Source organism: Schistocerca piceifrons, chromosome 8 (genome assembly GCF_021461385.2).
Source record: "Schistocerca piceifrons isolate TAMUIC-IGC-003096 chromosome 8, iqSchPice1.1, whole genome shotgun sequence".
Classification (NCBI taxonomy): domain Eukaryota; kingdom Metazoa; phylum Arthropoda; class Insecta; order Orthoptera; family Acrididae; genus Schistocerca; species Schistocerca piceifrons.
In genome coordinates this window covers 476,418,805-476,653,424 of record NC_060145.1, presented here as the reverse complement: position 1 = coordinate 476,653,424, position 234,620 = coordinate 476,418,805, and the positions used below count along the sequence as shown (strand labels likewise).

Sequence of the window (234,620 nt, the reverse complement as noted above, 5' to 3'; positions counted from 1 at the left end):
AAGCAGTTGCGGCAGGAGACCAGCTTCACTGGCTCCAGTGACACGATCGCCGAAGGCTGAGGGATGCTGGACTGCATGCACGATGATTTGCCATAAAACAAGAGCCAGTGAATACAAACAATATTTTATACTGGCTGGCATATGTGGAACTCCATCTGAGTGTGTTGTGAGAAAATGCCATTTTCACTGATGAGAAGGTGTTTTTCACCAATAATGACAGTCATTTACAGGTCACAATGGACTCTCCACCGTTGTGAATATGTGACCACAACGAGAAGTGGGTGGCTATCTGATTCCTGCTGGGGATGAATTTCTGTGAAGGAAGCAGGAATTCTTCACAGGATAAAAGGAACTCTCGACAATAAGCAGTACATTCACGTAATGGAAACTGTCATACATCCATCAGTGCAAATGCTGTACGGAGGAGAAGACTTCACACTACAAGAGGACCATTCTCCCGGTCTGCATCCGTTCAGCAGTAGCTTTCCACAATTGACATCAAAGTCATGGACTTGCTGCCACAGGGTGCTGATATGAACTCTAGGGAAAACATGTGGGCTGAAGTTGCCAGAATGTTAACAGAGAACTGGCCACAAAACCAGCCAACTACAGCTAATGCTCTTTGGGACAGTGTTCTTGAAGTGTGGGAGGAAGTTGCTTCTTCAGGCTTTTGTATCCGATGGCTTATAGATTCTATGTCAAGACGCGTGATAGAAGTACAAAATAGTGTAGGATTCTGGATAAAGTGTTAGAGTCTTAAAACATTTTGTTATGTCATCTGTTTTGTCGTTTTTCCTCATTGAGAGCCAGTGGAAGATCACATGGCAACAGACAAAATAAAATTTGAGGCTGTTTTCCTTTGAGTTGCCTTTTTAACTGAAGTAAGTTTCTTTTGAATATACAATTTGTAAAATATTTTTATTTCATGTATACCCTATCTAGATACTTACAAAGTAATCAGTTTAGATGGGCACTTTAAAAGGATTTTGTATTATGTCAGATTCCAATTTGTCCATTAATACGCCCTCCATCCTCCAAAAATTATGCAAATGATTTCATCTTACAATTCTTCATTGTTAATTTCTCCTTCATTCTCTCTCTCTCTCTCTCCCTCTCCCTCTCTCGCACCACTCCTATATCACCTCAATTACGTTTTTACTCCATTCTTCCAAAAGTTATAAACAAATCTTGTAGTTTCCACTGGAACTATACATTCTCATTTAATTTGCTTTCTTTACTGTCCTCTATCATTCCTCTCAAAACCTATGAAACCATATTCTTTTATATCCCCTTATCTATAACCCATTCCTGATTCTGAAAACATTCCTCCCCTTTCTGTCTGTCCTAAGATAAAACAAACTGTGGCATACGTCTAAGTAAGGAATACTTTGCAAGCTTTTCACTCTTTTATTTTGCACTTCTTCATTCCTATCCATTCCTAGAGTCCTCCCTCCTTCATGTTACCCCTCCTTTGACATCAACATCGACATCCACGTCTACATGAATACTCTGCAATTCACAATAAAGTGGTTGGCAGAGTGTTCTTTGAACAACTGTCACATTATTTCTCTGCGGTTCATGCTCAAATAGAGTGTGGAAATAATGAACAACTAAACCTTACCATGCAAGCACTGATGTCTCTTATCACAATGGTCATATCTCCTATGTATGTCAGAGCAAACAAAGTATCATGACATTCACCGGAGGAAGTTGAAATTTGGAATTTAGTGAAAACATCTTGCACAGTATTAAACACCTATGTTTTGATGATTTGCATCCTGAATTATTTATCATATCTGTGATAAAATCTCCCCTATTTTGTGATAATACAATATGAGCTGCTCTTCTTTGAGCTTTTCTGATGTCTGCTGTCAGTTCAACTTTGTAGAGATCCCATATCATGCAGGAATACTCACGAAGAGGAGGGATAAGTGTGTTGTAGGTGCTCACTTTAATTACTCCATTGCATCTTCATATTCTACCAATAAAACGTGGTCGTTGGGTTTCTTTTCCCACAATATTTTCCATATGATGGTTCCAATTTAAGTTGTTCATGATCATAACTCTCACATATTTAGCTGAATCAACAGCCTTTTAATGTGACTGATTTATCACATAAGCAAACTTTAATGGCACTGTTTTGTTATTCATGTAGGGAACCTCACATATTTTATTGTTGAATGTTAATTGCCATATTTCGCACCATGAAGACATATTTTCAACATTGTTTTACAATTTGCTTTGCTCTTCTGAGGATTTTACTAGACAGCAGCATTACCTGCCACAAGTCTAAGCGAAATGTTCCGATTCTCTACTAAATAGTTCATATACGAGGGCCGTTCAGAAAGTAACCTCCGGTTGATTTAAAAAAATACACCAAGTTAAATAAAAATATTTTAATATATACATCTTACAACTACATCTTTGCACTATTTTTCTACATAGTCTCCATAGCGATTGAGGCACTTATCGTATCTCTTCACAAGCTTTGAAATTCCTTCTGCATAAAAATCGCCCTCTTGTGCCTGGAGCCAGCCTGTGACCGCATCTTTGAGCTCTTCGTCGTCATCAAACCGCTGTGACCCGAGCCATTTCTTCAAATGCATGAAGAGGTGATAATCACTTGGCGCCAGGTCTGGGCTGTAAGGTGGATGGTTGATAACGTCCCACTTGAAGGACTCAAGAAGGGCCGTTGTTCTGCGAGCAGAGTGAGGACGGGCGTTATCGTGCAAAAAAACGATACCGGAAGTCAGCATACCACGGCGTTTGTTCTGTATAGCCCGTCATAACTTTTTTATTGTTTCACAGTACACGTCTTGATTAATGGTCGTACCACGTTCCATGAATTCAACCAACAACACCCCTTTGGCATCCCAAAACACCGTTGCCATCAGTTTTCTGGCAGAAAAATCTTGCGAGGCTTTTCTTGGTTTGGTAGGCGAATTTGAATGTGCCCACATCTTTGATTGTTCTTTTGTCTCAGGGTTCACGTACTTAATCGAGGTTTCGTCACCGGTCACGATTCTGTTTAACAATGGTTCTCCTTCGTCCTCATAACGTGACAGAAAGTCTAATGCAGAGGCCATTCTTTGAGTTTTGTGGTGGTCGGTAAGAATTTTGGGCACCCATCGTGCACAGAACTTACGGTAACCCAATCTTGCTGTCACTATCTCGTACAAGAGAGTCTTAGAAATCTGTGGAAAACCAGTAGACAACTCCGACATTGAGAAACGTCGATTTTCACGAACTTTTGCATCAACTGTCTGAACGAGTTCATCAGTCACCAATGATGGTCTACCACTCCTCTCTTCATCATGAACGTTTTCTCGTCCACTTTTAAATAAACGTACCCATTCACGGACAACTCCTTTACTCATAACTCTTGGTCCGTACACGGCACAAAGCTCACGATGAATAGCTGCTGCAGAATATCCTTTGGCTGTAAAAAACCTTATGACAGCACGCACTTCACATTTGGCGGGGTTTTCTATTGCAGCACACATTTCAAACTGCCACAAAAACTAAACTAGCGCAGGTACGACGTTCACTCGACCACGGCTTGATGCCGACTGACCTGTTGAGTGCGTGAACGCACAGATGGCGTCGCTACTCCCCCCACAACCCGCACTGTGACCAATTGGAGGTTACTTTCTGAACCGCCCTCATATATTAGAAATAGCAGAAGGTCTATATCACTTTACTTGCAGAATCGCACCCATCACATCCATTTCAATAGGTGACGTCTTGTCAGTTGCTGTGAACTGTGACCTTTCAAACTGGAAATTGTGAATCCAGTTGCACAACTGAGACGATAGCTCTTAGGAAAGCAGTGTGAGGAATGGTATCAAAATCCTTTTAGGAATTCTATAAATATGGAAGCAATTTGAGAGCCCCTTTACACAGTCCATCATGCAAATGCAATGCCAGCTGTGTCTCATAAGAGTGATGCTTTCCAAATTCATGCTGGTTTTGATGTCAACAGATAATATATTTCAGGGTATTTCATAACGTTGGAACAAAATATTTATTTACACATCCTGCTACATGTCGATGTCAATGAAATGGATCTACAAGTCAGTGGAGTATGTTTATTTTCTTTCACATGTATTGTGGTGGTCTGTGTAACTTTCCATTCTCCTCCCTCACCATAAATGCTAGAATACTCATCATGACACTACAGGAAAAATAATTAAGCCACTGTATCATTGGTGCAGAAGATGCACTCCTAAATAGTTAGCCCACTCAATAAAAAAAATGATTATAGAAACATAATCATCCTGCTATAACAATGATACAGTCATGACAGCATAGTGGAACATACCTGGTGACGCTGTCATAGTTTTGTTACTTCCTGGAATAGAGAATTATCTAGCAAGATTCACTTGATATGTGGTATACCAACCAAAAATGAATTCATCTTTGACTTATCAAATATATGTTTACAGACAGGGGAGATTACTTTCACTAATCTCATTGTCTACAGTGCTAATTATCTGCATCAGTCATCACAAGGGCAATGAGGAGTAGATGAACACTGCAGTTAGTCACTTGCTCCATGAAAATGTTGACACACTGTAAAGAGTAATAGGCAGTAGTCTCAGTTCCAAACTGATGGGAGAGTAACATTTTATCTCATTTGTGACAGAACTACAAACAACTATACTGAACTCAGAATGACATCTTTAGAAATTCTGTCATCATAAGATGTCTCGCCACCTTCAGTAACAGTAAATCTAAAGGTAAGAAACATAACATACTGTCGAACTGAAACTGAAAATACACGAATCTCTTAATGAAATCATATCACTGAATACTCTATTAACTTTGTTTTATTCAGTAACTACTCTCACAGCCATATTGTCATATTTATGTAGTAGTGTGGTAAAGTTACTTGAGTATGACAAAGGACTTCACATTTAATTAAGATAGCCATTTGTTGTATGTATTATGATGAGACACCAGTTGTATTAGTGTATTGCATATTAGTAGTGTTTCCTATTGAGTTATTGAACACAGAGAAATTGTCAATAATATGTTCCACCTTGTTATCAAAACCGTCTGATGGTGCACAGGTAGTTGTTCAATCCCACACTCGTAGTGACTTGCAGATTCTGAGTTAACCCACATTTAAAGTGTAATTACCAAAACAAAACATACAAAATAAAACAAAAACTATCTTTCTTGCTGGTTGATCAATAAGGGGCAAAGAAAGTAAACACATACGGGTGCCAGATTAGAAGAGGTACGGTATGCATGTTTGTCAACTAAGTTCCTCGGTGCTGTCTTCCAGCTCGCGTTTGTTACTCTGCAACTGCAAGACATCTCATTTGTTGGCAACAAGTGTCAACTACAAAGGACACATCTCTGTGAATCAGTTTGTAACACAAAACACCTTCTTTGTGCCACCTGATGTAGTACATCAATAACATTACATTCTGTGGACGTATTAAGGCAATGATTTGAGATAACATTTGTTATGGCTTACCCTTTTTTTCCTCTCCTTGTTAAGTTACCATACTGTACTTCAAATTGACATCAGGCTGCACTGATTTAGGTTTATGGTGACCTCTAAATCTGTCACCACAAATGCCAGGATCAATCCTTTGGAAGGGCACAGACTTCTTCCTTCCCAATCCTTTCCAGTTCAAGATTCTGCTTCACGTCCGATCTCCTCCTTCCTTTCTTTTAACCTCAATTTGAATACTGAAGGCGAGGGTCACATAAAGCTTACTTGGTCATCACACTTGCCAGTTATCAGGTACACTGTCATTGACCATAGTAGCAAATTGCAGAAATGTCCTTCATTAATGCCTGTTTGTTGCCATGAATGTGATAATTAATTAATCTCCAAATGATTGTACTTGAAATAATACAACTTGACTTTCTCGATAGCACTCACACCACACAGGGCACAGACATTTCGAATTGTCTCCACTGCTTTCACCCTTTTATTAAACACAAACAGAACACCGTACCACAAATGTTAGACTTTACTCCACTTTTAGACTCTTGCTTTTTTAATGCATAAATGATGGTCCTCATAACATCAAAAATGAGAAATATACCAATTGTCATGGCACAAGCTGTACTCCAAACTTTAACAAAATAAGACCATAGTTAAATACACTTATAGCAACAGGCCATTCAAAATTGCCACAGAACATGCTAAAACGTATTATTATATCATATGCAACATTGCATAATGTTGTGTGTGCTAATTGCAGTGCAGAAAAGTCCACTGGCGATCATAAGCTGTATGGCTGATGCGTCGCGATCACTTGGGTGGACGCTGGTCTATGTCGAACAGCTGCTGGCTCATGACACTGAAATTGGTCTAACCATTGCAGATGTCCACATGCCCTTTCACAAACATCTTTCTGCGAGATTTTTCTATTACTGGCTGGTTAGAAAATGAACGAATTTGTCTCTGACTTTCTGTCAGACTTATGCTCTTAGCAGACAGATGGGATATGGGTTAAAAAAAGAAAGGGAAAGGATGGATTTGATATCACAGCTTTGCATTCGCATTGCATGACGTTTACTACTAGACCACAAATAGGTACTCATGATGACAGCTCAAGTGGGAGTCAACACAGCACTATGTGCTGCATACCCCATTATGACAAAAACATGATGCTAACATGTGAAATTCAGTAGTTGGTTGGCCTGAGGCTAGCTTGTAATGGCTAAGGTGTGGGTTCGATTCCTGCCAGGAGTACCAGTCTTTAACAGCCACAAACATACCCTCCTCACCTCCACTACTGCCAAGTAAAGAATTCAGGGCTGTACCATGGTTCCAAATCACCACTAAACATGTCCATTTGCTACTGACTAGAACAGAGTTGGATTAGTTTGGCTGTCAGAGGCGCAAGTCGCTGCTTGCAGAAACTCTGTCTCTGATAAGCTTTCTTACACTAGTAATGTCATTTTAGTTGACGAACCAATTGTGATGTAAGATCAGAGGACCTTCATTTCTTATTTTAAGTGACCTTGAGATTTTGGAAATATTGACACAGGACTGGGATTCAAGGTTCGATTCCAATTTTTCTCTGGATTTGAACCCTTTGAAATGATACTGTCCCATCATTTTGTTGTTTCCCCATGATGCCCAACTCCTCCAGGTTTGTATGAACGATGTGATCCTAACTAGTAGTGAAAGAGAATTTGGCAGTTGACACTTCTTGGTGTTGGATCAACAATGATGATACGCATGGGTTTGGAGTCCCAGACAGAACAGAAACATTTGTTGTGATACATCTAGCCAAACATGAGCGCATCTCGCCACTGGTCAAGAAACAATAAATATTTCACGTGTATTGGTAGATATAAGACAACACCAAAAGGTGAAGGTGCTGGGTTCAAATTCCTGCCACGCAAAAATCATTTGCACTGTCGTTTAAGCTTTCAGTATCATGCTGTTGGTGAAAATATTTAATACTTGACATCTGACTGTGCTTCATAACAATTCGTATAGGTGCTGGGTTTTACTCCCAGTCCATCATCACAACTTTACTTCATGGTGTTTCACATTTGTGCATTGCCCTTCATTACATACCTTTCGTGGTTACTCTTCAGGGGCAATATAAGCTTCAAGGGTTCCCACTGCAATGCTAAACGTAGATCATTTATTCCCAGGTTCGAACATTCAGCCTTCTAATCTTCAACATTTTACAGCTCTTTATGCCTAGTCGAGCCTCAACCACACACGCAAGCTCTGTTTGGTTAACAGTACATTCAAATTCGGATCACAAACAACTCATCATATCACCTAATGAGTGTGTTAAGACTTCTGCAGTATCACTTATTATAATAAAGTTTAATTTACAAGTGTTAGGGACTATTTCGTCTCTAATGGGGCAATAAAAGCTTCAAGGGTTCCCACTGCAGTGCTAAACGTACATAATTTATTCCCAGGTTCGAACATTCAGCCTTGTAAACTTCAACATTTTACAGCTCTTTATGCCTAGTCGAGCCTCAACCACACACGCAAGCTATGTTTGGTCAACAGTAGGTTCACATTCGGATCATGAACAACTGATCATGTCACCTAATGAGTATGTTAAGACTTCTGCAGTATCACTTATTATAATAAGTTTAATTTACAAGTGTTAGGGACTATCTCATCTCTAATAATGTGTTTTCTAATATTTGTTGTATGACTGCATTAGTTTACATCTGGGCTGACTGCCATAATGAGCAGTGTTTTCTAGTGATCTCTTGTAGTAACCATTATGTCTAGTCAAACAACTGTACCCCACAGGGTTTCAGTGTTTAGAGGACCTGCAACACGGCTACGTTATGTTGGTTGCATTCAGAAGTTGCCCACTTTTTATATTTAAAGTCATTTAATAAGCTCTAAAACTGTCTTATCTCAACATCAGTGGTGGTATTTTCAGCTTGTAATAATTTGCTTCTGTAGTCTATTGGTATCAACAACTTTAACCACATTAATGTCATGATTAAACACTTCAAAGATCTCACATAATCGAAAACATCGTGTACCATAGAACCTGATTCAGCTGACAAATTTAACTTACTGAGAGTTTAAACAGTAATGGCAATCTTATCCAACTGAACTGCAATTGGCCTTAAAGTGTCAATTAGAGCACTCCAATGAGTATCAGACATGGAATGTAGAAACTTCCCACACACTGTTTGAGAATTTCTCACTGTTGTGAACTGCAGCTGTGTAGGCTGCAATGAAGTTCAGTCTCTCAGAAAAATGTAATTGTTTCACAACAGCTTTCAGTTGCATGTACTCCACATAAAGCTATGACAAGCCCGCACATGCACGATTTCAATGGCTGCTTCCATGGCTGGATACCCCCCCTCCACCACCACCAGCTTTTCTGAGCTGCTCAGATGGGAGTTATCCTTACAACACATTCTCCTCTCCTGCAATTATTCCGGCCTCAACCTACAGTAACATACAGTCCTTACACCCTCTACCCATTCCTGTGTCCCACCCTCTTTGTTTGCTGTCCTCTGGCAATGCACCCACTAACCTTTCCCCGCTCCTCTCCTGTTTCATTCCTTTCTTCCTCACCTCTCTGCCCACGACCTCCTGACACATCTGTTGGCACTCTAGTCACTGCACACCCTGCCAGACAGCATTTATCTCTCTCCCCACCTGTACACTACTATCTCTTTTCTGTCCCCACCTCTGCCAAATTACTGCTTGAATACTACACGATAGTTGTATTCTGGCCCGAGATGCTGGGTTGGTGGTCATGTGTGTACGAGATGTGCTTGCTTGCGTGTACAAATGCTGCTTATCTTTTGCTGATGAAGGCTCTAGCTGAAAGCTGTATGTAAGTGTCTTTTAATTGTGTCTGCCTGCAACTTAATGTGTCTTCTTTATACTAAGTAGCAATCTATCTTTTCCTTCATTGTCAATATTCCTACGTGGGGTTTCCGTTGTTTGATTTTGCTGAACGACTTGTCTTCCATCCTACAACCCTCTGATGTTTCCTTTTGTTACTCTTCTCTATTGAATTACTCTTTTCGGTGTCCACTCTTTCTCTTCTTTCCTATGTTTATGCTCCACCATTCAAACTACATCTACTTCCGAGCCACACTGTATCCAGGATTGTCCACAAACAACTCAGACTTTGTGAGGCTAGGAAGGTCTCCTGTAGTGACTTATTGCTGATGCAGCATCTGATGCCCCAGATTCTTTTCTTTTATAGCTATATTTCTTGCTATTAATCCCACTTCATCCCTCATCCTGACATATGTTAGTCTTTTATTTTCCACACTTGCCTGTGCCACTCAAACTTTCGATCCCTGATGTAACCCATTATCCTCCCCCTCTCTCTACTTATTGCCGCACACACACACACACACACACACACACACACACACACACACTCACACTCACACTCACACTCACACTCACACTCCCCCCTCCCCTCATACCTCATTGATCATTTGCTCCAACATTTTAACATAATTTTGGATATTTTATGTAGTTTCACCCAGTTTTGTTTATTTTTACATATTTGTGTGTGTCTGTGCATGTGTTTACATATTTTTTGTGCATCTTTCCACTTATCCAGCTCCTCTCACATCATCAACACCTATTTTGTCCATTTCTGCCTCATTCACATTTCCTTTACACCATTCCTGCCACAGTAAAGTATACCCTTCCATGGCTAAAACCCAGTCCCACATCCTATTTCTTAAATGCTGCCTAGACCATGGAAACCTATCAAATGGTCTAACCATAAAGATACCTTTCTCTGGATTACACCTCTCCTTTCACTGTAACCTATGTCTTTTCAGATTCCAGCAACCTTTGGCCCTCACAAACCTGGTACTGCAAAAAGACAACCCCCTTGGCACAGGCATCCCAGAACCACCTCTGCTCCCTCTGCAAGATACTATGACTGTGCAATCCTTACGCCACACATCACATCTCTGAAATTGAATCCCTTGCCCTCCAGCTCAGCTCCTGGAGGAGCATTTCAGATGCTACCTCCTTCAGACACCACTTCCATAAGTTATCCAACCATCTGACATGCTCACAGTGTTCCTCCTCACCCATCCCTCATAGCACCTGCCTAGCTAACCTTGATGAGCTAGCCTTTTCAACTTGCCACATCCCCAAAAGTGCCTACCAGCTCTCCAATAAATCCAAGGCCTAAACGTTTCCGTAACACTGTTGTTAATCTTTCTACCAAAACCCTCAGTCTCATAGAAGTTTGTGTCCTCTCCAAAGACCTCACCTTTAGCCCTACTCCCAAATTTAACCATGCTGGACTTGTTAAAGACCTACTCTCCTCCTGATCCCTGCAATGGAAGCATTTCTTTGCCACCAATGTCTCCAACCAAAACCACCCTAATTCCAGCAATGAGTCTCGCCTGCTCTACTCCTGCCATGTAACCACCCACTGGTCACCTTCCAGGAAATCCTTACCTCCAGCTTAGCCTCACCATTCTTCCCCAGATCCCTTTCCTCAGAGTGCCAACCTTTCAATAGAAGAAAGAATATCCATACACAACCTCAAAACAAATCCTGACCTAATCATCCTACCTGCAGACAAAGGCTCCACCATGTTGTGAACTGCAGTGACTACCTGTCAGAAGGAATCTGCCAGTTGTCTGACTCCTCTGGCTATAAACTCTGCCAGAGTGATTCCATGCCAGAAGTCCAACATAACCTCCAATCCCTTCTTAAAGCCTTAGACCCTTCCCAGAACCTCTCTCCTGAATCCATTTCCCTCCTCACCCACGTAAAACTCCACACGCCCACTTTCTACGTGCTACCCAAAATCCACAAACTCAACAATCCTGGGCACCCAATTGTTCCCCACTGAAATAATTTATGCACTCATTGACTGACACGTTGAACTAATTGCACGTAATCTAGCCTCCCACATCAAAGACACCAATCACTTACCTCCTGGATCCCTACTTGTCATTTTTGATGCCACCTCGCTATACATTGACATTCATGCCCATGGTCTTACTGTTATTGAACACTACTTTCCCAATGTCCTTCAGACTCCAAATGCACTACCTCATTCCTCATACACCTTACTAACTTATATCCTAACCCACAAATACTTCTCATTTGAAGGGAAGGTATATAAACAAATACGTGGCACAGCCATCGGCACACACATGCCAAGCTCCTATGCCGACCTTTGTATGGGCCATCTAGAGGAGACCTTCCTAGCCTCCCAAAACACTAAACCCCTTGTCTGGTTCAGGTTCATTGATTATCTCTTCATGATCTGCGCCCAAGGCCAAGACACTCTGTTTTCGTTCCTTCACAACATCAACACCTTCTCTCCAATCCGCTTCATGTGGTCCTACTCAACCCAGTGTACCACCTTACTAAATGTTGACCTGCTCCACCCTGATAACTCCATCTGTATCTCTGTCCACATTAAAACCACCAGCAGTACCTGCATTTTGACAGCTGTCATCCCTTTAACACAAAAAAAAAAATCCCTCCCATACAGGCTAGCCACCCAGGGACAGCATATCTGCAGTAACAAGAACTCCCTTGCTCAGTGTGCAGAGGGTCTCACCAAGGCCTTCACAAGCATAGTCTGCAAATATCTCTCATGCCATTTCCCTTTACACCCCCAATTCTCCCACCACCCGTAAGAACCAGCCACAAAAAAGTGTCCACTTGTCACGCAGTACTAGCCTGGATTGGAGCAACTGAATCACATCTTTTGCCAGGGCTCTGATCACGTATCATCATGCCCTGAAAAGAGGGACATCCTACACAAGATACTTACCACCCCTCCTAAAGTGGTGTTCTGTCACCCATCCAACTTCCACAACATCTTAATCCATCCCTATGCCACTCCCAATCTCATCCCCTTGCCATAAGGATCATATCTCTGTGGAAGACACAGGTGCAAGATGTGCACTTCCTATTCTACAGCTGTCACAGGTTTATCCCACCCCATCAGGGGTTGGGCTACCTGTGAAAGCAGCCATGTCATTTACCAGCTCTGCTGCAATAATTGCAACACAGCTTTTTATTTTCATATGACTACCAACTAAAGTGCGCGTCATTTATGACGGCGGCCGAGTTTAGGTTCGTTCTGCGCATCTGACGTCACAAAACATAGTCAGCCAATCAACAGAGAATGATGTTGGCAGAGCTCGATTGCAGTGCAGAGCACGGACGAGTGTCTTCAGTTTTAGAAACGTTCAGTCATAAATAAAGTAATTGAACAAAAGCAATGTCTTGATAGCAGACTTTCTTTTATAGAAAGTTTGGAAAATGCATTCTTTATACCAATTGCTTCATACTGTATTAATTAATTAAATCAAACAAGCAATAAGCCTCCTAATTCAGGCGATAGCAAGGAAAGGTGTTTGTATCATTCTCACTAACCGCTTTTTCGCAATAAAGAACAGCGGTAATTGTTTATTTCCTGTTGTACTTCGACGAAACGTGGGTAATTCATAATCATACCAACAGTGTTTGTCGGTGTTTTGCGTGATATTTTAAAGTCCTCCGTGAGTCATTTTGAATGACGAGTTGTGTTAGCATAATGGTTAAAGCGTATGGCTACTAAGGCAAAGGTTCTGAGTTCAAACCTTGATCAGTGCTTTATATTTTTTTCTTTATTTTAAAAACAATATCGAAGTGTCTTACTTCATGAATTTTATTTGTTTGAATGTAATTTTTTGAAATTTCTAGTGGCAACTAAAATCAACCATACGGAAAGTATACGCTATGGACTTTACCTCTGCAAACTCTTCAAAATTTCGTGCAATGTATTACTACATCTAATGCTGCACAATAACTGCGTTGAACATCGCAACAAAATTAAGTCATTTATGGGGGGAAGGTATCAGTCAAGAAGATGTGTACAAATCAAATTTTTGGGCCAAATAGTTTTTGTGAAATCGAATGACAAAGTGTGTCAAAGCAGTTGAAATACCATGTGTCTGCACAGGCGAGCAGTGCAATGATGACAAAATTGCGCACATTGCGGAATGCGGGGAGCACGTCTCTTTAGCAGCGAAAGGGTTAATGCGGCCGTGGTGGCTTTACTTCATAAACTGCGCGCTCCCCCCCTAAACGTGTTTGCGAACTAGACTATGGCGCTACTTCTCTTGGCGCGTACAACTGACAACGCAGCAATCTCCCGCGTCTGGGCGGGCATGCGCGAACTGCTAAGACAAAAGAATTTAACTATAGTTGTCCACCAGCATGAATGGCCACCACCAAACTGTGGCCAAGAGCAAAGTACACCATCCTGTGGCACAACATGCAGCTGAACATAATATTTATTTATTTATTTATTTATTTAACCTGATCAGATTAGCGCCATCAGGCCCTCTCTCACATCGGACCAGTGTTTCACACATGCAGCATTTCACACATCAGAGTGACATCATGACAATACTTTAAATAAGAAAATTAGATTGCTCTAGTCACAATATGAATAAAGAATAATGACTAAGACCTAATAAAGTAAGTACTGGCAGTATTTTTACGACAGGTGCTATACATACAAATTATGATAAAAGTAATAATAGTAACAGTAAAAAAAAATTAAATAATAATGATAAACATGAGAAAAATTGGCAATAGTAATGAAGATTTGTGCAGATGTACATTAATATCTTGGTGTGTAAGGTAGATGTTTACTAGTATAGCGAGTTTTGGGGGAGGGAGACTTAAGGAGGGGGAAAGAGGGAAGTAATGAGGTGAAGTGCATTTGTGTACAAAGGAAAGCATTACTGTTGCTTAAGTAGATACGTCATTAACTGTTTTTTGAAGCTAGACATGTTTTTAAGTTCTCTAACATACCGAGGGAGGTTATTCCAGAGTCGGGTTCCCGCTACTGTAAAGGACTTGGAGAAGGCGACTGAGCGATGCAGTGGAACAGAGAGGATTTTATTATGATGGGAACGTGTGTTTCTGCCATGTTGTTCAGACATAAGCGTTAAGGACGAGGAGAGATATGAGGGACAGTGTACATTTATAAGGCAGTAGATGAGACAGAGTGTATGGAAGTCTCTGCGTTTGTCTGCACGCAGCCAGGACAATTTTGCATATGCTGGTGAAATGTGATCAAAAAGTCGAATGTCACAGATATATCGGACAAAGGCGTTCATGACCAGTTCCAGACGTCGCGAGTTTTCCTGAGAGAGGCCTTGTAGGAGAATATCGCTGTAATCAATGATTGGGAATATAAGCGTTTGTACTAATTTCTTTTTCAGATCGAAAGGGAAGAGTTTTTTATATTTTTGTAGGACATGAAGGGATGCTGATGGTTTTTTGCACACTGCAGTTACGTGCTCTGTCCAATTTAGATTTTCATCTATTATTACTCCCAAACTCTTTGCTGAGGGAGAGAAGTTAATATTTGTTCCATTTAGGATAAGAGATGGTACGGATTCCCGATGTTTTGGGCTAATGAGCTTAGAGTGACCAACAAGTACCGCTTGGGTTTTAGATGGGTTTAGTTTTAGTCCTATGTCCTGTGCCCATTTTGATAGTGCGTCGAGATCAGTATTGAAGTTTTCAATAGCTTTCTTCAGATTGTTTGGTTCCGCACTTAGATACAACTGAAGGTCATCAGCATACATATGATATTTGCAATAAGTCAGAACCGATGACACATCATTGACATACAGAGAGAAGAGTATGGGACCTAGTACTGAGCCTTGGGGAACGCCTGACACTACCTGCCGCCATTGTGATTTTATATTCCCGGACAGGACGCGTTGCTGACGAGACGTCATGTATGAGCGAAACCATTGCACTGCACTTGGTGAGAAATTTAGACCGCTAAGTTTGGCTAGTAAGATGTCGAAGTCGACAGTATCAAATGCTTTGCTGAAATCTAAGAAGCAAATGATAGTTGCTTCTTGTCTGTCCATGGCAAGTTTCAGGTCATCTGTCACCTTTATCAGTGCGGATGTTGTGCTTCGATGTTTACGGAAACCTGATTGGTATTCGTCTAGTAGGTTGTTAGTAGTTAGGTAGTTGGTGAGCTGGTCATGGACTATATATTCTAAGGCCTTTGATAGTGCAGGAAGAAGGCAGATTGGGCGGTAGTCAGAGGGTGCTGTGGCGATGTCCTTTTTAGGCAGTGGCTTAATTTGTCCCAGTTTCCAGGCCTCAGGGAAAACACTTGTGATTAATGAGTCGTTGAAAATGTCTGTTATACAGGGCAGTAGTTGATCAATAATAAGTTTTACCATCTGGATAGTGATGCCATCATGTCCAGTAGATGCTGATCTAATCCGCATTATTGCTTTCTTGACAGTATTGCCAGTGACGTGCCGTAGATAGAATTTTTCTTTGCTACAGTCGTTCATCCCCATGAAGTAATCAATGATTCTCTGTTTTTTTTTGCGGTTCAATTGTGGTTGCAGGTAATGTGAAGAATCGGTTTAGTTCTTCAGCTGGGACCATGGGATTTTCTGCAACTTTTATTTTGCCTAAACCGAGACTACGGAGATTTTTCCACAGGATAGCTGGTCTACATCTGTTGTCAGCTAATGTACGGGCATGCCTGAGCTTAACGTTTCTCACCGCTTGACTGACTTTGTTTCGCTTCTGCTTGTATACAATGTGATTTTCAGGTGTAGGGTGTATCTTGTATGCTCGATGAGCAGCGTCTCTGAGATTCATGAGCTGTTTTAGTTCATCAGTCAGCCAAGGTGCAGGTTTCCTTTTTACTTTTCTGGTCTTTATTGGAGCGTATTTGTCATATATTTTAGTAATTTTGGTAGCGAAATCTTGGAGTTTGTCGTTTATGTCCATGAGGGGAGTAGAGGTCATCCTCCAAACTATTTCTTTCGCCTCAGTTTCGAGTTCAGGCAAATTTATGCGTTTGAAGTCTCGGTATGTAGACAATTTTTGTTTTTTTCTAGGACATTCTAGTGAATACGTCATGAAAATGATGTCATGGGCCGACATGCCAGGTGCAGATATTTGAGAGGTGCGGATTATTCTGTTTGGAGATTTCGTTGCGAATATATCTATGAAAGTGTGACTGGTAGTCGTGTGATGAGTAGGTGCCAACTGAAGTAGCGTCATATTTGAGGAAGAAAGCATCCTCTTAAATTTCCCAGTGGAAAGACTATTGCACAGAAAATTAATGTTAGTGTCACCTGCTATAATTACATGTTCATATGACGATTCGAGACTAGAGAGGGCAGTTTCGAAGGAGGCGAACCCGCCTACTTTTGGAGGTTTGTAAAGGACACATATTAAGCATTTTCTGTTAAGGGATTTGATCTCTATGAACATATATTCCTCTTGTTTATCTACATTGTTGTCGGATGTGTGTAGTACAGTAGGTGACAAATCAGAGCGTATGTACGCCCCTACTCCGCCCCCTCGTCTGTTGCATCTGTCGTGCCTGAGGAAGATATAGCCATCTAGGTTTACGGAATTTGTAGGAATACTTGGTTTCAGCCAAGTCTCTGACAAAAGTATTACGTGTATATCAGTAGTCTGAAATATATATTTGAACTCGTCGAAGTGAGCTGGCAGAGATTGGACATTTGCATGTGCAATATGCAGCTTGGTGCGTTCGGGTGTTGATTTCCCGAGGAGACTGCCGACAGATGTTTGCGGGTCGTGGTTAGCGGTGACAAGAGGGTCTGGCATGAGGAATGCGGAAGGCGTGTGAAGGAGAGGGGGTGAAGGAGTGTCCTCCCAGTTCTGAGCAAGGAGAGCGGCCGAAGGGGGGAGGGGGTGGGTCCCCGGGGAGGCAACTTGAACTGCGGCCAAGGTCAGCGAGGTCTGCAACGGTTCTGGAAGTAGCCGTGGGCCGGCAGGGGAAGGAATTTCGCTAAACACAACGGGAGTAATCTGCACGAAACGGTAGAGTGTGATATTAATTGCACTTATGAGGATAACAACCAAAGTATGATGGTGGGTTGCTAATTAAAGATGGAAGTGAGACTACCTTATGTAATAATTAACAAAATTACATGAGAAAACAATTATAGATTAAAATAGTTATGTGGAGAAACGAAAAGTTGATAACACAAATAATAACAAAATTACATTAGAAAACAATTAGAGATAAAAAATATAGTTATGTGGAGAAACGAAAAATTTGATAATACATTAGTTAAGTTATGGTTGACAGTGTAAACAATATAAACATACAGGTTAGTGGCAGCAAGATTAGACTGATTTAGCTTCTAGAGCGCAGGCTTTCGAGTTCATTAACACTGCAAATTGTTCTCTTTCCGTTTTCGGTCTTAACCATTATCCTGCCATCATTTGTCCATACGTTATGTAGCCCAAATTTCGAAATCGCTCTCTTCAAAATGTTTAGTCTTTCAGATGTCAGATCCTCACGTACTGTCAGACCCGACTTCGCGAGATTCTTCTTTGCTCTGAAGATTTCAGATCTTTTCCTATAGGACACAAATTTCACTATTATAGGTCTTGGTTTTGTAGAACCTGGCGACCTACGACCCACTCTATGACTTCTGTCAATGTCACTCAGAGTCACCTGCACGCCTAGCTTTTCTTGGACAAGGTTTATCACTTGTTCGTCTGTGTTCTCTCTGCTGCTCTCTGGAATGCCGAACAGTCTGAGATTATTGCGTCTCTGATATTGTTCGAGCTCGTCCATCTTCTCAATCAAATTCTGTTCGAGCAGTCGTGCTTTCTCCTCACTTGCTTTTAACGATGCGTCCAGTGCACGGATCTCGCTCGCATTCGCCTCCAGAGTTTTCTGTATTTTGTCCGTCACTGCTGCAGTGACAGCATCAGTGATGGTTTGAACAACGAGCCCGAGCGTCTCCTTAGCCTGCAGCGCGGCACTCACCTCAGCCTTCACGAGTGCGGCGATGTCGGCGATGCCGGGCGAAGCGGCCGCAGCTCCCGGTGTAGACTCCACGCCTGCGCTGTCTCCGGCCTGGCAGTTGGCTGCACTGCGGGTTGTTCGGCGATTTTCCATTTTAAGTGCGATTCCGCGTAATTGGTGCACAGTATGTGATGTAAAATACGACACTTGGCAGTAGATATACGGCTTTAGTATATGTGGACTAGCCTAACTGCTTAAAACACCTCCAGATTTCACGTAAACTTGCGAGCCAAACTAACGCACGTCACTCACTCGCCGCCATATTGGACTGATTTCAGTGGCTGCTGCACTATCTGAGGCATCTGGATCCTCCCCTCCACCACCAGCTTTTCTGGGCTGCTCAGATGGGAGTTATCCTTACAACACATTCTCCACTCCTGTAACTATGCCGACCTCAGTCCACGATAAGGTACTGATCTTACATCCTTCACCCAACAGTTTCCACCTCCATTGTCCTATCATCTCCTCCCCATTCTCGACTCAAACCATCTTTGTTTGCTGCCTCTGCCAATGAATCCACTCATCTTTCGCATCTCCTCTTTTTTCTCCTTCCTTTTTATCCCCACCTCCTAGCCCCACAACCTTCTGATGCTGTGCCTATTGGCATTCTAGTCCCTGGACACTCTACCAGACAGTGTTTGTCTCTCTCCCCACCCATACACTACCACCCCTTCCCCTTCCCTGCCCCCTCCAGACACATGCAAGCATCCCACGTGATAGCTGCACTCTAGCGTGAGATGCTGGAGTTGGCGGTTATGTGTGCATGAGGTGTGCTTGTTTTTGTGTATGAATGGTGTGTGTTTCTCTTTTGCTTATGAAAGCTGTGACCGAAAGCATTATGTAAGTGTCTATTAATTGTGCCTGTCTCTAACTTAATGTGTCTTCTGTACAGTAAACAGCAATCTGATTTTGTCTTCATTGTTAATATTATGAAAAAGAGAGATTGCTACTCACTATATAGTGGAAATGTTGAATCATAAAGAGGCACAACGAAAAGACTGCTAAACAAGGAAGCTTTCAGCCAAAAAGCCTTATTCTGAATTAGACAAAACATACACACACACACACACACACACACACACACACATATTCACATATGCAAATGCAACTTCTTGTGCTGGAATGGGCACAGGGAAGGTAAAAGAATGGAATAGATGTGTAAAGGACAGTGGCTAATGAAGATTGAGGCCAGGAGGATTACAGGAACATAGGATATTGCAGGGAGTTGGTACAAAGGATCCAGATGGCACAAGCTGTGAAGCAGTCATTGAAATGAAGAATGTCGTGTTGAGCAGTGTGCTCAGCATCTGTGTGGTCCAGCTGTTTCTTGGCCACAGTTTGGCAGTGGCCATTCATGCGGACAAACAGCTTGTTGGTTGTCATGGCAATGTAGAACACAGCACAGTTGTTGCAGCTTAGCTTGTAGATCACTTGACTGGTTTCACAGGTAGCCCGGGTGTTTGATGGGATAGATGGTGCTTGTGGCCTAAATGGAGTAGGTGGTGGGGAACATCTTGCATCTAGATCTATTGCAGGGTATTAGTCATATGGCAAGGAGTTGAGAGCAGGGGTTGTATAGGGATATTGTGTAGGTTCTATGGATGGTGGAATACGATTCTGGAAGGGTGGGGAGGAGAGTAGGTAGGACATTCCTCATTTCAGGGCATCGCAAGTGGTAGTTGAAATCATGGGTGTGAGTGTGAATTAGGTGCTCCAGTCCTGGTGCTACTGAGTTACAAGGAGAATGTCCTTCTGTGGCTGGACTATGGGACTTTGGGAGGTAGTCGGTGACTGGAGAGATAGGGCACAGGATATCTGTTTTTGTACATGATAGTGAGGGTAATTACAGGATGTGAAGGTATCAGTGAGACCCTTGGTATATTTTGAGAGAGACTGCTCATCACTGCAGATGTGACGGCAACAGGTGAAGAGGCTGTATGGAAGGGACTTCTTGGTATGGAATGGGTGGCAGCTGTCAAAATGGAGGTAATGCTGGTGGATGGTAGCTTTGATATGGATGGAGGTACTGATGTAGCAATCTTTGAGATGGAGGTCAATATTGAGGAAGGTGGCTTGATGGGTTGAGCAGAACCAGGTGAAATGAATACAGGAGAAGGTGTTGACGTTCTGGAGGAATGTGGATAGGGTGTCCTCACCCTCAGTGCAGATCTCCCAGATGTCATCAGTGAATCTGAACCAGGTGAGGGTTGAGGATCCTAGGTGATTACAAAGGATTCCTATAGATGGACCATGGGTGGGTTGGTATAGGATGGTGCCATGTGGGTGCCCATTTCCGTACCCTGGATCTGTTTATAGGTGATGCCTTCAAAGGAGAAGTAATTGAAGATGAGGATATACTTGGCCATTGTGACTAGGAAGGAGGTTATATGTTTGGAATCAGTTGGGTGTTGGGAAAGGTGTGTTCAATAGTAATAAGGCCTTGGGCATTAGTGATGTTAGTGTAAATGGGGATGGCATCAATAGTGACAAGCAGGGCACCTCATCCCTCCAGCAGGATCTACAGTCTCTCCTCAAATGCTTAGGCCCATCCAGGAGTCTGTCTCTCTCCTCACTGCTACCACACCCTGCACTCATACCTTCTACAAGCTTCCTAAAGCCCATAAGCCCACCCACCTAGGATGTCCCATTGTGGCCGGTTCCTATGCCCCCACTGAGGTAATCTCTGCTGTCATAGACCATCACCTTCAGCCTATTACCCGCAAACTACCTTCCTATATACAAAATACCAACCATTTCCCCATTGGCCCCCCACAGTACCTGTTCCTTTACCACATGGTGCCCTGCTCATCACTATTGATGCCACCTCCCTCCTAGTGTCCATGGCCTTACTGCTGTTTGACACTACTTTCCCCAATACCCAACAGATTATAAACATATAAACTCCTTCCTGGTCACCATGACCTACTATATTCTCACCCACAATTGCTTATCCTTTGAAGGCATAACCTACAAACAAATCCGGAGTATGGCAATGGGCATCCGCATGCCACAGTTCTAATTCAACCTGTCTATGAACCATCTAGAGGAGTCCTTCCTAATGACCCAGGATCCCAGCCCCCTTACCTGATTCAGATTCAGTGATAACATCTTGGCGACTTGATCAAGGGGAGGACACCATATCCACATTCCTCCAGAACCTTAATAGCTTCTTCCCATTCACTTCACCTCGTTCTTCTCAACCCAACAAGCCACCTTCCTTGATATTGATCACCACCTCAAAGATGGCTACATCAGTACCTCCATCCATATCAAACCTACCAATCACCAGCAATACTTCCACTTCAACAGCTACCCCCCATTCCATATGGAGAAGCTCCTTCCATGCAGCTTTACCATCTGTGGCTGTCAATCTGTAGTGATGAGTAGTCTCTCTCAAAACACATCAAGGGTCTCACTGAGGCCATAATTACTCTCTCAACCATGTACAGAAACAGATATCCCGTGCCTTATCTCTTCAATCACCCACCAGATCCCAAAATCCCACTGTCCAGCTCCAGAGCAGCATTCCCCTCATGACTCATTACCACCTGGGACTGGAGCAACTGAATCATATTCTCTGTTAGGGCTTCAACTACCTCTTGTCATGCCCTGAAACAAGGAGTGTCCTACCCATTATCCTTCCCACTCCTCTCACAGTGGTATTCCATGGCCCACCAAACCTACACAATATCCTTGTCCATCCCTACACAATTTCTGCTCCCAACCCATTGCCTCATGGCTCATATCCCTGAAATGGACATAGATGTAAGACCCATCCCATGTATCCTGCCACCACAACCTATTTGAGTCCGGCTACAAGTAGCACCTATCCCATCAAAGACAGTCATGTGATCTGCAAGCTACATTGCAACCACTGTGGTTCATTCTTTGTGGGCTCTCTGCAAGAATGGCCACTGAGAAACTGTCGTGAAGAAACAGCTAGACCATCCACTTGCTGTGCATGCTGCCCAATATGGCGTTCTTCATTTCAATGACTGCTCCACAGCCTGTGCCATGTGGATTCTTCCAAACAACACTGTCTTTCCTGAAAGTGCAGGTGGAAACTCTCCCTGCGATGCAGCCTATGTTCCCATAATGCTCATGGCCTCAACTATCATTAGCCATTGTTCCTTTATGCATCTATCCCCTTCCCTGTTCACATTCCAAGCACTACACCACCTTCTATTCCACCAACACACTCAAGCTCCCCTACTCTCTCTCTCTCTCTCTCTCTCTCTCTCTCTCTCTCTCTCTCTCTCTCTCTCTATACCTCATCCCTTTATGCTCCCACAAGCAGCTATTTACTGCCGTCACTCCTACACTGCTACACCTCCCATTCCCAGTCTCCTCCTTATCCACACCATCCAGGTTGCTTCTCGCACAACGCACAGTTGTTCACAGTGTGGCCTAGGGAGCCAGAGACATTGGTCTTGTGTGTGCGTGTTTAGTCTAATTCAGAAGAAGGCTTTTTGGTTAAAAGCTTACATGTTTATCAGTCTTTTCATTGTGGCTGTCTGCGACTCATATTGCTTTCATTACCAAAACCTTGTCTATAGCATTCACTGATAGGAACTGAGTGTTTCATAAGTACTGATCTAATTAAATGTGCAATAGCAGCTCCTGTTTTCTGATTACAATCTATGAATTGCAAAAACTGTTAATTTATTTCATATTTATCAGGTCCCTTATTGAAGTCAATACGACACAGGATCAATGTTGTCTTTTCAACATTATTTGAATCAGAAGTTGCATCAATAGTAGTTGATTAAGACTTGTTGTTTTCTCTCTGTTCCAAGATGTTGGTCCTGACATGATGGACATGACTAGACATTAATTCATGCTGAGTATCACTTGACAGATAATGCATTTGTAAATGCTTTTCAGCTTCTTGTTCATCTCTGACCTTGCTAATGTGTTTTGAGAGAACTGAATCATAGTGACTCAACAGCTCTAATATTCCAAGGAAATTTGCTTTATTTGTAGCTCCAGCTTTCTGCATTGAACCTCTGAAGGTCAAGCCACTTATGAAGAAGAAGTAATGTTACATTAAGTAACACGAGAGTCCACAAGTAAGTTGGAGTAAATTGGTTGTTCTATGGATGAACAAAAGAAGAACATTACCTCTTTACTTCTGAGCAATAGCAGGGGCAATGTAACTCCTCATGTCATTTCATTCCTTTAGTTTTATGGTTCTTCCAGGACAACTATATACAAATCAGTGAATTTTATTTTGTGTTTGCTCTTGCATGCAATATCTATCCTGTGTATTTAATGTAAGATAACCTTGTGATTGAATCAGAAGTGTCTTATCTTTTAACACTGTTGGCAATTGTACCAAATTATAATGATTTTCCTCTGATGGGGAAATGTTTAGGTAGGATTCCCAACAGCATTTAAAGAAAGCATATGTTCAACTGCATCACAAGTTGGTTTTTGCCCATTATGTCTAAAGAAAACATTGTGCATTCAAGATTCAACATGAAATAGAATCAACTGGCCTGCAAAAATCATAAAAGTGAACAACTGAAATTGTTGTATGAGCTAGACTGGCTGTTCTAGTGCTAGAGAAATTTTCTTTTATTTATTACGATACATTTGCCAAATGAGAACCCTGGAGTATCTGAACCCTTGAGAGACATCTACCTCTCCCCTCCATGAGCCTTGGGCCTCTGGGATTTTGTCTCCTCTGTGTCTTCCCCCAACCTCTCACCTGGACCTGCCACTGGCACACACTACCCCTACTCCATTTTATTTTATTTTAACACAGGTAGGTGTCATAACATGCAAAACCTGCATACCAGTGTAGTACCTACTTGAAATTCTTTCGCTCAGGTCACCTGCACAAAAGAACCACAATACAATAATAATCACCTGGTGTTGCTGCCTGTCCATCTCACATTCGGAAACACTGGATGGTCCTGACAGCATATGCCAATTAGATGCCATAATATTCATTCAAAGTCGGTAGTCACATCACTTGCACATTACGAGGTAGCTGACGCATCTGATTGATTCGTGCCACAGTATGTCAGTGCCATCACAACCAAGGATGCACAAACTGATGCACCACCTGACCCCCAAGGCAACACAACCTGTGGCATATGGTGTGCATGCAAAGTGCCCATCATGATGAGAAACAATAATCTTGTTTCACAGCACACGAAAATTGTCTCAAGAGAATCATTTTAGCCCCACATACAACATAAGAAAAAAAGAGATTTTTATGATTCACACACACCAGTTTAAATTATATGCGCAGTTTGTGCACTATATGGGGACCTAAATACATAATAATTTAATAAGCAAAAACATACTTAATATTAAGTGAGATCATTTAGAAATAAGACTGTGGAAGATTTTGTGGGAGAAATGTTACTATTTGGTAGAAGAATTCATAGAGGATAAACTGATAATTTGAGTTAGGCTATAGCTTAGTTTAGACTTTTTTCTATAATAAAACTGTATTATTATATTAGCATCAGTTCTCTATTTGTGGTGAAATTTGTGTGTCTCATCATAATTCACAATACACTGAAATTACCTGACTTGCCACACACTTTAAGACAGATGCTAACTATCCTGCAGGAGCCTACTCACAAAGCTACAAGAACCAGTATTACGTGAAGATTGTTGGTATATACTAAACCTCCCTATGTATTGCTCCCACAAGGATCAAGTACATAAAATAAGGCTAATACATCACAAAGAGAGATATTTAAGCAGCCATTCTTCCCACACTCCATACACAAAAGGAATAGGAAGATATCATAATATATGGTACAATGATACGTGTTCTTGTCAGACTCTAAACTGAATTTGTGGCTGAGTTGGCCCCTCTTCTAATTATAAGCTTCTAATTATAAGCTATCGTAATTGTAAACTGTCGAAGCTGCGTTGGTAAAGTACCGGAACTTCAAGCGTTGATAGAAAGCACCGAAGCTGAAATCGTTATAGGTACAGAAAGCTGGCTGAAGCCAGAGATAAATTCTGCCGAAATTTTTACAAAGGCACAGACGGTGTTTAGAAAGGATAGATTGCATGCAACCGGTTGTGGCGTGTTTGTCGCTGTTAGTAGTAGTTTATCCTGTAGTGAAGTAGAAGTGGATAGTTCCTGTGAGTTATTATGGGTGGAGGTTACACTCAACAAATGAGCTAGGTTAATAATTGGCTCCTTTTACCGACCTCCCAACTCAGCAGCATTAGTGGCAGAACAACTGAGAGAAAGTTTGGAATACATTTCACATAAAGTTTCTCAGCATGTTATAGTCTTAGGTGGAGATTTCAATTTACCAGATATAGACTGGGACACTCAGATGTTTAGGACGGGTGGTAGGGACAGAGCATCGAGTGACATTATACTGAGTGCACTATCCGAAAATTACCTCGAGCAATTAAACAGAGAACCAACTCGTGGAGATAACATCTTGAACCTACTGATAACAAACAGACCCGAACTTTTCGACTCTGTATGTGCAGAACAGGGAATCAGTGATCATAAGGCCGTTGCAGCATCCCTGAATATGGAAGTTAATAGAAATATAAAAAAAGGATGGAAGGTTTATCCGTTTAGCAAGAGTAATAGAAGGCAGATTTCAGACTACCTAACAGATCAAAACGAAAATTTCTGTTCCGACACTGACAATGTTGAGCGTTTATGGAAAAAGTTCAAGGCAATTGTAAAATGTGTTTTAGACAGATACGTGCCGAGTAAAACTGTGAGGGACGGGAAAAACCCACCGTGGTACAACAACAAAGTTAGGAAACTACTGCGAAAGCAAAGAGAGCTTCACTCCAAGTTTAAACGCAGCCAAAACCTCTCAGACAAACAGAAGCTAAACGATGTCAAAGTTAGCGTAAGGAGGGCCATGCGTGAAGCGTTCAGTAAATTCGAAAGTAAAATTCTATGTACCGACTTGACAGAAAATCCTAGAAAGTTCTGGTCTTACGTTAAATCAGTAAGTGGCTCGAAACAGCATATCCAGACACTCTGGGATGATGATGGCATTGAAACAGAGGATGACACGCGTAAAGCTGAAATACTAAACACCTTTTTCCAAAGCTGTTTCACAGAGGAAGACCGCACTGCAGTTCCTTCTCTAAATCCTCGCACAAACGAAAAAATGGCTGACATCGAAATAAGTGTCCAAGGAATAGAAAAGCAACTGGAATCACTCAACAGAAGAAAGTCCACTGGACCTGACGGGATACCAGTTCGATTCTACACAGATTACGCGAAAGAACTTGCCTCCCTTCTAACAGCCGTGTACCCCAAGTCTCTAGAGGAACGGAAGGTTCCAAATGATTGGAAAAGAGCACAGGTAGTCCCAGTCTTCAAGAAGGGTCATCGAGCAGATGCGCAAAACTATAAACCGATATCTCTGACGTCGATCTGCTGTAGAATTTTAGAACATGTTTTTTGCTCGAGTATCATGTCGCCTTTGGAAACCCAGAATCCACTATGTAGGAATCTACACGGATCCCGGAAACAGCGATCGTGTGAGACCCAACTCGCTTTATTTGTTCATGAGACCCAGAAAATATTAGATACAGGCTCCCAGGTAGATGCTATTTTCCTTGACTTCCGGAAGGCGTTCGATACAGTTCCGCACTGTCGCCTGATTAACAAAGTAAGAGCCTACGGAATATCAGACCAGCTGTGTGGCTGGATTGAAGAGTTTTTAGCAAACAGAACACAGCATGTTGTTCTCAATGGAGAGACGTCTACAGACGTTAAAGTAACCTCTGGCGTGCCACAGGGGAGTGTTATGGGACTATTGCTTTTCACAATATATATATATATATATATATTTTTCCCACGTGGAATGTTTCCCTCTATTTTTATATATATATATATATATATATATATATATATATATATATATATATATATATATATAAAAAAATGATCTAGTAGATAGTGTCGGAAGTTCCATGCAGCTTTTCGCGGATGATGCTGTAGTATACAGAGAAGTTGCAGCATTAGAAAATTGTTGCAAAATGCAGGAAGATCTGCAGCGGATAGGCACTTGGTGCAGGGAGTGGCAACTGACCCTTAACACAGACAAATGTAATGTATTGCGAATACATAGAAAGAAGGATCCTTTATTGTATGATTATATGATAGCGGAACAAACACTGGTAGCAGTTACTTCTGTAAAATATCTGGGAGTATGCGTGCAGAACGATTTGAAGTGGAATGATCATATAAAATTAATTGTTGGTAAGGCGGGTACCAGGTTGAGATTCATTGGGAGAGTCCTTAGAAAATATAGTCCATCAACAAAGGAGGTGGCTTACAAAACACTCGTTCGACCTATACTTGAGTATTGCTCATTAGTGTGGGATCCGTACCAGATTGGGTTGACGGAGGAGATAGAGAAGATCCACAGAAGAGCGGCGCGTTTCGTCACAGGGTTATTTGGTAACCGTGATAGCATTACAGAGATGTTTAACAAACTCAAGTGGCAGACTCTGCAAGAGAGGCGCTTGGCATTGCGGTGTAGCTTGCTCGCCAGGTTTCGAGAGGGTGCGTTTCTGGATGAGGTATCGAATATATTGCTTTCCCCTACTTACACCTCCTGAGGAGATCACGAATGTAAAATTAGAGAGGTTAGAGCGCACACAGAGGCTTTCAGACAGTCGTTCTTCCCGCGAACCATACACGACTGGAACAGGAAAGGGAGGTAATGACAGTGGCACGTAAAGTGCCCTCCGCCACACACCGTTGGGTGGCTTGCGGAGTATAAATGTAGATGTAGATGTAGATCCCTCAAACAAAAAACTGTGCCCAGTTCTTGGAAAGAGGCACAGGTCACACCTGTCTACAAGAAGGGTAGTAGAAGTGATTCACAAAACTACCATCCAATATCCTTGACATGGATTTGTTGTAGAATCTTAGAACATATACTGAGCTCAAACATTATGAGGTATCTCAAATAAAATGACCTCCTCAATGCCAACCAGCATAGATTTCGAAAACATCGATCATGTGAAACCCAACTTGCACTTTTCTCGAATGACATAATGAAACCTTTGGATCAAGTCAACTAGGCAGATGCAGTATTTCTTGGTTTCCGAAAAGCATTTGAATCAGTACCACACCCAAGCTTACTGTCAAAAGTATGATCATATGGAGTATAAAGCGAAATTTGTAACTGGATTGAGGAGTTCTTGGTAGGGAGGACACAGCATGTTATCTTGGATGGAGAGTCATCACCAGAGAAGTAACTTTGTGTGTGCTCCACGGAAGTGTGTTGGGACCTTGCAGTTTATACTGTATATTAATGACCTTGCAGACAATATTAATAGTAAAATCAGTTTTTTCCAGCTGATGCATGAAGTACTATCTGAAAGAAGCTGCATAAATCTTCAGTCAGATCTTGATAAGATTTTAACATGGTGCATAGATTGGCAGTATGCTCTAAATTTTAAGGAATGTAAAATTTTGCACTTTACAAAAAGAAATAAAAAAAATGTAGTATCCTATAACTATAATAACAATGAGTCGCTGCTGGAATTTGCCAACTCAGACAAATACCCGTGAGTAACACATTGTAGGGGTATGAAATGGAATGAGCGTATAGGTTCAGTTGTGGGTTAAAGCAGGTGGTAGACTTCAGTTTATTGGTAGAATACTGAGGAAGTGCAATCAATCTAAAAACGGAGATTGCTTACAAATCGCTGGTGCGACTGGTTCTAGAATATTGCTCAAGTGTGTGGGCCTGTACCACACAGGACTAACAGGGGCTATTGAACATATACAAAGAAGGGCAGCACACCTGGTGACAGGTCTGTTTAATCCGTAGGATACTGAAGTAACTGAAATGGAAGACTATGGAAGATAGACGTAAACTATCCAGAGAAAGTCTATTAACAAAGTTTCAAGAAGAGGCTTTAAATGATTACTTTAGAAATATATTACAACCCTCTACATATTGCTCACATAGGGATCAGAAGGATAAGATTAGAATAATGACTGACGCACAGAGGCATGTAATCATTCTTCCTGCACTCCATATGAGAATGGAACAGGACGAAACCCTAATAACTGGTACAATGGGATGTATCTTCTGTCATGCACTTCACAGTGGTTTGCAGATTATAGATGTAGATGTAGAAGTAGATCCTCTGCTATGTACTTCACAGTACTTTGCAGAGTATGGATGCTGATGTAGATCATAATTCCAAAGGAGCTACACTAGATTATAAGCCAATAGGACCATAGAATGTACGTAAATTGCTTACAAGATGAGGGGACAATATCCCTTGAAAAAGAAAAAAAGCTAGCTGGTGTAAACCCTGATATTGATGAAATGTATATTGTGAATTTTATGGAACATAGTATGACAATTCTCAAACTGAGTCTGTGATAAGTAGACTGAGACAAGGCATACTGAATTGCAGTCTTTGGAGTACCACTGCCATATTTCTAGGCGTTACTCTATTCACCAAACACAAGAATTGTTTTTACAATTCAAGATTCTCATCTCCCATGCACATGAAACAACAGCTTGGCTTGCAACATTTTGCCTTGAATGAAGTGCGTCAAGATGCTCTCACCTCCTTGGTTACAATATCAGGTGACAGTACTTGATCCATAGGAACTTTGTTGATTAGTTGCTTGAGAAATGATTACATCTGAATGGTGCAGTTGTCACAGAATAACACATTACTGAGGCTGATGGTGTACTGAATTTGATAAATCCGAAGCCTATTTAGAACGTAAAGGATTTAAGTAAGATGCAGTAACATATCAACTTGACACTACAGACAAGCATATGTTCATGTAGGAGATGAATACAGGGTGAACTTGACCTCAACTGGAACATTCTGGAAGTTGTTCAGGGATACATGCTGAGTATTTTGCTATGAGGAACCCATTGTCTGTGCTGAGTTGCATTTTGTTTGCTTTCTTACCCCACTTCTCTTTATACCTGTACTGCACTATAAATATTGGCACAACAGTGAAAACGTTGACAGTGTTATGACGAATCTGTATTAAGGAAACCTTTGATCAACAGCAAATTGCGATACCCATCATCATTGACAAAGTCTGCAATTCTGCTCTTTTTTCATCTATGTTTTAACTATAAATGCAAATCTGATATTGAAAGAGGGGGCATGTGGAATCAATGTATTGTATGGGAACATTTATTTAAATTTCATTATTCCGTGTGTTTTCGCTTACACTTTGTAATTCCTTTTCTATCTTTCATTTGAAGAAGTTAGTTGTACTATAAATTCCATTTGGCACATATTTTGCATTATGCAGTATTTGGTTATTAAATTTTCATATAACATATTACCTATTAAATTAAGAATTGTTAAAATTTTTCATAAAAACCAGTCACATGTTAGAAAATACAGAACATTTGTTATTTTAGTGATGTGACATACTTTGCAAACTTTACAAAATCTTAATTTCAAAATTATGTTCAATAATATAAAATTATTTTATTTGTATAAATTTTGATTATCCTGAGAGTCATGTTTTCTTGGTAACTGTTCACTCATGTATGCAGAAAAATATGTACCAAAATTATTTCGATTAATTACCAGTTCTGGAACAATCTAGAACTCCAATCTGTAATATACCATTGGACTTCATGCTAAAGGTCAGACAGCCTTTTTACTGCTGTCTGGAAGGGCAGTCTTCATTTTAGAGGCACATAGTATGTTTGGTATAGGCACTGTGAATTAAGTGTGCATCATGTACATAATTTTTATTCAAACTGGTACCTGAAATGTAATACATTCTTGTCTGTTTGCAGACAGTGTTTATTATTTATAAAAAAAGTGGAGGACTTTCTTTAGCAGATTGCATAAAACTGAGGAATGAAGTTGATTGATTGTCATGTGTGAAGTGGAAATAATCAACGCCTTGCAAATCCAAATTAGTATCTTCACTTCCATTTAAAATCATGGATCTGAACATCATTCCCTAGACAACAGAAGAAGATGACCAGAATCACAAAAACTTTGATAAAATAAGACCAGTATTAAAAAATATTTCTACTCATTGAAACAACAATTTTAGAACTGGTTTTCTTGCACTACTGTTTCTCATACTATTCCTCTGTACATTTACAAAGCAAACCATGCAAATATATTAGTAAGAGTTTACATAATAAAGACTTTTAATTGGACTTAGGGAAAGACAGTGTTAGAAGCGTTTCATATAAAGGAAACTAATTTGTTCTGAATTATGAAAAAAGGAGATCTGCAGCAGTAGAATGCAGATTTTTCGACCTAATCTGGATGTGAACATTGTGAGCAATGAATGAAAACAAAAGGGCTGACAGAATGACTTTCAAACTGCATGCCACAACAGAAACCAAATTAGTGCAAAAACATTAAAACTCCATTCTCTGGTTTAATAGATTTGTGAATGGAAAAATAAAAATGATGATAGATAAGGATACAGTGGGGTGTTCAGATGTGAGTCAGGATAGATTTGTTGAGAGAAACTTTAGCTAAAATTGAGGAAACTGAGTAGAAAATGGAATCTGCGCTGAAATCCAACTGTGAACTTTTGAAATCAGAAATTCAAAATAATAGTGAGAAAAATCAACAATCAACCTCAGAATAAAAAGATAAGATGGAGGATGGCTTAAAGGGAGTGCATTCCAGAATGGATGTAGTTGAGAATAGAGTCATAGTTTTAGAAAAACTATTTTTGTCAAAGAAAATTCTAAGCAGGGAAAGGACTGTGCAAAAAGCAGTAGAGGAGAGAGTTAGTAATGTAGGTACTGAAACAGAAGGAAAGATAACTAAATTAAATGCAAAAATAAACAAAAGATGTGTATCTATTATATAAAAAGGAGAAAAATATGTGTTAACAATAGTCTTATGTGGTCAAGTTTACCGTAGTAAAGCCTCCTTTGTAACAGTTTACACCCTATTGCTTTCTTGCAACACTGTAAAGATAACTTTTGTTTGTCAGAAAGTTTCTTAAGGGGAAATTTTGATCAGTGGATAACGTTCATTGATCTGGAGAAAAAGTTTTGGAACAAATTTTGGTTGGAGTCTGAGCACACTAGAATCAAGTGTGAATTTTTTAACTGAGGCTATTTTTACAGCAAGAAATGGAACTATTCAAGTTTTTGTATGAACCAATTGAAAAAATTAGTAATTTTAAATAAAATAGTTGGTTGGGTTGGAAAGTAAAGGGACTAAACTATAGGGTCATCAGTCCCTTTTTTCTCATGTAAACAGGTCTCAAGTTAAAACCATACCCAAAAGCAGTCAGGGAAAGTAAAAAGACGTAAAAGAAACCGGTAACCACTCCGAAAGAAGAAATGACATAATCGAATTAAAAGGGGAAATCATGCACTGCGGAAGGTATTAAAATAATAAAGCAGATGGCCTGGACTGGCTGATCGCAAGAGTAAAAAAGGATGAGCCAGCCACTCTGCAACACACTAAAATCTGCAACCAAAAAAACACAAGGCTAAAGAAACACAAATAGGGAAAAGACGAACATCAATGCAAACAAACAGCAAAGAAAGAACAAGGGAGAGTTAAAACAGGTAAAGATCTGGTTCTGGATGAATGGTACGACGCCGACAGAAGTGCGTGACACACAATTTCATGGCTGAAAGCTGGAAGCCATGACTGCACCTTGTGGATGCCTCCCTGTAGGCACCGCTCAGCATCACCAGTACTGGACTGGAGGAGCAGTACGAAATGTACAAGTCATCTGCATACAGAGAAGGTGGGGTGGACAGCCCTACAGCTGCTGCTAGACCATTAAAAATAGAGATACACTCAATACAGAGCCTTGCAGGACCCCATTCATCTGGATATGGGGGGGGGGGGGGGGGGGAATTATGGGAGGCACCAACTTGGACATGGAAAATACGGAGCGACAGGAAATTTTGGATAAAAATCAGAAGCGGAGCCCAGAGAAACCACTCATAAAATATGGCAAGGATACGATGTTGCCAGGTTGTGTCATAAGCTTTTCATAAATCAAAAAAGATGGCAATCAAGTGTTGGCACCTGGAAAAGGCTGTTCAGAAGGCAGACTCAAGGGATACAAGATTATCAGTGGTAGAGTGACCCTGGTGGAAACCGCCCTGGCATGGAGTCAGTAGGCCACATGACTCCAGGACCTAACACAACTGCCGACTCACCACACATTCTAGCAGCTTACAAAGAACGTTGAGGAGGGTGAAGGGACAATAGCTATCCTCATCAAGCGGGTTTTTATCAGGTTTGAGCAGTGGAATGACGGTGCTCCCCTGCCATTGCGATGGAAAGATGCCATCGTACCAGATCCGGCTGAAGACGACGAGGCCACGTCGCTTGTAGTCTGACGAGAAATCTTTAATCGTCTTACTGTGGATCCGATCTGGCCCAAGAGGTGTGTCGGGGCAACATGCAAGGGCGCTGAGGAGCTCCCACTCTGTAAATGGGGCGTTATAGGGTTCACTGTGGCATGCAGTGAGCATGAGGACTTTCCTTTCCATCCACTGTTTGAGGGTGCGAAAGCCTGGGGGTAATTCTCCGATGCAGAGGCTCGAGCATAGTGCTGGGCAATTGTGTTTGCATTGGTAGATAACATGCCATTGATGTTAACGTCAGAGACACCTGCTGGGGTCTGGTACCCAAAAAGACGTCTGATCTTCGTCCAGTCTTGAGAAGATGAGGTGTGGTACCCAATGGTTGAGACGTATCTCTCCCAACACTCCTGTTTCCATCTTTTTATAAGCTGGTGAATGTGGGGAATCAGCCGTTTAAAAGCTATTAGGTGCTCAAGGGAAGGGTGCTGCTTATGTTGCTGTAGAGCTCGCCGACGCTCTTTAATTGCCTCAGCGATTTCCGGCGAATGCCAAGATACTGACTTTCGCCAGGACACCCTAAAGAACAAGGAATTGCATTTTCTGCCACAGAAATGATCGTTCTAGTGACCTGCTCAGCCACCACATTGATAGTACCATGTGGGGGAGATTCAAAGGCGACAGCAGAGGTGAAAGCTTCCCTTTGTTAAAGCCCATCTGGGTAGACGTCTAGGGGACTGGCCCCGGGGGAGTGACAGGAAAATGGGAAAGTAGTCACTACCACACAAGTCATTGCGGGTTCTCCAGTGGTCAGATGGGAGAAGTCCTGGGCTGTAGAGGGATAAATCAATGGCTGAGTAAATACCATGAGCAACACTGAAATGTGTGGGGGCCCCAGTATTTAAGAGGTCAAGTTGAGACTGTAAATTTTCGACATATCTACCTCTGTCAGTAGGTATGGTGCCACCCCACAAGGGGTTATGGGCATTAAAATCTCCCAGAAGTAGGAAAGGTTTACGGAGGTGTTGAATCATTGCAGCCAATATATTCAGGGTTACTGCACCATCTGGAGAAAGATATATGTTGCAGACAGTTATTTCCTGACACCTGCAGCTTCAAGAGGGCTTTGAAGGGGCACAGTTTCACTACATACTGAGTTCAGGACATAGGTGCAAACTCCACCTGACACTACGGTTCTTGCAATATCCCCTATAATTGCAGAGGGCAGGGGTCTGCATTGCCAGGAACCAGGTTTCTTGGAGGGCAATGCAGAAAGCAGATGTAAAGCTTACAGTTGCCATAGCTCAGCCAGGTGCTGGAAAAGCTGCCGCAGTTCCACTGGAGGATGACGTGATTGTGAGGCTGGGAAGGCATGAATGCTTAATGAGGCAGTTTACACCTCAGGGTCACCTGCTGCCACTGGTTTAGTTCCTGGGCAGTCTGTCTCCACTGTGTCTGAGGGTCCGGCGAGATGTAGGTCCTCAGCAGACACCAGAATCTCCACCTCATCCTCAGACACAGAGCTTGTAGGTAGTGGAGGTGTGGGTGCCACTGCAATTTCCTTGTTCTTGGAGGGTCTTCTTTTTGGATTTCTCTTGCTGCGCATTGCGTTTTTCTGGCTGGGAGAGCTTCACTGATTCAGTCTCAAGGACTGAAGAGGACCGTGAAGCCCTACAACCAGCTGCTTTTGGGAACTTCAGCCACTGGTGGTGTCATCTTCTACGATTTCCCATTACTTCTAGAGAATCCTGCAGTCCGAAGAGCAATGGGAATGGTGCTCTCCACAGCAGACACAGATGGGCGGGGCACCTGAAGTATTGGGATGTGATGGATGTCCACAGTCGCGACATATGACGCTGGAAGTACAGCGAGGAGACATATGCTCGAACTCCCAGCACTTAAAGCACTGCATTGGGGGAGGGATATATGGCTTGACATCACACCGGCATACCATCACCTTGAACTTCTCGGGTAATGTATCACCCTTGAAGGCCAAGATGAAGGCACCTCATTATCCTTTGGACCCCTATGTACGCGCCGGACGAAATGAACACCTCGTTGCTCTAAGTTGCTGTGCAGCTCTACATCAGACTGCAAAAGAAGATTCCTTTGAAATATAATACCCTGGACCATATTTAAACTCTTATGGGGCATGATGGAAGCACAAACACCCCCCAACTTGTCACAGGTGAGTAGTGCCTGTGGCGGGGTAGAGGATGCTGTTTTTATAAAGACTGATCCCGATCGCATTTTGGACAATCCCTCCACCTCCCCAAACTTGTCCTCTAAATGCTCCACAAAAAAATGAGGCTTCATCGGCATGAAGGATGCCCCATCAGGTCTTGTGCATACAAGGTACTGGGGTGAATAAGATTCGCTGCCTTCCTTAGCCTGGTGTTCCTCCCATGGTGTGGCCAGGGAAGGGAACAATTTGGGGTCATACTTCTTTGCATTGTAGTTAGACCTCGACCGCTTGGAGACTGCTGACACTGGGCCACCAGCAAGAGATGACATAGTATACTTCATGGCATGTCATCCACCCTGATGCCACCCACTCCGACCAAGGGCCCTCCCCATGGGTGCAACCCATCCGCAGCAAAGGCCACCTGGCAGGCTGGCCATTGTGTAGTCAGGGGGGCTACAACCAACTGGGTACATGACGGTCCCACCACAACAGACTGGCTACTGAGCCTGATACGAGTTGCAAAGGTATCCATGGTCATCATTGGCATGGAAAATGACACTGCATAGTGGATGGAAGAAAACGCACCCAGGAAGGTGTCCTCCCCCAAGAGATGGAGAATATGCGGAACTGCAAAGCCACGATGATTAAAAATGTGGATGGTTTCAGTGCACGATGCACCATGTAAGGCACCCTTCCTCAATTGGCTCTTTCTTCGGGACAATTTGGAAAAATGGAGGTCAAACCCTACTGGGGACCATCACATAAAGGCCTAAGTGTGAGAGAATCCTTTTAACTGCCTCTTACAACAGGCAGGAATTCCTCAGGCCTATTCTAACCCCTGGACCCGCAGGAAGATGTGACTGCATTGTCAATGTGTAAAGCTACAGACGTTTCGGTTACTGTTGCAGGTGGCCTTCTTCAGGGCAGTTTTCTTTTTTTGACTGTGACAATGGCTGCAGAGGCTTATGTTTATAAAATGTAGCAAAAGATAGACTGCTACTTACTTTATGGTAAATAGTAATCTATTTTTTCCTACATTGTTGTTATTATAATTTTAATAATAATTATTGTTATTTTCCACAATGCTTCCCCATTCTTCAATAACATTCTGCTCAAATTTAATGTCATTCTGATAGTGATTCATTTTTAGAACATTTTGAAACATCTAAGTACAGCTGAAAACAAAAAATAGTCTTTTGGTAGTTACCAGCAAAATTCTACTTGATGCTGTCATTAGGTAATTACAGATCCCCATTAATAATAGTATGCAGTGTCAATTTCAGTCTCTCATTTCACATTCTGTTTAATCTAACATTCCTCTCATTCAATTAGCCAACAAATTTTAAGGCTCTTTTCAGAATTAAGCCTGCTTTCATTTTTCTCAGAAGAAATTAAATGAAAAATGACCCACAGGAGCTTTATCTGTGGCAGATTTATTGATAACTCTCAGTTTTGATAGTAGCCTATACGATGGTACCAATAAACTTTTTAACATCAATTTTTCATATTGACCAATAATCATTTATTGAGATGAACTATTGTCTTTCAAAAACAGAACATGAGCAATGAAAAATCACATATCCAGTGTAACTACTAAATTAAATTGTAAACGCTCAAAATGCTATATTAAGACAACAAACAGAAAATCAAATCTCTCACAGTTTTTAGTCTTGTACCGGCAAAGGTAAGAAAAAATCCACCATTCACCAGAAAAAAGTATTGTTTACATTTGTATTCCCCTCCATGAGGTATTTAACATTAAATGATTTTTTGAGAAGGAAATTTCTACAATAACTAAATTAAGAATAATACTTTTACATGGGCATTAAATTAGCATTTGAGACCTGAGTTTTCAATACCACTGTCTGAGTAGTAAATTCTATATAGCTTATGAAAGTCTGCTTTTAAGCTTTTAAAATACAATAATTGCTCTCTCTCTCCCTCTCTCTCTCTCTCTCTCTCTCTCTCTCTCTCTCTCTCTCTCTCTCTCTCTCTCTCTCACACACACACACACACACACACACACACACACACACACACACACACAATAAATTATTATGGCTGGAGATTGAGTCTAGCTGCCTCATGGCGAATCACGTTGATCAGCTCCTGGTTAACAAGGAAGATGAAGCGAAGACCCGCAATCTGCAACAAAAAAAATTGTCAATTCCTAATATGACATTTCAAGACCAGTTTCAACATACTGGTCATTAAATACTACTACTACTACTACTACTAAAAAAAAAACAGCTTTTCCCTATTGTTTAATATTATTTTGTTATCACCCAGATGATAATTTAACAACAGTCACTTGTTTCTGTCACAGTTGAACATGATTACCTTGAATCTTTATTTCAGGCATAACAGTTAAATAATCACTGTACATATTTACGAAGCTATCACTTGTAAATTAATTTTATGCTTGATTGAATTCTCAATACAAAACCTTATCTCAACACGTAGTCACGTTGTTGGATGAGAGGTGCTCAATAGCATTATCATCGGAGTCCTTACGAAGTGTCAACATGCCACTGGCCTGGGAGGATGAAGATTTTCTCCACAGGCAGAGTTGCTTATAATGCATGAGAGTACACTAGCAATTAAAAAAACTACCTTAATGATGCAGTAAACTATTACACTAAAAACCATTTAATAAAAATGCTAATCAGCCCGGGGATGCTATCCCTTGAGAGCAAGCTGATCTTCCCTCCTCAGCACTTTAGGGATGAGGGCTGACAAAATTTCAAAATCTGTAGTATACTGGTATCGGTGTCAGCGAGGATGGTGGGCAAATCTCCAGCCAAACTGACGTTTGCCCTAATGTCACTAAACAAAATGACATGTAGCCAAAACATGCTGAACTGAAAGCGGCACTTTACACAACAGTGGATCTTCCCACTGGAAGAGAAAACTATGCATTTGTGGGCAATGTCCTATGCATAGTCTGGAGATCAGTACTTCCTTCCACAGATGTGGTTGGCACAAAATCTACCACCCTGAATGGTCCATCTGCGTGACTGCTGTTTCTTGTTTCTCACTTCCAACCACTCAGTTTCCCAATTGTAGCTGCTGTATACCAGTTTCCCAACTGCTGTACACAAGTTTTAGGTGGAAGACAACCAAAGGTTTATGGTGCTTCTGTTGCTGCTCTATGTATGGCGTATGCCCAGGGACATTTTCAGTGCATGACATACTGACAGGTGCTATGGCCATATCCAAATCAATTTTCTTTGTTTTTTTCCCTTCTTCATGACATCTGATTTGTGTGTCGCTAGCCTTAAATACTCACAACAACGGTATGGGAAAAATTAGCCCATATTAACTGCCTCAACAATGGAGAAAATCTGCCAGAAAGTATGCCAGCTAATTTTGTCCAGTGACTTGCAAAAATGAAGTTACCTTTTTTCAGGTATACCTTTTCACTTCTAGTAAACAATAAAATTCCTGCACCAGTGACAAAGCACCAGAGCATGCCACTAAAGGAGCCAATTACCGTATTTACTCGAATCTAAGCCACACTTTTTTTCCGGTTTTTGTAATCCAAAAAACCAACTGCGGCTTAGAATCGAGTGCAAAGTAAGCGGAAGTTCTGAAAAATGTTGGTAGGTGCCGCCACAACTAACTTCTGCTGTCGAATATATGTAGCGCTGCACAAGCATGCTTTGCATGCACAAAGATAAATACTGGCGCCAAAACCTCCGCATCAGTAAATAAATTAAAAAAAAAAGGTGGAAGACGACATTTCTTCTCCGCCCCGAGTTTCGACCACTGCATTTTATACATTATCCAACGAAGTAAATACAAATTCCGTGAACGATGACCTCGCTGTCTGGTCTCTTTCCCCAAACCAACCAACCAACAAATTCCGTATTGTTCATCTTCGAATGTAGCAGCATTTCAATGTACTACGAAAATCCGACTGGCAAGACTGTTTGGGATGTTTGTCAATATGGCCAACTCTACGTTCTGAATTTTTTCCTACCTGTGAGAAGAGATGGTTGCAAATAGGAACTTTTATGAATTGTGAATCATATGCAGTATTCTCTTCGCCATAAGAGTAATACGAATATAAACATTTTGCCATGTATTCTTTCGTGTTTGCTGCTATCTCATTTAAATCCTGTCTGCCTAATAAACTACAAAACTAGGGTGAGACAGCAGCAAACGTGGAAGAATATACATATTATGTCATGTTTATATTCTTATGCCTAATAGTGATACAGTCAGAAATGAAGCAGCAATCGACTAGATTTTTAAATCTAAGATGACTCTTAATTTCTGTGCAGAATGTAATGTACTAAAGAGGCGCCTGCAAAGATTTTCAAACGGAGAAAAATTTTCGCTAAACTCTTGTTCAGAACGTCTTCTATCATAAGCCGTCTATTATTTGGTTCTTGTTGATCATTATCAAAGAAAGCAGCAGTGTAAGTAACAACAAATAGCAGTCTCTTGCCATTGTTTTGCTAATGAGACAATTCCTCTCTTTTTTTTTATTGTAAGCGGTGGTAGCGTGCACAAAAGCAAGCCATGCCGCGAGCGGGTACAGGCCGTAAACACTCATTATCAGAATGCGACAAACAAGTCATGACACAGTACAGTAATGCATTTTCAGCTTAGAGTGACGTAAACACCTATAACAAAGAGATCGGCACTTACTAGATGAAAGCAAAATAAGCAATCATTTCAAACCAGATGAAGTACGTGAAAACGGAAAGGTACCCATATAAATACAGATGGAGCGCGTGGCGCATAGCAATGGCTACTTAGTAAAGCTTAATTGCTAAGCTTACGACTCGAACATACTGTAGCTGTATCGTCATACATTCCACCTAAATTGTGTCTCATATTACAAAGGACCAACTTAGTTTCGATTTGGTGGTGTGGCCTAAAACTTTTCTCTCCCCTTGAATTTCGAGTCTCAAATTTCAGGTGCGGCTTAGATGCGGGAAAAATTTTTTTCCTTGATTTCGAGTCTCATTTTTCAGGTGCGGCTTAGATTAGAGTAAATACGGTACCACAAATGCACACACATACATTCAAAAATTTCCTTTTTACTGGCGTCTGATCAACAATAAATTAATTTGCAACTCTTTTTAGAGATGTTAACTAAACCTTTATGACTACCTCTGGTAGTCACATGACAAAATTAGTAACTGCTGTAGGTGTGACTTCAGTTAGCTCTCTAAGGTAATGCTTTATAGAGAACTTCCTGTAATGCTGAGGAGTGTAATGCGGGCCAGTCTTTCTCGAACTTTTTAAGACCCTATGATAAACAAAAGTAGATATCATACAAATCTGGCTCCTGGCATGGACAGAGCACCACTCAAATATTTTGTGCATTGAATACATCCATGGGCACAAGACTTAGTAAGAGCAACAATAGATACCTTTCAGTCAAACTTTGTATACATCAGCTGCAGTGAACTTGTGTGACTACATGTTCAGACAAAGGTCTGTATTGGGAATTTAAACACGCATAAGATTAATTTGTGGGCATATTAATGTTCTAGTTCAAGCAATGCACATCATTAATCTGCTGTGGAGATGTGGAAAACAGTCACAGAAAATGTCTTCCCAAACAGCACAACAGCTTGCAGTTAACGTTACCAAATTAATTATCAATGTGTGGGGAAAATCTGTGACAGAACTGACAAAGATGATAATGAAACATGCAAACAAGTGTTAAAATTCTAATAATTAAATAGTTTGCAATTACAAAAAGAGGGACATGGTGCTCAAGAGACTGGCAATGTTCTGAACTGTTATACAGGCTTGACATATTGGTTTTTAGCAGCCATTCTAAACTGACCTTCTGCTATTGTGATTAAAAATAATAAGACATAGTCAAATTGAAATTTCTAACCTAATACAGGGTTAAAAAAAAAATCTACAGCTGTCAATGATTGATAGCTCATGTGGCCCCTTCAGTGAGGATAAAACCGGGCAGGTAGTGTGTTGTAGGAAGGATATCATTTTAGTTACAATGACGCATCGGATCATGATGCATCACACTTTTGTGACTGAAGAGTATTTCAAAATACAGTGTGGCTGCTACACAGCGGAACTTTCGACAGCAATTCAGCATTCAGAGACATGGAAGAGTACCAGAACAGCACACAATTCAGAAGTAGGTCGATTCGTGATACTGCAAGACATAACTAGGAAAGCCAAGGACAGTGCAGTCCCCAGAAAATGTGACAACAGGAGAAGGTATGTGACCGCTGAAGTTTCCCTCATAGAAGCTTGAACTCTGTTACTTCTGCTACTCATCCTCCAACCCACACGAGTTAAGCATTGTCTCACAATGCGATGACACAATTTTAAGCTGTATATTCTTGTCAAGGTTTCTCAGCCACTATGTCAGCTTTTCTCATTATCCTGAATCACAGCATGTCGTTTGTATTTGTGGCTGAAGGGTATCCTGAAGCATGCGATCACTTTGTTTGCTGAGTACATCTGTTAAGCCAGTTGTGGATGAATTTGGTACAGCACATGAGGAAATTCCTCCCTCAATGACACCATCTCTACTCCAGTGCCTTTAAGATTACACACTCATCCAAGTTGTAAACTGTCTGGCTGGTGGATCCTGAAGACATGGGCAGGGAAAATGAGCGAACTGTGGTGTAAAAGTCTGTTTCTAAAAGGTGTTTATTTAAATGAATTCCTAAGGGCCGTGTTAGTGAGAAATTATTACCATGTTCTTCCATCAGCGCTATGCTAACATCTAATTAATTTTATTTGTGTCTCATACCATAAAGGAGACAATGGAAAACGGTATTCTTGCAGCCACAGCACTGCAAATTAACCTTAATGTGACTAGTGCCAGTATGACTGTGGACCACGTCAAATGTTTTCAGGAAGGAGGGCCAAGAAGGCCTTTAGATGTACAACTATAATTGAGGCCAAATAAAACTGAAGTCGTTATGTTCCTTACCTGCTCAGCGTTTTGAGGTTAATGTGCTTTAAAGTGTTGGTGCTTTGACATATCGTACTTTCTGGTCTATCAGGTGTGGTAATGAGGTAAGGTGATCATCGGAAGTAAGGAATTGAAACCTCACAAATTCTCTAAAGCGGTGTCCCTCAATTTAAGATGAAGAAGATTAAAAATACAATGCTTACAATCAAACATTTTTCACTTGAAAATTTGATACCAGTGTTCAACATTTATTAATTTTACTTGCAATCTCCGTTTGATACTGAGAGGCTGGAGGAAGAGTAGAAAATTTAAAACTTGTTGAAAAATAAGGAGCACTAGACAGTGTGAGAATCGTACAATTTATAGCAACTAAAACAGGTATACATTTAAAACTCTGCTTCGAGGAATAGCACACTCTCATATAAAGCTTTCCATTTGAAGTCACCCAAAAGTCCCACAGATGGAACTGCAAGAGGATACTGTGCCTCGGAGCAGCACCGTAGGCCTTCTACAGGTCAAAAAATGCCTATTATGTAATGCCTCCAGAAGGGTCAGATTATCATTTGAGGCATGATATCCCCAGAGTACACATGTAAACTAATAAAACAGCTGTCTGTATGGTAGGATTCAGATAAGGTGGCAAATGACCATTCTCTCAGAGGTTTTTCACACACAGCTCGTGAATGCAACACTACGACTATACAGTTCATGTCACCCAGAACAAGTTTCACCGAACATCTGCTCGACTGCATGCGGGACTGCCACCTAGCAGGCAGCAGAAACGGCTAGCATCACCTACCAAAGTTGTCACACCTGTAGGTCTACGGAAAGTTGTTTGGTTGTAAAATGTTTGTTTAGAGTGCAGATAATTTGGTAGTAATTGGGAATTTTTGCTAAATGTAAGCACGACTCTTCCCTATATGCATCAGTAACTGAAAATACTCCACTGTGGAGCGGTCCACAGTAATTAAAAGGCACGGTGAGATTCACTTACGACTGAATGCCTCCCTAATGTAGCCAGGCTTACGGGGCAGCCTAGTTCAAAAGTCCTGATTGTCCAGTTGGTGTATCATTCTAATAAACTTACAAGAAAAACAGCACCAGAGATATCACCAGAAAAATGTAAAAAGCTGCCTGCAAGCAAACAGCAGTCAACAGTGCCTACTTGCAAGTCATAGACAAAACTTGCAGCAAATCTTACTAAATATTCAAACAATGGGAAGTCTAGGTTGGAATGTCAACAATATAAGGAAAAGATAAGATTGTTACTTACCATAAGGAACAGTTAATTTGCAGACAGACACCCTTGTGGCCTGAGCTGCCGGAACCGAGCAAGGTGCAATAGTTGTAAGCACAATGGACTCGTATTCGGAAGGACAATGTTTCAAACCTGCGACTGACAATCCAAATTTAGGTTTACCGTGGTTTAACTACATCGCTCCAGCCAAATGCTGGGAGGTTTCCTTTCAAACGGCACAACCGATTTCCTTCTTCATTTCTGACACGATCTGAGCTTGTTAAACCCGAAGGAATGGTGTGTGTTTCCCTTTCTTTTCCCGACAAAGGCTGCGGCCAAAAACTAGTGTCATTTAATTGTGCCTGTCTGTGGCTTAACATGTCATCTTTACGGTAAGTAACCATCTATCTTTTCTTACACTGTTACACCCTATATTCAAAAGACAGAAATTACCTGTCAAAAGAGGCTCTCAACAGGTAGACCCAAGGGACAGATGGCATGTGAACCCGACAACACGAGGAGTTGTGGACACCCCTCAGACAAGGAACAGGCAGGAGAGCTGTACTATGGCATTAGCAGTAGCCCATCAGTGAATTCGTGCACTTGCACTGTCAGGGCAACTGATGGTTAGGTGGGTCACAGAGCACTGGTAAGGTGACCGCCTGTCATTTAAAACTTCTAGCAGATCATCCAATTTAGCACAGAGGAGTCAGGCAATTGAAAATGAGTTTCTTATACATAAGCATAAAAGTCTACCCTACATTAGAAGCCAAGAGTTCCTGAACATTTTTACATTCCACAGTAAGATGGGACCTAGAAAAGTGCCCAACTTGTCTGCCCACAGCTCTCACAACCGTGCCCCATTACGGGTGATCTCTGAGGCTAACACGAGTGTAGGGATAGAACTGGCATGGCAACTCAGAGGGAGAAAAACATAGGGGCCGCATGAGGGTGGAGAGATAATGGGAAGCAGTGACAGAGAGGGAGGCAAATGCCCAATTGATTGACTGATTGAGGGGGGGTTTATGGGACTAAACAACAAGCTTATCAGTCCTGCGATTCAAAACTTACTTGGATAAGACAGAGGGCCTGCTAAAAGTGGGTGGATTCAGTCAGAGGGGTCACACTATAAAGCGAGAAAGTTAAAACACAGACAGTAGAAGGCATAAAAGGGTAGGCTAAATCTAAAAACTGGAAAAATAGAGGGCTAAAAGAGCAGTCCTTGCATGGGGGAGTGGTCATGCGCCCCAGACCTCGAAAACATGAAGAGATGCCCCAACAACAACCAACCTGCCCCTGCCCCTGCCCCTGCTTTTGGAAAAAAAGCAAAACTTCATAACTGAAAATAAAAACCACTTTCACATAGGAAACAAAGACCAGTGCAGCAATCCATGAATTGTCTGCTAATATTAAAGATAAAGAATCCAGATGGCTATACTTGGTAAGAAGAGTCAAAAGAAGGGGACAATCCACCAATATTTGGGATTCCGTCAGTATGCTTCCACAGCCACATCGTGGGGGGTGGGGGGGGGGGGGGGTGGCTTGTTACGCAAGAGAAAACAATGGATAAGCCTAGTATGACTGATGCGTAGACAGCACAAGACAATGGAATCTTTCTGAGAGGAGCAGATGGAAGAGGGCCAAACTGCTGCAGCCTCCTTGATTGTGCAGAGTTTATTACTGAGAGCAGTAGTGTGCCAGATGTCATCCCACTTTTGGACAAAGAGAGATTTGATGTGTATCCACATATCTGCACCTGGAATCATGAGAGGGAATGGAGTGTAAGTATCTGCCTCTCCAGCCAAATCATCAACCAGTTTATTCCCTGGGATGTCCACATGACTTGGGACACAGAGTAAAACAACAGAGCAGGTGGCACAGCCAAGGGCAGAGAGGAGGTCACGGATAGCAGAGACAAAACGGTGACGAGAGTGGCATAGTTCTATAGCCTCCAAGCTGCTCATTGAGTCAGTACATATTAAAACACTGTGGAGGGAGGTCTGAGAAACAAAATGGAGTGTCCTGTTAATGGCCAGCAGCTCTTCTGTGAACACACTACATGAGCCTGGCAGTAAATGGTGTTCCATGCCAATAGGAGATGTAAAAGTGTATACTGCCTCACCTATCATATTAGAATCATCAGTGTAGGAGATGGTAGCACCCAGGAACTCTCCAAGGATGGAATGTACAAGATGCCGGAATATCACAGGGGGAACAGAGACGTTAGGCTCCTGCAACAGGTCAGTCCTAATCCATGGTCAGGGCACCAGCCAAGGTGGGGAGGGGGGCGGGGAGTGGGGAACAGGAGATACAGGGGGCACTTATGGAAATCCTGATAGAGGGAAGTGAGGTGCATTGCAACCAGCAATTCCAACCGAGAGGGCAGGTACAGGAGGGAGACATTCCCCATTTGCATAGAGGAGAGGGTGCATGGGATGGTGAGGAAATTATCGATTGGGTAAGAAACCAGGAGGAAGGAGCCACCGAACCATAAACCATAATCTCGTCTGGACAAAACCAGAGCCCAGTGAACATGGAGAAGAGTAGCATCCCAAGATGTGTGGGCCTGGGGGCTGAGAGCATTAAGCTTCCGCAAGCAGGTAGTCTTCAGATGGCAAATATGGGGTAGCCATGTCAGCTTCTTATCAAAAATGAGGCCCAAGAAATGGGACTGTGCTACATCATCTAGGTGCTAGTGACCTAAATAAAGTTTTACATCAGGGTATACCGCATTTTGGAAACAGAAAACTGGAAGCCATGGGTGAGGGCCCATGTAGAGGCCAGTCTGATGGTGTCTCGGAGCTGGCATTCAGAAGATGCTACCGAGAGGAAGCTGCACCGAATGCAAAAATCATTGACATTCCATGCTGTGGTGACCAGAGGCCCAACAGAAATACAAGCCCATTGACAGCGATGAGGAAGAGTGCAACACTTAAGACCGAACCCTGTGGGATACTGTTCTCTCGGATCCAAGGCGTGCTGTGTGAAGTGCCAAGTTGAACCCGAAAGAGCCAGTGGGATAAAACCTCGCAGATAAAAATTGAAATGGAGACAAGAAAGCAATAGTAATGGCGGGTACCTGAAATGTGATGGCACCAAGCCATGTCATACGACTTATGTAGGTCACAGAAGACTGTGACAAGGTGCCAGCAGTTAGTAATAGCCTGTTGGACTGCTGTTTCCAATCCAAGTAAATGGTCAGTTGTAGATTGTCTTTCCCAGTAGCCACACTGATATGGGAGGAAAAGGTCCCGAGATTCGAGTACCCAACATAACTGGAAGATAACCATCCTCTCGAGTGTTTACGAAGTACACGGGTCAGGCTAATCGGGCAGTAGCTGTCGAGAGACGTCGGGTTCTTCCCAGTCTTAAGGACAGGGATAACTAGGCTGTCCTGCCATTGCGAGGGGAAGGCACCTGTGACCCAAATGTGGATGAAGACAATGGGGAGGAGTTGCCTCTGGATAACGTTAAAATTTTGGATCATATGGTTGTGGTTGGAATCTGGGAATGGGACTGTCATGTGAAGAGGTAAGAGCCTGCAAGAACTACCATTCAATGGAGGGTTCATTATAGGATTCAGCTCGGTGAGGGTCGAAACGGGGGGGAGGGGGGATTATTCAGCTCAGCTTTTCTGCCAGAAAAAGGTAGCACAATAGGAACAAATGGTTCAAATGGCTCTGAGCACTATGGGACTAACATATGATGTCATCAGCCTCTAGAACTTAGAACTACTTAAACCTAACTAACCTAAGGACAACACACACATCCATGCCTGAGGCAGGATTCGAACCTGCGACCATAGTGGTCGTGCGGTTCCAGACTGAAGCACCTAGAACCGCTCAGCCACAGTGGCCGGCACACTATAGGAACAGGATGGCAATGCTGACACAAAGTGTGTCGCAAGGTGTTCTGCTTGGACCGATGGATCAGTACACAGAGCACCCGTCCTGTAGGATAAGATCTCGGGCATGTGATTGTCACTGGTGGCACAGTTGGCTACGGAGCTCGGATCAAACCTGCGGTGGAGAGTCCTACATCCCCAGGGAGGAAACGTAGTACTCGCGGCATTTCTTTCTACTCTGCTTAATAAGCACGGAGATGCTTAAAAGTGATATGGCCGGTCTCTGAAAGATGTGATTTAAATCGATGCAGCATCTGTCCGCTGTCCCGATTGCTACTGCTATGTCCTTTGTCCACCGAGGTACTGATCGATGATGAGGGGGATATGTGGATAGGGGGATAGCAGTGCCAGTGACGAGAAGAAAAGTAGCAGAGAGATAGAGAGGTGTTGAAGTGCACAGCAGACATATATAAATGCCAATTGGTTCTGCAGAATGCCCAACATGAGGGCCTGTCTACCTGGCAGTGTCAGGGGAACGAAAGACTCAACAGAAAGTGATCACTGTCACGAAGACTGTCACGGAGTGACCGAGATAGGGAAGCCACGAGAGCAGAGAGAGGAGACTGTGTGATCGATAGCTGAGAAGGTGCCGTGAGCGACACTGAAGTGGGTAGGGGAACCGTCACTGAGGAGACACAAATCAAAGTCTGTAATAAGTTGGTCAATTACGAGACCCCTACCCATCGAAGAGGCATTCCCTCACAGAGAGGGGTGTACACTAAAGCCCACGAGGAGGAGGTATGGGGGCTGAAGTTGATGTATTAAGGTAGGCAGGTCAACATAAGGAAGTGGTCTATCTGGAGGGAAGTAGACATTACAAATGGTGATTGCGGAGATTGTTTGCACTCTAACCACTATGGCTCCCATATTGGTATGAAGAAGGGTCCAGTCACTAACGACATTGGTGCGAACCAAAGTGCAGACCCCTTCAGACACTATCCTGGAGCTGGCACGATTCTGACAGAATGCCCAATAACTGCAAAATGTTGGAGAGTGGTCATCGTGGAAGTGCATTTCTTGATGAGCAAAACAGAATGCAGAATAAGAGGAAACAAGTTTCTTTATTTCCGAGAGGTGATGGTAATACCCATTGCAAATTCTACTGGATTATTGTGGCAAAAGTCCAGGTTAGGCACAAAGAAGCCAAGGGGAGATCTTGTCAGTGGTGTCACTGATGAGGATGGGGTGACATCCATAAATAATATGTCAGATTCAGGTTGTGGAGAGGGAGACAGCATGTCTGGGGCACCGGTCAAAGGGGGGGGAGTGTCCTGGGAATTATGTTTCTTCTTCTTCTCCTTCTCCTTTCTCGGAAGTTGAGGAGGGCAGGGCACAGAGGAAGAGCAGGCTTTTGTAAGATCCAGAACCGAAAGACAGCGGGTGACTTTGGTGTTCACAGACGGCACATCCCATGGCCGAGTTGTGGTGGCAGGCCTCCAGCCTGAGACGCAGGGGGAAGGGTCATAGAGGAGGAGGGGGGGAGGGGGCTTGAGCCCCATGATGACCAGTGGGTGCCAAAGAAGGGGGGCACTTCTTCGGCCAGGGAGGGGAAGCTGTGCACAGAGGGGAGGGCATCGGAACCGCAGGGGAGAGGGAGATGAGAGAGAGAGAGAGAGAGAGAGAGAGAGAGAGAGAGAGAGAGAGAGAGAGCTGGCGTAACGAAGCTGTTGGAGAGGGGAAAGGATGTACCACAGAGGCAAAAGTAGAAGATATCTACATTGGGTGGAGTTCATTGTATTTTTGGAGAGCCTCAGCACAAGATAGATGATACTGGGACTTGTACTCTTGGATCTTCTTTTCGTTCTTGTAAACTGGACAATCTGGTGAGCATGCAGAATGGCAGTCATGATAATTTACACACACAGGTGGTGAAACACGGGCTTCCCTCACTGAGTGGGTGTCCATGGTCACCACACAGAGTGTCTGCGGGAATACATATGCTCAGAAATGCAAGCACCAAAAGCAACTCATGGATGATGGAGCATATGACTTTTATGTCACACCGGTAACACGTAATTTTGACCTTCCCTGGGAGGGGACCTCCCTCGAAAGTCAGAATAAAGACGCCGATATCAGCGTAGCTGTCTTTACGACACTTCTGCACACATCAAACACAATTAACGCCATGTCGCTCCAGTTTAGCCCAGAGTTCCCCATCAGTTAGAAGTCCTACAAAAAGTGACTCCCTGGGTCATATTCAGAGTGGTGAGGGGTAATAGACACTAGGACATTGCCTAGGTGATCACAAGCACAAAGGGCTGCAGACTGAGTGGTAGAAGAAGCTTTGATCAACAGGGAGCCTAACCATATCTTGCTGAGAGACTCCACTACGCCAAACTTGTCCTCAATATTCTCCACTAAAAACAATGGCTTTGTGGCAGTGAATGTGTCCCCATCCATCTTGGTACAGACCAGGTAATGGGAAAAAGTGTTTCATCCCAAGATGGTGAGCCCAGCCTTCCTCCCAGGGTGTAGCCAAGGAAGGGTACCCTGCAGGGTTGTACAAAGCTGCATTCAATGATCCATTACCACTCGAAGAGACGGCCATTTGAGTACGGCCAGATTTTTGCAGCTAGATACACTTCACTAAGCAACTGCCCTGAAACAACCCATTCCGATAAGGGGCTCTCCCCATGGGTGCCACCCAACCATAGCAAGGGCCGTCTGGCACAGCACCTGTTGCGGAGAGCTCCGATGCTTCAGGATGAGAAGTAACCCCTCTTTGGCATTCATTCATGGGGGGGGGGGGGGGGGGCAACAGCTCATGTATCAGTAGTGTGGCGGTCCCTCTGTTGTCATGGGGCTCAGCCACATGGGTACATAACAGCCCCACTACACGGACTGGTACACGTGCTGGTGACCTAGCAGGGCAGAGGGGGCTATGGCGAGGAAGGAAGAGGCGAAGAAAAGGGGGAGAGAAATCCACGATATAGACACTAGGGAGGGAGTTCTTCCCCAAATGGCTCTCACTAGAGACAAAAATTTTTGAAGCGGAGGTCAAACCCCAACAGGAGACCCAAAAACACCAAAAATGACGGAAGAACAGTCAAGTGGAACAAAATCCCAAGGAATATAGGGAACTAGGTTGATATCCAGGTGGACATAAATAAAAGCACCAAGAGAGGGGAATGAGGGGGCAGCAGGGATGGAGCCAGGATGCGGAGGGAAGGGCACGGTGAAGGAAATGCAGCCCGGGAAGGAAGAATGGGCTGCAATAGATTGTGGCCCGTGTGCGCCACGCATGAACCCGTGAAAGAACCGTGAACTCCCTGGGAAGGGAGGACAGGTGCCTCTTGACAGAAAGAGCAAAATGAGGACAGAGACAGAAAAGTGGGGGTGGGGAGGAATATTTAAGTGCAAGGGTTGGAAACTGAAGCAGTGATGTGGAAAATTACTAGGGTAATGGTATAGGTGCGGAACAGAGACGAGGAGAGGTTTGAGCTGTGGTGCTGGAGTTGCAAACACAGAAGATATAGGGGCAGAACATTTTCCTAGTACAGAGTTCAGAGATGGTGGTGCTGGGAGGCAGAATCCAAATGACACTGGCACAAACTGGCGGTTGAAGTAAACTATCTGTCAGTGTGGAGCAGGCCGAGCAACCAGCTTGTTGAGTCTATGGTTAGCTACAATTTGGTGCACCCTATTCCTGCTGGTCAGTCATCATTCCCACGTAAAGAGTTGCATAGCAATTGCACCACAGGTGGATGTTTTTATATGTTGCCCTACTTTTTACTTAAAACAATGGAAACTCCATGTAGGAATATCAACAATGTAGGAAAATATAGACTGCTACTTACCGTAAAGCAGACACACCAAGTTGCAGACAGGCACAATTAAAAAGACACTTACACAAAGCTTTCAGCCACAATCTTCATCAGCAAAAGAGAAACAGAGAAAAACACGCCATTCATACATACAAATATGCACACATGACCGCCAACTCTGGCAGCTTAGGTTCACTGCCAACTCTGGTAGCTTAGGCCGGTATTACACTATCAAATTTCTTTGTCCAATATCTTTGTCAAAGATATTTGATAGTGTAATAGGGACTTTGTCAAATGACGTCCAATATTTGATCAAATCTAGGGCCTCGCTGTATATTTGATCAAAGAAACCGCTTGTCTTCTGTTCACTGCAATGTGACATGTTACCACATGGAGCGCTAGCATCGCTGCAGCGTTCTGTCGTCTGTAGTGTTTTTATAACCATTGCCGGTAAATACCATTGGTGTGTGCCGACAACTACAAAATTAATAGAGATGTCTGAAGCTGATGAGGCGCTTTACAACGTGAGGCACCCTGAATACAAAAATAGATTAAGAAGATTGGAGACCTAACCTGACCTAACCTAACCCAACCTAACATAACCCTCTCCTGTAGCAAGGAATCTGAGTGTTATAGTGAGCCTGTCTTCTGAAGATGTAGCAGTTCTTAAGTGAATATTGTGCTTTGTGATAGGAGGATACACTTCATTGAGCACATACAGAAATGTATGCTCATCCATTCTTAAGTAATTGATGTACGACTTGACGTCTTCCACTGTAAGCTCACGTAACAAGTTTTGTTGAATGCTTTTATCGTGTCGTCGTAAAACCCACGGCTTCACCCAGATTAGATTAGTTTTTCGTTCCATAGATCCGTGCTGAGGAGATCCTCGTGGATGTGGAACATGTCGATTTTTTTAAGCTGAAATAACAATACTAATAGTATGAATAAATACAATACATCATTTGTTTCTATTAAAAATTTCGCCAATGGAGTAGAAGGAGTTGGCCAGTAGTAAGTCTTTCAGGCTCCTTTTAAACTGATCTTTATTTCTAACTAATTTTTTTATGTTTGCTGGCAAATTATTGAAGATGAGTGTTCCTGAGTAGTGGACCCCTTTTTGAACTAAAGTGCTTTTAAGTCCTTGTGCAGATCATTTTTGTTCCTGGTATTGTATGTATGAACTGAGTTGTTTGTTGGAAAAAGATATATTATTTACGACAAATTTCATTAAGAAGTAAATATACTGAGAGGCAGTAGTTAGTATACCCAGTCCTTTGAAGAGGTTTCTGCAGGAGGTCCGTGAATTTACTCCACAAATAATACGTATTACACGCTTTTGGACCTTGAAAACTTGTTTGACTTCGAGATTTACCCCCAAAATATTATCCCATATGACTTTATGGAATGAAAGTATGCAAGCTTTTTCATTTTTATGTTGCCAATGTCTGCTAACACTCGAATTGCAAATACAGATTTGTTAAGGCCTTTCTGCAGTTCTGTGGTGTGCTCCTCCCAACTGAATTTATTATCAAGTTGTAATCCCAGGACTTTTAAGACTTTCAACCTTGTATGTAGGTTCCATTTTTCCCCCCACTTCTTTTCCGCATGTGCACGCAATGCAATTGGAGTACGTAGAACTGCTGCGGTTAAATAACAAGTTGTTGTCAGCAATCTTGAACTTTGACGAAAAATTTGATGACAGTGTAATACCCCTTCTAGCGCTACGTCAAAGATCTTTGTCAAATATATTGGATGGAATATTGGATCACATCTTTGACAAAGAAATTTGATAGTGTAATACCGGCCTTAGGCCAGAATACTATTCTGATCTGAGCTGCTGGAGTTGTCAATCATGTGTGCATGAGGAGTGCTTATTTGTGTGTATGAATGGTGTGTGTTTCTCTGTTTCTCTTTTGCTGATGAAGGTCGTGCCCAAAAGCTTTGTGTAAGTCTTAACGGTGTCAACCTACTTTTTATTTGATAAGAAATACGTGAGGCTGGACAGCTGTTAAAATGCAGGTACTGTTGGTGGTTGGGATGTTTTACACAAACAAAGATTTGTAGGGAATCTTTTGAAATATAGTGATCAACATTTAGAAAAGTAGCTCACTGAGTTGAGAAGGAACAGCTGAAATGGGTTCCAAGGGAGGTATTAAGGTTCAGGAAGAAAACCAAAGACTTTCCTTTCCACAGATCAAGGTCACGATCGACAGAACTTCAAAATGGGACTAATGGTATTGGTACCCTACAAACTACTATCCTAGAGAACAGATAAATATTTATATTTAGAAGACTACAAAAGTTCTAATTTAAGAATAACAGTTGACCTAGTATCTAAATTTCACAGTCATAATCACAGAGAGTGATTCAGAAACTAAGTGCATCCCTCTGTCACAATCCATCAACGCATACTAATTCACAGTTACTCTCATTTCTATATTCCAGAAATAATAAATAACTTTAATCATTCCCTGAAATACTATCAGCACAACATTCCAATCTATTCCAGTAACAGATCCAGTCCAATTAGGGTAGAAAGCACCTTGCCATCTTGCATGCATGCATCTACAAGGCCTAGGTCCATTGCAGTCTTAATGACACCTGAACCACATAGCACAACTTCAATCAATAAAACTGTTATACTATTTCAAAACACACTGCATCTGGCGTAGAAAGACTATCAAAATAATGGCAAAATCACTCTGATTAAAGGAAGGTTTAGGACACAACCATGATCCTGGGATAGGACACTGTCTCTAGACGTGGAAGGATCACCAACTATCAATGGTATCCAACTAAAAAAAAGTGACAGAAATCACTGTACTTGGTGCTTTTTTCTTAATATGATGGTGACCTCTTCCTTCACATACATTTCTGAACGTAAAAAAGTCCCCATTATGTTTTCTGCTGAATACAGTTTGGATAACTGTTTTCAAGATAAGATGATACTAACATTTTATTTATGGTATGGTAAAATTTTGTAGTTTAAATGTGATGGAGAAATTAAAGTATCAGTTATGATACCAATGGGCACAGGCAAAGCATGGTCTGGTTTATGATGAAGGCTGGACTAAAAAGATGGAAACTGATGTGCCATGTAGATTAAATATGTAGAGCAGAGAATAATCTGCTAGTGCATGATGAAAGTATTTCAAGAGACACACACTGCCAATCACCACCTGGGGAAGTGATAATTCCTTAAGTATGGGAATAATTATAGTAATTTCTGTTTCACAACAATATAAAATATTTCATTTGTATACCAAGCAAATACGAAGCAGTAGGTTCTTTTCCTGTGTCAACAAATGGGGAACAAATTTGAGTCTGATCAGAGTACTGCAAAATGATCTGCCACTAAATATAACATATTATTCAAAATAATTTCTATTTTCTGATGACAAATTTCACTGCCAAACATACATAATGCAATGTAAGTGATTTATCAAAGTATTGGATAATGTTAGCTTGTGTCTTGCACAAGACAAACTGTCACTCAGCTGTAACAAAACAGTGCACACAATGTCCAACACAGAACTCTGATGAAAGGTAAATGTTATTACCACAGGAGGATCAAATAATCAGTGAATTTGGACAGTTCAAAATCATAAGAATCTTTCTCAGCAGCATCACATTCAGGATTTTGTGAAGAACATTGGTAAACCAAAAAGAACTGCAGCATTCTGTAAGTGAACAGAAATATCGAGACAACATTTTCTTAATGATTCTTTGGAGAAGTATCCACTATTTTTCACATGTTGTATTTAAAAGGTTTCCCCCACAACTGAACAATGTGGATGAAGAACTGCAGATTTTCAGATCTGAAGGGAACATTAGAACACACACAGAATGCAGCATGTCATTCTCAATGGAGAGAAGTCTTCCGAAGTAAGAGTGATTTCAGGTGTGCTGCAGGGGAGTGTTGTAGGACCGTTGCTATTCACAATATACATAAATGACCTTGTGGATGACATCAGAAGTTCACTGAGGCTTTTTGTGGATGATGCTGTGGTATATCGAGAGGTTGTAACAATGGAAAATTATACTGAAATGCAGGAGGATCAGCAGCGAATTGACACATGGTGCAGGGATTGGCAATTGAATCTCAATGTAGATAAGCGTAGTGTGCTGCAAATACATAGAAAGATAGATCCCTTATCATTTAGCTACAAAATAGCAGGTCAGCAACTGGAAGCAGTTAATTCCATAAATTATCTGGGAGTACGCATTAGGAGTGATTTAAAATGGAATGATCATATAAAGTTAATCGTTGGTAAAGCAGATGCCAGACTGAGATTCATTGGAAGAATCCTAAGGAAATGCAATCTGAAAACAAAGGAAGTAGGTTACAGTACACTTGTTCACCCACTGCTTGAATACTGCTCAGCAGTGTGGGATCCGTACCAGATAGGGTTGATAGAAGAGATAGAGAAGATCCAATGGAGAGCAGCGCGCTTCGTTACAGGATTATTTAGTAATCGCAAAAGCATTACGGAGATGATAGATAAACTGCAGTGGAAGACTCTGCAGGAGAGACGCTCAGTAGCTCGGTACAGGCTTTTGTTGAAGTTTCGAGAACACACCTTCACCGAAGAGTCAAGCAGTATATTGCTCCCTCCTATGTATATCTCGCGAAGAGACCATGAGGATAAAATCAGAGAGATTAGAGCCCACACAGAGGCATACCGACAATCCTTCTTTCCACGAACAATACGAAAATGGAATAGAAGGGAGAACCAACAGAGGTACTCAAGGCACCCTCCGCCACACACCGTCAGGTGGCTTGCGGAGTATGGATGTAGATGTAGATGTAGATGACATTCTGCCTAGTGTGACCAACATTTGGAAATAGAGTGGGTGGAGCCAAGAGAATTGGCACACACATTATCTGCGATGATAAATAAAAAACAGTTCTAAACTCCTGTGAATAAGTGCATGTGAACTAGACAGCGATAACGCAGGGATGCGATGAAGGGGGTATTGTGAGTGTGCTTTCTGCTTGTTATTGTTTATGATTTACTGTTATTATTGACATCTATGGCCAGTAGCTAAGTTCAGTTTTTCATATTTGAGATTTTTTTCAGTGATTAAGTTTTCATAAATGCAATAATTAAACAAAACCAATAGTCTTATCATTTTTTGGGAGTGCATTCAGGACATTATTAACTGATATTCTGGCTTACAACTTTTAGCCATTCTCAAGATGAGTCACTTGCAAGATTTTTTTAACACACTTTATACTGTGAAGTAAATAAACATGCATCAAAGGTAATACTGTGATGTTTAAAGCTTTCCCGGCGTACTGATTGTTCCATAAAAACACGGGAGAACTGCCGGATATCAGTAACTTCCCGCCACGATATTTCGGCGCAGAGTCTTCTGGCCATCTTCAGGTGAATGCCACTGTAGTAGTACTCACTATGTAGGCTATCAGTGTAAGACATTACATGAGCCCTGCATACTTAAAGTCTTATGCACTCTCATAGTTTGCGAAGAATGGCAGCAGCTAGAGGGCTGCAAATATAAATCGGTATGTGTGGGATTACAGTAAACAGAATGTCTTAAAAGCCCATGTTCCCTTTGTCAAATAAAACATCCAGAAACTGTAAACAGCAAATCATTTCCCATTCCATTGTAAATTTGATATTTTTGTGAATGAAGCTTAGATGTTCGAGAAAATGGATCAGTTTGTCCTCACCACGATGTCAAACTATGAACGTGTCATCGACATATTGTCCATTCTAAAACTGCTGAGCTAATTGAACTTTTGAATGTTGGGCTCCATAAGGTTCCCTTCCTGTACAGCGACCATGGAATATAAAATTATAAAGAATGTAGCAACCAGTCATGGAAACGTAATTTATTTATCATGTTGCAAATCGATTTCGACTGATATCTGTCATCATCGGTGCATTTTTCTAACCGATACATGCCGTAAGTACTTATGGCATGTATCGGTTAGAAAAGTACTTATGGCATGTATCAGTTAGAAAAATGCACCGATGACTGGTATCATTCGAAATCAATTTGCAACAAGATAAATAAATTACGTTTCAATGACTGGTTGCTACGTTCTTTATAATTTGATTGAACTTTCTTCAAAATCCTCCATAAATATTAGCTACCATGGGTGAGAGAGGACTGCCCATGGTAACAACTGTTCAAAATATTGGTTATAAAATAAAAAGTAAGTGGAGGTTAACACTTACTTAAATAATGTGATTATGGCTTCTTCAGACTTGCTGCTAATCAATGACAGAGGATCCCCCCGTCACAGTGAATCAATAAATTATAGCTGTTAGTTTCAAAGTCTTTAACCCACTAATAAAAACTGCTGAATTACAGATACGATGTTCACATTTACCTACAAAGGGTCTCAATAACAAGGCTAAATATTTGGCTAACAAATAAGTAGGTGCATTTACGTTACTCACCATTGGTCTAGACGTCAACACTTGTAGTATTTGCCTCAAGTGTGATTTATAGCTTACGTCTTCTTCTGAACCCCTTTCTTGTTTCTGTATTACTTTGTAGGCGTTGGGGAGACCATATAACCTCGGAGGAACATAGCTGTGTCCCTTCCGTCAGTTGATATACTTGGGTATAATGCAGGCATCCAGAAGTGAAACATCCGTTCTTTGAACACGTGCTGTAGGATGCTCGTCAGTCTTATGATATGTTGTGTCTTCAAGTAAGTTGGACATTTTCTCTATGTAGACGTGTCTTGGCAGCAAACCAGTGGAATTACCTTTGTCTGGAGTAAGCGTTGCCGTCTGGAAATTGTTTCAGAATTTACGAAGCTCTCAGATGAGGATATGTTGCTTTTTTGTGGGCAGTATCTTGTTAGTGTTCAGCATGCTTCACATTCCGTTTCTTCAGCATGACACTGCTGAAGAAATGAAATTTGAAGCATGACGAGCACTAACAATATACTGTCCAAAAAAAAGAACAACATAGCCTGGTCTGAGGGAGCTGCTCTTTCAAATTTATAATGGAATGGGAAATGATTGGCTGTCTATCATTTCTGGATGTTTCAGCCTGACAGAAGAAAGACGGGTTTTTAGGACACTCTGTTTACTGCAAGCCCACCCATACCGATTTATACTTGCAGCCCTCTAGCTGCTGCCATTCTTTGATTAATATGAGTGATCATAAAACTTCAGTATGCAGGGCTCACGTAGTGTCTGACACTTATGGCCTACATAGTGAGCTGGTACATCTAGAAGAAATATTCCATAAGAATGGATATACAAAACATCGAATTAAAAGAGCTCTGCAAGAGACACCGATAGACCACCAAAAAGAAGAGTAAGAAGAAAGATACGTAAAATCTATGGCCTTTCTACTTATTGTATGTGGGAAATATTTCTTCAAAAGCGCAAGAATAATGGAAAAGAATAAAGTGGCTTGACCTTCCTACTGCTGGCCAAGACAGCAGCTCTTCAGGAATCTGTGTAGACACATTGTTAGACTTTGAGAATGGTAGGTTCTGAGACTTAGATATACTCTGGTTGAAAATGATTAATGGAAAATTAGAAAGATGTGAAACAAATACTAACAAAGAGATAGAGGGGCTGGCCAGTATTTACCTCAGCTCAGTACAGCTGATAGATACACAAAACAGAACAGAAAATTTACGTAGCCTAGCTTTCGGAACTTTGTTCCTTCATCAGGCAGGAGAGAGGGGAAAAAAGGGGAAGAAGGGAAAGTGGATTCAGTTACTCACAATCCAGGTTATGAAGCAACAGGGGAAAGGTAAACAGGGAGGGTAGCAAAGATGGAGGCATGGGTGTCAGAGGGAAGGCAAAGGGAAGCAGAGGGAAGTTGGTTGGTGTTGGAATTTAAGATATTTCTGACAGTAATTGGATTTTGTCACCTGAAGTCATAAAGGACTTCAATTTTATATAGGCAACTTTGAATTTTGCAATAATTCGATGAAGTTCAAACTTTTGAATTTTATGCGAAGGGGAATATGATAGGAAACTTAACATTTGTGCGTTGATTAGTAACCATCTAAACTATACATGCCTCCCAATTTATTACTGTGTTCGAGGATTCACTAAATTCAGTACATTTTGATAAATTGTTCCATTCAAAGAAACACCTGTCACTGTATTTTGCTAAGAAACAGCATCGCTGTTCAGATTTCAGAATCATCTCCTCTTTAGGCACCCTAGTCACCCATGAACCCATGATAGACTAGTGTAACAAAGTTTTATTTTTTAATTTTATTTTACATTTTTTAAATTTAATTTTTTTGTTCCAATTTTATTAGCATCCCACACTCCACATAAAGGACAGTGAATTTCCTTGATAAAATTTAAGGACATTCTCTGAAAAGCCAATAGAGCATCAAATTACATATAGTTACCTCGAGCAATCAATGTAAGAAAATGATAGACACCATTCCTGCAGAATTGTGATGTTTGGAAGAACCAACCATGACAAAACAATTCCATCTGGTGTGCAAAGCATACAAGACCGGTCAGTTACATTACATTACATTAATACTTGTTCCATAGATCATGAATACGATATTTCATAATGATGTGGATCATGTCACCTTAACATAAATTTTCTTTACACAATATAATTATTTATTTATTTATTTTACAGTTACTACTATGTGTCTAAAAATTCATCTATTGAGTAGAAGGAGTTGTCATTCAGAAATTCTTTTCATTTGCTTTTACGTGTTGCTTGGCTATCTATCCTCAGACTTCACTACAACTTACACAGAAACCTGACTGCAGCTATAGGAGTTGAAGGACACAGAAAGGAAACTATGGTTGAGAGGGAGTGAGACAGGGTTGTGGGCTATCCCAGATTATATTCAATATGTGCATTGAGCAAGTAGTAAAGGTAGCAAGGAGAATTCTGGAAAAGGAATTTAAGTTCAAGGAGAAGATATAACGATTTAAAGGTTTGCTGTTGACACTGTAATTCTGCCAGTGACAATAAAGAACTTAGAAATGCAATTGAGCAGAATGGAAAAGAAAACAAGGGTAATGGAATGTAGCCTAATTAAATCAGACAACACTGAGGGAATTAAGATTACAAAACAAGACACTAAAAGTAGTATCCGAGTTTTGCTATTTGGTCAGAAAAATAACTGAAGATGGCTGAAGTAAAGAAGATTATAAAATACATTCTGGACAACAAGAGAAGCATTTCTGAAAAAGAAAAATTTGTTTACAATATAAATTTAAGTGTCAAGAATTCTATTGGTGGTATTTGTCTGAAGAAGTCTTGCACAGAAATGAAACACAGACAATTAATCCTTCTTTTCTCTTATAATAAGCTTCTGAAATATGGTGATACCGAAGAATGACGAAGATTGGATGGACAATTTAATATCTAATGAGGAAAAAGCTAACAGAGAAAGGAAATGTATGGCACAAGTTGACTAAAAGAAGGGATCGATTTATAAAATATCTTGAGGCATCAAGGAATTGTCAAGTGTTGTTTTTGTGTGTGTGTGTGTGTGTGTGTGTGTGTGTGTGTGTGTGTGTGTGTGTGTAGAGGTAGACCTAGATTTGAATACAGTATGGATGTAGGTAGCAGTAGTTATACAGCAATGAAGAGGCTTCCATGGGATAGACTATTGTGGAGAGATGCATTTGGAATGAAGGCTGCAACATCATTGTCAATAAAATTTCAATACTTGCTTAAAAACATAGTTTGCAAAGACTTGTTTGGTCTACATTGGAATACCACCCATGTGTACGAAATTCACATCAGAGTGGACTAACAAATGTCACAGAGTATACAAAGAAGGTTAGCATGAATGGTCTGTCTTGTCCGTATCACAGAAGAATGTAATGGAGATGGTACATAATTTGAAATGGCAAATACCTGAAGTAAGAGAAAGTCGATAGTGTTTAACATCTTGTCAGTTATGGTGTCAATGTGAAATGGACAACTAGCTCGGATAGTGAAAGGGAAGTGGCTGTTTTCTTTTCAAAGTAACCATCCCAACATTTGCCTTATAGGACTGAAGAAAAACTTCTGGATGGCCTAATTGGGATTTGAACTATTGTCCCCCTAGGGGCAAGTACAGTGTCTTACCAATGTACCAATTCTGCTTGATACAGTCAAATGTTGCACACTTAATACCTTCAGAAGGTCTAATCTATAAACATTACTCAGCCATGCACTTAATGTTACCACAGAAACCATGAAAATAAAATTAGACTAATAACAGCACCCACAATGGATCAATGAAATGAATGTATGAAAAGATACATGAAAAAAAGAGAGAAGTAGCATCTGCCATGTGTTTTAAAGTGAATGCAGAGCACAAATGAAGATACAAAAAGTCAGTCCGAGTACCTTCTATCAGTTACTGAGTATGTCCTGTACGAGACATGAAACAGCTCTTGGTAATAACACTGAGTAGGAAAATAAGTATTCTATTTTTATTTATTTCATCATTTAAAAGGGTGCATTCTATTTATCTGTAATCAGTGCTGCACCTTTACTAATCAGACTGAACCTCTTGTTAAGTTACATTTAAATATTAAAATCTGTACCGTATAACTGAGTATAAACAGACTAACAAAAAGCGCACACAAAACTGAAATCAAAATGTGATAGGATGATACAAGTTTTTAAAGACTAAAAGGGGTTTTATTTGAAACATCCAAGTAACTCACTTCAATAACAGAATTGTTGTTCAGTCGATACTTATTGCCTGCAAGTATCGGTCTGCCATCGACGTATATCGGCCTTTTCCCCTCACTAGACAGGAAAAAATCTCCATTGTTCCGTAACCTAATGGTACCCTGTCGTCGAGATATCTTCCACGCTGGGCCCTCCAACGAAAGATCTACGTCCACACTGCTGTCTTTCGTTGTTCGACCCATTGTAATCTGCAAAGTAAATACACTGTTGTAATCAACTGTATACTGTGACTTTCCTGAGGATAGCTTCACAGATAGCTGGGTTCTGATTTGGATATTTGCTTTCATCTACGCTTCCCCCAAAGCACACATGAAATCTGAAAATGAACACTATGCATTCTGGGAGAGAAAAAAAAAGTTTGTATCATCATCATCCGCCTGCCAGCTACATGAAAAAGATAAGCATCTACTATGAATTTCTTAAATGGAGATACAGAGATAAAAGAGTAAACGAAAGTGTTCTGTTGCTTGCAACAGAAACCATTACACAAAAACGCGTAACTCATTTTGCTGAGCTGATCAGTTCTTTTCCTTGTTTAGAACTTACGCGTAACTCATTTTGCTGAGCTGATCAGTTCTTTTCCTTGTTTAGAACTTTTGCACATTTACAATAACATTATCACCGTGCATATTATTTCTGATTGTAACAATTTTCTATAACAATTCATCCAAAAAACTTTAATTCAGAAATAATATTATTGTTATTACATCCTGAATTTCCCATTGTTTAATTGCAAAATAAGCTACCTCAAGGTACAAGAGCTAGTACAAACAGGCAAGATATTATATTTTGTAAGAACGTCTTTAAAAGGAATCTACCTCAAAACTTAAAGCCACAAAATTATAATGAAGGAATCTTTGCATTTTTATGTAATGGGCCAGTTACATTTGTTTCTTTTATTCCCAGTAAAATATCAATTTCAAACATAAATTAGGATAATATTAACACAGTATTATGAAAAGAGTAGCTTGCTACTCATCAAACAGAGAAGACGCTGAGTAACAGACAGACACAACAAAAATAATACTACTCACTTAAGCTTTTGGCCAAATGGACTTCCTCTAAAGTAGAAAACACACCCACTCTCATAATTACAAGTCAAACACACATTAGATTATCTCTGGCTGCCGATGCTGGACTGCGTACAGCAGCTGCGCCTGATGAGAGAAGCGATTTGTGATGGTGGGATAAAGAGGAGTTTGTAGTGGGGAGGGGATGGATAGTACGATAGGAGTGGGGGAAGGTGCAGTGCTGCTTGTGGGAACATGCAGAGAAGTGGTAAAAGAGAAGAGAAGTAAAGGAGGGGAAAATGATGAGTGGGTGGGTGCATTGGTGGAAGAGAAGAGTGGGAGCAGGGAAGGGGATGCATAGGTGAAGGACAGGGATTAGTGAAGTTTGAGGGCAAGGGGTTATGGGAATGTAGGAGACATCTCAGGGAGAGTTCCCAACTGCATAATTCAAAATAGATGGTTTTGTTACGATGGATCCAGGTACTTCAGGCTATGAAGCAGTTCTTGAAGTGAAGCATGTGTTGTTGGGAAGCATATTCAGCAAGTGGGTGGCCCAGCTCTCTCTTGGTCACTGTTTGTCAGTGGTCATTCATATAGACAGACAGCTTGTTGGTTGTCATGCCCACATAGAATGCAGCTTAGGTTTTATATCACATGACCGCTTTCACAGGTAACCCTGCCATTGGTGGATAGGTGATGCCTGTGACTGAACTGGAATAGAGTAGTAGTAGTAGTAGTAGTAGAAGTAGAAGTAGAAGTAGAAGTAGTAGTAGTAGGAGGAGGAGGAGGTGGGAGAGTGTATGAGACAGATTGTATATAAAGCCCAGCCACCCATGGTCATCACATGATGAGCTGACCCACTACAAATATACCAAAGTTCTCATTGAGGCCTTTACATACCGAAATAACCCACCCAACTTAGTGCAGAAGCGTATCTCCCATTGCTTGTCTCTCCAGTCATCTACCACCACTTACATTCCTACTGTCCAACTGCAAAGCAGTACTTCCCTTGTGACTCATATCCGTCCAGGACTGGAGCAAGTGAATCACATTCTCAAAATGTGTTCAAATGTGTGTGAAATCTTATGGGGCTTAACTGCTAAGGTCATCAGTCCCTAAGCTTACACACTACTTAACCTAAATTATTCAAAGGACAACACACACACACACACTCATACCCGAGGGAGGACTCGAACCTCTGCCGGGACCAGCCGCACAGTCCATGACTGCAGCACCTTAGACCGATCGGCTAACCCCGCGCGGTAAATCGCATTCTCCACCATGGTTTTGACTATCTCTAGTCGTGCCCTCAAATGAGGAGAATCCTTACCATTACCCTTCCCAAGCCTCTCACAGTGGTATACTGCTGCACACTAAACCTACAGAACATCCCTGTCCATTCTTACTCCACCCACGATCTCAACCTCTTGCCTCAAGGCTCATATTCCTGCTTAGATGTAAGACCTGTCCTATAAACCCTCCCACCATCACCTACTCCAGTCCAGTCACAGGCATGTCATATCCCATCAAAGGCAGCATGTGGCTCTACAAACTAGACTGCAACCACTGTGCTGTTTTCTATGTGGACACAATGACCAGCAAGCTGCACGAATGGTCACCAAGAAACTGTGGTCAAGAAACAGCTGGACCATCGAGCTGCTGAGCATGCTGCCCAAGAAAATGTTCTTCATCTCTATGACATAGTCTGTGCCATATGGATCCGTCCTACCAACATCAGCTTCTCTGAACTAAACTGTGCAGGTTCCTGTAGACTTCCCCTGGCCTCAACCTTTGCTAGTCCCTGTCCTTCATCCAACTATCCACTTCCCTGCTCCCACTCCACCACTACACACCCCTCTATTCCACCAGTGCACCCACTAGTCTTTTTCTCCTTCTCTCCTTTCCCACCCCCTCCCTGCCTCACTCAAACTACCTAACTGCACCAAGCAGCTCTACCCTGTCCCCATGACATCCCTGTATGCTCCCACAAACAGATATACATTTTCCCCCAGCTCCTACCCTGCTATCCTCTTCCCCCTTTCCACGACCACTAATCACAGATTGCTTCTCACATCAAGCACAGCTGCTGTGTGCAGTCCGACCTCAGTGGCCACAGACAATGGTCATGTGTGGATGAGGTGTGTGTGTGTGTGTGTGTGTGTGTGTGTGTGTGTGTGTGTGTGTCATCTACTTTAGAAGAAGCATTTTAGCCAAAAGCTTAAATGTACAGCAGTCTTTTTGTTGTGACTCAACATCTCCTCTATTTGGTGAGTACCCATTTCTTCTCTTCATAATGTTGTTATTCCATCCTAGATTTCCCACAGTTAGGAAAATATTAATTTCAACTTGTTGTTGAGTGATGGAAGGAAGGTGACAAGTAGAGAAAAATTCTTTTTATTAATGATTTGTGGACAACATTGTTGCATATTTTCATCGAAGAACTTCCAAACAACTACACCACTTCGACTTGCAGAGAACGCAGTAACCATATGACTGAAACGAAAGTGGTGGTCATACAGGACAGTCAGTCATTTGTACTCTGATTAAAATTACTCTTTGGCCGACCCTTCAGTGAGTAAAGTGGTAGCTGCTGATCGACCGTAGTTCTTCTTTCTCTAGTACCACATCCTAGCCGTGTTCCCTGTTTTGTAGACATGTGCAGTGCCTTGTAAAGTGTGACTGGCTGCAACTGGCAACACTGGACCTCACCAAAGCAATCTATCAATCATAAAGTAGTTTTACTCGGCATATAAGAGACATGGAAGTCTATAGTTGTGCCACACTAGGACTATTTCAGTTAACATTCCTTTTTACAAAAAATTGTTAGGAAGTTTAATGCTATGAGTTTCTGTGCCTATAAAACTATTTAAAAATATATTCTATACACTGTCATTTCCTTTATAGAGTGATATGAGTTGAAAACACAAATGTGAATATCTTGGCATATGTGTACTTCCATACATCACTACTGGTAATATACTTATGCCTACTACAACTTAACCCACAATATTCACATTTGTGAATTTATTTCGAAATATTTTCATATGAAAATTATCATTTATGTCTGATTCTTTTGGACACGCAACTAAGTATTACATACCAAGGCAGGCACAAGACAACAACACTGATGACATTGATCGCTCATAGTCTCACTGTCACTGATGTGGAAATACAGAGTAAAGTGGCGAGCATTAAGTGATGAGTGTAGGGGACAATGTAGACAGTGTAACATGTGGAAGTTCAGTACGGTCCAGAAGGCACACACTGATAGCGACCACTTGCAATTAATGAGAAATCCATGTCTGAGTCCCAGTCTGACACAAATTTTTGTACGTCACTTACAAGTAGTACATCTACGCCTAATACAAATAAAGCCAAGATTTTCACATTTGTAAATATATTTTACTTTTATTTCCAGTAATTGAGTGCACAGTGCTTTTTTAAATTTTTTATTCATTTTTTTAATTAACTGCTGCATGAAACTGTGCCATGACATTCCTCGTTTTATTGTTTAATATTCTTTGGAAGTTAGTGACACACAGAGCAACGGAACATTATTAACTGTAGTCAGATGCAGATTCTAGGGCCCCAGTCACAATTTTTACACTCTTAAATTAAATTATTTTAGACTCCTTATAGTGGTGTCTCATCTGACTCAAACTATAAAAAGTTGAACTTCAAGGCTTGTGTAATGGATTAAAAAAAAAAAAGAGATTCACTGAATTGAGTGTAATCTCATGCAAACTTTGGGTAAATTAAGTTTACTTATATCTACAGCTGCTACCTAGGCAGCAAAATGGCCCATGATGGTTGCAGCAAGGAAGAAATTAAAAAAGCAGACTAGCACTGGCAAAAAGGACACTCCTGGCCAAGATAAGTCTACTTGCATTAAATATAGGTCTTAATTTGAGGAAGAAATTTCTGAGAATATATGTTTGGAGCACAGTGTTGTATGATAGTGAAACATCGATTTTGGGAAAACTGGAAAAGGCAAGATCAAAGCATTTGAGATGTGGCACTACAGAATAATTTTGAAAATCAGGTGGACTGATAAGGTAACAAATGTGGGGGGGGGGGGGGGGGGGTCCAGAGAATCGGTGAGGAAAGGACAGGATGGTAGGACACTGGAATACACCCATCTAATAACTGAGGACATAAGTTGCAAGTGCTACACTGAGATGAAGAGGTTGGCACAAGGGAGCAATTGCGTTAACAGCAGGTGCTCAAAATGACCCCCCCCCTCTGTGGTGGCAACAGCACCTCAACATATTCAGAAAATGTTGTCAAACACTCATCATATTTTAGCTGCTGAAATTCTTGAAACAACAAGGCAAATACTGCCTCCTAGCTCAGAGTACAAACAGATTTTTTGCATCACGGATAAATCATATGAATGTAGACCTGGAGAAAGAGCAGGACAGGTAAGTATTCTATCACCAGAAACACCTCATAATGTTGTTGCAGACAGATTGGCAGTGTTTGACCTTGCATTGCAAAAACTAGCTGTAGATGTATTTGTAAGTTGTTGAAACTCTTAGAAGAGGATTGCAGAGTATTGTTCACATACATATCAGAAGTTAAACTCTGATTGATAAGAATAGGTCCACTTATTCATGTTGCACTAACTGCAGACCACACTCCAGTTTTCAGATCTCGCTGATGATCCTTATGTAACTGATGAGAACTTTCAGAATTATAATATCGCTTGTTCTGAAATTTCACATGCCCTGATAAATGCAGTGATGTTTCATCAGAAGAAAAAGAGCCTGAAGTCTACTTCATGCACAGAGTGCAACAGCCTGTTACAGTACCGATGTCTGAACTGGTCAGTTGATGCACTACCATTATTACCAGGCATTTTGTTAACAGCTTTTCATGGCTGTAGCTTAAAGGTTAGGAATACATCATCTTCGACTGCCATGTTTCATTTTCTTCAGTGCATGTTTTGGAGTTACATATCCATTTTCAAGAGCTACATTAATGTGTTTTGGTGTTACTCTCTCTTTAGTTCAGTATGTTTTCACCAATGGAACACCATCACTCTGCTCGGTTTCACTTTGAGTTTGTCTGCAGCTCTGCTAATGGGTGCTGCTTGCACACAAGTCTATAGTGCCAATTGCAGAACAATTTTCCAACATGATTTTAACTTGCCTAGTTTATTTTTCTTTGTGCTATTTGGTTTTCTACAGCTTTTTTGTTCAACATGGATCCAGTCTACAAAAATTTTAAAAACCTACGTAGTGTCATATCATTGGAAATATGTACACCACGAAATTTTCATCCGAGAATGAAACAGTATTCAACATGTGACTCTGTTCTTGTGTATTTCATCATGATGTACACTTGTTGATCTGTCACATACACCACAATGAATGAGAACCCTATGTAACAAGGCAAAAAAAAGTATTCTCTATTGCCCAGTAAACGTGGTACAATACAAAATGTTAATCAATAGGTTATCTGCCACATTGAGCAAGTGAGAGGGAAAGCGTGACGGGCTGATGGGACATGCCTACAGGGGGTACCGATTCTCATACAACGCCAGGCACAGTGCTTGCACCATATGTAAAATATCCTGTACATATAGTAATGAGTATTGCCATCAACTTATTTTTTACAGTCTTAGATGAGTATTCAAGGTTTGATGTATACAAAGCAGATCATTTGTGATCTATCACGGAAACATTAACAAATCATAATTTCTTTCTGATTTTCATACTAAAGGATACTTTTTTTAAAGGAAGTAGTGTTTGAATAAGCATAAAAAAATTGATTATTAAATTTTTACCTTAAAAATTCTCCATGGTTTTCTGAACAAGAAAAAGTTTACTTGAAGGAAGTTTCAGTAACCCAATGTCATGCAGACAACTGTGTTAAAAACAGAATTTGATTCTCGCTTGTTTGTTTTTTATGAATTCTTCATCTGTAATGATGGCTAACCTGCATAAACATCATGGCTGCTTTGCTTTTGTTTATATAAAGAGCTTGATTATGGTTTTTCCCACTAACATTTGTGTCTCATCTACATACATACCCCACAAGTCACCGTACGATGCATGGTGCAGGGTGCCCTGTACCACTACTAATCATTTCCTCCCCTGTTCCACTCACAGATAGAGCAATGGAAAAATGACTGTCTATATGCCTCCATATGAGCCTTAATTTCTCTTATCTTTGCTGTTCTTACGTGAAGTGTAGGATCATTCTGCAATCAGCTTCAAATGCTGGTTCTCTAAACAGTGTGTTTTGAAGTTCCCTCCATGGATTACCATCTGAGCACCTGAATCACCTCTGTAACACTTGTGTGTCATTTGAACCTACCGGTAACAAATTTAAAATCTAGTAGCCAGCTCTCAATTGCTTCAACGTCTTCCTTTAATCCAAACTGTGCAGATCCCGAACACTTGGGCAGTACTCGAGAACAGATTGCACTAGTGTTCTGTGTGTGATCTCCTTTACAGATGAACCACGCTTTCCTAAAATTCCCTCAATAAATCGAAGTCACCCATTTGCCTTTCCTGCCGTAATCCTCACGTGCTCGTTCCATTTCATATAGCTTTGCAACATTATGCCAAGATATTTAAATGATGTGACCGTGTCAACTAATGCTGTATCTGAACATTACAAGTTTGTTTTCCCTACTCATTCACATTAACTCACATTTTTCTTAATTTAGAACTAACAGCAGTGCGTCACACCCACTAGAAATTTTGTCTATGTCACCTTGTATCATCCTACAGTCACTCATCTACGACATATTCCCATTCACCATAGCAGATTGCTGCCCACCTTGTCTGCCAAATCATTTATGTATACAGAGAATAACAGCAGTCCTATCACACTTCCCTGGAGCACTCCTGAAGATACCCTTGTCTCTGATGAACATGTGCTATTGAGGACAACATATTGGGTTCTATTACTTAAGAAGTCTTTGAACCACTCACATATCTGACAACCTGAGTTGTATGCTCGTACTTTTGTTGACAGTCTACAATGGGCTATTGCGTCAAATGCTTATCGGAAATCTAGAAATATGGAATTTACCTGTTGCCCTTTGTCTGTAATTTGCAGTATACCCTGTGAGAAAAGGGCAAGCTGAGCTTCACACGAGGGATGGTTTCTAAAACTGTGCTGATTAGTGGACATAATCTTTTTGGTCTCTAGGAAATTTATTATATTCAAACTCAGAATATGCTCTAGAATTCTGCAGCAAACTTACGTTAAGAACATTAGTCTGTAATTTTGTGGGTTCGTTCTTTTACCCTTCTTATATACAGGAGTCACCGGTGCTTTTTTCCAGCCACTTGGGGTTTTGCACTGGGTGAGAGATTTGTGTTAAACGCATGCTAAGGGGCTGATGCCATAGAGTACGCTTTGCAAAATCGAAGTGGGATTCCAACTGGACCTGGTGACTAATCTGTTTTCAACTCTTTCAGTTGTTTCTTTATGCCAGGGATGCTTATTAACATGTCATCCATGTGGGAGTCTGTTCAGTGGTCAAATGATGGTTTATCAGTATGATTGTCCTGCATGAATGATTTCTTAAATGCGGAATTCAAAACTTCAGCTTTTGATTTACTACTTTCAATTGCCACACCAGCATATTCAATGAGTGACTGGATGGAAGCCACAGGCCCCCTTAGCCGTATTACATAGGACCAGAATTTTCTCAGGTTCTCGGTCCAGGCGAAAGAACTTGCCCCCCTTCTAACAGCCGTGTACCACAAGTCACTAGAGGAACGGAAGGTTCCAAATGATTGGAAAAGAGCACAGGTAGTCCCAGTCTTCAAGAAGGGTCGTCGAGCAGATGCGCAAAACTATAGACCTATATCTCTGATGTCGATCTGTTGTAGAATTTTAGAACATGTTTTTTGCTCGAGTATCATGTCGTTTTTGGAAACCCAGAACCTACTATGTAGGAATCAATATGGATTCCGGAAACAGCGATCGTGTGAGACCCAACTCGCTTTATTTAGTCATGAGACCCAGAAAATATTAGATACAGGCTCCCAGGTAGATGCTATTTTTCTTGACTTCCGAAAGGCGTTTGATACAGTTCCGCACTGTCGCTTGATAAACAAAGTAAGAGCCTATGGAATATCAGACCAGCTGTGTGTCTGGATTGAAGAGTTTTTAGCAAACAGAACACAGCATGTTGTTATCAATGGAGAGACGTCTACAGACGTTAAAGTAACCTCTGGCGTGCCACAGGGGAGTGTTATGGGACCATTGCTTTTCACAATATATATATAAATGACCTAGTAGATAGTGTCGGAAGTTCCATGCGGCTTTTCGCGGATGATGCTTTAGTATACAGAGAAGTTGCAGCATTAGAAAATTGTAGCGAAATGCAGGAAGATATGCAGCGGATAGGCACTTGGTGCAGGGAGTGGCAACTGACCCTTAACATAGACAAATGTAATGTATTGCGAATACATAGAAAGAAGGATCCTTTATTGTATGATTATATGATAGCGGAACAAACACTGGTAGCAGTTACTTCTGTAAAATATCTGGGAGTATGCGTGCGGAACGATTTGAAGTGGAATGATCATATAAAATTAACTGTTGGTAAGGCGGGTACCAGGTTGAGATTCATTGGGAGAGTCCTTAGAAAATGTAGTCCATCAACAAAGGAGGTGGCTTACAAAACACTCGTTCGACCTATACTTGAGTATTGCTCATCAGTGTGGGATCCGTACCAGATCGGGTTGACGGAGGAGATAGAGAAGATCCAAAGAAGAGCGGCGCATTTCGCACAGGGTTATTTGGTAACCGTGATAGCATTACGGAGATGTTTAACAAACTCAAGTGGCAGACTCTGCAAGAGAGGCGTTCTGCATTGTGGTGTAGCTTGCTCGCCAGGTTTCGAGAGGGTGCGTTTCTGGATGAGGTATCGAATATATTGCTTCACCCTACTTATACCTCCCGAGGAGATCACAAGTGTAAAATTAGAGAGATTAGAGCGTGCACGGAGGCTTTCAGACAGTTGTTCTTCCCGCGAACCATATGCGACTGGAACAGGAAAGGGAGGTAATGACAGTGGCATGTAAAGTGCCCTCCGCCACACATCGTTGAGTGGCTTGTGGGGTGTAGATGTAGATGTAGGTTCCCTGGAATGTCTTTTGCAAAAGTACAATGGTGGTAGTTGTATTCTTCATGCATCAAGCTTTTCACAGACGCATGAATCTCTGCTAACTTTGTCCATCGTCATTTGAGTGTTCTCTTTTTTGGACCGATAGTGCGACAGCATTTGCATCCTCATCATTTTCTGAATTTCTCTGCTAAGCCACAGTGGATCTTTCCCATCCTTAACCCACTTCCTAGGCACATACTTGTCCAGACCACAATTTATAATCTGTTTAAACTTTGCCCATAATTACTCTATGTTCAATATACTGGAACTAAATGAGTACAGTTCATTGTCTAAGTGATATTTTAACAACTGCTTACCTGCTCTTCCTAGCGCAAACACTCTACTAGCCTTCTTAACTGGTTTATTACCTTTCATCAGCACAATTGCTATGTTGACGTCATGATCACTAATCGCTGTCTGTATACTGATGTCATCAATTGCTTCAGCCTGAATGAGATTTTTCACTCTGCAGCGGAGTGTGCGCTGATATGAAACTTCCTGGCAGATTAAAACCGTGTGCCCGACCAAGACTCGAACTCGGGACCTTTGCCTTTCACGGGCAAGTGCTCTACCAACGGAGCTACCGAAGCACGACTCACGCCCGGTACTCACAGCTTTACTTCTGCCAGTACCTCGTCTCCTACCTTCCAAACTTTACAGAAGCTCTCCTGCGAACCTTGCAGAACTAGCACTCCTGAAAGAAAGGATACTGCGGAGACATGGCTTAGCCACAGCCTGGGGGATGTTTCCAGAATGAGATTTTTCATTCTGCAGCGGAGTGTGCGCTGATATGAAACTTCCTGGCAGATTAAAACCGTGTGCCCGACCGAGACTCGAACTCGGGACCTTTGCCTTTCGCGGGCAAGGTAGAGCACTTGCCCGCGAAAGGCAAAGGTCCCGAGTTCGAGTCTCGGTCGGGCACACGGTTTTAATCTGCCAGGAAGTTTCATATCAGCGCACACTCCGCTGCAGAGTGAAAAATCTCATTCTGGAAACATCCCCCAGGCTGTGGCTAAGCCATGTCTCCGCAGTATCCTTTCTTTCAGGAGTGCTAGTTCTGCAAGGTTCGCAGGAGAGCTTCTGTAAAGTTTGGAAGGTAGGAGACGAGGTACTGGCAGAAGTAAAGCTGTGAGTACCGGGCGTGAGTCGTGCTTCGGTAGCTCCGTTGGTAGAGCACTTGCCCGTGAAAGGCAAAGGTCCCGAGTTCGAGTCTCGGTCGGGCACACGGTTTTAATCTGCCAGGAAGTTTCATATCAGCGCACACTCCGCTGCAGAGTGAAAAATCTCATTCTGGAAACATCCCCCAGGCTGTGGCTAAGCCATGTCTCCGCAGTATCCTTTCTTTCAGGAGTGCTAGTTCTGCAAGGTTCGCAGGAGAGCTTCTGTAAAGTTTGGAAGGTAGGAGACGAGGTACTGGCAGAAGTAAAGCTGTGAGTACTGGGCGTGAGTCGTGCTTCGGTAGCTCATTTGGTAGAGCACTTGCCCGCAAAAGGCAAAGGTCCCGAGTTCGAGTCTCGGTCGGGTACACAGTTTTAATCTGCCAGAAAGTTTCATATCAGCGCACACTCCGCTGCAGAATGAAAATCTCATTCTGGAGAAATATTTTTACTATGAACTGACTTTATATTGTTGACCTTGTGCTGCTGACCACACACTTCCTAAACAACTGACCATACTGTTTTGATTTTATCCTGTGAATTAGCTATTCTATTTGCACAGCATATACTCGTCGCTTTCCTAATAACATTTTTAAGCACCTTAAAATACTGTTTGTGATAGGCTTTTGTAGCATGATTGAGAATACTTCTAACATTTTCATATAACTCCCACTTTGTTCTACATGACATCCTTATCCCACTAGTCAGCCACCCAGGCTGCCTATTACTGCTAGCACCCTGTTTAGAACGTTCTAATGGAAAGCAACTCTCAAAGAGCATGAGAAATGTGTTAAGGAAAGTGTTATATTTATCATCTATGTTATCGACTGTTGCTGTTTCGAAGAGCGCGCTGCAGCGTGTTGTGTGAAGCAGTACCCTCCGTTTCTTGCGGTGGTGCTGCGCCAGGACTTCTCCAGAAATTGCAGTTTATTAGAAGTTAAGTGATTGGTGATATGTTGTTTCATTTACTTGTTAAATTCTACTTGTTTTCTTGGTGTGGTCACCAGCCGCTTTGTTTTGGGGTCAACCCACCATTCTTCTCCGTTTGCCCACCCATGGTAAGGTGGTTATTTATGAATTGGCTGGTCCGTTTTTCCCTTGTGGAGTAGGGGCAGGTTAGAGCACCTACAGTTCGGGTTGTTCGGTAATCTCCCTATCAATCTGCCGTATGTTAGTAGCTGCCTCTGTCATGTTTGTCGGATTCGGTGTGTTAACGAATTCATTGCTTGGAGTGTAATGGCCTAATTCCTGAAATATCTTTTTATCTTGCCTATCATCTTGAGAGGCGGTATATGTGTACTGTAGAGCATGTTAACTCGTTTGGCCAACCTTGTATAATTTTATACAAGATTACATTTCATGGGCTTTTATTTAAATGGTCATTTTAGTATATAAAGTTGCCACCCTTCTACCGTAAGACTTTTCTTAGAAGTTAAAATCAAGTTGCACCTTTGGTGGCAAGTTAATCTTTTAATAGTGTTTTGTAGCATTACCATCCCTCCTACGGGGTGCATAGTTTGCGTGCTTGTGTGAATTGTTAAAACTTTTAGCTTAAAGTAATCTAGTGTGTTGCAGATTTGCACCAGTGTAGTCTTTCTGAGGCTGTTGTGAGCGGTCGTGACTACGGCCGTGTTAAAAGGGAGCGGCCAGATCCTCAGCCCGAAAGCTCATACACTCAATAATTTGTTTCTTTCTGCCTCTGAATAAATTGTAACTTGATATTTAGAGGGTGCTTTCTGCTTATAATTTTAAATCTGTTTCTTTTTCTTTCTTTTTTTTTTTTTTTTAGGAATAAAATTTCCATTTGTTAAAAGCAATTTGATTATGATTTCATCAGTTACCCCCTGTCAACTACTTCCACACTCACATAGTGTGATTAAATGTGTTAATGTTCTTTAAGAATCGCTAGTAAATAAAATAAAATTTTAAGATTTTTTTCTTTTTTTTTTAAAGTAAATCACGGTTCATTGACACTATAAACATCCTGCCACTCTTGCTCCTTGACAAGGTTTAAAAAACTCTCCATTGCTGTTGGATTAACTTTCCTGCATAGTTTGTAATTATATGTGACATTTGTTTGAGTACAAAAGCTTTTTACTGTTAAAATTTGTGCATCATGGTCTGAAAGGCCGTTCACCCTTTTACTAACAGAATGCCCATCTAGTAATAAAGAATGAATACAAATATTTCCTATGGCTGTGCTACTGTTCCCCTGCATCCTACTTGGAAAAAACACAGTCTGCATCAGATCATATGAATTTGAGATGTACCAATATACTTTTTCTTGCACCATCATATACAAAATTTATATTGAAGTCACCACATACAACTAATCCCTAGTACTTACTACAAAGTGAATCAAGAACCCCCTCTAGCTAGGGATGAAATGCTCTGAAGTCAGAGTTAAGGGACCTATAAATAACAACAATTAGAAGTTTAGTCTCACTAAATTCCACTGCCCTTGCACAACATTCAAATATCTGTTCAGTGCAGTGCCGTGATATGTCTATGGACTCGAATGGAATACTGCTTTTTACGTACATGGCCACTCCCACACCTCACAAGGAACTCCTTGAAAAACAGCCAGCTAATCTGTATCCTGGTAAAGGAAGCCTCAGAATTGTCAAATTATTTAAGTGGTGCTTTGATACACCAATAATTTCAAAGTCAACATCTATAAGCAGTAAATCTAATTATCTGAGTATTTACATGCTACAGAGTGCAGACTTCCTTTGAATGACTCTAAAACTGTCACAGTGGAATTGGCTGGCCTGTAAAACCATCCAACAATTAATTTGGTTTCACCTAGGCCTATTAAATGTGACCAGACAACTTCAATGTCACCCTCAATTTCAACCTCAATAGAGACAATATTTTCATCAACTGCAATGAACACTCCCCCTCCTATGGTGTCTATCTGTCCTTCCAATGAATGTTCCATGACTCGCTAAATATCTCAAAGCTTTCTGCTTCAGGTTTTAGCCAGCTCTCAGATCCAAGAATAATAAGGGCTTATGATTTTCCTGGAGAGCAATAAATTCACGAACTTTGTTAGAAATACCTCAACAATTTACTGATAAATATTTGATAGTCAAAATATTTTTACTCTGAATGCCGTCTAATGTCCCTATCTGCGTATTGACTGGCAAGTGTTCATAGGAGTATCTCAAACTACTTCCTAGCACTCCCCAACTACTCTGCTTCTTGAATAGCTGCTTCCTTTGTGTAGTACACCCCTGACCTATCAAAGGAGGCGTATAATTCACCACCGGATAACACAGTCTAGAAATCTGCAGTCTATACCATCGCAGAGTAAACAAAGCCTTTGGTTGAGATCCTCCGCTCGGGCTCAAACCAAAGAATCCCAATAAATTCTGGGAACAATGCTGCAAAATGCAATCACTGCTCGCACCCCGCATGCTACGCTAGCAGCCTTCACTACCCCCTGCCAGCCGCCTGTATGAACTAAGGGTGGCATCAGAACTCATGAGAAGGGCATTGTCAGTATCAATGTGAGCCACCACTTATAGGCTACTGCACCCTTCTTGCTCGATAGCCACAGGAAAGCCACCTCCGCATCTTGGATGAGGCCCCCTGACAGACAACAAGAACATGTTAGCTTTCTTTCCAGCGCTGAACACTATCTTCATAAGTGGCTCCATAGTGAGCCTAATGTTGGAGCTCCCAATAAGTAGCAAGCCTCTGTTTATGAGTACCCCCTTGGTCCATGCTGAAGAACAGCCACCTGTTCACTCAAAGGAGCAAATAGGCGAGGCCAGATGGCCAGTCTCCATATGGCCCTCTGCCTCAAGCAGCATAAGCACGTTACATCCTACCACACACCCTGCTGAGAGGTTGGATCCTCCACATTCGGTACAGCAGGAGATGCCTTGGCAACAGAGCCTACGGGTGAAACAAGCGACACATGTATCTGATATGATGCCCGATTCTCAGTCACTGCTACGCTCTGAGACAGCAGCGTTACGGTGGCAGACTGTAGCCAGAACCTGGCAGACTGTAGACAGAACCACATTTAAACTGTTCATGAACTGTGGTCAGCTCCTCCTGCATCCGCACACAGCATGGAAGACTAACTGAAGACGTAAACTGTAAAAGCTAATAGATAATAGGTATGCAACTTGGTACCCTCCTGATGCATCACCCATAAACGCTGATGCCTTAATGAGTTGTGTAGTTGGTTGTTCGGAGGAAATGACAACTGAGCTGCAGACTTCTTGAATTTACATGTACAAAATGTAAGATTAAACCTCTTTTGACACCCGAGCACACGAAATTTAAGCATATAGACTACTAAGAAAACACAAGAAAAGCTAGATATGTAACTTGCTGACCTGATTTGTCACAGGTGACAGCTGAGGCCGGACTGAATGTCTATCTAGCCTGAACCAAATGGTCACTTGTCTTCAAAACAAACAAAGAAGCAACTACTGCACTACTGAGTGCCTCAATATACACTTGCAAAACATGAGATTAAACGCAAATACAAAAACACACATGAAATTTAAGGAAAGTAAACTACTAAGAAAAAACAGCAAGAGCTAAACATATTACTTGCTGTCCTGGAGATGTGTGACAAGTGACAACTGGAGGTGCACCAGTGCAGTAAGTCTTAATTAAAACTATTCTCTATGGCCCTTTACTAAAAATCTCAGGAAATGCATTTTAGTAGTACTTCAAATCCCCGAAAGTTGACTTTTTTATGTTCTTGTACACACTGCTTCAAAATTATTGAAAATGGAGAAATGAAATTTCACACACTGGTTTAAAACATACTTAACTAAGAAGCAGAGCATTCTTATGACTTAAATTTGAAAACAGGGGATTTTTTTCAAAAAGAAAAACTATGAGTTAATTGCACGACATTGCACAGGTGAGGACGGTATTCCTGCTGAACTTCTCAAGGCTGGAGACGAAATCCTCTGTTTCAAAATCCACAAGCTAATCGAGCAAATTTGGGTAAAACATGAAATACCAGAGGAATGGAAGGTAGCTGTGATATGCCCCATATATAAAAAGAAAGACAAATCCGTATGTGACAACTACAGGGGCATAGCGCTACTCAACACCTGTTATAAGATCTTCTCCAACTGCCTATTACAACGAATAAAACCTATAGCAACAGACATAATTGGAGAATACCAAGGAGGTTTCCAGGCAGGGCGATCAACCACGGACCAGATTTTTGTCCTAAAACAGGTCTGTGAAAAAATGTACGAATACGGGCGAGAGATACATCTCCTGTTTGTAGACTTCGAGAAGGCTTACGACAGTATACATAGACCTAGCCTGATTAGAACTATGACAGAGTTTGGTATACCAAAGAAGTTGGTCAAACTGGTAGAGGTATGCCTAAATGACACAAAACTTAAGGTTAAGGTAGGCAATCAAATGACAGAAAGCTTCCAAGTTGTAACAGGATTACGCCAAGGAGATGGGCTATCACCTGTCCTCTTCAACCTGGCACTCGAGAAGGTAATGCGGGATTTCAACAGAGAAAACATCGAGGGCATTCAAATTGGTAATGAACACATTACATATCTGGCCTATGCAGACGACACTGCACTATTAGCATGCACACAAGAAGATCTGAAGAGAAGTATCCTGACCTTGGAGTTATTGGCAGCTAGTATCGGTCTACAAATTAGCTCTGAAAAGACAGAGTATATGACCATAGGAAGAAAGATCCAGAACTCTCAAGATTTAATTGTGAACCACACCAGGTATAAACATGTGAAAGAGTTCAAATACCTCAGATCATTTTTTGCAGAAGTAACATCAACTGAAGCAGAGATAAAAGCACGACTGCAGGCGGGAAACAGATACTATCACTCTCTAGACCCTATATTAAAATATAGAAGTGTCTCGGAACAACTAAAGCTACGGTTGTATAAGACATTAATAATGCCAGTAGTACTTTACGGTTCTCAAACCTGGAGCACTCGAAAACGAGACCTTAAGCGACTGATAACATTTGAAAGGAAAGTCCTCAGGAAAATATTTGGACCAGTCAGAGATCAGACTACTGGAGAATGGATAAGACGCCAAAACACTGAATTAGAAGAGCTGTACAAGGAGCCTAACATCTTGGGAGTGATGAGAAGCAAAAGACTGCAATGGGCTGGACATGTTTTCAGAATGGAGGCAACAAGATGGCCCAAAATCACAATGGACTGGACCCCGTCAGGCAGCAGACCAGTGGGAAGACCTAGAAAGAGGTGGATCGATGGAGTGAGAGAAGACCTGTTGCAGCTGGGAGTCACGGAAAACTGGAGACAGATAGCAGAAAACAGAGATGGATGGAGAGCTCTAACTGTGGTGGCGCGCGGTCCTCTGGGCCTGATCGCGTGAAAATGAAGAAGAAGAAGATGAGTTAATTATGGAAATTATTGACATCTACATCTACATCTATGTGATTACTCTGCCATTCATGCCTCGCAGAGGGTTCAATGAACCACCTTCAAGATGTTTCTCTACTGTTCCACTCTCGAACGGCATGCGGGAAAAACGAGCACTTAAATTTTTCTGTGCGAGCCCCGATTTCTCTTATTTTATCATAATGAACATTTCTCCCTACGTAGGTGGGTGCCAACAGAATGTTTTTGCAATTGGAGGAGAGAACTGGTGATTGAAATTTCATGAGACGATCCCGTCGCAAAGAAAAATGCCTTTGTTTTAATGATTGCCATTCCAATTCATGTACCATGTCTGTGACACTATCTCCCCTATTTCATGATAATATAAAACGAGCTGCCCTTCTTTGTACTTTTTCAATGTCATCCGTCAGTCCCACCTGATGCGGATGCCGTACCGCAGAGCAATACTCTAGAACAGGGCGGACAAGCGTGGTGTAAGCAGTCACTTTAGTAGACCTGTTGCACATTCTAAGTGTTCTGCCAACGAATCACAGTCTTTGGTTTGCTCTACCCACAATATTATCTATGTGATCGTTCCAATTTAGGTTATTTGTAATTGTAGTCCCTAAGTATTTAGTTGAATTTACAGCCTTCAGATTTGTGTGATTTATCGCGTAATCGAAATTTGGCTGATTTCTTCTAGTACTCATGTTAATAACTTCACACTTTTCCTTATTCAGGGTCAATTGCCACTTTTCGCACCATACAGATATGTTATCTAAATTATTTTGCAAGTCGTTTTGATCATCTGATGACTTTACAAGACTGTAAATGAGCATCATCTGCAAACAATATAAGACGGCTACTCAGATTGTCTCCTATGCCGTTAATATAGATCAGGAACAATAGAGGGCCTAAACACTTCCTTGGGGAAAGCCAGATATTACTTCTATTTACTCAATGACTTTCAGTCTATTACTATGAACTGTGACCTTTCTGACAGGAAATCACGAATCCAGTCGCAAAACTGAGGTGATACTCCGTAGGCACACAGTTTGGTTAGAAGACGCTTGTGAGGAATGATGTCGAAAGCCTTCTGGAAATCTGTCGATAGCACTTATTACTTCATGGGTATAAAGAACTAGTTGTGTCTCACAAGAACAATATTTTCTGAAACTGTGCTGACTATGTGTCAATAAATCGTTTTCTTCAAAGTACTTTATAATGTTCGAGTACAGTATACATTCCAAAACCCTACTGCAAATTGACATTAGTGATATAGGCCTGTAACTCAGCAGATTACTCCTACTTCCCTTTTTGGGTATTGGTGCAACTTGAGCAATTTTCCAGTCTTTAGGTATGGATCTTTCTGTGAGCAAGTGGTTATATATAATTGCTAAATATGGAGCTATTTTATCAGCATACTATGAGAGGAACCTGACTGGCATAGAATCTGGACCGGAGGCCTTGCCTTTATTAAGTGATTTAAGCTGCTTTGTTACACAGAGGATATCTGCTACTATGTTTCTCATCTTGGCACTTGTTTTTGATTGGAATTCAGGAATATTTACTTCGTCGTCTTTGGTGAAGGAGTTTTCGAAAACCGTGCTTTAGTGGCACTATCATCAGTGACTTCACCGTTGTTATCATGCAGTGAAGGTATTGATTGCGTCTTGCCACTGGTGTGCTTTATGTATGACCAGAATCTCTTTGGGCTTTCTGCCACATTTCGAGACAGAATTTCGCTGTGGAAATTATTAAAAGCATCTCGCATTGAAGTACGCGCTATATTTTGAACTTCTGTAAAACTTTGCCAATCTTGGGGAACAATCCAATTAATAATTTATTCTGATTGTCAGGTATAACGTCTACCCATACTATTTCACACAAACTATCTACTTCAATTTCGCTACAAGGCAATCTACTTCTGACAGCAATAAATATTCCACCACCAACTGTATTTAATCTATCCTTTCTGAACACTGTTAGATCGTTTCAAAAAAATTCAGCTGAACTTATTTCCAGCTTTAGCAAGCTCTCTGTACCTACAACTATTTGAGCTTCAGTGCTTTCTATTAGGGCTTGGAGCTCTGGTTCTTTCCCAACACAGCTATGACAATTTAAAACTACGATACCAATCGTTTCTACCTGCCCACTTTTAGACGGATGTCCCTTCTGTGGTTCCCTGAGACCCCTCTAACCTAAAAAACTGCCCAGTCCCTTCTACACAGCCCCGCTACATGTGTAGCCGCCTACTGTGTGTAGTGGGCTCCTGACCTATTAAGCGGAACCCGGAAACCCACCACCTGATGGTGCAAGTCAAGGAATCGGCAGCCTACATGGTCACAGAACCGCCTGAGCCTCTGATTCAGACCCTCCACTTGGCTCGGCACCAAAGGACCACAGTTGGTTCTATCGACAATTCTGCAGATGGTGAGCTCTGCCTTAATCTCGGAAGCAAGACTAGCAGTCTTTACCATTTCTGCTAGCCGCCTGAAACCAGACAGAATCTGCTCCAATCCAAAGAGACACAAATCACTGGTACTAACATGAGCCACCACCTGCAGTTGGCTGCACCCTGTACTCTTCATGGCATCTGGAAGCACCCTTTCCACATCCGGAACGACTCCCCCGGGAATGCACACGGAGTGCACACTGGCTTCTTTCCCCTCCTTGGCAGCCATGTTCCTAAGGGGCCCCATTATGCGCCTAACGTTGGAGCTCCTAACTACCAGCAAACCCACCCTCTGTTAATGCCCAGACCTTGCGGGCCGAGAAGCTTCCTCTGGAACAGGGTGGACAACTGCATCCGGCTCAGAGACATCGTCAGCCACAGATAACGCCCGAAACCTGTTCGTCAAACGAACCGGGGAGGCCCTATGATCAGCCCCTCGGAAAGTTTTTCGCTGCCTGCCAGACTTTGGAATGATCTCCCACTTGACCACGGGTGAGGGGTCAACCCCAGTGCAGGCAGTACCCAGGGCGGTCACAGCAGTGGACCGATCAGAGGACACATGGGACGTGCTCGACGTCCCTCGCATCCTCATGTTCTATCCCCCACGGTAACGACACTTGGCAGCAGCCTCAAGCCGTGTGATGGAAGCCAAAGCAGCCTGGAGCTATGAGAGAAGGGTCGCCAACTCAGCTGGCATCTGTACACAACAATCACAGTTCTTATCCATTACTGCAGTCGCTCCTGTTTGAAGCTCGTAAGCATATGTAATAACAAGCGAACAGTGTACAACTATAATTAAAAAAATTTGTGAAATGTATGGCAGCAACATCTTTTTGAAGGACTGGTTTAAAGATAATACTACCAAGAGTGTTCAGAGAAAATCAAACTTTTGTATTTTTTTTAAATATGTGTGTACCTACACTCTGTACATATAAGTAACTTGATTTCCGTCATTTCGAACACAAAATACATTGCTGACATTCATTGTCAACAACTCAGATGCCTCACAACACAATCCAAGAACAATGACCACAAAGTACTCGTGAAGTGATGCTACTCCACGATGATGCCAACCTGAATTCTGCTAGTTAGGAAGTCATTCCCACACCCACCTTATTCACCTGGATCTTGTGTCCTTGGATTTTCACATTTTCTACACTCTATCAAACAACCTGCAAGGAACTTTCTTTCTGGATGAAAATGAACTCCAAACATAGCTCAAAGAATCCTTTGCCTCAAAGCCACATGATTTATACAGTTGTGGAATCAAAAAGTTATCCCAGTGCGGGTGGACTGTTGTAAACGGCAATCTCTGGTATGTGTCCATTGTGTTTATAAAACTTACAGAAAAATGCTACGAACTTATTCGTCAAGCCAATAAATATATTTATATACACTGATTAGTCAGAACATTATGGCCACTAGCACACTATCAATATAAACCCATCCAGACAATAGCAGCATCACCTGGAGGAATGACTGCTACTTAGACACACACGGTGTATGTAGTAGGACTGCCAGTGCTGTCCACATGTGGAATGGGGAAGGCACGCTATCCATCAGACTTTGACTGAGGGCAGATTGTGATGGCCCGGAGGCTTGGCACGAGCATTCTGCAAACTGTACAACTTGTCAGGTGTTCGAGGAGTGCTGCGGTGAGGGTCTCCAACACGTGGTGAAATCAAAGTGAAACCACGTCCAGATCTAGTGGGATTGGGCAGTCACCCCAGATGTTGAACAGACTGGTAAAACAGGACAGGCAGAAAACTGTGGCACAACTAACATCTGACTTTAATGCTCAGCAGAGTACAAGTCTATCTGAACACATAATGCACCGATCACTCCTAACAATGGGTTTTCACAGCCAACAACCCACACATGTGCCAATGTTAACACTACGACATTGGCAACAATGACTGAAATGGGTGTGTGACGTCGTACGGTCTGACAAATCCCGATACCTTCTTCATTGTGCCGATGGGAGAGAGTGAATCTGTCATCTTACAGCCGAACAGCTCCTCGACATCTGTACTGCAGGATGGAAACGAGCTGGCGGTGGTTCCATTATGCTCTGGTGAACATTCATGTGGGCATTCATGGTTTTAGTGGAGCTTGTTCAAGGCACTACGGCTGCCACAGAGTATCGTACATTGGTTGTGGGTCACGTACATCCCTTCATGACGATCATGTCTCCCGACGGCAGTGGCATTTTTCAAGAAGATAACGCACCTTGTCACAAGGCCAAGAGAGTGATTTGAGGAACACAGTGTCAAGTTCCAAGTGGTGTGCTGACCCCCCCCCCCCAACTCACCAGATCTGAACTCAAACAAACACATTGGAGATGTGACTGAATGTGTCGTCAGAGCTCACGGTCCCCCGTCCCTGTGTGCAGATGTGGGACCAATTCCCTCCAGCAACCTACCGAGGTCTAATTGCTTTCGTGCCACAATGCATCACCGCTGGTATCTGCGCCAAAGGTGGACATAGCAGAAGGTTTGTTAGAGTATAGAGTAAAAATCTGAAGTAAATCAGTCAAGAACTTTCCAACATATTTGTCCTTTGCAAAGCACTAAAAAAAGAAGGGAAAAAGACATATCATGAAAGATTTATTCAACTGGAACAGAAACCTGTAGACGTGCTGTACACAGACAGATAAACAAATCATTACAATTTCCAAAAAACTGAATGGTTCATTGATGAGAAAGAGCTCCACAAACCATGCAAGTCAGTAACATGCTGTTCCACCTCTAGTCCTTATGTAAGCAGTTATATGGTTTGGCATTGATTGTCAGAGTTGTTGTATGTCCTCTTGAGGGATATCATGATGAATTCAATCCAACTGGCATGGTAGATCATCAAAATCCTGAGGTGGTTGGAGGGCCCTGCCCATAATCCTCCAAACATTCTGAACTGTGGAGAGATCTGGCTACCTTTCTGGCCAAGGTGGGGTTTGTCAAGTAAAAAGACAAGCAGTAGAAACTCTCATTGTGTGTGGACAACAGCGGTGGGATACCAGCCTGATAGTCAACAACCATACGGCCCAACAATCAGGATCGATGGTCTGGAGTGCCATTTCATTTCATATCAGGATCACTTTGGTTGTCATCTGCTGCACCCTTACAGCACAGCAAGACGTCGATAATATTCTACACAGCGTTTTGTTACCCTTCACGGCACGTCGTCCTAGGCTAAGAATTCAGCAAGATAATGGCTGTCTACACATGGTGAGAGTTTCTATTGCTTGCCTTCGTGCTGGGTAAACCCTATCGTGGCCAGCAAGGTAGCTGGATATCTTCCTACTGAGAAAGTTTGGAGCATTATGGGCAGGCTCTCCAATAGTCTTGGTATCTTGACAATGTAACATACAAGTTGGACAGAATTTGGCATGATATCCCTCAGGAGGACATCCGACATTCTACCAATCAATGCCAAACCAAATAACTGTTTGCACGAGGGCCAGAGTTGGACCGATGTGTTCCTGACTTGCTCAGTTTGTGAAGCTCTCTTTCTCTTGAATAAATCAACCAATCTGCCTGACACTGTGGTCATTAGTTTGTCTGTAAATGTACATCAAATCCTGCAATCTCTGTTCGAATCAGTTAACTCCTTTGTGATGCTTTTTTGTTTTGAGTATGTAGAGGGTGACCTAAGAGTCATGGGTTGGTGTTACAGCAGTTATTTGAAATTTCATTTTTGCAGTGTGTAGCTGTAGTCAGACCAAACAAATACTGCCCATCACATGTTTCAAGCAAAGTCCAGTATCAATGAAAGGCATTGGCTTGTTTCCCATTACAAACAAAACTATTTTTAAAGTGGAATTTTATGGACCTGCACTGATTGCTATTGCTGGTAAGTCACTGCTGGAGTATTGGTTATTGTTCATGTTTTACTGTCTCCATTAATAAATTTCGATAAAAGAAATATGCACTGCACTAATCTGGGGTTGCTCTATCGGACAGGCACATAAAATTCCGCTTTAAAAATAATTTTGTTTATAAGGGAAACAAACTGACACTGTCGGTTGACATTGGACATCACATGAAAGATGTTGTGAGTAGTATTTGTTTGTGCTGACTCCAGCTACACATTGCAGAAAGAAGGTAGCAAATATCTGCAAAAATATCACACAAAAAGTGTGATATTACTCTAATGAGGGACCCCAGAGTGTGTCTGTACTGTATTTGAACTTGCAGCAGGATATTAGTAAGTTTTGTACATAAATAGCACTTGCATCACCTAAATGTGCTTGAACTAAGGTACTGGATCACTTCTGTTGTGTACCTATGCAAAACTCCAATTTATGGAGAACCTCTCTATCTAAGGAAAAAATATTTGGGTCCTCAGATTTGTTAAAGAAGATTTTACTGTAGTTATGTGTCTTTTACATAAGGATCATGAGGACAAGATTAATCACAGCATGCACAAAGGTATGCCTGTGATCCATATGTGAATGGAACAGGAAGAAACCCTAATAAACAGTAAAATCAGATTTACCCTTTGCCACGCAGTTTACAGTGGTTTGCAGAGTAGAGATGTAGATGCAGATTTCTACTCTGACATTTCATCATTGCAGAAATAATTTTCATACTTATTACAATAGACAAAACTTATAAATGAAAATATGCAACACTTACTTCTCGAGATCTCATTAGATATCTTACAAGCCGTCCACGCAAAACAGCTAAGGTTTGATTGTCAAAATCGGGAGGACTAATACCAGTTACTGAGTCTACAAGAACTTGCCAGTTTCCCATCTCATTCTCCAGAGAACGGATTTCTTTCTTAATCAACCTGTAGTGACAAACACACAGTGTAAGTATAAATCACTATCCAAACATTACATTATGGAAAATCAGTTTTGTCTCCGTGACAAAAATGACAATGAATCAATCACTGTATGTGTTTTTAAAAATTTATAATACTTAAATCTGAACAATTGAGCCAATAATGAAAATATAAATATTACTAAGAGTAAATAGGCAGGAACATAATTATTAGCACTTAACAAGGCTACTTCAGGAGGTGTAAAACATGGAGAGTGATGTACAAACCAAACAAAAGAAGAAAGAATTATCAATGTAACTACAGAATATATAAGGAACTTAAGCAATATCAATAAGATATGCAGAAACGAATAAATGTTTCTTATTATTTTTTTAAATAATAGAAACTGTTATGCAAGCATGCTGTTCCTATTTTGTCTTGAAGTTTTTTTTCTCTCTACTCAATTTTATTTATTTACTGTTCAATTTTTACTATTTACATTACATTACAACCATGCTGTCAAAGATGTTATTTACTGTATGTTTCTGCTTCAACCTAGATGTGTAACTTCTCTCTCAATGTTATTTACAAATATTGTAACTTCTCTGGTGACACTACTCAGTAAATGCCTGAAGATGGCCTTGTAAGCCGAATACTGGCTAACACAATAAAAGTAATACTGTAGAACAAAAGCAAACTAGTGCTTTTCACTTATTATTCTTAATGCTTTATGCCTTGTTTCTTTCCCTTTAGAAGTAATTCTTCGTACAATTTTTAACTCAGGAATTTGTATGTTTTCATGCACAGTAACTGCAGTGTAATGAGTTTTACTGTTGTGGGTTTAATTTCTTACAGTAAATGGATTTAATAACATGTGTGAATACCTTGCAGTGCAAGCTCCATAACAATGCAGGCACACAGCACATTTCGAGGTCCACTTATGGATTCACGGTGAACTTGATGCTGATCGAAAGTGATGTTTGAGCTATTCAATTAGATTGAAACTAATGAACTGTCTAATTTTTGAAGGTAGCCAGAGTGGGAGGAAGTTGCTAATGTCAGTCTCAGCAAATGCCTACAGGACTGCCTAATTGCTATTTCACAGATTTAGCACAGAGGAACCATACTCACTTCATAACTCTTCCCCTGACATGTGGGTCCTATGTGATGAACAAAACTCGAATTTGTACGGTTGACGGTCAGCTACATTTCTTAGCTACATTTACATAGAGAAGAAGCTTGGTGTTCACAAAGAGGGCATCCATGATCATTATCACAGTTTACCGAGGGGAGCTTGTGGGACGACTTACTGTGTAAATATTTTCTTCAGATTTTGTTAAATAATTTCTCCCAGCAATTTGCAGATGCAATGAATAAAATAGAAAATAATAATGTAGAGTGCACTGGTCTACGCCAAAATTAGAGCTAAAACTCACACTGCAATCATATTACAAGATATGCACGGGACGCCAGAGCTAACAAGAAGGATCTGGGGGAAGGTATCTCAGCTTAGAAGTGGTAACTGAGTTTCACGATAGAATATTAAAGATAACAGTTCAGTTGTTAATTGTACAAAATTTGGCATCCCAGGAGTTCAAAAATTAAAATTTCTAGCTAAGTGTATCATCTTACATGAAGATTATGTAGCATAAGTGATTGAAATTGAAGGGAATTATAAATAATTTAGTGGAATGATTCAGGACCACATGCGGAAATAAGTGCACTATCAGAGGATTGCCAACCATCTACAACAATATTACCAATTTTTAGCTGTGCTATGGACAGCTACGTAACAAAATATTTGTCGTAACTGCCTTATAGGAGCACTCTGAAGGGACTGGCGAGCATGTCTAGTTTTTTTGCAGTGTTATCTCCTGACACTTTCTAATGGCACGTATTCTGCATGTCGAAACAGCTAATGAATGAAGTTTATTGCATTATGGAATAATGTTGACAATTACAACTAAAAGTATCAGTTGGTGCAATGCAAAGGTTTTCTTAGCATTTTGTTACTGAATTCCATTCTGGCAATTTCCAGAGAGTGAGAGATAGTGAGAGAGAGAGAGAGGGTGGATGGGTGGGTGGGTGGGTGGGTGGGTGGGGGTGGGGGGGGGGGGGGGCGGATGGGGGGGCATGACAACCCTTAAGTGATACAAAATAAGTAGTCCAGTGAGATCTGAACCAATAAATATTTTTTCCTTAATTCACGAAAAGAGCTTGGCAACAAGGAGCAAGTGTGATACTGTTTTGTCTAGCTCTGTTGGTAGTTAATTTAGACAGTACACAACATAAAATTCAAAATCAGTTGAAACTGAAGTGTGGAATTATATTCCTAGAGTCTAAAAATTAAATTTAAGAGAATATTATGAGAATTTAGCAGGATGACTCGGCACCAATCCCGAAAGTGAGTGAACAATCACAAGGTGCCAAACGTCTTCAGCAACATTGCCGAGTCTCAATTGCTTGACCAATATGAAGAACTTCACGGACAGCTCATAATGTTCTCACTGGTATCCACAGCCTGCTCCAGCCAGCCCTCAGTGGAGCTACACTACCAGATGCCAGTCCAAAAGAGACAGCTACAAACTGACGGTAGATAACACAAGTGTAAAATATGAATGAGTTGCACCCTTGCACTGTTCGGCTTGCAGTGAAGACTTATTTTAACTAGATACAAAGTAATAAATCAAATTTTCGATTCACAGGGAAAAATTGAATGTGTGACTGCTGAGGTAGAAACAAAACAGACAAATGTACAGTTGTGCACTTCCATATGTTTCTCATTCCCAGATCTTCCATAGGTCATGCATACTGACAAGCTTGATCATTGTTTCCACAATTTATCCTGTATTTTTTGATACCGATATGATGAACAAAATACAGATTCGAGTCATCGATAGTTGCTTTGAGCCTCTTTGGAGACTGTTTCTTGTTTTGTTGGTGATGTAACACGGCATTCACAATGTGGATGACTGTTGCTACTCCTGTTAGGTTGCCAGGAAACATGTGACACAGAGTGTTAACATACGTCACGTAACTTGTGATGGTTAGCATAGCAAAAGAAAGTGATATGATGCAGGTTTTGCAGAGAGATTGAAACTGATTTCAAAAGAATTTACCATTTTAGTAAGGGAGCACTTCACAGTGCTGCAGTGAACACTCTCCGGTTGCCATAATTGTAGCTGAAGTAGACAGGTCGCAACACAAAAAGTGAGAGTTGGTCTAGCTTATGCGTGAAACGGCCTTCATGGAATGAAATAGTTGACTTTACTAATGCAGTGTGATACCTTAAGTGGGAATTATTCAGAACATTTCATTGATATGGTAGGGAAAGGCCACATGAATTTAGCAGGATCAATCAGTCCCACACCTGCAAATCACTTTCATGACAACAGAGCTGCAAAACAGTGTCCCTGCTAAAGTGTTGTAAAATCTTGATCAAATTAAGGTTAGTCATAAATTGAATGGGACCTCATGTAGCACGATATTTTATCGATTCTTATTACACCTCTATAGTAATTCCCATAGGAATATGCTGTTATTTTTGCACTAATGACACCCTTAAGAGCAATCTGGTGGTAAATCGGGAGGAAACTGTACCAACATGAGGGCAGTGTGAACACAGCCCATGGTCGAGATGGTACACACGCTGCTCTCATTATTGGTTTATTTTTGTCAGTCTGAAGTTACTGAAAAGTGAAAGGCCCTTTCACAAGATGCTGTTCGCATTTACTGGCAAAGCTACCTGAGTGACTACCCAATAAACATTATGTGTAGATGACAGCAGTCGTTCTTTTGATGTATATATGTAAACGGGAGGGCAATAAACTGTAGTGGAATTAAGCCAGGTGATGCAGAGGGAGTTTTGCATGTAGGCAGCAAAATATCTGGTGGTGGCTGAAGAAAAGCAGATAAAAAATCTAGACTGGCACAAGTGAGAACAGCCTTTATCAAAACATAAGTATGCTGATATCAAAGATAAATTTCACTGTTAGGAAGACTTTACTGAAAGTATTTGTCCGCCTTCCTGCTGTTATGTAATGGTGTATGTTGTTGACAGTACCCATAAGCATTACCCATGATCAGAGTAACAGAAATAGGATAACCACTCACAGGGGTATTGTTCAGCTTTTCTACTGGCCACACCACATATCTGAAACCTGCAGAGCACAGTGTCTCACAGTCAGGCTAGACTGGACACCTTTACTGTCTATTAACACCGTACAACATGAAAAGAAACAAAGTGCTACCAACTTCTTACCTATAGATGTGAAGTTGAGAAACCACTCCAGCACTGTCAGACTATTTTAGATAATTTGGATGACTATATTGTTGCTGATTTATTTATCTCTTATGCTTATATGCTGTGTTCAACAATCTAACAAAAAGGTGCCATTTAGTATGCGATGTACTATTGCAAATGAATTACAGCCTATCGTGACAATGTTACAAAAAAGTCTTTTTGTATATAAAACAAACTATTCCATATTGTCACAAATTAACAGGATATTACACACTTTTGGCTTGAGTTTGGTTTGTCTCTACATTCACATTCATACTGAAGCAGCATTACAAGACTACCAAAAAAGTATACAAACGTAGCAGTAGAGGTAGATGTGAAACAAAATCCAGCTAACAAATCGTTCAGTGCCACAATAGGTCAATAAAAATGAAAGGAGATGAAAAAGTAGACACTAGGAAGTGTGCAATTCATCAAGTTTTTCGTCTTTAGATTTACAGGGTAGAGAATCGAAAGTAGCGACAGAACTTATGGGAGAGAAGAAGTTGTCCTAAGATTTCTTTACTGATTGTCGATCTGCCTGCTGGCGGTTCTTTCACGGAAGGGGTCAGATTCTTGCCTCCAGCAAGATTAGGACCTAAAATTAACGCTCTCTTCCGCTTGAAGGGCAAACACTTTCCAACTAAGGTAGCATATAAATGCTTCTAACAGTGCTCTCTTATTGTCCAGTCACAGCTAAGACAGCATTTGCATTGTAAATGCTGAAGTAAGCTGCAGTTTCTGTTGGAACAATCTTCGTGGACACAACAATTTGCTACCTCTACATCATCCCTTCAGTGAGAATAATGCAAAATATTTAATCTAAATGACAAGACAACATCGAGTGAATTTACCAGGGTAAGTAATTAGACAGTCACATAGTTGCCAAACATGTTCTACAATGTTTCCAGTTCTCCATCAAACTACCGACAGGCAGAATACAGCTGCTCAGCCAATGTTAATCTTTAACTGTCTGGCATGAGGAAAGATTGAATGTCAAAGACATGCCAGTGCCAGCTGTAGAAATTCTTAGCATAGTCCAATGAGTTTTATTTACATTTCTGTAACTATGATTTGTATCTAATGTGTAGTTACAAATAATATTCAGATACACTTACTGCAACTCTAATATCATAAATAAACAGCAGGGAAAATTAGTTCCGTGGTTCCCCTCCTCTTTGGCTGTTGTAGGTATTTTTTGTTTTTCCATTTTAACTAAACTGCTAACAGAAAAACTAATTCACTGGAAGTGATTCGCTTTTGTAGAATCGCCAGATACTATTAACATTATGAGCAGATAATATTCATGTTAGTATTATACACTTGAAATACTTATCCTTATGAATGCTTGCATTGTCGCCACTTGCAATATGTAATAACACAAAAGAAAAGACAACATAATACTGTTTGTCAGTTTTTGTATTCGCTAATTGAATGTCATAATTAAGTTGCGTCAAACCTATAGTTTCAAGTCACTAAATCAAACTGTGCAAGGGAATTTTTCACAGTGTCTGGGAAAACACGACTCAAAAGCCTTGAAGATAATTAAATAAGTGAATCAGTGAAGTGGAAGCTCGACACCTGATTCAGGTGACATGAAAGGAGAAGCAGTTGTGATGAGAATCTGAAACAAGGAACAGAAGGAGCTGACATTAACATTTTCAAGATACTCACGGTGTATTTCAACTTGTCTCCTGAGCCAGTTGTGCAACAGTTCTTGCTCAACTGAAAAGTTGAGTGTCACTTAAATAGAGTGAAACCAGAAGGACAAATAGGCATGGAGTTTAGAAATCTCACTTTTTACATGACTGTGGAATAAGTTAAACATTGGGAAGGCAATGAATTTTGAATATGAGGTTGACATAAATTAAACATTTCAAGATGAAACCCAAATCATGCTAACAGCCCAGTTTCAATTTTTTGTGCTCTGTGTTCAAATCCAATGTAATCATGTTATATTTTTCCTTTTGTTGTCATGGAAGTATAAGAGATCAGTGACATCAGTGTTTTTGTGACATGAAGGATTGCTTTAGAATATTTACAAAATAATTAATTTTTCCAAATGTTATTAAATTGGCTTAATCATGACACACCATATACATCATAGCCCCACAGAAACTGGTATAGGCATTCGTATTCAAATACAGAGATATGTAAACAGGCAGAAGACGGCACTGTGGTTGGCATTGTCTGTATAAGACAGTAAGTGTCTGGCGCATTTTTATATCGGTTACTGCTGCTACAATGGCAGGTTATCAAGATTTAAGTGAGTTTGAACACGGTGTTATAGTCGGCACATAAGCATTGGGACACAGCACCTCCAAGGTAGTGATGAACTGGGGGTTTTTCCGTATGACCATTTCATGAGTGTACTGCAAGTATCAGAAATCCAGGAAAATAATAAATCTCTGACATTGCTGCGGCTGGAAAAATATCCTGGAACAACAGGACCAATGACGACTGAAGAGAATCGTTCAACATGACAGAAGTTCAACCCTTCCGCAAGTTACTGTAGATTTCAATGGTGGGACATCAGCAAGTGTCAGCTTGCAAACCGTTCAACGAAACATCATCAGTATGTGCTTTTGTAGCTGAAGGTCCACATGTGTACCCTTGATGACTGCATGACACAAAGCTTTATGCCTTGCCTGAGCCTGCCAACACCAACATTAAATTGTTGATTACTGGAAATATGTTGCCTGATTGGATGAGTCTGGTTTAAAATTGTATCGAGCGGATGGACGTGTATGGATAAGGAGACAACCTCATGAATCTGTGGACCCTGCATGTCAGCAGAGGTCTGTTCAATCTGGTGGAGGCCCTGTAATGGTGTGGGTGGGGCATGTGCAGTTGGAGAGATATGGGACCCCTGATATGCCTAGATACGACTCTGACAGGTGACGTGTACCTAAGCATCCTGTCTGATCACCTGCTTCCATGCACGTCCATTGAGCATTCCGATGGACTTGGGCAGTTCCAGGGTGAGAAGGGACACCCTCACACATCCAGAATTACTGCAGAGCGGCTCCAGGAACACTCTTCTGAGCTTAAAAACTTCTGATGGGCACCAAACTCCCCAGATATGAACATTATTGAGCATATCTGGGATACCTTGAAATGTGCTGTTCAGAAGAGATCTCCACTCTCTTGTACTCTTTCGGATTTATGGACAGCCCTGCTGGATTCATAGTGTCAGTTCCTTTCAGCACTACTTCAGACATTAGTCAAGTCAATGCCACGTCACATTGCAGCACTTCTCAACTCAACCGCCAGCTCACCATGCGTTCGAGCAACTTGCAAAGAACGTTGGTGAAGCTAATGGGGTGGTAGCTGTCCACCTCCAGTGGGTTCTTGACAGGTTTCAAAACGGGGATTACAATGCTTTCCCGCCAATTGCGACGGGAACTCAACCTCGACCCAGATACGGTAATAAAGGTCTAGGAGGCGTCGCTGGCAGCCCGCCGAGAGGTGTTTTAGCATCTGAGAGTGGATGCGATATGGCCCAGGAGCCTTATGAGGGCAAGCGGCTAGGGCACTGTGGAATTCCCACTCACTGAACGGAACATTGTAGGATTCAGGTTGGTGCGTGTGAAATGAAAGGCCCCGACAATCCAACCGCTCTTTCACAGAGCGGAAGGCCAGTGGGTAATTTGCAGAAGTGGAACTGAGAGCACAATGGTCTGCTAAGCGGTTTGCAATTATGTCAGAGTCAGTACAAACTGCTCCATTCAGTGAGAGGGCAGGGACGCTGACAGCGGTACAATAGCCATAGAGTCGCCTGATCTTGGCCCAAACCTGCGATGGAGAGATATGAAGGCCAATGGTGGAGACATACCACTCCCCGCACTTCTGCTTGTGTAGGAGAATGATGCGGCGATGAGGTGTTCCAACGAGGGATGCCGCTTGTGACGCTGGAGCGCCTGCCTGCGATCTTTAATCACCTCAGCAATATCGAGCAACCACCAAGCCACACTCCTCCGCCAAGGGGACCCAGAAGAACAGGGGATGGCAGAGTCTGCGGCAGTAATGATGCCGGTGGTGACCGAGTGAACCACCGCATCAATGGCGTCAGTGGATAGAGGCGCAATAGTGGCAATGGAGGAGAACAAGTCCCAGTCAGCCTTATTCATAGCCCATCTGGAGGTTCACTCAGAAGAGGGACGCTGTGGCAGTGACAGAAAGATCGGGAAGTGGTCACTACTGCACAAGTCATCGTGCACACTCCATTGGACAAACGGTAAGAGGCTAGGGCTGTAGATCTAAAGGTTGATGACTGAGTACGTGCCAAGTGCCACACTGAAATGTGTGAAGGCACCATCATTTAAAAGGGAAAGGTTGAGCTGTGCCAATACATGCTCAACAGTGGCACCTCAGCCTGTTGCCACTGATCCACCTCACAGAGGGTTATGGGCCTTGAAGTCGCCCAGTAACAGAAAAGGGAGCGGCAACTGAGCTATGAGCGCAGCCAGGACAAGCTGTGGGACATCACCATCCGGTGGAAGATAGAGACTGCAGACAGCAACAGCCTGAGGCATCCACACCCAAACAGCAACAGCCTCTAAAGGTGTTTGTAGAGGGACAAAAGGGGCTCTGAGCATATGAGACTTAACATCTGCAGTCATCAGTCCCCTAGAACTTAGAACTAATTAAACCTAACTAACCTAAGAACATCACACACATCCATGCACAAGGCAGGATTCGAACCTGCAACTGGAGCGCTTGTGGACATGAAAGACTCCCCATCGGCTCTCGTACAAACTAGGAACCGGGGTGAATAACTGCCACTGCCATCCTGAGACTTACGCTCCTCCCACAGTGTGGCCAGGGAGGGGAACATTTTGGGATCATATTTCTGAACGTTACATTGAGCCTGAGAACACTTAGAGACTGCTGGCGGCAGGCCACCAGCGAGAGATCATGTACCATGCATCACTGCGGGTCATCCACCCTGATGCCACCCACTTCGACCAAGGGCCCTCCCCACAGGCGCCACCCAGCCTCAGCAAGGGCCACCTGGCAAGATGGCCATTGCCTGGAGTCCCGATACCCCAGGAAGATAGGCATCTACTCCTAGGCATATGTGGTGAGTTAACGGTGCAGGCATCAGCAGAGCAATCCCTGTGTTGTCAGGGGGCTATGAACAACAGGGTACATGGCGGATCCACCACAACGGACTGGCTACCATGCTGGATATTAGGTGACAAGTAGTCCATGTTCATCGTCAGTGCAGAAAGTGGCACTGCACATGGCATGGCAGAAAATACACGCAGGAACGTATCCATGCCCAAGAGATGGAGAGCGGGCAGGACTGCAGTGCAACGACGAAAAAGCTGGCATAAGGTCTCAAGGCACGATGGAAACAATGCACCAAGTAAGGCGCCCTTTCCCAATCGGCTTGCTCTTCGGAAGAATTTTGAGAGATGGAGGTCAAACCCTACAGGGGACCATCACATAAAGGCCGAAACGTTTGAGACTCCTTTTAGTCGCCTCTTATGACAGACAGGAATACCGCGGGCCTATTCTTACCCCCGAACCCGCAGGGGGGAGGCAGGGTTGTAGCCTATCCCCAATGTTATTCGGTCTGCATATTGAGCAAGCAGTAAACGAAACAAAAATTTGGAGAAGAAGCTAAAATTCATGGAGAAGAAACAAAAACTTTGAGGTTTGCAGATGACATTGTAATTCTGTCAGAGACAGCAAGGGACCTGGGAGAGCAGGTGAATGGAATGGACAGTGTCTTGAAAGGAGGATGTAAGATGAACATCAACAAAAGCAAAACAAGGATAATGAAATGTAATCGTATTAAATCATGTGATGCTGAGCGAATTATATTAGGAAATAAGACGCTACAGCAGGTGAGTTTTCCTATTTGGCCGGCAAAATAACTGATGATGGTCAAAGTAGAGAGGATATAAAATGTAGTTAACATTTTATATCCTCTCAATGCAACTAATAGGCAGTGACAAGAAAAGCATTTCTGAAGAAGGGAAATTGGTTAACATTGAATATAGATTTAGGTGTCAGGAAGTCTTTTCTCAAAGCATTTGTATGTAGTGTAGCCATGTATGGAAGTGAAACATGGACAATAAACAGTTGTAAATGTCGTGTGACTAGGGCCTCCCGTTGGGAAGACTGTTCGCTGAGTGCAAGTCTTTCGATCTGACGCCACTTTGGCGACTTGCGTCTTGATGGGGATGAAGTGGTCATGATTAGGACAACACAACACCCAGTCCCTGAGTGAAGAAAATCTCCAACCAAGCCGGGAATCGAGCCCGGGCCCTCAGGATTGACATTCTGTCGTGCTGACCACTCAGGTACCGGGGGCAAAGGCTGCTGTAACCATTGTGCACTGCCACAACACTCGTGTAGCAACCACATGTCCATTGTTTCTAGTTTCTTCAAGAAGATCGAACAAACACGAATCGATCATTTAATATATATGTTGAATCGATCATCATCTTGGCACCTGGATCCACCATCACAATAGCTGTTTTCTATTTGTGAGTTTGTCACACATAGACAGCCCAGTACAGATTAACACTTCACAAAAAACTGGTAATAACAGTTTGTACTTGTCTCCAAGAAACGAGTGGTAGATGTGGCCCTCAGGTCCAACAGCATGTGAACAGCCAATGAAATGGCATTATAATGTGCGCGTAACAGCTACAAAATCTGGAAAGCTCACAAAGGTAATTGTCATCCAATTTTGGACAAAGTTTTGTGACCTTACATAACAATGGAGCCGTATCTGTTCACCACTGACACTGAGAATGGGCAAAGCTATCCCTTCTTATACGATAGCCTTGTTGTCAATGAAATCGGGATATCAATGTGTTCATAAAAAGCAATTCCACCTAAATGTATGCTGTTCTGCATACCCTATGACGTGTGCTTTTACTAAAAGGTGAAGAATTACATCCGCCCGATGCAAAAGTGTCTCAACACACAGCAAAGGAAAATTGCAATTAGAAGCATTGAAGTTAACAAAATATGCCCCTAGATCCGAAAATGATTGAAGGCCCCAGCTTTCAAGAAAAGGCATTGATACGCTTGGTCTGCTATGAAATTATCACCAGATCATGAGGTAACTGGAACGTTACCGAAGCTGCTTTTCACCTAAATAATCACATTAACCCTGTGGTGCATGAATTTCACTGCAGTGGACAACTTTTAATGGTCAATTCTCTGCTGTTTCCAATCAGTCATGAGGCTGCAAATGCATGCAGGACACAACACTAGTAGGGAGTGCCCACTGCAGTGAACTGTGGGCATTTGCAGCCTCAGGACTGATTGAATACCAAAGAAGTGACCATTAACATCTGTCCACTGTAGTGTACACTATGCACCACAAGGTTAAAAAATGTGCCTATATTATGAAAAGAATAGGGGCAACTCACCATATAGTGAAGATGCTGAGTCACACTTAGGCACAACAAAAAGACTATTAGAAAGTGAGCTTACAGCCAGCAAGGTCATTGTCGGGAATACACAACAAACAAACAAACAAACAAACACACATGCACACGACTGCAGTCTCTGGCTGTTGTGGTGAGTATCAACTATCCTTTTCATAATATTATTACGTCCCATCCTGGATTTTTCATTTTTTTAATTAATGTGTCTGTGGCATATGTGCCTTTGGACATGGTGGTGCTTCATCAATTTTTTCTATGCTTTGAACATTTTTATTATAAATATTATTGTGTGGAATACACTGGTCCTCTTAAAGCACAAAAGAAAAATCAAAGCAAAAATTTATATACTAGACTCTATATGATTTTTCATTTTCAATTACCATTTGGCACTTAGGGTTGTATCACGTTTGCAATGATTAATCTAATTTAATTATGTTTGGAATGCTTAATTATTTTGTAAATAATTCCATAGCATTTCCTGATGTTACAAAAATACTGGTGTCACTGACCTATTATACTTCCATGACAACAAAACGGAAAAAAACACCATTACATTGGATTTGAACACAGAGCACAAAAAATTAGAACAGTGCTGTTAGTATGCTGTGGGTTATATTCTTCTGATGTTTAATTTATTTCAACTTCATTTTCAAAATTCATTGCCTTCCCAATGTTTAACTTATTCCACAGTCGTGTAAAAAGTGAGATGTCTAAACTCCATGCCTATTTGTCCTTCTGGTTTCACTCTATTTAAGTGACACTCAACTTTTCAGTTGAGCAAGAACTGATGAACAACTGGCTCAGGAGACAAGTTGAAATACACCGTGAGTATCTTGAAAATGTTAATGTCAGCTCCTTCTGTTCCTTGTTTCAGATTCTCATCACAACTGCTTCTCCTTTCATGTCACCTGAATCAGGTGTCGAGCTTCCACTTCACTGATTCACTTATTTAATTATCTTCAAGGCTTTTGAGTCATGTTTTCCCAGACACTGTGAAAAATTCCCTTGCACAGTTTGATTTAGTGACTTGAAACTATAGGTTTGACGCAACTTAATTATGACATTCAATTAGCGAATACAAAAACTGACAAACAGTATTATGTTGTCTTTTCTTTTGTGTTATTACATATTGCAAGTGGCGACAATGCAAGCATTCATAAGGATAAGTATTTCAAGTGTATAATACTAACATGAATGTTATCTGCTCATAATGTTAATAGTATCTGGCGATTCTACAAAAGCGAATCACTTCCAGTGAATTAGTTTTTCTGTTAGCAGTTTAGTTAAAATGGAAAAACAAAAAATACCTACAACAGCCACAGAGGAGGGGAGCCACGGAACTAATTTTCCCTGCTGTTTATTTATGATATTAGAGTTGCAGTAAGTGTATCTGAATATTATTTGTAACTACACATTAGATACAAATCATAGTTACAGAAATGTAAATAAAACTCATTGGACTATGCTAAGAATTTCTACAGCTGGCACTGGCATGTCTTTGACATTCAATCTTTCCTCATGCCAGACAGTTAAAGATTAACATTGGCTGAGCAGCTGTATTCTGCCTGTCGGTAGTTTGATGGAGAACTGGAAACATTGTAGAACATGTTTGGCAACTATGTGACTGTCTAATTACTTACTCTGGTAAATTCACTCGATGTTGTCTTGTCATTTAGATTAAATATTTTGCATTATTCTCACTGAAGGGATGATGTAGAGGTAGCAAATTGTTGTGTCCACGAAGATTGTTCCAACAGAAACTGCAGCTTACTTCAGCATTTACAATGCAAATGCTGTCTTAGCTGTGACTGGACAATAAGAGAGCACTGTTAGAAGCATTTATATGCTACCCTAGTTGGAAAGTGTTTGCCCTTCAAGCGGAAGAGAGCATTAATTTTAGGTCCTAATCTTGCTGGAGGCAAGAATCTGACCCCTTCCGTGAAAGAACCGCCAGCAGGCAGATCGACAATCAGTAAAGAAATCTTAGGACAACTTCTTCTCTCCCATAAGTTCTGTCGCTACTTTCGATTCTCTACCCTGTAAATCTAAAGACGAAAAACTTGATGAATTGCACACTTCCTAGTGTCTACTTTTTCATCTCCTTTCATTTTTATTGACCTATTGTGGCACTGAACGATTTGTTAGCTGGATTTTGTTTCACATCTACCTCTACTGCTACGTTTGTATACTTTTTTGGTAGTCTTGTAATGCTGCTTCAGTATGAATGTGAATGCAGAGACAAACCAAACTCAAGCCAAAAGTGTGTAATATCCTGTTAATTTGTGACAATATGGAATAGTTTGTTTTATATACAAAAAGACTTTTTTGTAACATTGTCACGATAGGCTGTAATTCATTTGCAATAGTACATCGCATACTAAATGGCACCTTTTTGTTAGATTGTTGAACACAGCATATAAGCATAAGAGATAAATAAATCAGCAACAATATAGTCATCCAAATTATCTAAAATAGTCTGACAGTGCTGGAGTGGTTTCTCAACTTCACATCTATAGGTAAGAAGTTGGTAGCACTTTGTTTCTTTTCATGTTGTACGGTGTTAATAGACAGTAAAGGTGTCCAGTCTAGCCTGACTGTGAGACACTGTGCTCTGCAGGTTTCAGATACGTGGTGTGGCCAGTAGAAAAGCTGAACAATACCCCTGTGAGTGGTTATCCTATTTCTGTTACTCTGATCATGGGTAATGCTTATGGGTACTGTCAACAACATACACCATTACATAATAGCAGGAAGGCGGACAAATACTTTCAGTAAAGTCTTCCTAACAGTGAAATTTATCTTTGATATCAGCATACTTATGTTTTGATAAAGGCTGTTCTCACTTGTGCCAGTCTATATTTTTTATCTGCTTTTCTTCAGCCACCACCAGATATTTGCCCTCCCGTTTACATATATACATCAAAAGAACGACAGCTGTCATCTACACATAATGTTTATTGGGTAGTCACTCAGGTAGCTTTGCCAGTAAATGCGAACAGCATCTTGTGAAAGGGCCTTTCACTTTTCAGTAACTTCAGACTGACAAAAATAAACCAATAATGAGAGCAGCATGTGTACCATCTTGACCATGGGCTGTGTTCACACTGCCCTCATGTTGGTACAGTTTCCTCCCGATTTACCACCAGATTGCTCTTAAGGGTGTCGTTAGTGCAAAAAATAACAGCATATTCCTATGGGAATTACTATAGAGGTGTAATAAGAATCGATAAAATATCGTGCTACATGAGGTCCCATTCAATTTATGACTAACCTTAATTTGATCAAGATTTTGCAACACTTTAGCAGGGACACTGTTTTGCAGCTCTGTTGTCATGAAAGTGATTTGCAGGTGTGGGACTGATTGATCCTGCTAAATTCATGTGGCCTTTCCCTACCATATCAATGAAATGTTCTGAATAATTCCCACTTAAGGTATCACACTGCATTAGTAAAGTCAATATTTCATTCCATGAAGGCCATTTCACGCATAAGCTAGACCAACTCTCACTTTTTGTGTTGTGACCTGTCTACTTCAGCTACAATTATGGCAACCGGAGAGTGTTCACTGCAGCACTGTGAAGTGCTCCCTTACTAAAATGGTAAATTCTTTTGAAATCAGTTTCAATCTCTCTGCAAAACCTGCATCATATCACTTTCTTTTGCTATGCTAACCATCACAAGTTACGTGACGTATGTTAACACTCTGTGTCACATGTTTCCTGGCAACCTAACAGGAGTAGCAACAGTCATCCACATTGTGAATGCCGTGTTACATCACCAACAAAACAAGAAACAGTCTCCAAAGAGGCTCAAAGCAACTATCGATGACTCGAATCTGTATTTTGTTCATCATATCGGTATCAAAAAATACAGGATAAATTGTGGAAACAATGATCAAGCTTGTCAGTATGCATGACCTATGGAAGATCTGGGAATGAGAAACATATGGAAGTGCACAACTGTACATTTGTCTGTTTTGTTTCTACCTCAGCAGTCACACATTCAATTTTTCCCTGTGAATCGAAAATTTGATTTATTACTTTGTATCTAGTTAAAATAAGTCTTCACTGCAAGCCGAACAGTGCAAGGGTGCAACTCATTCATATTTTACACTTGTGTTATCTACCGTCAGTTTGTAGCTGTCTCTTTTGGACTGGCATCTGGTAGTGTAGCTCCACTGAGGGCTGGCTGGAGCAGGCTGTGGATACCAGTGAGAACATTATGAGCTGTCTGTGAAGTTCTTCATATTGGTCATGCAATTGAGACTCGGCAATGTTGCTGACGAACTTTGGCACCTTGTGATTGTTCACTCACTTTCGGGATTGGTGCCGAGTCATCCTGCTAAATTCTCATAATATTCTCTTAAATTTAATTTTTAGACACTAGAAATATAATTCCACACTTCAGTTTCAACTGATTTTGAATTTTATGTTGTGTACCGCCTACATTAACTACCAACAGAGCTAGACAAAGCAGTATCACATTTGCTCCTTGCTGCCAAGCTCTTTTCATGAATTAAGGAAAGAGTATTTATTGGTTCGATCTCACTGGACAATCAATGCGTATCGCTTCAGTATTTTTTCTTGTTATTGTTCTGTGCTTGAGAAGGTAAAACTGGATTCCTTATAGGATCACTTTGTTGCCCGTCTGTCAGTCCAACTCTTGAAAACCCTTTTCTACGGAACAGGTAGATGTATCAAGTTGAAATTTTGTCACATCTGAGGTCTATGGTCCCTCGGTGGTGCAAAAAACTGCAGCTTCTAAGTCAATGCCATTTTTGTTACGTATTTTGATGCTCGCAAACTCACTTATTGAAATATGTAGTGTGTATTGTGTATTTTAAAGCGGGGACCTAGAAACGATGGAGAGGATTTGTCCTGCCGTAGCCCTCAGTGGTTCACAATCCTACAAGGGGCCACAGCAGACAACCCAGCCCACCGCTGCCCCACACTGAATCCAGTGGATCGATCCCCCCCCCCCCCCCTCTCCTCCTGGAATGTCTCAAAGCAGATGAGAGTAGCCCCAAATGTTTGCGTGGTAGAGTAATTATGGTGTATGGATACATGGAGACAGTGCTTGCACAGCAATCGCCGACATAGTGTAACTGAGGTGGAATAAGAGGAACCAGCCGGCATTCACTGAGGTAGATGGAAAACTGCTATAGATACCATCCACAGGCTGGCTGGCACACCAGACCTCAACACTAATCCGTGAGTTGGATTCGTGCCAGGGACTGGCACGCCTTCCCGCTCGGGAAGCCGTGCGTTAGATTGCACAGCTAGCCGGGTGGGTTTATATAGGGCAGTTGCCATTGGACCTGAACCGTGAAGTTTGGCAAGAAGCAAGGTTTTACAGTACAAACAAAGGAAAAAATGCAAAAATTTGTAAATATATCACATGAAAAAAATGTTTTTGTCATTTGTTATCCAATGTCACACTATAAATTAAGACACTCAGCAGTTCTGCATTCAGGCTGATTGGGTCACAATGGTGAAAGTCAAAATTCAGGCAAGGAATGACCTGCTCATATGATGTGTTTTAGAATTATCCATCATAAGATATCCAGGAGCAATTACTGCACTTAACATTGTTGCAAATATTTGGGAATCCTGGGGTAGTGCACTTACTTCTGCATGTGGTCCTGAATCTTTCTGCAAAATTCATTTGGAATTCTCTTTGACTTCGATGACTTATTCTACGTAATCTTCGTGAAAGATGAGACGCTAAGATACAAATTTCAATGATTTTACTCCATACGCTATTAACACCAGTTCTTATCTTTAACGTTGCATCAATACTAAATTGAGAGGCCTACACCCTGAACCATCTCTTTAGCGCAGGGGTCTCAAGTGCATCTTATCATATGACGACGGCGTGAGTTTTAGCTTTAATTGTAGTGCAGACCAGTGCACTCTACATTATTATTTTCCACTTTATTGAATGCAGCTGCAAATTGTTGGGAGAAATTATTTAACAAAATCTGAAAAAAAAAACATTTACATAGTGAGTCTTCTCACAAGCTCCACTCCATAACCTGTGTTAACGGTCATAGGTGTCTGCTTTGTGAACACCAAGCTTCTTCACTATGCAAATTTTTCTAGGAAATCTGACCTGTCAACCATACAAATTTGAGTTCTGTTTGTCACGTAGGGCCCACATGACAGGGAAGAGTTATGAAGTGAATATGGTTCTTCTGTGATAAATCTGTGACACAGGAATTAGGCAGTCCGGTACGCATTTGCTGACACTGACATTAGCAACTTCCTCCCACTCTGCGTACATTCAAAAAATAGGCAGTTCTGTTAGTTTAAATCTAATTGAGTAGCTCAAATACCACTTTTGATCAGCATTAAGTTCACCATGAATCCATAAGTGGAGCTCAAAATGTACTTTGTGCTTGCATTGTCACAGAGCATGATCTGCAAGGCATTCACACAGTTTATTGCATACATTTTCCGCAAGAAATTAAACCCACAACAGTCAAATTCATTACATCACAGTTACCCAGTGTGGCTTGATGAAAACATATGAATTCCTGAGTAAAAAATTGCATGAAGAATTATTTCTAAAGGGAAATAAGTAAGATATAAACCATTAAGAATAATGTTAAGCACTGAAGTAAGGTAGCCAGAATGGTCACAAACTACGTAATTAATTCGGAGCCACAGTCATGTCTTATGTAATACAATACTCATAATATAAAAATGGATCAGCTGAAGCTGTTGCTGCTGAGGATGAAATACAAATCCTACACTTTTTTGTTGAGCATCACTCAACAACAGTAAAGCATTTTTTACTCTCCAAAGTGATGAGCAGTACCTGATGCTTTCAACAAAGTGTGAGAGAATGGAGCACCACTGTGGCAGCCACTGCCGGGTATAAGCAACTGCCAAAGAGCTGTGATGTGTGAGGCATTCGGAGGCAGACAGTCTGCCACGAAGTCATTCAAACAATGTTACTGGACAGAACTATTATTACTGGTGTGTTGGAAAGCGAAATACATTGTCGCTGTGCTATCGTTATGCTAAAGACTTCAGCATTCAGACAAAAGGCACTATAAAAATTTATGCAATGAGTGGCTTCCAACATGAGATGTTGCCTTCAAACAATGCACTGTTTACTGCTAGGCCACGGGTGCAGATATAGCGCAATACCTCGAACACAAGAGAAGACACCCTCCAGGAATTGCCACAGTCTACAGCAAGCCAGATTGTGCAGATAACTTGACTTTCATATTAGAGGGTGTATACACAGACAAGGAAATAAAATTCCCACACTTTTCCCGGATTTCCCGGTTAAAGTACACTTTCTCCTGGGTGAAAATATGCTTTTCCCGTGTTAAGTGACAGTATACCTTTCCTCAGAATTGTAAAACTTATTAGTTCTTTGAATGGTTATGGTTTTATACATCAGCGTAGAATTTCCACTTTATAAAATGAAACTCAGGGGAAAAAAACACGCTTTGGAAAGATATTTGTCCACTGCATATTTTCGTATTATGAAAGATTAAATTCAAATTCCACCAAACACCACACGTTACTTTCCGAAGAATTGAAATCGAGATTGTGATGCTCTTTTGTAAGCCACTCATAGCTCATGCCACGTGATCTCACCAGCCAATGACATCAGATATTCAGAGCATAAAGCTCATGTCACGTCATCTCACCAGCCGATGACAGTGGATATTCAGAACATAGGACACGTGATGTAGTCAGCCGACAGCAACACCGCTGTTAAGCAGTGCGAACACATAAATAGGAAAAGTTAATAGTTTAAATTAACAGACAAGTGTTGCTACAAGAAAAGCAGAGCTTTCACATATAATATCGGTCTCTAAGATTAATAAACTGCAAGAGAAGGTAAGTTTTCACATATAATGCTGATCTTTTTTGTGCATGCTGCACTTTGGGATACATCACACAAATGCGCCAGTAAAATTTTTAATACCGACATAAATGTATGATCTTCTGGGCTCAAAATTCTCGCAGTATTTTCATGCGACCTGTAAGAAATAGGTTCGTTTCAGCAGTTGCCAGAGTGTGCCAGATAACGGGCTTCACCACGCTTGCACAGCTATGACGACACAACAAGCCCGTATGTTGATTCGTGTAAAACATTAATAGGTCTTACATTATGTCATAGAAGAAACAAGACATCAGAGGATACTCCAAGAGCACTGGAATTTTATGAACCATAGTAAAATCTATAATTCGGCTTAAAGTGCACATTCGCATGTCCAAATTCAAATGTCAATTTTCTCCTGTATTATCTCATGCTTGGTTCTTTATTGTGGCATAATGCCAAACATGCTAGAAGATGAAAACGTGCATTTGAAAAGCAGCAAACAGTTGAAACTAGCCAATGGTGCCGAATTGAACACTTTGTTTCAAAGAAAATGACTGCCTCAGAGGAAGAGATTAATAAAAGCCAAATTCTTTAACAAACCAACAAAAATAACTTCATTGTTCTGCAAGGTGATTAATGCTTGACTGTCAGAAATGTGGAAATAAAATAAAATCTGAAACTAATAACATTTTAGCCTTCCATAATTATGTGAATGTATTTTAATTCACTTGATAGCTCCCAGCCACAGAAATTCGTTTTGTTTTCATTTGACGTGAGAGCAATAAACAAAGAAGAAACAGCAAAATCACTAAATGTAAGCACGGGTCACGTGGAGACTACCCACCTCCCCACTACAACTGAAGACTGATCTGTTCAACAGCCCCGGACTACGACATTTCCAAACCGGGGCAATACTAGATACTGCCCGCCCCCCCTCTCCCTCTCGAGTGTTTACTTAGTAGCACATGTCTTTCTGAAGAGTCCGATACATAAAACATATGTGTTTGAAGAAATAAGACATGTTATTTGGTCTTAAGTGTGCCAAAATGCAGTGCCACGCCTCTTCACACGGCATTCTCCTATCGCACATCACTGTATTTCGCTCCATGGAATTCGAACATGTATATTTTGTAATGGATGCCATCAAACTATATTCAGGACAATGGAAACTAAAATGTCCTGTGGTGCCTTTCCTGCTCCCAGTCGGCCGGTTTGACATACTGCCCCTCTTAAAAAATAGACTCACAATTAATACTGGATAGGATTATTTGTAACTGGGAGAACAAGAACTCTTCAGAAAATTTGCACTCTTTATTACCTATTAGCTAATAACTTACTGTTTTGTGTGACATAAGATTAAATATAGGATACATAAAACCAGTAAAGACAAGAGACAAGCAATACAGTACATATTTCTTCAATCCTTAAGTCCTAGCATTTTTTTTTTCTCTCTAATCTTGCTACAGCTTTACATAGCGTGTTTTCCTTTTTGTGAAAGAATCTATTACCTCATCAAAGTTGCTTCATGGAAAAATGAAATGTTGTCGTCTAATACTGAACAAGTGTTAATACAAACAGTACCAAAGATTGATATGATTTCTCAATCTGATTACATCTATTTTATCACTGTCTGCTAGATAGAATGAAATGAGCCTGTCTAAGATTGCAGCAATTGTAACACACACCAAATAAATGAGACTGTGAAACTTCCTGGCAGATTAAAACTGTGTGCCGGACCGAGACTCGAACTCGGGACCTTTGCCTTTCGCGGGCAAGTGCTCTACCAACTGAACTACCCAAGCACAACTCACGCCCCGTCCTCACAGCTTTACTTCTACCAGTACCTCGTCTCCTACCTTCCAAACTTAACAGAAGCTGTCCTGCAAACCCTGCATTCTGGAAATGAGACTGTTTTCACACAAATGGTCATTTTTATAACATGACAGAATATAATTCACAAAGTACCAATATTAAATGTCTTTAGGCCCACTACAAGCAAAAAGCTTTGTTTTATTCATATGCTCCAGCTTCTCAAGAAGGAAATTGAAAAGTACTCGTATGAAATTTTTATGTAAATTTGGAATTGTCATATTTTTCCATGATTTGTGTGCTGTCCCCATTTCTTCTCCTTCTTCGTTCTAACAAACAATCTTGTCATAATTAATTCTGTAACTATTCCTTCCAGTGTCAAAACTTATTCTCAAACCTGGAGAGAACAAGTCTGAAAAGGAGGTGGTCAAAACTTCAATGCCTTGAAATGGAATACCCAGAGAGACCAAACGCATGCTTACAGAAATGGAAAATCAAAATTACTTTAAGACATCTAACCCAAAAATGTCTTCCACAGTGCCAGAAGAAACCTTCAAATAGGAAAGCGTGCAGGACATATTTTTATATAAGAGCCCCTTTGGGGGGGGGAAAAAAAAACCTGCATCAGAATTTCATGACCACCAAAGGCCATGACCTTACTCTGAAATGGGTACAGTAGATGAGCCCACCATCACATAGGTAGAACCACTGATCAAAGATGAGACATCAGTATCCACCTGGAAAGGTAGGACCTGACCCATCACATGCAGCACGAGTAGCAGCTTGACAGGTTTCCCTGATGTCAGGTGAAGCACTGTGTCAATAGTGTGAATGGCGACAGCTGGATAAGACGACTCCGTGTGCACAGCCACGACGTCACTATGCTACTTTGTGGACAGTGCAAGTGCGAATGCCAAGAGAAACACTGAGGGCATGACACAAGGTGAGGCTGCCGTATGTGCTTGCCACAAAGGGAGAGAGCTGCAACCTCCAAAAAGAAACTACAACGGGGAACACTTAACCTGTCACTGTCAAACTCTGAATGACTGTCGATAACAAGTTGCTTACTCGGAATGCTGGGTGCGCTGCAGTTTTCTGGGTTCACGCTTCTGGCATGTGTTCTGCTGGCCTAACTGATGTGGGAAAACAAAACTTTCTTCCACAGTGCAAGTCCCATGCGAGTTCAAAAGCCTTAACGATTTTAAGAATTTCATCCAAAAAGGATCTGTAGGTACACAGCTCGTGCATGCACTTTCATATCCAGTGCCAGAGGACGTGAAGAAATGCGTGTGCCTGTGAAACCATGGGGCCGAACCTAGCTTCAAGTGAAGCCATACCTTTACGGATGACACCCGATACAAACCTGGAGAGAACAACTCTGAAAAGGAGGTGGTCAAAACATCAATGCCTTGAAATGGAATATCCAGGGAGACCGAACACATGAAGATGCGAATCCCTAATCATAGAAACAGCACACGATTTTCACCAAGTGTGTGCCAAGCAGATGAAAGTACAACAAGGACTGTGGCCATGAAGCTCAGTGACCTAGTCCTTACAACATTGACGGCAACTTTTCTCGCTGAAAGAATTCCTACCTAGCACACGATACCTGAGACTGGCTTTCACAGTGCAAATACCATGAAATGGCAAAGTATTGGGATTCATTATAGGAGACAACTTGTGGAGCAAAGCTAACACATCCTGAGAGGACCATGACAGAAAAGAGTGATCGTTTCTGATCAGTGTCGTTTACCTGGTACACTGCAAAATGATGGTTGAGGCACTGGAAATACGTGTCCCATTGTCAACACCACCCACAAAGGAGGGAAACTTAGGAAAAGCAGGTGGCATGTCACCTCTAACCAACAACGCCGACAGTTGTGGTAAAACGAAGTGCTGACGCTGTAGCTCCATTAACTGCCTATCCAACTGACGCTATTCGTGTTGTTGTGCCAACCACTGCTGCAGCAGTTCCAGGTCCATGATGTCACAGAAATCCAAGTACAGCAGGTCCGAAAACACACATCGTCACTGTTGACGTTTACACATACTAACACACATTATTCCATACACACTGGATAGAAAAAAGATGAACAAGAAGTACAGAATTACACAAACCAAGAGTAGTCTGGGTCCGAGGTGGCAGTTTCATCACAAGGCACACGGTGTAATATGAGGATCTTAATATGAAGCACCAATGAGAACTGCTGTGATGCAGCGATAGCTTCCAGGGAGTGGCTTCTTCATGGTGTTTGGATTGTTGCAGCCACTCACAGCTTACAAGCCATCGGGTGGCAAGTACTGATCAATTTTAGACAGTTTTAATAACTCCACCATGCTGTCCAAGTTGGTTACAACACCATTTTTGAATATCTGTATGAGATTTTGCAACATATTTCTATTCATTTTTTACCCTCCACTATAGACCCTTCCTTACAATAGTTTCCCTATCCCTAGCCAGAATCCAGTTCTACATACTGTTCCTGCATTTTTTCCTAGCTGATGGAATCCCCCCCACAATGGCCTTACCACCAAATTCCCTACCTCCAGCTACAACCCCACCTTCCACAATCACCTCTACCTATTCAAATCCCATCAGCCCACATCCCTCACCCACCTAGTCCAGCAAAACCATTCAAATCAGGTCCAAACCTCCTTGCAATAATTCCTCTCCATCCATAAAATTCTCCTGATGTGCAATCAAAATTCTTGTACTCCTCACATAAGTCCTCACCTCTAGGAACTAGAGCAGCATGCACATCCCCACCTCAAAAAACTTTACAATCCAACACTATTCCTAGCTTGGATTATCATTATCCACTACTTCTATGAGAGCCCCAAATCTCCCCCACATGCCCTCAGTCAAACTCTGCCTGACAGATCTACTACATTTACCACGCCCTCAGAAACTACCTCTTACCACCATACAGAATCCAGAACCAAAACACAGTGAACCTTACCTATAAAAGCCTTAGTACCACAAAAGTATGTCTTTCCCAAAGGCATTACCTTTTTCCCCACTCTCAAATTCTATCATGCTGGACTCATGGTAGACCTTCTATACTTCTCCCGGTTCCTACAGAGGAAACACTTTTTCACCATCAACAAAGGCTCTGCCAGTACGGTTTTGAACCACAATGATTACCTGGTACAGGGACTCTGACAGCAGTCAGATTCGTCCACCTAGAAATCCCGCTATAGTGATGCATTCCTGAAATCCAACAGGATCTCCAATTGCTCCTCAAATCCCTAGGCCCATCCTAGAACCTTATCCAAGTCTCTCTCTCTCTCTCTCTCTCTCTCTCTCTCTCTCTTTTACACACACACACACACACACACACACACACACACACACACACACACACACACCACCCCTATCACTCCCCATACTCCTATTTTCTACACGCTTCCTAAGATACATAAATCGAACCACACAGAGCACTTCATTGTGATCGGTTACTATGTCCTCACTGAGAACACCTCTGCTCTTATGGATAACACCTTCAGTCTATTACTCGTAACCTACTCTTCCACAAAAAGAAATCAATCATAATGGCAATGGCCTGGCCACTACTGAACGCTACTTCCACAATGCCAGACTGACTCCAATACTACAGTCTCCTTCCTTGATCACCATGACCAACTACATCCTCACCCACAAGCATTTCTCCTTTTATGGCATCACCTACGAAAAATTAGTGCTATACCAATGAACACCCACATGGAGCCATGAGGAGGACTCCTTCCTAACCAGCCAGAATCCCAAACCCCTCACCTGGCTCATATTCATTAATGACATCTTCACGATCTGGACCGAGGGTGAGGAAACCCTATCCATAATCCTCCAGGACCTCAACACCTTCTCCCCAAATCACTTCACCAGGCCCTACTCAGCCCATTAAGCCACCTTCCTCAATGTTGACCTCCACCTCAAAGACTGCTATGTCAATACTCTGCCCACATCAAATCTCCATTTTGACAGCTGCCACCCAGTCCATAACGAGAAGTCCCTTTGATACAGCCTAGCAATCCACAACTGCAAATCTGCAGTGATGAGTAGTCCGTCTCCAAATATATTGAGGATCTAACTGTGACGTCCACAGACTGAAATTACCCACCCAACATTGTACAGAAAGGGATCTTGCATAACATGTCTCTCCCGTCATCTACCACCTCCCACATACCCACTGTCTGGTCCCAAAGGAGCACTCCCCCTGTGAGTTCTTACCACCAAGAGTTGGTGCAACTGAATAACATTCTTTGCCAGTGTTTAGGCTGTATTTTATCAAGTCCCGAAATGAGGACTATCTCATCCATTCTTCTTCCCACCCCCTTGCCTCATGGCTCATATCCCTAACACCCTCCCACCACCACCACCACCACCACCTACTCCAGTTCAGTCAGAGACATCTTCCATCCCATCAAAGATAGGGCTACCTATGAAAAGTCATGTGGTCTACAAACTAAGCTGCAACCACAGTGCTGCTTACCATGACAACTAACAAGCTGTCTGTCTGCACAAATGGCTACTAACAAACTATGGCCAAGAGACAGCTGGATCACCCAGTTGTTGAACATTCTGCCCAACAGGACGTGCTTCGCTTCAGTGACTGCTTCATAGCAGGTGGCTCTATAAAAACAAAACCTGCATTTCTGAACTATGCAGCTGGGAACTCTCCCTGCAGTATACCCTTTCCTGTAACCCCCCTCTTGCCCCTACCATCCCTGGCCATAACTATCCCTACTCCCTGAGTCCTTCACTTACCTACCTTCTTACCTGCACCCATTCCAGCACTACATAGCCTTCTATTAAATGAAAACATCCATTAGTCCCTTTTTCCCTTCTCTATTTCTCCACTACCCCCTGCCCCACACTCCATGTTCCCACAAGCAGCACCAAGCACCACCCCATATGCCACCCCACCTTGCTATTGCCCCTCCCTGCCCAACTGCAATTCTTCCTCATCCAACCAACAAACTGCTGCTGCCATCAGGCACAGTTATAACTCAGTCTGGCTGCAGTGGCCAGAGACAGTGGTAATGTGTGTGAGTTGCATGTGTGTGAATGTGTGTGTTTTCTACTCCATTATATAAAATATAATTTTCTAATCCAGAAGAAAGCCTTTTAGCTGAAAGCTAAACTGTATAGCAGTCTTTTTGTTGTCCCTGTCTGTGACTCGGCATCTCCTCTATATGGTGAGTAGCAACTTGTCCTTTTTGTAATGTCATTGCCATTTAATACACCTACACACTGTTGTTCTCAGTGACACGGCCATAACTAACAGCTGCGGCAGAAGAACCCTCAATTTGGCAATTCTGGAAATAGCACGTTAAGTTAAGAATCAGGAAATGGGAATAGTGTCATCCTGACAACAAACCTTTGCCATTGACCCTGATACAAATGTTCAGTCAAAATGGCGTGGACTGGTTAACAATGCGCTGTTGCCATGAAGGTGTTTTACAAAAGTGACGTCAGTTATGTTGATGCACAGCACATATTTTGTGCTCATTACTGTTCATTACAATCTCACATGTCATGGCCCACTGCTGTGTGCCTGTGCTATTGAAGTATGGGCACTGAACTTTGAGGAAATGGGTTATATGGTACGAAAGAGGAGTGGAAGAGAGAAGCTTTTGTGTACACCAGATAATGTTTCAAGAGTGTAAGAAGCCTTCAGCTAAAGTCCCATGCATTCTGCACGCAAGCATGCACTGCAGTATGACATATGGGATTGCACGGAACTGTAAAACCATCCACACAAAATTCACATAGTGCAAAAACAGAGTGTAAATGACCTTCCAAAGTGATTATGCTTTTGTTGAGAACTGTAGGCAATTGCGAATGACAAGCCAGGCCTGTGCTACAATCTGATCATCAGCAATGAGGCCAATTACTAGGTGTCAGACTTTGTTAAAAACGAAAACTTTATATATGGCCACATGAAAATCCTGAAACACTTCACGGAACACCACTTCACATTCAGAAAGCGGCGTGTCATTGGTTAGAATCATCGGGCTTTATTTTCTTGAAGACATTCCTATCAATGCTGTTACTGTGAATACAGAATGTTACATTTAATATAATGGAAGGAAACATTCCACGTGGGAAGAATTATATATAAAAACAAAGATGAGGTGACTTACCGAACAAAAGCGCTGGCAGGTCGATAGACACACAAACAAACACAAAATTCAAGCTTTCGCAACAAACTGTTGCCTCATCAGGAAAGAGGGAAGGAGAGGGGAAGACGAAAGGAAGTGGGTTTTAAGGGAGAGGGTAAGGAGTCATTCCAATCCCGGGAGCGGAAAGCCTTACCTTAGGGGGAAAAAAGGACAGGTATACACTCGCACACACGCACATATGTTACATTTACATGTTTCACCATTTCCTAGTGCAAAAGCTTGCTGATCTTCCTGTAATTGCAAACACATTCTTCCAACAAGACAGGTCCACATGCCACATCTCGCGGCATTCCATTAACATGCTGCAGAACATCTTATCTGACACCTCATGTCAAACAATTGAAGGATCAAATTCAGGAGGACATGAATCGAATTCCAGTCCTGTAAGATCTGATGTCTAACTTCAGTAAAAGACTTTAAATGTGTGTGAAGGAAAATGGCAGCCACCTACATGAAGTCATTTTCAAGTGATGAGCATTTTAAATTGTAAGCACTGTAAATTTATGGTGAATTTCTTTTATACTGCTGTGAATAAATTTGTGTCAATCACGGAGATACCTGTCAGTTACAACTTGCTAACTGTGTAGTCTAGGCTACAACATTTTTACTTTTCCTCAAGTGCACTTCTTTTTACCACCATCAGCATTTACACAGGGACACAAAGTGCTGCTCAAAAGTGCTGATAGTAATACCATTATCATATTATACTCTACAAATCCATGAAATGCAAGGTTCTTCTCAGTGTTGCAATTCTAATGAAGCTGTAAAATAAGTGTACTCGAGTCTCTAAACTTACCTATCGGACCTCGCTAATTCAAATTCGACTGCCTCATCTGGAGGATCTCCTAGATCACCATCTTGTATCAGATCTTCAGCATCTGAGAAGTTTAACACATGCTCACCCCTTGGAACAGCTTGAACTGCAAAGATAAACAAAGTTCAACATATCAAAACATTCAAAATGCACACTGCAAAACAAAGGTCACAGCAGAAAGCCTTTCCCAGGTGTTGCACAGAATAATCCAACATACCAGTCTGATCAGGTAGGAGATGATACTGCTTCATCAAGTTCCAGTGATTGTAAAGTGACTTTGCTGTCCGTGCTGGATAAAATACTTGGGCATTTTGCTCCAGCAATTCTTGAAATACGTCAATTGTGGGATTTGAAGCCTGTGTGAGATACGTGAAAGATTTGTAACTTTGCAAAGCCTTATATAACAACACAAACAACAACAGAAGTATCACTGAATCAGGAGCAATTGCAGTAGATTGACAAACTAACAACTGAAGGACATTACTAAATCTCTAGACTTTAGGACTCTCATGCTGTCCCTTCATTTTCACTCTCTGAATGCTGAAACACAGGCTCTACTTATTCCGTCAACCTCTGTGGCACTGCCAGTAATCTGATTTCCTGTTCACTAAGTGGCTTCAGCTATGGCTGGTAGCTGGGACCAAGTTGCCCCCCTAACCATCTCACCCTGTGTCTCAAATGCAAAGCAACAGTTCCCTATGTTGCTTACATTAAGCACTGTCAGCACAGAACCGGGTGTCACTATCCCGTAAAGTAGGTAATCAAAGGGGTGCTGTATGTTTCAATTACTTCCTGTGAAACAGAAATGGTTTACTGCCTGTAACTGAACTTTCTTTGGTAGAGCAATGCTTCAAATTAATTTTTTTGTATTTATCTTACAGGATAAACATAGTTTTCCACTTACGCTGTTTCTATTTAGACCCCTTGTTTGCTACGCAGTCTCTGCTTTCTAAGTCACTATTGAGTGTTTGGCAGTATAAAAAGCACACTACTTTACCACCATGGAATGGAAACACAGCATTAAAGTTCAAACATAAAATGTTGACCAACAGGTACATTTACACTGGGATACACGTACAACAACTTGTACGTGCACGTCAGTTTGACATGTTGCAATACATCATCTCATACAAAAGTTCACACAACTTGTATGCAGACCTGGCCACGTACACATTTTGTATGTAGTTCTTTTGGGATATACTTGAAAAGCCACAGAAGCTGTGTTTGCACAGTGCCAGTCATCCTCGGCGTCTGCTGCCATGTTTGTTTACCACTTCACAGTAGCAGAAGTTGCACTTGCAGAGTACCAGCCTTTCTTGGTGTCTGCTGCTTTGTATACAGTTTATATCGAGTGTTCTGTGAAGGCGGTGTCTCTCATGGTAGTCTTAATGTGTTGTGCACACACTTACTTCGTAATTATTTTGGAAATTAGTCTTCAGCAGAAATGAGATGCTGGACAAAACAGAACACACTTCATTTAACTGAAACAGTATGCTTACATCCCTGCATTTGGGATGTGAAGTCCATGGACTATAAAAATTGTCAAAAACGGTCTAACAAATTGGAAGAGAAACAATTCACTGTGTCTAGGAAAAAGAATGAAGGTAAAAGGCACAATATAAAAAATCAATACAGTCAGGAGGAGCTGGCTAAGCATAAAAGTAGCAGAGGAACTAGCAGCACTGATAGTAATGTGTACAACTCTATTTGGTACACATTTGAAAGCCTCCATTTCCTGAAAGAGTTACAAACCACTATCTCATAGGAGCACTCAGGAAGTAGCACCCGTATGTAAATTTGTTACATTATTTTATGAATTATATATATGCCACTATGTTACATAATAATAGTATTTACAATAATTATGCTATGTAAAGAAATTATTTCCTGAACTGTCACGGTATGGAGCCCTGAATACTGCAGAAGAATACAGCATATTCTTTTCTATTGTCATTTAACAATGATGATGATCTACCAGTTCTTGGTAGTGGCTCCATCAAAGTAGGACTATCCCTCCAAGATCCATGTATTAAGTTTCCATTATCTGTTCCTTTCATGTGTCTCAGGTGGTACATAAGTTTGAGATTTTCTGTTTTGATGAGAATTATTACATACACATGAGCTAGTACCATGACTGTAGGCTTTTGTGGACTCAGCAGCATTTCTTTCCTCAAAAGTTCTGAAAAGAGAGCTTCTAACACCAAACACATTTTCAGTAACGCTTCTTGTTCTACACAGTCTATAATTATAAATGCATTGCCAACTATTTTTGCAAGTCAGACCTGGAAACAGTTTAACGATATTTTATTCTAAGCCTAAAGGCTTCATCTCTTATGAAAAGATATGGAACAGGCCTATTCCTCCAGGAAGAGGAGCTGGTGGTCATATATCTAGTGTTTTGTTTTCTAACTTACTATAAAATGTGGGGTATTTTAGTACACCACCATCTGAAATCCACCCTTGTGTGCCAATGTTGCCATAAATTATTTTATAAGTGGCATTAGCAATTGCTAGCAAAACAATGCTGAAGTGGTCTTTATGATTAAAATAAACTGTTCCACTATGGGTGGTGCCACAATGTCAATGTGCCTCTCGTCTACAGCACCCAAAAATTTGGGGAAATTCCATTTTTCTTCATACCCTTTGCTAATTTCCAGCCATTTATTTTCACTATCAGGACACTGGAAAGAAAATTGTTATTTTTAGTTTGATTTACACATTTTTTTAAGTCACTAAGATATCTTGATTATAATGTATATAACATATACAAGTAGCTCACTTTGCTTTAGAAATGTGTTATATATTTGAAAGGTCATCAAGGAGGAGAAATTATTGTTTCTTTTGAGGATTATGAGGTGATGATGTTACATTTGAAGAAACTGTGGAAGTTGAAACAACTCCACTTATCAGCATAGAGAACCAGGAAACTACACATGCGAGTGGCAGTGAATGTGCAACTCCAAGTCTGAGTACTTCCTTATTCATTTTATAGAAGTATGTTATGTAATATTTGGTGTTGTGCATCACTTCGACTATGTGAACATGCCAGGGAACAGGGACCGGTGAATGGCAAGATTGCTCTCTGTCTGCCTGATTTGATCACGAGACAGTATTTTTTTAATTTTTTCCATATTATAGGTGACATAATTTCTTTATAAATCCACATATAGTTGGATGCACAAGTGACACATGTAGAGGCATGACAGCATGTACATGTGTAAGTGCATGGACGTGCGCCTCCCCCCCCCCTCCCCCCCCCCCCCCACACACACAAAGAACAGAAAATATAACAGTAATATTGCAGTAAATATATGATTTTTTTGGCTTTATCAACAAGAGATTAGTGTTATGTACAGTAGGGGACTTTGTACTTTCATGCTTCTGATCTCATGCTTCACATGTTCTAAACATCCGCTGCTGAATAGAGGCAGTGATCTAATAAGAATGTCCTTAGAGCTTTAATAAAAAGTGAGAATGATAAATAATTTTTATCTTTTATGCAGGCATATTGTAAACTTTTATCCCTCTATTAGTAAAGGAAATTTTAAAAGCTGATGTCCTTATTGACTGGACATTGAACTTTTCTTTTTGCATTGTATCATGCTCACAGAGATTGAAGATTTTCTCTATGAATTCCACAGACAAAACAACATGGTTAACATATGGACAAGAGAACAAACATGCATTTTAATGGACCCAATGTAGCAATTTTATGTGTGAATTAAAAATATATTTTTAATTTTGTAAATTCTGATCTAAAAAGTCTCTTTGAAACTTTTCTCCATATGAATTAGCAATGACAAACAGACAGCCTATATAGACTTCAAACACTGTAATATCTGTCCAGTACGTAGAATACAAAAATTAGAAACACAACAATAACTGCATCAATGACATAAAATTTACATAATCATTCAGTTTCTGAAGCACACCAATGAAAAGTATTTGCAAAATTTGACTACAGGGTTTTAGATGTTACCTAAGGAAACTTCAATTGAATTATATTCTCACAATGTAATGGTAAACCCCCTTAAAAAAAAAAAAAAAAAAAAAAAAAAAAAAAAAAAAAAAAAAAAAAAATGTTTTGACACAAAAACATGTTCCTGTGAAAGTTGTCAGCAGAAGAGTTATTGTCTTAGCACAGACAGACAAGAATGGTTAAACACTACAGATTCTACAATGTTTTTATCTTCTTCATTGTAGGCACCATAAGCACATATTTATTAAATGATAGTGAATAGAAACTATAAGTTGGCAGTTCCATTCTTAGTGTCCAAACTGGTAAGTAGACCTGTTCATTTTGTCCATGCTCAGAATGAACGTTTCAAATATACCTATTTTATTCCTTCATATTATTTTAATATTTCTATTTATTATTTAGGTTCACAAAAAAATATTCCTTCATTGGTCTGTGAAACTGTTAGTTGGTCTGCAGCTTTATTCTTTGGGAATGTTTACACCTGGGATTTGTACTGGCACAAGTAAACATGGCACTTATACGTGCCTTTGGGATGTATATCGTGATGTGTATGAGCTTGCTACTTGTAATTCATACACATATGATTGTGTGTTTACATCTGTTGATTTGTATCAGTGTGTTTGGTGGTGTAGATCTGCTTAGAGTTTGTGATAGCTTTTCAAAAATATGTAAAAGACTTCACATTTTTATGTGCTGATGTGCCTGATCTTTTGAATGGAGAAAGGAAAGAAAGGCACAGGAAGTGCAAATGGTGGCAACAATGGTTCCTTCACAAACATGCTCGTTCAAGAATTAACTCTTGAAAAAGGCACATATTTCAAAAAATGTGTCAGGATGAGCATGGAAGATTTTAGCAATTTGCTGTCTCTTGTGGCTTCTCTTGTGTCCAGAACAAACACAAACTTTCAGGAAGTGAGTCCACCAGAGGATCAGTTGGCAATGACCAAGGTTCGCAGGAGAGCTTCTGTGAAGTTTGGAAGGTAGGAGATGAGGTACTGGTGGAATTAAAGCTGTGAGGACGGGGCGTGAGTCGTGCTTGGGTAGCTCAGTCGGTAGAGCACTTGCCCGCGAAAGGCAAAGGTCCTGAGTTCGAGTCTCAGTCCAGCACACAGTTTTAATCTGCCAGGAAGTTTCATATTTTTGGCCACTGAGGATTCCTTCTCCACTCTAATGTACTTCCATAGAACATCAAAAAACTCAACATGCAATATTATTCATCAGGTTTGCAAGGTAATTGTGCAAGTTTTATCCCAGGAAGGGAAGGTAGGACTGATGTTATTAAATTCCTAATTTATAATAATAATAATAATAATAATAATAATAATAATAATAATAAAAGAATGTATAACAATTATATAATTCTTAAACTTATTCTTATTCATTGTTGCGAAGCTGGACATATACCTTGCCCTATAAATTTTCCAAATTTTGCTAACAATGAGATACTTTTTAGTGCTTTGGAACTATTGGCTTACTTCTGCCAGTAACACAATATTAAATTTCTGATGACACTTTCTGCATAACGAACATATCCAACAATATTAATTTGTGTTTTATTTTATTCATTCTCATTCAAACAAAAAATTCATGGACAGTAGTTAGCATCAGTAGAAAATGGAGAAATACAGGAGGAATACCGTAAGAATTCTGCAAGTTGCATATTAAGTAGACTGTGGTTTGTCGCTAGCATATAGCAAAGATCAACAAGACAACTCTTGTTACACTTTTATTTGTTTCTGTTTCACTTCAACTAACTCACTGGGCTACTATAAAAAACCATGCTCTTAAACTATGTAACAGTGTAACAATATTAACATAACTGACATAACTGTAATACTGTCAGTCACTACATTCACCAGTTCTTCATTTGTCTCCTGCAAACATTTTCTAACTTGACCATTATTCTTGTATGACCATTTTCAAACAGAAATCTTTATTTGTTGGTAATTAATTCTCCAAAGTGTGTAATCTGATCCAGTTTTGCTTTCTTGGTCTTTTGTGGCTACTTCAGGTAGCCATGCACACACGAGGAGTGCTTCCTTGAGTGTATGAATGGTGTCTCTTAATTGTGCCTGTCTGCAACTTAATGTGTCTTCTTAATAGTAAGTAGCAATCCATTTTTCCTGCATTACTGTAAATACAGGCTAGAGTGCAATATTTCGTTTCACGGGCCACATTCCTCTCCACAGAGCAAAAACTCTTATGTGTCTTACTCAGTCTCTCATGCGTCGCAATGCTCTGGAATGTGAACTTCCACCCCATAAGATCACAAAACTTAACCAGATCCTCATCCTCCAATGATCTCACCTTCTGTATGAGGACAGCTTAAGTGTGACTTCATTCACCCTTCTGAACATTTGCCTTACGCTTTCTTCCTCGCTTTCTTTTCCCATGACAAAAGGAATATTAAAAATGCTGAAAGCTAAGAATACAACAATTTTTTTTAATGCACTGTCTATAAGCTTTCCCTATTTGTTCCTGTATGGTAAATGGATGCTAAGTTCAACAATATTATATCAAGCTTTTTTTCTACTAATCCTTTTCACACCTCATAATTTGCTCAAAAAATACAAATAAACAACAAAGGCCAATCTGTAAGGCAGTTCTACAGAATGCACTTACCGATTTAATGGTCTGCAGCAACTGCTCTTCAGCCTTGCTAAAAAGAGCACGGCTGCGAACAGCTGCTACGATTTCAGGGTGGAGATTTCGCATGGCAGCCACAGCGACACGTGAGACAGCTTGGTCATACAGTAAGGCGTACCAGCGCTGCTGGATTTCTTGCACAGTGAAGCGGCACGAGAACTTAGTAGCTCGGTGCACTGTACGCAAATCACTGGTCTGTGAAACAACACATTCCTCAGATACCGAGTGAGTCGATATAGACACACACACACACACACACACACACACACACACACACACACACACACTCTCTCTCTCTCTCTCTCTCTCTCTCTCTCTCTACAGGAGTAAAGGAACCCCCACCAGACAGCAGAAGCGTTATGTGTACCAATTGGACACACAATGCTGGTATCGCATTTTGGCCAGTTGATTAGGGTGGGCTGGAGAGAAGGAGACAGAGCAGAAGTCAGGAAGAGGAGTTGGATTGGATAGCTAGTGGATCAGAGGGAGACACTGGGTCTGCTGGCTAGGCGTCCAGGAGGGAGGATTGGCAGGTGCATGGACAAGGCACATGGTGCTCAAGTGACAGAGAGGTGCAGCGTGTGAGCAAGGTGATGTAGATTTGGAGGGGATGACAGGATAGAGCACGGGGAAAGTGTTGTGTGGAGGGTGTGGATGCAATGGATTAATGGATACTGAGGACAGGAAATTTACAAGAGCAAAAGTTGTGTCGTGAAGGTAGCTCCCATCAATGAAATTGAGGAGAAATGGCAGTGGAGGGAAGGGTCCAGATGGCCCAGTTTGTGAAGCAGCCATTTAAATTTAGCATAGTGTGCTCAGTTGCATGTTGTCCCGCTGGCTGGGATACAGTGCTCTGAGCCACAGTTTGGCGGTGACCATTCGTTATGATGGACAGCTCATTGGTAGTCAAACCAAAATAAAGAACTGTACAGTGATTGTAGAGCTGTGAGCACCTGCATGGCATCCTCCTATGCCAATTTTTTTTTATTGATCATCTAGACGAAACATTTATAGCTTTGCAAAACCACAAACGCCTGTCTGGTTCAAGTTTACTGGCGATACCTTCACAATTTGGAATCCAAGCCACGACACACTATTCTCATTCCTCCACAACCTCAAAATCTCTCTAATCTGCTTCACCTGGTCATTGTTACCCTAATGCACCACCTTCCTGGATGTTGACCACCTCTCTGATGGCATCAACAACTCTGGTCATATTAAAGTCACTTACCACCAACAGTATGTGCATTTCAACAGCTGCCATACATTTCAACACTATGAAATTGCTTCCATTCCTTGCAGCCTGGTCACATGTGGTGGCATGTCTGTAGTGACAAGAACTCACTTGTCCAGTATGCTGAAGGTTTTACGACAGTCTTCACCAACCCCCGCGCCCCAACCTAGTCTCCACAGCAAAGAGATTTCTCCTGCCATATCCTCGCACACTTGTAATCCTCTCACTACCCCCAAGAATTAGTTACAAAGGAGTGCCCCCTCAACAACTGTAACAACTGGACTGTAACAACTGAACCACACCCTTCACCAGGACTGATTCTATCATCATGCCCAGAAATGAAGAATATCCTACCCTAGATTCTCCCCACCCCTCCTAAAATGATACCCCATTGCTCACCCATCCTACACAATATCCTGGTCCACCCCTAAGCCATATCCATTCCCAAACCCCGCCACCATATGAATCACATCCATGTTGAACATCCTGGTGAAAGACCTCCTCTATCCACTCACCCAACACTTCCTACTCTGACCTGTCACAGGCTCATCTTACCCCACGAAAGGTATGGCCATGTATTAAGGGAGCCATTCATATCCTACATCTGCTGCAATCACTGTACAGTTTTTTAAGTCGGTACGATGACCAGTCACACGTCCAGCAGGATGAATGGCCACCACCAAACTTTACCAAGAATAAAGTTGGTTGCCCAGTGGCACAATGTGCAGCTGAGAACAGCACATCAAATTTCAATGGCTGCTTCACAACCTGAGCCATCTGGACCCTTCCCTCCAACACCAGCTTTTCTGAACTATGCAGATGGGAGTTTTCCTCGTAACACATCCTTCGCTCCCATAAACCTGTTGACCTCAATCTCTGCTAACTCACTGTCCCCTCACCCTCCACCCAGCAGTTTCTCGCTGCTCTGTCCAGTCACATGCCCCCAATCCATGACTCATCCATCATGTTCTGCATCCCACTGGCTTCACACCTGTGTATCACGTGCCTGGCCCATGCACCTACCATCACTCCCTCCTGCATATCTAACAAATTAACTTGATACCTGCCTCTGAGCCACTAGTGCATGTGTGTTCTAGCCTGAAAAAGGATTATTCCAAAAGACAACAAGTTTTCTTTCTCTTTTGTGTGTGCCTAGCAATGGTGCAATGCTTTCGCTATTAACATTTCTTAATATGGAGAGGTGGAAAGACAGAAACAGGAAGCACGAAGTACAATGGGTAAAAACTATGAAATTATCAATCGCCAACCATGTTTTCAACTCTTTCTGACAACTTCTTTCATTTTCTCAGAATTACTTGAAACATACTTCTTGCTTTTGACCCAACAATTCATATCACTGATATGAATACTTAACTTTTGCTCTCAGGTTGTTACCTGTACATTGTCCCCCCCTCCCAACTCGCTGATTTATGTAATGACATCAGTGAGTTTTCTCTATCTTCTTTTGATTTCCTATATCTTCAATTTTCTGATGATGGTCCCATCCCTCTATGTTCCAAACATTAAAAGCTATGGTCTGACTTAAATTAGTTGGCATCTGACAGCAAGTGTGATGGACTGCTCCAAATAGCAACACATCAATGGAAACTGCACTGCCACAGTCAACTCCCACTGTGTTGCCATGGACGTTGTGCAAAGTTCTTAAGCAGGATTTTTTCCTGATGAGAAAATTTCAACCATTTCAAGAAAATACATAACTCCAGCCCTACTTAAAAATTGACAACATCCTATGTTCCCGTAACCCTCCTGGCCTCACTAGACACACTACAAGATCTTAGACAGATCTATACCATGCGTGAATTTTCTCATGATTTTTCAAACAATGGAAAATCCAGGATGGAATGTAACAGTATTATGAAAAGGAAAGTTGCCACTCACCATATAGTGGACATGTTGAGTTGCAGATAGGCACAACAAAAAGACTGTCAAAAATAAATAAAGGTTTCGGCCAGTAAGGCCTTCATCAAAAATACACACACACACACACACACACACACACACACACAGGACAGAAGTAAAAAGACTGGATGTTATGGTGGAATGATGGCTGTGTAGTGCTGGAATGGGAACAGGGAAGGGGCTGGATGGGTGAGGACAGTGACTAACGGAGATTGAGGCCAGGAGGGTTACGGGAACATAAGATGTATTGCAGGGAAAGTTCCCACCAGTGCAATTCAGAAAAGCTGGTGTTTGTGGGAAGGATCCATATGGCAAAGGCTGTGAAGCAGTCATTGAAATGAAGGATGTCATGCTTGGTAGTGTGTTCAGCAGCATGGTGGTCCACTTGTTTCTTGGCCACAGTTTGTCAATGGCCATTCATGCAGACAGACAGCTTGTTAATTGTCATGCCCACATAGAATGCAGCACAGTGGTTGCAGCTTAAATTGTAGATCATATGGCTGATTTCACAGGTAGCCCGGCCTTTGGTGGGATAGGTGATATTTGTGACCGGATTGGATTAAGTGGTGTTGGAAGGATGTATGGGACAGGTCTTGCATCTAGGTCTATTAGGGGGTATGAGCCAAGAGGTAAGGGGTTGGGAGCAGGGGTTGTGTAAGGATGCACAACTATATTGTGTAGGTTTGCTGGGCAATTGTGGGAGGGGTGGGAAGGATAGTGGGCAAGACATTTCTCATTTCAGGGCACGACGAGAGGTAGTCGAAACCTTGGCGGAGAATGTAATTCAGTTGCTCCAGCCTGGGTGGCACTGAGTTATGAGGGGAATGCTCCTCTGTGGCCGGACGGTGAGACTGTGGGAGGTGGTGTGAGACTAGAAAGATAAGGCATGGGAGATCTGTTTTTGTGCAAGGTACCTAGTCGCCATTCCCATCATGCACTGGTGCTGCTGCTCGCAGTGTGGTTTCAGTTACCTGAGTCTGCGGTTTTTTTTTTTTTTGTGTGTGTGTGTGTGTGTGTGTGTGTGTGTGTGTGTGTGATTTATTTTTCACAAAGGTCTTACTGGCCGAAAGCTTTCTTTACTTGTGACAGTCTTTTTGTCGTGCCTATCTGTGACTCAGCATCTCTGCCATATGGTGAGTGGCAACTTTCCTTTCCACATTATTTTTGTAGGAGATAGAATTTCAACTTCACACGAGTTAAGAGATAAATATGATCAAAACACACTGAAGAACTCTGAAGATAATAAATAACAAACACGACACAAAATGAATTTTTGAAAAGGTCCATTGCTGAGCACACTATTTTGGTAAATGATCAACAGAAAGCATACTTCAGAGACTTCAACAGCTTTTGAGATATGAAGTGATAAGTTTGAAACTGTGTCATGAACAGGGAAGTGTCCCCCCCCCCCCTCCCCCCCTCCTCTTAAAAAAATATATATACCATATGTGAACTACCTATTTTTCAGATGACTTTTGCGGTACATTTCAACCCTTGAGCGAGTGCACCATTATCCATAACACGAGCAGAAGTGTGGTGTACTTTGTACACATGTAAAGAACAGAAGGTTGGTTGGTAGGTTGGTTTAAAGGAGGGGGAGAAGGGACCAAACTGCGAAGTCATCAGTCCCTTGTTCACAGTAAAATAATTACACAAGGGAAAGAAGAAAAGAAAGAAGGTGTACAGCACAATAACAGGAGAATGGAAGAACCAGAAGAATGACAGAAGGACAATTGACACTACTATGGACAAAACAGGAAAACAAAACCACAGAGAGAAGCACGATTCAGGTAGAAGGGATAAGAACAAAAGAGCAGATGACCGTGGCTGGAAGACCACAAGAATAAAAAGGAAAAGCCCGCCACTCTGCAATACATTAAAACATCCAGTCTAAAAGCATTACAGTGGAGAATTCATGGACAAAGGACATGCGCGAAAACTTTTATAGAATGATAAAACCCACTGCACATATAAAATGTGAGGTGTTGTCAGCTAAAATTAATGGCAATGGGTCCGGTAATGCAAGAGTCTGTTACAGGTGAGCCAAAGAAGGACAGCTCACCAAGATATGGGCCACTGTCAGCAGGGTGACACACCGACACTGAGGTGGGTCATCACGGCGCAGGAGGTAGCCAAGTGTCACCCAAGCATGGCCAATGTGGAGCCGACAGAGAACTACAGAGAACTACAGAGTCCCTGCGAGAGGCCCGCGTGGAGGTCTTCCACACATTCGTAGTCTCCTTAATGGCATGAATGCAGGTCAGTTTCAGAGAAGCCGATCTCCATTAGAGGTTTCCGCGTAGCCTGTTTCGCCAGGTTGTTGGCAAGTTCGTTGCCTGGGATTCCGACATGACCTGGGGTCCAGACAAACACGATTGGACCGTTGCAGGGCATAGATGGACTCCTGGATGGCCGCTACCAAAGGATGGCGAGAGTAGCAATGGTCAATAGCTTGTAGGCTGCTCAAGGAGTCAGTACGACAAACACGATTGGACCGTTGCAGGGCATAGATGGACTCCTGGATGGCCGCTACCAAAGGATGGCGAGAGTAGCAATGGTCAATAGCTTGTAGGCTGCTCAAGGAGTCAGTACACAGAAGAAACCACTCCCCAGGGCATGTACAGATGTGCTCAAGAGCATGAGATATAGCCACCAACTCGGCAGTGAAAACACTGCAGCCATCGGGCAAGGAATGCTGTTAAATATGTCCTTCATGGAAGCATAATCCACTTCATAGCCTCAGTACATATTGGGAATCGAGAGGAAGTGACAGCGGAGAGCATGGGGTTAACCGAGTCCTTAGGGCCATGTGAAAGGTCAAGGTGAAGCCACGGCCTAGACGTACACCACGGAGATGTACGTGACTGAACCTCAAGTATAGGTGGTAAACACAAGGACTCCAGTTCGGAAAGAAGGGAGTGGACACGAACTGCAATTGAAAGCCCTGACCTGGGACGCCAATGCGGGAGGTGAACCGCCGTGGGCAGGAAAAGGAGACAGTAATTTGGATGCGCAGGAGAACTACGAATGTGTGCAACATAACTGGCGAGCAGTTGTGCATGCCTAACCTGCAATGAAGGGACTCGAGGCCTCCACCAGGATGCTGGTAACCAGACTTGTCCTAAAAGCTCCTGTCACTACGCAAACGCCACAGAGGTGTACTGGGTTGAGTAAACACAATGCTCAGGGCGCCGTCGAACCATAGACCAGACTTCCATAGTCAAGGCGGGATTGAACAAGGGCTGCAGCAGCATAGAGCAATCTGCACCCCAGTTGGTGTTGCTCAAGCAGCAGAAGGCATTAAGGTGCTGCCATCACTTCCACTTAAGCTGACGAAGCTGAGGAAGCCATGTCAATCGAGCATCAAAAATAACTCCTAAAAAATAGATATGTTTGCACTACAGTGAGTGGATCATCATTAAGGTAAAGTTCTGGTTCTGGATGAATGGTACGACTTTGCAGCCAAAAACTAGAAACCGTGGGCTAGAGCCCATGACTGCAGCTTGTGGATGGCTCCCTGTACACGCCGCTCATCAACACCAGTACAGGTGGAGTAGCACAAAATGCAGAAGTCGTCTGCATACAGAGAAAGTGAGATGGACGGCCCTACAGCTGCTGCTAGACCATTAATATCCACTAAAAATAGAGATACACTCAATACAGGGCCCTGCGGGACCCCATTCTCCTGGATATTGGGGGAACTATGGGAGTCACTGTTGGACACGGAAAGTATGAAGCAACAGGAAATTTTGGATTAAAAAAATGGGAGGGGGCCTCTGAGAGCCCACTCATATAAAGTGGCAAGGATATGATATCATCAGGTCGTGTCATACACTTTTTGTAAATAAAAAAAAGACGGCAACCAAGTGTTGGCATCTGGAAAAGGCTGTTCAGATGGCAGACTTGAGGGACATAAGATTATCAGTGGCAGAGCGACCCTGGCGGAAGCCGCACAGACATGGAGCCAGTAAGCCAAGTGACTCCAGGACCCAACCCAACCCAACTGCTGACACATCATATGTTCCAGCAGTGTTACTTATAATCCGTCTTGATTGCTAAATATTTATTCACATGACCGGTTTCAGTTCCTCTAGGTGGTGTCTGGTACATTTGTTACATTACTTAATACAGTATGTGCATATGTAATGTAACAAATGTACCAGACGCCACCAGTCGGTAAAAGTTTTATAATTAATGTAAGTGAGGTGCATTCTGCCAACAAATTTAATGTGACGCAGCATGTGAAGGTTGCCGAGTGTGAATGGGTTACTCCTGTGACCAAAATTTGCAGGTACGTTCTGGTACATTTGATGTTGATCAGATAGGATGAAATAGGCTTGCATTTGTGAAATAGTAAATTAGTATCATTGTCATTTGAGATTTGAAGATGGTTCTAGAGGAACCGAAACCAGTCATGTGAATAAATATTTAGTAATCAAGGCGGATTATAAGTAACATTGCATAAAAAAGTGATTGCAGTATCCCTGCAGACATTATGTCTGTCTTTGCAACGTCCCAGCAGCCTACAAAGAGTATTGATGAGGCTAATGGGCCGATAGCTATCCACATCAAGCGGGTTTTTACCAGGTTTGAGCACTGGAATGATGGTGCTCTCCTGCCATTGTGATGGTAACACGCCATCACACCAGATCCGGTTGAAGAAGATGAGATGTTGCTTGTAGTCAGATGAGAGATGTTTAATCATCTGACTGTGGATCTGATCTGGTCCAGGAGCTGTGTTGGGGCAATGTCCAAGGGCACTGAGGAGCTTCCACTCTGTAAATGGGGCGTTATAGGATTCACTGTGGCGTGTAGTGAACGTGAGGGGTAATCCTCCGACACAGAGGCTCGAGCATAGTGCTCAGCAAAGTTCTCGGCAATCACGATTGTGTCGGTAGATAAAACTCCATTTATGTTAACACCGGGAACACCTGTTTCGGGTCTGGTAGCCGAAAACATGTTTGATCCTTGCCCAGACTTGGGAAGATGATGTATAACACCCAATGGTCGAGACGTATCTCTCCAAACACTCCTGCTTCCATCGTTTGATAAGTTGACAAACACGGGCACGGAGCCATTTAAAGACTATGAGGTGCTCCAGGGAAGGGTGCCACTTATGCCACTGTAGAGCTCACTGATGTTCCTTAAGTACTTCAGCGACTTCCAGCGACCACCAAGGGACTGCCTTTCGCCGGGGGACACCCTAAAGAGCGAGGGATCACATTTTCTGCTGCAGAAAGGGCTGTTGTAGTCACCTGCTCAACCACCACAATGAAGTTTCTGTGTGGGGGAGATTCAACGGTGACACCAGAGGTGAAAGCTTCCCAGTCTGCCTTGTTTAAAGACGATCTGGATAGGCGTCCGTGTGCCTGATGCTGGGGCAGTGACAGGAAGGTGGGGAAGTGGTCACTACCACACAGGTCGTCATGTGCTCTCCAGTGGACAGATAGCAGAAGTCCTGGGCTGCAAATTGATAAATCAATGGCTGAGTAACTACCATGAGACACACTGAAATGTGTGGCAGCCCCGGTATTTAAGAGGCAAAAGTCGAACTGAGACAGTAAAGTTTCGACTTTTCTGCCTCGGCCAGTAAGCATGGCACCACCCCACAAGGGGTTAGGGGCGTTAAAATCTCCCAAAAGTAGGAAAGGTTTAGGGAGTTAATCAATCAGTACAGCTAATACGTTCAGCGTACTGCACCATCTGGAGGAAGATATACATTGCACACAGTTATTTCCTGCGTTGTCCTTATTCTGACAACCACAGATTCAAGGGGGGTGTGAAAGGGCACACAGACTGGGTTGAGGACATAAACTCAAAGTCCACATGACACTCGATTATAGTCACTATGGTTCCTGTAATATCCCTTATAGTGGCAGAGGGCAGGGGTCTGCATTGCCAGGAACCAGGTTTCCTGGAGGGCAACGCAGAAAGCAGGTGTAAACTTAACAGTTGCCGTAGCTCAGCCAGGCAGTGGAAAAAACTGCCACAATTCCAGAGGAGGATGGCATCATCGTGAGACTGGTAAGGCATGGAACATTCAATTAGGCAGTTTACACCTCAGGGTCACCTGCTGGCACTGACTTATTGGCTGAGCAGTCTTTATCCACTGTGTCAGAGGGTCCGGCGAGATCTAGGTCCTCAACGAATGCCAGAATCTCCACCTCATCCACAGGTGCAGAGTTCGTAGGTAGTTGTGGTGTGGGTGTCACCACAATTCCCTTGTTCTTAGGGATCTTCTATTTCTCTCGCTGCTCCTTGGGTTTCCCTGGCTGGGAGAACTTCACTGACTCAGTCACCAGGACTGAGGACGAGTGTGAAGCCCTACGACCAGCTGCTTTTGGACTCTTCAGCCACTGGCGGGTGTCATCTTTCCCACTAGCAGAAACCTGGAAGGGAGTGACCCAAGGGAGCACTTCCTAGCGAGAGGAGCTGAAGAAGACTTATGCTTCTCCGGCGCAGAAGTGGGGACTAATATCTCCAGTGGTTGGGGGCAGGTGTAGTCTTCCGGCTCTGAGAGGTGACTGTGGTTGGTGGAGCTGATTGGGCTAGAGCTGTTGTAGCGGCGGTGTAAGACGATGTCACAAATACAGGATGTAGCCATTCAAATGTCCTCTTAGCCTCAATTTACGTCAGGCAGTCCAGGGTCTTGTACTCCATGATTTTCCTTTCTTTCTGGAGAATACTGCAGTCAGGCGAGCAATGTGAATGGTGCTCTCCACAGTTGACACAGATGGGAGGCGGGGCACATGGAGTATTAGGATGTGATGGGTGTCTGCGATCTCGGCATGTGACGCTGGAAGTCCAGCGGGAAGACATATGGCTGCACTTCCAGCATTTAAAGCACCACATTGGGGGAGGGATATAGGGCTTTACATCACAGCGGTACACCATCACCTTGATGTTCTCGGGTAATGTATCACCCTCGAAGGCCAAGATGAAGGCACTGGTGGCAACCTGATTATTCCTCAGACCCCGGTGGACACGCTGAACAAAATGTACACATCGCCGCTCTAAATTGGCAAGCAGCTATTCGCCAGACTGCAAAAGAAAGTACCTGTGAAATATGATACCATGGACAACATTTACGCTCTTATGGGGTATGATGGTTACAGAAACATCCTCCAGCTTGTCACAAGCGAGTAACGCCTGTGACTGGGCAGAGGACACTGTTTGGATCAAGACTGACCCAGATCTCATTTTGGACTAGCCCTCCACCTCCCCAAACTCATCCTCTAAATGCTCAACAAAAAACCGAGGCTTCATCATCATGAAAGATTCCCCACCATTGTCAAACATACAAGGTACTGGAGAGAATTAGAGCTGATGCCATCCTTAGCCTGACGTTTCTCTCATGGTGTGGCCAAAGAGGGGAATGATTTGGGGTTGTACTTCCTTGCATTGATTTGAGCCTGTGAACACTTAAGAGACTGCTGGTGTTTGACCACCAGCAAGAGATGATGTACTACGCTTCATAGTGTGTCATCCGCCCTGATGTCACCCATTCCAACAACGGGTCCTTCCCACGGGCGCCAACCAGCCGCAGCAAATGCCATCTGGCAGGATGGCCATTGCTGGGAGTACTGATGCTCCAGGGTGACAGTCACCTACTCCTCGGCATATGTGGGGAGTTAACGGTGCAGGCACCAGCAGAGAGATCCCTGTGTGGTCAGGGGGCTACAACCAACAGGGTACATGGCGGCCCCACTGCAATGGACTGGCTACTGTGCTGGATATCAGGTGCAACCAAGCAAACAGGTCCATTATCATCATCAGCGTAGAAAACGATACTGCACAGTTGATGGAAAAATACGCACCTGGGTGCCCAACAGTTGGAGAATGAGCGTAAGTGCAGATCCATGTGGACGAAGGCTGCAATAGGTCTCAGTGTACGATGGACACAATGCACCATGTAAGGTGCCATTCCCCAATTGGCTCGCTCTTCCGGAAAATTTTGAAAAAACGGAGGTCAAACCCTACAGGGGACCACCACATAAAGGCTGAAACGTGAGACTCCTTTTAGTCGCCTCTTACAACAGGCAGGAATACCTCGGGCCTATTCTAACCCCCAGACCCGCAGGGGGGGTGTAAAGAATAGCTGTCTTTATGTTACTGAGGTAAATGTGTGTGAACAAATTTACAGTTTACTTCCAGTTTAATATACTTACATTATATGAGCTAAATCACTGTTTAATTAAACAATAATAAAATAAACTCTCACTGTGACATGTAAGTGTTAGCCAATGTTAGTAACCCACTGGAAATATTAGACAGAGCAATTGCATCAGATCCACGAAAACCACTCGTTTGATTACTAATTATCTCGTAGATAACTGTGTCAGTGTGTGATTGTGCTGGAATCTGGGTCATTTCTGGCACAGTCTGTAAATTTGTTCTCACCTAGCTTGTTGTTTATTTTGTACAACATGCTCTCAGTTGCATGTATGACAACAACTTATCACTGTGTTAGCTGAAGCAGAAGTGAAGGAATAGGTGTGGGCTTGCCATTGTAAAAAAACAATGGAATGGTACTAATCATCGTTTTTTTCTGATTGGTGTACTTTACACACAGGTGCATCCACTCAAGGGTTGAGGAAATTTTCCATCGACACGGAGATTGCAGTGCAGTAGCGGCCGCCTGCAGACAGAAGTTGTCATAACGTCAGATGCCAACTAATTTAAACCAGTCTACAGAGACATCCATGTTTTTAGTTTCGAGATCAATCCCATTCTACCTTTGGTGGTTAAGAGTAATGACTCTTCTCTTGAAAGAGTTATAATTTTACAAACAGAGATTTCATCAAAATTTATAAAGTAATTGATGGTACCTTTTCTAGTAATGTAATTAGAGAAAAACAAAGCTGTACAAACAAATGACGTGTTTTCTATGTGAAATAGAAGTGTTCTTACCAGCTGAACATTGGTAATCAGAGCAAGATCATCAGTAGGCTTCCAACGACCGAGATCCTTCGTGGCGACTGAATGGGAATGACGCGGCCTCTTATTGCGACGACTACCGGCTGAGCCCCCTGTGCGTCCACTGGCCGAACCGCCCGTACGCCTCTGCCGATTTTCGGTTGGCACGGACACAGTCGAGGAAGGAGTGACAGTACTGGCCGGAGTAGTCGCAGCAGAACTCATTGCCTCTGCAATGCAACAAATTTTAGTATGAATTTACCTGAGTGATAGACCATAAGATTTGTAACTTCATGACAATTTAGGAGCAAGGGAATAAAGAAAACACAAATTGTTTCTGAACACACGAAATATGCATTTAATATATCTAGTTTTAAACTACCTGCACATAAACAATGTTGTCCTGTAAGTCTTTTATCTTTAAATAAAACTTACTACATTCCATTCTACTTTGCAACTATAACCTTTTAGCAACAGAGGTAGATATTAATGGTCATCCACTGACTCAAAAACAGGTGTAAGATTTCTTGGCGTCCAGCTGGGTAACAAGTTACTATGGAGTCGGCACATGGATAAAGTAATCATGAAGCTCACTTCAGTGTATTATGAACTTTGAAGAATCTCCCATTGTATTGGCGTAAAGACTCCATCATTGCCCAGCCAAAACTGTCAAGGGTAGAAACTTGAAATTTGGGGAGGGTGTCTACCTTATACTGTAGGGCTTTTTCAAAGGGGTGAAATAGGGAGTGAAAGATTTTTTGAAAATATGCCACTATTAAGGCAATTTTGAAGGTAGACACATGAAAATTGTTATTCGCTTTCTTACTCAGAAATAAAGAAATACACGTTTCAGTGTGTGTGGAAATTTTATCCCTATGGAAGAGAAATAGTGGATGAAAGTTTTTTTATCATTACTAAAGAACTTCTAAAGTATATTTAAAGCAACATTTATGAAAATGGTATCTGACTTCTTGGATTCAAATAAAAAATTGTGTGTTTCAGTATTTTTGGAAATTCAGTCACCCACGGGGTGAAATAGGGTAAAAAGTGTTTTATGAAAATATTTCATTAAGAAACCATTTTTAAAGCAAAATCAATAAAAATATGTATTTGGCCATCACTATTTTTGGAAATTCAACGTTCTAAGGCAGTGAAATAGAGGATCAAATTTATTAAGAAAATATTTCATTATATTAAAAAACAATTTAAAGGTGAATCTATGAAAATTGGTATTTCACATCTTAATTAGGCCTAGATATAAAGAAATATGCTTTAGAGAATGAAAGTTCCTATAGAAATTTCTCCACAAGAATGCAAAAGGCAAAATTAACAAAAACCTCAGATTCCAGCTACCAGAAATGCGATGATGATGATGATGTGTTTAAAGGGACTAAACTACAGGGTCATCGGCCCCTCCTTATGAGAGAAACACGTGAAAAGGTAACAAGCGTAATTTAAAAATAAATAAATAAATAAAATAAAAAAAATAAATAAAATAAAATAAAATAGAATAAAAAATAATAATAATAAAATAAAATAAAAAATTGACTTGGCTGCTCAAGCTATATAAGCAAGCCAAAGAGTTTTAAAAGGGCATGACAGCAGTTGTAACTTGATAGGGAAAAGAAAATAGATATAACCTAGGCAGCATCTTACATAAAAGGGTCTAAATATACAACAAGGTGAGAGGGGTAGCAAGCAACCAGCAGTCACTTGATCGGTTCCTGCCTTAGGGGGAGGCTCTTGTCCCCACAACAATCTGTAACACTTGAAATGGAGGACACTTATAGATTAGAGTAAAATACGCTCACCCTCAGGAAATGCAACACTTTGGTAGTGACTGTCATGTCATCTGCAAGTATCTGAGTTAGTGAGGTAGGCAAGTTGAGAGTGTGCCGCAGATAGGCCAGCAGGACGCACTCGACGATAACATGTACTATCATCAGTAGAATAGCGCAGCTGCAGTGAGGAGGATCCTTCTGACGCAGAAGGAACTTGTGGGTGATTCTTGTGTGGCCGATGTATATTCCACACAATACAATGGCATCTTTCAGAGAGGCCTGGAAAGATGTATGCCACACCTTAGTGGACCCTTTAATCGTTCTCAACTTGTTTTGGGTCATAGTAGCCTGCTATTCCAATTCCCAGAACCTCAAAACATTGCATCGAAGTTGTAATCTTAAGTCTGTGCCCGGTATCCTGACGTCAAATTGATCTCCTGTAATTGCGTCTTTAACTAGATGGTTGGCGAGTTCATTTCCTGGAATGCCTATGTGGCTCGGTGTCCAAATGAAGATCACTGTCTTTCCAGAGCTGTGGAGGTCATCCAGTAGGTCCTGGATGTTGGTGACCAAAAGATTTTTGGGATAGCGCAGGATTATGCCTTTTAAGCAATTCATGGAATCGCTACAGATCAGAAAGTTTGTCGTGGTCTGGGATTTGACGTACCGCAAAGCCTGAGAGATGGCAACAATCTCTGCAGTGTATATGCTGCAGGAACTTGGCAGAGTGTGCTTCTCGTGACCCCCTGCATACATAACTGACCCTATTGTTTACTTTTGATCCATCTCTGTAGAGGTAACTGAATTAGAATAAGTGTGGAGGATTGAAAGAAACAGGTGTCAGAGATCGGTAGGATCAGCATTCTTCTTGGGGCCACAGAAGAGGTCCATCTATATCACAAGGCATGGAGCAGCTCATGGGGGATGTCCAAACGGAGCTCTAGGAACACAGACTAACGGGGGCTGTAGGCGGTCCTTCAGTAGATTATCAAGTTGGATCCCAGCTGGTCATCCCAGTTTTGGGCGATGCGCAAATAGTCTGAACTGGTGGTTGTGGAACAGAGTTGAGTGACACAGGTGGGTAGGCATCTGACAGATTGTGAGTACATAACTTGCCAGAAGCTGCTGTCGTATAACACATGGTGGTGGGACACCGGCTTCTGCCAGGAGGCTGTCAACAGGGCTCATACAGAAGGACCCCATAGCCAACCATATGCCAGTGTGGTGGACAGGGTCCAGTAGGTTCAGCACAGATGGTGCTGTCAACCCATAGGCAATGCATCCATAATCCAAGGAGGATAAAATCAGCACTTTGTAAAATCGCAGAACTGTGCAGTCCACAGTCCACGAGGAGTGACTACAAAAACGGAAGCATTCAGCTTCTTCATCCAAGCTGCCTTGAGCCAGCAGACATGAGGTAGCCAAGTTAGCTTGTGGTCAAATAAAATACTTAAGGATTGGAAAGTTTCAATTACTTCAAGTAACTGGTCACCAAGATAAATTTATGGGAGTGGGTGCACAGCCCAGAGTCAACAAAAATGCATAACTTGTGATTTTGCAGGAGAAAATTGAAAGCTGTGATTCATACCCGGTCGTGGACTCTCCAGACAGCCCCCTGAAGTTGGTATTCAACAGTGCACAGTGATGCAGAGGCATAGTGCAGGTAAGGATAATCCACATACAGTGACAGAGAGACAGACTGTGGGGCCCACTGCATTTACAATACCACTGCTGGCAATGGCAAACAGTGTTATGCTCAGAACCAATCCTTGAACGACTCCGGTTTCCTGTAAATATTGGATGCTGAGAGTCAAACCTATTTTGACCAGAAAAAAAGTTGGAGTGATAGGAAATTCTGGATAAATATAGGTAAACTGCCCTGGATACCCCACTCATGCGGTGCAGATAGGACGTGATGTCGCCAGATAGTATCATATGCCTTCAGTAGGTCAAAGAACACATCAATCGGATGTTGGCGATGTGCAAAAGCATTGCACACTGCGGATTCCAAACAAACCAGGTGATATGTAGTGGAATGGAAGCTGTTTTGGAATCATGAAATATGCCCTCCAGTTTCAAGGCACCAACAAAGACGGCAGCTGACCACCAGTTTGAATAGCTTACACAGCCCATTCGTCAGAGAGACTGGTCGGTAGTTAGTTAAAAATATGAGTCCTTTCCCAGTTTCAGGAAAGCAGTAACAATACCTTCCCACCATTCAGAGGGAGATACTCTCTTCCACCAAATGCAATTAAAAGGCATGAGGATATGTTTTGTGCTGTTGGTACAAAGATGTTTGAGCATTTGGTTGTGGATTTTGTCAGATCCAGGGGCCATATCGCAACACTCTGCCAAAGCACTGCGAAGCTCCCAATCGCTAAACTGGACATCTTATGATAGAGAGCCATGTGGGTGGAGAGACAGCGGGCAGCACTCAATGACGTGTTCCCGTGTGTTAATTACAGCAAGCAGGCACTTCAGCGAAGTGTGCTGCAAAACACTCAGAAAGTACCATGGGATCAGTGCAGATGTTACCACTGACAAGGATGCCAGGAACTGCCATGGGTGATGGATGGCCACAAATGCTGCAGATTTTAATCTGTACTTGGCATGATGAGGTGTGGGATCACATAGTTGAAACATATTGCTCTCAACACTCTTGCTTCCTTTTCATCATTAAACACTGCGCTTTCTCCCAGAGTATCTTGAATGCTATTAAATTATCCATAGAGGGATGGCACTTGTGCCATTGAAGCATTCTACAGTGCTCCCTTACAGCTGTGGCTGTATCTTCAGACAACCATGGCACCGGCAGTCACCAGGTGAGCTGGAGGAGTATGGTATTATTGTTGTTGCTGTAGCACTACTAATAATATCAACAGTATACTGTATCAATTTGTCGATATCTGTCACACGAATGTCTGCAAAAGTGGCTGCAGAAGAGAAAGCCTGCCGATCAGCTTTCTGAAGCAACTAACGTGGGGCATGTTCTAGATGTCTGTGAGTGGAGAGGGAGAGAATGATAGGAAAATGGTTGCCGTCACAAAGATCGCCGTGGACACGCCATTGAATCAGGGGTAAGATACTCAGGCTGCAACCTGGCCCACACTGAAATGGGTTGCAGCTCTAGTGCTGAGTAGGCAGACATCCAATTCTGAAAGAAGGTGTTCTGGTACTCGGCCGCTGTGAGACATAGTTCCGCTGACCAACAGAGGATTATGGGCACTGAAGTTCCGCAATAAGAGGAAGGGGTCAGAGAGCTGTACCATTAAGTTGAACAGCTCATAATAACGGGAAGGCACATCCGGGGATAGATAAACATTACATATCATCATCTGAACTGACAGAGACAATAACGGGCACAACCTCTGAAAATATCAGAGCATATGAGGGTACAGACCCCCATCGGATGCGCTCTCGACGTTAACATGGTTCGTAAAGTAGGGCTGGTAGTTTTTCAGAGCACGGAGGTGTGTTACCATAAACTGTGTTTCCTGAAGCGTTATGCCAATTACCGAGTAAATAGCCATTCAACGACGGAGTTTGATCAAATGATGATAGTAGCCATTACAGTTCCATTGAAGGAGCATTGGAGTCAGGTCTGAGAAAGTGGCAAATGTAAAAGACTGCTGCGATTACTTTGCTAGCAAGTCATGGTCTACCCGGTGATCCATTGTCTGCGTGCATAGGCTCAACCGCTGTAGGGCTGGGGAGAAAAACATCCGAAGCCTCAGAGAGTAGCTTACCTTTCTGCTTATCCTTATGAGACTTTGATTTCTGTATATATTTCCCCATTTTATCTTCCAAGAGAGAAGAGGACCGTACTTTTCTTCGACCTGCAGATTGTGGCTGCTGGTCCTTATATTGAGACGGTGTCCTCATCCCTGATGCCAGAGGACGACTAGGCATCTCTGGCCACACCGATGGTGTGGGAACCACCGGTGCTATAGGTGTAGGGGATGAGGGATCTGACATTCTCTCCCCCAACTGTGGGGCAGACCCTGGAATATGATGAGGACCATAAGGTGTTGCGTGAGACCTTGTCATCGTGTAAGGTGCAGACTATGACACTACTGTTGCAAAACTGGAGGTCACATTAGTTGGATGAAATCTTTCAAACTTTTTCCTTGCATCTTAGTAAGCCTGGCGTTCAACCATTTTATACTCTTGCATTTTCTTCTCCCTCTTGAACACTAAGCACTGCCATGAACAAGGAGGGTGTGGTTCCGGACAACTGACACATTGAGAGGGTTTGTCACAAGGGCTGCCCTCATGGGACGTCCATCCACGTACCCCACATACAGTCTCATTAGAACAGCGGGAGGACATGTGACTGAACCTTTGGTACTTACAGTATCTCATTGGAGGAGGGAAGTAATGCCTGAGATCACATCTATAGACCGAAGGTAAAATGTTGCCATCGAAGGCTAGGATAAAGGCTCCATTGTCCACTTTATTACCCTTGAGTACCTTCCAGATGCGGCGAATAAAATGGACTTCATGCCACACCAGATTAGTACACAGCTCTTCATCAGTTTGTAGCATTAGGTCCTGATGGAAGATAACACATTTAATTCTATTTAGCTTGTTATGAGGAGAAACTATGACTGGTATATCTCCTAATTTGACATTGGCCTTAAGTGCCCGTGACTGGTTGACGTGTGATGTTTTGATCAGCAAAGCTCCATTTCTCATCTTCTCTATTATTGCAACCTTCCCAAACTTATTTTCAATGTTTTCAACAAAAAACATTGACTTCACTGAAGCTAAAGAGCCACCGTCAGTGCGGGAACAAAGTCAGTAAACTGTCCACTTCCACTTCTCCTTGCCCGACTCTCGACTACTTAAGGCGTGGTCAATCACGGAAATGCTGTAGGACAGTAAACTTCTGCATTAAAATCACTGTTCCCGTCTGATGAGATGGCCATGTTGGCATGGCCACCATTAAGTTTGATCTGTTTCATTGCAAATCATCTGTCCCGATACTACTCACTCCAACTGGAGACTCTCCCTGCGGGCGCCACCCCGCCAAGGCAAAGGCAAAGGCAAAGGCCACCTGGCACAGTAGCTGTTGTCCACAGTCCTGGTACCCTGAAGTGGACAGGCGCCTGGTCCTCAGCTGACTCGAAAAGGTCAGAGTTCGGGCATTGGCAGTGCGATCCCTGCGCTGTCAGGGGGCTACCACCAAGAGGATAAATGGAAACCACACCACGACGGACTGGCTACCGTGCTGGATTTCAGGTGCAGGTGCAGAGGTCCACTTAATTGGTAGGTGCAAAAGATAACAGCACACAGTGGAGAGGTGATGCATCACAGCAAGGTATCTATCCTTCCTCAAATGGCCCATGCTTCAGTAAAATTTGGAAAGTGGACGTCAAACCTAAATAGGGGGACCAGAATTTAAAAAGCCAAAAAATGTGAGGGGACAGCATCAAAAAAAAAAAACTGGAAAGAGCAAAAACCTTCAAAAGTTGGATGAACAGTCATATAAGACCAAGGTAAAAACTTGACCCAATAAAAAGGACGCCCTTTAATCACCTCTTATGACAAGCAAGGACAGGCCACGGGTCTATTCTAGCCCCCGACACTGCAGGAGGTACCAGAAATGCTTTTTGGTCAGAAGTACCTCCAAAAAAAAGACGATGTTTCTTATCTACATCTACATATATAACCCACAAGACACTGTACAATGCACGGTGGAAAGTACATCAAGCCACTACTAGTCACTTTCCTTTCCAATCCACTTGCAAATAGAGCAAGAGAAAAATGACCAACTGTAAGTCTCCATATGAGCTCCAATTGATCTCTTCTTATTTTCACGGTCTTTATGCAAAAATGTACGTCAGTTTCAGTAGAATCAATCTGCAATCACCCTCAAATGCTGGATGCCAATTGTCTAAAATTCTGTAATAATGCCTCACAAAAAGAGCATCATCTTCCCTCCAGGAATTTTCATTTGAATTCACGAAGCACTCTGTAATACTTGTGTGGCGATCGGATCTGGCATCACACCTTTGAACTACACCAATGTATTCCATTAATTTGACCTGGTGGGAATCCCAAACACACTATCAGTACTCTAGAATGGTCCACACTGGTGTTCTATATACACTGTCTTCTTTATAGATGAGCTACACTTTCCCAATATTCTCCCAATGAAACAAAGTCGACCATTCACCCTCTCTACTGCCAGCCTAATGTGCTCATTCCATTTTGTATCACTTTGCAAATGTTATGCCTAGATATTTAATCAATGTGACTGCGTCAAGTAAGCACACCACTAATACTGTAGGGTTATTCCACATCAAATCAATAAGTGTATAGTGTGACTCTGTTAAAGTTGTGTGTTGCACAGGGTACTTAGGACCGACAAATGATTGTTGTGACTCGCCGATCTTTCAAAGTGCCACCGCGCAGTTACGTGCGTCCTCTACATGAGGCGCTGTCTGCCAGCCATGCAGCAGCAGTGCCACCTAAGCGGCCAGTCAGGCAGCGGCCGCTAGACTCGGACTCAGTTCGGATTTGACTGTTAAAGTGTACACACGTCTTACTTTGTTTACTTGATCTGTGACTTACATGTATTGTGTCATCCTTGAAATATATTTGTTCAACTTGATGTTACTACAATTTTTGACAGCAGGATGGCCTGGATGTTGGGCAGGACACCACCCTGTGCGATGGTGACACCCGACAAGAGCTTGTTGAGCTCCTCGTCGTTGCGGATGGCAAGTTGCAGGTGGCGCGGGATGATGCGCGTCTTCTTGTTGTCGCGGGCCGCGTTTCTGGCCAGTTCGAGGACCTCAGCCGTGAGGTACTCCATGACGGCGGCGAGGTAGACGGGCGCCCCGGTGCCGACGTGCTCGGCATAGTTTCCCTTGCGCAGGAGGCGGTGGGTTGTGCCGACCGGGAACTGGAGCCCAGCCCTGCTTGAGCGGGACTTTTAACTTGCTCTTGACTTTGCCTCCCTTTCCGCGTCCCGACATGGCGTTGGGCTAGTGGCGTTGGCGCGCGCGAGCGACGGAGTGCGTGGAAGGGTTCCCCATCACCGGGAACTGGCTGGCGGCTGCTACGGGTTCTGATCCTACCCTCTCCCGGGTTTTACGCTGTATTCAGAAGGGTTGGCCAGATCGTCCGTCCGCTGAGACTTCTGATCCGTTGCGGAACTACTACGCTTTGCATTACCGCCTCACGGCTAAGGATGGTGTTATCCTCCTTTCCACCGACAATGCTTCGCCGCGTGTTATGGTACCTGCGTCTTTGCGTGCTTCGGTATTGCGCCTCCTTCACCCAGGGCACTGGGGTGTCTCTCGCACAAAATCTCTGGCGCGCCGTCATGTGTACTGGCCCGGCATCAACTCTGAAATCGCACACATGGTCGGTGCCTGCGGCCCTTGTGCATCACAGGCCGCTGCCCCAAAGTCATCTTTGTCACCGTGGCCTTCGCCTGAGAAGCCCTGGGAGCGTATTCATGCTGACTTCGCGGGACCTTTTTTAGGTACTTATTGGCTTCTCGTTATAGATGCCTACTCTAACTTTCCTTTCATTGTCCGTTGTACGTTGCCTACCACTGCGGCAACCCAAATGCTCTAACTCGCATTTTCCCTTTGGAAGACCTTCCTTCTACTCTATTTACTGATAATGGTCCGCAATTTGCCTGTTCCGATTATGGGGATTTTTGTGCCCATCACGGCGTCATTCACGTCACGGCCCCTCCGTTCCATCCACAGTCAAACGGTGAGGTTGAACGTCTGGTCCGCACATTTAAGGCTCAGATGAGGAAACTCCTGACTTCTTCTGCTGCTGATGATGATGCGCTTCTCCAATTTCTGGCTTCTTACCGTTTCACCCCCATGGGCGACCACAGCCCGGCTGAGCTCTTACTTGGCCGACAGCCCCGCATGCTACTTCATCTCCTGCGGCCTTCCACCTCAGGGCTGCAAGTGCCTTCACTTGGCCGGTTCACCACCGGCGACCTTGTATGGGTACAGGGATATGGCAGGCAGCCAAAATGAAGTCCTGGCCACATCTTACGGCACCGTGGCCAACACCTGTATGAAATCCAGACGGACATTGGTGTTGCAGTGTGTCATTCGGACCAGCTTCGGCCTTGTGTGCCGGCAACGCCTGTTCCAGATGCCGCTACACCACCTTCGGCTCTACCCGACGCTGGGGATCCTAGAATCTCTCATTACTCACAGCGCTGTCCTCTCACCATCATCTCGGTGCCAGCACAAGAACTGACGCCAACAGGAGACGTGCCCATGCAGGAATCCAGATGACCACCATCTGGCGGAACAACTCTACTCGCCTCCTTCTCCTACGGACGCGGACACATCACCCATGTCTCCTGTTATAACAACCAGACTGGCCGCAACGGGCAGAATGGTGCATGGGGCTCCAGCAGATGCGACCCCCAAGTCTCCTGTCATTTCGACCTGTTATCATCAGGGACACATCCGTCTGTATGGGAAGCCTACTCCTCGAGACTTTACGGCCAGTCAAACAACACCTATGGACATTAGCAATCTACAGGCCACCTCCATCAGGACATGTGCAAAAACTTCAAAGGGGGGAAAAGTGTTGTGACTCGGCGATCTTTCAAAGTGCCGCCGCGCAGTTACGCACGTCCTCTACATGTGGCACTGTCTGCCAGCCATGCAGCAGCAGTGTCACCTAAGCGGCCAGCGGCCTCTAGACTCGGACTCAGTTTGGATTTGACTGTTAAAGTGTACACACGTCTTACTTTGTTTACTTGATCTGTGACTTACATGTATTGTGTCGCCCTTGAAATATATTTGTTCAACTTGATGTCATAACAATGATGATCACAGACTGCTGAAGAAAATTAATTTATTTTGGAAGGTGGGACACGTTTGTCGAGTGTGGGGTTCTCTGTAAGTGCACGTTAATTGAATAGCAAAAGAGATGGTGTCATTACTGGATGGGGTGACACTGGTGGTGCTTTGTGTTTGGCCACACTTTCTGTTCTTAATGTTTTCTCTGTGCAGCGGACCTCCACCTCAAAGGTATGCTGGCCTCTGTGAAAGAAGACAACCATGACAACACGTAAAAAATTCACAGAACAAAAGTAGTTTGAGGAAGCAGAAGAATCTTCTATGTACCACGACTGATCATGTAAATGTATTTGAAACATACTTGTCAAGCAGACAGACCTATTTGAAGTTGTTTCCCGAGTGTAAAAATTGTTATAATATACGTATTTCAGTCAGCTGTAGTCAACTGTTGTTGTTAAAAGTGACTTGTGCATTTTCCTTTGATGTGACAGAGTGCATAAAGTGAAATAATCTGATTAATTCATAAATGTTGTGTTTTGAAATTCGCTTAAAGGAAATTTTTTACTGTTCCCACAAAAGTGTATAAGTTTATTTGCCCACAACCAGTTAATACTGTATCTGCAAACTATTAAGACAGCCTTAAATTTTACTGCATGATGTGACAAAATGGAGAGGTATTAAATAAAGAAAGCTGATGTACTGAACTTCAAAAAACCAATCAGAAAAACTTACATCCTGTTTTTCACTGGATGAAAGAAAGAAAACCCTTTTCAACTGCTGTTACCCTACAGAGTGAGCATGTGTAATCGAACAGCTCACACCCCCAGAGCCAGCCCAAAGAGGTTGCCTCGCATTGACACAGCATGCACTGAGCCCTATGCAAAACAACTCTATACAAGCCCGCATGCTGGGACCTCAGCCAGACTAATGTTTATGTAATGACTGTACACTCACCTGTTAGACTGTGCTCTAATGGTCAAGACAGTTATTGTTCTGATTCCTACTTCATCCAGTGTCTTTGTGTATCCCTTCACGTGGAAGTGAAATAAAGTTTTCTTGGTGGAAATTCTGATAATATGTTTATACAACATCACTACTCTTTGGCGACTATTGTGGTATTCTACTCCACATGTTTTGTTTTTCAGTTTGCTATGCCAATATGTCAGTGGAACAATTCCTTAAACCTCTCACTGAACAGCAGTGAGCTCTCATTAAACAGTAGCAGGCTCTCTCCTGTGGCACTAAACGATTTGGCAGCACTGTCGATGCACCAGGGTTCACTGCCGCTGACACCCCCCCCACTGCTTCCTCCATATGATGACTCTGCAGAAGATTGGCAAGCATACGAAAAATGCCATGGGCATAATTTTCAAGACTTTGACATCACTGATACTAATGTGTAAAGCCTTTTTTCTGTCATGTATTTCTCCTCATTTTATCACCTTTTGTGCGAGCTAGTTCCTTTTCAGGAAACTGCCAGTCTCTCTTTTGATGAAATGTGTCAATTGCTCTCTACTTATTGCAAACATACTCATGTTGCTGCTGCTGCTGCTGGCATTGAGTTCAAGCATTGTCAAAAGCAGCTGAAGCAATCGTCCAGAGCTTCGGCAGCAGAACTTCATGGGCTTAGCCATCACTGAAAGTGTGTCACCGAAGCTCACAGGGACTCATATGCTGATTCAGTGGTTTGTGATGGTGTAATACACCTGGCCCCTGACAGGGAAGTTCGTCAACATGCTTTACAATGTGAAAGTCCCTCTCTCACAGATGTTTTGAACATTACCCAGTCCTTTGAAATATATAGAGCAGCAGGAAATCAGACAGAAGCTTGGTGTGAAGTAGGTGCCGTTGCTGCTTCTCCTCCTCGGCTGCCACTGGTTAGCTCACTAGGTGAAGAAGACATCATAGCTATGCAACAGCAGTCTCCAAGCTGGATGGGCCAGTGCCGTGCTAAGCAGCAGCAGCTATAGGCATCACAACAGCCACTATGCACTCCATTTCTATTGTGCCCTCATTGTTTTGTGCAATATGAGCAGGCCATGTGTCCACAGCATTGGGAAACATGCAACCATTTTAAAAAAGAAACGAACATATTGTGTCTGTGTGCAACTTTCAGCCTCCTTTTCCCAACATTAATATGGATGTAAACAGTATTTTCCAAGTAATGGTAGCCCCAAATGAACTGCATCAAAATATGGGTTATGGTTAAAATGTTAAAAATGCAAATGGACACAGGTGCAGCAGTGACTCTGCTAAATTTTCAAAGCTATGTGGCTCTTCGATCATGGTGTTGTCCTCTCTCTTGTCAGTTCGCGACTTACAACAAATACCCGTACTGGGACAGTTTTCCACTTCCATAGTGTGCAAAGCAGTTTTTCGGCCTTTGATTTTTCTAGTAGTGGATGATATCAACACTGAAAACTTATTTGGATTAGATGACTTCAAAATTTTTGGATTCTCTATTTCTGACAAAGTGTGGCTGGTATTGGATCAAGTTACATACCAACAGCTGGACACAATACTCCTCCCTGTTTTCAGAAAGTTTAGGGTGTCCTACCGATTTCAATGAAATCGACGGCACACCCCATTTTATTCATGCCTGCCCAACCCCAAGAACTTCACAGGAGCAAACCAAATTGAAACTGTTGTTGTTGTTGTTGTTGTTGTTGTTGTTGTCTTCAGTCCTGAGACTTGTTTGATGCAGCTCTCCATGCTACTCTATCCTGTGCAGGCTTCTTCATCTCCCAGTACCTATTGAAGCCTACATCCTTCTGAATCTGCTTAGTGTATTCATCTCTTGGTCTCCCTCTGCGATTTTTACCCTCCACGCTGCCCTCCAATACTAAATTGGTGATCCCTTGATGCCTCAGAACATGTCCTACCAACCAATCCCTTCTTCTGGTCAAGTTGTGCCACAAACTTCTCTTCTCCCCAATCCTATTCAATACTTCCTCATTAGTTATGTGATCTACCCATCTAATCTTCAGCATTCTTCTGTAGCACCACATTTCGAAAGCTTCTATTCTCTTCTTGTCCAAACTATTTATCGTCCATGTTTCACTTCCATACATGGCTACACTCCATACGAATACTTTCAGAAAGGACTTCCTGACACTTAAATCTATACTCGATGTTAACAAATTTCTCTTCTTCAGAAACACTTTCCTTGCCATTGCCAGTCTACATTTTATATCTTCTCTACTTCGACCATCATCAGTTATTTTGCTCCCCATATAGCGAAACTCTTTTACTACTTTAAGTGTCTCATTTCCTAATATAATTCCCTCAGCATCACCTGACTTAATTCGACTATATTCCATTATCTTTGTTTTGCTTTTGTTGATGTTCATCTTATACCCTCCTTTCAAGACACTGTCCATTCCATTCAACTGCTCTTCCAAGTCCTTTGTTGTCTCTGACAGAATTACAATGTCATGGGCGAACCTCAAAGTTTTTATTTCTTCTCCATGGATTTTAATACCTACTCCGAATTTTTCTTTTGTTTCCTTTACTGCTTGCTCAATATACAGATTGAATAGGATCAGGGAGAGGCTACAACCCTGTCTCACTCCCTTCCCAACCTCTGCTTCCCTTTCATGTCCCTCGACTCATAACTGCCATCTGCTTTCTGTACAAATTGAAACTAGATCGACTTACATCTTTGGGTGTTATCACATCTGTTTCCTCTAGTGAATAGACTATTCCACTAGTAATTGTTGTCACACCTAATGGCAATGTTCAGCCCTGTGGAAATTTTAAGAAGTCTACAAATTCACCATCTATTACTGTCACCTATCCCTAACCCCATCAGAACGAACTCTTAGCACGGCTTCCAAATGTATCCTTGCAGTGAATACCCCCTCTGTGTTACAACTATACCAGCACCTGCCATTCGGTGTGGCTAGCGTCCCTCCATTTTTCCAATGATTTTTGGAGCAACTCACAGCCCCCGTGATGGGGTGTGTTAACTACCTGGATGATAATGTAGTCTCAGGTTCTTCAACAGATGAACACTTGCCGAACTTTTGTGAGTTGCTGACAGTGCTAAAGGCTACCAGTTTGAATTGTAACTTGGACAAACCATAATTTTTCAGCCATCTATCATGTGTCCCAGTGTTGAAGTCTCACATGCTGACATCAAACCTTTATGTCATCATCTCGAGGCCATTACAGCTTTGTAGCGTCCTACCAATGTCAAAGAGTTGCAGCATTGCTTGAAAAGATTGCATACTACCATAAATTTATTCCTGCTGCAGCCACAATGTCCCAGCCACTTCATGTTCTCTTGCACAAAGATGTTCCTTTTCACTGGTCATCTGCCTGTGAGCATGCTTTTTACCCTATTAAAGTCAAAATTACACTTATCACCTAGCCTGGTTACCTTCCAACCAGTCCAACATCTGGTTTTGGACACAGACATCTGCCAGTACGGGCTCGGGGCTGTTCTCATACGCAAATATGTGGACATTTCTGAACGCCCTATTGCAGTGGTTACAGAACTCTGAATCGGACACAATAGAGCTACTAGCAGATAGAAAAAGAAGCCAATGCTATTATGTATGCTCTAAGACAATTTCACATTTTCCTGTACAGTTCTATGTTTCATCTGATTACTGATCATGAACTTCCGGTTTCTCTTTTCAGTCCGTTGGCATCTTTACCAGACAAAGCGGCCCATTGCCTGCAACTCTGGGATCTGTTGTTGTCATACTATAACTATGAGATTTATTTCTGACCCACAGCACAACATGTTAATCCAGAACTTCTTTCTCGATTGCCGACTGTCCCTGATCCAGCATTTGATCAGGAGGAACTGTTGTGTTCCCATTTACATGTTGAAATCCATTATCAGTTTTCCCATTACAAGTTCTTGGGTTTCGGCAGCTGTCTTGACCAATCCTGTCTTAAATCAGGTTGTTCAATTTGTCCATCACGGCCAGCTGGACTAATCACTGGGCTGAGCATTGGATCCTTTGCATGATTATTATGCTCTCCACCACCACCTCTCAGTTCTTGATGGCGTGTTACTGCCGGCTACTGAAGAGTTGGCATCCATGGTTCTGAGCCCATCCATATTGTAGTGGTAAATCATGTGCCTCCTTCACCTGGACAGTTAGGTGTCTCTCATACAAAATTGCTGTTCTACAGCCACGTGTTTTGGCAAGATATCAATAACAATATTAAATGTGTTGTGACTTCCTGACAGGAGACCTTTGCCCATCAAGTGGCAACATGGGCCTCCCTTTCCTTGTGGCCATCCCCCCTGTCCCCTGGAAATGTATTCATGTTGATTTTGGAGGTCCATTCCTTAGCTCCTTTTGCCTTGTAGTAGTTAACGCTTTCTCAAAATTTACTTATGTGGTTCAGGTTCATTGCCCATACACATCCAAGGTCAGTAGAGTCACGACTCTCTCAAAGATTTTTCTCTGAAAAGGGTTGCATACATGCTTGTGGCTGACAATGGCCTACAGTTTGTCTCTCAAGATTTTGAAGAGTTTTATACAAAGAGTGGCATCTGGAATTAATGGCCCCTCCCTTTCATTCCTAGTCCAATGGCTGGTCTATACATTCAAAACCCAGATGAAAAAATATATCACACAATATTCTCCCAAGGAACCCATCATTAGGTTCTCAAGTTCATACAGGTTCACTCCCATCGACAACTGTAGCCCGGCAGAGCTGCTTCACGGCTGCCAGCCCCGTACACTGCTTCGGCTGGCACCTCACTACCCACTGGCGCATGCATCACGGCAATTCCAGCCGAGCTCTGCCACCTGGGCCCTAGGTTTTAGCCAGCACTACAAGTGGATACCGTCGGTCATCCGTTACTGCCGAGTCACCAACTCTGCACTGTACAAACCTCTGATGGCTCTGATGGTTTGTGGTCATGACAGTACAACTAGCTCCACCCACGTGTGACTGCCCACCACTGGACAGCCCCTGTCCCCGCTGCCACCTCCACTACCTGTGAGAGTTTCCGTGGCACTGTCCCCAATCCCTCCAGCTCCTGCACCATCTTCATTCTGGGTGCTACTGCAACCAGGCAGAGTAGTGGGCACCAGGCTGCTTCCATCTCCACAGCTCCTGCTGCCATGCCCAGCACTGCTGTCTTCTCCACTGCCTCCTTTGCTGAGAGCCCGCCCGTATGTGAACACAGATACGGCTCCTTTATCACCGGTATAGGTCTATTGTGGGGAGTGGGCAATGTACCTGTCCAGGCACATGGTGTTTCAGACCATATTCTCCTGTGACGGCATGACACCCACTCTAGCAGTAGTCCCCTTCCGATGAAGACACGGGCATCGTTACATAGTAACACTTTTCCTAAGCTGGAAGGAATGTTGTAACCCCATAGAATGAGTGCATGTAATCAAAAGGCACAGAACTCCACTGTCAGCCTAAAGAGGTCACGTCGCACCTGCACAGATGGCACAGCAAGTGCTGTGCCATGTGCAAAACAACCTCATAAAAGCCAGTGCCCCGGGCCCTCAGCAAGACTAATATTTATCTGATGCTTGTACACTCTCTGTTAGACTGTGCTTTAGTGGATAAGAGTTACTGTACCAGTGTAACCTTTCATGTGGAATGGAATAAGGTTTGATTGATGGGAATTCTGATATTGTGTTTGTACAACATTACTACACTAACATTAAATCATAAAACATGTGACAAGTGCCAGAAAAAAATTACATGGAAGTTTCTACATATGTCTAGTACAGAAAACTATCTACTGCATTCTGAGGTCAAACAAAACAGCAAAAATATGTTAAGTAGTAGTGATGAAGAAGACATTGCTGTAAGTTCTGCAGCCCTAAAAACTTTGAATGCTTCTTTGCAGCCTGTTGGTGAATTTCCAGTTAAGAAAAAAAAATTATGTGAGGTAACATATCCTAAAAATGAACTAACAAACATAATTTCAGCAATCCACACAAAAATATTGTTGCTTCCTTCTCATGAATAAGAGAGATGTTATCATTCAGAATCCGAGATAATTATTCAACACAAAAAGAAATTTAATACTTCCACATCTCTAAGTAAATAGATGGAAATTCTCATCATTTTTGCTAAAAGCTGGAGTGTTAAGGAGCTTCACGAGGAATTTAACATAACACACTACATAACTAGAAAATTTAAAGAACTGGTGAAAGTCAAGGATATTTTGTCTTCTTCCAATTTAAAACCAGGCAAGACTCTGAATCAGAGACTGCTGATTTTGTAAAAAAAAAAAAAAAAATGCTTTTATTGTTCTGACGAGATAAGCAAGTCAATGTCTGGAAAAAGAATATTTTGGACTAATAAGAGTTGATGGAGATAAAATTCATGTGCCAAAATGATTAGTTTCAACTAATTTGAAAGAAATTTATGCACACTTCAAAGACAACTATCCATGGTCCCACACTGGATCTTCAACATTTGACGAGCTATGTCTCAAAAGTTGTATTTTAGCTGGAAGCAGTGGTATATATAGTGCATGTGTGCTACTCATACCAAAACTTCAAACTTATGCTGACTGGGTGTAATATTCCACAGCTGACAATGAATGATAATGCTCCAATAAAAACCTACAGAGACTGCATTGTATCATTAACTTGTTGCCACTATGGTGAATGTCAATTCTGTCCAAGACCAGTAACTTGCAGACAATGGGTCTCTGCTAACCATACATCTCTAGGAACTGTCACACTGTCACAAAAATCCTTTATTTATTCTCTCCCCACCACCTCCCCCCACACACACACAAACAAATTCGACACTCCTTGTGGTCAATTAATAATCAAGCTTCCAAAGATGATTGACAGATGAGCTTAGAGGGAAAGATGATTGACAAATGAGCTTAGAGGTGGCAAGTCCCTGGTGATTTGTAATTTTGCTAAGCATTACACCTGTTTTGTACACAATGAAGTTCAAGCATATCATTGGACCAACACACAAGCAACAATCCATCCCTTCATAGCTTATTACAATGATGGTGACAAACTTCAGCACACAGGTCTTGTCATCACACCAGATTGCCTCACACATGATACTGTTGCTAAGTGTCTGTACCTTCTGACCAGGAAATTTGATAAACCAAGCAAAATATATTGCTTCTCTGATGGATTGGCAGCTCAGTACAAAAACAAAAATAACTTCATCGAACAGTGCTGTCACAAAGATTATTTCCATACTGAAGGCCAGTGGCCTTTTTTAGCCACCTCTCATTGTAAAGGATATGGCAATTGTGTTGGTTGAACAGTTGAGTGTGTGGCTACCCAAGCAAGTCTCCAACGCCCACACACAATCATGACACCTGAACAACTTTATGAGATTGCCAATGATAATGTACACGGGATCAAATTCAAGTATGCTGCTATAAAATACCATGTAAATGAAGAATTTAAACTTACAGAGAGGTTCAAGAAATGCTGCACAATTGTACAGACACAGAAATTTCATACTTTTATTCACCCAAGCAAGAACAAAATAACAAAAAAAGTATATTTGGATTCTAATGAAAGCAAACTTGAACTGGTGATGGCTGTTGATAGTGATCCTATATTGTTTGATGACATCAAAGGATATATTGCTTGTGAATATAACGGTCACTGGTGGTTGCCTTGGGAGGGGGTTTTTAGAAACAGGAGAACTCAGTTAGCTTCTTATACCCATATGGACCATCAACATCTTTCGCATTCCCCAGTCATGCAGGCATTCTTTCTGTAAGTGGCAATCTGTAAAGGTCACTGTGAATTATCAACCTACTACACAGCAACCATATACATTATCTCATGCAGAAATGGTGACATGAATAAGTAACAAGAACTAATAACTAATGGATTTTAGGCCTATCTCTGGTATTTGATGTATTTTTCATTTTTTTTCCATTTAAGGATTGCAACTTCAACTTATTGTATTTTTTCATTCAACACTAATAAGGTAAATATTTTTTAAGTATATATTATAAGCTATTTTATTCCCCACATTTAGCTATACAATAACACACAGCTGATGAGAAGTAGGCGTAATACTTAAAATAAATTAATTTTTGAACATTTATTACAGCACCATTTTAAACATAAAATTACATTTGATAGTGATCTCATGCTCAACGCAAGTTGAAACTTTCAGAAAATATAGAGGAAATTGTTTTTAAAAGAAAATGTATATTTTCAATTAATTATGTCCCATGTCATATGAAAGTCCTTTAAAATAGCTTTTAAATGAACTCAATTTCATTGTTCTACCATAATTAGAACAAAAGTTGTGAACAAATTAATATTGTTGTGCAAGTCAGAAACTAATTAATGTTGTTCCACAAGTAAATTTTTTTATTATATAGCAACCATTACTCAGAAATCTTTCATCAGAAAAAGATGAAACAGTTGTTTTGTGTTACTATTTATGAATACATGCATATTTCATTTCAAATAAATCCAAGAGGGTCACACTGAAAAATCATATTTTCAATTGTAGATTTCACATGGAATGACCCTGTATTTGAATGTTACGGTGACTGTTTTTCCTATTCATCCGCATTAACTTACATCGTTCTATATTTAGAGTAACCTGCCACTCATCACATCAACTAGAAATTCTGTCCCAGTCACCTTGTATCCTCCTATAGTCACTCAATGACACCTTACCGTACACCACAGCATCAGCAAACAGCAGTTCACTGTCAGTCAGATCATTTACATATATAGAGAATAAGAGAGGTTCTATGTCACTTCCTTGGGGCACTCCTGATGACACCCTTCTGTGATGAACACTCACTCTAAAGGGCTGAGTTGTCGTACACTCTGTTTTGAAAAAGTGAAACACCAAAACCGAGAAATGTGATCACAATGAAATTTATTCCACCGATTAGGGTCATGACACTATACAAATTATCAGGCCTGTACACAACACCACCAAATGCTTCAATTATGGCTGCTAGATGTTGTGGCATGGAATCAAATAGCACCTGAATCTGCTGCTGGATAATAATCTGCCATGTGGTTTGTAGGCACATCCAAAAAGCATCAACTGTGACTGCGGGAGGACCTGAACGAACAAGCTGCCAACCGAACATATCTGACATGTTCGAGGGGCGACATGTTAGGCAAATGAGTTGGCCAGGGAAGCAGTGGCTTGCACATTCTTCTCCACATGTGGCTGGACTTCGTCCTGCTGAAATATGGTATGTGGAATGGCCTGCAGGAGGGCAGTGCCTCAGGCTGTAAGACCTCCCTGATGTAGTGGTAATTGTTCAGATTACTCTCAAGACATAGGAAGTTAGATCAAGTGTTATAGGCAATGCCATGGCATGCTTGCCACCAGTCCAGCATGCAGAAGACCGCCTCCGAATATTAATACAGACATGGCCACACCTGTTGCCATGCTCCACCATTGCACCGACACTGTGGAGGAAGCTGTTCTGTCCATTACAGCCTAGTGCACAAGATGGTGGTCACCTCATGCTGTGGCCCAATAGCCTGTTAATACTGTGTACAGCTCTCTTCTCTCCACTGCTTCCACGTATATCTTACTGTTGAAGCAGCACACCCTGTACAAGCCGCAATGTCACATAATGACAGACTCGCTTCCTGCAGACCGATCATTCTGCCCCGTTTGAACACACTTGCATGCTTCTATTTGACCCTGTGATGTCAGCCAAACGTAGTGGCACTTTGCTAATGTTTCCACTTCATATGATGGCTCTGCACCAATTGAGTATCGCTTAACATTGCCCTGTCCAGTCACACAAAAGAGGGGACAGCTGGGCCTTTTTCCACACCATCTCTCTGTCATTTATATCACTTATTATAGTTCTGCTGTTCTACACATCCTCTAATTGTGGCGTGCTGCGGACCACTTCCTCTGAGTGTTTCACTTTTTACAAACAATACTACACTTAAAGTCTTCGAGCCACTTGTATATCTGGGAACCTATTCCGTATGCTCGGACCTTCATCAACAGTCTGCAGTGGGGCACTGTGTCAAATGCTCCTCAGAAATCTAGGAATATGGATTGAGGCTACTGTCCTCCATCCACAATTTGTAGGGTATCGTGTGAGAAAAGGGCAAATAGAGTTATGCACGAGTGATGCTTTCAAAATCTGTGCCAATTTGTGGACAGAAGCTTTTCTGTCTCATGAAAATTCACTGTATACAAACTCAATACGTGTTCAAGTATTCTGCAGTAGACTGATGTTAAGAATACTGGTGTGCAACTATGTTGGCCTGTTCTTTCTTACATACAGAAGCCATCTGCAATTTTTTCCAGTACTAGGGGCTTTGTGCAAGGTGAGAGATTTGCGATAAATGTAAGCTTAGTAAGAGGTCAATGCCACAGCATACTATCTATAAAACTGAACTGGGATTCCATCTGGACCAGTGACTTACTTGTTTTAAACTCTTTCAGTTGCTTCTGTATGTCAGGGGTGCCTATTTCTACATCCTTCATGCAGTAGTCTGTAAATCAGTCAAAAGACAGTAATAAGTAAAGGGTCAGCAGAAGGATGCAGACTGTGGTATATCTTGAAGAAGCCTGTTTGAAGACCTGGGAATGTTAACACTCACTTCTGAATACATTTACTCAGTGCTTTCTGATGCTGACAGTAAAATTCAATATCAGCAGCCAGAGATAATCCTCGGATGTGTGACAGCTGTGCTTGTGTTTACGAGTGTTTTTTCTACTTTAAAAGAAGGTCTTTTGGTCAAAAGCTCAAATGCATAGCAGTCTTTTTGTTATGTCTGTCCGTAACTCCATCTCCTCTACACGGTAAGTAGATTTTCATAACACTGTCATTATTCCTTCATTGAGGAAAGAGACGATTGGTTTCCAAAGGTTGGGGAGGAAGGACACATCAGTTGACACCAGGATAAAAGAAATCCATCTTGTACGAGAAGAAGCTCTAGCAAGGAACAGATGGTTTTTCTGCTTTAATATGTGTATTAACAGTACTGAAATTTTGCCTCCTTAAAGGTAAGTACTGGTGAAACATGACAACATGAAGTTAATCCACCTGCTGTTACTCTACTCCTCTTAAATAACTATTTTTTTCCTTGTCTTGCTTGAAACTATTTATGCACACTAGTGAGTATGCAGTGTGTACACAAAAACAATGTTCATACAATGTTTTACATAATTTTATTGTTCATGTAGTAATTTACTGTCAGTTGGTTATATTGGTGATATTTAGTTACCTTTGGAACAACGTTAATGAAGAGAAATTGTTAACTGAATTTTTACAATGTTCAGTATTGGAGTGAGCTCATCAGTAGGTTTGAGAGGATTGACACTACTAGTTAGATAACCCCGATTTGATTCTTTTTAATAGCCTGTTTCTGTTTACCAAAAGCTAATGCACTTTAAACATATTAGTAATTACAGACTAACTTCACCCAAAAATACTTTTGACATTGCAGCTGTTATGTTGCAATATTTGACACTGCACTTTCGTTGCCCTAATTTTTCTGAACCATATAATACTCTACATTATTCAATTAAGCCTCTAAAAAAGAATTTGCATAAATTAGCAAATTTTGAACATGGCAACTTTACATGTAAACAGGTAATCCACCACAGAGATGTACAGTGTGCTACCCAAACAGTACAATGAACTTTTACGTTTTTCTAATCAGGTATCCTTTTGTTAAAGTAAATTGTTGTTGGAACTTATAGGTCATGACATCATTAAATTTCCAGCCTGCAGCTGTATAAACTAATACGTATGTACCGAAATCACGAAAGAATCAGTATGCCAGTCTATGAATATTATCATCCCTCCCAAAAATACTCAGTCTGGGTGTGGCAATCATTGTGGAACACCTTCTAGCAATTCAGACATTTATTTCTGCAACTTTGCACCCAGAAAAGAATAGCCTAAAATCTGTATGTTGTTTTCCACAATGACATCATGTAGACACAGTATTATAAGTGAGTCAGTGTCTAGTACGCACTTTCTACATTTCAATTAAAGTTCGTGCGTGTGAAAGCACCCACGTGATTTACCAACTGACCTGCCTACACTGTGAAGCTTTCTATGTGGGAATGACCAGCAACAAACTGTCCATTCACATGAATGGATACAGGCAGACAGTGTTTGTTGGTAATGAGGATCACCCTATGGCTAAACATGCCTTGGTGCACGGCCAGCACATCTTGGCACAGTGTTACACCCTCCGGGTTATCTGAATACTTTCCACTAACACCAACCTGTCAGAACTCCGGAGATGGGAACTTGCCCTTCAGTATATCCTCTCTTCTCGTTATCCGCCAGGCCTCAACCTCCGCTAATTTCAAGTTGCCGCCGCTCATACCTCACCTGTCTTTCAACAACATCTTTGCCTCTGTACTTCCGCCTCGACTGACATCTCTGCCCAAACTCTTTGCCTTTACAAATGTGTGCTTGTGTCTGTGTATGTACGGATGGATATGTGTGTGTGTGCGCATGAGTGTATACCTGTCCTTTTTGTCCCCCTTGGGTAAGTCTTTCCACTCCCGGGATTGGAATGACTCCTTACACTCTCCCTTAAAACCCACATCCTTTTGTCTTTCCCTCTCCTTCCCTCTTTCCTGATGAAGCAACCATTGGTTGCGAAAGCTTGAATTTTGTGTGTCTATCAACCTGCCAGTGCTTTTGTTTGGTAAGTCACATCATCTTTGTTTTTAGATATATTTTTCCCACGTGGAATGTTTCCCTCTATTATATTCATTATGTACTTTATTGTATTACAGTCGGCAGGCCATATTAATACGAGTAACGTGTATGTAGGTAAATAGTACTGACTCGGGAATCTATGCAACAGTACCTTGGAATAATTTGTATGATTTATTTGTGATACATACTGTCTGTGCATAAACTACAAATATGTTGTCAATTGTGATGAACTACATTTTGAATGCTCACTGTCATTAACTATGGAAATTCAGCAAAGACAACAGTAAAGAACTAATTATATGAGCTGCCAATGTGTGTGATGTTTGTTTCTGACATCAAGATATAAGGATAGTGTACTTGATTGGTTAATGACATTGTTTTTGATAAAAATTTATGGGGCAGATTTTATGAGAGTCATTGTTCGACTAGCCATCACTCAACATGTGCTGAAGGAAAATAAATATGCATATTAGTGAATCTGAGAACGTATGGTGTTGGGTTTGTTACTGTTGAATGTAGTTAGGTTATCCAAACTTTTTTTTTCTTCAGTTTTAGACTATGAATGTCTGGTGCTACTTAGACTACAAACACGTTAAGTCCACTTACACTGATCATGCACTCTGTCTCCTCTCCTTGAAATTTCTGTTATTTCATTGTTACAACATGTACTGTAACATCAATTACACATACATTCTACTCAAATTTTGTCTGTGTTTTAATGTTATTTCATCACTATTAAAGCAGCTGATGTGACACATCACTATTATCCAAATGACCCTCTCCACTATGATGAAGCTTTAATGTGTCTCTCTGGTTGAGCGTTTTTCTATGTTTGACATCATCTTTTCAGTTATATTTTTAGGTTGCTACTTTAAACATTCCTATGATATTTGTGTAAGATAGCTGTCCAACAACAAGCACTTGTCTAAAAAACAAGTTTCACTGATGAGGGTCATTTCCCTCCTCCTCACTCTCTTCATAAAATCAACTTTCGAATATGAAAAAACTACACAGTTTCTCTAATTATGCATTATTACCCTCAAAGTACACTAACATTTGACAGAAGAGTGGCAAATTACATTGAAAGTGAACAGAACACCACATATAAAAGTTCTCCACTATTGCTGTTGAATGCAACGATTTCCAATATTGGTCCCTCTTCTACCTCTCTTGAGACATTCAGTGTATCAAAGTACAAGGACTCACTCATCAAAAATGAAAAAGATACTATAGATCTTGGGCATCTGATTTCATCCTGGTCACATTCTTTTTTCATTGACTTCCTGAGCTTTTAACCACTGATCATCATCAATGGAATTCAACGCCACATCCAAAACACAGACTTCATGTAGCCAACAAATTGCTGTATTATACACAATAAATAATTACTAGGAAGATGACAATAAACACTGAAGTTGCATCTTATAACAAAAGTAAGTGCTGTGAGATGACAGATGTTTTTGTGATAAACTTTTCTGCACAATGGCTGGTTTTCAAAATCCACCCTACTTTTGAGCTGCTATTTCATAGGCAAGCATTGTTTCAGCTGTATTTGAGCAAATGAAAATAATGGTTTTCTGACAAGGCTACCAGTATGTGCAAAAATCACAACAGCAAAAAAAAAAAAAAAAAAAAATATAATAATAATAATGCCAGAGGTTGTTCTTCAAATAAACTCTTCACTTATATTTTGTATAACAAAAGAAGAGCTTTTACAACTGTACTGTTACTAGCTATCAACTGAGTCATCTACAGAGCTGATTGATATCAAGTGTTAGAAGAAGGTTGGAGACACTTACAGAATCACATTACATGAATGGTTGTGATAGAGTCATGAAGCAACCATGCCAAGTGCGATTTAACAATCAGGGCTTGTCTTTTACCATATGGGCTATCAGAGGCATAAATAATTTTTTCTTCTCGGGAGGGAAGTATCAGTTCTGTTCAAGTACAAGATGTTCATTCAGGTCAGATCTCAAAATATTAGCAGCTGAACTGTCATAAACTGTTTCAACATTTAGAATTGAAACACAACTGAAAATTCTGATACAAATAAATGGAAAAAAGGGCACTGAATAGAAAAATTGAGATGATTATTGAGGTTGGTATAAACCGCTTAGCGCCTGAAGACTGGATGTTATATGACAGTCCATTTCAAAGGCTTCCTTTCTCAGCATAATTATCCATATATTATATAATATTTCAAACCAGTCAGTGTCGCATAACCTACTTTTGTCAAAAAAATGAAACTGTGTCACTTTTTCAGGTGGTACTGTAAATGGAGAAACATTTACACATACCTACTTTCTGAACAATCTACATCAGACTGACAACAAGAAGTGCAAGTAGAACTATTTTCCTGTACTTTTAACACCTTCACGATTTTCTTTAAAGTCTTCATTGGGTTATTCCAGTTTAGCTACTTTACTTTGTAAAAATTATTTAATTTGTGCTTGTGAAGTTCTTCTTTGCGTTGTTGGCTCCATGATAGTTACTAATTCCACAGACTGACTTTGGTAATCCTCCAGAAAAGGGGTCCCCAGACTTTTTGCCACTATGTACCATATGACGTTTTTAAAAACTGGAGTGTACCATTATAGCTTGTTCACTTTATAACGAACCCTAGGGTCTGGGGGAGAGGAAGGGTGGATGCAAAAAGGTTGAGTGGTGATTGCTGCAAGCGTGAAGAATGGCATGGGAGTAATAATTTTTGCGATTCTGCTCAGTGCAGATAACACGTACGGTTTTTGCGTCATTTCAATAATCTGCTATATGTGGTAAACATCTCGAAATCTGACACACACAAGTACTAAGGTTTTGTGGAAGAACTTTTTACTGAGCTGTTCATGCTCACATGGAGTACTTACTTGTGGCAAATGGTACAAAATTAAATTAAGCTGGTTCTTATAGAAATATTCGTATGAGGGGAATAACATTGAAAACATACATATTAAACTTTTACATCACAAATAATATAAACCACTTGTGCAAGGGAGCAATAAACTGAACAAACAGCAAAAACATTCAGGTTCAAACAAAACTTTTACACTAAGTCAGACGTCGGAGTCAGTAATTATACAGTTTTCAAATTGAGATTCTGATGAGATAACATCTAGATGTCTCAGCTGGTAACATGCAGATGTTTATCTTTAATCAGAACTTGAAAGTCTGGCTTAATTGAGCTCACTTCAGTCCCAGGCCACCTCCAGCACTAACACTGTTTCTGTATTTATTTTTAATTTACATGAAGTCAGAAAACCCACTTTCACACATGTAAGTGGTAACAAACGACACCAAAAATAGGACTGCTTGTTTTGAAAGAGAAGAGTAAAGCATTTGGTTTTTGTTTCCATCCAAAAAGAAAGCAGAATTTTCTTTTGAAAGCACCTTTCTTTAAACTGTCACTAGTCATGTCGAAAGTTTCTTTCATGCCTACTTCTTCTGGTACTTTCCCTGAAAATGGATTTCTTATCTCGTCATATTTTGTATAATCTTTGTACATTTCGCACCTTTTTTGAAGGACCTTTAAATATGCAAATATGTCTCAAACAAAATCTTACAGTCTTCCAAAAATGATTGTTCAGCACTTGTGAACTAAAAGGTCTCAACTTTCTTTTGAAAGGTGACATTTTGATTTCTGCTATGAAATCTGTTGTGCCTCCTTCTTGCACACCCATATTTAAAATATGAAGCCTGCCACAGATATTAGCGAAATAGGCCAATATAGATGATCACTGATCATCAGCCAAATATTTCTTCATGTAAAACATCTATGTTTTTGTCACTCAGAAAAATACAACTTTGGACTTCAGTTCAAATATTCTGCTTAAAATCTTTCTGTAAGAGAACCATCTTACTTTAGTTTGTTGGTGCAAACTTTTAAATTCATCTCCCATATCTTCACACTATAGCGTGTAACAGCCATGAGTTTAGAGTCCTTGCATTGACGAAGTTTACAATCTTTACAATGTCTGTCAAAACAATATAAGCTTCGTACATATACTTACAAGCAAATGCTACTCAGCATATTATACAATGAGTGCTTCAACAAACACTGCAACTTTCTTCATTTTTGCTGTCAGCCCTGTTAAGTGGCCTTGGTCTTGACTCCGTCTGTACAAATACCAACACATATTGGCCGAGGAATACCTACTTTAAATAAATAAAGGCCAATCATATTGAAAATGTTTACTGCTGTGGTATCTGACTTCAGTGGTTTGAACATACAAACTCTTTATCTTTGTGACAGTCAAAATGTACAAAAACAAGTAACTGCATCATATTTGCAACATCTGTACTACATTATATTTGAAGAGCAAAATAAGTGCACTCTTGCAGTTGTAATAACAACATTTCTTCAATATTGGAATACACGCATTCAGTTTCCCTTACTGTTGGATAACAAAACTTTTTCTATTTCTTTGGCAGCTTTTGCTGCCAAAACTATTTGGATCACACCTCTTAGCCAAGGGCAGCAAGAGAGACTACCCAACTGCGTGAGGTTTTCCTTATTTTCCAAATCAAAAACTAGCCACATATGAGGTTCTTTCAACTTGCTTGTTACTATCAGTGTTTATGAAATTTGCCATGCAATTGGAGTCTTTTAAAAAATCCAGATTTCCTTTAAAAAAAAGTCAATATGTTTACCAACTGAGAGGCTTAGAACTTTCATGACATTTTAATAATGACAGCTTCATGCTTTGATCTGAAAGTGTCTCTAAGCATACAACACATTGGGTTGGTTGGTTTAAAGAGGGGGGGAAGGGACCAAATTGCTAGATCATCAGTCCCTTGTTCCTATTAAGATAATTGCACAAGAGAAAGAATAAAAAATGACACCCACAGCACAAAGCAGGGAAACAGGAAAAAAACCACAAGAATGACAAAAGGGCAACGAACACTACAATGAACAAAATAGGGCAGGAAAACCAGATAGAGATGCAAGAAACAGGAAGAAGGAATTAAAATAAGGGAGCAATTATCAAGGCTGGCTGATCACGAGAATAAAAAGGATAAGCCAGCCCACTCTGCAACACATTAAAACCTCCAAAATAAAAGCAGTAGGGTGGAGGACACAAGAGGGACGAAGGATATGTGCTAAAACTTAGATAGAATGATAAAACCCACCCTCACACATAAAACGTAAAGCTATAGCAGCTGATGAGGCATTGTCAGCTACAATTAACGGTAATGAGTCCAGCAACTGAAGATTTCGTCGCATGGCAGCAAAAGTAGGACAGCGTACCAGAATATAGGCTACTGTCAACCGGGCACTGCACTGACACTGAGGTGGATCTACACAGTGCAGGAGATAGCTGTGGGTCACCTACACATGGCTAACGCGGAGCCGGCAGAGAACCATAGAGTGCCTGTGAGAAGCCCGCATGGAGGACTTCCAAACAGTCGTAATGGCACGCAGTTTGTTGTGCATACCAAAGTTATGTCATTCCGCCTCCCAAAGCCCAAGAACCTTGTGGCATAATAATGAATGCAGGTCAGTTACGGGGATGCCGATCTCCAGATGCGGTTTCTGTGTAGCCTGTTTGGCCAGCCTGTCAGCAAGTTCATTTTCTGGGAGTCCGACGTGACCTGAGGTCCAGACAAACACCACTGAATAACTGGATGTTACAGGGCATAGATGGACTCCTGGATGGTTGCTACAAAAGGATGGTGAGAGTGGCAATGGTCAACAGCGTGTAGGCTGCTCAAGGAGTCAGTACAGAGACAAAAGAACTCGCCAGGGCATGAACGGATGTGCTCCAGAGCACGAGATATGGCCACCAGCTCTGCAGTGAAAATCTGCAGCCATCTGGCAAGGAGCGCTGTTCAATATGTCCTCTGTGAACATAGGCAAAGCCAACGTGACCATCAGCCATCGAGCCATCGGTGTAAACCACTTCAGAGCCCCAGGATGTGTCAAGAATCGAGAAAAAGTGAAGGGGGAGAGCCGCAGGATCAACTGCATCCTTAGGGCAATGTGAAAGTTCCAGACATAGCTTCGGTCTAGGTTTACACAATGAAGGTGTACATGAGTGGACCTTGAGTAGAAATGGTAAAGGGAAGGACCCCGGTTCAGACAGAAGGGATTGGACGTGAACTGCAATCGTAAGTTCTGACCTGGGCCACCGATGTGGGAGATGAACCACCTTGGTTAGGAAAAGGGGATGGTAATTCGGATGGTCAGGAGAGCTACGAACGTTTACAACGTAACTGACGAGCAGTAATGCACGTCTAACCTTCAATGGAGGGACTCCGGCCTCCACCGGGATGCTGCTCACCGGACTTGTCCTAGAAACTCCTGTTGCCAGTCAAATGCCACAGTGGTGCATTGGGTCGAGTAAATGCAACACTGAGGGCACCGCCAAACCATAAACTAGACTCCCATAGTCAAGAGGCAGGATTCAAAAAGGGCCCTGTAGAGCTGCAGCAGCATAGAGCGATCTGAACCCCAGTTGCTGGGGGCACCCTAAGGAACAAGGGATCACATTTTCCACCACAGAAATGATCGTCCTGGCGACGTGCTCAACCACCACATCGATGTTACCGTGTTGGGGAGTTTCAATGGTGACAGCAGAGGTGAAAGCTTCCCAGTCTGCCTCGTTTAAAGCCCATCTGGGTAGGCGTCTGTGGGCATGATGCTGGGGGAGTGACAGGAAGATTGGAAGTGGTCGCTACCACACAAGTCATCGTGGGCTCTCCAGTGGACAGATGGGACAAGTCCTAGGCTGCAAAGTGATAAATCAATGACCGAGCAAGCACCATGAGCCACACAAGTGTGTGGGGGACCAAGTGTTTAAGAGACAGAGGTTGAGTTGAGACAGTTAAGTTCCAACATCTCTACCTCGGCCATTAAATACGGTGCCACTCCATAAGGGGTTATGGTCGTTGAAAATCTCCCAAAAGTAGGAAACGTTTAGGGGGTTGATCAGTCAGTGCAGCCAATACATTCAGGGGTACTGCACCATCTGGAGGAAGATATACATTGCAGAGAGTTATTTCCTGTGTCGTCCTTATCCTGACTGCCACAGCTTCATGAGAAGTTTGAAGGGGCACAGGTTCACTACATACTGAGTTCACAACACAGATGCAAACTCCACCTGACAAACTATTATATTCTCTTCAGTTCTTGTAATATCTCCTATAGTCACGGAGGGCAGGGGTCCGCATTGCCGGGAACCAGGTTTCCTGGAGGGCAATGCAGAAAGCAGGTGTAAAGCTTAACAGTTGCCATAGCTCAGTCAGGTGGTGGAAAAAAAACCAGCAATTCTACTGGAGGATGACATTATCGTGAGGCTGGGAAGGCATGAAGTGCGCAAGGAGGCAGGTTATGTCTTAGAGTCACCTGCTGCCACCGACTGAGTATTTGTTACCATTCCTATTGCAGATGAGGCATCAGTGAGATCTAGGCCCTCAGGGGACACTAAGATCTCCACCTCATCCCGAGATGCAGAATTGGTAGGGAATGGCGGTGTTGGGGCCATCGTAGGGTCCTGTTTCTTAGCAGCCTTCTTCTTGGCTTGCTTACCTCACCACTTCTCTTTAGGGGATTGCTGTGAGGACTTCTCTGAAGTAGCTTCAGGTAGGGAGGAAGACCATGAAGCTCTTTGTCCAGTATCTTTTGGCTCCTTTGGCCACTGATGAGTGTCTGCTGTGACATTAGTGGAGATCTTGGAAGAGAGGGTTCCAAGGGACCCCTTCCACACGAGAGGAGCCAGAGGAGACTTGCTTCTCCAGTTGCGGAGGGGGGGGGGGGGGGGGGCTGATGTCCCCTGCATTTGGGGGGAGGGGGAGCAATTGCTCCCAAAGTAGGTGCTTTGGGAGCAATGGAAGATGATTTGCCCCCTACCACCCAGGGAGCGGATGTATTCTGGTGGCCCAGAGGGCCCACTGGTCGTGGCACAGTGTGGAAGTACTGGCACTATGTGACAGCGATGCTTAAGTAGCTGCAGCATATGCAGATGTCAATGGAATGGGGTGCAATTGTTCAAATTTACACATAGCCTCTTTGTAAGTCAACCGGTCCAGGGTCTTTTACTCCACGATTTTCCACTCCTTTTGGAGTACTGTGCAGTCTGGCGAGCAGCAGGAGTGGTGCTCTCCACAGTCGATGCAAGTGGAAGGAGGCGCACGTGGAGTATCTGGATGCAGTGGACGTCCGCAGTCGGGACATGTGGCACTGATAGTGTAGCGGGAAGACATGTTGCCAAATTTCCAGCACTTAAAACACCGCATAGGGGGAGGGGCATGTGGTTTAATGTCACAGCGGTAAACCATCACCTTTACCTTTTCAGGCAAAGAACCACCTTCAAAGGCGAAGATGAAGGCACCAGTGGCAACCGCGTTGTCTTTGGATCCCCTGTAAACGCACCATTCTAAATTGCCGCAGAGCTCGTCATCAGACTGCAAGAGGAGGTCACGATGGAAAATAATCCTCTGGACCATATTGAGGCTTTTATGGGGAGTGATGGAAACAGCAATATCACCAAGTTGTTCACAGGCGAGTAACACCCGGGATTGGGCGGGGGTTGCTATCTGAATCAAGACTGCACCGTTTCTCATCTTGGACAGCACTGTCACTTCCCCAAACTTATTCTCAAGACGCTCAACAAAAAACTGAGGCTTCATAAGTAGAAAGGAGTCCCCACCCATTCTGCTACAGACTACATACAGAGGCAAATATGGCTCTTTTTTTTCTGTAGCTCTACGTTCCTCCCATGGCGTAGTGACGGAGGGAAACGATTTTGGGTCATACCTGTCAGCACCGTATTCGATTTTGCCCTTCTTAGAGACCGCTGGCGCTGTACTGTCATCAGCAAGAGATGACCTGGTCTGCTTCATTGCGAGTCATCTACCTTGATGCCATCAACTCCGTTCAGGGACTCTCCCCACGGGCGCCACGCAGCCATAGCAAAGGCCATCTGGCACGATGGCCGTTGTTGGGAGTGCAGATGCCCCACGATAACGGGCATCTACTCCTTCGCATATGTGGAGGGTTTACAGCTCAGGCATCAGCAGTGAGATCCCTGTGTTGTCAGGGGGCTACCACCAAATGGGTACATAATGACCCCACCACAACGAACTGGCTGCCGTGCTGGATATTGGGCGCAGAGAAATCTGATCTTGTCATGAGTGCAAAAGAGGACTGGAGACAACGGAAGAAGATGACATACCGCGGAAAGTGTCCTTGCCCAAATAGTTGAATTGCAGGTGGAGATGCAAAGCCACAATGAGAAGAGGTTCAGGAGATCGAATCTAAGGGCACTATGGATAACTCGCGCACCACGTGAAGGTGTCCTTCGCCATATGGCCCACACTTCTGTAGAATTTGAGAGTAGCAGGTCAAATCATAAAATGGGACCTGAACTTATGGGGCTGAAAAGTGGGAGACTCCTTTTAGTCGCCTCTTACGACAGACAGGAATATCTTGGGCCTATTCTAACACCCGGACCCACAGGCATAACACAAAGGCGAATTGGATTATCACTGGTTTATATAACAGGATTTACTATAATGTCAAGTTAAATAGCTTTCATCATACCTGTGGTTAGGTGTTGGTTTAGGTTTTGTAGCTGCACCCTTGGAGACAGAAGCAGCTTCTGGGCTTAAAAATCATTTCATCATGAATTTAAACACAATGGTGCCTAAGTCACACAATGATGCTAAACTTCACATCACAATTATAGTAGTCAAGAATCAGCTCGTTGTAAAAAGCATTCTGGTTCCAGATGCAAGCTTCTTCATATCACGATACTATTCAAAGTGACACCCAACAAAGCAACAATCACAACAATAAACCATTTGATGCTACTGCACCACCACACATTGGTACACCACATAAGTTGGCAGCAGTTGCAAAGTGGAACGAAAACTTTTGTATAACCACCGACAAGATTCGATCAAAATGTTGCCAATGTCAAAACAAGATGAATCATTCCAGGCCAAGGCAGCAGCAACTAATGAAGGGAGCCGTGGGAGGGGGGGGGGGGGGGCACAATAAACCTTTCTATGTTTCAAGTACAGTCCAGAGCAAACATTCTGCAGTAAATCCATTTTCTTTAATATTAAACAAATGCTGCTTTTATCAGTCAGTTTCCTACTATCAAATAAAGCAACATAAGACAAAATTTTAGTTACCGCAGTATGTGTTTTGTGTTTTTGTACTGCGAACTACCTAAAATATACTTGCATACCGCCAGTGGTACGCATACCGCTGTCTGGGAATCCCTGCTCCACAAGATAATCCCATTCAGAAAAAGCATGTCACTGCAATATTTTATTCATTGTAACAAGATAACTACTAACACTGAAGATATTAATATAGCAGTCACGAGATTATTTTTTTCATTTACTGATTAGCTCTGTCCAGTACTCGTCAACAGAATGTAGAAGTTTCTGTATGCAGGCCACCCTGCTTGCCAATCTGCATGGGCACTAATTATAATTGGCAATGCACTAACCATTATGCAGTGAATTGCTTGACATTAATCCATTTCGTTCCTTTAATTTCATTTCATATTCATAGTTACAAATAAGTACCAGATGTCAATGTGAACATAGCCCTAACGCGCTTTCACAAAACGTCATTCCTTCCCTGCATCATTTCCATTGCAGCAACTGGTCAGATCGCAACAAGAGTTGGAGATTTAGGGGTATATTGAGGAAAGTACTATTAGTGAAGTGCCTTCATACAGAAATTTAGGGAACAAGGGGACTCAGCTTTTAGTGGTGAACAATAGCCTCGACTGACATCTCTGCCCAAACTCTTTGTCTTTAAATATGTCTGCTTGTGTCTGTATGTGTGGATGGATATGTGCGAGTGTATACCTGTCCTTTTTTCCCCCTAAGGTAAGTCTTTCCGCTCCCGGGATTGGAATGACTCCTTACCCTCTCCCTTAAAACCCACTTCCTTTCGTCTTCCCCTCTCCTTCCCTCTTTCCTGATGAGGCAACAGTTTGTTGCGAAAGCTTGAATTTTGTGTGTATGTTTGTGTTTGTTTGTGTGTCTATCGACCTGCCAGCGCTTTTGTTCGGTAAGTCACCTCATCTTTGTTTTTATATATAATTTTTCCCACGTGGAATGTTTCCTTCCATTATATTGATATCATTAATTTGAATCCAACAATTACGTTTGTTATTGTCACTGTTGCATTTCGAAATCTTTTCTGTCGTCTTATTTTCCTCTTTCTGTTTTTGCCAGTAGTTTCACTTTATATTCACCTTCTCCTTTTTATCGTAATCTGCTATACTATTTTATCCCGCCTATATATATACTCAATAATACGTAACCCACTTCCAAACCATAACCAAAAAAATATATTTTTTGCCGCTTTCAGCACCACCGCCGCTATAATATCCACCATTTCTAGTTCACAAACAGCTCCTTTCACCTTTTAAACAACCATTTCGGCCAGTTCTAATAACTTTCGCTTTATTTCCATTTCCGTTTTTCCCACATCACTGATCATTTTTAGCCGCTTCCCACGGGTTTTAACGCCATTATTTCTTCGCCAGACAATTGTTAGCCTCATTTTCATAATCTGCCACCACAATACCACTCCTTTTAATATACTACACGCAGTTTTTTCGAAATATTCCCGAATTTCTCCGTCCTTTAACGTGTTTTGGCGGCAACACAACCACCTAACCTTTATGCACATCATTGTCTACCAACCCAAGTCCAACATAGCCCAGCTGTAACCAACACCTTTTCGCCTTTTCTCATTTCAGATCTCCAGTTTCTTTCCGGTTCACCTTTATCTCTCCCCATATATTTTTATTTTCATTTTCATTTCACCTGACGTTACACTTTCCACCTTCTAATACCATGTCACCCTCACAACACCCCCACAATGACCCCATTAAGTTTTATTTACATTCCCTCCGCAAACATGCCTTCGCCCTAGCCAGATTACGCTCGCATATTTTATTTTCTCAGGCTTGTCTGACATTTGGCATTACCCCCAAAGGCCTCACACTCAAAGTTCCCATCTCTGGCTGCAACCCTTCCTTCCATCAGTCCCTATACCAGTTCCAAACTGAACAATCCATTGCCCTCACCCACCTAATCCTTCACCTACACATCAACTCAGCCAATGAACACACCCGTCAACTCCTATCCTTAATAAAAGTCCTTAATCTTTCCTCTCCCACATCCACACCGGCTGTTCAGAGCATCCTCCTACAGGCCAACCGTAAATTAGAACAGCATGCCACCCTCCACCTCAAAAAACTATCCAATCTCCTGGTTTCTCACCTCCGGAAAGGCAACTCACTCACCCTTCACAACCTTTCCAGCCAACCTCAACCTCCTCTCATTGCACACAAACCCAGTCTCTCCCATCTACTCAATCTCCCACTTCCAGCTCCACTCCCTCCAAAACCTCAAAATTCCGATCAACACAATCTGGAACCACAACACCCTAATTCAGTAGTTAACCTTTCCTCCAAACCTCTCTCCCAATCCGAAACATCTGTCCTATCCAAAGGCCTCACCTTCAGCCCCACTCCCAGATTCAACCAAACAGCCCTCGTCAAAGATTTACTGTCCTACACTCGTACTCTCTGCTGGAAGTATCACTTTGCCACGAAGAAAAATGATCCTAATCCTACTCCTAATGATCAGACTCCTCAAGACACCATCCAAATTGAACCCTGCCTGGAACAGTTCCGTCCTCCGTCACAGCGGGACCCACCTCCTCTTCCTCAAAATCACCCTCTCCAAACCTTCCAGGAATTTCTGACTTCCAGCCTTGCATCTCAATCCTTCTTAAAAAACCGTAATCCTACACCCAACATCACCACTGCTGAAGCCCAGGCTATCCGTGATCTGAAGGCTGACCGATCCATCGTCATTCTTCCGGCGGACAAGGGTTCCACGACCGTGGTACTTGATCGTCGGGAGTATGTGGCTGAGGGACTGCGTCAGCTTTCAGACAACACCACATACAAAGTTTGCCAAGGTAACCCCATTCCCGATGTCCAGGCGGAGCTTCAAGGAATCCTCAGAACCTTAGGCCCCCTGCAAAACCTTTCACCTGACTCCATCAACCTCCTGACCCCACCGACACCCCGCACCCCTACCTTCTTCCTAAAATCCACAAACCCAATCATCCCGGCCGCCCCATTGTAGCTGGTTACCAAGCCCCCACAGAACGTATCTCTGCCTACATAGATCAACACCTTCAACCCATTACATGCAGTCTCCCATCCTTCATCAAGGACACCAACCACTTCCTTGAACGCCTGGAATCCTTACCCAATCTGTTACCCCCGGAAACCATCCTTGTAACCATTGATGCCACGTCCTTATACACAAATATTCCGCACGTCCAGGGCCTCGCTGCGATGGAGCATTTCCTTTCACGCCGATCACCTGCCACCCTACCTAAAACCTCTTTCCTCATCACCTTAGCCAGCTTCATCCTGACCCACAACTTCTTCACTTTTGAGGGCCAGACATACCAACAATTAAAGGGAACAGCCATGGGCACCAGGATGGCCCCCTCGTACGCCAACCTATTCATGGGTCGCTTAGAGGAAGCCTTCTTGGTTACCCAAGTCTGCCAACCCAAAGTTCGGTACAGATTTATTGATGACATCTTCATGATCTGGACTCACAGTGAAGAAGAACTCCAGAATTTCCTCTCCAACCTCAACTCCTTTGGTTCCATCAGTTTCACCTGGTCCTACTCCAAATCCCATGCCACTTTCCTTGACGTTGACCTCCACCTGTCCAATGGCCAACTTCACACGTCCGTCCACATCAAACCCACCAACAAGCAACAGTACCTCCATTATGACAGCTGCCACCCATTCCACATCAAACGGTCCCTTCCCTACAGCCTAGGTCTTCGTGGCAAACGAATCTGCTCCAGTCCGGAATCCCTGAATCATTACACCAACAACCTGAAAACAGCTTTCGCATCCCGCAACTACCCTCCCGACCTGGTACAGAAGCAAATAACCAGAGCCACTTCCTCGTCCCCTCAAACCCAGAATCCCCCACAGAAGAACCACAAAAGTGCCCCACTTGTGACAGGATACTTTCCGGGACTGGACCAGACTCTGAATGTGGCTCTCCAGCAGGGATACGACTTCCTCAAATCCTGCCCTGAAATGAGATCCATCCTTCATGAAATCCTCCCCACTCCGCCAAGAGTGTCTTTCCGCCGTCCACCTAACCTTCGTAACCTGTTAGTTCATCCCTATGAAATCCCCAAACCACCTTCCCTACCCTCTGGCTCCTATCCTTGTAACCGCCCCCGATGCAAAACCTGTCCCATGCACCCTCCCACCACCACCTACTCCAGTCCTGTAACCCGGAAGGTGTACACGATCAGAGGCAGAGCCACGTGTGAAAGCACCCACGTGATTTACCAACTGACCTGCCTACACTGTGATGCATTCTATGTGGGAATGACCAGCAACAAACTGTCCATTCGCATGAATGGACACAGGCAGACAGTGTTTGTTGGTAATGAAGATCACCCTGTGGCTAAACATGCCTTGGTGCACAGCCAGCACATCTTGGCACAGTGTTACACCGTCCGGGTTATCGGGATACTTCCCACCAACACCAACCTATCCGAACTCCGGAGATGGGAACTTGCCCTTCAGTATATCCTCTCTTCTCGTCATCCGCCAGGCCTCAATCTCCGCTAATTTCAAGTTGCCGCCACTCATACCTCACCTGTCTTTCAACAACTTCTTTGCCTCTACACTTCTGCCTCGACTGACATCTCTGCCCAAACTCTTTGTCTTTAAATATGTCTGCTTGTGTCTGTATGTGTGGATGGATATGTGCGAGTGTATACCTGTCCTTTTTTTCCCCTAAGGTAAGTCTTTCCGCTCCCGGGATTGGAATGACTCCTTACCCTCTCCCTTAAAACCCACTTCCTTTCGTCTTCCCCTCTCCTTCCCTCTTTCCTGATGAGGCAACAGTTTGTTGCGAAAGCTTGAATTTTGTGTGTATGTTTGTGTTTGCTTGTGTGTCTATCGACCTGCCAGCGCTTTTGTTCGGTAAGTCACCTCATCTTTGTTTTTATATATAATTAGTTTATAGATTATTGTATTGAGGCTTGTACCAATACAATAGTGGGGTACTGGGGTCACTAAATCTGTGATAGGGATGGGGAAAGAGGCATTTTCCATCCTTGTCTCACTTATATGAGTACTGTGGGATGAAAAGTGTTCCTGATAATTTTTGGTTAACAGTTTGCTGAAGGTTACTGAGAAAATTATATGCATGGTAATTTCGTAAGCTTGTTTTAGTGGTATTATTTAATTTTATTATAGTATGTTTAGTCTAATATGTTATAATCTGTGGGTTTATGTGTACAACTGTACATTCAAATTGGTGATGGTGCAAGTTTTTATGAATTTTTGGCTCATGCTGTTAGTTATTGGTAACTTGTTGGAATGTCTTGAAGATTGTTTTAGCTATCTTGATGAGGCTATATTTTCAGTAGTTACATGCAGGAGTTTTGGTTTTGTGGTATCACATACTTCGTTTTAGGTACGGAGGTCAATTAAAATTTCTGATACTGTATTTTGGGGCTATATAGACATTTGTGGTTTGTGGACTTTATTTGAGTTTTATAGGTCAAGTGGAATTCCCTATACCAGTTTTTTCAGGTTTTTTTGTGTGGTTTTGTTGGCTGCTGAGAATTTAGCATGCTTGATTTTTGCCTTTGTAGTTGTTTTAGCGTCTTCGTTATTAGTGTTGTTATATACTTAGTTTGTCCTTGCCCAAAACCTCTTAATTCACACAGTTGCCCCATTAGTTTCATTGAGTGCCTGCAATTAAATATTTTTTGTATTATTAGGGTTTCTTTGAGTGTGTAATGTATGATGACACAGTCACATATTACATAAGGTTGAACTAGGGGTGTGCACCATGTTGTCAACACTGTGATACAAAGTGGTGGGAGGTACTGTAATCTTCGGTTATATCCAAAATACCAATTTTTTTTTTATTTCGGTGAACAATGAGAGAGAGAAATAGATATATCTGATTTGAACAGGGACATTCTGTCAAAATTTACTAAAAATTAAAATGTGCATTGTAGAAAAGTTAGCATAACTGACTGGTCAATGAGAAAGAGGAGGAAATGAGAGATGCTGTCATCGGAGCCTGTGTAATTAAATAACAAGGCATCCAACTTTTTTGTGATATGAAGTATGGACATCATTATTTTATAAAGTTTATTTTTTCCTTTACTGGGTTCCATAGTTCTGAATAATCAGAAGAAGACTGGTTACTTTGGGGACTAGTGTTTTGTACTCAACTGCCGCCAACCTATAAAACTGACAATAACAAATACAGAAGCGTCCGATTCCACCAGTCTGCTTTGACCCATGATGTCACAAATATGGCGGAAACGACCATACACTACGACTTCAATATGGCGCCTATGACATCATTACGTAAACATGACCACAAACACGAAAATACATTGAAAAACCAACACACACACACACATTCCAAAAAAAAAAAATCTAATGAAACTAATGGGACAAGTGTGGGAAATTGGGGGATTTTGGGTGGGGACAAAGTAAATATAAACAAATTTAGGCACACACCACCATACCAAACCACACAAAACGACGAAAAAAACCAACTACACAAAACTCCCCAAATTCCACTAAACACAATATCCTCTGGAATCAGACACTTTCCTTGACCTATATAGCTCAACATCAGCTCCAAATCCCACAAATAACACTTCCCTTCATCTATATAGCTCAACAGCAACTCCCGATCCCACAAATTGGAAACGAACACTTCCCTAGACCTATATAGCTGATACCGGAACACCCACAGCCACAACTACACATTGTAATCGAACACTTCCCTTGACCTATATAGGTCAACAGAAACTACCGATACCAAACCATAAAACCCAAAACTGCAACCACGTCCACAATCATCACTACCTCAAAAAACACAACAAACCAACAAAATTGGAATCGAACACTTCCCTTGACCTGTTATTCTTATGTCATCTCCACATTCAGCCGTCCCTGGTCCGAGATGCCGGAACTTTAGTGAGCCTCATTTCTTCACGACATAGTGAACATTTCATGACTTCATCCAAAATCCCGAATAGTTGAAGAAATTTTATTAGAGACAACGCACTGTCCCCCATCATCACTGACAACTGAAAACTGTTGACCTTGTCAGTCATATCCATACCTACCAAAGACATAGAAAGGCAATTTACCAAAACTCACACACGACGAACAGAAAAAAACTACAATAACGCCGAAATGACAAAACTCACTCAAAAATATTCTGCTGATAGCACTGTCCCAATACCACACACGTGCAATGCTATCACGCAAATAAACCGCATAAACAGCGACTGCAACAATATGCCACCTATAAACACGCCACACATGTAAACTAAACCAGAAACATCACCTAACACACCACCAGAGAGAGCCACTGATCACATCAAAACGACACCTACAAACACGCCACTATCACAGACTAAATTGCACGCCGTCGTAATGTCACACACCACAACAGCCTTATGTCACGAGTCAAAGCCGACGGGTGGAATCGGACGCTTCAGTCGACCCTGCTGTCTGTAGCCTTGTAGCTATAATTAGTCACATCATAGCATCATTCATTTATTTCAAAATAAGTGATGAAGGAAGTGTGGGTACTACATAAGACTTCTCAAAGGAAGGTGGTTACAATAGGCCTACACAATGAAGCTTTTGTATCTTCCGGTTTTGCAGATATGATTTCTCATCTACCTGCACCCTCCTCTATCAGTAGACCTTATCAAGGGAAGTTTAATGATTAGCATCTACTTAGTACGTTTAGGCTCACAATAGAAAATCACAGCACCCTCAAAACTAGCAATTCGATAAAGTAACGCATCATTGTGAACTTTAGTTCTCAAAGTTGCAGCTGGTAACTTCTGAGTTACCAAATTAATAGAAGTACTCCTATAACATATGTTTTGGCAATTTACAACATATAATTCCCACAGAAACAACTGAAGCACATTTCTCCAAGTGCTCAGCGCAACAACAAACTACTGTACTTTGGCAATACTTTTCTTATATCTCTGACATATCTTGTAACAACATTTCACTGATTTGTATCTTCTGATTAAAGAATAATTATAGTATTACTACATGTATTTCACTGTAAATGTGCAAGCCAAGCAAGATACTAACCTAATCCAGGGCTGGATATTGACTGGGCTCGAGCTCTTGCCACTTTTCCCAAGGAGCCCGCAGTCCCAAGACTGGATTCCACAAGCTCATCATCAAACCGACGTCGTTTTATCGAACGGGAACTACTGGAATATTTAAAAACCCATCAACAGACCAGTATTTGCACAGTTAATTAGTGAAAGACGTGTAGCTGTTCACTAATATTTCTAAGCCTTCTTTGCTACATGTAATAACTTCAAGAATGCATGGAATGACACAATTAAATCTCATTTGAGATATTCTGCAATAATAAGAGAAGTAACCACTCTGCTTTAATGGTCATATGAATAGTTAGCCGCGGCGAGGTCATATAAAATGCCGTGGGAAAACAAGACGAGCAATTTTGACTCTTCAACAACTGCTGAGCGTGAGAAGCAATGTTTTTACAACATTTAGCAAAGCAATCAGTCCAGTATGGCAAATTACTTACAATAAATGTACACAAACATAACAAACAAATCACATGAAAAAAAACGAATGCGAATATATTATTCATAGTTTACCTTCTACGTTTGGTGGCGATTGAATCTAAACTTTGTGACTGGTCCACTGACATTCTCACTTTCCCGTAACGATCTGTATCTGCCATCCTGCTGTTGAGTACAAATTAACGAAATAAAAGATCCGTAACTCACATTCACTCAAGTACTCTTCAACTTATCAACAACGTACTGCTACAGATTGACTTAACAAGGGTGTTTTAGATGTATAAAAACCATTCCTGTAGCTCACCTTTCAAACGGACGTTAATGTTCGGAGGCATACATACAAAAAGTTTATACAATCACTTCAAAAGTTAAGTGCACTAATAACCATACACAAATCCACGCACAACCATACTATAAACAATCGGACAAAACAATAACTGTCCAGGATAGCCAACAACCCAAACGAAACACGTGTATACAAACTCGGATTAAGTCAGGAGTTGCATGCAAACTCCTGCACAAGCAAGGTAAGTAAATGATTCCGACGAAATAGTCATGTTTCAACATATAATTTCTATGATTGCCCAGCTTTAATTACGTGTGTGAATTCATGAAAAGGAGTATCACTAACAGAGACGATACCGTATAATTTCAAAGCGACCCTTAGACTCTAAATAATTTTGTGAAGTATTTCATATTGTGTAAATTATTGACTGTCTGTAGATAAGGTTTTGAAGGTCATGCAATATGTTGACGAATCTACTGAAATCATATTTTTATTGATCCAACTACTTTAATTGTATGTAGTCTCTGGCTAATGTTGTGAATCTTTGTCAGCTCATTGTCGCAAATGGCTGTGAGCCTGTGATTGCGAACACTGAAGTGTTTTTCTTGATCGGTTTGTCGAAGTTTGTACTGTATGCAGGGGAAGTGGCTTCTAAATGAGGTAAATGCATGTTCATTTTGCAACTGTTCGAAGAATACAGGGGCTTACTAGCCATGTGCTGCGTTATATCAAGTGATTATAGTAACAGCCGAAAGAAAAGAGAACAATATAATTAGTTATTGGCAAAATGCACCCCGAGGCAACAAGTTTCAGCTAGTGAAGAAATTAAATCCATTGCAGATAAATTACGGGCCAGAACTTAGAAGAGTTATGAATCCATCGAAAACCGGAGCTGGTACTGACGAGCTACAGGAACGAACACTGTGGTACTTCGATGTATTGACCTGTTTGAAAGAACACGAAACCCCCTTCCAATTAATTAAGCTCCATTAACATAACCACGTGGATGAGGCGAAGCAGAAGATGAAGAGAGACGTGATGTGTGTGCCCGAGCAAAACATTGTAAGTAGTTTTATATCAATTTTGTTTCTTTTATTACTGTAGACATTGATGCTTGTACATGTTGTCGAAACAGTAGTAAGCTCTCCATTTCCGGTTACTGCCAGTAATGCATGTCTCGAACAAGCGGTCAGTAGCCTTGCTGGGTCAAGCCAAGTGAAGTGATCCAATGAAAATTAAGCTGATTGCTTGACCATTTTAAAATATTTTGGGTTTTTATATGTGATTACCCCATAATTGAGAAGTGTATAACAGTTTAACAAAAGAAGAAATTATTTTGCACTGTTACTGAATGAATGTCCGCAGCTCGTGGTCTAGTGGCTAGCGTTGTTGCCTCTGAATCACAGGGGCCCAGGTTTGATTCCAGGTCGGGTTGGGGATTTTCTCTGCCCAGGGACTGAGTGTTTGTGTTGTCCTCATCATATCATATCATCATCATCATCATCATCATTATTCTTGGCAGTGGCTAGATTGGACTGTGTAAAAATTGGGACTTAATACAGGAGCTGATGACCACGCAGTTGAGCACTCCACAATCCAAACACCATCATCACCACCGTTACTGAATGTTGGCCATTTTTATTTGTAAGCGCACAACGGTTTATCAGTTTTGAGACAGCAGTGTTAATCTGAATATCTCTGCACAGGGATAATTAACAACATCACAGTGACATGACTGCTGTTAGAAAAGTCTTCTCTACAACATTGTTTATTACTGAAAATACCCTAGGCCTAAACTATAAAAGAACCAGTCAAAGTTACCTCCACTGAAAACTTAAAATAGGCCTATCTGCTTTTTTTTGGGGGGGGGGGGGGAACAGAGCGATTTATCAGATTGTATTTTTTCCTATAGTTAGGTATCATGAACTGATAGCCTTGTATAGAGCAAGAACACAGAAAAATGTTTCCTTAATTTTTTATAAACTTTTGAAATTTGATAGTCTTTGTAAAGTCTTTTGTAAAGTGTGGGGATAGTGGAACTGAATATAAAACTTAGGTTTTGCTCATTTTGTACACCTATATGATAGTGAAGTACTGTAAAAATTTCAACATCGATATTTCACTGTGAACAAAGATGTGAATTTTTGAAAAGGGGGAAATAATTCACATTATGCTACAGTTGATTTTATGGCTGTTGCGTAATCCATGTCTGATATTGGCTAGATGTAATCAATTGTTATTGAAGTTTATGTACTGAATTATAAGCAAAAACTCAAAAAATTACTGAACTAAACTTTTATATGTGTTCTTTACAAATTTAAATTAAATATTTTCAGTCAACATACTTTCAAAGTGGGGTGCCTCCTAATCCTAGTTTTGATTGTTAACAACACTTATTTCATTAGTCAGCTTTTGTGATATAGAGTAAGAACTCCCAATTGATGTGGCAAGTTCAAGTACTGAAAGCTTCCTTATTTGGTATTCAAACTTTGTCGCTACTAGATTTCTTGAACGATGTTCTTGGGCCAGCAAGTTGGTAAAAATGCACAAAAAGTAATTGTTTTCCAAAGCCACCATTGTCCATCAAACACACATATGCCACTATGTCATTCCATGTTAAAAAAAAGATATGTAATTTTACTGACACAATGATCATCATAAATTTCAGTTTGTCATGTTACATAGCATTGAACTAAGTTTTATGCAATGCCAAGGAATTTGTGGAATTGCCTTGTTCCTTTTACAGGGTGCCACAAGTTTCCCCAAATGAAATTCCCTGGTAGTTCCCTAATTTCCAGACAAATTTTAGCATTTTCCCCTGCCAGATTTTGAGACCTCAAGGATAAGTTAAGATGTAAGTTGACAATCTGCCTGTGCAGCTGTGGCAACAGAAACAATAATGTAAATAAAAAAATTAAAAAAACTTGCAAGCAGATGGCATTTCTTGATGTGAGCAAAAATCTTGAGTACTAACATCAACATCTTTTGTAATGAACTGTTTTGAGATGGAGAAAGCAAGACAGATGCTGTGTGTACGTAATTAAGACCACTGATCTCATTTTATTTCAGTAAAACAAAACACATTTGGTGACAAAAAATGCATTTCCTTGAAGTCACAAGACAGATTTAAAATACCTTCACTGATTTCAGAAAGAACCTCAGAAAAAAGTAGGCCTGTTGAAAGAAGTGCACAAGGTGAGGAAGAATTGTGTAGATAAACGCTGCAGGTGACCATCAATAAAATGTTGGTTCTACAATGTTCATTATTGTTGGTTATTATCCACTGTGTTATATCTGTTTTTTTATAGGTATTTTGTGATATTTCTTCAGAAAAATAGGAAATACGGAAGCGTCCGATCCCACCCGTCTGCTTTGACCCATGACGTAACAAATATGGCTAAAACAAAAACAAACACACACACTTTCCACAAGAAGCCTAATGACACTAATGGGACAAGCGCGGGAAATGGGGTGTTTTGGGTGGGGGGGCAAACTAAATATAAACAAATTTAGACGCCTTGCGTAGCTACAACGTGTAAGTGAAGACAGCCATGCATGAATACCCATCCACCTTCCCAGGGGTCGTAACCCCTGCAACCCATAGAAGATAAAGATGCTTCAGTAGCTGATTAGTGTTTTTTGTCTTTGTAAAAAAAAAAAAAAAAAATCTCACGGGATAGAACGAACAGGTCAGAAAGATAAATATAATAAACTAAAACAGAAATTCGAGGAAACAGATAATTAAAATAAGTAATAAGTGTTTTTAAATTTAAAAAAAAAAAAGTCTCACGAGATAGAATGAACAGATCAGAAAAGTAAAATAAAACAGAACTGGAGACAGCCACACTCCAACCAAACTCCGCTCCGTCATGACGTCACACACAACACCCTTACGTCATGGGTCAAAGCCGACGCGTTGGATCGGACGCTTCTGTCGACCCGAACATAGCGTACAAACCACTAGTGACTGACACAGTTTTCTTCTTCTTATCGTCCATACGCTGTAACACACAAACTACTTTTGAAATTCCAAAATCTACTGGAACAAATAAAATGTCTATAAAATGCCACATTGTACAACGTACTTGCGGTGAGACAGTCGCAATTCCTGAAATCAATTGCCCGTGGCCTCTGGCCTGCTGAGGAGCACTGCAGTCCTGGGTCCGTGGATAAACCACGAAAATCCTCTGCATTATGCCACACACAAACAGACGCAGCCTGCGGGCAGGTTGGTGAGACTAGATCTGACAGGAAGGGCCTGCACATTAGTGGGAACCAAGTGGCTTCAGATTGGTAGGCCCAATCCATACAGATACCCACAGAAACTGCCTGCGGTTGTGGCCCATTGCGGAAATCCACTTGTGTAGCCAGCTACTCATGAGCCACAGGCAACATGTTGATGAAATGAGACCGCAGTGATCAATCCATGCAACAGATAACTTGTTCAAATACTCCAAGAATCGATAATAATGAGGCCAGGTAGCGACTCACCGTAAAGATGATTGCTGAGCCACAGACAGACACATAGAAAATATAATCACACCCTCACAACTAAATTTTCAGGCATAGCTTTTTTCAGAAAATGAGAGCATTCACACAATCACTCAAGACACAATTCGTGCACACACGACTGCCGTCTCCAGCTGCTTCATCTGGAGTCTCTGAGGATCAGATCCAAACAAACCACTCCTCACACCTCCCTACCTCTCATTGGCAGCTACTAGACTAGTGGCAAGAAGTGATGGCAGCACTGACTACAAGCTGAGGGAAGTAGTAGGAAGGGGAGAAGCGGTAAGAATGAGGTAGTAGGGAAGTAGTCCACATACTGAGCTGCAACCAGCCAACAACGATGCACAACGCCTAAGTAAACAAACCATTTCATCTACTGAGACAAAAATGAGATTTTTTCAGTGGTATTTTTTTTTCCAAATTCCCCTGATATTTCCCTGACGTGTTTGAAATCCCATAATATTCCCTGATTTCCAGAACATGTTGCAACATGGATTTATTGCTATATAGTTTTCAAATCTAGTTTGAAGTGTTATGATGTTATGAAGAACTACCTCTTCTTTCTTTATAAGAGAACAGGTGATGCCTTTAATATTATCCTTTTAAAGGTTAATCATGTCCTCCATTGTAAGAATTTGGTCTGTGATCATTCTTTGTATGCTGGCTTTACTCACTTCACATTTTGTTGTACCTCCTACTCCACTGCATGAATTTTTACCATGGCAAGAGGCAATAAAATGCCATTTGGCCTCCAATCTGAAATCTACTTTGTGGTTGCAATGATTTGAAACATTCTTTTTGTTGTTATATTGACTACCACTTCCAATTGAAAAGTATATGAGCTTCTCAAACTTTGGGAACTTTTCTTTTATGTAATTTGTCAAATACTTTTAAAACACATCGACAGCCTAAGTGTTGTGCTCCAAGTAGTCGCATAGAATGCAAATTGAAGAACTGCAAACTTCATATTTCTCATTTTTGAAGTACAGAACACATGAACGCACTGTTGCTTGGTCATTGACTCTGTGAGAGTCTCATTTTCCATCCTGGACCACAAATGTAAAGTCTTCTGCAAAATCAACTAGGACTACGCATTCAGTTTCATAAGTAGTGGTTTCATGTCATTTGGAAACTTTGCTTTGGATTTCAGAAACATAGCAGTGACTTTTGAGATTTTTAAGTTATCAATTAAAGATTGAAAGTACTCTTTCTGAGATGTAACCACTGTTATCATTTCAGCTCTGTCGGTTGTGACTCACTGTTTGAAGGTAAAACCTCTGATTTGTTAAACAATTCAAGAGGGATTTCTTTACCAGGGCATTTATCACACAAACTCATCATGCAGTCATAATTGTGTCACAAACCATTAAATCTAGTAATGCTTTATAGTTAACATCATTGAGTGTTGCACCATAATCATCAGTTTGGCATTTGGATGGTATAAACAAAAACGTACAGTGTGTGTTCTTGAGGAGCTGGCTAAAATACACCACTTAGGGTGAAAGTCACAAAATTTTGACCATCCAGTTTTGAATTCAGGATGATTATTTTTGTTTTAGAGAGCTGCATAAAGTTCATTTAAATCTGACAGCACCTGTCATTTCTGCTTTGTTTCTTTAACTCTTAACAACTCTTTTTCTATCCTTGCTGCCCTGACACATCCTAATGTTTTCATTGTCATCAAAAAACCGTTGGATCTTTTTAATTGTATATCAACTGCTTTGTTCTTTCATAAAACTGGCAGAATGTGTTGCTGTTTCACTAATTTTTGCGTTATTCTAAACAAATGATCAGAAACATTGAACTTGTGAAGTATTTTTTTCCCTTGACCACGATTCTGAGTCTCTTCTAATTTTATGTGAAATTCGTTGTACCTTGCTTTCAGTATCTGCATTTCCTTTTCTGCTACTCATTTAGGTATTTTTTAATCAGGAGGTAACTCTAAATTAGAACAAGCAATTTCCAGTTTGCTAATGCCTTCCTCCTCAAGACTATAAATGTCATTAACAAGGTTATGTTATCCTGATTTTGGATTCACAATAAATGTTTTTGAGTAGCCATTTGGGCACAGGGAATTTCCAGGAATCTTATTAAGTTTCACTCGGCAAGCTGTTTTACTCGCATTTAAGGACAAATGGTCATGTTTTATTTCCCTCAGAACTTAAATAACTTACTTTGTATGAACTTTTGAGTGGATCAGAGCATTTTTTTTTTTAAAAATGTGATTGTACTTCAGTATATATATTTATTCTCATGATACTCACAAACTGATGATACAGAACTTACTAATAATTTAAACAAAGTTTGTCTATCTTAATCAAAGTTATTAAGATTTTTTAAATTTTTTGTAATGGAACCACAAATTGTTTTGTGACACACTTTACTTACCAGCTGTCCAATGGAGCACTCTTCATCCACTTTATTACATTCCAGTTAGTCTTTCAGATTTAGGTATTATTAAATTTTAAAATTATTTTAGTTAATTAAAATTTTCAGTCACAACAAAAGCACATAAAATACTCCACAGGCTCAGTGAAGTACGTGCATCACTCTAAACAGAGGTTTCTGAACAGACTACAAAAGTGCCACACCCAGCAAATTTAGGTGGGGGTGGACAGTTGATGTACAAACTTGTCACTGACTGCTGGGCTCCTGTGCAGACTTGTAACTTTGTCCACTGAGCTACTGTACATGCTTGTCTCGAGGACTAAACTCACGCACAAAACTGTAGCCTTCTCAACAATGGAGAAATTTTGCATATTCATTATTTTACTTTTATCATTTTGAGCTTGTAATAATGTGCTACTTAATTAAGAATAAACATAGATTTAAATGGGCAATTTTTTAATCACACAACTAAAGCAAAAGCTCCTATTGTTTAACATTTTATTACTGAAATAAATAATACTATCTAAATGTAGGGTGATAGTGTCAACCATAACACCAATTGTTGCATAATGTGAATTATTTCCTCATTCTCAAAAATTCAGATCTTTGTTCACAGTGAACTATGAATGTTGAAATTTTTCCAGTACTTCACTATAATATAGCTGTACAATACATGCAAAACCTAATTTTTATATTCAGTACCAAACTTAATAAAAAAAATTTCAAAATTAAAAAAATTTATAAATTTGCTTGTGTTCTTGCTCTTTGGCCAGAGATGTCTGCCCTAATTCTTTGCCTTTACGCATTACACATGTCTGCTTCTTGTGTCTGTATATGTGCAGATGGATGTGTGTGTGTGTGTGTGTGTGTGTGTGTGTGTGTGTGTGTGTGAGTACCTGGTATACCGCGCGTGTATCCCTGTCCCTTTTTCCCCTAAGGTAAGTCTTTCCAGTCACGTGATTGGAATGACTCCTTACCCTCTCCCTTAAAACCCACATCTTTTCGTCTTTCCCTCTCCTTCCCTCTTTCCTGATGAAGCGAAAGCTTGAAATTTGTGTGTGTGCTTGTGTGTTTTTTATTGCGTCTATCTACCAGCGCTTTCTCATTGGGTAAGTCACAGCCTCTTTTTTTTAAATATTTTTTCCCATGTGGAATGTTTTTTTCTATTATATCCATATCATTAATTTTGAAGGCAAATTGACATTTTGGACAGAGATTCATTGCAAATCAATCAAAGTGCACCACATAAAATTTCATCATCATGTGTATTGTCGACTGATGTGCATTCATGTAAATGGTCAGCATAACATTGCAGGAGATGCAAACACAAGTGCATGTTTTTTTTAGAAAAAAAGACAGATTAAATAATAATGTGTATTCTCCTTGTATTTCTAATATTTTGTCCGAGTGAATAAATATTACACAAAGATAATCTCAGTTTCAACATTAAATCCTTAAATACACCTTTCCTTACCTCTGTTAATGTTTCTGCCATTCCCTAATATCTGTGGATGTTTCCGTCACAAATAGTCTTATTGCCTGTGGTGATTTGGACTAATGAATTTAAGGTCTTCAGATGAATTTCATGTATTTCCGGAGAGGAGTGTACCAAAGAACTACAGCTCAGGTTTCAAGTAGCTCACCATGCACTTGACAAGAATGTAGGCCCATCCAGTAGAACAGTTCATGATGGGATCATGCGAAACCCATGGTATACAGTCAGTATAAACCAACAGAGACTGCTGCATAAACAAAAACAAAACACAGGGCTGTAGCTAGGGAGATCCTGAATGAAATTAATTTTGCTGTTAAAAGGGCAAGTTGTAGCATTCAATGACTACCATACATAGTATTATCAAAGGATTTCTCACAAAACCCAAATAAATTCTGGTCATGAAAGTTAGTGTCCAGACGCTCATGTGTGATACTTAGACACAAACTGGGGGGTAGTGAAACAAATACAGAAATGCTGGATTCCATTTTCAAATGTTTCTTTAGAAATGAAAATTCAAAGATATTCTCCCAATTTAATTCTTGTGCCAATTTAATGGTGGGTTATATAGATGTTAGTGTCTGTGGTGTTAAGAAAGAGTGAAAATTGAACAAGTTTCCAGGCCTCAATGGAATCCCTATCAGATTCCGTATCGAGTTTGTGCCTGATTAGTCTCTCTTTTTAACCATAATCTACTATACATCCCTTGAACATGTAACTATGCCCATTAGTTGGAAGAAAGCTCGGTTCATACCTTTCTACAAAATGGGTAGTAGAAGTGATCCACAAAACTATCGTCCAGTTTCCCTGTTTTACATTTGTTGTTGAATTTTAGAACATGTCTGAGCTGAAATGTAATGCAGTATTCAGACAGAATGACGTCCTCCATGCCAGACAGCATAAATTCCAAACTCACACTTTTGTCACGTGAGATCCCTAAAGTCACAGATCAAAGCAGTCTGGTATTTCTAAATGTCCAAAAAGCAGTTGACTCAGTGCCACATATATGCTTATCAAAAGTGTGATCATGTAGGGTACCATATCAAACGAAATTTGTGGCTGGATTGGGAATTATTTGATAGGGAGGTTGTAGCATCTAATATTGGGTAGAGAATAAACAGAAAATTAATAACAAAAAAAAACTAGAGGAAGCCCTAGGAGAAAACAATACATGGACATGAATCATAAGCACAATACTGTGATGAAACAATATAAGGATTTCGGACAACGTCTCCTTATTGGAGCTGATACTCCAATCAAATGGAGTACTAGAGGGAGGCCCTCTGAGTCCTCTGCTATTTATCTGTGCAGCAGAAGAAGTTACAAGAGTACCCCAAAGGGAGGGTGTAACCTCATATGCATAGGTAGACGATATTGTAATAGACGCAAGGCACATTGAAAAGTTACAAGAAGTGATAATTGATATGGAAGATTGCTGTGTCAACCATGGCTTCGAAATAAATGTGGAGAAAAAAAGAAATGATGGCACTCAAACATGAAGGAAGAGAACCTGCATCAGCTGAGATCTTTATATGGGAGAGAAAACTGAAGATGTACCAGATTTCAAGTACCTAGGGCTTACAATACAAAAACTACAAAGTGTTTCACAAAACATGTAACAGAGGAAGCAATGCAAGCAATAATGGCAATCCATGAAATACAGTACATCAGATCCCTTAGCCTAGAGACAGCAATGGCACTATTCAGAGCCAAAATCTTCCCAATACTGATGTACGGCATAGAAATTATCGGACCACATGTTACAGTGAAAAACCTAATGACACTAGAAAGAGTGAAGGCATCCTGTATAAAAGAAGCAATAAGAGTGTACAAGACAACACGATCCAGGCTTGTATACCTGCTGGCGTGGGACCCTGGTTCAGTGCAGACCTACAGACAAACCTGATGCTACACAACAGCAGCACTTTGGGAGGTCTACTTAAAACATTGAAGGAAAAAAGGGAAGGCATACCTCCAGAATTTTACAGCACAGCCACCATGATTGCAGAACATGGACAAAGGATAACTTCGAAAGGAGACATGTTATCACCAGAATGGCAATCCATGATTCCCACCACTTTATTTGCAACAACATGTTATATCATGAACCAAACACTGTGTGTGAGTGTAAACTGTGTCATCAAATATGCAGGTGTTACCAGATAGAACTCTGTACAAAAATGCCACGATCAGTAAGTGACTATGCAAAATTTCTAATTTCATTTATCATTATCATTGTACTTTGAATTTGTGTGGCTATTTGGCCGCAATAAACTTATTATTATATTGGGTGGAGAGTCAGTAACATATACATCTACATCGATACTCTGCAAGCCATTGTAAGGTGTGTGGCAGAGGGAACCATGTACCACTGCTTGTCATTTCCCGCTCCTGTTCCGTTCACAAATAGAGCAAGGGAAAAATGACTGTCTGTACGCCCCCATATGAGCCCTAATTTCTTGTATCTTGCCTTCATGGGCCGTACTTATGCTGTATGTTGGCGGAGCAAAATCATTCAGTAGTTGGCTTCAAATGCTGGTTCTCGTAAATTTTTTCAATAGTGTTTCCTGAAAAGAATGCCACCATCCCTCCAGGATTTCCATTTGAGTTCAATAAGCATCACCGTAACACTTATGTTTTGTTCGAACCTACTGGTAACAAAACTAGTAGCCCTTCTCTGAATTGCTTCAATGTCTTCCTTCAATCCGACCTGGTACGGATCTCAAATACTCAAGCAGTACTCAACAATAGGTCGCACCAGTATCCTGTGTGCAGTCTCCTTTACAGGTGAACCACTCTTTCCTATAATTCTCCCAGTAGACTAAAAGTCGACCATTTGTCTTCTCTACCTCAGTTTTCACATGCTCGTTCCACCTTGTATTAGTTTGCAGTGTTATCCGCAGATATTTAAACAACTTCATTGTGTCAAGCAGGACACTAGTATTACTGTATCCAAACATTACTGGTTTGTTCTTCCTACAACTGCATCAACTTACATTTTTCCCCATTTAGGGCTTGCAGCCATTCATCACACTAACTGGAAATTTTGTCTGAGTTGTCTTGTATCTTCCTACAGTCACTCAACTTCGACACCTTACCATACACTGTTGCATCATCAGCAAACAACTTGAGACTGCTGCCCACCCTGTCTGTCAAATAATTAATGTATATAGAGAACAACAGTGGTCCTATCACTCCTGGGGCATTCCTGATGATACCCTTGTCTGTGATGAACACGCACTGTCGAGGACAACACACTGGGATCTATTCTTTAAGAAGTCTTTGAGCCACTCACAAATCTATTAACTTATTCCATATGCTTGTACCTTCATTAACAGCATGTAATGGCGCACTGTGTCAAATGCTTTCTGGAAATATGAAATATGTCTGTTGCCCTTCATCCATAGTTTTCAGTGTATTACATCAGAAAAGGGCAAGCTGAGTTTCGCATGAGAGATGCTTTCTAAAACCGTGCTCCTTCATGGATATATGCTGCTTAGCCTCAAGAAAGTTTGTTGTATTCCAACTGATGATGTATTCAAGGATTCTGCAGCAAACAGAAGTTACGGATATTGGTCCGTAATTATACATATTCATTCTTTTACCCTTCATATATATTGGAGTCACCTGTGCTTTTTTCCAGTCACTTGGGACTTTGTGCCAGGTAACAGATTCATGATAAATGCAAGATTGGTAAGGGACCAATGCCGTAGAGTACTCTTTGTAAAATCGAACTGGGATTCCAGACCGGGTGTGATTTATTTTATTTCAAATCTTTTAAGTTGCTTCTCGACACCAGCTATGCTTATTTCTATGTCGTCTATACAGGAATCTGTCCGATGGTCCAATGACGGTATGTTTGTACGGTTCTCCTTTGTGAACGATTTCTTGAAATTGAAATTTATTTATATATATTCTTTATAGTAAGTGACCTTGGGTATTCCTGAGGGAAGTGTGTAATATCACTTGCTGCTTGTCGTATATTAGTGACCTTGTAGAGTTATTAATAGTAGCTTCAGACTTCTTGCAGATGATGCTGCTGTTACCTATAATGAAGCTCAGTCTGAAAAAAAACTGCAGAAATATTCAGATGGACCTTGACAAGATTTTGTAGTGGTACAAGGATTGAGAAATTCCATTAAATATTCAGAAATGTAAAACTGAACACTTCACAAAGTGAAAAACATAGACGGCCTTACAACTACAGTATCGTAGAGTCACAGTTAGAATTGGTCAAGTCCTGCAAATACCTCAGTGGAGCAATTTGTAATGAAAACTGTCCCAAGAAACCATTTAAACATACATGAACAGGGTGGCAAGAAGCCAAAATAATTGCTACATCCACAAGGATAAATGCATACTTTTATTGATCCATTTTACTTTCCAAAATGTCACCCAGGGAATGCTCTGAAGCCTGAGCCCTTCCAGTGATTGTTGTAGCATGTTTGCCTACAGATGTTTCATGTCCTACATTCCAATGACCATCTGCCTGATAGACCATAAAACACGATTAATCTGAAAAGGCCACCTGTCACCCCTTAGCCTATGTCCAGTTGCAGTAAAGGTGTGCAAATTCCAGCCTTTGTTGCCAATGAATAGCAGTTAGCACAGGTGCATGAACCAAGTGCCTTCCACAGAGGCCCATGTGCAGCAATGTTTGCTGAACGGTCGTTGAAAAGATACTGTTGGTAGTCACTTGGTTCATGTGAGTGGTCAGTTGCTCTGTTTGCCCAATCTCCGTGGCCAACATTTATCTGTGTCACCTATGGTCTGTAGTGCACCACAGTTGCTTTGATGCTGGTTTTTGATAGCACTGTTTTGCCATGCACAGTATTCTTTACAGATAACGTTTGGTCTTTTTGTGTCAAAGGAAAACCTAATCTGAAACAGTGGAAGCCTTTAACCCAAAAGCCATGGTTATGCCCTTAATTAAACCTTAAGTGTACAGATATTTTACACAGGGCTGTAAAATTACATGTCAGTATTTGACACGTCAGAGATTTATACCAGCTCCTTGCAGGTAGCGTGCTATTAAATAGTTAATGTTGAGGTTGCTCTGACTAGTTTTTCTAATACATCTTGACATGGGCATCTGCAGTTTTGCAAGTTTTTCTGCCAGTTTATTCTGTTGTGGAATATATTTAGAACATCCCAAATTGATGTGGTTAAGATCTTCATCATCTAGCTGTTCACTGCATTTGGGAGAGTCTGTCACTCCGATTCTATAGGAGTGCTCAGGTAACCTTGCACATCCCAACCTTATTTGAGTAAGTGATGTCATATGTTTCCTCAGAAGTTTCTCCTGGCTGTACCATTGTTCGGTTAGAATAGTGCATTGTGCTGAATTCAACACTATCCATTTTTCCTGCTGTGATATTTGCCACTGTTTTTCCTGTTCCATGTGTGCCTTATTTCTTGAAATGTGGAGAAAGAATTTGGGAACTGTGTAAATAGTGAGTTCCCTTCTTTGATGCAGTTTTTTATTTCAGTGGTACTTTTGTGGCAATGAAAAGATTTTTTTCTCTCAGCAACACCACAATAACGTATAAAACCAGTGCAGTCATGTGTTTCGGATCTGTCAGTATCTGGCCATCTGCTTTTCAGATAATTCATTACAGAATTACTAACACTAAACTGCTGGTCCACTCTGATTGGTAGGCTAAAGAAGTCATATTTACAGACTTTTGTTTCACACTCTTTACTGAACAGTCATAACACTCAGCCAGCCTGTGTCAAAGTAGGAAAGAATCTGCAACAACAGAAGCCTTTCACTAACAGTCCCCTTTTTTATTTATTTTTTCCCCTCTTTGAGTGTCCTCATCTGTCAGATGCTTAGCTTTAATTGTGGCAGGATGACTAATTATTGTTGTTGTTGTTGTGGTCTTCAGTCCTGAGACTGGTTTGATGCAGCTCTCCATGCTACTCTATCCTGTGCAAGCTTTTTCATCTCCCAGTACCTACTGCAACCTACATCCTTCTGAATCTGCTTAGTGTATTCATCTCTTGGTCTCCCTCTACGATTTTTACCCTCCACGCTGCCCTCCAATACTAAATTGGTGATCCCTTGATGCCTCAGAACATGTCCTACCAACCGATCCCTTCTTCTGGTCAAGTTGTGCCACAAACTTCTCTTCTCCCCAATCCTATTCAATACTTCCTCATTAGTTATGTGATCTACCCATCTAATCTTCAGCATTCTTCTGTAGCACCACATTTCGAAAGCTTCTATTCTCTTCTTGTCCAAACTTTTTATCGTCCATGTTTCACTTCCATACATGGCTACACTCCATACGAATACTTTCAGAAATGACTTCCTGACACTTAAATCAATACTGGATGTTAACAAATTTCTCTTCTTCAGAAACGCTTTCCTTGCCATTGCCAGCCTACATTTTATATCCTCTCTACTTCGACCATCATCAGTTATTTTGCTCCCCAAATAGCAAAACTCCTTTACTACTTTAAGTGCCTCATTTCCTAATCTAATTCCCTCAGCATCACCCGACTTAATTAGACTACATTCCATTATCCTTGTTTTGCTTTTGTTGATGTTCATCTTATATCCTCCTTTCAAGACACTGTCCATTCCATTCAACTGCTCTTCCAAGTCCTTTGCTGTCTCTGACAGAATTACAATGTCATCGGCGAACCTCAAAGTTTTTATTTCTTCTCCATGAATTTTAATACCTACTCCGAATTTTTCTTTTGTTTCCTTTACTGCTTGCTCAATATACAGATTGAACAACATCGGGGAGAGGCTACAACCCTGTCTTACTCCCTTCCCAACAACTGCTTCCCTTTCATGTCCCTCGACTCTTATAACTGCCATCTGGTTTCTGTACAAATTGTAAATAGCCTTTCGCTCCCTGTATTTTACCCCTGCCACCTTTAGAATTTGAAAGAGAGTATTCCAGTCAACATTGTCAAAAGCTTTCTCTAAGTCTACAAATGCTAGAAACGTAGGTTTGCCTTTCCTTAATCTTTCTTCTAAGATAAGTCGTAAGGTCAGTATTGCCTCACGTGTTCCAGTGTTTCTACGGAATCCAAACTGATCTTCCCCGAGGTTGGCTTCTACTAGTTTTTCCATTCGTCTGTAAAGAATTCGTGTTAGTATTTCGCAGCTGTGACTTATTAAGCTGATAGTTCGGTAATTTTCACATCTGTCAACACCTGCTTTCTTTGGGATTGGAATTATTATATTCTTCTTGAAGTCTGAGGGTATTTCGCCTGTTTCATACATCTTGCTCACCAGATGGTAGAGTTTTGTCAGGACTGGCTCTCCCACGGCCGTCAGTAGTTCCAATGGAATATTGTCTACTCCGGGGGCCTTGTTTCGACTCAGGTCTTTCAGTGCTCTGTCAAACTCTTCACGCAGTATCGTATCTCCCATTTCATCTTCATCTACATCCTCTTCCATTTCCATAATATTGTCCTCAAGTACATCGCCCTTGTATAGACCCTCTATATACTCCTTCCACCTTTTTGCTTTCCCTTCTTTGCTTAGAACTGGGTTTCCATCTGAGCTCTTGATATTCATACAAGTGTTTCTCCTTTCTCCAAAGGTCTCTTTAATTTTCCTGTAGGCGGTATCTATCTTACCCCTAGTGAGATAGGCCTCTACATCCTTACATTTGTCCTCTAGCCATCCCTGCTTAGCCATTTTGCACTTCCTGTCGATCTCATTTTTGAGATGTTTGTATTCCTTTTTGCCTGTTTCACTTACTGCATTTTTATATTTTCTCCTTGCATCAATCAAATTCAATATTTCGTCTGTTACCCAAGGATTTCTACTAGCCCTCGTCTTTTTACCTACTTGATCCTCTGCTGCCTTCACTACTTCATCCCTCAAAGCTACCCATTCTTCTTCTACTGTATTTATTTCCCCCATTCCTGTCAATTGCTCCCTTATGCTCTCCCTGAATCTCTGTACAACCTCTGGTTCTTTTAGTTTATCCAGGTCCCATCTCCTTAAATTCCCACCTTTTTGCAGTTTCTTCAGTTTTAATCTACAGGTCATAACCAATAGATTGTGGTCAGAGTCCACATCTGCCCCTGGAAATGTCTTACAATTTAAAACCTGGTTCCTAAATCTCTGTCTTACCATTATATAATCTATCTGATACCTTTTAGTATCTCCAGGGTTCTTCCATGTATACAATCTTCTTTCATGATTCTTAAACCAAGTGTTAGCTATGATTATGTTGTGCTCTGTGCAAAATTCTACCAGGCGGCTTCCTCTTTCATTTCTGTCCCCCAATCCATATTCACCTACTATGTTTCCTTCTCTCCCTTTTCCTACACTCGAATTCCAGTCACCCATGACTATTAAATTTTCGTCTCCCTTCACAATCTGAATAATTTCTTTTATTTCATCATACATTTCTTCAATTTCTTCGTCATCTGCAGAGCTAGTTGGCATATAAACTTGTACTACTGTAGTAGGTGTGGGCTTCGTATCTATCTTGGCCACAATAATGCGTTCACTATGCTGTTTGTAGTAGCTTACCCGCATTCCTATTTTCCTATTCATTATTAAACCTACTCCTGCATTACCCCTATTTGATTTTGTGTTTATAACCCTGTAGTCACCTGACCAGAAGTCTTGTTCCTCCTGCCACCGAACTTCACTAATTCCCACTATATCTAACTTCAACCTATCCATCTCCCTTTTTAAATTTTCTAACCTACCTGCCCGATTAAGGGATCTGACATTCCACGCTCCGATCCGTAGAACGCCAGTTTTCTTTCTCCTGATAACGACATCCTCTTGAGTAGTCCCCGCCCGGAGATCCGAATGGGGGACTATTTTACCTCCGGAATATTTTACCCAAGAGGACGCCATCATCATGTAATCATACAGTAAAGCTGCATGCCCTCGGGAAAAATTACGGCTGTAGTTTCCCCTTGCTTTCAGCCGTTCGCAGTACCAGCACAGCAAGGCCGTTTTGGTTATTGTTACAAGGCCAGATTAGTCAATCATCCAGACTGTTGCCCTTGCAACTACTGAAAAGGCTGCTGCCCCTCTTCAGGAACCACACGTTTGTCTGGCCTCTCAACAGATACCCCTCCGTTGTGGTTGCACCTACGGTACGGCAATCTGTATCGCTGAGGCACGCAAGCCTCCCCACCAACGGCAAGGTCCATGGTTCATGGGGGGGGACTAATTATTATGAATATTTAAAGCAGAAACATTTTAGCTCCTAGTTCTCTACAGATGTCAAGAGGCATTTCTTTTGGTTTTATTAGAAGGGCATTTCATGGAGAGCTGCATCAAACCAGTCTCAGGACTGAAGACAATAACAACAACAACAACAACAACAACATAGAAGGGCATTAGGTAGTGCAATTTCCAAAGGGAAAACTTCCGTAATCCGTTGCCGAGTGTGTCGGCCATGAGTATAAGGTGATGAGGACGTCCAACTGGGCTCTCCACCACACATGACTTAACAGTGTGTGACATATTCACAGCTTACTCAGTTTTTATACCATTATGGTTAGGGTCTGCTGGTGTAAAATGGGTATAGTGGGGTAAAACATGTATAAATAATGTTTTTTTAAAATAAATCCTTTTGTACTATTATCAGTAATATGTGACTGAAAAAATGTTCATATGTGTACATCATCATTGTGTATGATATTATGCTAAAATGTTGTTGGCAACACTTATAAGTTGAGAGATATTTTTTTGTTTTTTATTTTTTTTTTTACAACTGACAGAGTAAACAAAACCACTGCTTAAAATCATTATTTATAGTTAACCGGCAAGAACTGAAGATTAAAATTCAGATGTGTTCATATCGTATATGTCTATTTTAAGTTTAGGCTATATTAGTTTAGAGATTTAATTTGTAATGGTTTGTATGTTATTTATGATTTCAAAACATGGGGTAAAATGATTATAGTGTATGTTTCACCAAAAACTAACCTCACCTTTTGTTTCAGATCATGCTTCATATGTACATAAAGAAGATACCTCTTAGATATGATCCAAATGCAATAACACAAGCTGCAGATGCTTTTTTTTTAAAAAAAATTCCTTATGAAACATTGAGATGTTCATGTGAAAATCCTGCTGAAGTCAAAGGCTGTGGGAAAACAACAGTGCTGTCAAAAGAGGAGGAAAAGTATATAGTAGAGGCTCCAGTGTTTACAGCAAAGTGTGGATATCTGAGAGACAGAAAAGATTTACAATTTATGGTGCGTAGTTACATACATTCAGTGGGTAGAAAGACACCATTTAACGACGATAATGCTATGCCAGGCTGTGTCTTTATTGTATGTTTCGAAAAAAGATTGCCAAAACCTGAACTATTGACAAGAGCAAGGGCTGAAGGATTGTCTAATTTTGTAGCAGTTGAGTTTTGTAGGATGTTTGTCCCTAAAAGTGCAAGGGTAACCTATTCAAGATCAGGGGGTGCGGGAATATCATATAGCCTATAATAATGTTACATTATGGGTTCTGATTATTGTGTATAATACTGTCTTTTTCATAGAGTTTTGTTTACAGTGTAAAAAAATCCATTTAATATGTAATATTGTGTAGTTTAATTATTTATTGTGCTTAAGATTGTCCATTGTGTAAAGTGTAATCTAAACATTAAGAAACAAGTTTCACATACAACAGTCTATGCAAGTGATTTTATCTTCACCTACAATGTTTGGTTACCTAAGAACCAGTATCCTTTCCAGGCGCTTGTCAGTTGTTTCTTAAAGATGGCCTAATAAGCCGAAAACTACTTCGAAATAAACAAAAATCAGTGGAACAAAAACAGCGTACTTGTTATTCAACCTTAAATATGGAATTGTTCTGCCAAGAAGTAAAGGAAGAATCCATAAATAAAAATAATTTGTTATTCCATTAAATTTTTGACGAAATGCAAAGGAGAAGGTGAACATTATATTTTCCCAAACAAAAATGGCATTGAATGAGTTGATGCGGGTGAAATTGCTGACACTTATCCCATTCCTGACAACAACGGAAGATTTTAGAGTTTGTGTAAAATGTTTCTGTGAGAATGACTTTCATCAGAAATAAGCTAATGTTTTTATTTACGTAATTTGCAGTGTAATATTGTTTAATAATTTTCTGTAGTATGGCCTAATGTATGTTGATTTCTTATTATACCTGCCTTACACATATAGCTGATTTTTTACGTTGTTTGGAGGGACTGCAATTGAATGACTCTGATATTTTAGTGAGTTTCGATGTGGTCTCTCTCTTCACCCGTGTACCTCTGTCTGATTTGTTGCGGTTAATTGAGGCCAGGTTTGCTGCTGAATTAACTAATCTCTTTCGGCATGTGTTGACATCTACTTACTTTTTATTTAATGACCAGTATTACGAGAAGACAGATGGAGTTGTGATGGGTAGTCCGTTGTCTCGTGTGATCACAAATTTGTTTATGGAAGACTTCGACTTGAGTCGGTGCCTTTGAAACCCACCTGTTTCTTTAGATATGTTGACAATACCTTCGTTGTTTGGCCTCATGGTAGGGAGAATTTGAATTTCTTTCTAGAACTTCTGAATTCGATCCACCCGAACATTCGTTTTACGATGGAGGTGGAAGAGGATGGTTGCCTTCCCTTTCTTGACGTGTTGGTTAGGAGGAAGGATGATGAATCATTGGGACATGCAGTCTACAGGAAACGTACTCACACCGACTTGTACTTACAGGCTAATAGTTGTCACCATCCGGCTCAGCGTGAAGGGGTACTTCATACATTGGTACACAGGGCACATGTCATTTCTGACAGTGAGACTTTGCCAGCTGAGCTGTCCGATCTTGAAGTTACATTTCGTCAAAATGGTTATAGTGATAGACAGATTGAACGTGCGTTGCGCTATCGACCAACTGTACATCGAGTGATTGATGATAATTCAGAGTCAACACCTTTTTGCCTTACGTAGGAAACATGTCCAACAAGATAGGTCATATTTTACGGAAATATGATGTGAAATGTGATTTCCGACCTCCATCTAAAATTAGAGCACTTTTGAGTTCCGTTAAGGATGATCTTGGACGGCATAAGGTGGGTGTATATCGTATTCCTTGGAGCTGCGGCATGGCATATATTGGTCAAACTATCAAGACCGTGGAGGACCGATGTACTGAACATAAACGGCACACACTATTACAGCAGCCAAGTAGATCTGCTATTGCCGAACATTGCTTGGATAGTGGTCACCCCATGTTATATAATAACACAGAGATATTGGCATGTATGTCCAGTAATTGGGACAGTGTTATTAGGGAGGCAGTTGAGATTAAATTAGCGAGCAACCTCATTAACAGGGATGGAGGTTTCTGTTTAAACTCTGTTTGGAATCCGGCTCTCTCCTTTGTCAAAAAACAGAGGGAAAGAGTCAATGCTACCTCACCTGCAAATTCATAGTCTCACTATCGATAGCTCTGACTTTGGTCATCTTTGGTGGCACTAGTGTTCAGTGTGTGTGTTATCTTCCCTGCTTCAGTCTGAGAACCGAGGTTTTAAATTTGCATGTACGATGCCTGTCCGTTGCAGTTTGCCTTGAAAATGGCGGGGTGTTCTCCCGCCGAAATATCGGCGGTCGCTGAAAGTGTTACCTGGCTGAATTCCCGGAAGTAATTTGGAAATACTGCCTACTAATCCTGCATCGAGCTGCCAACTGTCCACTGCTACACTACCCAGCAACTCAGCTTAACAAAGCTCTGGTGTCGGGACTTTGGTATTCGTCAACTTGTCTCCTTGGACAGCCATCCTTAACAAGTCTCTTTGGACATATATTTTCTGCCTGTTTAGATTCTGTGAATTCGTCAGCTCCAACAAGCAGTTACAGTCTTTTCCCAGACTACTAAAGTGCTCGAACAGAGGCAGTTATTTTGGCCAACCAACTTTGTTGTGACTTTCTAATGTCGAACTCTAATTGCAACTCACAAAAGAACTGTAAGTGTTATTTTATGTTGTTATCAATGAATATTTTGTTCCTTGTTTCTCTGGGGTCAGTTCTTGCGTAAGTGTCCCTAGACAGAGCATCATCAGTCACTGGTGATGAAGTTTATTGTAGATTTGAACTGTGCTTTTGTACTCTGCACAGGTAGGTGGTTCTTCTAATTTCTCTTTTCACATTCTTGGTGTTTTAATGTATGATTCCCATTTCTGTAATCGCCCTGTCAACTCAAATCTAAGCACCCAACTCGTTCACCACATCGCCGGAGGTGTCCAACTGACTTTCTTGCATTGACACCACATGACCACCCCTGCGGGTCTGTGGGTTAGAATAGGCCTGAGGTATTCCTGCCTGTCGTACAAGGCGACTAAAAGGAGTTTCACATGTTTCGGCCTTTATATGATGGTCCCCTTTAGGGTTTGACCTCCATTCTTCAAAATTTTTCCGAAGAGTGACCCAAATGGGGAAGGGCGCCTTACAAGGTGCATCGTGTCCATTGTGCATTGAGATCTTTAGCCCACTTTCTCATCGTCGCATTGCAGTCCTGCCCATTCTCCATTTCTTGGGCGAGGCCACCTTCCTGGGTGCGTTTTCCACCATGCACTATGCAGTGTCGATTCGTGCGTCAACGACGACCATGGACTTCTTTGCACTTGATATCCAGCACGGTAGCCAGTCCGTTGTGGTGGGGCCGCCATGTACCCTGTTGGTTGTAGCAACCTCACCACACAGGGATCGCTCTGCTGATGTGTGCGCCGTTAACTCCCCACATACGCCAAAGGGTAGATACCCATCCCCCTGGGGCATTGGGACTCCTGGCAATGGCCATCCTGCCAGGTGGCCTTTGCTGTGGCTGGGAGGCACCCATGGGGAAGGCCCCTGGTCGGAGTGGGTGGCATCAGGGCGAGTGACACGCAATGAAGCGTAGTCCATCATCTCTTGCTGGTGGTGAAACACCAGCAGTCTCTAAGCGATCACGAGATCAATTCAATGCACAGAAGTACAACTCCAAATTGTTCCCCTCCCTGGCCACACCATGGGAGGAACGTCAGGCTAAGAATGGCAATGGATCTTATTCGCCCCGGTACCTTGTATGTTAGAGAGCTGATGGGGAATCTTTCATGATGATGAAGCCTCAGTTTTTTGTTGAGCATTTAGAGGACAAGTTGGGGCAGGTGGAGGGCTTGTCCGAGATGGGATCTGGGTCAGTCTTGATCAAAACAGCATCCTCTGCCCAGTCACGGGAGTTAATCGCTTGTGATAAGCTGGGGGATGTTTCTGCAACCATCACATCCCATAAGAGCTTAAATATGGTCCAGGGTATCATATTTCACAGAGACCTTCTTTTGCAGTCCAATGATGAGCTGCGTGCCAATTTAGAGCGGTGAGGTGTACATTTCGTCCAGCGTGTCCACCTGGGTCCGAAGGATAATTAGGTTGCCACTGGTGCCTTCATCTTGGCCTTTGAGGGTGATACATTGCCCAAGAAGGTCAAGGTGATGGTCTACTGGTGTGATGTAAAGCCCTATATCCCTCCCTCAATGCGGAGCTTTAAGTGCTGGAAGTTTGGCCATATGTCTTCCTGCTGTACTTCCAGTGTCACATGCCGAGATTGCGGACGCCCATCAAACCCCAAAACTCCATGTGCCCCGCCTCCCATCTGTGTCAACTGTGGAGAGTGCCATTCACGTTGCTCACCTGACTGCAGGATTCTCCAGAAAGAAAGGAAAATCATGCAGTACAAGAACCTGGACAGACTGCCCTACACTGAGGCTAAGAGAAAATTTGAACGCCTGCATCCTGTGCATATGACATCATCTTACGCCGCCGCTACAACAGTTCCGCCACCATCAGCTCTGCCAACCCAGGTCACATCTCAGAGCTGGAAGACTACACCTGCCCCCTTGATGGTTGGGGGCATTTCCCTCCCTGTTGCTCCTGCACCACCTACTTCAGGAGATACACCCCCCCCCCCCCCCCAAACCATCGGGGATGTCCGTCCCCACTTCTAAGCTGGAGAAGCATAAGTTTTCTTCGGCTTCTTTCACTGGGATGGGGTCCCTTGGGTTACTCCTTTCCCAGGTTTCTTCTAGTGGGAAAGACGACACCCACCAGTGGCTGAAGAGCCCAAAAGGAGCTGGTCGTACAGCTTCACCCTCATCCACAGTCCCGGAGACTGAGCCAGTGAAGTCCTCCCAGCCAGGGAAATCCAAGGAGCAGCAAGAGAAATCCAAAAAGAAAACCCCTTTGACCAAGGAAATTGCAGTGGCACCCACACCACCTCTACCTACAAGCTCTGCGGCTGAGGATGGGGTGGAGATTTTGGCGTCCGCTGAGGACCTAGATCTCGCCAGACCCTCAGACAATGGATATAGACTGCTCAGGCAATAAATTGGTGGCAGCAGGTGACTCTGAGGTGTAAACTGCCTCATTGAATGTTCCATGACTTCCCAGTCTCACGATGTCATCCTCCAGTGGAATTGCGGCAGTTTTTTCCACCACCTGGCTGAGCTATGGTAAGTGTTAAGCTTTACGCCTGCTGTCTGCATTGCCCTCCAGGAAACCTGGTTTCCAGCAATGCGGACCCCTGCCCTCTGCAGCTATAAGGATATTACAGAAACTGTAGTGACTATAATCGAGTGTCAGGTGGATTTTGCATTTATGTCCTAAACTCTGTCTGTAGTGAATATGTGCCTCTTCAAACTGCTCTTGAAGCAGTGGCTGTCAGAATAAGGACAACACAGGAAATAACTGTCTGCATTGTATATGTTCCTCCAGTGGTGCAGTACCCCTGAATGTATTATCTGCACTGATTGATCAATTCCCTAAACCTTTTCTACTTTTGGGAGATTTTAATGCTTATAACCCCTTGTGGGGTGGTACCATGCTTACTGGCCGAGGCAGAGATGTCGAAACTTTACCGTCGCAATTCGACCTCTGCCTCTTAAATACTAGGGCCACCACATGTTTCATTGTGGCTCACAGTAGTTACTCGGCCATTGATTTATCAGTTTCCAGGCCTGGACTTCTGCCATCTATCAACTGGAGAGCACATGACGATCTGTGTGGTAGTGATCACTTCCCCATCTTCCTGTCACTGCCCCAGCATCAGGCACACGGACGCCTACCCAGATGGGCTTTGAACAAGGCGGACTGGGGAACTTTCACCTCTGCTGCCACCACTGAATCTCCCCCACACCGTAACATCGATGTGATGGTTGAGCAGGTGACTAGCACAATTGTTTCTGCGGCAGAAAAGGCAATCCTTCACTCTTTAGGGTGCCCGAGGCGTAAGGCAGTCCCTTGGTGGTTGCTGGAAGTTGCTGAAGCAGTTAAGAGCGTCAGCGAGCTGTACAGCAGCATAAGAGACACACTTCCCTGGAGCACCTTATAGCCTTTAAAGGGCTCCGTGCCCGTGTTCGCTACCTTATCAGACAACGGAAGGAGGAGTGTTGGGAGAGATACGTCTCCACCATTGGGTGCCACATGTCACCTTCCCAAGTCTGGGCAAAGATCAAATGCTGTCCCCGGTGTTACCATAAATGGCCAGTGATGTACCGACACAAATGCGATTGCCGAGCTCTTTGCTCAAGCCTCTGTATCAGGGACTTACCCACAGCCTTTCGCACATACAATTGGTGGCTGGAAGGGAACATGCTCTCATTCACTACACGCTGCAGTGAATCCTGTAACATCCCATTTACAGAGTGGGAGCTCCTTAGTGCCCTTGCACATTGCCCCGACACAGCTCCTGGACCTGATCGCATCCACAGCCATATGATTAAACATCTCTCATCTGACTACATGCGACATTTCCTTGTCATCTTCAACCGGATCTGGTACGATGGCGTCTTTCCATCGCAATGGTGGGAGAGCACCATCATTCCGGTGCTCAAACCCCGTAAAAAACCCGCTTGATGTGGATAGCTATGGCCCTGTCAGCCTCACCAACGTTCTTTGTAAGCTGCTAGAACGTATTGTATGTCAGTGTTTGGGTTGGGTCGGGTCCTGGAGTCACGTGGCTTGCTGGCTCCATGTCAGGACGGCTTCCGCCAGGGTCACTCTACCGCTGATAATCTTGTGTCCATCGAGTGTGCCATCTGAACAGGCTTTTCCAGATGGCAACACCTGATTGCTGTCTTTTTTGACTTACGTAAATCATATGACATGACTTGGCAACATCATATCGCCACATTGTATGAGTGGGGTCTCCGGGGACCACGCCCAATTTTTATCCAAAACTTCCTGTTGCTCCGTAGTTTCCATGTCCAAGTTGGTGACTCCCATAGTTCCATCCATATCCAGGAGAATGGAGTTCCCCCAGAGCTCTATATTGAGTGTGTGTCTATTTTTAGTGGCCATTAGCAGCGTATGTTGGGCCCTCCGTCTCACCTTCCCTGTATGCAGACAATTTCTGCATTTCGTACTGCTGCTCCAGTACCGTTGTTGCTTAGTGGCGCCTCCCGGGAGCCATCCCCTACGTGCAGTCATGATCTCTAGCCCACAGCTTCCAGTTTTCACCCGCAAAGTCGTGTGTCATGCATTTCTGTCAGCGTCGTACCGTTCATCTGGAACCTGCACTTTACCTTAATGATGATCCACTCACTGTAGTGGAGACACGTCAATTCCTAGGATTGGTTTTCGACACTTGATTTACTTGGCTCCCTTATCTTCGTCAGCTTAAGCAGAAGTGCTGGCAGCTCCTCAATGCCCTCCATTGCCTGAGCAACACCAGTTGGGGTGCAGATCGCTGTACGCTGCTGCAGCTCTACAGAGCCCTTGTCCAATCCCGAGTTGACTATGGGAGTGTGGTTTATGGTTCGGCAGTGCCTTCAGCATTGCGTTTACTCGACCCTGTGCACCACTGAGGGGTTCGATTAACGACAGGAGCTTGTAGGACGAGTCCGGTGACCAGTGTACTGGTGGAGGCTGGTGTCCCTCCACTGCAGATCAGCTGTGGGCAACTGCTCGCCAGTTACACAGCACACATTCGTAGTTCCCCTGAGCATCCGAATTACTGTCTCCTTTTCCCGCCCATGGCAGCCCATCTCCCACATCTGCAGCCCAGATCAGGGCTAACGATTGCAGTTCGCGTGCAGTCCCTTCTGTCCGAACTGGAGTCCTTCCCTTTACCACCTCTACTTGTGGTTCGTTCACGTACACCTCCATGGTGTACGCCTCGGCCGCAGCTTCATCTGGACATTTTGCATGGCCCTAAGGACACTTTAAATCCCGCCGCTCTCCGCTGTCTCTTCCTCTTGATTCTTGATATGTTCCGGGGCTTTGAAGTGGTTTACACCGATGGCTCATTGGCTGATGGTCATGTAGGCTTCGCATATGTTCATGGAGGACGTATTGAGCAGCACTGCTTGCCAGTTGGCTGCAGTGTTCTCACTGCATAGCTGGCGGCCATATCTTGTGCTCTTGAGTACATCCACTCATGCCGTGGCAAGTCATTTCTCCTGCGTACTGACTCATTGAGCAGCCTACAAGCTATCAACCAGTGCTACACTTGCCACCCTCCGGTAACATCCATTCAGGAGTCCATCTAGGTGCTAGAACAGTCCCACCATTCTGTGGTGTTTGTGTGGACTCCAGGACACGTCGGAATCCCCGGCAACGAACTTGCCGACAGGCTGACCAAACAGGTGACGCGGAAAGCGCTTCTGGAGATAGGCATCTCCGAAGCTGACTTGTGTTCTGTTTTACACTGCATGGTTTCCTGGCTTTGGGAGACTGAATGGCATAACAGCATGCACAACAAACTCCGTGTCATTAAGGAGAGTATGAATCTGTGGAAGTTTTCCATGCAGGCCTTTTGCGGGGAATCAGTTGTCCTCTTCTGGCTCCACATTGGCCATACGTAGCTAACGCATGGTTACCTACTTCTTTTGCGAGGACCCACCTCAGTGTCGCTGTGGCTCCCAAATGACAATCGTCCACCTCTTGTTGGACTGCCCACTTTTAGCCGCTCTGCGGCAGACTTTTAACTTTCCCAGCACCCATCTTTGGTGTTGGGCGACAATCTCCACAGCAGCTTTAGTTTTATGTTTTATCCATGAGAGTGGGTTTTATACTTCTATGTACGTTTTAGTGCATGTCCTTTCTCCCTCTGTGTCCTTCACCCCAGTGCTTTTAGGGTGGAGGTTTTAATGTGTTGCCGAGTGGCTGGCTTTCCCGTTTTATTCTCGTGGTTGTCCAGCCACTGTAATCTGGTTTCTTGTTTTACTCTCTTCTGTTTCTAGCGTCTCTCTGTTTTTGTGTTCTCTTTTGTTCCTTGTAGTGTTCATTGCCTTCCCTTCGTTCTTGTGGCTTTTCCTTTCTTTCCGTTTTATGTCATGTTTTGTCCATTTTATTCTTACACTTGTGGCATTGTTTTATTAGGAACAAGGGAGCGATGACCTCGTAGTTTGGTCCCTTCTCCCGCGTTTCAACCAACCAACCAACACCACAGTGAAGAGCTCCCATGTGTCACCACCATTTCTTGATTTTGTCAAGAAAACCATATACTTTGCAGGAGTATGTGCTTGGCTACCTTGAGGCCCTAGCCTTTGCACATTACTTCCTTTCCATGCTGCAAGCTTATATTTCCCTTTCACCCTCTGCCTCTCCATTGGATGGTTTTCTTGATGTAGATCCTGCTTGGACCTGCTTTATGATTTGGGGCTTGAGTTTCCATTTCCAGTGTTTTCTACAACTTTTCATCACATAAATACATGGTCCCCATTGTTGGGTTTGACCTGCCACGAATTTTCAAAATTCTCCATAAATGTGGATTGTGCAAGAAAGATCACCCAATGCGGTGTATGCTCCATCTTTCTGTCTTCGCACTCTTCCCTTTACTAACATAATACACCCAAAACCCAGCACAGTAATGATCCCGTTATGGGGTCATCACGTACCTGCATAGTGGAGCCCGCTGGACCACCCAGGAATTGCACTGTTGGCATCTGAGCTGGAAACGCCCCATGTATGCCAAGGAGTATGTGCCCATTGCGAATGAAGTGTGGGGACTCCGAGCAATGGATTACTGGCCATGTAGCCATTGCTGAGGCTGGATGGCACCCATGGGGAGAGCCTCCATTCAGAGTGGATGGCTCCATGTTGGATGACTTGCATATGAAGCGGATGAAGCTTTCTCCCGCTGGTGGACTCAGGGCTCCAGCAGTCTCTTCAGAAGGAAAGAACTCGTTCAAGGCAGAGTTATTTCACTCTAAAATGTTCCCTACCCTGGCTATGCCATGGGAGGAACATAGGGCTAAGTGGCAAGCAGAGAAATATTCTCTGCATTACTTGGTTTGCACAAGGACTGATGGGGTTTCCTTCTTGGCCACAAAGCCCGTATTCTTTGTGGAGAACATAGAAGACAAGTTTGGGGAAGTGGCAAGTATCTCTAAAAAGAAAAGTTTGATCAAAACAACATCCCCTGCCCAGTCACAGGCACTCCTCGCTTGTAACAAGCTGAGTGACATACCGGTGACAGTCACTCCCGATAATAGTCTAATTATGGTTCAGCGCATCATTTTTCACTGAAATCAGCTATTGCAATTTGATGATGTGCTATGCTTCAACTTGGAGCAACGGGGGTACACATTGTGCATCAAGTCCAAAGGATAATAGGGTTGCTACCAGTGCCTTCATCTTGGCCTTTGAGTGTGGTTCATAGCCTGAAAAGGTCATGGTGATGGAATACTGATGGGATGTGAAACCATTTGTAACTCCCCTATGTGTTGCTTGAAGTGTGTGAAATTTGGGCACATGTCTTTGCGTTGCAATGCTAGCCCTATCTGTAGAGGTTTTGGATGACCGCTGAATGTGTATGCTGATGATCACTACATGTGAACACTCTCCGTACCTGTTCCCTAATCAATGTAAAATATGGAAAGCACCAGCCTTCCTGCTTGACTGATTGCACCGTTCTACAGAAAGAGAAGAATATATTTCTCGGGACAAACTAACTTATCGAGAGGCCAAGAAGTAGCATGAGCAGTTGGGTTGCACCCAGCGTGTATAGCAGTGTCATATGCTGCAGCTGTGATGGCATCGCTCCATTTTGGCAATGGTATTCCTGTCTGTTACACCACCTACTGTGTGTCCTTAGCACTGCTCAACCATGCCTGCCCCACTGATGGATGGGGGCTCTCCTCTTACCGCTTCCCCCACATTTACTTTGGGATTGTTGGCTTCCCACGCACTGGGGACACTGGTCCCCACCACCTCCCAGCTGGAGACAAATCACCATCCAATGGCTTCCCGGGAAGCAGGAAGGGGTCCCTTAGGACACTTCCTTCCAAAGCTTCTGCTGGTTTACAACCAGACAGGAGCCAGTGGCTGAAGGAGCCACAGGCTGTTGGTCATAAGGCTTCACAGTCATCATTGTTACCCGAAACCGGTTCAGAGAAGCCCTTGCAATCCTCTAAGGAGAGGAAAGATAAGTAGTGGTCCTCCAAGAAGGAGATTCCCGAAGTCTCCACTCCATACCACCAAATCCCACCTGTTCCACTCCTGCAACTGAGGCGGAGATTCCAATGGCCCCCGAGACCCCCACAATAGAACAAAGAACCTGTGTGTGTTGATATCATAACCCCTCAACAAGTGGCAGCAGGTGAACTGGGGGCATAATCTGCCTCCTTGGTGCCTTCATGACCTCACAGTACATCAACAATATTATTCTCCAGTGAAGTTGTAGCAGTTTTTTTCCAACCCCTGGCTGAGCTATGACATCTCTTAAGCACTTCCCATGCCTTCTGCATTGTCCTTCAGGACACTTGATTTCCAGCAACTCTATATAGCAAACTTGTACCTCTTAGTACTCTTTTGGAGGCTGTGGCTGTTCAGATAAGGGCATTTAAGGATACTACCATCTGCAGTGTTTACTTCCCTCCTGATGGTGATGTGTCTCAGAACGTATTGTTTGCTTGATTTCTCAGCTTCCCACACCTTACCTAATCTTGGATGATTTCAGTGTCCATAACCCTTTTTGGAACCATGATCGCTGCCCACAGTCAAGACTTCAAAAACTTACTGGCACAACTTGATCTTTGTCTCTTGAATACAGGTGCCCTCACACACTTCAGTGTTGCACATGGAATTTTATTGGTCATTGACCTTTCCATCTGCAGCCCTCGTCTTCTCCCATCTATCCACTGGAGTGTCCATGGTGATTCATGTGGTAGTGACCATTTCCCAATCTTCCTGTTCCTCCTTCAGTGCTACTCCCCTGCACACCTGCCAGAAGGGCTCTCAACAGTGTTGACTAGGATGCTTTCAGCTTTGCTGCATGGAAATATGGATGAGGCAGTCCAGAATACAACTGCAGCCATTCATTCAGCAGCTGATTTAGTGATCCTCCGTTCCTCAGGACCACCCCAACAGAAGACCATACCTTGGTGGTCATGAGAAATAGCAAAGGCCATTATAGACCATAAGTGGGCTCTCCAACATCATAAGTGGCACCCATCGGTGGAGCACCTCATTGCCTTTGTGCGGCTCTATGCCTGGGTCCACCACCTAATAAAATGACGGAAGTGAGAATCTTGGGAATGGTATGTTTCCACCATCAGACCACGTACCATTCTTTTGCAAGTTTGGGCAAAGATAAGACATCTCTATGGATACCAGACATCTGTTGGTGTACCTGGTATTACCTTGAATGAAGCTGTCTATATTGACCTAGATGCCATTGCTGAACATCTTTCCCTGCATTATACTTGAGCCTCAGCATCTGAGAATTATTAACCTGCCTTTCATGTCCCAAAACAGTGGGCGGAAGTAATTATCCTTTACTACATAGTACTTGGAGCCTTATAATGCTCCATTCAGCAAGTGTGAATTCATCAGTGTCCTAGCCTGCTGCCCTGATACAGCCCCTGGGCGCGACCACATCTGCAACCAAATGATGAAGCACCTACTGGTGGACTGTCAGCACCATACCTTGCCCTCTTTAACCACATCTAGAGTGAGGACATGTTCACATCAAAATGGTGTGAGAAAGCATCATCAGCCCAGTTCTGAAACCGGGTAAGCACCCACTAGAGATGGATATGTATCACCCAATTAGTTCCGGTAAGTTGCCTGAGCACATGGTGAGTTGGCAGCTGTGTTGGCTCCATGAGTCTTGGGATCTTCCGGTTGTACCTCAGGGTGGTTTTCGCGAAGGCCGTTCAACTACTGATAATCTAGTTTACCTGGAGTCTGCCGTCCTAGCAGCTTTTGCCCAATGTCAACACCATTTAGCTGTCTTCTTCATTGTGCAAAAGGTTTATGACATCACGTCGTATGGGGTCCATTCCCAATTTTTATCCAGGACTTCTTATCGCTACATACTTTCTGAGTTTGAGTTGGTACTTCCCACAGTACCCCTCCATATCCAAGAGAATGGGGTCCCTCTGTGCTCTGTACCAAGTGTCCTTCTCTTCCTAGTAGCCATCAATGGTCTAGCAGCAGCTGTGGGTCCTCACTATCACCTTCCTTGTATGCTGGTGACTTTTGCCTGTCTTGTTGCTCCTCTGGTGTGGATGTCATTGAACGCTGACTGCAGGATGCCAATAGAAAAGGCATAGTCATGGTCCTCACCCATGGCTTTTGGTTTTCAGCCATCAAGACTCATGTTGTGCTTCTTAATGTGGTGGAGACTTACCACTTTTTAGGACTGGTCATCAATGCTCAGTTGACATGGATTCCCCATCTTCACCAGCTTAAGTGAAAATGCTGGCTGCACCTTAATACACTTCGCTGTCTGAGTAACACCAACTGAGGGCAGATGAAACTACCCTTCTGTAGCTTTACAAAGCCCTGATACAATCCTGTCTCGATTATGGGAGTCTGGCAGATGGTTCAGTGTCACCCTTAGCATTGCGGATGCTGGATCCGATACACCACTGCAGGGTTCGACCTGCATCGGGAGTCTTTCGAACTAGGGCTTACTTGTGGAGGCTGGGGTCCCTCTGTTGCAGATCAGGCGTCAACAACAGCTTGTCAATTATGCTACACATGTTCGCATTTTCCGTAAGCATCCAAACTACTGTCTCCTCATTTCAAACTTAGAAATCCATCCCCTGCAGTGGTGACCCAGATCAGGAATTACAATCACAATCTGCATCCAGTCTCTCTTCTCTGAACTCCAGTTGTTCCCTCTACCACCCACTCGCATACACCTCCGTGGCGCATCCCTTGGCTACAGCTTAATCTTCACCTACCACATAGGTCTGAAAGACTCAATTCAGCCCGAGGCCCTCCACCACCAATTTTCCTCCATCCTTGCCTCATCCCAGGATTCAGTAGTGGTCTATACTAATGGCTCGGTGCTTGCTGGTCATGTAGGCTTTGCTTATACTCATGCGGGACATACTGAACTGTGCTCCTAACCAGATGGCTGTAGTGTTTTCACTGCGGAGTTGGTAGCCATCTCTGATGCTCTTGAGCATATCTGTTCCTGCAGTGTTGAGTCCTTCCTCATCTGCAGCGACTTCTTGAGTAGCATGCAAGCTCTCGACCAGTGTTACCTTTGCCATCCCTTAGTCATGGCTCTCCAGAATTCCCTGTACATCCTTGAACAATGTGGAAGCTCGTGTGGGCCTCGGGCCACATCAGAGTCCTGAGGACCGGACTCACCAATAATGTGGCCAAACTGGCTACTGGTAAGCTGACTCTTGATCAGTATCCCTGAAACAGACCTCTTAATCGGTATTAGGCCGTCAGGTTTTAGGAATCCGGAATACATAATGTCTAAATCTAACTTCATCAAACAAAGTATGGGGATAAAGAATACTATGAATCTGTGAAGGTCCTCCATGGAGGCCTCTCGCAAGGGCTGTACCGTCCTTCGCCAGCTCTGCATTGACCATCCTCCGTCGCTAGGACCCACCCCACTCTCACTGTGGTTCCCTTTTGATAGTGGTCCACATTTTGCTGAACTGTCCCAACCTAGCCACCCTGCAGTAGACTCTCAATGTCCGTGACTCGCCATCCCTGGTGCTAGGAGATGATGCCTCAGCAGCTGACTTAGTTTTACGTTTTATTCGCGAAGGGGGCTTTTACCACTCTCGTTAAGGGAGGGCCACTTAACATTATCGCCTCAGCGGCTGACTTAGTTTTACGTTTTATTGTGAAGGGGGTTTTTACCACCCTCATTAATGGAGGAACACTTAACATTACTAGCCCGTTGAGGGGTTGACAGAACACTCTGTTACCACGTCTGCCATAGCTGGACTGTGGCTGTCTGGGCTGAGTGGTTCACCCTGGCTCTCACTCAACCTACTCTTTTACTCTTCTTCCCCCCCCCCCCCCCCCCCCCCCCCCGCCCCTCTCATGTGGTCTGTCAGACTTGATCATCTTATGTCTATCTGTGCTTCTCTTGTCCTTTCTATGTTGCTTTGTCCCTTATCTAGCCTTGATTGATCTTAGGTAGACCTTGGGGTTTCCTTCCCCAGGGTTTTGCTATGTCTGATGTACAGTCATGTAGATCTGTCTGTTCAAGGAAAAAGGGCTTGATAACCTAGTAATTTGGTCTCTTTAATGATCCAACCAATCAATCTTGCCATATGTATCCCCCCCCCACGTCAGCACTTCATTGCACATGGGATCTCCAGTGATATCCAGAAATGTGCCTGTGCCTTCTTATTTGCTTATATAGGGGCTGATGTCTATCACCTCCTTCAACAATTGAATCTGGAGGTACTTAATGATACCTCATGCCATCACTATTGGTGCTGGGCCTTCGTGGCGATGGCAAATGCAATCTGCAACACATATTCTCTTTGGAGCCTCCTGAAACTGTATGCAGAACTGGGACTCGTCTGAAAAGACAGTGTTGAGCTTCTCTGTTGACCATCTCTGCTGTCACACTGATGGAAGCTGTGCTGAAAATCTGTGGTGCTCTGGATGTTGTCATGCTGCAAACCACACCGTGGCCTGACTGAAGATACATCATGTTGCTGCTCGAACCTGTGTGACTTGAGTGAACAGCGTGTCGACTTCAGTACCAGTCATGTGGGGCCATTCAGAATCCTATATTTCATTAAGTACAAGTGTACTGAACCCCTCGATTCCTCATTTGTGTGACAAGTATGGGAGATTTTGAAGCAAATGGTTGCTTTCCACAACAGATATGCAAGACACTATGGATAAAACCTAATGTAGATTTGGGAACTGAAGAAGAAGAAGAAGAAGAAGAAGAATCTATGGCTCTTTTGCCATATTTGGGTGATGGGTGATAGAAAGAATAGGGTGGACCTCACCAAGTTCATAGTTATCTTTCACACACCACCAAAGACAACAGCGATTTTGGGTTCCAGAGAGAGTGACTTGATGTTTTACAAGCCTGGGGTATACAAGATCCCCTGTCAGTGGGTTTTCGTGCATTGGGTGATGATGCATACAATCTATGAGTGATGTACATAAAACTAAAGGTACACCTGGGTCTTATAACTTTGTAAATTAACTGTGGCAGATCACTGGATTGAACTCTGTCCACTCTAAGCTTATGACAATATCGAAATTATATTGTTGCCCTAATCGTTATAGGACTTGATAGTGAAGGAAATAGTGGAAAATCATTTGGTGAGGAATTTAATTAATTAAGATAGTGGTTTGAGCCTGGAAAAACATGGAATTTTGAGCTTCTTTGATCTGTTTCCAAGTATGTCGCTACAGGGTTGCTCTTTTTGATTCATCGATATCCCAGTGGGATTGATCATTTAACTTGGGTGTGGGTAAACTTTGGTGAGTCACGGGCCTGATACACGCACTTCCTGAACCTTGTGGACTGCACACCAACAGTTTTGGTGAATAATGAGTGAAGAACAGTTAAACTGTCTTTATCAATATTTAATTCAGCAGATTTTTTTATTTGATATGCTAATAAAATCTTTTCATGAACCAGCCATGTGAGTTGCTCAGTCAGAATAAACTCCAGCAAGTCAACTCCACTGCACTGAACTGTAAAAGTTCTTCAAAAATATCTTCAGAGGCACGTCCCAAAAAAGGACTAATACATAAGACTTTTCAAAAGTCTCTAAATTCTGCCTTTTTTATTAATACTCATAGTGTCTCATGGTGCTTGAGGTGAAGTACCAGCTAAATGTGACGTACCAAAACACACTGACAGACACCCTTGTAGGAACTTTGGTGCATTTCTATGCACAATTCAGAATATAAATTTCTACTACAGAACCCACTGAGAGTAACCCGTAGCTACATAATTATATAAATATGTTCCTATAGTTAAAAAAATAAGGTAAATAGCAACTTTTAGAGTGTACTAAAAGGATTGTTTTTCTTGTGTACTTGCATCGAAGTTAAATATATGCTTAACAAATTGATGGTCAGGACAAATGTTATATTGTGAGAAAACTAAAATTTTCTCATGCTTAAATTATTTCTGTGGCAGAACTTTTATGTTAGCTCATCACAATCTTCATTGATTGATTTTTACAAATATCAGTAACTTTGATCTTTCTGGAATGTGTGGAATGATATGTAAGTGTGAAATATTAAATTCTGTTTATTGATGCTAGAAACTTTTCTCCAGTTATAGCTATAACACAGACTAATAATAGACTGAACTTTAGAATCATTCCTAACAAAACCACACCGAATTATGTTATCATCGAACAATTTCTCAAAACCACAGGAACTAGTTGTAAATTTAACAATGTGTACTTACGTGATGTAAATAAATTGAATCATGATGAGCATAGTGGGGCCTCTTGGTTTAATGGTAAATGAGATGCCTGGAAACCAAGGGATTACAGTATCAGTTCCAGGTCAGACCAAGTAAATTTTCAGTCTGCCTCTGATCTCATGTTCATCTTTCAATGATGTTATGAGTCATCAGGTAAGACACAAGGCTCAGATCAGACATTAAACCGTAGGTTCCCTTCCCCCATTTTGATAATGGAGGTAGGTTAGGGGCACACAAGTAGCCAAAGTGCAGCCCAACTGAAAGACTTTCACTTACAATGGACACCTTTAAGCTTAAATGCTCGAAACCACATGAAACCATGCTATAACACAACAGTAGTCTGTGTCATTTCCATGCAAAACTTTGCACTTGTCTGCTAGCACCATCAGATGGTGGCGTGTTGTAGCTTCACTACCAAGTGCTTGAGTTGTGTGAATGGTATAGCTGCAGTGCAAATGTTTCTCTTGGAGTGTTCCCATCGGGCTACTGTGTAAACTGTGTATGATCATATCACGAAGAAAATTAGTTCTATGAATGTGGTCCAAATATTAGCGAGTTGAATACAGAAATGAAATAGAGTTTGAGGATAGAGAGTTTGCAGTTACATTATACAACATACTAATTCAGAAGTCAGAAATATGTGACATTACACTCGATAGATATACTGATTTTGAAGAACTTGAATTTAAAAGTGACTGTTCAAGCAGAAAACTACATTCATCTCCAGAGTGAGACCCTGTGTGTGAAACATTTATGGAGACTATTACAACAGTGGCTTCAATTCCTATAGCAAACTAATGAGATGCTATAAGTGCATTAAAAGTAAATCAAACTGGAGATTAATTCTAAATTATGTGTCTAGTAAAAGATGAGCAGGAGTGTTTTTTATAGAATACAAACTGTCACAAACTATAAAAAAGGATGTATTATTGCAATTTGATGGAGGAAGGTCATATGGATGTTGAGTTCACTATTGGCATTTGCAAAAGTGGAGACTAAAAGCATCTAGGATGATTGGATCGGACTATTTCAATGCTTTGATTTCTTTTATCGTCACACGTAATGTTAAATATGGCTTTTCACATGTAAGGATATAGATGATGACAATAGTATACATCAGAAGGCGAAACAGTTTATGGACTAAGTGAACATTTTTATGACAGAATAGAGTGTGGAGAAAGGTAATATTTGGAACAGTGACCAGAGTCAATTCCAGTATGAAATGAAATGTATTCATCATCAACACTGTCATGTAATTTGTTGCAGTCTGTACATCTCTCTACCCACAGCTACACAACTGGTGTGGATTTACAATGGCAGGCAGATGAGCAAACGAGTTGTACATCTATTTCCAAGAGCCACAAGGCAGTTTTGGGCCAAATATTTGAAAGAAACTTGAAACAACCTGTCTACGAAACATTCATGTGGAGGCAAGCAGAAGTGGTGAAATGACTAAAGAACACGGGAAATGTTTTCTAACAGCAGTCAGTGGCAAACATCTAGCAAGTGAAAATAGCCCATAGGCCATAGCTGTATGATTCCTGGTCAGGTCATAAAGATTGTTATCCTCTAGATGCATTTTTTCCAAACAAAGATGTTATGCTGAGGACACTGCCACTGAAACTTCAAAATATCAAACTCTTTGATGTTTACTTCTTTCAACAATATAAGTTCTTTATATCAGGATTGCTGATTTTTTGAGGTTACAACGTGGCAAATGACAAATGAAGATATGTGATCATTATTTCATCATCAAATTTCACTCTCTGATCTACAAAACAATGTTCTGCACCAAATTATACATCTCTATTGCTGTATATTTGGCAAAGGGCAGGTTATGACACTGGTGTACCCATGTTAACATTTGGAAATTTAATTAGTTTGGCTTCTCATACCGGACTGCTTGAATGTGAAAGTGGTTTTGAATGTAAAAATGTGGCTTTAGTGAGGTGTGCAGATAGTATCCCGTATCTGCATTACGAGGACCAATATAAGGACTGTCAGTTGTGTAGGATACATGTGTTTTGCGCTATTATAATTACTTTAAGCAGGAGGCTTTTGGCACTATTGATTGGAAATGTAATGATACACAGATGTTATTGAATATGTATAATTTCCCTCCTATGAAATTAATATCTTGTTACTTTGTTTCTCTCTCTTAGAATTTCACTTGTGGTAGATGCAAAATTTTGCATGAAAAAGGCACAGACCACTGATTTTTATCTTACGATCAAGTGTTACTGTTTTCTGAGATTCCGAGCGATCATGGTCAGAGGTGTCCCTCGTCAGTCATTGAGTCACGCAGTGTTGTTGTTACTATTGTTTATATGAATGTACCTGTTCTTCCAGACATGTCCAAAAGAACACACGCCATGTGAAATCTGCAGCTGTGACACATTCAATGTAAATTGGAGGAGGAGGAGGAGGAGGAGGAGGTGGGGGGGGGGGGGGGGGGGGGGGAAGGAAAGGAAATGGAAGGACTTTGTGCAGCATCAGTGGTGATGAATAAAAATTTGCTCCAGATGGGGATTTGAATCGGGTCTCCTGCTTACTAGGCAGTTGCGTTAACCACTGAGCCACCAGGACACAGTGTTCATCGCAATTGTGTGGACTATTTTGGCATGCCTCTCAACCATCCAACATTCCCAATTAGCACCACCTATCTTCAGATCCTGTCCATTCTCCCTACTTTAAGATTCCTGCAGGAACGTTCATTATGCATCCACACTGGATGTGGTGGATCTGTTGCCCATCAAGGTGAGTGTGTTATGTGTGGCACACATTTTCACTCGTTGCTGCTGGTGCCACACATTTTCACTCGTTGCTGCTGGTGCCACACATTTTCACTCGTTGCTGCTGGTGCCACACATTTTCACTCGTTGCTGCTGGTGCCACACATTTTCACTCGTTGCTGCTGGTGCCACACATTTTCACTCGTTGCTGCTGGTGCCACACATTTTCACTCGTTGCTGCTGTGCCACACAAAGTCCTTGGTCTGCTGATATCAATAATCTGTTCCCTGACTGTCAAAGAACAGATGCCATACATTCATATAATTGACTCGTCTCAATGGGCAATGAATTACTACTACTACTACTACTACTCCAGGCATTGCCTTACATATGAATAAAAAAGGGCAAGTTGAAGTTAATTAAAAAGATGGAAGTATGCAACCCAATTTTTTAAAGTGAGGGATCCAAATATGTTAGGTTACGACCAGGAGTTTTTTTCAGTAGACCCACTTACTGTACCAGTACTAGTGCCAAGCCAAACTTCAGACACTAGTGCACCTGTGTGTGAACCCTCTATTAGTAGTGCAAAGTTATGCATGAAAGAGGAGAACTTCCGCTGTGAGCATCACAACATTAAAGATAGCAGTAAAACTAAACATGTTAAGGAGTTGATTCACAGTTACATATTTATAGATTCTAATACTCAGATGCTAACAATTTTTCATCAAAACACCAGAGACCCCATCTGCAAGCTGGAAGAATTTACAGTCAACATAGATAAACCAGAAAGTGCGAACTGTGCTTGCATTACATGTATAACTGAACATCATGTCACTTATGGCACTGATTTACTAACTTTTCTGATTGTATCTTGTGTTATTTAATGCAAGGGCTGAACAGGAATTATATATGGAACTACATTTGAGATACGTGTTTCTGAAATATCAGAAAAAGCTAGGAGCAAGACCAAGACTGTGTATGTGAGGACTTGGAGAAACATCTAAGAGAAAGGAAAGTATGGGACTGAGTAATATGGGGAAGACTTGCTAAGGACGTTGACCCCACATCATTGGGAAAAGATGAAGGAAAAGAATAAGTTCTAAGTTAGCATTGCATCTGAATACAGCCTACTATCTGGCAATTTTAATTCATTGTAAAACAGTTACATTCTGTGTTATCACATGTTATCCATGAAAATTTGAGATCTTGTAGTAATTGGAAACTTTAACATTGAATTCAGGTCAAATAGTTGCTATCAGTCGGAACTTCCAAATCTGAAGTATACTTACAACCTTGTTTTTTTATTCGCTGATTTTCCTGTCGGAATTACTGCTACTCTAGCACCTTAACTGACACATTTTTGTAGATCAAAGTAAAGCCAAACATAACACCACTGAAACTGTTATAATGGTATCTCTGCCCATGATGGACAAAGGTTATTTTTAACAACGTAAGTATCCCTTATGACAAAATTAACCTCCAGTGGAGACAGTAAAAATAATATAAAATAATGTTTGAGTTTTCAAAGCATGCAATTTTTGTGAAATGATTTGTCCAAAAGTAAAAAATAAATAGATAGAGAAAAATTTGACATACCTCTGAATGATGTTCATAATCATTTACAGCAATTTGAGCACTGAAGCACAGATGTTGTTGATATTGCTTTGAAACATCAAGTATTTAAAATCATAAACAAAGTACTGTAGCAACTGGAAAAGTTCATATGTTAGTTATGCAGAAAAAGACACTGAGTAGACTCTGCAGTTTGATTGGATCTGCACTCTGATTTACGATTACAGTTTCTGACCCCTCCCCCACATCGTGTGCTTCAGGGAAAGTGAGGGAGTAAGAACCATGATGTCAACAGCACTTGTAGGAGAGACATTACTTCTAGCAGCACACATTCTCTTTGTCTTGTGCAAAATAAATTGATGGAGATGGCAGCATAGAACCTAGCCCTAGTCAATTTGTCTTTATGAGCACCACATGAAGAGTTATTTGCTGCTGCAAGACACACAGAGATGATTACAACCACCTTAATTGAGGAGAACATGCTGATCTCTGTCCATATATTTTACATTAAGTTCTCCACACAAAATGGAAATCCTCCCCCTGCCATAAGCTCCCCTCTTTGAATTCTGCCCAGAAATAGACAGAGACGATTCCATAGAATATATACCTAATCACCTTGCCTACAACGAGAAGCATATGAAGTTATTTGCTATTATGAAGGAACTGTAAACGATAAAGAGTGCCATTAATGTCTCTTTGGCCATTTAGTTTACATTAGATGCTATCAGGTGCTCCAAGGTGCAATTTGTCAACAGTGGTAAAAATGACATAACAGTAATGTAAGATCAAACAGTGGAGTGTCCAGGATGGAATAACAATAATACAGAAAGGATGCTGTATTTACCCAAATGCAAACTGAGCCTTTTTTGTTGTGCAGATAATGCACCTGTGGCATAGATTCAGAGGAAGAGACTAGGGAATTTCTGAAAAACGCCACAGAATCTGTTGTGTTAGTGTTTTGAGGATTTTATATTAACTATTTTTTTATCATATGGAAACTCACATTTAATATTGCTAACCTTTCAATTTAGTAGTTTTTCAAATATTCATAGTATTAAAAATAAATCTCTCTACATACACATTATCAAAATGGACGTTTTTAAGAAACTTGTAGAAGCTGGCAAGCATGGTAAGTACTATATGCGTAAACTAAGACAACACATGGTGTGGTGGCTGATGGGAGTGACTGTTAAGGCCATTTACAATTGCTCCCATCATCCACCACACTGAGTGCCAACTTAACGTGAATATTACAGTGTTACGTTTCAGCAGCTCTGGCTGTGTTCAAAAACTGTCAGCACATGCCAATGTACATGGAGCCATTTCTCAATGCTGCCAATGTTTGTGGTGCAACAATAATATGTTTCACTGGCCAGAACACGTGCATCTTAATAAATGAGCTTCATGAAACCTTGTTGCTTCCGTTAGAGATTCCTATCGTGTCAGGTGGTCGATACAAAACATGTTATCTGCACTGCATGCAATGGGTGAAACTTCTACACAGCTCCAACACCCCCCCCCCCTTTTTTTTCGTGAAATAGCGTATTTTTATTCTACTAAGATGAAGCATTATACTGTCAAAGTGAAAAGAGAAATGATTTCTCTTACCCAGGAAACATCAAATCGTGCTGCAAGTTAGTGATACGGGATCGATGAGAGTAACATTTTACCATGGAGACAGCAAAAGGAACAACTTTTAGCTTGTTCCAGCAATATAAAAACTTTTTTTGGGCCACAGCGTGGCAGCTAATATATGTTAGAAGTTGTGCTGAATGACTGTGTAGGTAACAGCAAGAGAAGTGCTTACCTGTGAGTGCAGAAATTATCCAAGTTAAAGCACATTAAGTTGTTAGACAGCAGAAAATCACAAATTTCAAAAGAAACTTCAATACTGTTGCCCACTTCATGAAACATTGGAGATTTTTCTCTTCGCAAGTGCTTTTCAGTTGCACAGAAACTGCCTGAAAATGATGAGGGTCGAATTTCAGTGTCTCATAATCGAAAATAATTATCTTGTTGGTCAGATAGGTAATGCGGACCAGCTCAGGTGTATCTGGATATGCGTCCAAATTATACGATTGAAGCAAAACAGAACAAAGATTACCAGATACCGTCACTGGGCGATGAAAAGCAGCACGTCTGTCATGCTTGCTTGTATAGCTGATGGCCATAAAGTGCCACATTTAATTGATTTTAAATGCAAGATATTACCTAAGTCTTAGGTATTTCTAGACAGCATTATTATAAGGGCTAACAAAGGTGGCTGGTCCACAGAGACAGAGGACACAATATTAGACTGGATGAAACTTGTATGGCAGCATTGTTCTGGTCCCTCGCTAGGTTTACCAAACATACTCTTTTTATTAGATTTGTACACAGGTCATACTACCCAGGCTGTCAAGAGAAAATTATTAGAGGGCAGAATGGACCTGGCTGTAATTCCAGGAGGGATTACATCAATTTTACAGCCATTGGAAGTTTGTTTAAACAAGCCATTTAAGGAGAAACTTAAAAATACATACATGCAATGGCTAACAAAACAATATAGGCAATTAATGCCTAGAGGACATGTTAAGCATGCAAGCTTGTCTCAAATGTATGAGGAGATTGAACATTCCAGAAAATGTATCCTGAATAAAACTGCCCGTCACACATTCAAAAAATACCGTGTTTCCAATGCACTCGATGACACAGAGGACGAGGCTTTCTATGAAGAAAGTAGCAATGAGGAATTGAGTGTCAGTGACTCTGAATTGTCTGAGTAGTGATTAAAAACAGCATATATACATTTATGATAGTTCAATAAAATTTCTGTTCTGTACTTTCACTTTTTAATTTCTAAGTTATTTTCTTGTAGATGTGTGACGGTATCCAGCCAGTTGCTGAGACTATGCTACTACCAATGTGAACACAAGGTCTTTATTCCTTATGTGTGTGTTTATGTGATACTTATTTATGTTTTTTGTTCTATTACGTGCTGTAAATTTGTACTCTTGTTTGACACATTGTTGGGGTTTCTTCATGGCACAGATCTATTTGATCTGCCATAAGTCAGTGTTAATGCTGAAAGTGATTGACACCCTTAGGCCACTTCATTTGAGGATTTCACCAACCATATGCAAAAACATGAAAAATCCTGACTGTGTTCAGGTACGCGGCGCAGCAAGACTCACCTGTGAAGTTGGTGCTCAATTTGTGTAGCTTGTAATTATGGCCCCCTGTATTCTAGGCAGCTGAGCCCCAACTTGTTTGTCAAACAACATTGACAGACACAGGAGACACTAACTTTCAACAGTTATGACAAGACTTGCTGTTCACACTTTGTAGGGATCATCTGTGCTGGAAATGGTTCTGCATAGATGAGTTATATTGTTTAGAATGTTAAAAAAGTAATCTTATAAATCACCTTGTCTAACTTTTACCAGAGACAATACAAATCAGTGTCTTGAATAAGTAGATTGCCCTTCACCAAATTTATATCCTTCAAATCAAGTGTGATGCTCTGACAAGCCAAAATGTAACTTTCTTGCGTGAAAACGCTAACTTTCATTGAATGAAGAAATAAAAATTACTTTGGATGACATTCATGTGGTATGGAAAGAGTGAAGTATGACTTGAATACGATTTGTGGTACAGTCTTTAAAAGTCTTAGTGGCCCCAGCTGCCCTAGTTCCATTCAGAATATTTCCATAGGTAACATGAATTCTCATTGACATTAATGTTTGCGATATAACTGTAATCTTAAGTATCCGACAGGATAAATTTAATTCCATATGAATTACTGCGAATAAGTACTACCCCTCAAGTGCAGCTCAGCAGCTTGCATTTGAGGTCAGATTACAATTGGATAGATGCAGTAGATAGCTACTCGCCATATAAAAGAGACATTAAGTGATAGAAAAGCACAATGGAGAAGAATATTTTAGGAAGATTTAAGCTTTCTGACCAATTCCTTCGCCCACAAGTAGAACTCTCACACATTCACACAACTACTCTCATGCACATGGATACTGTCTGTAGGCACTAAGGCATTAGTGCCCGGAGACATTAGCCATGTGCTTGTGAGCTTTTGCTATGTTAATGTGTGAGAATTCCATTTGTGAGGAAGGACTTTCTCTGGTAACTGATATATCTTCAGCATCTTTTTTCTGTGTGACAGCACCTTCTCTATGTGATGACTGGCAAGCTATCTTTTCAACATTGTTGTTAAAGCTAACACACAAAAACGAAGTATGTAGTAGGAAAAAAAACCTGTGTAGTCACATGATTGATTGTAGAGAATGGTATCACAATTTAAACATGTATCATAATTTTCAGAGGGCAGTGAAAGAACTTCCCATATTCTCTGCTAGGCAGTGTACACTGCATGGCAGAGAATGGTTGGTTCCCATATAGGCAACATGTTGTTATACGTATGGGTGATACATGTCACAGAAAATATACGTGCCCTTTTATGGTAATGATAACTTCATCGTGGATGTGCACTATGTCCGAACTCTGATAAAGCTGCAAGCAATGAGAATAATGGGACAGTGGATGCTACATGTGTAGTGTATGGTAAGTTCAGACTTTGGGTCAGGCCTAAGCAGTTAAGGTGACCACTGAATAAAGTGGGAAATCTGGGTTCAAGTCCCAGTTCAGCACAAATTTTCACATGTCACCACTGAATGTCCACTAGCGGCTGATATCTCTATGTGTCTTAAACCTGAAAATGTGATGGAAAAGTTATCTTTCAAAATTGTTCATAAAATTTTCATTAGTACCAAAGCAAAATTACAATACTACCTGTTGAAGCTCAGCGTTGTCCTAATAGTTGTTTCTGTACAGTTGTTGTGATATTGTGAAAAGTATAAGAACTTTTCAGGTTACTTCAGCTGCTTACTTTATTAGTGACTGGTGAATGATGTTTAATAATGTGGCATTCTAGCAATGGGGCTGTCATATTGCATTCTTTAATCAAGAAATTGTGAGAATTTCATGCTGTTTATCTCATAATTCTACACACATATTCTGCAACTCCTGCTTTCCAAGTGCTTATTTCTGATTTTGCGGAAGTAGTGGTGATTCATTTTATGTTATGTACAAGTATACCATCATAGGAGGTGGCATTTCAGGATGGAACTGTAATATCAAAAATCGGTTGCATTGGGAACCATAAGTGTAGCCCAGTCACACATGGAGCGTGTTGATATGTGAAACAACTGTTACTCAGGCAGTTTTTAGTTACAGAAATTTGTGTAGGTCTCTTTACCAGCCAAGAACACTGTCATCCATTTATTATGTGGCACTTCAAACTGCTGTCAACCACTAGTGCAGAAAGATATTACTGTGGTGATGATGAATATTATCAAAATGATGGATAGAATTCAACACATTTTATAAGTTACAAATTAACTATATTGCTAATGAGTAAATATTTTTCTTCCTGTACTTGACAGTGGTTATTATGATTTATGTAAATGTCAAGATGAAGATGCTTAAGTGTGTGTGTATGTGTGTTGTATGGTGTCAATACAGCTGAAAAGCCTATATTACTCTTTACTTTTAATTACATTGGCAAAAATTAATTTTACCTCAGTAGAATGTCTATTCTTCTTGTTTCTAATAATGTACAAAACTGTGTGTTAAAAGAGAACAGACAGGTGTTTTCCCTTACTCCAATTTTGAATGGAACAGAAAAGGAAATGGCAGTAGTCAGTGGAGGTACTGTCTGCCGTGGAACAGTGTGATGGCTTGACGAATACATATGTGGCTGGACACATTGAAGCCTTATTTTTATTTGTTAAAGGACATTTTGAAAAATAGCATGAGCTTCATTTAAAAAATTTAATAACCAAACCAGCACTTGGGGGGTATAATTCCATGCCAGAGCCACTTATTACATGTCTCTGTATCAATGACTTGTATCAGTCATACAGTCTTTGTGATGTTCAACCCAATGTTACGCATGTTGCCATGTACTTTACTGCTGTAAATGTCATTGATATGGAGATAAATAGTATTTATTATTGATAATGGGTTATACACACGCACATAGGTTTGCTATTAAGCATTTTAAATGCAGCTTGTGATGTTTTTCAAGACATCCTTTAACAAATATTTACAAGCTGCAGAATGCTAACCATAAAAGATTTTTATTTTTATATATTTTCGACATGATCACACGAACATTTCACAATGCTATTACCAATTTTGACCACCAATTGGCCATCTTCAGCTAGTCAGGAGATAAAAAGAGGGCACAAAGAAACATTATAAAATCTACCAACTGCAGGTCATTGCTTGTCAATTTTTTTGCAACTTGCAACTTGCTGTTTGCCATCCTATTTAGTTTCTCAAACATGTTGTGCAAAGCTATTGGGTGAATATTAGTACTGTGGGCTAATGGGCAATTTTCTTTGACATTTGATTTTTCAGATTCTGAATATGTTTGTAATGATGTGTGTTCTGGAGTATCTGTGACAGTGTGTGAACTATTTAAATTTTCTTTTGAAGTTTTTGCATCTAAGTTTTCCCTCTTGCTGTCCTCATTGGACAAAGCTGCTCCAGCCACTGAAGTTTCATGTTCTGCAAGCTTCTTTTCTCATTCATCTTTCAACCAGTGGTACGGGCTTGTCAAGAATTCTGCCATTATATCTCTTACAACATCTCCGCCACAGTCTGATAAATTCTCCTCTTCATCAGATGACGGCCCTTCCTCAAGAGCACAGTTGTTTTTTCTCTTTAGTCACAGAGACTTCAGGGATAGAACTTTGGGTATTAGTACCAGTCATTTTGTCTTCCATAAAATTTGTGACAAATTCGGTTGCAGTATATGTATGTGTTTGAGATACTTGCAGAGAATCCACTTTTATTATTATTGACAATTCATGGCGAGTACAGATATCTCTGAAACAAAACAGTATAAAGTGTAACATCAACATCAGTGTTAAAGTTATTGCAACATAATAACACAAGCTTCTTGTCTATCAGACTGCTACATCACTTAATGCAGATGCAGTAACTGTTCAAAGTAAAAAATTGATTACTGACAATATTTTTTATGGAAACGGAGTATCTACTCTTTTTTTGGTTCCACAAACCAGAGACTGGACTTTATTTTTAAAACTCACTTTGCAGCAGAGTGTACACTGATATGAAGTTCCCTGGCAGATAAAAACTTTGTGCTTATTAGGACTAGAACCAGGGACCTTTGCCGTTTGTGAGCAGTTGCTCTACTATTTGACCTATCCAGGCATGAGTCACAACCTGTCCTCAAAGCTCTACTTCCACCAGTACCTTATCTCCTGCTTTCCAGACTTGACAGAAGGTCTGCTGCTTAATTTACAAGACTAGCACTGCTGAAAAAAAGGATATTACAGAGACATGGTTTAGCCACATCCTGGGAGATTGTTTCCATAATAAATTTTTCACTCTGCAGTGGAGTGTATACTGATATGGAACTTCCTTTCACATTAAAACTGTGTGCCGGACTGAGGCTAGAACCTGTAACTTTGGACTTCACGGGTGAGTGCTGTACCACCTGAGCTTGTTCTGTAGACAACTCCCTGGCTGTGGCTAGCAAAATTTTCCCTCAAAATATGTCCATCAACTGTCTTTCATTTCCACAAGTAGTGTGTTCTTATACTTTATAGGGGCAATGGTTCTGGGAGGTAGTGTCACCAGTAAAGAATCCTGTAATGTATGTGCTATTGTGCAGTATATTGTACTCAAACTACAAATCATACATTTTGGATTATGAAGCAAAAGAATTTTAACATGACATGAAAAGGTGTACTGTGTTAGAAACATCTGTAAATTCTATATTTGTGTAAGAGTTCTGTTACAGTATTATCATTTTAAAAACTGTTGGGAAGCAACAGCAGACCAGTGTGCACTGCACGCAAACATCAGTTGCTGACAGTTCAGCCAAGATCACGAAAATTTTAATTTCCCGCTTTAATGAGTGAGAAAGAAATAGTCTTGTCACACACCACCACAACCAAAAAAAGAGAATGGGTTGCACTGCTACGATATTTGTGACTGATTTTGAACTCTGTGAACCTGACTAAGCCTATTAGACTTAGCTACAATAATAATTTAACTATTACCTGAAATTTGGTTTTCAGTGCTTTATAAACGCAGTATTGTCATCCCATGGTAAAATGGCTTTTGTATCTCAACAATGCAGATAGGGTATAATAGGTACTACATCAGAGGGGTATCTTTGGAGAAGAAAGGTTAACATATAATTTCTGAAGAGGAGCTGTACCCTATTCAGTAACTGCAGGGGAAACAGATTTGATGATTGGCTGATCTGGCTTTCTAACATTAGTCAACACTGCATTGCTTTATTGGTACTGCATACAAATGAAAGCAAAGGAAATAACAGCAGTTATATTTCTGGAGGAATTGCAGCTCTACTGTGTAGTTCAGTAATGATGGAATTCTCTTGGGTAAAATATATATACTGCCATTCTGCAGTTCAGATTGTGGAATGTTAAATATCTCAGCTTAAAGAACATGACAGGAGAAATAGATAGGTTGAAGTTAGATATACAGGTATTCCTTTTCCATGTTTCAGTCGACTGTTGGCTGTTAATCACTTTGAAACTCTCAACAAACACCATTTCTTTCAATTTATCCTGGTTCTATCTCGTTAATTGCTTCAGCTTTAATCTTCAGTTCGTAATCAGTTAATTGTGTTCGAAGTCCTCACCTGGCCTTGAGAATGTTTCTCAGTTGCTATTGTAAGGAGGGATAAACAGATGAAAAAGGCATAAAACTGTACCTATGTTAACAAAACAGAGTATACAAACATTTGCAAACTAAAATGTGAACAAGAGGGAGGTTGGGGGGGTCACAGGAGGGAGCAGATAAGTGAGGAGTGAGGTAGAATGCAAGAAAATAGAAGAGGAAGCAGAGGGTCCCTCTCATCCTGCAGTCTCAGTGACCTGGCCTTTCTTTTTAACCTTCCTTAATGCATCACTCTCTCCTTTCCAAGGAAGGAACAGTTAGTTCCAAAATCATGGATAGTGTATACAGGTATGCTGTTATATGTGCTCATCGTCTGTACTGATATATCCATAGATAATAAACATAATGTTGAATTTGTGGGAATAATTTGCTACAAAATAATAGAATGATGAAAATAATCAATTTTTGACAGTACAATGTAACTGAGTAGATAATAAAATCTACTCACAAAGCGGCGGCAGAAGAACACAAAAAAGATTTTATTTTGCAAGCTTTTGGAGCTTGCAAAGTGCATCTGAGACACTCAGCGGGACTGTCTCAATGCTGGATCACACACTGCTGGTTAAGATCTTTTACAAGAATGGTGACCATGCACCAGTATTTCTGCTGAGGTTCCAGATACCTCAGGGTGTGAAAAAAAGGTGTTGGTCTGATGATTGTAAAGGACCTGGAGAAAATGAGTGCAAAATTTCAAAAGATGGAATGTGGCAGAGAGAGGAAAACAGCTGATCCAATATCAATAGAACATGTGGGCACAGAACTGCAGGAAGGGTTGAGCAATGGTGTTGCAAACCTGCAGTGCATGGGGAACTGCTCGAACTTTTAGACATGTCTGTGAGGTAGGTGCATAAAATTCTACGAAACATACAGCATTACTATCTGTATGAAATTAAAAATATTTGGGAGTGACCTGCCAGAAAGACGAATGTTTACTATAAATTTCTTACCATGGAACATTCTGTGGGCAGATGAAAGCCATTTCCATCTCCAAGGACATGTGAATACACAGAATTGCAGAAAAAGTGCAGCAGAAAATCTGCTTGGTCATCAGCTGGTATAGTTTCATTCTGCAAAGGTAACTGTGTGGTGCAAGTTGATGAAATCATTTATTGTAGGGCCGTACTTTTTTGAGGAGATGGGTCGGTTCCTGTTTCATTTACTATCGCTGGTAAGAGCAATGAGTCTTTTGGACGCAATTGTCATTCCAACACTTCAGTAGCGTGCGTGTGTGACAGGATTATTTTTATGCACATTGCACAGCCAGTAAAGCAATTGCTGCAGAGGCATTTTGGAAATGCTAGAATTATCAGCCATCATTTTCCCACAACCTGGCCTACCGGATCACGTAATCTCAATCCCTGTTATTTCTGGCTGTGAGGTTATCTGAGAGATGATGTGTTCATTGCTCTGATTACAAACATGGCTGCAATGAAGGCACTCATTGCACCCCACATTGTGAATGTCACTCCTGAGAGACTGATTTGTTGTGGAACATGCTGTTTCTCCATTTCTACATGGGGCAGAAATGGTGGACATTGTATTGAACAAAAAACAAAGATGAGGTGACTTACCGAACAAAAGCGCTGGCAGGTCGATAGACACACAAGCAAACACAAACATACACACAAAATTCTAGCTTTCGCAATCAACGGTTGCCTCATCAGGAAAGAGGGAAGGAGAGGGAAAGATGAAAGGATGTGGGTTTTAAGGGAGAGGGTAAGGAGTCATTCCAATCCCGGGAGCGGAAAGACTTACCTTAGTGGGAAAAAAGGACAGGTATACACTCGCACACACACACATATCCATCCACACATACAGACACAAGCAGACAAGCAGACAAATGTCGCAGAATGTTTCAGGGAAAGCCTTGAGTACATAGGAAGTAAATATCCAAATTATTCAATAGTTATAGGTGGAGACTTTAATCTATCATCCATTGACTGGGAAAATTACACGTTTATCACAGGGGGCAGAAGCAAAGATTCTTGTGAAATTATTCTAGGAGCACTCTCAACGTACAACCTTGAGTAATTGGTTAGAAAATAAAATATGGGAGTGTAATCTGGCTTGTCTGACATTTGGCATCACCCCCAAAGGCCTCACACTTAAAGTTCCCATCTCTGGCTGCAACCCTTCTTTCCATCAGTCCCTATACCAGTTCCAAACCAAACAATCCATTGCCCTCACCCACCTAATCCTTCACCTACACATCCACTCAGCCAATCAACACGCCCATCAACTCCTATCCTTTATAAAAATCCTCAATCTTTCCTCTCCCACATCCACACCTGTTGTTCAGAGCATCCTCCTACAGGCCAACCGCAAATTAGAGCAGCATGCCACCCTCCACCTTAAAAAACTATCCAATCTCCTGGTTTCCCACCTCCGGAAAGGCAACTCACTCACCCTTCACAACCTTTCCAGCAAACCTCAACCTCCTCTCATTGCACACAAACCCAGTCTCTCCCATCTACTCAATCTCCCACTTCCAGCTCCACTCCCTCCAAAACCTCAAAATTCCAATCAACGCAATCTGGAACCACAACACCCCAATTCAGTAGTTAACCTTTCCTCCAAACCTCTCTCCCAATCCGAAACCTCTGTCCTATCCAAAGGCCTCACCTTCAGCCCCACTCCCAGATTTAACCAAACAGCCCTCGTCAAAGATTTACTGTCCTACACCCGTACTCTCTGCTGGAAATATCACTTTGCCACGAAGAAAAATGATCCTAATCCTACTCCTAATGATCCAACTCCCCAAGACACTATCCAAATTGAACCATGCCTGGAACAGTTCCGTCCTCCGTCACAGCGGGACCCACCTCCTCTTCCTCAAAATCACCCTCTCCTAACCTTCCAGGAATTTCTGACTTCCAGCCTTGCCTCTCAATCCTTCTTAAAAAACCTTAATCCTACTCCCAACATCACCACTGCTGAAGCCCAGGCTATCCGTGATCTGAAGGCTGACCGATCCATCGTCATTCTTCCGGCGGACAAGGGTTCCACAACTGTCGGGAGTATGTGGCTGAGGGACTGCGTCAGCTTTCAGACAACACTACTTACAAAGTTTGCCAAGGCAATCCCATTCCTGATGTCCAGGCGGAGCTTCAAGGAATCCTCAGAACCTTAGGCCCCCTACAAAACCTTTCACCCGACTCCATCAACCTCCTGACCCCACCAACACCCCGCACCCCTACCTTCTACCTTCTTCCCAAAATTCACAAACCCAATCATCCCGGCCGTCCCATTGTAGCTGGTTACCAAGCCCCCACCGAACGCATCTCTGCCTACGTAGATCAACACCTTCAACCCATTACATGCAGTCTCCCATCCTTCATCAAAGACACCAACCACTTTCTCAAACGCCTGGAATCCCTACCCAGTCTGTTACCCCCGGAAACCATCCTTGTAACCATTGATGCCACTTCCTTATACACAAATATTCCGCATGTCCAGGGCCTCGCTGCGATGGAGCACTTCCTTTCACGCCGATCACCTGCCGCCCTACCTAAAACCTCTTTCCTCATTACCTTAGCCAGCTTCATCCTGACCCACAACTTCTTCACTTTTGAAGGCCAGACATACCAACAATTAAAGGGAACAGCCATGGGTACCAGGATGGCCCCCTCGTATGCCAACCTATTCATGGGTCGCTTAGAGGAAGCCTTCCTGGTTACCCAGGCCTGCCAACCCGAAGTTTGGTACAGATTTATTGATGACATTTTCGTGATCTGGACTCACAGTGAAGAAGAACTCCAGAATTTCCTCTCCAACCTCAACTCCTTTGGTTCCATCAGATTCACCTGGTCCTACTCCAAATCCCATGCCACTTTCCTTGACGTTGACCTCCACCTGTCCAATGGCCAGCTTCACACGTCCGTCCACATTAAACCCACCAACAAGCAACAGTACCTCCATTATGACAGCTGCCACCCATTCCACATCAAACGGTCCCTTCCCTACAGCCTAGGTCTTCGTGGCAAACGAATCTGCTCCAGTCCGGAATCCTTGAACCATTACACCAACAACCTAAAAACAGCTTTTGCATCCCGTAACTACCCTCCCGACCTGGTACAGAAGCAAATAACCAGAGCCACATCCTCATCTCCTCAAACCCGGAACCTTCCACAGAAGAACCCCAAAAGTGCCCCACTTGTGACAGGATACTTTCCGGGACTGGATCAGATTCTGAATGTGGCTCTCCAGCAGGGATACGACTTCCTCAAATCCTGCCCTGAAATGAGATCCATCCTTCATGAAATCCTCCCCACTCCACCAAGAGTGTCTTTCCGCCGTCCACCTAACCTTCGCAACCTCTTAGTTCATCCCTATGAAATCCCCAAACCACCTTCCCTACCCTCTGGCTCCTACCCCTGTAACCGCCCCCGGTGTAAAACCTGTCCCATGCACCTTCCCACCACCACCTATTCCAGTCCTGTAACCCGGAAGGTGTACACGATCAAAGGCAGAGCCACGTGTGAAAGCACCCACGTGATTTACCAACTGACCTGCCTACACTGTGAAGCGTTCTATGTGGGAATGACCAGCAACAAACCGTCCATTCGCATGAATGGACACAGGCAGACAGTGTTTGTTGGTAATGAGGATCACCCTGTGGCTAAACATGCCTTGGTGCACGGCCCGCACATCTTGGCACAGTGTTACACCGTCCGGGTTATCTGGATACTTCCCACTAACACCAACCTGTCAGAACTCCGGAGATGGGAACTTGCCCTTCAGCATATCCTTTCTTCTCGCTATCCGCCAGGCCTCAATCTCCGCTAATTTCTAATTTCAATTTGCCGCCGCTCATACCCCACCTGTCTTTCAACTTCATCTTTGCCTCTGTACATCCGCCCCGACTGACATCTCTGCCCAAACTCTTTGCCTTTACAAATGTCTGCTTGTGTCTGTGTATGTGTGGATGGATATGTGTGTGTGTGCGAGTGTATACCTGTCCTTTTTTCCCCCTAAGGTAAGTCTTTCCGCTCCCGGGATTGGAATGACTCCTTACCCTCTCCCTTAAAACCCATATCCTTTTGTCTTTCCTTCTCCTTCCCTCTTTCCTGACGAGGCAACCATTGGTTGCGAAAGCTAGAATTTTGTGTGTATGTTTGTGTTTGTTTGTGTGTCTATCGACCTGCCAGCGCTTTTGTTTGGTAAGTTTCATCATCTTTCTTTTTAGATATATATATATATATATATATATATATATATATATATATATATATATATATATATATATATATATGATATCATTATAATAGAAGGAAACATTCCACGTGGGAAAAATTATATATAAAAACAAAGATGAGGTGACTTACCGAACGAAAGCGCTGGCAGGTCGATAGACACACAAACAAACACAAACATACACACAAAATTCAAGCTTTCGCAACAAACTGTTGCCTCATCAGGAAAGAGGGAAGGAGAGGGGAAGACGAAAGGAAGTGGGTTTTAAGGGAGAGGGTAAGGAGTCATTCCAATCCCGGGAGCGGAAAGACTTACCTTAGGGGGAAAAAAGGACAGGTATACACTCGCACACACGTACATATCCATCCACACATACAGACACAAGCAGACATATTTCAATGTGTCTGCTTGTGTCTGTATGTGTGGATGGATATGTACGTGTGTGCGAGTGTATACCTGTCCTTTTTTCCCCCTAAGGTAAGTCTTTCCGCTCCCGGGATTGGAATGACTCCTTACCCTCTCCCTTAAAACCCACTTCCTTTCGTCTTCCCCTCTCCTTCCCTCTTTCCTGATGAGGCAACAGTTTGTTGCGAAAGTGAATTTTGTGTGTATGTTTGTGTTTGTTTGTGTGTCTATCGACCTGCCAGCGCTTTCGTTCGGTAAGTCACCTCATCTTTGTTTTTATATATATATATATATGAGTTGGTTTTCTAACCAATTACTCAAGGTTGTATGTTGAGAGTGCTCCTAGAATAATTTCACACGAATCTTTGCTTCTGCCCCCTGTGATAAACGTGTAATTTTCCCAGTCAATGGATGATAGATTAAAGTCTCCACCTATAACTATTGAATAATTTGGATATTTACTTCCTATGTACTCAAGGCTTTCCCTGAAACATTCTGCGACATTTGTTGCGGATGCTGGTGGTCTATAAAAACATCCTAATACAATGGTCAATCCTTGTGTGATTGACAGCTTCATCCAGACTATTTCACAGTCCGATGTGGTATCGATCGCAACTGCGTTGAAACAGCTTTTAACTGCAATGAACACACCACCTCCCATAGCATCAGTTCTATTCTTCCTAAACATTGTCCAATCAGAGTTCAAAATTTCACTGCTTTTATGTCTGGTTTCAACCAGCTTTTAGTACCTAATACAATATTGGCATTGCTACTGTTTATTTTGGAGATAACTCAGGGATCTTGCTACAGACACTTCAACAATTTACTAACATGAGATTAAGCATATTTAAATCCTTTGGAATGACCTGTTTAGGCGAAACAACATATTTTTACAGTTGGCACACCCACATCAGTGTCATGAACTGATAATTTTTCGGGCCAGCAGTTTGTTTCCCATGGGGAGGAACCTAATCCAAAAACCCCCATGTGCACACCACAAGAACTGTGCTACCCATGTAGCTGCTTCCTGTGTGTAATGCACCCCTGATCTATTGAGGGGCATCCTACAACCTTCCACCCCATAGCATAAGTAGAGGAATTTACAACCATTTTCGTCACAGAGTCGACGTAGCCTCTGGTTTAGATTCCACTTGACTCCAAACCAGAGGACCCTGGTCCACCCTGGGTACGATGCTGCAGATCATCAGCTTGGCTTCCACTCGGTGAGAGATGGAGGCCACCTTCACCAATTTAGCCAGCCGTCGAAAGGACCTAAGGATTTCCTCGGAACCCTGACGACAGGCATCATTGGTGCTGACATGTGCAACAATCTTTAGCTGGCTGCACCCCGCACGCTCGATAGCTGCCAGAAGAGCCTCTTCCACATCCTGGACAAGGCCCCCCAGCAAGCACACCAAGTGAATGTTGGACTTCTTCCCCGTTCCTGAGGGGCTCCATGACCAGCCTAACATTGGAGCTCCCAATAACTAACAAACCCCTACCCCAAAGTGCCTGTCCGGACCTTGCTGAAGGAGCAGCCACTACCCTGGGAGAAGGTGCAGTCTGATCCATCTCAGCCTCCCCCCCCCCCCCAGCATCAGATAGCACACTGATCTACTAGCAAAGTGCATGGGATTTGGCAGGAGCCTGCTTCCCCCATGCAGCCTTCACCTTGAGGCTCGAGACCGCGACAAAGTCTGCCACCCACACTGAGGTGAGAGTGGGCCAGCCGGCTGTTGGACCTGAGGTCGGTTCAGTGACAGAGAGCTGTGACATCGCCCCCCCCCCCCACCCCCCTTTCATATCTAGTACAGCAGAGGCTGCCCCAGGCACCCCATCCCCACGAACTTCAACGTGGCACTCTGGAGCTTGTTGACTGGCCAACAAAGCTCCCAGCTGTGTTTGGACTTTGGCCAACTCCTCCTGCATCCGCAGACAATTTGAAATGTTCTCACATGATAAGATAAATGGACTGTGCTACAAACGACAGACGAGTTGCTATACGACAGCAGTGGTGGGAATTGCACATTGAACCGACTGTACTGTGCATGACCGCATTGCCATTCAACAGTTGTAGCATTGTTACGTAAGCCCATCCATCATGGCACCATATCAGATGGCAAAAATGGGTTTTTAATTGTCCTGATATATATATATATATATATATATATATATATATATATATATATATATATATATATATCGTTGTAACAATAGTGTTTAGTGTTAGTGCTGACTGTACTGTGCATGACCGCATTGCCATTCAACAGTTGTAGCATTGTTACGTAAGCCCATCCATCCTGGCACCATATCAGATGGCAAAAATGGGTTTTTAATTGTCCTGATATATATATATATATATCGTTGTAACAATAGTGTTTAGTGTTAGTGTATCTGGGATTGTAAAACAGTTAAGATCCTTAGACACCAGAAAGGCATCTGGCCCAGACAATATCTGTAAGATTTTATGTTGACTATGCTACAAATATAGCACCATTCTTATCCATCATCTATCAGAGATCATTGGAACGGTGGAAAGTTCCACAGGACTGGAAGAAGGCCCAGCTCATAGCAATCTATATAAAGGGTAGAAAATTGGATGCACATAA

The 234,620-nt window shown here is 41.9% G+C and overlaps 1 protein-coding gene and 1 long non-coding RNA gene across 4 annotated transcripts; one reads left to right on the top strand and one right to left on the bottom strand.

Annotated features, from left to right (window-relative positions):
- Positions 1 to 37,800: 37,800 nt before the first annotated feature.
- LOC124711580 (microspherule protein 1) lies at positions 37,801 to 177,738 on the bottom strand. Of its 3 annotated transcripts, none has more exons than XM_047241727.1 (10): positions 177,392 to 177,738; positions 177,163 to 177,252; positions 176,621 to 176,742; positions 134,224 to 134,459; positions 122,136 to 122,354; positions 115,752 to 115,890; positions 115,517 to 115,640; positions 87,060 to 87,216; positions 62,266 to 62,481; positions 37,801 to 37,934 (listed from the first exon to the last, which is right to left on the bottom strand). In XM_047241727.1, the coding sequence occupies exons 2-10, from the start codon at positions 177,246 to 177,248 to the stop codon at positions 37,845 to 37,847; spliced, it is 1,389 nt and encodes a 462-aa protein (XP_047097683.1). In that variant the 5' UTR covers positions 177,249 to 177,252; positions 177,392 to 177,738; the 3' UTR covers positions 37,801 to 37,844. The 3 variants fall into 3 exon arrangements, with proteins under 3 accessions (XP_047097683.1, XP_047097682.1, XP_047097684.1); XM_047241726.1 differs by having other exon boundaries at positions 176,621 to 176,745; positions 177,392 to 177,736; XM_047241728.1 differs by lacking the exon at positions 122,136 to 122,354 and having other exon boundaries at positions 176,621 to 176,745.
- Positions 177,739 to 177,926: 188 nt separating this feature from the next.
- Positions 177,927 to 195,786, top strand: LOC124711833. The gene is made up of 3 exons (XR_007005527.1): positions 177,927 to 178,033; positions 178,214 to 178,435; positions 195,705 to 195,786. It is a non-coding gene; the product is annotated as an uncharacterized LOC124711833 (long non-coding RNA).
- The last annotated feature ends 38,834 nt before the right edge of the window (positions 195,787 to 234,620 follow it).

Bases quoted from the DNA above. Each gene is read 5' to 3' on its own strand.
- LOC124711580 (XM_047241726.1), bottom strand. From the start codon at position 177,248: ATGGCAGATACAGATCGTTACGGGAAAGTGAGAATGTCAGTGGACCAG. The intron at 134,460-176,620 runs GTTAGTATCTTG...GTTGCATTGCAG, and splicing joins AATATCCAGCCCTGGATTAG to AGGCAATGAGTTCTGCTGCG. The intron at 62,482-87,059 runs GTAAGTGTTGCA...TTTACTTTGCAG, and splicing joins ATCTAATGAGATCTCGAGAA to ATTACAATGGGTCGAACAAC.